Source organism: Budorcas taxicolor, chromosome 9 (genome assembly GCF_023091745.1).
Source record: "Budorcas taxicolor isolate Tak-1 chromosome 9, Takin1.1, whole genome shotgun sequence".
NCBI classification, from domain to species: domain Eukaryota; kingdom Metazoa; phylum Chordata; class Mammalia; order Artiodactyla; family Bovidae; genus Budorcas; species Budorcas taxicolor.
In genome coordinates this window covers 93,717,379-94,003,745 of record NC_068918.1, presented here as the reverse complement: position 1 = coordinate 94,003,745, position 286,367 = coordinate 93,717,379, and the positions used below count along the sequence as shown (strand labels likewise).

The window sequence follows — 286,367 nt, the reverse complement described above, 5'->3', positions numbered from 1 at the left end:
TAATGTCTCTGTTTTTGAATATACTATCTAGGTTGGTCATAACTTTTCTTCCAAGGAGTAAGCGTCTTTTAATTTCATGGCTGCAGTCACCGTCTGCAGTGATTTTGGAGCCCAAAAAAATAAAGTTTGACACTGTTTCCACTGTTTCCCCATCTATTTCCCATGAAGTGATGGGACCAGATGCCATGATCTTCGTTTTCTGAATGTTGAGCTTTAGGCCAACTTTTTCACTCTCCTCTTTCACTTTCATCAGGAGGCTTTTAAGTTCCTCTTCACTTTCTGCCATAAGGGTGGTGTCATTTGCATATCTGAGGTTATTGCTATTTCTCCCGGCAATCTTGATTCCAGCTTGTGTTTCTTCCAGCCCAGCGTTTCTCATGATGTACTCTGCATAGAGGTTAAATAAGCAGGGTGACAATATACAGCCTCGACGTACTCCGTTTCCTATTTGGAACCAGTCTGTTGTTCCATGTCCAGTTCTAACTGTTGCTTCCTGACCTGCATACAGATTTCTCAAGAGGCAGGTCAGGTGGTCTGGTATTCCCATCTCTTTCAGAATTTTCCAGTTTATTGTGATCCACACAGTCAAAGGCTTTGGTATAGTCAATAAAGCAGAAATAGATGTTTTTCTGGAACTCTCTTGCTTTTTCCATGATCCACTATGGCACAATTGCACTCATCTCACACACTAGCAAAGTAATGGTCAAAATTATATCCCCTAATATCTAAAATAGGTGACACTTCATGACCAAGTGTTTCTTCCCAGTGAAATGTACGCAGATGGACGCAGTAGTGTAACCATCACTGGGATCAGTCGACAATGTTTCTACTAAACCGCAAAGTTTCCCTGTGCCCGTGTCCAGTCAGGCCCACCACCAGTGGAAACGAGTGTCGTTCCTTCTGTACCACAGATGAGCTGAGTCTGACCGTGGGCTTGTATAAGCTCAATAGAAACCCTTTTATGTCTAGGCTGTTTTAAATAATTATATGATTGTCTCAGTACATTCAGGTAAAGCCTTTGACAATATTCAATCCTTTCATGATAAAAACCCCTCAACAAAATAAAATCAACTATGAGAAAATACAGTCTAACATCTTTATTATCATTATTGTTTAAAAAATCATCTTTATTCAGCAAAATTGTGGGTATTGGAACTGACTCATTGGAAAAGACTCTGATGCTGGGAAAGATTGAAGGCAGGAGGAGAAGGGGATGACAGAGGATGAGATGGTTGGGTGGCATCACCTACTTGATGGACATGAGTTTGAGTAAACTCTGGGAGTTGGTGATGGACAGGGAGGCCTGGCGTGCTGCAGTCCATGGGGTCGTAAAGGGTAGGACACGACTGAGCGACTGGACTGAACTGAACTGACTAGTGCCATCTTGGCACCGTCATAGCCATGACATTTAACAATTCAGTACCCAGTGATTTCCTATTACAGTGTAAGTTTAATAATATAGGTGCATTACTTATAGAAATCTCAGCAAATGCAAACTTGAGTGTGAGAAAACAGCGCCTGTGTTATGTAAAAGCTCCATATAAAAGCCAGCAGAGGCGGGTGGGACGATCTGGGAGAAAGGCACTGAAACAGGTATGGCATCAGGTAAGAAACGGATCGCCAGTCTATGTGATGCAGGATACAGGATGCTTGGGGCCGGTGCACGGGGGTGATCCAGAGAGATGATATGGGGTGGCAGGTGGGAGGGGGGTTCATGTTTGAGAACTCATGTACACCCATGGTGGATTCATGTCGATGTATGGCAAAACCAATCCAGTATTGTAAAGTAAAAAAAAAAGAAGAAAAAATAATAATAATAATAAAAGAAAATTCCTAACATAATGATAGAAAAAAAAAAAAAGCCAGCAGAGGACCGGCGACTCTCACGCTGTGTGCTTTGTGATGGACACGCTGCGTCCCCCCATGGTGAGGCACCGTGTGTTTCCTCTTAGGGTCGGGGAGACAAGGATGTCCCTCCTCATCCTTTCTACTCAGCGTTGTTCTGCAAACCTTCCTACTGAGATAAGGCAGTGAGAAAATAAAAAAGCACAAAGGTTAAAAAGAAAGATAAAAAAAGTTTTATTTGAAGAAGATAACACTGTTTATCAGCAAATCAGTTACTAGAATGAAACAATATCTAGGGAGTAAAATGCAATTGTATTCTATATATAGTGCAGTGAAACTATTGAAATACTAAATGAACTCTATTTACTGTATCATAATAATTAGGAGCGCTTACTCCTTGGAAAGAAAGTTATGACCAACCTAGACAGCATATTAAAAAGCAGAGACATTACTTTGCCGACTAAGGTCCATCTAGTCAAGGCTATGGTTTTTCCAGTGGTCATGTATGGATGTGAGAGTTGGACTGTGAAGAAAGCTGAGTGCTGAGGAATTGATGCTTTTGAACTGTGGTGTTGGAGAAGACTCTTGAGAGTCCCTTGGACTGCAAGGAGATCCAACCAGTCTATCCTAAAGGAAATCAGTCCTGAGTGTTCATTGGAAGGACTGATGCTGAAGCTGAAGCTCCAAAACTTTGGCCCCCTGATGCAAAGAGCCGACCGACTCATTTGAAAAGACCCTGATGCTGGGAATGATTGAGGGCAGGAGGAGAAGGGGACGACAGAGGATGAGATGGCTGGATGGCATCACCGACTCAATGGAGATGAGTTTGAGTGAACTCTGGGAGTTGGTGATGGACAGGGAGGCCTGGAGTGCTGTGGTCCATGGGGTCGAGAAGTGTCGGACATGGCTGAGTGACTGAACTGAACTGAACATTCATTTACAACTGAATTGAACATTTAGTGAAATACATGGAAATCATTTATATTGAGAATTTTTAAGGAACGCTGAAAGAAATTAGAAGAAAACTAAATAAAAGGACAAACATACTATGTTCATGGATTTTCAGACTCAATATCATTAAGATTTCAATTGTGTACAAATCGATCTACAGGTTTAACACAATCCCAGGCAGATGCTGATGGACTCAGAACTGATGAGTTGATTCTCAAACTTACATAGAAATTTAAAGGACTTAAGTAGCCTGGAAAATCCCATGGACAGAGGAGCCTGGTAGGCTGCAGTCCATGGGGTCACTAAGAGTTGGACACGACTGAGCGACTTCACTTTCACTTTTCACTTTCATGCATTGGAGAAGGAAATGGCAGCCCACTCCAGTGTTCTTGCCTGGAGACTCCCAGGGCCGGGGGAGCCTGGTGGGCTGCCGTCTCTGGGGTCGCACAGAGTTGGACATGACTGAAGCGGCTTAGCAGCAGCAGCAGCAGCAAAATAGCCAAAGCAACTTCAGAAAGAACAAAATTGGAAGACTCACACTAAGCGATTTCATGACGTACTACAAAGCTCCTGAATTTGAGACAGTGAACCTTAAAGAAGCTCAAAAGAGAAGGGGACTCAGTCAACAGATTGTATTTCACCATCCGGATGAACATGGAGAAAATTAACCACAACCCCATCCTTAGACCCCTATAGCAGGAATTCAGGATGGGTCATAAAAGCGAAAACTGTAAAACTTTCAGAAGAAAACAGAAATATGTTTTTATCCTTCACACTAGAGAAGGTTCCTTAGAATGGATTCAAGAAACACTACATGTAAAAGTCAACAGACTGGACTTCACCCGAACGAAAAGCTCCTACCGTGAGTGGCGCGATTAAGGAAAGGAAAGGGCAAGTCGGAGACAGAGAAAACGTCTGCAAGGCGTGTATCTGACAGAGGCCTCGTGTTCAGTACATGCAGTGAATTTCCACAAACATAATAAAAAAGACCCTGATAAAATGAGCAAAAGACTTGGACACTTCTCAAAGGAAGATGTAGGATTTGCCAATAAACCCTTGAAAGGGGTTCAGCATTACTCATCATCAGAGCAATATCAATTAAAATCACCACAAGACACCATTCCACTAACCTCGGTATGGCTAAAATTTAAAATTTTGAGACGCCAAATCCTGGCAAGGTTGTAATTAGCAGGAATTCCTATGGACTGCTGATGGAAGTCTAAAACGGTTGCACCACACTTTGGAAAGTTTGCAAAAATTTCACTCGTTATCTTTTTATTTCCCTTAAAAAATATCTGTCCATAAAATATCTTAGACAAAATGTGATTCATAATAGCTCCAAACTATAAACAACCCAACATCCATCAAATAGATAAGCTTGTGGTATATTACACAATGGAACATGACTCAGCAATAAAACGTATTAACTGGTTCTCATAACTTCTTGTTTGAATCTCTAGAACATTATACTGCATGGAAGGAGGCAGAAACAGAGTTTATACCAGATGCTTCCATCTGTGTGAAGTTCAAAAGCAAGGAAACCTAACCTAAAAGGATGGCAGTCAGGACTGTGGGTGATTATGGAGGGTGGGGATGGCTTCAATTTAAGAATCTTCTGGGGTGATTGACAGGTTCTATATGTTGATTGGAATGGCGATTACAAGTCAAGGCATCACTTCCCTGTATGCAAGTTTTATCTCAAAAGTTGAAGAATAATGCTAATATTGACAGAGCGTTCCTACTTAAATTGGACAAACACTTTTTTATGATCTGAAGCAAGAAACATAATGGAAAAACACTAGGCAAAGAAAGATGACCTAGAAGAAAAAGAAGAAAAAAGTTCAAGATTTTTCACAGCAATTTGGGAAACTTATTTTGTCGGAAAAAGCCACCCTGCGGTGATTCATGACTGCACTCAGCGCTGCCGCATTGAACGTTACAGAAAGGGTAACATTTTAACGGAAACAAAGCGCTCACCATGTGCAGCTGACCCCCAGGGTGACCACGAAGCGTCGGGGCGGTGTGACCTTTGATGCTTTAGTTGACCTGAAATGCCCACCACGATTTATGGACAAACCCACAGGCTTGAGGTTTTCCAGCTCCTCCGTCCTGCAATTTAACCGCCCTGTTCAATGGCAGCAACCTCTTTCCACACTCCTAAGAGGATTTATGGTGTCTGTCTGCTGATATTCAAGCCTTACTACTTCCTGAGTCTGTTTTATCTGAAATGAGAGGCATGCTAGCTGCTGCCCCACCTGCCAAACGGGAAAATTTCATCCCGTGTGTTTATGGACAGTCTGTGCCCACACTGCACAGCATTTTCTTAACATTCGTTTCCACTCAGCTTCATGTTGGCTGGGTCCCTGTGGAGTCTGGAACCTAATGAGGCCTCCACCCAGTGGCGGGGATTTTGCCCGCTGTCTGCTGGTCTGCTCAGGTAGGCCGCTGAGCTCTGCGTCTTCTATCCCCAGTGGCTGACTCCATCCTCAGTGACCAGGTCTCATCCTCAGCCCTGGCCCCCGGCCTGAGCTGAGGCCCGAACCCCCACTTGGGACATCGTTGGCACCACGTCCTGCCGTGTCCCTGCCTCGCCTCTTTCCCCCAGAGAGAGGTCACAGCCACTCATTTCCTCCCTTCCCACTCTTTCCATGCTGGGGCCACAGCGAGGTGAAATTTCCACTTCTGGTTTCTTCCTAGGTGTGGTTTCCCCCCTTCTCTATAATCTGGGGAAACTAATACCCCAGCCTTTTGGACCTGAGGCTGCCTGAACTGTAAACGTGTTGCCCACATCCCAGTGGGTGACTCGAAGGAGTGCAGCAGATGGAAGCGAAGAGAGAAGTCTGGCTTTTCCAGTCGCGGTCAGAGATATCCTCGGGTTCCCACCCGCATCATCAACCCCAGCCGAGCCGCCAGGGAAACCCAAGCATACAGGAGTGGGCCGCCTTTCCCTTCTCCAGGGGACCTTCCCGACCCAGGGATGGAACCAGGGTCTCCTGCAGTGCAGGGGACTCTTCACCAGCCGAGCCGCCAGGGAAGCCCCATCAACCCCACAGGCCCCTAAACTGGGGACAAGCAGATGCTGTCCTGACACGTGCTCTCCCGGTCTGGCCTCTCTGGTCCTTTGCCTTTTTCAGTCTGACTTGAAAATCCTTGGAAGACCGGAGAGGAAGGGCAAGCCAACTGTTCTGCAAACCTTCAGGACAGGTGAGCTGGAAAGCTCCTCAGACCTTTAAGGGGCTACGATGGTTGACTGAGACTTTGCTTATTTGCTTTTTTAAAAAAGATCCCATTCTGTGGTCCTCATTCTGTCCTCAATGGCACGGTATTTGTTTTCCTGATAAAAGGAGATTTATTAAGACATCTATTCCTGGGCAACTTAAAAAGTCTGTCTGGTAATAAAGAAGCTTTTCAAAATAGGAAGTCAAGAAGCATTTTATGTAATTAAGTGTACTTTTGGCTAAGAGATTTATTCTAACTAGTGACTTTGTGAATATGTGATAGCACCGCTCATCTGTTCATTATCTATTGTATTGTCGGCTAATACAGGGCTTCCCAGGTGGCTCAGCAATAAACAATCTGCCTGCCACAGCAGGAGACCCAGAGATGTGGGTCAGGAATGCTGCCCTGAAGAAGGAAACAGCAACCCACTCCAGTACGCTTGCCTGGGAAATCCCATGGTCAGAGGAGCCTGGTGGGCGGCAGTCCATGGGGCCGCAGAGAGCCGGACACACGTCAGCGACGGAGCGCACCGACCGATGTTCGATGCAGACGCACCGTGCCATCCCCCCAGAGCGCTGCGGTGGCATAGCTGCGCAGTCACCACGCGCTGTGTGTGACTGCAGCCATCTCGCGCTACTATGCAGGATTTACCTGAATTTCTAGTGAGGACACGGCCCCAGATGCATCATTATCCTTACAGAGCAGAGTCATTGTCCATTTTCCGGTTTCTGAGCGGTACTGGAGGAGTGGCACGTTCTTCTAAACAGAACGTGTTGGTTATTAAGTAATATGAAGGCAGGCTTTTCTCTCACATGTACATTCCACTGTCCCCAGAGTCTCACCTCCCAAGTCCTCCTCAGAGCGTTTCAGGTGGCCCCTGCCACCTCACTGGAACAGGCAAGGCCACTGGCAAGGTCACCAACAAGGTCATCCAGGGGTCGGTGCTCACTTGTCACGCTACTCAGCTCCTGGCCAAGCTCCTGGGCTAAACGTCCATGCCTCCACCCTGCTGCCCCCCAACCTTCCAGTCTACCTATTCTCCCCCTAAACGCTGAGCAGGGCGGACTCCCTCCTCGGCACTCGGTGCCGCCTGCCCCTCCTCCCCCAGGGACCGAGGCAGCGTGCGTGCGAACAGCCCCGGAGGCCGCTGCCTTCCGAATCACCCCCAGCCTCCCCCATCCCGGTACATCTGCCCCACAAGCGATGCCAACGCAACGCTCCGCCAGAGGCTCGGACGCCACCCAGCCCCCTCCCCAGCCCTGGTCTCCACAGCAACCGGTGGGAGTCCTCAGCCGAGGCTGGATCCTTGGACGGCCCTCCTCAGAACCTCGCATCTCATGATCAATTCAGTCGCACGTTGTATTGGCCCAGCCTCCACCTCGCCACGGCTCCCCGCTGCCGCCGTCCTGGGTGGCCACATGTCTGAGCAGCCTCCTGACGCCCGCGGGTCCCCTTCCCCTACAGTCAGCTCCTGCCAATGGCCAAGCGGTCCCCGCAAAGCATTAACTCCGCATATCTGTTCTTATTTAGAAAGTCCCAGTGGCTCCTTGCCGTAGTCGAAATCCGTCTCAGGCCCTCCCCTCCTTCCGCGGCTGTCTCCTGGCCTGCCTTTCCCAGGGGGGCACCTTTGGCCCAGGGTTCTCCTCTCGCTCTCCTGGCGCGGGTCCTGACAAAGCTTGCGCCCCGCTCTCACCCCGTTCTCAGGGGTCCCTCTGCAGGGAGCCTGCTTCCCCAGGTGTGTGTGCACACACGAACAGTCGTGAGTGCCCTGGGATGTGCTGGCTGCGAAGGGTCCTCCAAGCCCCTCGTCACTCGGTGCCGGGCGCCTGACTGGGGCCGCTTCATCACGCGCGTCAGGGATGGAGACAAAGGCCTTCCTTACGCGGGCGAGGCCTGACCACAGTGGTTCCCGGCTGGTCTCAGAAACGTCTGGCGTTGCCTATAGGAGGCCGCACCCTGGTGTGGGGGAGGGCTGGATTAACCCCACGTGGAGATCATTCCTGTCCGTTGTAGCAACATCCGAGGAGCATTCCCAGGCTGTCACAAGCGTCCCGCGGGTGCTGAGGGCAGCATCTCCGGGTTTTATGGCGACTGGAAGTCAGCAGCATCTGGTGGCAAACTGGGCCGACAGGGTCTCCTGGGACGCGGGTCAGGAGAGGGGCCACTCCAGCGGCACCAACGCCGCCCGGAGGAACGGAAACTGAGCCAAGAGGCTGGGGTGATGTGAGGGAGATGGTGCAGGCGTAAGGCTTCCGCTTCTGTTCTCATCCTGCAGTCACCTAGGAAAGAGAGCTGGCGGGGAGCGGGGGCGGGGTGGGGGGTAATGTTTAACCTTTGACAAAAGAGAAAGACTTTCGAAAATCTAAGTCCAGGATTTTTTTTTGAAAAATGCAACTTACAAATGGAACCAACAGATTATTTCATTTAGAGAAATGTCTGGGATAGTGGTTAGGAGCACAAATGAGGTGCTTAGTGCGTATCTACAGACATCCAGACGCAACTTCATAGGCATGAAAAATCAAGTGCCGCATGGAGGTTTTTTTAATTACAGTACATAGAACCCATCTTTCCGCTGCCTATTCTATGTTGATTGAACTATTAAGATTAATAGATCTTACATGAAGCTGAAATTCTCAGATAGTCTGCAGTCCAAGACGACGAATATTGGTTAAATTATAGATTCCAATTTTGACTGATAAGGAGTCAATAAATGAGTTTTATATATTTGATTTAGAAAATAAAACATGGTTTGAATATTCAAACTGTAGAACTTTTTAAGCTGCTTAATAATCTTCAGTAACAATCTTTATCGTTATCTTTTTAATCTCAAGATAATGAAATTTGAACTTGAGTTTGAAACAACTGTTATGAACTATCAAATGAGATGTATATGTTAAACTGTGAGAGATTAAAGGAAAGAGTTACTTTCATCTAAGAGTAAGGATTCAGCATATAACGGTGTTTGAGACGATTCTTTGAGAGGGTGACTGAGCTGAAAGTTGCCGAGCAGAAGTCACTTTGGGGGGGGTGAAGCATATGCATGGCAGTCAGAGGGTGCTTTGAGTGAGGATGTGTCTGTCTGGGTGACAGAAATGCTGGGTGGATAAGCAAGCGTAATCTGGCAATCGTGAGGGATATAGCTTTATGCTGGAAAACGTTGGGTTCCAAGTGTAGGAGTTTAAACTTTACATGGTAGGTCAACATCTTAAGAAGCAAGTAAGCCAACTCCAGACTCTCTTACCTGTCTGCTGGCCTCATGCAAAGAACCCAGAAGCTGTGGGGCTAGGGAACCACACAGTGGAAAAAGTCAGGAGTCTAAGCACCACATTCCCAACAGGGTGGGAAGGAACACTGAGCTTCCAATTCACTATCACCAACTTTTTGTGACAATGACATTTTATTACTGCAGCTGCCATTAACACAACACGGTGTCGCCCCGTGCTCACCAGCCTCAGCTCCAGGCTTCTACACGTGTTACCCACAGGGAGATGGAGGATGGGACCAAAGGCTGAGAGGGACCTGCTCCCCGAGTCTCTCCTGCTTAAACAGATCTCTTCAGGGGACCAGAGCAGTCATCACCGAGGAAACTGATTGCATGGGCACCACACGCTGCAAGAAATATTTTAACCTGACCCATTATCTCCCCAGGTTCGAGGTTTGGTTGGATATAGACTAGAAAACTGACCGTGTTTAGCATAAAAGCTAACATATTTAGCATTGTTTTCCCACCACCCCCTCGAGACCCATGAAGGAAATAATGTGAGGAAATCGCAAAGGAGCACTGAAGTCATTGGCTGAGGTGTCGTGAAGACAGGCAGTCAGAGGATGTGTGTCTTGCCCAGCACAGTGAAGTGGTGATTCGGCGCATTGCTGTTTCCCTGATTAGATTAAAAGCAACAGGAGGTCGGGGGCTCTGCTTGGCTATGCTCCTCACTTTTACCTACCTCCCAGCAGCTAGTAAGTCCGTGACAAATAAAGAATGAATATGTAATGAGCAAATAGCTGGTGAAAGGAGAGGAAATACAGGTGCAAAAGACACCGTGAATCTCAGCTGTGTGAATGGACTGAGGAACAACGGGGATGAGCGTGGTGCAAATGCCCAGCCTGCATAACTCTCTTGGTACGTTCAGTTACTCAAGACGAGGAGCCCAGCCGGAGAAGCAGGCCCCCAGCACACAGTGTGCAGACGTCACCAGCCCTTCCGCTGAAGTTCTGTCTTGTGTCTTTTTCTCTGCAGCTCGGCTAAGCAGCCTCGTCTCGGAGCCCAGCCCAGGCCTAGAGGTGTCTGCACCATTGCACTCAGCGCGGGGTTGGCACCCAGGCGGGTCTCCAGACTCCCTGCTGGATCAGCCCAGCAGGCAACTGATGTTCAGACAGGAGGAGTCTAGAGAGAAGATTGAGGTCTTCAACTGACATCTTTTACCTCCACCTGACTGTAGAGATGAGAAGGATAAGAGATTACCGAGGAAAGAAAGGAACACAGTCACAGTCTTGGCCACGTGCAGGGTCGTGGATAAGAACCCAGTCCTCTGCCTCAGTGTCCACTACAGGGGCCACGGTCGCCTGTGTGTCACAGGTAACTGAAGCCGAGTTAAACGCAACTTAAAATCCAGCGTCTCAGGTGCACCGCACACACTGTGGGCGCTCAGCCTGCCAGCACCGGTGTGAAGCACCTCAGCCATCCCCGAAGGTCTGCTGTACAGTCCGGGCTTCACAGACAGCAGGGGCCCAGCCGTTTCCTGCATGCGTGGGTAATGTCCGAGTCGAGAAGGATGCGCTCCGGAGTGGGCTCTGCGATTTCAGGGGTGTTTTCCAGTTCCTCCAACAGGAGACACACTGAGAATCCCTTTTCTGACCCTACACCATAAACAAGCACTTGCTGAATGGCTCCTGCAGGGGTGTTCAAATACAGACAATGCAGAATACGGCCAAGGCAATATTCCCGTGAGCTACAACCTCCAGCTTGTTTTTGAAAAAGGAACTTTGCTTTCTTTTAAATTTGGGTTCGATTTTCAGTGGAGTCACAGTATCTCTGCAGCAGCAGATCTAACCTACTCACTTCCGAGGAAAAACTACTGTCACCGAGTCACTGGGCCCTGAGTCACTGCCAGTTTGAACTCGGCTGATTCAGAGCTGCGCTCCTGTTTCCCCTCCCAGGGAGTGAGCTGTACGTTCCAAAGGGGACTGTGTATCTTCTGTGTGTCTTCAGGGGAAGACGTGTCTGGTTAGCTCCACTCCTGGATGCCACAGAGAGGAGTTCACCCCGTCTGGTCCTTGGCCATCAGCTTCCACTTTGGCCAAGGCTGCAGACCGTCCCTGGCCGCCGTGCCTCTGGGTCCTGGAGCCCCGGCGACAAGCGGTGGCTCTGCTGCCCCTCTCCCTTCGAGGGCCCGAGCGGGTCTGGGTCGCTGCAGCAGGACTGTCTCAGCTCCTCGTCCTTGACCCCCGTGCCGCCCCTTCTGTGCTGTGGGCCCCACACCCAGGCAGACAGAGGGGCCTCTCCTGAGCCCTGCTTCCCACTGTGCTGTCCTGGGTGCCTTCTGTCCCCCATGCTCATGACCAGGGCTCCACCGCTTAGAGAGCAGCAGGGGTGGGAGGCGGGACAGCCCGCTGCTCAGCCACTCAGCCTGGCCCGAGCGCTTTCCCTGCCCCGGAGGCCTCCGCTCCCTCCTGCTTCTCTGCTCCGGGAAGACTTGCATGTCCAGGTGGGACGAAGGGTGGTCTGCCTTTGCGACCCCCAAGACCTGCACACCGCACTGAGCTCTGTTCCTAGACTCACCGTGAGTCGCTGGGGATTTCAGTCATCGCCTGCCGAGGTTTTCAGAAGCTTGTGTTGGAGCCCAAGAGTAAGAATCTGACTCTCAGTTTCAGACGCAGTCATCCTGTGTCCTGCCTTCAGTGGGCGCTTCCTGAGGCCTCAGTGGCAGCCACGGACCCCCCAGGGAAAAGGCGGTGGAGGGAGCAGGGGGCATCCGGGCAGCGGGGGGCACTGCGGCGTGGGCTTTAGCAGGCTCATGCCGCATGCTCTCCATGGCAGACGTCAGGCTACTAGTGACCTCTTTGCAAGCAGACTTGTGCAAGAGCACTTTGCCTTATAGCATCTGGAATAACAGGCCTATTTTGTAATTCTCTTAGATTACGGGGGCCTCTGATGCTGTCTGTTCCGATCTGGAAATTCTCCTAACAGTTGAGTAACCTGCTCTGCTTTTCTCTGGGTTCAGTTCAGTTCAGTCGTTCAGTCATGTCCAACTCTTTGCAACCTCTTGAACCACAGCACACCAGGCCTCCTTGTCCATCACCAACTCTTGGAGCTTGCTCAAACTCATGTCCATCAAGTCAGTGATGCCATCCAGCCATCTCATCTTCTGTCGTCCCCTTCTCCTTCTGCCCTCTATCTTTCCCAGCATCAGGGTCTTTTCCAGTGAGTCAACTCTTTGCATGAGGTGGCCAAAGTACTGGAGTTTCAGCTTCAACATCAGTCTTACCAATGAACACCCAGGACTGATCTCCAACCAGGATGGACTGGTTGGATCTCTTTGCAGTCCAAGGGACTCTCAAGAGTCTTCTCCAACACCACATTTCAAAAGCATCAATTCTTCGGTGCTCAGCTTTCTTCACAATACAGCTCTCTCATCCATACATGACCACAGGAAAAACCATAGCCTTGACTAGACGGACCTTTGTTGACAAAGTAATGTCTCTGCTTTTGAATATGCTGTCTAGGTTGGTCATAACTTTCCTTCCAAGGATTAAGCGTCTTTTAATTTCATGGCTGCAATCACCATCTGCAGTGATTTTGGAGTCCAAAAAAATAAAGTCTGACACTGTTCCCACTGTTTCCCCATCTATTTCCCATGAAGTGATGGGGCCAGATGCCATGATCTTCGTTTTCTGAATGTTGAGCTTTAAGCCAACTTTTTCACTCTCCTCTTTCACTTTCATGAAGAGGCTTTTGAGTTCCTTTTCACTTTCTGCCATAAGGGTGGTGTCATCTGCATATCTGAGGTTATTGATGTTTCTCCTGGCAATCTTGATTCCAGCTTGTGCTTCTTCCAGCCCAGCGTTTCTTGTGATGGAGCCTGCATAGAAGTTAAATAAGCAGGGTGACAATATACAGCCTTGACGTGCTCCTTTTCCTATTTAGAACCAGGCTGTGGTTCCATGTCCAGTTCTAACTGTTGCTTCCTGACCTGCATACAGGTTTTTCCAGAGGCAGGTCAGGTGGTCTGGTATTCCCATCTCTTTCAGAATTTTCCACAGTTTATTGTGATCCACACAGTTTCTCTGGGTGGTTCTTCAATTTAGGCCAGAAAAACAATGCCAGGCACTTCCTTGGCGGCCCCGTGCTTAAGACTTCGCCTCCCGATGCAGAGAGTACAGGTCCGATCCCTGGTTGGTGACCTAAGACCCCACATGCCTAGTGGCAAAAAAACAACAAAAAAGAAAAGCATAAAACAGAAGCAATATTGCAACAAATTTACTAAAGACTTTAAAAATGGTTCACATTTTTAAAAAAGTCTTACAGAGAAATTTCAGATGGAATTCAAGATATAAGGTAACTATGGGTTGAAGAGATTCAACAATGGAAACTGTTGTCAAGACCCTAATAGGGCTTCAATTTCACAAATAATAGCATCGTTTTGTGCTCTACATGCTCTTAGCATCTCACCCATATTTTCTCTACTGAGAGTCTAGTTTAGCAGTTTCAAAAATGCTGACAGATCAGTACTGAGAGTGAGAATTGAATGCATAGAAAATCATATATATTCGTACCCACAAAGACAGAGCTGTTCAGATTTCTCTTGTACCAAACTGCTACCAAAATCATAATCAATGCCTAGTAAATGTCAGGCTTGCTATGTTGCTATATATCTTTCCATCCTGGCTTTAGTCAAGATAAACAAGAATTATTGCTCAGATGACTCCTCAGAATCTTCAGACTTGGTAGAAATGACAAACATGAGTAAAATATTAGGAACGTATTTGCACAGAGTGGGAAACTCGCTTTGAATCGAGAGCCTCACTTGTTCCTCATGTCATAGTCGGCTAGTTCCCGCCAGCAGTGTGGAGAGGTGGGTTATTGTGCACATTTCAGCTCTGAGCTGCGGGGGAAGGAAGCAAAGTGAGCTTTCTTTAATAATTGGCATAAATTTCACAGTTTCCAAAAGCAAAGTAACTGATGCATAAACATTTTCAAAATAGGGTTTTTGTGTTTTTTTTCCAGCAGCGTAATGCAAATCATTGGGCAAACCACACCATCTTCCCCTCCACAGCCACATGAAGTCAAGACACCTTTAGGGCAGACTCACAGGTCACTCTTGCTTTCCTCAAAATAAACATGGAGCTCTTGGCTTTATTTCCTCTGAGTGGCGATCTCAAAGTCCTTGTTCTGATGCTCTCCTTTATAGGAATCAAAAAGGAAAATTTAGTTAAAGTATATAAAGACTCTTGAGTGTACAATTTGCTGTTTTTATTGTTAAATATCACTACAAACAGCAAGAGCGGATATAAAATAACCAAATGCTCTTACCATCTCCATAACTGTGAACACACGCTTTTTCCAAGTTGATGTGATGAGGACATAAACTAACTGCATTTTGATAACAAGGATAGTTGGCTTTCTCTTCTCAGAGTGTATTTAGTGGATCATAAGTTATCTGTTCTTTCTTCATCAGATGAGAGTAAACTATTGTTACAACTTTCTTCATTTCTTTTGGGTTTACATGTTAGAGGTCAAACCATGACCTTATAAAACATGACCTGAGGTGCTAAGGGGGCCTGTGGAGAAGATTTTAAATGGAATCCGCTATAAACGAACATACAATTAAAGTTCATTTTACCCATGTGTCAACAGTTAAAAGCTCTCATCTACATTCTCTTTACATTTCTATGTATATTTCATCTTTGTAATGCTTTTCTCTTTTGTGTAAGTTTTAGGAATTTGGAAACTGGAGTTTCAAAAAGACATAAAGAATGTGTGCTAATGAAATGCCTTCAGTCAATAAGGGGAACCTCGTTTCATATAGTTAATAGCTCTAGTCCACACACATAGTAGATTTGTTCTAATTTCAGATACATAATAAACCACATTCATAAAGCTCTGGGACTTGACCATCACTAGTTGTGACCCGTGAAGAAATAGAACCCTCTGGGATATGTAGGACCACTTGTACAGTGGCAGCAGATGGCATTTGGGACCACACAAATCCTAAGTATAATATTATAGACACATTTTCCAGACTAGCTCAATATTAAGCCTTCGTTTCATCCCAAGACATTAATAAGTTAAAACTGAGAAATGCCGTGATTATCACAGAAGTTGGAGAATGAACCAACCATGATCATCTTGAAATGAGCTCCCAAGGTCCCTGACTTTCAGGAGTGTAACAGGCAATTTCTTCAGCCGCCTGATACCCGTCACTCACCTTACAGTGTTTTCATTCCTTGGTCATCGCCCCGACGATGAGCCGGAGGGGATAAAAAAAGAAGCGACTGAGTCGTTTACTTGCCTCAAAATCAAACCAAATATTTGTTTGAGGTTCTAAATATTTAGATAATGCACCCACTAATTTTTATTTTACTTCATGTTTTGCACATCCTTTTCCAGAGCCAAAATACCCTTTCCTCCACTTTATTTATTGATTTAAATGCCTTATGTAAAAGTAAACAGGAATAGATGAGTTTTGTGTTTTTTTTAAAGAAAACACTTGGGTTCTTATGTGCCCAGTGAAAAACTTCATTTTTCTCACCTTCCAAATATTTTCTTGTATATTTAGTTTTCAGCATCCCAAGTAGGTTGCACAGTTTCTTTGAGTTTATTCTGTTTGTGGTTCACTGAATTTTTGAATATATAAATTTTTGTCTTGTACAATATTTGGGAAGGTTTTAGTTGTTATTCTTTCAAATAATTTTTCTCCAAACATCACTCTTTCTGCCCCGCTCTGGCTTTCCAGTGCTGTGAGGGTGAGAATTTTGAGATTATTCCACAGTTTCCTTAGACTCTCTTCATTTTCTTCAATTGTTTTTTTTCTCTATAATTCAAATGAAATGATTTCTATTCATTGACATTTAAGTTCATTGACTTTTCACTCTACTTCCTACATTCTGCAAGCAAACCCATCCATGAGATTAAATTATTCAATTCTATCAACTGCATTCCTTAGTTCTGAAATTTCCATTTCATAGCTTCCCGTTTTCTCCTGAGAACTTCACTTTTATTCATTTCAAGATTGTTTACCTTGATCTCAAGGAGCATGGTTATAGTAGTTGCCTTAAAGTCTTTCTCTGATAATTCCAATATCTGGGTCACATTGAGACTGGCATCTGTTGATAATCTTTTCCTCTGAGTGTTGGTCATAATTTTCTGGTTCATTGTACTTCAAATAACTTGGGATTGTATCCTGGACATTTTTAATACTACACTATGAAATTTTGAACCCTGTTAAAATCTTCTGGAAAATATTAAATTTTGTTGCTGTTGTTTTAACAGGAAATCCACTCAGTTATCCTTCCCAGCTCCGGGGCCCCACTGGGCTTTCCTTTAGGGTCAGAGTTGCTTGCGAAGGTCTATTCAGAAGGTCTATTCGTTCAGTAGAGCTGAGACAAGAGAAGGAAAAATAAGTAATAAGGATTTTTCATACTCTTCAAATACTGGGTCCTTTTCTGAACCAAGTCTAAGTCCTTTGGCCAGAAAGACAAGTTTTCGCTTAGATTTTTAGATTTTCATGTAGTCATTACTCTCAGAGCGCCAGGAATTGAACTGCAAGAGGGCCGGGAGGAAGAAGTGATGGCCAAAGAGAAGGCAACGAAAGGGGTCTTTTTTCCACACTCAGTGCAGAGAATCCTCTTCCTGGTCCTTGGACAGATAGACGGTGTTTGTCTCAAAAATGCACTGTTTGTGTCCACTGGACAGTCCCTAACCCGGGCAGCCTTCAGGGCAAAGCCGGGAGCTAAAGAGGAAACCCAGCCAGCAGGGCTTCTTAAATCCTGACTTTTCCCCTTGGAGGCTTGGCTGCTGTTGACATCCAGAGCCCTGGGGCAGTTGCTTCTGTTTTAATTGGTGTTTGTATGGTAATTAGGGCTTCTTTGATGGCCAGTGGGAAAGAATCCACAGTGCAGGTAAAGGTCTGCAGTGCAGGACCTTCAAACCTTCAAACCAATGTTTGAAGCCTGGGTTGGAAGATCCCCTGGAGAAAAGTGAAAGTGAAGTCACCCAGTCGCGTCTGACTCTTTGCGACCCCGTGGACTGTAGCCCACCAGGCTCCTCCGTCCATGGGATTTTCCAGGCAAGAGTACTGGAGTGGGGTGCCATTTCCTTCTCCAGAGGATCTTCCCGACCCAGGGATCAAATCCAGGTCTCCCGCAGTGTAAGCGAGACACTTCGCCCCTGGAGAAGGAAATGACAACCCGCTGCAGTACTCTTGCCTGGAGAATCCCATGGACAGAGGAGCCCGGCGGGCTGCAGTCGACGGGGTTGCGCCGAGTCAGACAGGAGTGTTCGAGCGAACAGCAGTGCTGGTTGGTATGAGAAGCAGGCTGCAGGCCGCTGGCTGCCGGGAAGCAGCAGAGGTTAGCTTTTCTCATAGTTTGAACCGCTCATGTAAGGATTATGTCTTGACAATGAATTACACTCAGGACTAATTTATTAGTTACAGTCGGGACTATCATTTATCATTATAGTGATTATCGTTCTGTGAATCTGCTTAAGATTGACCCGAGTTTTAATTAAATAACATCCATTCCATTTGATTCAAATCCAAAGCAGTGACTCTACGTCATTCACAGAGTATCTAAGAAACGTGAATTTAATGACCAGATGAGATAGCAGCACCTACTTTTTAATGAAGCAATCACTCAAAAATCTGAGGGGAAAAAGCAGATCATTTGATTCAGAGTTGGATAAAAAGCCAGATAAAAGGATAAAAGTCTTCAACACTATGGGAAGATGATACAATTATGCTTCTTTTCAGATCATATAAAATGAAAAGCGCCTTTTAGAAAATGTTGCAAACATTTTTTGTAGCAAAGCAATAACAGTAATTTTTCTTTTTTTCAAAGTGTAAAATGATTGCACTTCATAATAGAAGAGAAAGTCACTCCCGTCTCCAGGGGATCCTTCCAATCCAGGAACTGAACCTGCGTCTCCTGCATGCAGGCAGATCCTTTACCCTCTGAGCTACCAGGGAAGCCTCCTTATAACAGAAGGGAAAGAACAACAGGTCAGTATTTAAAATTACAAAGTTTCAACTTGATTCCTAACACCGAGGGAACCTCTACTGTCCTGTGCCACAGCTGGTTTGGGGAGCCGCAGGTGTTACAAAATCGTGCAGGGAACTGTTTCTGCCGTAAAAGTTGTGGGCTCCATGGCACACGAGCCCCCATGATAGACACGGGTGAAGATGAAGGGGAATTACGTTTTCTGAAGACCTGCCGAGAGCTGATCACGTAGACATACGTTTCTTCAGTCAGTTTTCGAGTGAAATCTGTGAGGTAAAGTGAAACACAGAGCTCTTCGTGTTACAAACATAACACGGAGCACAGTCGCACACCCTGGTTCGCAGCAAACCAGAGGCCGGGATCTACGGTCCATATTCCAGATCCAAACTCACCGACTCGAAAAACGCGTGATGTTTTAATTGGTCTGTGACAAAATGAAGCCCAGAAACGCTGAATCTAGTCAATGTTCAAAAATTGCCATTCATCCCCAAAATCTAGTCTTTTTCTGCGTTTAGATTTTTTTCCCCCCAAATGAAACAAGATGATAGTAGATTGGAGCAAATCCCTTTAAAAAGTTTCCTTGGCAAACACATAAAAATGTGCAATTGGCAACTAACTGCATGTTTCCCATTTCAAATTCGTTAGAAAATTCTGAGTTCTTGAAAAGTCTGACCATGTAACCTATTTCAAACCAAGATTTACCTCAGTTGACAGCATGTCTTTTTCGTCATCAAAATGCAAATACCATAATCATTATTTCCACTGCATTCTGTCAGTAGAAACTCAACTGCACGCACATTCTTCTGTACTTCGAATTGGACGTTTAAAACTGCAGCCCATTCCTGCACTCTTGGGATGACCTTCAAACTTGCCAGAGGAAGAGCTCAAAACCACTGCACTGGCTTTGAATCACGATCACGTTTTCCAGAGAAATATTTTTAGCTTCTTCCAAAAGATAATGACAACTTTCTTAGTAGAACCACCATCTTCTCTACTTACAAGAATGCCACGTAACCACTGAGATTCCTAATCAGAAGATCAAAACCTTAAATCCATGTATCCATTTCTGAAGGAAATGTGGATCCATTAAAAAATCCTTATAATGACCTAGATTTCTTTCTAAAAGGCAGCTCTGATAAGTCCGTGAATCAGCATGTGGTTAGACTTGTAACCCTGGCCTTCCCCCCATTGCCCTGAAGGATGAAAACAGTGTGGGGTTCTTCTCCACAGTGACATAGCCCGGTGTCGCCGGGTCACCAGCAGAGGACGGACTCCCAGCCCAGCCTGCGGCCGGCTGTGCGTGGCCCTAAGCTCGCTGGTGAGGCACCACGATCCCCCAGCTCCACCAAGCCCTAGCGTTCATTGTGCTGCTACCTTTTAAATCAATTGAAAAACTAATGAAGACACGGACAACATTTTCAGATTCTAAAGGAAAACTTTAGAATCGCTTGGTGTATTTGCGGCTTCCCAGATGGCGCTCATAGTCAAGAACCTGCCTGCCCGTGCAGGACATAAGAGATGCGGGTTTGATCCCCAGGTGGGGAAGATGCTCTGGAGGAGGCAATGGCAACCCACTCCCGTATTCTCGCCTGGAGAATCCTGTGGACAGAGGAGCCTGGTGGGCTGCGGTCCACGGGGTCACAAAGAGTCGGACTTGATTAAGGCAACTTAGCACACGCATGCACCCAGGCACCGCGTGTTTTAACTTCAGGATGAGCAAGTCTGTTAAAGCTGATTGCAAGCCTGTACCTTGTGAGAACTGAACAGCTGAGAATCTGTCTGCTGGCAGGGGCTGGAGGTTCTGAGGGCCCCGGGGGTGTCTGGGGGGCTTCTTGACCTGCAGGCTGATTCTGGGACCCCTGCCGCTGGACTTCGGTCTTTGCAACTCGTCAGACAGTGGGTCTCCCGCCTATTCAGAGGCCTTTGCATTTTCAAAGGATGTGCTCAGAGAATTTTCTGGTGTAAAAATGGAGAAATGAATTTAATTTTTTTTTCCCCCAAAGCTTGCTCATCTTCATTCAGCCACATCCATTTTGCTTTTGGGCTTCCATGGAATGTAGGTTGAACTGGAAAATATTTGTGGTTGGGACAAATATGATTTTATTGGCATAATAAACAAGACGCCCATCAGGAATGCTTTGGAACCGTTAGTGTTTAAACAGCTCTTCACTAGGCTTTTACCTACTTGAATTTTATCTTCCTTCTCAGCCCCTCCTGACTTACATTATGCTCAAACCCTGGACTCCTTTCCACAGTGCGGTTTCTCCTTTCCTTATAATAGGTATTTGCTTGCTTAGATTGCAGGTGGAACGGTGGTAAAGACTCTGCCTGCTGAGTTAGGAAACAAAAGAGACACAGGTTCGATCCCTCGGTCGGGAAGATCCCCTGGAGGAGGGAACGGCAACCTCCTCCAGGATTCTTGCCTGGAGAATCCTGTGGACAGAGGAGCCTGGTGGGCTGCAGTCCATGGGGTCGCAGAGGCGGACATGCCGAGTCCCTGAGCATGCGAGCACACACGTTTGGATGAGACGGCTGACGGCAAGCCAGATCTGAGTACCACCTTAGAGAACACAGCAGCTGCGCGGATCCCCTGCACGGTCACGTGTGCAGGGTCCTTCATCTTCTCGCAGGCGTGGCAGTGCCACAACAGCGTCCCCCCATGGGCCAGAGCCGGGCTCCAGGGGACGCAGGCCTGGGTGCCACTCGGGTGGAGAAGGTGGGTCTGTAAGGAGGTCTGGGGGTCTGTGGTCGCCCTGCTTGGGAAGAAGGCCAGAACGCCTTGCGTTGGGGCTTGAGGGGAGAGGGGAGCATGAAGCCAGGGAAGGGAGGGCTTCGCCTAGCTCTCCGTACCGCTTCTTCCCGCCCCTGCTTGAAGCTTCGTGGCAATATACGCAACCAGCACGAGCTTTGACAGGAAGGTTAGGACAGGGAGCTTCGCACTGGGCTGTGACTGATGGGGACAGGCCTGGAGGGCCCCCAGCCACAGCAGCCTCTGAATCGGGCGGCTGGAGCCGAGTCCCCTCCAGCTCTGAGGGGCCAGAAGGACGTGGTGAAGCTGCGATTGGTGATGGACGGGGTGAGGTTGGCTGCAGGCTCCCACGAGGCCGGGTCCTCCTGCCCGAGCGGACCTCCCTCAGGAGGCTGCTGTCCTTCCTGGGTTTGTGCTGCTTGTTGGCCCATCACTCCGGGGAGCCCCCGGTCCCTCTGGTCCAGGAGACACCTTGCTTCTCTCGTTAATCTGAGTCCCTGGGTTGGTGGTAGGACAGCTGAGAGCGGTCAATGAACTAAAGCAACAGCAGCGCCAGACGTGCAGTGAACTGAACTGTGTTCCCTAAACATGTGTTCCGCTCAGCCCCCGGGCCCTGGCGCTGTGGAAGCAGGGTCTTCACAGATGTCAGATGAGGTCGCTGGGGTGGGCAGGCCTCTGCTGTGCCCGGTGCCCTCATGGGAAGAGGATATCAGGACCCAGACAGGCGCGGAGGGACGACGCTGGGTGAGCAGCAGGCAGGGCTGGAGTGATGGGCTGCTGGCGGAGGGCCGCACAGGGCCGCCGGCAGCTGGAAGGGTCACCTCCTGGGCTGCGAGGGGGCAAACCCCTGTCGTCCTGAACCACTCGGTTGTGGTGTTTGTTACGGCAGCCCCAGGAAACCAGTACAGGACGTGAGCGTCGGTTAGCAGTTTGGAGGGATGGGGGCGGAGTGGCCTTGCGTCCTCCTCTTCACCCGCCCGCACAGCTTCCGTGCTCCACGCCGAGTCATTCATCCGAAGCAATTTCCAGATGCTGAAGCTGTTGGTAGTTTGTTATGTTTTGTTGTTGTTTTTCAGTTGCTAAGCCGTTCCTATTCTGCGACCCCATGGACTTCAGTGCACCAGGCCTCCCCGTCCTTCAGTGTCTCCCGGAGCTTGCTCAAACTCACGTGCATTGCATCCATGATGCCATCCAGCCATCTCATCCTCTGCCGTCCCCTTCTCCTCCTGCCCTCAATCTTTCCCAGCATCAGGGGCTTTTCCAGTCAGTCAGCTCTTCACATCAGGTAGCCAACGTATTGGAGCTTCAGCTTCAGCATCAGTCCTTCTAGTGAATATTCAGGGTTGATTTCCTATAGAATTAAGTCATTTTTTGTTCTAAATGTGCATTAAAAAGCATGTGGACTTTTTCTCACTTGGTTGAGTGAAACGTGTGTGTCTGAAGTTCTTCTAGTCACAGCACCATTTGTGAGTGTCACGTAATATCCAACTGAGGATCTTTTAAAACAAATAGCTAGAGATGTTTATTGAACTAGCAGAACTGGGTTCTTTTCTTTCTCATGTGAAGTACCTTTTTGATAGGACTGGCAATTTAAACCTCCCTCCACCCTGACTCCAGCTGAGTCAACGGGACTGCGGATTTCTTGACTGAAGCCTCTGGGCTCCAGAGTGCACTGAGCTAGGTGATTAAGAAATTGTTTTCCCCTGAGTGTTAAGACTGGGGCTTCCCTGGTGGCTTAGACAGTCAAGAATGGTTTGACCCCTGGGTCAGGAAGATGCCCTGGAGAAGGGAATGGCAGCCCACTCCAGTACTCTTGCCTGGAAATCCCATGGACAGAGGGGCCTGGCGGGCTACGGTCCATGAGGTCGCAAAGCATCGGACACGACTGAGCAACTAACCCACTCAGTTAAGACTAAAGTCTACACAAGTGTTTTTCATTGACTGTCACTTATTTTGAGTTACAAAAGGCAGACATCTCTTGAGCCCATGCATTTCAATGGAGGTTTCTAGAATGCTGTGTTTTGTGGGAGCTCAGAGAGGGCTGAGCTAGGGTGTTGTCTGGTTCTAGTTCTGAAGGCGATCAGCAGGAAATGTTAACTTCTCTGACTCTTCTTTAAATCAGGAAAACAGCAACCATGACATTTCTCCTCTTTCTCATCTCAATAAGTCGCTGTTAAAATAAATACAGCAAGTTCCCACCTCCACGAAACTCCAAAAACCCTTGGGAGTGATGGGTAAATCGGGTTCCTACCAGAGACAGAGGAGAACTGAGTTGTCCACCAAGATCAGAAAAGGCTGGACCTGGTGGGTTCTGGGCCAGGTGGCCAGGACCCAGGTGTGCATGGCGCTCGGGGAGGTGCAGTCCCCAAGCGAAGCGCTGAGCGCAGGGCCTCCCCTGGGAAGCGGGCTGTGGCTGGGAGGCCCCTCCCACCCTGCAGCCTTTGTCAGTGGTCACTGGTCGGAGCTGCGGAGCCAGCCTGGAGGCCGCGCCCAGCTTCCCGGGGGCAGCTCCTCAGGCCTCAGACGCAGGCGCTCGTCTCCGCAGCGGCCTGTGCTCTGGCTCCTGTCTGACGAGCAGTGTCTCTGGGTCCCCGCCTCCTCCTGCAGGTTCTGACCTCTGGCTCGTCTGACCAAGGTGGTGGGTGCGATGGCCCGCATGTCTCTGCAGAAGAGGAATTCTGCTTCATGTGTCTTCTATGTTTATAACCTTTTAAGATGATTGTAAAATTGTCTTGTCAGACCTAACCAATTCCAGAGGTGATTTCAAAATATCCTACAGTATTTTGCTTCGAGTTTGTCTCAGATCGGCTGGTGGCAAAAGCAGCTGCGGCCGTCCGAACGCCCCAGGAAGCGGCTCATTTCCTGCTGGGCTTCTGGTCACTGAGCTTGCTTCCCTGGGACTGTCTTAACCAGCCCTCTCCTCCCTGCCTTTTCAGCATGTCTTTCTGATGACCGTCGGCTTTGTCACAGAAGAGACAGCATCACAGAAGCTGCGCTCGTCAAGGACTGCCAGGGCAGAGATTCTCAAGGACGACACACCTAAACGTACGTGAAGTGTGCTTTTAAACACGCGGAGAGGTGCGGCCGGAGGAGACAACTTCGTGTTTCTAACTGGCCTCTGGGTGCCGCCCCGCAGGACGCCCCACAGACTCAGAGTGGACTGCACAGTGACCACAGGTGACCGCGAACTCTCAGTGCGGTTTGCACTTGCAGCTCTCAGGAGTGGACGGGCGCTGGGGGCTCAGAGCCTGGCGATCCTCCCTGAAAACGAGGGGTGACAGAGCTGCCCCTCCCGCCTACCCCGCGCAGCGGCAAGGCACGCAGCATCCCGCACACGCTCCCAGGGCGGGGGAGGACAAGCTCGTCCTGTGCTGTTGGAGATAGAGACAGAGGAGGAGAGAAAGTGCGAATCAAGCCCAGGAGCTTTTGTAAACTCACAGGCAGCCTGTGCGGCTCAGGAGCCCCTTCTGGCCAAGCCCCACCACCTGCTGTTCTGAAGACCTGCCCTGCACACCCCCAACACTTCCTGGCTGGACGGGAGTGAGGACGTGCTGACCGGTGTCCCCGCCTCGGTCCCTCCCAGGTGGAGCCAGGCTCGTCCTGGCTGGGCAGGTGAGTCCCCCTGCCGCTCCTCAGGGGCAGCCCTGACCGCCCACCACCCCTCCCCACAGCTGTCTGCAGACCCCCTCCCCACCCTTCTATTTAGTCCAAGCCCCAGGCCGAGGTCAGCCTCTGGGAGCCTCTGAGCGCACGCAGGGCAGGCCAACCCCTGGGCCCCATCTCTGGGGCCTTGCATGACTGTTTGCGTGGGAAATGACAAAACTCGCCCTCTCGGCACAGCCTGAAACTCTTCTCCAAGTGATTCTGCTGTAGAGACCACTCCAACCCCAGGCCTTCACCCCTCCCAGCGAGGGGGGCATCCGTCAGGAGCAAGCCTCGTGCCCTTCACAAGGTCACCCAGGCCGCTGAGGCAGGGTCTGCCCCCGTGAGCCAGGAGGGGCCATCAGCTTAAGATGAGACCAGGCGCCGGCATCTCTGACTCTCATTTTCTAACAAGCTCAACGAGTCTACTTGAGGGGACGGTTCTGTTGAGATGACAGATACTTGGAGGGGTGTTTAAAGAAAGAAGAGATAGAAACCAGGCCCCCGCGGAGCGTCGTGTGGTTCCCCCACTTCTCGCTTGCGAGCTGCTCCCTCGGGCCGGGCCCTCCCCTCCCAGGACCCCAGGTGAGCTGGACCCCACTGCCTGGTCACCACCCACATTGGCCTTGATTGACTATACACAGAAGAAGAAATATTAAAGGAGTGGGGGAAATTGGGTTGAGGAGGAGCAATTATGGAAAACAGCAGGGAAGCGAGTTTTTCTTGTAACCGTTCCCATGGTTCTCCGAATGCCCCCCAGAGGAACTGGCGGTCCCCACAGAGGCACAGAAGCTGCTAAAATCCCGGGTGGTCTGGGTCCAGCCCCGTGGCCCCCAACGTTCTGAGAGTGCCTGCATGTGTGGCTGCTAGCAGCACAATTTGGGGTTTATGTAGTGTGGTTTAATTCACAAAAGAAAATTCCTTTAATCAGGCAACAGGAATGTACCGGGGCCCACTCTGATGAACCTGGTCGTGTCTGGGGGTGTGTGAGGACCCCTTCCCAGGCCTGCGTAGACTGGAGATGCTGCTGCGGCCACCATCCCCTCGTGCCTTCCTGGCGGGCCCGTCACCTGGGGACCCGCTTCCAGCGGGAACCCGCACCTGTGTGGGGCCCCCCCACGGGACCCCCGGCAAGCAGAGTCAGACTCCTTCACGTGGGATCTCAGGTGGTGCCTCAGCTCCCCCGACAAGGTGCTGGGAGGCAAAGGGGGGTCTGCCTGGGGCCAGCGAGGTGTGGGGTGCTAGGCCTGCCCCTCCAGGGGTGCCCGTGGGTGCAGGCCCCTGGCCACCGGGCAGCGGTCGCTGTCAGCTGCCCCTGGGGAACTGTACCAAGCTCCTGGTGCCCGTCAGAAATGCGCTCAATGGGCGAAGACGCCCCCGGCACCTGGGCCGTGGTGGCAACTTACCAGCCTCCTGGCCGCCTCCGAAAGGGGACGCCTGCTTTGTGTTTGCCATGGGTGTGCTGCCCCCACAGGGGTTCTCAGAGGGGCGACCTGTGCCCTCTGGAGGGAAGGCTGCCCGGATGGTCCTGCAGAGTAAAGGGGGCGGGAAACACACCTTTCCGGGCAATTCTCTGTCGTTTCCACAGAGAAAACGATTTCTCCAAAGCCTTTGATTGGCAGGATAAAGGCGATGACCTCCTTTCCTGGTAGGTAAGGAATATTGATGATAATACCGTAAATAGGAGAAAGGAGAAAAAGCGGCTTCAGGGCTGGAGTTCACAGGGCATTTTAATAGACAAAAGCCCAGCATTTCAGACCTGCTCTTCTTTTGGGTCTACCTCAGGGACCAAGCTTAGTGGCAGGAGGCAGGGCGGGGTGCGGGGAGATGCACTCGGGCCGGGCTCTGGGACCCCAGCCCCGGACACGCACCTGCCCTCCAGGGGTTGCTTCCACAGTGCTCTCAATGGACGCACCCATTGGCCCCAAACGAGTGTCCAGCGGAGGAGGATGTGGTCCTTTGGTTCCTTCCCCGTGTCTCCAGGTTTGTCCATCTCTGCGGAGTGTCCACTCCCAAGAGCCTGACCCTGTGGGATGTCTCTGCTGTCAACGCCCTTTGTCTGCCCAAGAAGGGGGCTGGGGATCGGGAGGTGTTTCAGCTTCTCCATCCGTTGTGGCCCCTCGGAAGCAATTACACGCCCAGCAGGGTCAGGGAAGGGGGGTTGTGAAAAGTGTGCTCGTGGCAGGCAAAGCTGGAGGGGGTGCCACCTCAAGTTGCAGCAGGACCCCGTTGGGCAGCAGTGGGTGATGCCTGTGCACCCTAACCTGGGACTGACCAACTTTCTGACCAACTCTGAAAGGGGCCACAGCCCAGGGGTCCCCACAGCACGCTGTGTGTGCTGGGGCAAGTTCCCCACTGAGCCTCAGCCTGTGCACTCCAGCAGGACATGCCCGGGAACACTCCCGTGCCCTTTCCCCCCCGTGTGACCCCGAGGGCCTGCGCCCTTTCCACCATGTGACCCTGAGGGCCTGTGTCCTTTCCCCCGTGTGACCCTGAGGGCCTGTGTCCCTTCCCCCGTGTGACCTTGAGGGCCGGCCTCAAGCTTCACTGCATCAAAGTGGCCTGCGGACTGTGCTCAAAACATGATTCCAAGGTATCTCCCTTGAATCCTCTGAGTGACGTCTGCACCCAGAAAGGACAAGCCTCCCAGCACACCTCCCATGACACCCCAGAGCCCCGCAGGAAGAGGTGCCGCGCCGGCAGCCGGAGGAAAGCTCTGGGAGCTTCCGGGAGAAGATGCCCACTCCCCTCCAGGGACTGGGGTCCCGGAAGTGACGGGGCTTGCAGCCCAAGCGTCTGGGGTGAGAACCAGGGGCCAGGAACCAGGCCATGCGTTCTCCCTGGAGGTCAGAGGCCAGGGGCCTGGCCTGTCGCTTCCTCCCTCACCTCCTGCAGTTCCGGGCAGTGTCAGTGACTCCGGGGCCCCCGTGGACACCTGACCCCCGTCTCTGCCTCCATCTTCAGGCGGCTTCTCCCTGTCCCTGCGTCCACACCTCTGTTCACAAGGACGGGCTCACAGTGGGTTGTGTGCCTAATCGCTCAGTTGTGCCCAGCTCTTTTCTACCCCATGGACCGTGGTCCTCCAGGTGCCTCTGTCCATGGGATTCTCCAGGAAGAATTCTGTCGTGGCTTGGCATTCCCTTCTCTAGGGGGTCTTCCCCACCCAGGGGTCCAGCCTGCATCATCTGCTTTGGCAGGCAGCTTCTTTACCGCAGAGCCACCTGGGGAGCCTCGTTTTGGGTTATGACCACCCTGACAGCCTCACCCTAACCTGACTCCCTCTGCAGAGGCCCCATTTCCAAATAAGGCCGTGTCTCTGGGCTCCAAGCTTCCCGCTGCTGCATGCCTTTCTGGGAGATGTAGCTGGATCCCAGTACGCGTCCAGTGGCCCTGCCCTCCAGCCACAGTCTCAGCAAGCCTCCCGAGTCCTGCACATGACTCTCCGAGAGCGGTCTGAACTTCCATTAAAAACAAGGAAAAATATCACAGAAGGAAGCGTGTTTGTTTTGTAGTGTTTTACCTCTCATAGAGGACAAAATTATGCAAAGGAGCTGAAATGTTCACTTTAGCAGCAATTTGTGTGAGATATTGAGTTTTAACTTTTCTACAAGAACGTCTGACTTGTGGCCTTTGACCCCATAACACTTTCAGGAATCAAGAAAATGACCAACAGTTCTGGGGAGTTGCACACAGAGCTTGCTACAGCATTCCCTGTCGGATTAAAAAATAGACACTTACAAGTTCAACAGAGGAGCGGGCCTCTCTGTTACGGGGCAACCACAGACGGGCTGTGCTGCTCATAACGCAGCGCTGAGTGAAAAGCAGACAGTCTCAACGTGTGTCTACAGAATAATCTCCAGTGTATAAACACATGCACATAAAACCCGAAAGAAAACACACCGGGATGCTAACCCGAGTACTCTCTGGGTGGCACAAACATAAGTCATTTAAATTTCTTCCATACACCCTCCTGTATTTTCTTAATTCTCTACAGTAGATAGAAATTATATTTATATAGAACAAAAAGGCAGGAAGCATTATTTCAAAATAAATACAGGTTATTTTCTGACAGCCGCAAAAGATGGGGAGCCAATCAGAGCAACTTTGCCTTTGATGGCTCTTCAGGACACGCACATTCCGGGACCGCCAGGAACGAAAGGGCCCTGATCCCACGCGGTGGAAGCCAAGTTGGGAAAAATCAGTGGAAAAAGGGACTCTGGAGCCATCTCCAAGCGCTTATTTGTTGCATTTAAGTGTCGCCTGAGGGCTGTGAGCCTTGGGGCTGAGTGACAGCGACGTCTCCTGGGGCAGAGGAGCAGCGCTGGTCCCAGAGCCCTCCCTGACTTTCAGGACCCTCATCTCGGAGCCAGGCTGCAGGTGCCAAGCTCCATGTGTCCCAGCATGCATGGACGACAGAGCGCACGGGGGTGCCTGGAGCAGCCAGGGCTCTTGGAGGGGCGCGCTCAGCAGCGGGGCTGGCGTCCACTCTCCGTCCAGCCAGCCCTCCCCTCCCTCAGCGCTGCCCCGGCTCCAGGACGGTGCTCCAGCTTCAGTGAGCAGCCAGAACGTCCCCATGAGCTCGGAGCCTGAGTCTGTCTCGGGGTGTCCGGGGCACCTCAGTCCACAGGGACCTGCTGCCCTCTCCAGCGTCGATGTCCATGGGGTTTTGTCATTTTCCCTCTGAAGGGCTTCCATCCTGTCAACGCAGAACGCTGAGACTGGAGCTGCCTGGAAGGGCCGGAGGGAGGGCCAGAAGGCCGGCTTTGGTCAGCGGGCCAGTGTCTGCACAACGGTGAGACCCTCGCTGCCACCACCCCCATCATTCCATAAAAAGGAAATGCTCAGACTCGGATCCCTGTCACGCGGCCACTCATCACTATGAAAAAAGATTATAGATACAAGTAGACAACTGAACTACTTGGAAATGAGGGTAAATAAATCTTGGTTGTTTTGAATTCCAGGCTGGTTCTTCGACTTCGTGGAGAAAGGTGGTTTTCTGAGATTCTAGGGCTGAGAGCTGTGCACCTAGGGGCTGAGAGAATGTTGTCTCTGGCCCTTTTCTGCCAAAATGTATTTTTCATTCACATTTTTTCACTTGTCCCATTATAATGGGACAACGGTTGGTTTTTAGAAGTATTCTCAAACACCCCTAAATCAATAGAGTTTTTTTTAAAAATCAAAACTTCAAAGTGAAAACCAGGGTTCTCAGTTTTAAAAATAGAATTTTACGTGCCTCCTTCATGTTTCACATTTGATTTAAAATAACGGTGGCACACAAGGGAGTTACAGGCTCTGAAGCCTCAGCTCCCTGGGTTCGGCTCTTGGCGCAGCTCTCCGTGAGTCTGCGGCGGCTGGCATGGGGCGTACCGTCCGGTGCTCCCCCGGGGGGCCCACAGTGCACAGTGTGGGAAAAGACACTAAGCTTGTCTGAAGCTCTCTCCGTGACATCGCCATCATCAATGTCATTAACAAGCGCCAACCACTTACGCCTGAGCCTCACACTTTCTGTGTAAACACAGAAGCTTAGAAAGGTAATTAGGGCGGTGGCCTTCTGCAGTCACCAAGACCTGGCCTGTCTCTCCGTAACCTAGAACTGAACCACGCCACCATGGTCATCCTGCAGAAGGTCACCCACACGTGGCCAGGAAGCCTCACTTTCCTTCCTGCCCAGTGGTGTGTGGTGAGCACAGGACGAAGCCAGGAGGCTCAGCCCTGCTCGCAGAGGTGATTTTGTGTAGTCAGGCGCTCACTGGGCACAGTCCTAGCATGGCTTGAACTATAAGCGATGGTTGAAAACCACTCCTCCAAATCCTGGGGCCTCCCTGGGGCCTCTGCAGGCCTGGGGTGCTCGGGGTGGGGGGCAGAGAGCACGTGGGGGCAGCTAGCCCACCCCCTCTTCAAGCAGGACCTCCCCTGGGCTTTGCCCCTGGATTTAGCTTGGAGAGAGGATAGCATGGCTAAGACATTTGAGAAACACTGGGACTGATGGTGTCAGAGTTGTTTTTTATTTTGGGATTTGATCATCTTGTAGTTGGTTTCTAAGATGTCCAGCAGCAGGGGTTTAACATTCTGCCAACCGCAAATATCTACTCTGTCCTTCAGTCCGCTACGTGGCCGTGAAGGGTCCCCGGTGGACGTCGCTCTGATCTAAGTGACCCAGGAAGAGGGCTCGGGAGCGGAATGGACACACTTGGCAGCCGACCTCGCAGGGACCGGGGCGGACGGTGACTGAGGTCCTAGTTGCCTGGAGTAGCCTGGAGGGAAGAAGAAAATGTTTCCCTCTAGAAAACTGTGCAGACAGAAAACGCAAAGCTTCGGATGGTCTTGAAATGAAAAGCTATAGTTGGTGACGAAATGAGCAAAGCAGGGGGAAGACTAGAAGCCCGTAGGAAACCACGACTCTGGCCACGAGGCTCTTCCGCTCTCCAGAGATGACGGGCCTCGGCAGGACCGTTTTCCTCCGGCCTCTGCAGCCTGGCCGGCGCCTGGAGACTCTCCTCTTCCTGCTTCAAAGGCAGGCTGGTCCCTGAGGACCCCGTGGCCCCGTCTCTTTCGGCCACCTCTCTCCTCCTCCTGGCGGTGTGCTACGGCTCCCAGCCACAGGGGCAGCTCCGCCCCGAGGGCCGCGACGCTGCCTCAACGCACGGTCTGTGTTCCCCCCGAACCCCCCAGGGGTGGCCACGAGCCAGGCTGAGTGTAAAGGGAGGAGGAGGCCTGTCCTCTCCAGCAGACACGTCGCAGGAAAGTCTTCAGGCCGTCAAGGCCCCTGCAGGTCCCAGGGTGTCTGTGACAGCCGGCTCGAGGACTCTCTCCCGAGGCCCCACCTGTTTCCGCCTGTATCACATCCCGCAGGAGACTGGCGCCTTGCTCTCAAGTTGTTGCCTGAAAGTCACACAGGAGGAGCACAAGCCCAGGCGTCCCCTGGGCCAGTCAGGCCCCGGCCCAGCCACGGCCCAGCCACCTCGCCTCCCCTGGTGTGTGTTCCCCCAGCCCCAGGTTCCCAGGAGCGCAGCTGCCCACACCGGGAAGAAGCTGCTAGAAAGCAACGCTCGTTACCCGCTCTGTCCTTGTGGTCTAAGTTCCTCCCGATACCCCAGTGACATCCCACAGCCCCACGAAGCCGCATCTGTTTGCAGAGATTGGAAGGGCGTTTGGAACATAGATCTTTACCTGTTCTGAAATTTCAGAACATATTTGTCCCCAAACCTGGTGTCTTCAAGGTCTCATTTCCATGAGAACTTGAAAGCATGGACCTTGGCTCTCCTTGCACCCCTCCTCCCCCTGGGGGAAGGAGGGTGTCCTGGGGCGCCTCGGGGACCAAGCACACAGGATGGCTGTGGCCCTCTGACGTGTGTCCTGGGGAGCGGTTTCCTCCTCTCAGAAAACCGCGACCATCCGGGCGCTGAAGCCTGGGTCTTCTTCAGCTGTCGCCTTCTCAAGACATCGCAAGGGAGGGCGGCTGTGCTGGGCTCCCTCCTGGGCCAGGCCCGCTCACAAGCCCTGCAGGCACAGCCACCCTGGCCAGCCTGTCCTGCGGAGACCACAGGCCCTCACCCCAGCGAGGCTCCTCCTGTGGGTCTTGGGACTCTGCCCCCCACACCCTGTCAGTCACACTGGGCTCTGGTGGAGCCAGGCTCACCCTGCCCCAGGGCCTTTGCACAGGTCATCCCTCTGCCTGGAGCAGGTCTCCACCAGGAGCTGCAGGAAAGGTGGTATTGCCATCTGGGGCAGGCGTGGGGTGTGCGGGGAGCGGGGTGCCACCCTGGTGCCTGTGAAAGATGGCACCCTGTCCCCACATTCCTGCCTTCGCCGGTGGTTCTCACCAGCACTGATGTATCTTGTCCGTGATGTTGTTTGACCTTTATTACTGGCATGTAAGCTCCCAAGGGGAGGAGAGCTTTGTCCCCCCTCCCCCACCACCCAGAGGTGGAGTGGACCGTGCAGGCCAGGAGTCCGCTGACTCAGCAGAACTCTCACCACCCACCCCCCCGCCACTGCCCCCCAGCACTGTGGCTTCCAGCGCACCAGAAACTTATCTTCCTGCAGCGCAGTGACACACAGGAGACGCGGAGGGAGAGGCCCTAGAATTCAGGGGCTATCGATATCTTTATCATCAACAACGAGTAAACGCTTTTCACTACACAAGGAAAATGCTTAAAACTGCAGAAGTCTGCGTTGCAGACACAAGCACACCAGCCACAGAGCTCCGAGCGGCAGGAGCTGGGAGCCCGGCGTCCGAGCCTTGCTGTCTTTGAGGAAAGGGCTGACTTGTTTCTTTAACTTTGGATGATCTCATGGATCTTGGTCAGAGCTGTGATTCAACAGCTGACCTTCAGGGTGTCTGGGATATTCAGAAAGACACTATTTTTTTGTACCAGCCCTCTTTTCCAAGTTTATTTTTATTTCAAAAGTTTAAATTATTAAAAGCGATCTAATTGCTGGATTTCATGTCATGTCTCATGGGGTTTGCTGATTCAAGACTAACTTTTCCAGCCTCCCCAGCCGTTCAGCTTAGAGTGCGTTTGGCGCCTCTGGAGAGACAAGAATTTTTCCTAGACAAGGTTTTTATGGTTTCATTTTGTAACATTTAACTACATGCTTGATGAAGAAACCACAAAACCTCATGAACCTACACGCAATAATGTCAGATGAAATCGCTGATTCTGTTTTGGGCTTCAATATTGCCAGATGACTTCAGTCAAAACCATGCAAATTAAGACAAAAGCTAACCCGGGGAGCAAATACAGGGTTTGGAGACCCCACCAACTGGTGTGTGGTGTTCTTCCCACTGTAGCCCAGGACCCAGGTTATGGCCGCGCTGGCACCCCCCTTCCCAGAGAGGAGCCGGTCCCCGGCCGCCGTGTGGCCCAGCGGAGTCGCAGGCTGTGCTGTGAGATTAAAGGAAATCTTGGTTTCATAAATACTCTGAGAAGATGAAAACCCAGCATGCAGCCCTCCCAGGCCCAGCCAGAGTCTCCCACCCAACACCCCTGCGAGGCTGGCCCAGGTTCCCTGGGGGTGAGGCCACAGCGGCGGAGCCACCCCGACACTGCTCTCGGATGCGTGGAGGACGCCTCCCAGTGCAGCTTCGGTGGAAAGGTCACCTTTGAGGGTGAGAGCTTAGCTTGCCATTCCTGTGAGGGGTGGAACTTGGAGGACATTCTGGTCTCCAAACGTTTCGGCAGCAGACAGGTTTCTGAGCAAAGGCTCCAGTCCCAGGTGCAGAGGTGATTGGTAGGACAGTGACCCTGGAGGGACTCGGGCCTGGGGCGAGAAGGGGGAGCAGACGCGCGTCCCCGGTGACCTGGGCGTGGACAGTCTACCTGAGAAGCTCCCACTGCTGCAGGAGCCCTCCCGCCCCCATCTTGGGGGCTCTGGCCCGGATCCCCCACCTCACCCCTCCCTTGGCTCCCCGACCTCCATACCCCCTGAAGCCCCCGGGAGAGTTCCTGAAACCTCACTTCCCCACTAGGCTCAGACTCAAGCTCTTCCCGTGAGAGTCGCCCGTCAGCTAGGCTCTCGTACCCTGAGCTCAACACCCAGCTCCTGGGTGCCAGACCCTCCCCAGATCCCCTTCCCACCGGCTGCCTGGCCTTCCTGTCTGTGCTCCTGGGGACCCTCCTCATCTCCAAGGATGGAGGGAGGGGATTGGAGGGCCAGTGGGGACAGCCGATCTGAGACTGGCTAGACACACGGGCCGTGGGATGTCCTCCTTTGACACGAGACGGTCAGCTGTCTGTCTCTCTGCTTTTGGAGGACTTGAAAGGGAAAGTGAAAGTGGCTCAGTTATGTTGGACTTTCTGCGACCCCAGGGACTATACAGTCCATGGAACTCTTTAGGCCAGAATCCTGGAGTGGGTAGCCCTTCCCTTTTCCAGCAGATCTTCCCAACCTTGATTTTGAACCCAGGTCTCCCCCGCTTTGGAGGCAGATTGTTTACCATCTGAGCTACCAGGGAGGCCCAAGAATCCTGGAGTGGGTAGCCTATCCCTTCTCCAGTGGATCTTCCCAACCCAGGAATTGAACCGGGGTCTCCTGCATTGCAGGCAGATTCTTTACCAGCTGGGCCACTGACGCCCAAAACCCGCAGACTGTGCTGGGACCCAGGACTTCAAAACACAGACAATTGGGAGGCAACTGTGAGACCAAAGACAGATTTAACTTTGGCTGAGCCCAGCTGGAACAGAAGGCAGGTGCCGGCGGGTTCACTCTGGGGGAAAGGGAAGCTGGACCTGGGGGGACCCCAGAAGGCCCCCGGGAAGAAAGGCCTCCTGCAGCTTGGACCAGATCACAGTGGGAGAAGCTGGCAGGGCAGAGGCTGGAGGGTGGGATGGTTCATCCTCGCAGTGAATCAACCTGCCCATTGACAGGCGGGGGGCGCCTGAGTGCTGATGAGAAGGCAAGGTCTCCTGGACCCCTCCTGAGGACCCTTCTCCTAAGGTCATGGGGTTTGCTTCCAAGCCACCCGCTGTGTCTTCTCAGTCCCACCCCGGAGCATCCGGGCACGTACAGCTGTCCTCTTGGAGCGATGGCTGCTGTGTGCAGACCCGGGGAGGCCCTTCCACTGTCCTTCCAGAGGCAACGGGATCTGGGTTCACTGATAGGAAAGCTCCCGGTGTCAGAAATACACATGTATACACACACATGAAACTACACACACATACATACATGAGCACACACATACACATACACATGTATATACTATACACACATGCACACACCACACACACAGACCTATAAACACACACATGCACGAGTGCACACACATGCACATATGCATGTATACACTACACGCACACACACAAACACACGTGCACACACATATGCACACCACACACGTGCACACACACATGCTCACACCACACACACAGAGAACTATAAACACACATACACAAGTGCACACACATGCACATGTGTATGTATACACTACACGCACACACATGAACACACATTCACACACATGTACACATGACACACACGTACGCAAACACACGTGCACACACCCACGTGCACTCGTGTGTAACACACATGCATGTGCACTCGTGCATGCATGAACACGCACACGTGCGCGCGTGCACACACACACACACACACACTGCTCGGCAGAGCTGCCCTGAATGCCGCCCACTCTTGCGTTGCCCCCGGTGCTGTGCAGGCCCTTCTCAAACCTCTCCACTGCGTGGTTTTCCAGGAGAACACTTGGTCCCAAGAGCGCTGGCCGCTCACTTGCCAGCCCTCCACTTCCACCTCCTGTCTCAGTCAGTGCCCTGACAGGAGGCCACACACAGGGGGCTTGCCAACAGAGGACATGCACTTCTCACAGTCCTGCAGGTTGGATGTCCGAGATCACTGTGTGGGGAGATGCAGGCGGGAACCCCCTCCTGGTTCATAGACCCATGCCCCCCAGTGGAGGAAGGGGCTGGGGAGTGGCGCACGGTCCCCATGAAAGGGCCCTGACATCACCCATGGGGGCTTCACCCTCTCAGCCTCGCCACCCGGGGGTAGGGCTTCTGCACACAGGCCCCCACCACCACCACCACTGCGTGTTTCCCGAAGCCCACAGCCCGGACTCCCTCCTTACGCTGGCGCCCTCCTCTCACTGCTCCAGCCTTTCCCTCCAGGCTCCACATCACTGCAACACGCCATCTGTGCTGCATGGAACTGCTGTTAACTTTCTGATTTTGAACTGATTGTGCTTTGTTTAAGCAATGATATGTACTTATCACACAAAGTAATAAGCCTAAAATAATGCACCAAAAACACAGGAAATAATGATGTCAAACACATGTCCACTGTCCTAATAAATGTCAAAAAAGAAAACGCAAAGAACAAGACGTGCAGTAATTTCATCTCATAATTGCAAACGTGCTGCCAAGGTTCTGGTCCAAAAATAATGCAACAGTCTGCCTCACTGACCTTGTTTATCATAAATACCTATTTTTAGAGTTCTTCTGACAGCCCACCATTGACCAGCGTGACTTCTTTCCTATAACAAAAATATTAAGTCATAAATATAATTCCAGAGAGGCATGTAATAGATAAACAAAGAGGCCATAGTAAATGAAATTAGAGTATGATTTAAGTAGCTGATATTATGATGAATTTAAATGATGGGTATAGTTTAGGAAGGATTCCTGCCAAATGTATACCTAGAAATATGCTAATATTCTAGACAGTGAAAATTTAAAAAATTAAAAAGCATTTAACGTGTACTCTAATTTTTTCAATTACTTTATTATTTTTGATATTGAAGTATAGTTGATGTACAATATTATGTAAGTTACAGGCATACAATAAAGTGATTCACAAACCCTTAAGGATGCTCCGTTTACACTTACTGTAATATACTGGCTGTATTCTCTGTGTTGTACCCTATATCCCTGTAGCTTATTTTACACGTAGCAATTGGTGCCTCTAATCTCCAACCCCTGTCTTGCCCCTCCCCTCCCCCTCTCCACAAGTGACCCTAGCTTGTTCTCTGTGTCTGTGGGTCTGTTCCTTTTTTGCTATATTCACTAGTTGTTGTGCTTTTCAGAATCCGCATGTAGACGATTCCATACAGGATTTGTCTTTCTGACTAATTTCACTTAGCGTAATACCCTCCAAGTCCATCCGCGTCGCTACAAACGGCATTATTTCATTCTTTACTATGGCTGACGGGTATTCCACTGTGTGTGTGTGAATATACACACCACGTCTCCTTTATCCAGTCATCTACCGAACTCTTATGTTGCTTCTTTACCCTGGCTACTATAGATAATGCTACTATGAGTATTTGGACGCATATACCTTTTTACCAGTGTTTTTGTTTCTTTTGGAGATATGCAACCAGGAGGGGAACTGCTAGATCTTGTTAGTTCTATTCGTAGATTTTCAGAAGCCTCAGTGCTGCTTTCCTGCACGGAAACGTGGGAAATGGCCGTGCCAGCTTGCATTCCCACCAGCTTGCATTCCCACCAGCAGTGTCAGAGGGCTCCCTCTCACCCACATCCTCACCAGCGTTTGTCACTTATGGTCTCTTTGATGTTCATTATTCTCACAGGTGTGAGAGGATGTCTCGTTGTGGCTTGATCTGCATTTCCCTGGTGATTAGCAACGTTGAGCATATTCTCAGAAAAATGTCCATTCAAATTTTCTGCCCATTAAAAAAAATTTTTTTTGATGCTGAGTTGTATGAGCTGTTTAATCCACTTTGGATATTAACCCCTTCTTGGTCATATGATTCATAAATATTTTTTATGTATAATCTAATTTTTTAAAGTCAATATTTTAAACCCTAGCCATAATAGCTAAATTGGATGTCTCCAATCTCTACTTTTTCTCATGATCACCCAGGACCATTTCAGCATTTAGTCAGAGTCTCAGCATTGACAAAAAAGGACATTTCCAGAAAAGTGCATAGCATAAGATGTGTTTGTTTTACTTACCTCCTTAATTTTGCTGAAATTATGATGCCATTTTACTACAGAAAAGTTCCCTCCTCCGAGCTCCTCACTGGGAGAGAAGCCAGACCTACGCCTTATTTATACCCTACAAGCTTCGTCGTGAAAGGAAACTTGTCCTGGAAACAGGCAGGGTCTTTGAGATGGGCCTCATGTACCTTGGTTGCTTCTGATTGCCTCCCCATCACGTCTCGCAAAGACGTGAGGGTCAGTTTAGCAGAAGCAGGTTTCCTACAACAGAGCACGTCTAAATGTCTCAGGCCCACGCTCTGTGGCTGTTGTTCAGGCACCCAGTCGTGTCCGACTCTTTGCGACCCCCGGAGCTGCAGCATGCCAGGCCTCCCCGTCCCTCACCATCTCCCAGAGTTTGCCCAAGTTCACGTTCATTGCCTCAGTGGTGATGCTGTCCAGCCATCAGTTGCCCTCTTCCTTCTGCCCTCAATCTTTCCCAGCATCAGGGACTTACCTGCTTTACTTCTTATTAAGTCATCTTCCAGGTACCAAGATGGGGTGCCATCCAGATAGATGTCAAGGCAATGGCCACCTGCAGCCACGTGTGCTCAGACACATAGGTCAGCGGTGAAATCTTACTTCTATCCCAGAGGATAAGCTGATTTTTATTTATAGAATGGTTGCCTTGAAGGGTACAAAAGGGTTAAAATTTTCATCTACTTCTAGGAACTCAAGGTGGAGAAGGTTTTACTTCATCTGGGTAAGGACTTCCCAGGTGGCTCAGCAGTAAAGAACTCGCCTGCCAAGCAGGAGATGCAGGTTTGATCCCCGGGAAGGGAAGATCTCCTGGAGGAGGAAATGGCAGCCCACTCCAGTGTTCTTGCCTGGAGAATCCCATGGACAGAGGAGCCTGGCGGGCTGCAGTCCACGGGGTCGCAAAGAGTCGGACACGACTGAGCGACTAAACCACAAAGACAAAAGCACAATCTTGCAAGTTCATGACCGAGGAGGCACCCGCATTCCACATGCAGAGTCTAAGGAGTCTTCCACTCACCTGTCTGAAGACGCTGGGTAAGTTTGCAAATCATTGAGACCACAGTTCACGTCACAACTAAGGATCAGGAAGCTCCTCCAGCGGAAGCTGTAACAAAACTCCTTGTGACGGTACATGCATATATAAAAACTATGCCACCCACTCAAATCTACTACTTTGGATCTTTTTTAAAATCGGAAATACAGAATTCTCTTTATATTTATACAGTTCTGTGTGCAAATGCAACTGGAGAAAATTTGCAGGTTAGTAAGACCTAATAAAAGCCCTTAATGAAATCACCACTTCATGACTCAAAAGTAAAATAACCAGTTTTAAGATAAACTCTGTTCATAAGCGTCTATCGGAAAATTATTGCCCACAGCAAGCAGCAGGGCACAGGACTGTGAGTTCAAACAGACCCACAAGTCACTTTCGACACTTTCACTCTGTCTGCGAAGAGTGACTCGAGACTCGGGCTGAAGGTCCCAGGACGCGAGGACAGACTCGGCAGAAGGCCCTCGTGGTAGAGTCTACAGCGACACCCGGGACCGCCCAAGCTGCTCCCCTCAAGGGCGATCGGGGACCCTGACTTCCAGGGAACAGAGGTGGGTGGACACAGCCCCGGGACCCCCTCCTGGCCTGGAGAGATGATTCCAGACTCTGAGTGTCTGTGGCAAGCCAGCTCTGTGCCGTGAACTCATGACGTGCCCCTTGGACCTGCTGCTGCTCACAAAGGAGCCGTCTTTGTCCCTGGTAAGTGCAGATGGTGAGTTTTCAGAATTGTCCTACTGGGCGTCTTCATTCTCGACAGATTGGCCGTGATGAAAGGAGGGCATTTAATGGGCTTGGGGGCATATTTAGGAAAGAACAAAACCAAGAGTTTGATACATTTCTCACCGCAGACACCCTGCTGGGTCATCTGAGCTGAGAGCTCAACACTGACCTTGACCTTTGCATACAGAGCAACCGGAAACTTGCAAAGCAAGGTGATGCTTTAGCTCTTAATCTCCAGAATCGGTCTTCGCTGAGGCTTCAGGTGTGATTAGGTGAGTAAATGTTCTCCACAGAGGTGTAGAGGGTTTTATGAAGCCCTAAATACCCAAGAGCTGCTGCCTGTGTGTCAAGCAGGAAATTCCCCCCAGAGCAACCTCCTGAGAAGGCAACTGCGGCTCCCACCCTCCAGCTCCTGGGCTACAGGCTCCCTGCCCGTGGGTCTGCATGCATCCGGAAACCCACGTCTAGAAATGCTGAGGAGCCATCCTGGGGCCGCTGTTGATGGTCTATGATGATCATAGCCAAGGTTCAGTCCCAAGTTGGTCCTTCCAGGGGTTCTTGGCAGCAACACAGAGCTGCCTGTGACCATTTGTGATGCTGGCTTTTGTTTGCTTGTTAATCTTTTAAAAACAAACCACGGTCAGAATCAACCAGTCCTTTTCTTGGTAGCAGTATGAGGCAGCGTTTGTATCACTTACTATGTGCTGGGCTTAGTCGTGTCTGACTCTTTGCGGCCCCACGGACCGTAGACCGCCAGGCTCCTCTTACCCATGGGGATTCTCCAGGCAAGGACACTGAAGTGGGCTGTCATGCCCTCCTCCAGGGGCCACTCACTGTAATGTGGGAACAGCCTGAGGCTGCTTAAAATGTCAAGTTTACAATGAGAAGAAAGGTCTCCTGTGCCCTGGTCCTCCAGGGGCAGAGGAGTGGCTTTGTGGTCTAGTCACTTGCGTTTGGTTACCAGCACTGCTTACCTGCCTTGGGGCAGGATATAATTTTGCATTTCTCATAGAGTCTTACAGTTTTCTCATCTGCAACAGACAGACTCATTTTGGAGGTGCGTCCAGAATATGAGGTACCACCGGCCTCCTCCTCAGGGTCCCCAAGCTGGGTTCCAGTCGCTGTCCCCAGCTGCCCTCTGGGGTTTGTGCAGCCAGAAAGAACCTGTCTTCCTTGCTTTCTTCTCTGTTCTCACCCTGGCTGATGGGTATTTACAGAGGTTCTGAAATGCAGTTGAGCGAGGAGACGGGAGGTTAGAGTGCTGGAGTGCAGTCAGGCAGTTTGGACAAAGACATGTTAGTCTGGGCCGAGAAATCCCGGGACAGTGGACCGAGCAGGGCCTGGAGTCCAAACTGTCGAGCAGCTGTACTTTTCCTCCAGACACACCAGAGCCAGAAAGTGCGCTTCCTCTTTCTCGCCCGCAGGGTCGCAGCCAGGTGAGGAGCAGGCTGGGTCCCCAGGCCGGTGTCTACCTCGCTCTCCCTCCAGGGCCGCGGGGTCCCCGGGCTGCCCTCCCCACTAAACAGAAAACAGCGCTGGTCGGTCACGGTCACGGGTCCGGGAGACCATCAGGTTAAATGTGTGAGTGCTGCCTGGAGGATGGGGGGCGGGGCGGGGCGGGGCGGGGCGGGGCGGGGCGGGGCGGGGAGGGGCGGGGCGGGGCGGGGCGGGGCGGGGCGGGGCGGGGAGGGGAGGGGCGGGGCGGGGCGGGGAGGGGCGGGGCGGGGCGGGGAGGGGGCGGGGCGGGGCGGGGAGGGGGCGGGGCGGGGCGGGGCGGGGCGGGGAGGGGGCGGGGCGGGGAGGGGCGGGGCGGGGCGGGGCGGCGGAGGGGGCAGTGGAGGGGAGTGGGAAGGGGCGAGTGGTGAGGGAGGGGAGGTGGGCGAAGGGCGGGGACATGAGGGAGGGGGAGGGGGAGGAGAGGGGGTGGGGGAAGGGCAGGGACATGGGGGAGGGGGAGCAGTGGTGGCGGAGGGGCGGGGCCTCAGCAGAGAACCCCCAGGGAGCCTCTAAAGGAGGTTCCTAAAGGGGGTTCCTTTAGGAGGTTCCTAAAGGGCCTTTGGCCAAAGAGCCAGGGCCAGGGAATACTTGCCATCAGCTCCCTTCTCTCTAAGTGTCACCGCTGTGCTCAAGGGGGTCCCTGCAGGACGGGTCACGAGGCCCGGACCTAAGGATAGCGAGGTCGCACACAGAGGGTCCTGAGCGCCGCCCCCCTGAGCGGACCACGGCGGCGTGGGGGAGAGACGAGGCCAGGCCGCCTCACCCGAGAACACGCCGCCAGGCCCCTCCTGGCCTCGCTGAGAGGGAGGAAGGTGAGCACCTTCAGCGCAGGCCCAGGCCTCGGGCGCAGGGGCCAGGCCGGGCCGGGCCGGAACCAGCCAACCGGCGGCCTCAGCGGGGCGGCGCTAGACTGACGCCACGTGGGCGGCTCGGTTTCGACCACAGTGGGAATATTTACAGAAATGGGTGAATGCTGAAATCCAGGGTGTGCGTGCGTGTGTGTGCGTGTGTGTACAGGTGTGTGTGCATGCGTGTGTGTGCGTGTGTGCATGCGTGTGTGTGCGTGTGTACACGGGGGCTGGGGTGCCCCTGTTGACCCTGACCAGCCCCCACTGCTGCCAAGGAAGCCGAGACTGCAGTCCTGCCCACCGTGGAAGGCCCCTTTGCTCTGACTTCGCTCCGACCACCCTCTGCTCCAGCCCCTCCTGACTCTGGAGGTGGAGGGACACGAAGACTGAAGGCTATTGCCTTGTACACTATCGCTCAACTATTTCAGAAACAAACATGTCAAACCCAGATCATTCTACCCTAGAGTGAAACATCCGTCTTCACCGTGGAGAGAGGTGCAGGAGGGGCAGAGAGAGCCGTTGGTGGGCCCGGCTCCAGTGCACACAATCCCCAGGGAGGGTCCTGGGTAGGTGTCCTGGGGTTCTCTTCCTTTGCCACCTGCCCCAAGGGAACCCCTTGGGAGGGAAGACACTGTGCTGGTGCCAGGCTCTGCAGGTGCCTTCCCAGCCCAAGCAGTGTTAGCAGAGGCAACACGCGGGAGGCTGGGAATGCACCTGCTCACCGCAGAGTCATCCTGCTGGCTGGAGGGAACGTGACTTGTGGGCTTCCCCGGTGGGCTTCCCCGGTGGGTCAGAGGTTAAAGCGACTGCCTGGAATGCAGGAGACCCACGTTTGATCCCTGCGTCGGGAAGATCCCCTGGAGAAGGAAATGGCAACCCACTCCAGTACTCTTGCCTGGAGAATCCCATGGAGGGAGGAGCCTGGTGGGCTACAGTCCATGGGGTCGCAAAAAGTCGGACACGACTGAGTGACTTCACTTTCACTTCACTTTCATCCTTTCCTGGGCCCAGCCAGCCCACACTCTGCTTGTCCTGGGGGGTGGAGAGCGCCCTCCCCAGCCCACAGCCCAGCGCTCGGACCCGGGAGCCATCCCACTGTCCTCCCGAAAGTCCGGGGCCGGCACTCCTGTGGCCCAGGGTCTCGGGTTGTGTCTCTAGAGGCCATGGACGGCTTACACTGGAGGACTTTGCAAAGCTCTTGACTTCCCTGGTGGCTCAGAGGGTAAAGCTCCAGCCTACAACCCGGGAAACCCGAGTTCAATCCTTGGGTCGGGGAGATCCTCTGGAGAAGGCAATGGCAACCCACTCCAGTACTCTTGCCTGGAAAACCCCATGGATGGAGGAGCCTGGTGGGCTGCAGTCCGTGGGGTTGTAAAGAGTTGGACACAACTGAGCGACTTCACTTTTACTTCTTTTCGCTTTTCAGTGCTGATTAAAGCCCAGTGCTTGGACCATTCTTAAAGATGTTGATGTTAAAAAATGGCAGCATCAGTTCAGTTCAGTTCAGTTCAGTCGCTCAGTCGTGTCCGACCCTTTGCAACCCCATGAATTGCAGCACGCTGGTTATTCCCACAATGCCCTGGTTTCTCATCCTTAAAATAGTTCTGTGCGTCCAGTGACCTCTCCCACGTGCTCCAGACAATGACCTCGTGGCTGAGCAGGGCTGCCCTGAGTGTCCCTCCCCTGAGCGAGCTGAGCGAGCAGCCGCTTGGGGCTCTGTCTAGGGAGGCTGAGGATCAGCCCTGCTCTTGCAGGCGCTCCAAATAAACCCTCTCCTTGAAACCCGAGCAGCATGGTGAGGCAACCTGCCCCGGCTCCCCGAAAGCCAAGAGCGGAACAAACAGCTGCATTGATTGAGCCCGGCGCCCTCTGGGTGTGCAAGAAGGCCACCTGGCAGTGCCGCAGTGCCCCCCCCCCCCCCCCCCGAGTCCCCGAGCCAGCCGAGTAAACGCTGAGAGAAAGTCAAGTGCATTCAGATGCCCGGGGAGCTGTCAAGGGCCGAGCAGGCCGCTAGCCCCCGAGTTTCCAGCCCGAGGGAAGCACGGAGCCTGTGTTCATCTCCCGGGGCAAATGCACAGCCGTGCCAGATCGCACCCACCAAGGATTATTCTCCAGAATTAATAGAAAAGAGGTGACTGAGACTGAGCGTGAACAGGCCGTCTGCTGAATTTTTGGTGCCCGTTGCTGTTTTACAAAGTAACTGCCTTCATGACAGTAACCCAGCCACCACTGTCTCATGATGAGGCTACTTCACCGTGAAACCTTGGCTTAAAGAGGTTAGAACACTTGTTCAGGTCTCTCCAACGGCAAGAGGGTCTCAGATTTCAACCCGGACAGCGGCCTTAAACATAAAGATGAACGCTCTTGCCCAAAACTGCAGCGATGAATTTACCAAGGAAATCACTGCGTGTGCCTCCAAGTTCTATCGTTCATCTGGTGGGTGCCAGCCAGGATCAACAAGGCCGGCTGACTCCTCCTCGAGGCACAAGTTTCCTCTGAAGAAGCAGGTTATTTTTTAGGGAATCTCCGCTTGAGCAAAAGCATTTAGAAAAAGAAACCAGACACCAAGTAACATTGGAAATGAAATGCTGGGGCATAAAGCACTGCGTGACAGAGTTAATCCCCCTGCGGCACTGAGAGCTCCGGAAACGTGATTAGAAACAAGACAAACGGCCCCGAGAATAACGGGCGTTCTTTGTCCCTTGTTTGACCAATAGGCAGCCAGAAGAGCGGGCCCCAGGAGCCAGGCTGGCAAGAGCCGGGAGTGTCTCTCCCTAACTGGAAGACTGATGAGCTGTGAGGAACACCGCGCAGCCACCTGCACGGGCCCGGCGACGGCAGACTCACAGAGAGGAGAGGGCCCGCGTGCCCGCTGACGGAAACCCTTCCGCGGCAGAGAGCCCGGGAGGCCAGGGGAGCCGCCGTCGGGGCTGTCAGCGCCAAGGAAAACCACACTTGAACTTCTCCAGATTTTGCAGGAATCCTCCTTTTCGGTGGGTGCGTGCAGGCTCAGTCACGCAGTTAGCACGACTCTTTGCGGCCCACGGACTGTATGTAGCCTGCTAGGCTCCTCCACCCATGGAATTTCCCAACCAAGAATACGGAGAGGGGCGCCATCGCCTACTCCATGGGATCTTTCCGACCCGAGGGTCGGACCGGTGTCTCTTTCTCTAGCACTGGGAGGCGGTGCTTTAACACTCCGCTACCTGAGAAGCCAAACAACAGACCACTTTGTTTTTCTGCTCATGCTCTGCAGCACAAAGGCTCTGAATCCCGACTAGGGGTCGAATCCTTGCCCCTTGCTCTGGAAGCCTGAAGTCTTAACCGCTGGACTTTTGTGTGTAATTCTGTAGTGTTTCCTCACATGGACAGGTTCATGTCAGCTCGACCCTAATCAAGATACACATAACAAAGCGCACAGCTCATCTTTTAGGGGGGTTGTGTCCACGTTTCGCAGCTAGGGAGACATCAAGGAAAACAAACCTCAGAGTGAAGCATGGATCTGACCCTCGTGGAACCAGAAGGGGCTGGAGCCTGTTTCTGAGCAACAGCGACCAGGCAGCGGGGAGGGGCAAGGAGGCAGGCGGGAGAAAGAGGAGGCATGGACCTTCTTCCACCTCATTGTTTACCTTGAAATCAGCACCTTTCCTTACTTAAAAATACCAAAACCCAAGAACTATATTCAATACCTTGGAACAACCTGGTCAACCATTTTCAATGGAAAATGGTCAACAATGCATATGTATAGATATGTATGTATGACTGAGTCACTTTCTTGCACACCTGAAAAAAGATATTGTAAACCAGCTACACTTCAATTAAGAAAAAAAAAAGGAAACCCAACAAACAAACAAGAAGTCAAACTCAGCAACTACTGAAAAGAATGAAAGTTTCCACATGGGATCGCAAGGCCGAAGGTGGAGGGGTCATGGGACCTGCCCGGAGCCTCGGGAACCTACCACATGGGGCTTCTCCCACACTGGGTGTTTCAGCAGAAAGTCTCTGGGGCCCTGAATTCAGAATTCTGGAGTGTTCCAGGAAGACGTCTGTGCAGCAGAGAGAAACAAGAAGAGGAAGCTGCCTTCCCGGTGGGCTGCCCTGAAGACAGGGGGTCCCATCCCGTCCCAGGAGCCCGCCCCCTCCGCCTGGTGCCCAGGCCGGCAGAGCCCAGGACACCAGCTCACACTGTGTCTGCAGAGTCTGTGCCTTTTTCTGCAGAAGCGGTCTCTGTTTCACTTTGTTCTGATTCAGCCGCTTGTTGGGGAACTGAAAAGCTGGTTCTGTAGGGTCTGTTCCTTTGTGTAGGCAGAGTTGGTAATTTAACCAAAAATCTTGCCAGCACCTCTCTAAGCTCTCGAGTTTTTTTCCCCGAACCTGCTGACCCCCTCTGGAGGACCCCAAGCAGATGCTCACCTGAGACAGAGGACCCCAGTATGGCAACAGAGGTCACCTCACCCACACACACGAGCCCTTATTGTAGTGTCTTGAGCATTAACTAGGTACATGAGAAATCATTTCATTGCATTTTTCAGAGTGAGACAAGATCAATACAGTGACTTATCCAAGTTAAATTAATCAGTGGCAGGAAAAAATGGAAATAACCTCCCCCACAACTTCTCTTCCTCGCAGTTCCCTTCTGTATGTGGACTCTGGGATAACTACAGTGCTTATGTGAAAAACACACAGAGAAGAAAAATACATTTAAGAGACCAAGTGTTTGCAAGGCAGCAGAATGAAAGCAATTCTGTAAGTAATAAAGAATTTTATTTAAAAGCTGTAGTTATTAAAATTCATGTTAATAGTATCCAGAGTAGCTCTTAATATCTGAAACTCATTTTAATTTCAATGAATGATACTCCTGTTGTGCACAGGATGTGCAATAGGATTGTGCAAATGATGGTCCCTAATATTACCATCAGCAGTTGGTCTAATTGGTTCTCCTCTGCACCTCACTTTTAAGTCCTATTTCTTGCCAGCCAGCTCTCCGCCTCCAAGCAAAGCAGGGTGCTTCCCGGTCCCCCCGGCCCCTGGGGGTCCTACATGTGAGGAAGAGCAATGCTTGCCCTGAGCCCCGCCGGAATCATTGCAGGGCCAGGCCCTGGATCACACCTGCCTTGGCCCCAGCCCAGGACCGCAGGGACCACGGAGAAGGTCCGTGGACAGAGTTCCAACAAGATGTGCAAATCCAGTCTGCTGACTCAGGGTCCATTTCAGTCACATCTGACCCAGACTGACTCAGAAAGACAGGCTCGGAGAGAGCCAGGCCTCTTCCTGACGGTCTGAGCATCCAGTGTGCAGACCGCAGTGTGTGAAATCTGAGATCTGCATTAGAGGCAGCCGCTGGCTCTACCCCGCCCACCGGCTCTACCCCGCCCACCGGCTCTACCCCGCCCACCAACGGCTTTGCCCCCTTTTCTCATTAAAGTCTGTCACAGCCCACCGTATAATTCTGTGCATTCACCTACAGCACAGAAGTCTCAAGAAATGAAGAAAAAGCAAAATTAAAAAAAGAAAATGCATGCAAAGATCTTTTGAGTAAAAGACTGTTAATAAGCATTAACGGTTAGCATGTCTCTGCAATCGCTCATTCTTTTGAACTAAACTTTTTCTTAAAACAATGATAAGGAATTCTGTTATATGAGGTAAGACAGCTCCATTTATGTTTGCTGGGATTGCCGGTGCAATTGGAATCACTCTGTCCCGCACTTCGCGCTTGCCCTCTTGCTCCTCCTTCCAACTTGCTTTGCGATGGGGTGTTTGTTGTTCTGGACACTCCTGACAAATTGCCACGTCCCCTTGTTTGCCTCAGTTGCTTGAAGCACCACATTTACACCCATTTCCCACCTTGAGAGGTTCACCCTGTGTGTCTTTGATTCCCCAACTTCATCTGAAGCTTTTATTTACTTTAAATGGATCTTCTACTTGCACTGATACCCTAAAAGTATCCATTCTTTCCTAATATACTAGATGTGTTTTATAAACTGTGAAAAAGTTTTATATTGGACTACCTTGACTGAGGGAAAAATGAGCCTTTGACAGAAGGAAAAGTATCCCATAAACATTTGTTAAACCTAAATTAGCCACACTAATTTGTCAGGAAATGATAAAAGAGCCTGCCGCATTATTTTTCATTCTTTATCTATCAGCACTTTTAGCCACTACCTTTGAGAATCTTAATGTTCCTTCTCTAACTGGAAATATGGAGTCGTGTAAAGGTGGCTTATGTGTCCACAACTCAGACTTTCTGGATTCATTTTGGTCCCAGCTAGGTAACACCAAGTGGTAAATAATTTTTAAGAACTCTCTAAACACTGCTTTATTTGCATGGCCTACAGCGCACTCAGTAAATGCAATAACTATTTTTCTTCCTAAACGTTTTCATGATGTTTTAAATACTCTGGATTTACTAAATGCTTGAACACATTTGGTTAATCAGTATCTCTCTGCCCCTTAATCTCTAAATGCAAGTGGGCTTTAAAGGAAATTATGACTCATATGTTTCTAATTCCTATATTCTTACTGAAACTCATCTAAACGTTGCTTTGTAATACTTATCTGATGTTCAAGAGTTTTTGAACTTTTAACTGTTTTCCCAAAGTCAAGACCTTATGTTTGGAAAAACAATTAGCTGGAAAGCCTACATATTTCAACTCTGAACTCATAAGGTTTGCAAGGACTTTTATACATGAGCAAATGTTATTCTCTACAAATAGCTGGGGATTAAATCATTGAATTCCATTTTTCCTCGTGGGAGTAGGTAGGGACCACGGGGTTGCAGTGGGAGGGGAAGGTGTGGCGGCTTTGTGCTGAGACTGGGACAGAATTTCAGGAGATGTGGGTGTGAAGCTGGGAGCCCTCTGTCTGGGCCTCTGGGCCCTGGGGTGGTGGCTGGCGGGGTCCAGGGGGTCCAGGTGGGGTCTGGTGAGGGGAAGTCCAGTGGGGCCGGGCTCAGGAGTGGCCAGGATCGTCTCATTTCTTTAGTTAGGTTTTTATCTGGGGGCATCAGGCCTTAGCTGTGGCTCGTGGGATCTCTCACTGCTTCTCTCTAGGACGGCCCTCGGGCTCAGCAGTTTGCAGCTTAATTGCTCGGTGTCATGTGGGATCTCAGTTCTCCAACCAGAGACTGAACCTGTGTCTCCCGCAGTGCAGGGTGGGTGCTTGACCACTGGGCCACCACAGAATCCCTGGCCCGGGGCTCTGACTGGGTCTCTGCAGCACTGTGGCCCTGAGAAGTGGGAGGTCTGGATACACGAAGGCTGGGGGAGTATTACAAAGACGCTCCCTGCAGGAGGAGAGCTGTGTTACTAGATTCGTCCCAACTGTGGAGAAGGGCAGCAGGCTCAGGGGCTGGGAGGACTTGAAAGGCTTTCTTTCCAGCTGTCCTTGAACTGGAACCCCTCAGGGACGCCTGGAGGAGAAAGTTAATGCAATAGGCAGCATGTATACAGACGCCTCGCACGGAGAAAGGGGATTTTTCTCTTCCTCTTTATCTCTTCCACACACACACACAAATTTCTTACTTCAAATAAAGAATCGGGCAGCTGTATTTCTCCGATCTCCACGGGGTCCTGTTAGCCCTCTGCGCCTGTCTCCTCCGCACACTCTCCTCACTGTACTTCCAGGTGAGCTGCTGAGGAGCTCTGCCCATGGAGACGGAGATGGCTGATGGACACCTGGTCTCCCAGGGGGCTATGCCCACGTTACCCTGGACACCCAGAGCTGGCGGCCGCAGGAAAGACAGTCCGGATGAACCCTAGATCCCCTGGTGCGTAGCTCTGTGAATGTGGGTAAATAAACCACACTCACGAGCTCTGTCTCTCCTTCTTTGAAAAATGCAAATAATAACGTGTATCTGGTCCGTTTCAGGGTTGATTTTGCTGAGTATTTGCAAAAGGGAGTCATAGGCTCCAGGGCTCTGCCAAAACCAGCTGACATAGCACTTTTGTTATTGGAGGCATCACCCCACCGCCGGGCCCCTGCCCGCCTGCCCCCCACCCCCTATGTCATCCCACTGGGCGGACGGAGGTAGAGGTCTCTCTGCGGGTTCAAATGGCGCCTTGAGTCAGATCTGCTTGAGGACACATGGCCCCACACCTGTAGGGGAAGCATTCGCTCCTCAACTGATCCATTTAAACTTGCCAGTTTCTGGAAATTTGTCTCAAAGAGAGTGTTAGCTCCTCCCCGTGCCAGGATGTGCCTGGGTGCTTGGCGACTTCCCTGCCAGGGCAGTTCTGGATGAACCTGAGCACAAGCTCCCGCCCCCGCCTCGCGGAGACATCTACGCTGGCAGTGTCTTTCCTCCACAGTGTGCCCTGTGCTGGAGACGGCCCTGCACCCCAAGGACAAGGGCAGCTGCACAGCCTCCCCCAGCAGAGTCACTGGTGAACACTCCATGCAGGACACGCTCTGTGCCTCCTGAAGACACAGCCCTGGGACCCGTGAGGCCACCGCGAGAGATGAGGGAGGTCTGCGAGAAATCCCAGTCGAGTAGCGCCACAGCCCAGCCAGGTGTCGGAGAAGCGGCACAGAGTCTGGCACAGCTCTAAGCCTGGATGCGTCGGATGTGGTCCGATTTCTGAGGAACGAATAAATTCTCCCGGTGTGAGCAAGCACGGAGAGCCAGCTTCAGGCCTGGGCCCGGCCGGGGGCCGAGGCCGGGGGAGAGTCCGGAAGAGCGGTGCAGGTGTGAGCCGCCTGGAAGCCGTCTTCTTCTTCGGACGCCGGATGCATGGGCGTCCGTGAGTGGTCGCGGGTTGTGAGCGTGGGGCTCGGGCAGCACGTGGGCCCCGGCCTGCTTGCTGGCCAGGCGGGAAGCTGGATGGACACAGAGCCACCGTCTTCTGTGACTCTGCAGTCCCGTCACCAATACGAGAGATGCACAGTGGATGCCTTTAGCTGGGATCCGCTGAATGGGATGGTACAAAATTCATGAGCCTTTTGGCAAGGCCTCGACGTAGTCAGGGCTCAGCATCTGATCAATAAACCATGTGAGAAGCACGCTGTGTGTCAGGCTGGCCACGGTGCCCGGTTTTGGGTCATACCAGAGCCAATGTGTCAAGGTGGAGGCATTTTGGATGCTGCTGCTGCTGCTAATCGCCTTAGTCGTGTCCGACTCTCTGCGACCCCACGGACTGCAGCCCGCCAGGCTCCTCTGTCCATGGGAGTCTCCAGGCAAGAGCACGAGTGGGCTGCCGTGCCCTCCTCCAGGGGGTCTTCCTGACCCAGGGCTTAAGCCTCTTATGTCTCCTGCGTCAGCGAGCTGGCTCTTTACAACGAGCACCGCCTGGGAAGCCCCTGATAAAGCAGACAAGCCTCACAATGTGAACCAACCACATTCAGCAGTTGAAGACCTTAAGAGAAGAGACAGGGGCTCCCTAGAGGAAGGAATTCTGCCAGCAGATGGCCTTTAGGATCTCAGCTCTCCCTGAGGTTCCTGTTGCACACACATGCACACACACACACACACACGCACATGCGTAGACACACAGACATATACACACATGCAGACACACACACATATATACACACATACATACACACATACATACAGATACATGGACACACACACACAAACATGCCCTGCTGGTCCAATGGTTCAGACTACGCTTCCAATGCAAGGGGCCCAGGTTCGATCCCTGGTTGAGGAACCAAGATCCTGTACACCACGTAGTCAATCCTTTGGCCCCCTGATGGAAGAGCTGGCTCACTGGAAAAGACCTGATGCTGGGAAAGATTGCAGGTGGGAGGAGAAGGGACGACAGAGGATGAGACGGCTGGATGGCATCACCGACTCAATGGACATGGGTTTGGGTGGACTCCAGGAGTTGGTGATGAACAGGGAGGCCTGGCATGCTGCAGTCCATGGGGTCGCAAAGAGTCGGACACGACTGAGCTGAACTGGACTGAATACACACACACACACACACACATACACAGACATACACACACAGGCACATATACGTACACACATCCATACGTACACACACCATCGATCTCTTTCTCTGCACAGCTGTGACTGATACAGTGAGACACAGATTAAATCTCCGCTGAGGCACTGCCTGCTCCAGGTCGTGGCCTGGACAAGGCAGGGGCCCACTTGCTGTGCTGATCTTGACCGGTATGCTGCAGAGACTTGCGCATTTGTGGACTGAACACCAAGACAAAGCGTAGCCCTTATGCTCGTCTGTGGCTCCTGACATAGGCCAGAAGCAGGATGGGGTCAGGTACCTGCCTGAGGGCCCACTGCGGGGTCTTGTCAAATGTTCTCGAAACCACCCACCTTGAGTTGCAGGGACCGGGCTCTGGTCCACCCACCTGTGCCCTCCCCAGGCTCAGGGTTACCCTGCAGGGGCCGCGGGTCCACCTCTCTCTCGAGGGGCCGGGCATCCCTGTACATCATGGGCCGGCCTGCGGCAGAGAAGCAGGAAGGCCCGCACGTGTGGGAGCTGTGGGCTCCTCGGGACTCGTCCTTGTTGAGACGAGTCGGCCTTGGTGGGGGCTGGGGACACAGGACTCGAGTCAATGGCAGCTGCTTCGCTGACCCCTGGGAGCCTGGCTCACAGAAGCGCCCTGCTTTGCAACGTGGGACAACGGGGCGCAAACACGCAGGAGAGATGGGGGAGTCGCAGACCCCGGGACAGAGGAGTCAGGAGTCCAGGGCCAGCCGTGGCCCTGGCTCGGGACACCTGACGCTCCCTGGAGATGAAGGCTGTGCGGTGGGCTGGCAGGTGGGCAAGAAGGAGCTTCTCTGCTCTCGAAGGAGCCCTGGCCTGAGCCCCCTCCTGCTCTCTGACCTCACTTACATCCTTGGACAGAAAGCAGACCCTGCCCCGGCCCCTCCCGGCTGACCTGGCCGAGGCCCCACCCAGCTCAGGAAGGCAGGCACTGTTCTCCATGAAGACCTTCAAGGTTATTCCATCACTTCAACTCTGAGCACAATTTTCTGATGGAGATATAATTGAGCTGTATGTAACTGCACACGGACTCAGCCACATACACCCTGAGCCTGACCTAAGTACAGGGCAGACCCAGATGCTCCTTATGGGTGAGCCCCCAGCAACAGAAGACTGGGCAATACTCGCTAACAGACCCGTCCTGCCAGCAAGCCCGTTCACCTCTTGCAAAGAAACTAATGCGACCTTGACCCCTGCCATCTGATGGGAATTCCGTAGCCTACGCAGAGAGTCAGTACAAGAAACCAGTTCAGAAGTGAGCGCTTCAGCTGTGTTTGCCGTCAGCCTAGCTCACACCTCCGGTTCCCAACTTTCTGCATGACTTGTCCACGCCTTCCACGTAAACGCTTCAGTATAATGTCAAGGCAACAGAGAGTCCGACATTACTGTTTCACTGCTGGCTCTGTAGCCGGGCATGAGAGCATTTGAACATGAAAACAAATGTAAGAAAAATATACATTAATGCTCATGTGATAATCTAAGCCGTATGTTTCACGTTTTACATACATGATTGATGCTAACCCAAAGCAAAGTTCCGTTTAAAACAATCGCAGCTGTCAATGAGAACTCATTTCACATTTGCATGTTTTAAAGGATTCCAGGGAGGTGGAATATGGAACTCATTGTCCTATAACCGTTCTCTCTTGTGATCCCATAATGCCGTGTAGCTTTTGAAATAGCCCACAAGAATGAGTTTGCCCCGGGATGACTCACCCAGGCCTTCAGGCTCACATTCAGCCGATTGTTTTATGTTGGAGATATTACTGAGTCACAATGGAATTACATAAATTATATCTGGGGACGCCTCTGAGGACCACAGGAAAGTCAGAGTAGGAGCTTGATTATTGTCCCCGGAGGGCGGGGAGGGGAGGCCGTTACAAATCCGTGATGAGCTGATGCTCTTGATGGAACGCCCCTTTAACCCGAGACAGAGGCTTCGCTAGAGTCAGGCAGGATGAGGACGCCATCCACACGAGAGGCTGGGCGCCGCCTGGACCCCAGCGAGGCCGAGCGTTTCTGGCCTTGTGGGGCAGGCAGAGCCACAGGCAGGGAGCCGGGTGCCCAGGCGCAGGCAGCAGGCACCGAGGGTACCCGACAGGCGTCCCGGGGAGGCAGGGTTCCGGACTGACCAGAGACAGGCGCCTCTGACCATCTCCCTGGAAACTAGGCCAAACTCAGGCCTGTCTTCACCTCTCTTCCCAGGATCCCACCAGCTCAGCTCTGACCTGACTTCCTAACCCTTCACCACGATGAAACCAGAAGGAACCTACGGGGCTCCTCAGCTGAGATGAGATAGCGCAGAGAGAGGGAACTAGAGCTTCACCAGGGAAACGTCTTGCTGGGATGCTGTCAGAGGATGGAGCCTCTCAGGCCTCCGTTTCTGAGCGGTCGGCTGGTTCTGAAGGAAGACAGGCATCCAACAGGCAGAGGAATGAAGGCGAGAGAAACATCACTAACTTGGATAACGGCTTGACCCGGAGGCACCGGGACTGTTGGTTGTCAGAAACCCCGAGCTCAGCAGGTTGTCAGTGATGTGGCTGGCTGTTCAGATGCAACAAGGCTCCAGTAAAGGGGCTTCTCACAGAGTCTATTTGGCAGAGATGAGCTATGCAGAAACTTCTGCTTTTAGGAAATAGATATTTTTTTTAGCTTTGTTGTTGTTTAGTTGCTAAGATGTGTCTGACTCTTTGTGACCCCATGGACTGCAGCACGCCAGGCTTCCCCATCCTTCACCACCTCCCGGAGCTTGCTCAAACTCGTGTCCATTGAGTCAATGATTCCGTCCAACCATCTCATCCTCTGTCGTCCCCTTCTGCTCCTGCCTTCAGTCTTTCCCAGCATCAGGGTCTTTTCTAATGAGTCAGCTCTTCCCATCAGGTGGCCAAAAATCGGAGTTTCAGTTTCAACATCAGTCCTTCCAAAGAATACTCAGGACTGATTTCCTTTAAGATGGACTGGTTGGATCTTCTTGCAGTCCAGGGGACTCTGAAGAGTCTCTCCAGCACCACAGTTCAAAAGTATCTACAGATCAAAGGCTTCTGGTTATCACTACCAAAAAAAATTAAAATGAACACTTTGCTATTTCCTTCACCATCAAAATGTTTACAAATTAAATAAAGCTACTCTATCAGGCAAACCTTTAAAAAGTCTATTGTCATAGGGAATGAAAATTTTAAAATGTGTTATGAAATTAGGGTTTGCCTAAAGTCTTAGGACATAAAACCTACAGGGAGAAATCCATCAGGGGCCTGGTTCAGACTTCCTCATTTGGTTGGAATTTGCCATCGGCCTGCAGATAAACGTTGGCTTCTCCCTCAGTGTTTCACGGAGTGTCCCCTGTCCTGCCTGGGGAACTTTAATGTAAACAGTTTGTCTCCATGAAGGGGAAGAGCTGAGGTGCATCAGTCCAGGGGTCCCGAGTGCTCAGGATGGCATGCCGGGCCGCGGAGGGGCTTGATCCGGGTGCTGGTTCCGGCCACGTGGCCTCACGTGGCCCGCTGTCCACCCTCTGGTCCACTCCCTCATCAGGATTGCCGGCTGGGCCTTTTTTCTCTCATTGCCACGACACGCAGAGTCCGCTCACCTCACTGCCTCAGTTTGTGCCCTCTGCGTCTTCACCCGACCCTCCCAAGTTCACGTGTGCTTCGCACTTCTTGATAAGCTGACCTCCAAACAGTCCATTTCGAGAACCCGCCATGGGGTGACTGTTTGGGTCCCCTTGCTCAGGCTCCGACGTTGGAGACTTCATCCCCAGTATGACAGTATTGGAGGGGTCTCAGCTAACTACAGGTGGTGTCAGAAGTGAACTGAATTTCAGGACAGCTGCATGGTGTCCAGAGCATTTGCTGGTGAAACCCCACATGCGTGATGTCAGGGGTGCTGTGAGTAATGACGGTGCAGAGCTAGGCAGCATTTTCTATTTGTTTCTATTTTCCTGCATCATCTGTGATCAAAGAGGGATACGGGTGAAGGAGAACAGGGCAGAGTGGAGAAGAGGAGCAGGCAGGCGGCAGAAAGGGGGTGAGGCTGGTCAGGTCGGCCCAGACTAGATGCAGATGCAAAGAGACCTGTGGGTGAGGGGTGGGGGCCGACAGAGTTTCTCTGTGAAAACGAGGAGACCATCCCAGAATGAAAGAAGTGAGTGGATGGAAAAAGAGTGAAAGGGGGTAAGCATGACTTTTGATGGTAACACTTGGGCCACACGAGGCACCGTGCTCACCCATCAACCAGCCAAGCAAGTGGACGAGCTCCAGGCACCCCCAGACACCCACCTAGTGCCCCCAACACACAAGCCTCTGCTTTGGGAGCTGGAAACTCATGAGTGAGAGGGGAGGAAGCTCTGCCCTCCTTGACTTCTGAGTAGGAGGCGGATGAGGCCACGAGAGATAAACACACGTGTCAGCACATGTGCACACCCTCCTGAGGAGGAGCCGCTCTGAGCCGGCGATGTTGGGGGTGTGTGTGGGGTGTGTGTGGAGGTGGGGTGTGTGGGGTGGGGGGGGTGGGGTCAATGGTCACACACCCTCCTGAGGATGAGATGCTCCAGGCCCGTGATGCTGGGGGGCGGTGTGTGGGGCAGGCAGGGTCAGTGATCACACACCCTCCTGGGGACGAGACACTCCAGGCCCGGATGCTGGGCAGGTGGTGGGGTCACTGATCAGGGAGTTAAAAGCATGAGCTTCTGGAGGAGGTGGCCATTCACAAGACCATGGCTCTGAAGGCCTCACAGGGGCCCCAGGGGGATGGACGTGAACCCAGGGTGATGTGGACCAGAGTGGCTTCACCCAGGTGGAGGAACTACCTCGGGCTCCCCCCGCAGAGGGGCTGAGGGCTTGCGGCTCTGATGGGGTCTGAGGAGGTGTGGACCGTGCTCACGGCTGCTGGAAAGAAAGCTCCCAGACCCAGGCCAGCCAGGCCCACGCCAGCCAGACCTGGCCTCACAAACCGAGCCAATCATGAGAAAGCAGTGTTTCCTGGGTCCTTTTCTGATCATCCAGTGGAGACCCAGGGGGAGAGGGGAGGACATGCACTGAGGCTGGGAGGCAGAAACTCCCCGGACCGCCTGCTAGGGCCTCGGGCCAGAGGGCTGGCCGGCCACAGGGCCCTCCTGCCCATCCCCCTGTCTTGCCCTAGCATGACTGACAGTGCCCCCACTGAACCGAGAGCTCTGTTCCCAGGACGTTCCCCAGACAGAGCTCTAGGGGCCTCAGAAAATTAGGGCTGGAGGAGCGGGGCTGGGGTCAAGACAGGCTCTTCTCAGCTGGGGGCCCTGCGAGCAGAAGAGGGGGTCTGCCATCTCAGGAGGGAGCCAGGTGACAGGGAGGAGACAGGGGCCCAGAGCTGGCAAGGGGCAGAGCCCACTGGGGGGGCAGGACCCCACCCCACCCACCCCGCCACGAGTGGGGAGGACATCGGCCCAGGGGTCTGAGAGTGGGGAAGAGAAAGCCTCCCATCATGGCTTCGGGGTGAGGACATGCGCAGCTGGGTTTGTGAAGGGCGCACTGGGCATTGGGGAAGGTAGGCGGCTGGAGGGGTTGAAGGCGGGCCCAGAAGAAGCTGTGAAATCCTCCTGGAGAAGATTGAGGCAGAGGTGACACCAATGGGCCCAGCATCATCGAAGGGGACGCCACGGGGATTGATTTTCTTAGTCTCCAGACACACCTCACTGCCTGGGCCCCGGCACAGGTCCAAGACATCTGGGTTCTCTCAGCTCCGGGGATCTGCCTGGCGAGGTTTACAGAGCATGCTGCCGAGGCTGAGGACGTTTGCACGGGGGCAGTTCTCAGGACAAAGAAAAGATTCTTCCCTGAGCCGAGAGGGGAGCTACGGCCCGAGAGAGGACAGAAGAGGCCTGCTCCGTCTGCAGGACCAGAAGGTCGTTCCCGTGGTTCCCTTGATTCAAGACGGGCAGAAGCTGCGAAAGTGGCCTCAAGGGCTTGGGAGCCTCCTGCAGGGACGGCGGGGTCCCCGAGACACCCGCAGCAGAAATGACCGAGGAGGAGGCAGGCATGAAGCGACCTGGGCAGAGGGTACTGGGAGGTGGCGGTCGGGGAATGCGTGCAGTGGCCAGGAAGAGGCTGGGTCCGCCGGGGCGGGGGGGATGGCAGAAAATCAGGGCCTTCCTGCCAGAGGAGGGAGTGGAGGGGGCGTGTGGATGGGACAGCACCAGCCCTGCCCCCGGAGAGGCTGCTCCGTGGTCCCATGGGCCAGACATTAATGCTCTTCTTTTCCAGGGAGGATACAGACGCTCAGAGCCACTGGCAATCCTGCCCAAGGTCACAGACTCCTGGAGGAAAGCGCGAGTTCAGCTCACCCCCCGCCCAAGTCAGCGGTCCCTCACAGCAAGGCCTCGGCCTCCTGCTGCTCGCTAGAAAAGGGCACGATTCACCCTAGCACCTGGCACACATGGACGGAGCTCTGCTCTGCCCCACTTGCGGTTCTAGAAACGCGCCAAAGAAGAAAACGTTACGACTGACGAGAGAGAGGCGGGCGGAGGACAGCGGGCGGCGGGGCCCCCATGGGAGCACTGGCAGGACCGTTAGGTCCGAAACCAGGAGAGGCGGTATGGCCAGGGTCCACCTCAGGCTCGGGTGTGTGAGCCTGGCTCAAGAGAAAGCGTCCCAGTCAGACGTGGTTTGACGGGTTGAAAATGCATCCGATCTGTAATCAGATAAGGGTCCTTTGGGCCCACTGCCAGAGCATAGCTATCTATGGACTTTCCAGCAGCCTCGAGGCGGCCAGGGGACCAGCTGGGACTGGTGAAAGGGCTTCCTCTCCAGGCTTTAATTATGTGATCGATCTTCATTTTAAAGCCAACATGCATTTTATCAGCAAGATGGAGCACAAACTCCATGCCCCACTCTCCCAAAAAGAAACTCTGGAAAATGTACTTGTTTAGCATTTGATAGAAAGATGAGCCCGTCTACATTTTTCCAGTCATGAAAACCTAAATAACATGAAAAATAGCAAGCCCACTGCAAATTTAGTGAATGACATGTTTGTGTCTCAGTAAGAATATGAAAAGCAGAAAAATCAAAGGGTGACCGTCGCTGTTAACTAAGAGAAGATTATGTGAAGAAGAAGATAAGTAAGACAATGGAGATAAACTTACTGAGAAGGAATCATTAATCACGAAGGAGGTTTTGTTTGATGTGAACTGTGGCCTTCAGACAATTCTTTGCTGAATCTGAGGTTTTCAGATGGTGGCCGTCGTGACCTGATTCAGTTTCATAAATGATGTTATTACAAATGTGATCTATGGTGCCTAGAACGGTATCCTGTACTTGGCACGTGGATTTTCAAACTTAAAAGGAGAAATAACAGATGGATGTGTTCATCTCAAAATTTACAAGTAAAGGAATTCTCAATAGCCCTTGGGGACCTACAGTGAATTACCGCTTAGCGCCCCAACACAAAAGCGAATAAAAACAGCACATTTGGGAATGATTGGTTTCAGTTTTGGGGGGAAAGGTGGAATTGTTCACGTTCGGGTGACAGGAGAGTCACCCCGATTGATCAACGTGGAGGCTCATTTCCGCGGTCAGACTCTGCGGTGCGGTCTGAGAAAGGCGTGGTGACTGTGACGGGACTTGGAAGCGCCGCAGAGAAGGGGCATCACTGCTCGCCGCGCCGGGGGCCGGGGTGGGTGCTGGTCTCTGAAAAGCTTCAGCACCAAAGTTGCCAACCCTGTCCAGCTCCCATTCTCCCTTCCCTGGACCATGTCTTAAGAGTAGCAATGATGACAAGCCATAGCTCGCTTCTCAAGATTTCATCAGATACACGTATCTTCCGGGCGAACACATTAGGGAAAGTCAGAGACAACTGGAAGAGAGTTAGAGAGAAAGGGACGAAATGGAAGACAGACTGACATCAAACCTACTGACTCTTTAGCGTGTTGAAGGCATAAGGGGCCATTTTCATCCAGCCCAGCGGTAGTCTTTGAGGCTTTCGTGTGATCACTCTGTGCTGTGCTGAACAGACCTGCCCTCGTCACAGGCTCTGCCTCGAGGACCTGATGAGACAGCCACGAGCACATTTAGGCGGCTTCCGTCACCCAGGGGCAGCGTTTCTGGTTTGGTCCAGATCAGGAAATGTCAGGGACTGTGGGGTCACCAGAAGGAATAGCCTTTCCTTACAGGTATGAACATCAGCGTTGCTACGAATACGTTCTGCTCTCATTTCATTTCTCTTTCCCAAGTTGGGGGTGGGGGGACTTGCATTTCAGGCTCAGTGAGCATAGAGTCGGGCTTCCCAGGTGGCGCTAATGGAAAAGAACCACCTGCCAACGCAGGAGACGTAAGAGACGTGGGTTCGATCCCTGGGTCGGGAAGATGCCCTGGAGGAGGGCATGGCAACCCACACCAATATTCCTGCCTAGGACAACCACAGACAGAGGAGCTTGGCAGGCTACAGCCCGTGGAGTTGCAAAGAGCCAGAAATGGCTGAGGCGGCTGAGCGCGCACGCGCAAATAACAGCGTCAGTGTCGGGAGGCCCAGAGGTTGTTGGCAGAAGTCACCCCAGGTCGCGTGTGCTCCGCTCAGCACCACCACCCGCTCCTAAACCCTTTCCAAAGCACATCTCAATTATTCATTTTATCTTACTTCTAGAAATACGTTTCTTTTACTATAATAGGGCTCAGGTAATAACATTGCTCACCAAACTAGAAAGACCATTTTCTTACATGAAAAAGCAGAGTTGGACACATTTTGAGTAATGAAACAGCTTTTCTGGCCTAATACTCAGAGCATCATGGATATGTAAATTTAAACTGAAACATTCGAAGTGGTTCCCCCGGGCGCACTTACAAGATCTTAAGGAGTAAAATGGCACTTCTCCTCTGAACTACGACAGCCGCAGTAGACTGGAAAAGCATCACGTAGGCAGTCTGGTTGGGAGTACAAAAATCCTTTTTTTAAACAAAGAAACAATCTATTGACTGAGCATACCTTCAACTGAGGGAAGTCAAATCTTTGTTTTGAAGGTAAAATATTAATAACAAGGTGTATGAAATCTTTCCGCTATGAAACACATATGAAATGAATTAACTGGTCAATTCTGTCAGAACTCAGCAAGCATTCAGATGTCCAGAGAAAACAGGCAGAAAGGGGGCATTTATTTCACGTGACCTACAGAGATGCAGTAAGCACCGAGAGCCAATCAGGGTCGGGGGTGGCCGGGCCCTGTGGAACACTCCCTCCCGCCCCTGCAGCCTCCCCTCCCTTCCATCGTGGACAGCAAGTGACTAGCTCAAACTCTGAAGAAGAGATGCAAAGCAGAGATGCCGTGGCCAGAGAAATTCAGCGGCTGTCGACTGAATGGGACTCAGTTCAGTTCAGTTCAGTTCAGTCCATTTCAGTCGCTCAGTCGTGTCTGACCCTTTGCGACCCCAAGAATCGTAGCACACCAGGCCTCCCTGCCCATCACCAACTCCCAGAGTTCACTCAAACTCATGCCCATGGAGTCGGTGATGCCATCCAGCCATCTCATCCTCTGTCGCCCCCTTCTCCTCCTGCCCCCAATCCCTCCCAGCATCAGGGTCTTTTCCAATGAGTCAGCTCTTCACATGAGGTGGCCAAAGTACTGGAGTTTCAGCTTCAGCATCAGTCCTTCCAATGAACACCCAGGACTGATCTCCTCTAGGATGGACTGGTTGGATCTCCTTGCAGTCCAAGAGACTCTCAAGAGTCTTCTCCAACACCACAGTTCAAAAGCATCAATTCTTCAGCGCTCAGCCTTCTTTACAGTCCAACTGTCATCCACACATGACCACAGGAAAAACCATAGCCTTGACTAGACGGACCTTTGTTGGCAAAGTAATGTCTCTGCTTTTGAATATGCTGTCTAGGTTGGTCATAACTTTTCTTCCAAGGAGTAAGCGTCTTTTAATTTCATGGCTTCAGTCACCATCTGCAGTGATTTTGGAGCCCAGAAAAATAAAGTCTGACACTGTTTCCCCTGTTTCCCCATCTATTTCCCATGAAGTGATGGGACCAGGTGCCGTGACCTTCGTTTTCTGAATGTTGAGCTTTAGGCCAACTTTTTCACTCACCTCTTTCACTTTCATCAAGAGGCTCTTTAGTTCCTCTTCACTCTCTGCCATAAGGGTGGTGTCATCTGCATATCTGAGGTTATTGACATTTCTCCTGGCAATCTTGATTCCAGCCTGTGCTTCTTCCAGTTCAGTTCATTTCAGTTGCTCAGTCGTGTCCGACTCTCCACGAATCGCAGCACGCCAGGCCTCCCTGTCCATCACCATCTCCCGGAGTTCACTCAGACTCATGTCCGTTGAGTCAGTGATGCCATCCAGCCATCTCATCCTCGGTCGTCCCCTTCTCCTCCTGCCCCCAATCTCTCCCAGCATCAGAGTCTTTTCCAATGAGTCAACTCTTCGCATGAGGTGGCCAAAGTACTGGAGTTTCAGCTTCAGCATCATTCCTTCCAAAGAAATCCCAGGGCCTATCTCCTTCAGAATGGACTGGTTGGATCTCCTTGCAGTCCAAGGGACTCTCAAGAGTCTTCTCCAACACCACAGTTCACAAGCATCAATTCTTTGGCGCTCAGCCTTCTTCACAGTCCAACTCTCACATCCATACATGACCACAGGAAAAACCATAGCCTTGACTAGACGGACCTTAGTCAGCAAAGTAATGTCTCTGCTTTTGAATATACTATCTAGGTTGATCATCGTTTCTCCTGATGTACTCTGCATATAACTTAAATAAGCAGGGTGACAATAAATAGCCTTGATGTATTCCTTTTCCTATTTGGAAACAGTCTGTGGTTCCATGTCCTGTTCTAACTGTTGCTTCCTGACCTGCATACAGATTTCTCAAGAGGCAGGTCAGGTGGTCTGGTACTGCCATCTCTTTCAGAATTTTCCACAGTTTATTGTGATCCACACAGTCAAAGGCTTTGGCATAGTCAATAAAGCAGAAATAGATATTCTTCTGGGACTCTCTTGCTTTTTCCATGATCCAGCAGATGTTGGCAATTTGATCTCTGGTTCCTCTGCCTTTTCTAAAACCAGCTTGAACATCTGGAATTTCGTGGTTTACGTATTGCTGAAGCCTGGCTTGGAGATTTTTGAGCATCACTTTACTAGCGTGTGAGATGAGCACAGTTCAGATAAAACATAAAATGTGCTGTGTGCCTCTTTCCTCAGTCGTGTCTGGTCCCTGATGAAATACTGACCCTCTGGCTGGTGCCCAGGACAAGACTTTGCTCTACAGACAGCAGAACAGACCCAAGGAGCCTGGGAGGCTGAGCCTGGGGACCCGCTCAGAGCCCAGGGGTGGTTCACAGATGCGAGCAGACAGGTCACAAGATGAGGTTTGAAATGTGCTCACAGTTGGGTAAATCGTACCGTGCTTCAGCCCCAGCCACGCAGAGACACACCCCAGTGGCCCCTCATCCTGGAGCAGTGGTGAGGCACGGGGCCGGCCCAGCAGAGCCCCGCCAGCCCCGCCGACATGCAGAGAGTGGTAAGAATAGCCAGGGGTAGGCTACACTGTGGAGTTTGGGGTGGTTTGTTTATAGCTTTGTAGTAAAAAAGTAGCTAATACAGCTTTTTAGAGTGAAGAAATACAAAAATGCCTAAGCATCTAATCAATCAAAAATGCTTTACAAATTCTGGCCACTGTGGTATGTGCTGTGTTCAGGTCACTCAGTCTTATCTGACTCTTTGCAACCTCTGAACTGTAGCCTGCCAGCTCCTCTGTCCATCGGATTTTCCAGGTAAGAATACTGGAGTGGGTTGCCACTTCCTTCTCTAAGCCTCTGTGGTAGAATATGGTATTAGGGAGAAAACCAGCATCACCACCATCATAACCACCATCATCACCATCATCACCACCACGCTGATCACCATCACCATCACCACCATCACCATCATCACCATCATCATAACCACCACCATCATCACCATCACCACCATCACCATCACCATCACCCTGATCACGATCATCACCATCATCATAACCACCACCATCACCATGATCACTGTCACTGTCAGCACCATCATCCTCGTGACCACCATCACCGTCACCATCACCACCTTCACCATCATCACCATCACCACCATCGCCACCACCATCACCATGATCACCACCATCATAACCACCACCATCACCATGATCACCACCACCGTCAGCACCATCATCCCCGTGACCACCATCACCGTCACCATCACCATCATAACAACCACCATCACCACCTTCACCATCATCACCATCACCACCATTGCCATCACAGTCACCCTGATCACCATCATCATAACCACCATCACCATGATCACCGCCACCGTCAGCACCATCATCCCCGTGACCATCATCACCATCACCATCACGATCACCCTGATCACCATGACCACCACCATCACCATAACCACCACCATCACCCTGATCAGCATCACCACCATCACCATCACCATCACAATCACCCTGATCACCATCACCACCACCATCACCACCACCATCATAACCACCACCATCACCATGATCACCGCCACCGTCAGCACCATCATCCCCGTGACCACCATCACCATAACCATCACAATCACCCTGATCACCATCATAACCACCACCATCACCACCATCACCATCATAAAAACACCATCACCACCATAACAACCACCATCACCACCTTCACCATCATCACTATCACCACCATCACCCAGATCACTCTGATCACCATCATCATAACCACCATCACCATCATCACCATCACCATCAGCACCATCAGTGCCATGACCACCATTACCATGATCACCGTCACCATCACCCTGATCAGCATCATCCCCACCATCATAACCACCACCATCACCACCATCAACAGCACCACCGTCAACATCACCCTCATCACCATCATCATAACCATCACCATCACCACCACCACCACCATCATAACCACCATCACCATCACGATCACCCTGATCACCATGACCACCGCCATCACCATAACCACCACAATCACCATGATCATCGTCACCATCACCCTGATCAGCATCACCACCATCACCATCACCATCACAATCACCCTGATCACCATCACCACCACCATCATAACCACCACCATCACCGTGATCAGTCACCATCAGCACCATCATCCCCGTGATCGCCATCACCGTCACCATCACCCTGATCAGCATCATCCCCATCATCATAACTATCACCATCACCACCATCAGCATCACCACCATCACCATCACCACCATCACCATCACCATCATGATCACCCTGATCACCCTGATCACCACCATCCTAACCACCACCATCACCATTATCATCGCCACAGCAGCACCGTCATCCTTCTCTTTAGCACCGTTTTCACCGCCACCGTCACCACTGCCCACGGGCCTCTTACTTCTCCCCCTCACTTTCTCTCTGGCCGGCTCTGTTGCTCACATCACCTGGTGTCCACTTGGCAGCTTCTGATGATGTCGGTCATTGATGCACATGGGTTACAGAAAAGCTGACACCTTCCATCCTGATAACTTGATAAAATTCCGGTTGTGACTTTCATGGGCATGATTTATGAGTTGGTCAGTGCACTTCTAAATAAGCTTCCACTTGGAGATTTTTGACAAGGAGGCAGGAGAGCAGTTTTCAACATGAGAAGGAGGGGAAGGCCTTGGGGGAGGGAGGCATCTTTCACTAGGTCAGCTGCGCCAGGTACGGAAGGGAATCAATTTCTGTTTCTCGTTTAGAGTCTTGATAGTTAGCAATAAGAACCATCTGCTCCAGCCCCGGCATGTTGGCCCACTGCCCCCACGGCTCTGTCGCCGCTCCAGCCTACCTGCCTTCGTTCAGGCTCTAAGCCTCCTTGGACACTTGTCCTCTCGTACCTGCTCCAGAACCAGTCCAAACCCCACCCCATCAAGGAGTGCTTCCTGGCAGCTTCCTCTTACCTCCTTTCCAGTAGCATCCTGATTGCATAATTGACATGCTAAGGTTGAGTTTTACAAAGACGACACTTTTCTGAGCAGAGAAAGCAATCGTGCATCTGAGGGGAGAGTTACTGGGAGGGAAGAGAGGGGCCTAGAGGAAGCATGGCCAGCCAAGAGGCTGCTGTGCGGACCACACCGGGACGGGCCAGTCAGCGCAGCCGATTGGGGTATTTGAGAACTACTCAGAAGTAGATCCTGAAAGTTTTCATCACTAGGGCGAGAAAGCAACCTTTTTTGGTAGCTACGTGAGAGACTGGATGCTCTCAACTTACTATGACAGTCATTTCATGGCACATGGAAGGGCATCATCATGCCGTGTATCTTACCCTTCACAGCCCTGTGTGTCAGTTACATCTCAGCAAAACCGAGGGAAGCAGTCCCACTGCAGTGAGAGACGTGGAGAGTCTAGCCAAGGGCAGGAGACTGGGGCTGGGCCAAAATCCGCCAGGGTTTCTGGAGCTGTGTGTGAGCAGCATCAGCTTTAACCGAGACAAGAGCACTTCTGCCTCTCCTGTGGCCCTCCCAGCGTCCGGCAGCACAGGAAGGCCTCCAGCCCTCAGTTCCTCGTGAGTGGAGGGCTGCTTCCCATCACGAGGATGAGCACCTGTGCCCTTTGCCCCAGCCTGCACCCTTCACACGTGGACACCTGTGCCTTCGCCAGGGTGCACGTCGCCGCTTGTCATCTTGTTTGAGAGCAGGAGGCCGAAGCCCCCAAAGGCTCTTACCCCGAGTCCCACGGCCAGAGGGGCAGCACCAGGGCCCACCTCCCCCCAGCCCAGCATCCCTGTCTTGCCTCCCGACAGTAGACACCTTTAGAATGAAGCAAGAGGCTGACTAAGGTTTTGATAGCATATTTTATTTTAATCTAAGAAAAATGATTAAATTCAAAGTTCAGAAATATAAAAGATTATCCAATAAACTTAGGATCATAACTGTTTCTTAAACAATGGTGACACACGGGGGCTGGTTTTGAGGCTCCAAGGTTCCCCTTTGACTCTCCCGCGAGACACTGCAGGAAACGTCTTCATGAAAATTGTTGAGACAAATCGACAGGCTGTGTGTTGGGGGATCTGGGGACAAGAAGATTTTTTTCCAAACCTAAAGCTTGAGCTGAGGCAGCGTCAGTCTGTCACTGCTCTCCACTCCACGGAGCCCGTGGGCACAGCACGGAGGCGGGGCTCCAGCCCTGACGGGGGCAGCCGGCTCCCCTGAGGCCCGGCCCCACTGCCCCCCACCCCTGTCCAGCCCCACTCGGGTGAATTTCCCAGTGGCCAGTCCTCGAGGCCTGGACGCCTCCAGGAAAGAAGGGAAGCGGGCACCCACAGGCCTTTGCCCCAGCTGCCAGGACCAGCGCCGGGCACAGCCTCGCCTGGCCACGCCTTCTCTAAGGAACTTGCTCAGGCGGCAGCTTTCCCTTCCCGGGGGCCCCGGGGTAGACCATGGACGGGTGGACAGGGGCCAGGCGTAAGAGAAGAAGGCTGACAAGCATGTTTGGCTGGCTGGGTCAGATCGTGATTAAATTTACTTTTCTGAACGTTGGGCCCCTCCACGCTGCCTCAGGAAGGCAGGCAGAATTCTCTAGCATTTACAGCGTGGATAATCTGAGCCCAAAGCAAAACTCAAACAGAAGCTCACAATGGAAAAGCAGGCATATCAAGAAAAGTTTGAAATATCTCCTCTTCTACCAGGGCACTACCGGTAAAGACTGCGCCAGTGGCTGGATAACTCATTGCAGGAGCAGGAACTCGGGAAGGAAAACCAACAAGCTAACACAAAGTCCCAAGAAGCAAACAAACCCAGGACGGGGTCAGCAGTCGACTACACATGTCTACGGAGCCGTGGAGCTTCCAGCATAGAGTCAGCGATGCCGCCAGGACAGTAGGTCCCTGGCAAAGCCAACCTGGCGAGGCTGCTAGTGACGGCGCCCGTCAGGAGGAGGCACAGGGTGGAGCCAGGGCACCTCGGCCAAGGCTTCTGTCGGTTAACACGTGTGGGATGAAGAAGCTAAGCTTAAATCCACTCAAAATACATCTCCACCAGCTACAGGTTTTGAAGGTCAAAGAAGGACACATACATTGTATGTGATTAATTTTCTGAAGCCAGCCCTTCCATTTTCACAGATTAAAGCCGTCTATTTAAATATCTCATTTCTACAAAGTGAATTTACAGTTAAAGTACAAAGTGCAAATACTATGTGTTTGTTTTGGTTTTTTTAATTGCTTTTTGGTGAGGGAGTTGGCCACATGTCTAGGACCTGCCGTGGAGTCATTCATCCTTGCTTTCTTGGCTGAAAAAAAAAAAGACAAAAAAAGAGATGTATTCAGACTTTTGAAGCACTCATTTCTGAAAATGAAGGCTTGCCTTCCAGGAATAAAATAAATCCAGCTGATAAGAACAAAGGGAAAAGCCCCGTTTCACACAGCAGTGAAATGAGACCGTCCTTCGCTTGGGTCGCTGTAGCTATCTAGTTGCTCAGCGGTGTCCGACCCTTCTGTGGCTCTACGGACTGTAGCCCACCCCGCTCCTCCGTGGGATTTCCCAGGCGAGAGCGCTGGAGCGGGCTGCCATTCCCTTCTCCAGAGCACCTTCCTGACCCAGGAGTCGGACCTACGTTTCCTGCCCTGGCAGGCAGATTCTTCACTGCTGACTGACCCACCAGGGAAGCCCCACTGGGGACATAAGAATTAACTTAAAAAAATAAAGGAATTTTGGGCACTTCTTAACTTCTAGCACATTTCTTTCATTCAATGTTCAGAAATATAAGAAAAAAATACATCAGTTGAGGAAATTAGCATCTATTTCACATACTATAAGCAGCTTCACTATGTTAAACATTCTGCAGAATCTGCAATCACCACGCAGTTATCATGCAAACGTATTTTTAACAATCTAATTTATGCTTCAGATTTTATAAAGGCAAGGCTGCTTTTTGACAATTTTCTTTTCATCCTTTCCATTCATTATTCCATTTCTAAGAAGAACTGCAACTGAAAAGTTTGCTTACTAAGTTCCTGGAATTCTGCACTCGAGTGCAGAATTAAAAAATCATGAAGAATGAAAAGGAGAAGCAATGTGCAGCCTTCTTGGCTTATTTTTCCACATAGACCCATTCCAACCAATACAAGTCAGTTCTATTTAAGTTTTGAGGAGACTTCTGGGTTGGCTTTTACCCTCCTGCTAAATATATGAACAGGCGGCAAGAAGAGATACGGCATCTCCCACATTAAGAAAACAAGACATTCTATTTTAATTAGTTGTGGAGAAAGCTAAGCCATCACCACGTTTAATCAGAGAATAAAACTGATCAGATTTGCTGGAGGAGAAGCGGCACTAATGTTTTAACCTACATCCACGTCACTGGATGGTAGGGTTCTGATCACTGAGGGATTGTTATGGAAACTGCAGAAGACACCCGGAAAAGCAGGTCACTTTTTGGTTTTTTTTTTATTAAATATGGGCTTCATGTATCCTCTGAGATGCCCTTTATCTCCTCTTCTTGTGTTTGGTTATCCATCCAGTGAAAGACTTCGGTGGTTAGACTCCTGATTCCTTCAAGAAGCCTGCATGGTCTTCAATAGCTCTAATAAATGCCAGCTGCAGCAGGACCTCACCCAGGATCACGGTTTGCAGTGATCAACACCATAGAGAGAGCTGGGGAGACTGCTCCAGATTCCTTTTCCAGGGAAAAGGCTCAGGAGTGAGGCTTGTGCCTGGAACAGAGTTTATTTCAGACTGAGGCAGCGCATGTGTGCCCGTCACCGTTGTTATCTTAGGAAAAAAAAGTCGTGTGGAAGTCTTGGGAACTCAGCCAGGTAATTGCTTTCAGACCAGCCCTGTTCTAAAGCACAAGTGATTTGTGCTGGGATTTAAAAAGTTGAAACCATAAACACTTGCTCAACGAAGACGACCAACCCTATCACACATCTTTCCTAATGAAATGGTTTTAAGTTACATCCTAGGTATGCGCTAGAGGTCTCCATTTCAAACCCACAACAAATCCGGGGGCTTGTCTCAGGAAACGGAGGCCTGACATCAAAGAGGTGAAGACAAAATGCACAGCATATTGGTGAGCGGCCTGGAGAAAGGAGGGTGTGGCCCTGGCTTCGAGGGAGGAGCGAGGAGCCGCTCACGTTCATCCTCTGGAAGAGACTCTAGGCTTGAGAGGGCTGTGGCTGGGGTGACATGGTCATCTCCTCTAACTGCAGATAGAGACCCAGCCTCGGAAGAGCAGAGGGCGGTTGTGCGCACACACGGCGCTTCGAGTTCCCTCGGAGGTGATGCTTGGTGAAAAGCGAAGGTCCCCTGTCCCTGCAGTCTCCTTCATCAAATATAAGAAATAAATTACGGATGCAAATCCTGGAGAACTGCTTAATATGTGTATATATATATATATATTCCCACAAAACAGGGGGACTCAGAAATCTTCTCAAAATAATAAATAATTGAAATTTCAAGTAGTAAAAATAAATAATTAGGGCAAAAATCTTGAAGTTGATAATTCAGCAAGTTGGAGATTTCTGACAGAATCTTGCCAGGCTCTCTGAGGCCTCGCGTGTCCTCAGGGCCTCACCGAGGAGCACTGTAGCGATAAACACCTTAGAGAGAGCTGGGGAGACTGCTCCGGATTCCTTTTCCAGGGAAAAAGCTCAGGAGCGAGGCTCTGCCTGGAACAGAGCTTATTTCAGGCCGAGGCAGCGCCTGTGTTTATGAGCGCACGGCAAGATGCTGAGCGTCCCCTCGGAGGCGGCGCTTGGTGAAAAACGAGGGTCTTTCCTTCTTGGGAGGTGCTTCACTCGCCAAATGAACAGAACTTCAGTTGTTATTACCTACAACTAAAGCAGCAAGTTATTACGGCTACAGTGTGAGCACACTCACCTGCCTATTAGAAGCGCTTTCAGCATTACCTCTAGGGGCTAGCAGGGGAAAAAAGAGAGAGATTAGAAACCAAACACACTTCATTAGTAACAGGTTACGCAGACTCTTGCAGGAAGAGAGCCACACCACTTCAGGAAAGGGTCGTCCTCGAGCGAACTTTGAGAAAACAGGCTTTACACGCATGCTCAGCATGGAGCGTAAATAATGGGTCATAAAAGCCAGTATATAAACAATTTCCACCAACTCAGACACTCTAGACCAACTTCAGAAGACTGTTCCATTTTGCCCCAAATTCCACAGGCGTGTCCACTCGCTGTGGAGAGCGCCTTGCTCAGTTTCTCAAGCTCCACCAGGGAGAGGCGGCCCCGGCGCCAGGTAGTCCAGCACAGAACGCCGCCGCTATGAAAGCTTTGGGTCTTATATTGAAGTCACGAGAGTCATTTAACTGGCTTGGCTCAAAATAACTATTTCCAAGTCCTGCTTGGCTCCACCAAATCCTGCTTGAGCCTCTCTCAGGACAGGGACCTGGGACCCCACCTGTGGAGACACTCTCCTGCCTGAAACCTCTGCCTGGAATTCCAGTCTCCCCCCACCACCTTCTTAGCAAGCACCACCCATTACAGTGGATTGTTCCTATTTATTCCTTTTCTTGTTTCCACGCTAAAATGTAAGCTCTAGAAGTACATGACTTTTGCCTGTCTCATTTACTGTGATTTTGCCAATGCTTTGAGCAGGGAGCCCTGGATAAATATCTTTGGAATAAATCAGTAGGTGGAAGACAGCACGCCAACCCCAAACACCTGATTAGTTGTCAATGTCCACTCATTCAATTAATAAACTAAAGAGCAAAATTATTCCAGGTTCAAACCTCTTCTCTTGTCATATTCAAGCAAACAGAAACAGAGCATGATCAGTTGAAACACAAATGTATTCAACAAATCGCAAACATACTGAGTGAGTAGCAGCTAAATGGACTGCTTCTTTCACCTGCAGGTTTGAACGATTCAAGGCTCTGGATCACGGCTGTTGCCGCTCTCCTGTGTGTTTGGCCCGAGATGACGACTCTATAGAGAAAGCAGGCGTTGGGCCGTTGGGCCAACTTGAGAGAATATTAAGTAGATACTTTGAATCTATTCTAACCAACTGGGCTGTCAACAATCGCCAGAGTTCTCTTGGTTCCTTTCCTGGTAAATAGTCCACCGATCATTGGAGGCAGCCACAGACTAAAGGTAAGTTACGGCAAGAAAGGTTAACATTTCTACGTGTCTAGAACTTTGCTCTACAGATGAAAAGAATATAAATTTCATGAATGACCCTGGGTGAAATATTCCTCTCAAGACAGTAGGGAAAAACTCCATGAAGGAGTTTTTTAAAACACATAAAGGGCAAAAAATAAGCTGCTAATTAATTTGAATGAAACAGAGCGTACATCATTAAAATAAACATGAAGCTGTGCCACACCAATGAAAACAGTTTTCAGTGAGAAAAGCACCGTGTACCTCCCAGCTCCCAATGTGAAGCTTAGCGATGGGTGGTCGGCGGGGAGGGTGCTATCGTGGCATCAGACGATACTGATCACTTCCAGGTGGCACCGTGCACGGTGATGTGGCTGTGAGGCAATATGCCCGAGAGAATGTAGCCAGCATGGCAACTTGGGCGAAAAACATGATTTGGTCAAAAATGAGCATTTCCTAATTGCTGATTTTCTGTACAATTATCATTTTAGAGGACCATGAAGACATAATGTCATCTTTTGTGAATTTTTCCTGAGCCCTTGGAAAATATTTATTCTATGTTCTATCTTTTCTCAATATTTTTCAGGATATTTTTTCATTTTTGCCTTTTTTGTAATAGCAAAAATTGAGATCATGCTCCCAATAATGTCTTAGTTGCAAAAATTTAAATGCAAAATCTTGTTTAATTGCTTAAAGTAAAAATAAATGTGATTAAGTATTTATATATTATGATCCCACTTTGTAGTGAAAATCATAGTGCATAAATACGTACATATTTGTCGTGGTTCAGTCGCTAAGTCATGACCCCATGGACTGTATGTATACATGAACAGAAATAGTGTCTGGAAAGCTGTAGATCTGGTCTGATTTTTGTCTCAAAATAAAAAGATCACATGTTATTTATGTTCTTTATTTGATTTCTCATATTTTTTAGAATTAAAAAATGCATTTTTAAGTAGAGAGCAAAAAAAAAAAAAAGAAACTGGTAACAATTTGGGTTTTTAGAAATAATCCCTCTTGAATATTTATGTTTCTTTGACTTTTCCCTATTTCAAATGACACAGAATAGGAAAAAATAAACAATAATAAAATTGAAAAAAACTAACAATAGGAAAAAACTAAGAGAAATTCAGCAAACAAAAAAAAGAAAAAGAAAAGAGCTGCAAAATCAGCTAACTTTTTATCCAAATCGCCAATGCTCATTTTTAAACAAATTGTCATTTTTACCACATTAGTTTATTTGGGGGAGGTCAGGGGCCATCTTTCCTCATAGCTGAGTCAGTAAAGAATCTGCCTGCAAGGCAGAAGACCTGGGTTTGATTCCTGGGTCAGGAAGACCCCCTGGAGAAAGCACTGGCAACCCACTGCAGTATTCTTGCCTGGAGAATCCCATGGACAGAGGAGCCTGGCGGGCTACAGTCCACGGGGTCCCAAGAGTCGGACCTGGCTTAGCGACTAAACCACCCTCACCGGGCCCAGGGCTTTCCCGTCCCAGTTGAGCTACAAACACAGGGCAGCGTGCAGACCACCATCTACTGATGCTCCAGACTCAGCCCTCAGGCCTGCTTTGCGTTTCAAATGTGCTGCAAGTTCGGCAACAGGAAGATGGGATCGTAAGACAGCAGCGGTGGGAGAGGCCCCGTGGACCCCACCGGCACCAGTGACCAGGGTGGTGGTCCAGCGCCTCGGAACCGTGCTCGGGTTCTGGGAGGAGACTCGCCCAGCTGGCAGCACAGCTGAAGCTCTGTTTCAACCACGGAAATGACTGTTTGGAAACAGGAATTATTGAGCTGCTAATAATCAGGTGGAAGGTTTGGTCGAGGGCCATGCCTGGGGGCCCCAAGTGGCTCCCAGGGGTCCCCAGTTCGCTCTTCAGCATCAGAAGGCGGCCACTTGGGGAGGGCAGGCTCCCCTCCCCTCCTGAGGACAGAAGAGTTAAGACGCGTCTCCAGACACCTCTGAGCTCTCCCCTTTCCATGCCGGCTCCCCTCTGACCACCCCCCGACCATCTGCCAGCGTCTCCACGGGCAGGGGACCTACAGCAAGGCAGCGCATCACACTTGCCTCCACCCTCAGGCTGTTGGGACCGTTTCTCTAACTCTCAGCAGAGGCGTGGAGAGTGGGCGGGAGGGGCTGAAAGTGGGGAGAAGGGCTTACTGTGGCGCTTCCTCGTGTCCGCCTTGACCTCCTCTCTGGCCGCGCCCAGGCAGCCCATCAGCTCTTGCAGGGAGATGGACTTGTCGTTATTCACGTCGCAATACTCCACAAACTTCTTCACGCACTTCTTGGGTTTGGACTTCTTCCGAAGAAGTCTCTTGAAGGGCTTGATTTCCTTTTTGCCGATGTCCCCGCTGTTGTTTTTATCCAGCAGTTTGAAATACCAGTGGACCACTCGCTCCTCCAGCGTGTGGCTGGGGTCAGGTTCCGAGAGCCTGGAAGACACGGGGGTGGTCAGGACCCCTGCCCCAGTCCTGGTTTGTCCAGAAAGGCACCCCCACCCAGCTCTGACTTTCCCCGACGGAGGAACCTGCTTGTCGCCCTCTCCTTCCTAAGGCATAAGGCTGCCTGGCTTTACCCTTCAATATAATAATGATTTTAAAAAATAACTTAGAAAAGGAGATCAGGCAAACATTTTCAACCTGGTTTCAAACTAGCAAATGGCACAGTGAGTTTGGACAGGCCGGTCGCACAGCGGGCGTTGGCAGGTCTCGGGGACCAAGCCCGTGGACCCCCACTCTGGTCACAGGACGCCCATCCCCACTGCCTGCACCCTGAGGCTTTCTACTCCTCTGTGTTCCTGGGCAGGCTGTTGATGTCACAGGTAAACTAAAAGGTGAAAATTCACACGTGTCCTAAAGCGGTAAGCTGACATCTTACCCTGGACTGAAAAAGAAAGTTTGGTATTTTAAGATTTAAGTTAAAAACGCTTCCAGAAGTTCTGCGTTTAAGGCTGCTCTTGGAAACCCCGATGTTACGACGGGGCTTCTCACTAAGCGGAAGATGCCGGCAGGTACTAAGCCTGGTCCTTGCTTCCTTGGCCTGCTGTCAACCTCTGTTCCCATGAGCGTCAGGAGGGAGTCAGACACCAGACGTTCCCAGGTATTAGGGCTTTCTGAGACTGCTGACCGTTTCTCAGACTCTCAGAGGACCTTCTAGGATGGAAATTCATTTACTGCTTTCAACTGTAGTCTTACAGAGAAGAGCAATCTTTCTGAAAATATAAGATGTCAATTTGAACTTTGGGTGGTTCCGTACAATTTAACTTTCTGCTGGATTCATAGCCCTGCCCTGTATTCTTCTCCATTCTGACTCTTAAGCAGAGGCAGAGAGAGGAGGACTTTGAGCCGAGGGACCAGAAATCTTAGATCAGCTAGAGGGGCTGGAATCATCAAGGTTTGGGGAGGAGGGGAGGAAGGTCAGTGCTCTAAGAAAATACAGACAGTGAGATGCCCAATCAGAAAACTGTGCTTTAAGATAAAGAGACTGATGATCGCTAATTAACAGGGGAGAGCCGATGCTTGAGACACCCCGTCCATTAAACTGGACACGACCCTCCTGTGGGCCGACAGTCGTCCACAGACGCAGGTCAGCTTCGGGGACTCGACAGCGTCTCAGGAAGTGGAGCTCAAAGCCTCAGCCCCAGAACCAAGCACGTCCACCAGGCGCTCAGGGCAAGTCCCCCAAGGTTCAGAAGTCAGACTCTGAACAGTGTTAATACAATTAACACCCCTGAATCGCAGCCCTGGGAAGGGCTGAGAGGCAAATGTTACATCATATATATTTTACTAAAAAAAATCCTATTTTGAGAATTTTTAATCAAACAATTTAATTGAAAGTATTTATAAAATCCAGTCCCTAGCTCTGAAACAGCATTCATTCTGAAGGAGGGAGCCTTCTGGGCCGGGTTCTCCCACGCCCCTGTCTCCCCTACCCAGCGTCTGCACCCCCCGCCTGATGGAACCTGGGGAAACCCCAGGGCCTCGGCCTGGTCCCACGCCGGCAACATCCTCATGGGACTGATCGCATTACAGGAAGACCCGCTAAGCAGACCTCCTGCACACACGGGCGAGGACCTCACGCTTGGGGACGGGTCTGCTCCGCTCTGGGCTGTGCCCGCTAAGCCGAGCCCCGAGACTCCAGTGGCTGGACTCTGCCCTCCAGGCTCCAAGAGTCCATTGACCACCAGGCTCCGTCCTAGCCCCTGCTCTGAGGTCAGGGGCAGCGCACCTGCCGGGGGAGGAGGGATCAGAGACCGCGTGGACCATGTCCGTGGACAGCGCGTCCAGCACGCTCGTCAGAAACTCGCTCTTTTTGGCACCAGGACAACCTGAAAAAGACCAAGCACAGACATCGTTTCACGCTTCCCAGAACTCACAGAGCACAGCGGAGTTCCCTGTAGCGGAAAGAAGGGCTGGGTTAGGACTCAGAAACCTGGCTGTCAGGCACATTCGCTTCCCAGAACTCACAGAGCACAGCGGAGTTCCCTGCAGCAGAAAGAAGGGCTGGGTTAAGACTCAGAAACCTGGCTCTCAGGCACATTGTATCAGTGAGCTCATCCGAACACCTGCAGCCCACACATGTTGATTTTAAACCCCAGCTTCTGAAAACTACAGCCTCTAAGATTTCTTGAATTATTTCGTGACGCTAACAGATTCCTGGGCATTATCATCTCACTGGTCCCCAGAGCGGCAGCCCCAGGCGGGTGGCATCCCTGCCCCCATTCCGTAGGAAGCCCCGAGGCTGGGAACCACCCCAGGCTCACACGACTGGGGCAGGACACGCTGGCGTCTGGTCAGATGAACCTGAGACAGAAGACGGCTCATGGCCTTCGAGTAATTCTGCAGTGGAGTTCACCCAAAGCTTGACATTCCACTGCAGTCTTCACCTACAAGAGGCCACTGAACTGTCCCTAAGTCCCCGGCACCCTCTGTGTTTCGGGATGCAGAGAGGCAGCTGGGCACGTCTCTCCCGGACTCCGAGAAGCAGGAGGGATCCTCCGCACGGGCCCGATGGCAGTGCCGCGTGGCAGCCAAGTCACTCAGGACCCGTGTGTTTACACAGGCGGAGAGCTGGGATTTTACAAACTGCCTTTTGACACTTGAGTTTTTGTTATTATTATTCAAGCACATGTTAATTGCCTGTAGTAGGAATCCATTTATGCTGGTTTCCACTTCGTTAAATACACATATCAGAGAACAGATGCGAATCCCTAAGGGTCAAGGGAGGGTGAAAAAGAGCTGTGTTGTCCCTTATGAATACAATTAGCAAAGCAGATTGTGATCTGTAGGGGAAACCCCCAGGGAAAACGCTACTTTTCAAGGGAAAAATGAAACAGAACATTAAGCGTTCCTTGGGGAGGAAGCGGCTGACTTGCAGCTGGTTGCCCGCTCCAGGACGGGCAGCGCCCTCAGCACAGTGTGTCTGAGACGGTCATTTGACGAGGTCATCAACCGCTCCAGGACCGGCGGCGCCCTCGGCACAGCGTGTCTGGGACAGTCATCTGACGAGGTCATCGCCCGCTCTAGGACGGGCAGCACCCTTGGCACGGCGTGTCTGGGACGGTCATCTGACGAGGTCATCGCCCGCTCCAGGATGGGCAGTGCTGAGCTTCCTCCAATAGCCCGTGTTCAGACCTGGACGGAGGCCTGGAACTCAGGGGTGAGCAACCCTCAGATCCAGCAGACCCGGCACCTGGGTCCAAGCCCTCACCTGGCGTGACAGGGAGACAGACCCGGGGCCTCACACTCTGGGACCTGCGGCTGCTGGTTCCAGGACAACCCCTCATGAAACAGAAATGGCTGTACCACTTCTGAATATGCGTGAGACCAAATAGGGCCGGGGCAGCACCCACTGTGGCCAGCATCCTGGGAAAATAATCCCCACACAGAGGATGAGATGGTTGGATGGTGTTGACTCAGTGGACATGAGTGTGAGCGAGCTCCGGGAGACGGTAAAGGACAGGGAAGCCTAGCGTGCTGCAGTCCACGGGGTTGCAGAGTCGGACGCTACTTAGCAACTGGACGACGATGACCATACGTCAGAGTCAGGCAGCATCGAAGGCTGACAGACCGAGGATGGAGAGAGGGCAAGGACCGCCTTCACCTCCTGCCTGCACCGCACCCCCTGGATTTCCCCAACTCTCCTGGGAGGACGCCTCCTCCTGGGAACACAGGAGCCCCAGGCCTGCTCATCCTCCACAATGTTTGTAAAAATGAGAAGAAATCCAAAGGAAAAAAATCAGAGCACGCACGATTAAGAAGTGGCTTCTGGTTATATGAGAAGTGCCAGCGGTACTGGGCCATGGCCTGGGCCTCCCGAGGAGCCTCAGAGCTGGGGGACAGAGGGAGCCGGGCCCCCGGCCACCGGGTTTCCCAGGAAGCCCAGAGCAGCCCCTAGCCTCCCTCACGCTCGGCCCCTTGGGCGCGGGCAGCAGCAACCACCGCAGAGCTCTGCGTCCTGCTTGCAGACCACAGGCCGTGGCCAGCAGCCCCACGAGCCCCGGGCCAGCTCAGTGGGTCGCTCACCAGGAGACAGCGGGTGCCCACCCAAGGGGGCCCGGCCTCCCCCGCGGCAGCTCACCTTCCCTCCTTCTGCCCGTAGGGCCTGGCACGGCCCCCAGTGCCCGTAAACCTCGTGCTGGGGAAACCACGGCCGGCGGGCTCTGAGATGGGACCCAGAGTGTATTTGTGTCCCCCCCGCAGGACGTGGGGCAGGCCCGGAGGGCTCGGGTCGGGGGGCTCAGGGCAGGGACAGCTGCGCAGCAGGGCCTTCCACAGAGACCTGGCAGCCCGGTAAAGAGACACTTGTGTGTGGTGGGGCGGGGGGACCAGACGGCCCTTCTCCAAGTTGGAAGCAGAAAGGCTGCAACCATTTATTTACACATTCAAGGCAAAATCCAGCATCCTGCTTGGCTTGGAAATGCTCAGTTGATTTCACTTATCTGTGAAATCCAAGGAAAATACTTGGCATCCTGTCAGAGTCCTGTGCAGACACTCGGGTTCTAATCCCGGCCTGACCCGCGTGAGCGGGTGGCCCCGTCCCAGCCTCAGTCCCTGGGCCTAGCGAGCTCCTCAGCAGCGAGCCGGCTGGCTGCTGCTCCCCAGACACCAGGCGCCGTGTGGCCCCAGGGAACCTGGTTCATAGCTGATGCCTTAAAAACTATTTGACTTGTTAACTCTTAAAATGAATGTGTTCTGCCCTATGAGACATCTTTATTTTTAAAAATAGACGTTTTTGGTGTAGAAATTACTGACTTCAGCAACTTGACTGTTTCATCTTTTCCCTTTTTCTTGCAAATACAGATGGAAACATTTTCGGGGCTGAGACCTCGACCACGTTGGGAAACTCCACTCCACGTGGTAACCGGCATCTGCTTCTCTCCTGCGACCCAGCACACTCAGGATCGCCCTCAAAAGGAAAGCCAACACCGAGAGAGGGAAGGCGGGGTGGCGATGGCCTCAGTGGATGGCGCTGTACACAGTACACAGCGTTGGACCGTGTCAGCCACACCGATGCCCAGCTGAGGTCTGCATGTCGCCCAGCAGGTGAGGCCTGGGGCCTGCGGGTCAGGGAAAGCGGGGCTGAGGGTCCACTGCTGACCGGGCGACAAGACGGGGTGAAGGGCCAGGGGACAGTGACAGCCATCAGTCGGGCTTTAAAGCATCTAGCACCGAGTAGGCTTAAAGCTTCATCTGCTGGTTTATCATTTCAAATGTCTATAAAACTGACATAGGTGAGGAATAACATGAAGAGGATGTAAGAACCCTCTCTCTGGTTTTCGGGCCCCTCTGGGGAGCTGTGTGCACCTCTGGGGAGCTGTGTGGCTCCCTTTGGGGAGCGGTGCACCCCTCTGGGGAGAGCTGTGTGGGTCCCTCTGGGGAGCTGTGTGGAACCCTCTGGGGAGCTGTGTGCGCCCCTCTGGGGAGAGCTGTGTGGGTCCCTCTGGGGAGCTGTGTGGAACCCTCTGAGGAGCTGTGTGCGTCCCTCTGGGGAGCTGTGTGGAACCCTCTGGGGAGCTGTGCACCCCTCCGAGGAGCTGTGTGCGTCCCTCTGGGGAGCGGTGTGGAACCCTCTGGGGAGCGGTGTGGAACCCTCTGGGGAGCTGTGTGCACCCCTCTGGGGAGCTGTGTGCGCCTCTGGGGAGCTGTGCGCCCCTCTGAGGAGCTGTGTGCATCCCTCTGGGGAGCTGTGTGGGTCCCTCTGGGGAGCTGTGCACCCCTCTGAGGAGCTGTGTGGGTCCCTCTGGGGAGCTGTGTGTGCCTGCATGTGCGTTCATCCCACTGCAAGCAACTACTTCCCTGCTAACAGTTTAACTCCTCCAGTTTTGGAAGTCTGCCTTCTCCCAAACTTTTAAGAATTTATCACACAAATTTTCAGGGAAGTCTCGTATTGTGCGATTTCCCAGAGTGACATGAACACATTTGACCTGCAGGGTATGGGTCAGAAGCGAGAGCTGCCACCTGCTGCCTCCAAAGGTTGTGAGAGACTGGGATTAAGTCGCACCTGTTCCTCTAGAAACGTGATGACAAACGCTGATAACTGTCTCTTTGCAGTGGATTAGACTCACTCTTCCCTAAAGACTAGCACAATCTACAAATTGCTAACCTACATGAATTTTCAGTTCAGTTGCTCAGTCACGTCCGACTCTTTGCAACCCCATGGACTGCAGCCCTCCAAGCCTCCCTGTCCATCACCAACTCCCAGAGTTTATTCAAACTCATGTCCATCAAGTCGGTGATGCCATCCAGCCATCTCATCCTCTGTCGTCCCCTCTCCTCCCGCCTTCAGTCTGCAGATTTTAAATCCCTTTATTTCATGTACAATATTTTGGACATAAAAGCAGCTGCATGGTTGGTAATTTCTCTCTCAATTACCTTTACTGAAAGTGAGTGCAAACACAGGATGAATCATGCGATTCTTTCTCCCTGTGTGTTACTGGCAGGGAGGGGGGAGTTACAACGAGCTCCCTGCACAAACCACGTCCGCCAGAGCCAGAACATCACCTCCGTCCCTGTGTGCAGAGGAAGCGGGTTTGTTCCCTGGAGGGAGGCTCCTCCTACAGATGAGAAGGAGAAAGTGAGGCATCGAGTGAGACCATCCTTGGCTGGCCAGTCACAGAAGTGGGAGATGGAACGGCGGGACACTGGTCCTTACAGTTTAGCTCACAGCAGAGCAGTGGAGGAGAGAAGGGAAGGTCTGCCGACCCCGGCGCCGTGTGGAGGGCCCCTGAGACCTGAGACACGGCAGGGGGACAGTCCATGGCCCGGAGCGTGAGGGACTGGGCTCTCCGCTCTGCAGCTTGCGACAGCGCAGCCTCTGAGGTCTGCCCTGACCTCCACCCGCCCTCGAGCCACAGCCCCGCTTCCAGTCAGCCAGAACACCAGGCTCCTTCCTAGTCCAGGCTCTCCTCAGCTAGACGTGGAGCTGGAGTGCTGTTTCCCACACGCTGACATGCCCCAACTATGTACAGCACGCTCATCTCAGGCCCTGGGGTCCCAGCATCCCACCTGGGGCCCCAGGGTGCACAGGATGGGTCCCCACACCTGGAGTTCCTGCAACTTCACTGACCTCACTTCCCACCCCCACACTCCCACCTCAGGACAACCTGCCTTAATTTAATAAGTGCGTTTTTCTTAAGTTTTACCTTTATACGCAGTTCAAACGTTAACAACATTAAACAAAAGTAATCAGAAAAGTTCTTAAAGCACATTTAAAAAAGCATCTGCAGCTAACAGCACAGAAAACCCATCTTTATAAACATCCCGCCAGCTGGGCATCGAGTGTCACGTGGAGATGGCGGTTCGGGCTTCCCTGGTGGTCCAGCGGTTAGGAGCCTGCCTGCCGGCGCAGGGGCCACGGCTCCATCCCCGGCCCAGGAGGTGCAGTCCTCGGCAGAGCAGCCAGCCTGTGTGCTGACCTCGGAAGCCCGCGAGCCTTGAGCCTGTGCGCTACAGCCAGAGACGCCGCCACCATGATGAGAACACGAACCGCGACGAAGACCCAGCGCAGCCAAAAATGAATAAACTGCAGGATTCACGAAAAAGGAAGACGGCAGCGTGGAACCAGGATGCCCCCGCACTGCAGGAGAGACATAACCAGGACGCATCCGCATACGTTTCTGGGCTCAGTGGTAAAGAATCTGCCTGCAATGTTTGAGACCTGGGTTGGATCCCTGGGTCAGGAAGATCCCCTGGAGGAGAGCCTGGCAACCCACTCCAGTATTCTTGCCTGGAGAATCCCATGGACAGAGAAGCCTGGTGTGCTGCAGTCCATGGGGTCACAAAGAGTCAGACATGATTGAATGCACGCGTGTGCACACACACACACACACATGTTCATACAGTAGGACACCTATGTGGGACACAGGGAGTAAGCTCATTCTCACAAAGGGCCCAAAGGAAAAGCACAGACGTTTCCAACCTTAAGATTAAAAGCAAAATCACTACTCCTGTGTATCAGCTCTAGCTTTTTATCTTTTCTAATATTTACAAATTTTTATATTTATTTTCATATTTTCTACACACTTTTTCATTCTAAACAAAGAGGATTTCAGGCTTGAGGCTGTGCTTTGATTACCAAACATTCAATAATACACTGGTGAGCATCAGAGCTTGGCTGAAGTCCCCGCCTAAGGGCCCCGGGAAGTTATTCTCCTGGAGACGTGGTCAGAGGAAGCCGGGCTTGCAGAGCCCTCCTCCTGGTGCTCTCCTGCCCAAGGCTCCGTGGGCTGTGGACGCACCGCACTCAGGCCTGTGGTTTGGTTCTCCTCTGGGTGGGTCAGCTGAGCCCAGCACGTGCGCCAGGAGTTGGCACCAGCTGATAAGGTCAGTGGGATATGTACTAGAGAGACGGTGTGTGTCCCCAAGCCCCCTACACTTCTCAGGGACAACAGCACGTCCTCAACATTTGTGTGATAGCCATTAGCCATACCTCCTGTGAAAAGCAGCGCTTTTACCCTCAAGGAGCTTATGAATAAAGCAGTGGTGGCGAGAGAGGGGGGCTGATGGTGGCAGAGGTGGGAATCCGCTTGCGGGAGGCACTGGCTCCTCGGCTGCCGCGCTGGGGACTGTCCCCAGGGAGCCAGGAAGCGGGGGCCTTTGAGGACACACGTCCCCATGATGTGGTGTCCTGACCTGCAGACGCCCTTCCCAGGATGAGGGTCAGCGGTGATGGCTCCCGACGCACAGGCTTTGTCCTCCCCTCCCTGTCTCTCCTGAGCACCAGGGCTTGAATGATACCTGACCACGAGATGGGTACGTGGAGCTTCTTCAAGGCCACGGAGGAGGAGTCAGCAGTGACCGTCTTCTCTCGAAGCCTGGCACACCAGCACCGGACGTGACGTGAGGGTGTGTGGGCACCTCCCCCCACTCGACGAGACAGACCGCGGGGCCATGGTGGGGACAGAGAGGGGGCTCCTGAGGAGACGTGGCCGGGTCCACGTGGTGCTGCCCGCCCTCTGGAGGGGCTCTGACCACCAGGCTCAGCTCAGTGCCCCAGCGTCTCTCAGAGAAGCGGGGCCACCGTGCTCAGGAATCATGTGTGTCTATTTACGACTCAGGAGAGCGGTGACGCTGTGCCGGGTACAGAAGCACAGCTTCCCGCTTCTGGGCACACGCTTTTCTTTATTCACTGCCTGTTCTCCACCAGTGCACCCAGCGGTACAGGCAGGTGTTGCTGAGAGCAGTTCTGAACTATTCCCTGAGACACGGCCACCTTCCTGTGGGGGCTGAGCCAGGGCTGCCCCTGGAAGGACAGCTGCTGACTGGCAAGTGTTCTTGGGCTGGGAATGCAGTAACAGTGACAAGGTTCTTACTGCAGCCCCAGGGATGACGGCCACGTGCCTGGCAGGCACGTACATGGCACCACCCAGAGCGGCCCCTGCCCCAGGCCCGGGGGATCTAAGGTGACCTCCCGTGAACGAGGAATGGCGGGTGGAATCTCAGCTGCAGAAGCAGACAGAAGCCTGGCTGATCCTGGCGACCCAGGGGTGCAGGGAGGTCTCTGCCCCAGGAGCTTGGCATGAAGACAGCCGCGGATGCAGTGCCCCTCACCCCACGGCCCAGCACCCGCCCGGCCTGGCCGGAGGAAGGAGCAAGTGGGTGGCCTGGGCCCAGTGACCTGCAGGCCACGAGGCCTGGAGCCAGCTCGGGCGTCCGGACAGAGGCCAGGTGCTTTCTTCCTGCCTCCCCTCCAGGGGACAAAGCTTCCTTCCCAGACTCCCGGTTCATCTCCCTCCAACGCCTTGCTCTACAGCTCAGCCCTCTCACACCCTTTATGAGGAACTGAAGCAAGAGCTGGGCTAAACAACCACGTAGCCGGTCTGCGTGTTCTCACACCACAAACCGTAAAAAGCCCTTCAATCTCCGCCGTAAAAAAGAGGCCTCTGCTCTACGACGTGCTTGTAAATTATACTTTAAAGCGCCCATGACCTTGACTGGATTTCAAGTGAGGTTTCCTTTTGCTACACTTTTAAAATATTAAGAGTGAGCCAGTGTTTTCATAGCCACCCCAGAGCATTCAATCAAAGGCGATTTCTGCCGACTCCCTCACTGCCAATCAGCGCCTGGGTCTCTGCAGCAGAGATGGAGCCTGGGCTCAGAGGTCCGCACCCTGCCCTTCACGTCCGCAGAGGCTCTGCGCCTGCCCTGGCTTTCCTCCCTCCCTTCTGCCGGGTCAGACCCCCCATGACAGCAAAGCCTGCTGAGGAGGGGGGGAAGGACGGGAGGGCGACAGGGAGGGGAGAGGGACGATGAGGAAGGAAGGAGAAAGTGAGGGACAGGCACACGCAGAGTGTGAGAGAACTCGGCCACGCAACCACAGTGACCGCAGAACGGCGTGATGGTCCCCAGTGCAGTGGAGGGAACAGGAGGTGAAGGGCTCGGCCAAGGATGCCCAGCGACCCACCAGCCAGGCTCTGGGCCCCCTGGGTTTTAATCACCCAAATGCATGGGGCGATCACCTCCTCAGAGCCCCAGCACGGAGGCAAAGCTCATGAGATGACAGAGGGGCTGCGTGCTGCCTGGGAGGGGAGTGGGCTGCGGCCACCGCCACTCACAGCCCCAGCCCCCCACCCCTGCACCAGGCAGCAAGTGGAACAGGGACCTGTACCATCTCTGCACCCTTGTGATTCGGGGGGAATTTAAACCAGGCATGAGGGATGAGAGGTAGACGCCACCCCACCTCCGGTTAAGTGCCCTCCTCAGCTGCCGCGCCAGTCACTCACCAGTCACTCACCTGCAGACTCTGCTCTGCCGAGGCAGAGAGTGGATGCCTCCAGGAATCTGCTCGAACATCTGCATCTCAGGACCAAGTCAAGTCCCAGCTTTGATCAGTTTCAATGCAAAGGCTAGCATGAACCTTCACAGATAAACAGAGTAAGGAAAGCTGCCTCGATGATTTTTCTGGTTCTTCCCTAAAGAACGGAAGCAGTTATGTCCTTGGCAGGATTTGGGCAAGTCACCAAAGGCTGAATGTTGCAGAAGCAGAAGGTCGGGTCACATTTTGGAAGTGACTCAAGCAACATGTCTTGGGTTTTGGGGTTTTTTTTTCCCTGTATGTCCAGACCTGTCACTCACAGACAAAAATGGTGAATTCAGTCGACAATGTGATGACTGAGACAAGAAACTGCAGCTGAATCTAAACAAAGAAAACTCTATACTGAAAGCATACACTTCTGAAACCTTCCTAGGGTAAGGGTGCCAAGCCCCCTGGACCCCACGGCCGGCCTGCCGGTCTAGCCGGGTCCAGCTCAGAGTACACGTGCGTGAACAAAAGTACACGAGGGTCATTTTCTCCTTTTAAAAAAAAGTTTGCCCCTTCCTCATACCACTTCAACTCTTTGCCTGAAATTCTCTTTGTTTGAGTCACAAATAGCCTGACAACATTCCAGACTTCAAAGCTGTTCTGAGGTTAGTGACCAAAACTTTACAGACCCCATAGGACTCGCTGCCCAGTCCTGCACTGTCCTCCGGGTGGGGCTCGGGGCCACACTGACCGCAACCGTCCCCCCGATGGAGATTCGCCACTTTGCTCACCAGCCCTGCAGCTCTAAGTCCGACCTCTGCTCCACTCTCTGTGCCCAGGGACCCCCACACCCACCCCAGCCCTCCAAAGCCTCAAGTCTGCCCAGGACCCTGCATGCCAGAAGCCTCAACCTTCCTCCAAGCTCCTGACAAACAACAACAAAGACTGTAACAGCAAAAAAAAGCTACTTGATACCACTCCCACAAAAGACACTTTAAAGACATCCTTCGCCCATGTCTGACTCAGTGACCGGCACTGTTTGAAACTATGGCCCCAACAACACAGGGTTTCCTGGCCTGACAGATGAAGCTGGATCCAGGGAGTGAACAGTCCAAAGAGGTCTGCGCTCATGCTTATATTTCCATCAGAAAATGTGTACTGATGTCCTTCAAAGGAGCAGCATTTCTCTTGAGACTAAAGCCCCAGGCATCCATGTGGACCATCCCAGAGGGGCCAGTGGGCTGGGTCGGCGGAAGCTGGTGGAGCTGGAAACCCGTGTCGCGGCAGCGGGGGCAGGGGCTGCCGGCAGGGGCTGCGCTGACGCTCCCCCTCAGCGAGCAGAGCGGAGAAGTGAGTCTCGGGTTTGTGCAGCTGCCTCGGGGTTGGGTCATGTATCACGCGGACAAACTTGCCAGGGCGTCCTGGTGGGAGGCAGCGCCCCAGCGAGGGCTGCGTCCTCGGGTCAGCGCGTCCTCTGGGGCCCAGGGCTCGGTGCCGAATGTCCACTCCACAGAGCGGTGCTCGCGCATCAGGACACGCGTTTATGGAACGAACTTACTCTCGCCCACCTTGTGGAACAGCTTGGAGCGAAAGCCCTGGGCATTTCTCACCAGAACCTGCCTGTTGAACCTGTGAACATTCTGTGTGGAAGATTCTTGCTTTCAAAGCTGCCTTAAAACAGATGAACCCACACCCCTGCCTGCGTCAGTCGCTCAACCGTGTCCGACTCTTTGCGGCCCATGGACTACAGCCCACCAGGCTCCTCCAGAAGCAGAGGGTGGGGGTGGGGGGCTAACAAAAATACTGATGCAGATAGAGAATGAAGGCTTATAAAACGGGAGGGTGGCATGGGGGCTGGAAGCCCCTCGAGCATCAGGGCGCCCCTGAAAGGCGGCCTGGGGATGCAGTGGGCTGCAGGGCTCTGTGCTCTGAAACGCCGTTCACAGAGCTCCAGCCCCTACGGGACCACGTTCAGTGCCCGTCAGCTCTGCCCAGGAGGAAGCCCCTCTGAGTGACCCCGCCACCGCCGAGAGCCTGGACACCGTCGGAAGAGCAGGGTCACATCCTCCGTGGAGGCTCACCACTGCCTGTGCCGCAGGGAGATGGCTCTGTGGTCTGGAATATAGACCCTCCCCGCGGGAGCCCACCGGGCACCGCCCCTCGGTCCCCTGGGAGCCCCTGTGCTGGGCGCCACCCCCTCGGTCCCAGGCACCGGACCGGCCCTCCTCAGCTCAGGACCCTCAGTCCTCAGCACCTGTGCCCCTCATCTCTCATGAGCATCTGAAAAGCCCTCGGTAACAGGCCCTCTGAGTCCAACATCACACAACGTCGTGTTGGAACAAAGCTCAGAAACTGACCGAGAGCCACGCGTTTTCTAAAGAGCAGAGGGAGCCAGGAGGGGAGCCGTCGGCACTGAGGCCTCTGCCGCTCCTGGAGCTCAAGCAGAGGCGCGGAGACAGGCCTAAGAGTTCCTGACGCTGCGCAGGGCGAGACCCCGGAGCCTCCCGGACGCTGACGGTCTGCAGGGCGAGACCCTGCAGCCACCCGGGGACTCCCAAGCAGCCCAGGGGCCCGCTGTGGGCCCGTGTTTGGTCTAGGAGCCGCACCCTTGAGAAAGGCTGCGAGCCGCCACCTCCTGTTCCAGTCACAGGCCTCTCTTAGGCCTCTCACATATTCTGAGTGCGTCCCGAATGATTCCTTGTCATGCACATTCTTCAAAAGCTGAAGACTAGAACTGTCTGGCAATCCCACTTCTGGGTATTTATTCAAAGAAAATGAAAACCCTGGTCCGAAAAGATGCATGCACCCCAGTGTAGAGAGCAGCGCTATTTACAACAGCCAGGATGCGGAGTTAATGTAAGTACCTTCCACAGATAAAAGGGAAGAGATGGTGTGGTGTGTACATACAGTGGAATACCACCCCGCCGTAATAAAGAATGAACGTTTGCCATTTGCTACAACATGGATGGTTTTGGAGGGCATTACTCTTAGTGAAATAAGCCAGGCAGAGAAGTCAAATAGCATATGGTTTCACTCATACGTGAAACCCAGAAAGCAAACCACCAAACAAAATTAAAGAATAAACAAAAAGCAACCCCCAGATGCAGAGAACAGGCTGGGGAAGGGAAGAGGGCGGGAGGAGCAGGTAAAGGGGTGCCCTGTGTGGTGACCGGTGGAAGACCCACTTTGGTGGGAGATCAAGGCCGTGCAGACGGAAGTATAAATAGTGTTGCACATGTGAAGCTTACACGATTTGGTTAGCCAGTGGGAACTCTTGGTTTTTTTTCTTTAATTAAAAAAAAATAAAATCACAAGTCTTTTTGGTAAGAGCTAACTAGGGGAGATGTCCGTTACAGCCTGGGCAGGAAGGGGTCACATTCAGTGACCTCCCACCCACCCGTCAGCCTACAGGGTCCCTGAGAAGAACGTCCCCGTGAAGGTGGCTCAGCTCCACGCTCAGAAGACCTGGGAGGTGGCGGTGTGCATCAGCCCTTTCCTCTGAGGAGCAGACTAAGACTCAGAAGGGAGAACAGACTGCTGGACGGTGGCCACGCCAGGCTCCCCAAATCCAGGCGTGTGAGGGCGGTGTGTCCTCCCCCTGGCACCCCCTGGTCTATGTCACAGCGCCTCTGCACCCAGCACATACCAAGGACACCGTCCTGGGCTCACCTGCCCGTCATCTCTGAGGTGTAGGAGTTTGTCCCAGAAATGAAGAAACAGGCAAAATGCTTTCCAGACCTCTAGGGAGGAGGCAAGCCTGCCATGGTTTCTCAGGTTTTCAGCTATCAAGAGATTTCGTTTATATACATTTCTCCACATTCAAATGACTATCTGCAAATTTACCCAAGTTTATTCTCCGGCTCATCCACAGCCCTGCTTTTTCTGGGCAAAAGAAATAGAAGGGAGCCTGGCTAGGGAAGAAGGATTGAAGGCATCTTAGTTCACATTCTTCGGGGAGAAGTGGGGGCTTGATTGGCTTGTTCCCTCTCTTACACAAACTCCTAATGGTTGGAGCAACCTCCGTTCCCAGGGGATGTGGATCCAACTGGACCAGGCCTCCCAGGCTCCACCTCTGACCACCTGCTACATCTCTGCAGGTGACAGAGGCCAGTGGACCTGCCTCTGGTTCAAAGGCTGCAGGAAGAAGGCGTGGCATCAATGGACAGATGAGAGTCTGTCTCTAGGGAGCTCCCTGAGGAAGGGCCGTAAGGTTTTGTCTTCAGTTTTCTCATGTTCTAGAAACCTTTGCAGCGATGTGCCTGATGAGGACTTGAATGCTCTCAGGGTAAGCTTGGAGACAGCACAAGGAGGAGGTCGTCCCTAACAGGCTGGAGACAGGAGTCTAAAAACCATGACTCAAAGTGAAGGGGCATCCTTTCAGAAAGGTCACATGCACGCTTCTCACCTGGATCTGCAGTCGCTGACTGTAACCGGAAATCCCAATCTCCTTAGAAAAGTATGACAATATGATTTAATATGAAAACCAAACCACAGAACCCACATCCACCTCCTCCTGGAATAGAAGCTCTTCCAAACAGGCTCCTAGGCTTATTCATCTCGCAGCTCTTACTTCTGCCTGGCGCCCAAGGTGCTCATTCTCCCTGAAATAGCATCCACTCTCTGCCCACTTGTGTCTTTCCCTTCCTAACAATTCATCTCATGCCCACTTTTCCAGAACACGCACTGCAGGGCCTGGCGGGCGTGGACCTTCTCCTCCGACCTCCCAGCCACACCATCAGCCTCCTGTTCCTGAGCCGAGTTCAGGGCTGATGCTCTCACGCATCATCTCCAGGGCTTCTGGGGGGTTGGGTGGGACTCGAGTGCTTGCCTCAAGGCCCTGCCACACACCCCTTGGTGTCGGGCCAATCGCACAGGTCTCTGCACCCGGAGAGCCTGCTGTCTACCCCATGCTACCCCTTCCCACGACAGCACAGGCTCTCAGCAGCTGGGGGCGGGGGCTCTGAACCGAGGCAGGGCTGAGCACTCTAGCCCTCGCTCGTCAGGATGTGATCACGCGGAGTGACTGTCAGAGTCCCTGACTTCTCTACATGTCAGTGGCATTGTCAGGAAGACACAGGCTCTTCCTTCTCAACGTCCTGCCCACAAACTGTGATACGAGCAGCCACCCCTGGGGAAGCCTGTGCTCCCTGTGACCTCACCACGGTCTCCGCCCACACTGCACACATTCACACACATGTGTGTGGGGTCAGTAGGGCACAGCCGTGCAGATGAAAGGCGCCCTGCAGTTATATTTACGGGGGGCAGGCATTGACAACCCCAGGGACACGGCAAGGTACATGCCCTACATCAGATCAAAATTAGATTTAATAAATGAGAGGGACAGCAACATCCAGAAAATATAAGGGTAACGCAGACCGTGGAACGTGAGGGCGAGTTTCACCTCAGCGCCTTTGGTGTAGATGGGCCACTGCGGGGACAGAAAGCCAATCAGAGGAGAAATCCCAGCATGGACGGAACAGGACTGCATGGGCCGGAGGCCAGGCCCCCTTCTTGATACTGGAACTGCAGAGAGCCTGTCTCCAGGCCCCAAGCGCAGCAATGCAGGGGCTGACGGCACGGCGCCGTGTCTCGGCAGACAGCAGTCTGCCAGGGTCTGCTTGTAAGGCCCACCAGTGTCGGCCTGGGGCACATCCTGCAGTGGGCAGAGGCGTCTCAGCAGCGGGGCAGCCCGTGGTCTGTACACACGCACCTCCGGCTAATCCGAAGTGAAGTCTCTAGAAGACCAACGGTGGGGACCTCAAGGGCCATATTGTCAGCCTAACAAGGATTTTTAAGCAGGTGCAGCCCGAGTCTCCTTTAGCCATCGTCCTCGGAGAGACCCCTGATTCAGAGAGACATGGACCCTCTGAAGATAAAAAGGCTGGAAAATACGTGCTTGCGTACCTGCTGAAGGTAAGCGGCTCTGAAAGTTTGCTAACCATATACCAATAAGTGATCACTCACAGTCGTAAAGGGTTGACCCTTTGACCTGTCTTTGGGGGCAACGATTAGAGAGCAGGGACCTTGCCATCTACGGCCCAGGTGATGCAGACTGCAGTAGGACTTTGCAGCTGACAGAGGTGAGGCCGAGTGGTTGCAGGCATGTTTGTGGGAATGTCATGGCTAAGCTCCCCTGGTAACCATGTTGCCCTGGTAACCATGTTGCCCTGGTAACCACGTTGCCCTGGTAACCATGTTGACACCGACTCTTTTCTAAAATGCACATAAAAGTGCAGCTGCCTCCCAGACTCCAGACCATCCCAAGTGCTCCAAGCTCGGCCTGCAGAAGCCTTGCCCACGTGGCCAATTCCTTCCAGAGAGGAGACATCGCAGAGGCCAGCAGCAGGGCTCAGGCACTCCTGTCTCCAGCTCCCCAAGCCACAGCGGCCTCGCCCCCACCCCGAGGAGGAAGTGGTGAGTCTGGTCCAGGCCGTGAGCAGAGCATCGTGCTGTGGGGGGACTCGGCTTGGGCCGAGCTGAGGATGAGCTGGTAGCATCCACATTTAAGGAGAAGAGATGCTTCCAGTGTCCGATGTCCTCCTAAGCAGTTAAGAACTCGTCCCTAAGGCATCAGGACCTCTCCGTGTCCCACACTCAGGACTGGACGCCGGTCAGGCAGAGGGGTTTCTGCACCCACCAGCACTGCGATTGTTGACTTTTCATTTCTTTTGCATGGAAGCGCTCAGCTCAGCAGGTCCCTGGCTGACTACAAAAGCGGGTCAGTATCCTCAGCGTGGCCGGGACAGCGCGTGGCAGGGCAGTGACTGTGAACGCAGGGTCCACTTCCTCCTCGCCGGGCACCCCCTTTCCTGGTGAGGAAGCCCAGAGGCTTCTGTTTGTTTCTTCTCAGCTTCGAGCTGCTTCCTGACAGTCAGCGGGCACTCTGCCCAGGGTGGGCGGGCACAAGGGCACATCTACCTGCCAGACCCAGGGGTCCTGGGCCACCTGCCCCCAGCCCACCTTCACTGCACAGATGCCCTCGCAGAGTCCAAGAGGCAAATGACACTTTCCAGGAGACGGTGCATGAAACCTAACGGCGAACTGAGGCCAAAGCAGTTACTTTTACTAAGAGGAAAGAGCCTGAAAATAAGACCGTCAAAGCCCGATGCCAAGATGGCAGAAACGAAGGCTAAGAACACGCGTGAGAGCAGGACACGCGTCCTCATCTCCAGCTCCATCCCAGACACCTGAGCCAAATGGAGGAGGGGCAGCACGACGCTTCGCATCTCCCGGGGGCCCAGGCGTCTCGCGGCTCTGGGAGCAGACCCTGCGCAGGACCCTCTGCACAGACCAGCGGGAGTCCTGCTGCACAGGATGTAAGGGATGGGGAATGGGCAGGGAGTCCACCCATTCCTGTTAATTCTGCTAAATCATGCCTCATCAGACCAGACACGGATGGTGCCCACTGTGGCTGGGCGTCTGTGGGTGTCTGTGTTCCCTGACCAAGGACAATAACTTTATAACCGTTCTTTTGTGGTTCCCTTAACAGTAAGTCACTGGGGGTCCAATACAGCCCTTCTTATAATGAGAGCCACACTATAAAGAATTTTGATCCAGTAAGATTCACGTAAATGTGCGTATGCCAAGTACATCATGAGAAACACTGGGCTGGATGAAGCACAAGCTGGTATCAAGATTTCCAGGAGAAATATAAATCACCTCAGATATGCAGATGACACCACCCTTATGGCAGAAAGTGAAGAGGAACTAAAGGGCCTCTTGATGAAAGTGAAAGAGGAGAGTGAAAAAGTTGGCTTAAAGCTCAGTGTTCAGAAAATGAAGATCATGGCATCCAGTCCCATCACTTCATGGCAAATAGATGGGGAAACAGTGGAAACAGTGTCAGACTTTATTTTTTGGACTCCAAAATCACTACAGATGGTGACTGTAGCCATGAAATTAAAAGGCGCTTGCTCCTTGGAAGAAAAGTTATGACCAACCTAGACAGCATATTAAAAAGCAGAGACATTACTTTGCCAACAAAGGTCCGTCTAGTCAAGGCTATGCTTTTTCCAGTGGTTATGTATGGATGTGAGAGTTGGACCATAAAGAAGGTTGAGTGCTGAGGAATTGATGCTTTTGATTTGTGGTGTTGGAGAAGACTCTTGAGAGTCCCTTGGACTGCAAGGAGATCAGATCAGTCCATCCTAAAGGAAATCTGTCTTGATTATTCATTGGAAGGACTGATGCTGAAGCTGAAACTTTAATACTTTGGCCCCCTGATGTGAAGAGCTGACTCGTTGGAAAAGACCCTGATGCTGGGAAAGATTGAAAGCAGGAGGAGAAGGGGACGACAGAGGGTGAGACGGTTGGATGGCATCACCAACTCAATGCACATGAGTTTGAGTGAACTCTGGAAGCTGTCGATGGACAGGGAGGCCCGGCATGCTGCAGTCCATGGGGTTGCAAAGAGTCGGACACGACTGAGAGACAGAACTGAACTGAAGGTTTCATGTGTAACTCTGACTGGCATCAACACGATTCTCTAGCTTAAATAGGCATCACCTGCATGATGCTGGTATCATTGTGGTAACACCTAAGTGATACAGGCCCAGTTCACTCAACATCAACATGTCATCTATAAAGACCAGAGAAAATCCCCTTTACTCGGGGCTGAAGTGAAGATTGAGTGAAACTCTATGTCGAGCTTTGCGATGGATGCCTTGTGAGTTTTCGACAAGCTCTCCCCAGTACGAACGCCACTGCGCTTCTTGCAGCTGCTGCTGGTTTGTCTGGGGCTCCTCAGACCCGTCATTCACAAGCCTGTCTGTGTGTTTTTAAAGAAGAAATGAACTCCCCACATCGGGGGAACCTTCTGCAGGATCTAGCCCACACTCCTCAACAGCACGTCGTCCCATCTTGCCGAGCCTCCATCCCACCTTCTCCTTTCACTGCTCAAGGACCTCTGTGTACCACATGAGTCTCTGTTAGCTTCTTCGGTCTCACATACTCAAAGAATTTATATAGACAAGCCCCGGATGCTAGAGCCAGCAGATAATCAAAGAGATCATTTCACCCACATTCACTAATTAGAGCCAAGTCACCGTCGGATAGAAGCACTAGGAATCCAAACCTTCTCCCTAGAGGGGGCTTCCAGAAAGGACTGCGCTTCGGGCATCTGCTAAGGGAGCTGGCAGGAATCTCAGGCCCACGCCGAGTAGGTCCTGCTTTGTCAGAGTTGAGGGAGGTGTGCCGTGGGCCTTAGAGAGATGGCCTTTCACAGCCAACAGCCTTCCTCCACCAGGGCACAGAACCGGCCCGCTGCTGCCACACGGCGTTCTGCGCCCCAGCTTTTTGGTAGGGGAGACCCCCGGCAGAGCTATTGAGACAGCACCAGCCTCATGCAGGGGAAAGGCGTTGGGTCAGTGGTGGGGAGACAGGCACTGCAGCAGCTCGCCGGACACGGGGCAACCTCATCTCCACTGAGTTTGGTGGCAAGAGGTCAATCAGACATAACTCAGGAGCAGACTCTAGGGCTGGGCTTTCTGGGAGAGTGGGATGTGCAAGAGGAGGCGGTTCACTCAACAGGGAAGAGTGAGGCCAGCAGATGACGCAGCCTGACTGGGGAAAGGGAGTGCTACCAGGAACGGGGCTGTGCACGGCTGTCTGTCTTTCTGGCTCCTCATGTTCCTTCCTTTTCTTCAAGACTTTTTCTCCACTAGAGAAACTTTAAAAACAAAATTCCTATTCTGTTGCATTTGAATAAACAAATTTACCCTCTGCAAGGTAGCAAGTGGGGATCATTTAAAAGGGTAAAATGTTAAACAAAACTTTGACTTCACTTTTAGAGCCTGTCAAAGGGTCCTCCCAAAACTGCTGTTTCATGACAGACGATGCATGTTTCTCAGGAGATTTTAAAAATCAGAAATATAACACTTTCTGGATTTAAGGAATGATAGTATTTTGTATCAATCATCAGATTCTGAGATGTGTGATTTTTAACAGAGGGGGTTGTCTCAGATTCTCCTGAAATGAGATCATTATACATTTTAAATACATTAATGGATATGTTAGCTGATTTAATAAACAAAAGCACAGAGAAAAGGTGGATAAGGAGGATGAGTACTCAAAATTCAAAACCTTTTCTGCTGTAAATCACACTTGAAAAATCTGTCTCAGGGATTTCTTAAAGTCAACTAACAGCCAGAGAGCAGTCCATTTATCTTTTTTTTGTCAGAGGGAGAAATCCTTGATTTTTCTGAAAAGAAGTTGCTCTTGATCCAACAATCAGAAGAGAGCTAAGGAAAAATGACATCTTCCCAGGAAAACATCCCAGAATTTTCTGTGTCCTGCTGGTGTTCATCATAGACCAGGTTTGGGGACATTTCCCACCGTCATCGGTCATCCGGGAGTGTCCACGCTGGCCAGTGTACAGCTTACCTACTTGAGCCCCGTGGTCTCCGGTGGGCCAGTTAAATTCTCAGGGAATGAAGTTATCAGGAAGAACAGAGCTCGATTTCTACCATCGCTCGGCCATTCTCTCAGTCCGGTCTCTATTCCCAGAGGAAGAACCCGTGTCTGGCCAGGCCCCCGCGCGTGTAGTTGGATTTGGCCTGTCTCCACTCCCCACTCCCCTCGCGACTTCCGCAGGGGGGTGCTTTTCACTTTCACTCCATGGTGTTGTCGTTGTGCGGTGTGGGGACCACCACACTCTGCCAAGCGAGTCCTAACCCAGATGGTGTATCTAGGGCATGGGTGCGATATTCCTGACGCTGGCACAGAGTCTGGAAGAGGGCTTTTAGAGTGACATCGTGATGTTTGCAGATATAAAGGGAAACTTCTGTCATGTGGGAGTCTCCATTCCGTTCATTTTTCTAATTGCTACAGCATTGCTTTCTTGTTTAAGAGCATCCATCCTGGGGTCATAAAACTGGAGCCTTCGCTCCGGAGTGTTGCCACTGGGTCCTGAGGAGCTGGGTCCCCCAGAGTGTCTGGCCTCTGCCAGCAGCTCCATAGGCTTGAGTTTGTAAAGAAGGAATTCAGTGTTACGAGAGAAGGCTAAAGCACAGAAGCTGCAGTGCGGTTGCTGTGTTGGGATCTCATGAGCAGAACAGGGGGATAACGGGATGAGCAGAGCGGTTCCGAAGCAGGCTGGAGTGCCGGCCGTGGGGGCGCACGGGAGGAGGGACCCCTTTCTCTGGGGCCATGTGCCAGCCAGGCCGCAGGTCCACAGACTGAAGGCCAACGCCAGTTACTCGGGACCCCACGGCCCATCTAAGATCAGGATCAAATCAGGGAGTGTGGGGTGCGCTGAGAAAAGACCAGCAGAACAGCATGTTTACAGTGAAGTGCACAGAGCCGCTGGAAAGGTCGAAAGACAGGTGCAGCTCTGGCTTCAGGAGCTCCCAGCATGGAGATGGCATGAAGAGCTACTCGCTACGGAGAACCGAGAACCGGAGGGACCCCAGGCAGGAGGGCCCTTCTAGGCCAGAGCCGTGGGACACCCGCCCCGTCCTCTCCTAAAGCGCAGTTTAAGCAACTCTGAATTCTGGGAGGGCATTGATCTGGCTATGGCAGGATCTATGAGGACAACGTAAATTAATGCTCAGTTGACCAAAGAGTTCATTCAGGTGTTTCTGTAAGATGTTGTGGGAAAAAAATGGAATGAATTTTTTGGCCAACCCAATAAAAGGGAGTTGAAACCAATTAAAGTTAATTTTATTATTCTTTTAAGTATATACCGTACTTGGGAGGTTTGTAAAATCGTTATTTGAGACAAAATGTTGTAATAAATAGACAGGAATTATTTTTCATAGGATAATTGTTTAGCCATAAGTTTAACATATTTAATGGTGTTTGAGAACAGTTTGTCCTCTTGAGTTATTTAAACTGCCTGTGAAACATGACTAACACTATTAATTTGTCTGGCAGATGCTTTTTCACAGTTAATACAGATCTAAACTCCTCTCCCTATCTCTTCAGCATAGTCAGAACTCCCAAAGTGACGGAGGCCAGGGCGTAACTACGCTAGCATAAGCGGCGTTAGTTCACCCTGCCATCTTAAAGATTCTTCTTAAATTGGCTATTGAAACATACACGGCTTTAAAGAAAACAATGAAAGAAACACAAGTGAGATCTCTTCTAACATATCCCTGGGTGTGTGATGCCGGAGAGGGGTGTTTGCCATGACCCCTACCCTAAGCTTTCCTCCCTTCCATCTTTCGAGTCAGGTGACAGGTCCACCCAACTCAAGCCTTTAAAAGAAGCTGCTAAGTCACGTCAGTCGTGTCCGACTCTGAGCGACCCCATAGACGGCGGCCCACCAGGCTCCCGTCCCTGGGATTCTCCAGGCAAGCATACTGGAGTGGGTTGCCATTTCCTTCTCCAGTGCATGAAAGTGAAAAGTGAAAGTGAAGTTGCTCAGTCCTGTCCAACTCTTCGCGACCCCATGGACTGCAGCCTACCAGGCTCCTCCGTCCATGGGATTTCCCAGGCAACAAGCTAGCCTGCCTTTTTCCTAGCGTTGGTGAGTTAACTTTACCTCACTAACCCTCCTTTACTGTGTCTGTCTAGCTGTCGGAGCTGCAGCTTCCGGGTTTCCTGCATCACGCATGATGCCGCTGTGCTCAGAGCCGCGCGTTTATCTGAGTGCCCCTCACCTACTGCAGCTGAAGCCCCAGGTGCCTCGTCAGTGTCCCATTTCCACATCTTTTCTCACCTTCGCCTGGTGGCTCAGCTGGTAAAGAATCGGCCTGCAATGCAGGAGACCTGGGCTTGATCCCTGGGTTTGGAAGATCACCTGGAGAAGGGGAAGGCTACCCACTCCAGGATTCCGGTCTGGAGAATTCCACGGACTGGATGGTCCATGGGGTCGCAGAGTTGGACACGACTGAGCCACTTTCACTTTCCCCAGCCCCAAGGCCTCATTTGCTGACACCCTGCCCCGACGATGACCGTGTTCATCATCACCCGGCCCCGACGATGACCCCTGGATGACATCCACATGGCTCCCCAAGCCCGGAAGCAGGTGTGATGTAAAAAGCACCTTAGTAACCACCAGACCCAGCTCTAGGCAGGCCCAGGGCGAGACCCACAGCGGGAACCCCTGCGCAAAGCTCATGAAGATGCCCCTGACGGAGACGGCACACAGAACCGGGTGCAGCCGCTCAGCCCACGGCCAAGAACACACTTTCACAGAAACTCAGAGAACAATCTGAGTAGCGGAACCTGCCCACAAGGTTAAGAGGTAAATGAGTGGATTAGCTGTACAGGGACCCCAGGCCTTTTTGTCTCTGGACACGCCGCCCCTGGCAGCTCACAGGCTGCTCCCGGTGACAACAGGATGGAGATCGGCTTCTCCCACCTCCCTCATGGACTTTTAGACACACACACCCGGTTTGGGGAGGATGATTCTCTAGGGTTGAGATGTGCATTTCGTGGTAGGGAAGCGGGACATGTGGGTGGGCTAAAGCCAGTGGGGCCTCATCCCAGGGACCTGATCTGGTGACGACAGCCCACACAATCAGGGGGACACCTGGCCGGCCAGGGAGCCCCAGAGGGTCCTGCTCCTGGTGTGGACAGGGCTCAGAAAGCTGCTTAGAGCCTGCCTGGAGACCTGGCCGGACGGGGTCCATGTGCCTGGCAACAGCTGAGAGAATTCCAAGTCAAGAACAGCGGACCGCCCACCAGCGGTGGGCCCAGGACGAGCCTGCAGACCGCCTTGGTGAGTGAGTCAGAGACGGCACCTGAAGGGCTATGGAGAGAGAAAAGTCTCTCCACTTGCCTGCCCCTTCCCAGCCACACTTTAATCAACATTGAAGATTTTCACCAGGTCAGACCTCTCACCCCCGACCCCAGGGCGGGTACAACCCGAAGGTTAAGGAAAGATGCTCCTCAGGGTTTATTCAGTAGAATTAAGAAATAACCTCTACACTCACTTCTCGCCATTCGCCGCCAAGGGCTTAATAAATGGAAAAAGTGCCCGTCTTGTAAGTCACTTAACATTTGCAGTGACCTTTATTGTTCTTTCCTCCGCGTGTTAGAAACACGCCTTTGCTTCCTCATCTTGTCTTTATTTGTTCTGGTTCTATTGTGGTTGAGTAATCACCGCAGTTTCCTCCAAGCCTCCTCCAATTTCTCCTCATTCTCTTAAAACAAATGGAGAAAGATATCAACGGGGCTAAATATTCTGATAAGGCGCATCGCCGTTGCTCCCCGTGTCTTGCCTTTTGGGTGCCTTCAGATGCTGGTGTCCGTCCAGCATCTGATCTCATCTTTATTTTAAGAAACAGTAAGCAAAGCATTCGTTTCACGCTCAGTCCCTCGTGTCTGGTCAGGTTTTTCCCAGTTCCTCGTGAGTGATCCATGTCACATCTGAGATGGAGCCGCTGGTCCCCCGTGTCTCGGGATTCCTGTGTCATGAAGCCTTAGGATGGAAATGACTTGTGTCCTTTCAAGTGAGCTTGTATTTGCAACATCTTTTCCTCAATAAAACTGGACTGAACGGTCCATTTCTTTGTCACGCTTTCTACAAAATGCAATTTTCTTCTAAAGGATTAGTCATCTTATTCAGCTACAAAGTTAATATTTTAAATTTCATATTTAGTCATCAACCTCAACTGGTCAACTCATCAACTGGTCAAAACATAAACTAATGGAGCTCAGTCCCTGTGCCAGGCTGCTCAGTACAGTCCTGTCCATGTCCAAAATTCGACCCACACTTGGACAGAGTGAACCAGCAATGACGCTTAGCTGTAAAGTCATCAAACAGCTCCTAAGAGCAAAAACGTTGTTTAAAGTCCTCTACTGTGCACGGCACACCTGCCCTCACCTCCGTGCAGCTTAGTCCTGGCCCAGCCCAGGGAGGCAGATGCCAGGGAGCCTCCGGGAGGTGGGCCCAGGAGCAGACGGCCCCGGGGAGAGCTGACCTTGGGCACCCGCAGGCCCTCAGACAGAGTGCTCCATCCCGATACAGCTGGAGCGCAGCCGGGCTGGGGAGCTTGCATTCCCAGGGCTGGAACACTAGCACCGCCTATTGTCTGCGGAAGAGCCCCGAAGGCCCAGTCAGCCTGGGGGGAGAGTGAGCCCCACTCCCTGAGAGCCGGGCATGCTCAGCACAGGCGCCAGTCAGGACGAGTTTCCTCTGGGAAAGTGTGCTGGGCTGACGTAAGGGCCATTTTATGCTGCCTCAGGAAATGAAAATTAATTTTGAAAAGGTTTAGAATCTGCTAAAATATTGCTTGAGAAATTCAGGTGGTGCTTTGAGGGTTTCTAATCAAAGCAGTCAATCCCAAAGGAAATCAACCCCGAATATTCATTGGAAAGACTGATGCCGAAGCTGAAGCTCCAATACTTTGGCCACCTGATGCAAAGAACTGACTCATTGGAAAAGACCCTGATGCTGGGAAAGGTTGAAGGCAGGAGGAGACGGGGACTGCAGAGGATGAGATGGCTGGATGGCATCACCGACTCTATGGACCCGAGTTTGAGCAAGCTCCGGGAGTTGGTGGTGGACACGGAGGCCTGGCCTGCTGCAGTCTGTGGGGTCGCAAGGAGTCAGGCACGACTGAGCAAGTGAACAGCAATGGAAGTGAAGCTCTGCTGTGCCTGCGGTCGCTGTGGCCCTGAGGAGAGAGGCTCCTTGGCCACTGGCTCCCACAGGTCCTGTGCGGTGGCCTCGCTCACCCTCAGAGAGCCTTTCAGGTTAGCAGGGGCCATGGTCTCCACTGGGCTGAGCCGGGTGCCAGCGCTGAGGGGGTGCAGCTGGTGGCTCTGGTTTGGGGGATGAAGCAGAAACGTGAGGAGGCCGCTTTCAGGCACCTGGAAACCTAAGACCCTTCACATTCACTCACCATCCTCGGGCCTGAAGCCCCTGAGAGCCAGCAGAACAGCCCTCAACGGATGGAGGAAAGAGAGGGGCACAGAGAGTAAGGCCCTCTCCGTGGGCTCACCTGCCCTCAGAGCTCTCTCTACCTGCCCTCCATCCTTGAGCCCTTCCTTGTCGATTGCCTGTAAATGCTTGATTGCTCGCACCATAATGAGGACTGACAAAACCAGCGTCTGCCCATCAGAAGAGATTCAATGAAGTAAAAAGCCAGAGGAGAGTGGAAGCCTGATGAGCCTGTTAAAATTGTCTCAGAGAGACAATAAGCCCCCCAAAAAGTGCTTAAGTATAAAAGACACAAACGCACCAGCTAGAGGAAGTCATAAGCTCTAAAGCTCAAAGTGACTTATTTTACTTTTTACATTTTAATATTTAAAATTAATGTTAATTTAATTAATATTTAATATTTAAAATTTCCTTTATCTACCTTTCCCACCAACTCCCTCCAGGGTCTGGTTCCTCAACACAGATGGGGAACCCAGGTCTGAGGCTGAGCACTTTCCAGGGGCCAAAAGCAGGCACCTCTCTGCCCACTGAGGCCTCTGCCTATGTCTCTGCAATGGGCGTGTGAGTGGCATCCAGTGGCCTTTAGCTGCCACATGGGGCTGTGTGTCTCTGCCAAGGAGAGAGGACAGGTGAGTTCTCCTCCTGGGCAGAGAGGCTGAGGTAGAACCAGAACAATGAGCTCCATCTGTGAGGCCGACCCTCCACACTAGCAGTCCCGCTGACTGAAGGCACGCTCTGTGCCTCAAAGTCAGCAAGGTCCCTGGGCAGACTGAAGTCTTCCAGTGTCGCTCAATACAGAAGAGCCAAAGGCCCAGAATAGGAAAAGAAAGGGCTTCCCAGGTGGCTCAGAGGTATAGAATCCACCTGCCAATGAAGGAGATGTGGGTTCAATCCCTGGGTCAGCAATATGCCCTGGAGAAGGAAACAGCAGCCCAGGTCTGTATTCCTGACTGGGGAATCCCAAGGACAGAGGAGTCTGGTAGGCTACAGTCCACAAAGCTGCAGAGTCAGACATGACTTAGCAACTAAACAACAACAACAAAGGAAAAGAAGCCCACTTAGCAGCTTAGTTTGCACTCTTTTCCAGGTGCTCAGGGTGCTGTGCAGGCTGGCGGGGGGGGGTGCATCCTGGGGTTCAGCCCCCAATCTCAGAAGGACCATGTGGGGCACTGGCTGGAGCCTGCAAAGCAGCACTGGGTGCCCCGGACTCCGTGGGAACACACGGGGAGGGCATCAGAGGGCGGTGTTCTCCCTGGGGAGCCATGTCCTCCACAGACAGCCAGGCCCGCAGGAGGGCTGATGGGCAGTGTCCTGGGCTCAGAGACGCCCCGCGGCTGTGAGCAGGTGATCGGCAGAGCCCTGAGGAGTGGGAGAGGCTGAGGGGCCCGGGCCGGCCAGAAGTCGGGTAGACAGATTATTCCAAACGCCACCGAGATGAATGCAAACCAGGCAGGACAGATCCGCAGGCGGAGGTGTGGCCTGACACCTTTGTGGGAAGTCCCCCTCGCGCGAGGTTTGGACTCCTCTCAGGTATGACAGTCATTCATGTGAGGCACGTTACAGGGTCAAAGAATAACCTCTGAGTCGAAACCACGGCCCAGGTCCCAGGAACTGACCCCTCCGGCTGGGCCATGGTGCCTCCGCAGGGCCAAGCACTGGCCCCCCAAGATTAAGTGACCACTTCCCCATAGTTAGTGTGAGCCTGGAAGTCCACGCTCTGTCCCACACAGCGTGTGGACGAATACTTGGCAGTCAGCAAACCACCGAACCAGTGAGCTGTGCATGAGGACAGTATCCGTCTGGCTGGGAAAGTGAGTGACCCTTATTGGCTGAAACTTAATAAAGCTGCTTAAAATGAGAACCATGCCTTTTAAGAAGAAAACGCATCAGCATTGGGCTGAGAAGTGTCTGCCTGCCCACCATGGTGCTGTATTATTTTGGATACCGTTTTCCCCTCTTGACAAGAACAGCCTCCATCCAGGAGTTATTTTAAGACCTACTTGTTTTTCCCTAATAAGGATAATTATCTTCAAAAAAGCAAAATGATTAAGTGGTCATGAATGGTGCACTCCCAAACATCCACGATTGCAAAATAAGCTGACCTTTCCAGGGTTTGCGTAAAAGGGCTTGCGTGCCCGGGACTCGGGCTTCAGGGCAGGGCTGGGAGGGCACCTTCGTGGTGGCAGCCTGCCCGCCCTGTTCCTGTCAGCGGGTGGCGCCCTGCTCCTTTCGGCGGGCGGGTGTGGTCTCTGCTGCTCTGAGAGCACCCCTTCCTGCAGGTCTCCCTGAAGGGCTGGGTGGCCTGTCTCTAGGTGGTCCATCTGACCCCCACACGAGCCCACAGTGACGTCACTTAGTGTTTCCCAATCTTGAGGGTCAGTGGTCCCCAGAGGATGGATGACCGCTCCAGCCTTTCAGCCTGGAGTCCAGCCCAGGTTCCAGGTACCGGAGTCGCCAGGCACAGCCCCCAGGAGGAGCCGCAAGGGGCGCGTCTGTCTGTCGTATGAACTAAGGAAGGTCTAGGTCCCTAATGCAGACCAGAGCTTGACCGCACATTCATTAATGGCATTGACATTGTAAGGGCAAAAAGCACACACAGCTTGAGATGGACGTAAGGCAGTTTCAGATTATCAAAAAGAAAAATGAGCCCCTCAGAGACAAAGAGCAGATGGCCTGAAGCTTCAGCGGCGTGGTTAAGGCGGGCCAAAGGGCGGACAGCCGCGTGACGAATGTGCAGACTCATTCTTCCCTGGTAAGAAAACATGCCGTCCACTGGCGCTAAACCAGATTTCAGGCAAGGGAGGGGGCTGGAGGACACCCCCGGGCGCCCCTCCTAAGGCCGAGACACGCACACATAAGGCATCACCCTAGGCATCTTCTTCAAGGGTGTCTGCACCTTCAGGGTCTCTCTTCCTTCCCTTTCTCACCATCCCCTCACCCTGCCCCAAGATCCAGGAAGCACCCTCATTCACGAACGTGGCACCCCGGCTAGCACTCACACAGAGCCGTGATGTCAGAGGCCCCACCACCTGCCCTGGAAGGAAGGTGAGGTGGGAAGTGGTGAAAACCTGAGACCAGCGGCTTGGAGTCAGCACCGGGCAGCGGGCGCAGTGGTTCTGACACAAACCGGACCAGGTCCCGCCTTCCCCGCCTCCTGTGTCCAGCGCCTTTGTTCCAGGCGTCGTTGGCAGGGTACAGAGGTGGTCAGATGACCCTCCCGTCTTCTCTGCCTCTGCTCACGGGCAGAGAAACATCTCTTTCAGAATCTAAAACTCTCTTTATGGATTCAACGAATACACATCAAGCAAGGGCGAACACAGAATTTTTCTAAACAACAAGCTATCCAGACCGCGTGTAAGACCAAGATCCAGCACACACCCTAAAGGAGAGGTGCCGGAGAAAAGATTCTCATGGTCTCTGAGGCTTTGATGAAACAGACACCGTCTGGAGGCATTTAAGGGGAAAAAAAGAAGACGGAAATGAGACAAAACAGCAACAAGCTTCGCAGCATCCTGCCGAAGCTGCTGAGCCCACCCCCGACGCAGGAGCCGGGTCTCTCACCCCACAGTCTCATCAGACAAGCTGCACGGCGGCAACCCAGCTGGGAGGCCATGCCCCTCAGCCAAGTTCAAGTGCACCTCAACACCTGGAAGACCCCCGTCCAGGCGGGACTTCAAGTTAACAGTTGACGTCACCCATTTTGGTGTCTCATAGACGCTCATAGGATTTTTGATGAAAGAGAACAGCCATAAAACATTTCAGTGAATGCTATTTGTAATAATTACAAGGTTAAACACTGCCTCTCTTAATTTGAGATCATTCTTCACAACCAAACTCGCTTGAGCTCCTTCCCCTCAAAACCCGCAGGAAAGTGCAGAGCAGCGGCCGGCGAGCCCAGCCCAGCCCCGGGCCCACTCACCTTGGAGCTGGCGGCTCTTGTACAGGTCCCGCGTTCTGGCAGGATGAGCCCTGGCCGTATTGTCGCATTTCGGCTGCTCGTACCTGGTAGGAGGGAAGGAGAGAGACCAGCTGGTTTGAGACTCTGAGGCAGGCTTGCCCCGGGTTCCTGCTCACTCACACAGCAGGCTTCCTGGGCCCTGGGACACATGGGGTGTCCGGCCATCACTTTGCAATGTCTGGGAGGACCTTTGGTGACTTTGCAACAACTTAACGTCTTCTTCACAGCCCATAAGGACACACACAACACCCCGGGCTCTGTCTCTCCATCCCATCTCTGCAACACGTCCTGTGCAGGGGACACACCGCCCGCCCAGGACCAGGCGGGCAGGGGTCGGAGGAGGGGATACGCCGGCATCGGCACCAAAGTGGGGGCGGGGGCGCAGGCACTCACCCCCACCCCGGAGAAAGCAAAGCCACAGAGGGAACCTCAGGACTTTAGAGGGACGCAGCACTCAAGGACCAGCACATCCCCAGCCTCGCTCACAAAGCTGCAAAAGGTTGCCTCCCTCCATGTCCAAACAGTAGAAGTAAGAGCTCCGTTCTGGCCCTTCAGAGCTGACAGGAACTGGGGGGCCCTGGCATCGAGCAGGCAGACAGGGTGGCTGCAGGTTACTTCAAGTCAGGAAGCAGGCACTCAGGGGACCCCAGAAAGGACCACAACTCTGCACTGACCTGCCAGGTGTGTTCCAGACCCCGGCCCAGGTGGACAGCTTGTGAGCATCCCCCGAGCATCCCCCGTGGGGCCTCCCTCCAGGCTCTACATAAACGCCCCTCAAGGGGAGACACGGGCAGACCCAGGCCACCCGGCTCGTGGGGTCTCTGACAGTCCCCAAGGATGCCTGTGAGAACCTGCCCTCCAGGGCACCTGAAGGAGCCACGGGGGTCAGGAAGGCTTCCCGGAAAACATGAACAAGTCGGAGCAGGTCGGGGGTGGGTGCGGGCGGGACAGTTGGATTCTGGGGGCCGCTGATTCTCAGGAGTCAACAAAGCCCCTCAATCCTCTCTCCTCCTGCAGCCCAGTGTCCTGCCCACGCTCTCAGGAGACACAAGGTCACGCTTACTTCGCAGGGTATTTCGGACTCTTATTTCCCATATTCCTGTCCTCCTACCCGAGAAAATGAAAAAAGAATGAGATTTCTCTCCAAACGGAGAGCTTCTCAGAGGCCCTGCCTGGGGCCCAGGGAGCCAGCTGGCCATGAGGGGCGCGTCCAGCCCGGCTGAAACACAGCCAGGGAGGGCTCCGCGGGCTCCTCCGGCCCTCACACTCTGAGCGGCCTGTTTGATACCAGAAAACCTAGCACCCCACTCACGCAAACTTAATATGCCTTTTCAAAAAGTTGTTTTTGAAATTAAAGCATTCCCGACACACTTTGGGAAACAGTCACATTATCACGTTTTCACCAAAAGCCATTAACACACATTCTTTGAAATGCAGTGGAGTTCAGTGCAGTTGGCACTGAAGTCATGTCACAGGAAAGTGAACGGGGGTGAAGGGACCTGTTACCCACCTGGTGTCCCCTCTCACACCTGTGGCTGTGACAGGCAGGTGAAAGCCAGAAATTCACCAGGGGGACATTCGAGAAAGAAATTTCATAACTGAGAGATGGCTGAGGGCTCACTGTTATGCCTGTTCCATCTGGGGAAACTGAACCCATGCTCAAGATTGAACGGCTGTTTCAGACTCCAGGTGAGTATCTGTGAGGCTTGGGAGGTTGGCATTGGTACCCACACCAGAGCTGACACCTTCACAGCCAGCAGCCCATGAAACGCCAGCTCCAGGGAAAGGACATGCCAAGCCCCAGCTCCTGACCAAGCAGGCACAGCTGGGGCCAGGACTCCCAGGGAGGCCGACCAGCCAGCCACTCCTGGGACGTCTCGCCTGCGAGGACCTCAGGCACGGGCTGCTCTGTGTGTTAGGATGTTGACTTTTAACACAAACCGTGTCCAGCCTGCGAAAGGCTCAGAGCCAACACACGATAAGAAACCACGTCACTGCCAACTCCATTCTGAATCTTGAACCTCAAAGCAGCCTGGGAACTAGCCACACTGCACGGTCATCCTGGTTTGGCTCCACATTTGGGCAGGACGTCTTAAGAATCCTAGCACTGTGCTTACATTAAACCATGTATGTTTAAAGGGCAACATCCCGCTCCTTTTAGAAGAATACCGCTCAGTCATCTCCGACTCTTGGCGACCCCATGGGCTGCAGCACGCCAGGCCTCCCTGTCCATCACCAACTCCTGGAGTTTACTCAAACTCAAGTCCATCGAGTCAGTGATGCCATCAGCCATCTCATCCTCTGTCATCCCCTTCTCTTCCTGCCTTCAGTCTTTCCCAGCTTCAGGGTCTTTTCCCATGAGTCAGTTCTTCGCATCATGTGGCTCAAGTACTGGAGCTTCAGCTTCAGCATCAGTTCTTCCAATGAATATTCAGGGTTGATTTTCTTTAGGACTGACTGGTTTGCTCTCCTTTCTGTCCAAGGGACTCTCAAGAGTCTTCTCCAAAACCACAGTTCAAAAGCATCAATTCTTCGGCACTCAGCTTTCTTTACAGTCCAACTCTCACCTCCATACCTGTCCACTGGAAAAACCGTAGCTTTGTCCATAGTGACCTTTGTTGGCAAAGTAATGTCTCTGCTTTTAAATATGCTGTTTGTCATAGCTTTTCTTCCAAGGAGCAAATGTCTTTTAATTTGCAGAAACAACAATCTCAAGAAACAGAATCAATGCCTTTGAAGACTCAAAGAAAACCTGTTGTGTTGACATCCATCACCACACTTTTCAATGGTGTTTATTTTAACTTATTTTATGTAAAAGAAGAACATCTCTTGATCGTCTGGTTGCCCATCAGATCCCAGGCTCTCTGCCAGGGAGAAATTCGATTTCACATTCACATGGCCAGTGAGACGTGTGGGCCTGCGAGCCGGGAACAGGGCCCTCAGGCAGTTAAGAACCACCTTCAGCCTGATGCCAGGTAGACAAACCCCCATCCGCCGTCAAGAAAGTGGAAGAGAAATCCCTTGGTTCTGGGTGCTAACGTAGCAGCTGGCAGTCAGCCTGGTCCATGCTTAACCCGATAGCTCACGCCGGCTCTCCCCACCATCGGTTAGTGACCAGGTGGGAACCCGCACCTCCTCCCCGATCATATCCCACCACGCGGGGCCTGGGCTCACACAAGGGCCCGGGATCCAGCTCGTGGGGGACCGGGATCCGGCTGCCCTTCACAGTAGAAGCAGGGCTGTGAGAGGGCGGGGGAGGCTCACACATAGGATCAGATATGCCTTAAAGCTGATGATTTTGATGGACTTCCCAGCATGCAAGACTCCCTCGAAATCAGTTTAACCCAAATCCATTTTCCTTGCTACTGATGAGTTTAGCCATAGTCATATGATCCAATTATGGCCAATAATCCATGAATTAAATCCACTAAGGGACTTTTGGAGAAGGAAATGGCAACCCACTCCAGTATTCTTGCCTGGAGAATCCCACGGACAGAGGAGCCTGGTGGGCTACAGTCCACGGGGTAGCAAAGAGTTGGACACGACTGAGCGACTTCACTTTCAAGGGGACTTTTAGGAAAGGTGATTTGGCTCCTGAGAGAGATGGGCTGTGTGTCCTCTGAGAACATGGTGTCTGAATGAGATGACGGGATCCCTAAAGCTATCTTGTGACCACGTGGGGCGTCTGTCCAAGGGCAGTCACAACACAATGAGGACGTGAGAGGAAAGTTTTGGAGACTCCGTGTCCTCGGTGGTGTCACAAAGATACAGAATCCACTGAAAGGAGATTCTTCCATCTCTGCACCTCTTCTTTAGATTACACTGTCCCTCGCTGTTTACACCCATTTGTAAGATTTATCGCTACTACAAATGAAGAGCTTCCTAATCCACACAGCCCATCTTGTGGTCAAAACTGAACTAGATCCTGGCTCTGAGACCTGCAATGTGGGGGCCACATTCACCCCTCCAGACTGCCACCTTACCCCAAAGACAGCATCAGCTTGCTCCTCAATTCCTCAGGACCTGACTAAAACATCAACATTCTGGGGAGCCCCCAGCCACTCCATGGAAGTTACACCCCAACATTCTCTCTCTCCATTTCCTGTGTGTTTTCTTCCAGCACAGCGGTCAGGGGCCAGCACATTGCTCACATTCAGCTCATCTGCTCACGTGTCTTGTTTACTGTCCCTTTCCCTCCATCAGAATGGAGGCTCCGTGAGGCCCAGACTTTGGTCTCTTTTGTTCCCTGTATGTCCCCTAGGATGGCACCTGCAGCGTCGAGAGATTCAAACGTTTGGTGAATAGAAAGCGAATGGATATAGGGTGGGGGCGTCTCAGAGCTTTCAGGGGTGATACAGGGCGGGGGCATCTCAGAGCTTTCAGGGGTGATACAGGGCGGGGGCATCTCGAGCTTTAAGGGGTGATACAGGGCAGGGGTGTCTCTCGGAGCTTTCAGGGGTGATACAGGGCGGGGGCGTCTCAGAGCTTTCAGGGGTGATACAGGGCGGGGTGTCTCTCGGAGCTTTCGAGGTGATACAGGGAGCTGGCTTCTCGAGCTTTCAGGGGTAATACAGGGCGGGGGTGTCTCAGAGCTGTCAGGGATGATACAGGGCGGGGGCGTCTCGAGCTTTCAGGGGTGATACAGGGCAGGGGCGTCTCGAGCTTTCAGGGGTGATACAGGGCGGGGGCGTCTCGAGCTTTCAGGGGTCGCACCCCTTCTGTGCTGAACTCTGTCACAAGTACAACCCGCACTGCGTGGCCTTGGGTGCCCTGGGGTGGCCCCGTCCACACCTGGGTGCTGACCGCTGGGGCCTGGTCTGGCCGGGTGGAGTGAGGGGAGGCACACCGAGGAACCCCAGGGAAGGCCTCCCGTGGTGTCAAGAAAAGCCACACCGTGTTGTCAGGGCCACGTGATGCTGCTGGAAGCCAGGATGGAAGCGAGGCGCAGAGCGAGCTGGTGAATTGGAGATGGAGAGAGGAGGAGACAGAGAAGAGGCGGGCAGGACCTGCGGACCACCGCGGCCGCCACTGGAGGAGCCCCACGGGTGCCCCCAGCAGGGCGCGGGGCCCGCACGGGACCCCACTCTGCTCGGCCACGTCACTGCCTCGACCCTGATGGTGTCAGGGTCGCGACAGTCAGCATCAGGGAGAAAAAATAAACGGAGCGCAAACGGGAGAAAGCCCACACCTCTGATCTGAAGCATCTTCTCCCCAGGGTCTAATCTAAGTCTGCTTCTTGAAATTCAAAGAAGAGGGAGTCCCTCGCTCCTGCAGGCAAACATAGGGGAAATGAGAACGTGGTGCTGGGCTCTGACAACATCTGGGCAGAATGAAAGCAGGCTGGATGCTTGTGTTTCCCGTCCAGTCGTAAGGTAAGTGTTCGCAGGTTCTGAGGGACAACGTGCTGAAGCTGACCTCACCCTGTGGGCCCATCTGCACAGGCCTGGCCTTGACAGGCTCAGGACTCCACTGGCCAGTGCTAAGGGAACTTCCAGTGGCTCATGCAGCCCAGCCTGGGGAACAAACCCCCCAACTTAATGCACTGTCCCCAAGCCAGAGTGTGAAGGGTGTGCAGACGTCACTCTCCAAGAAAGGTTTCTCAGAAAAGAGCTCTCCCTGCAACGCACACGTGCTTAGGAACCAAAGGAGTGATTTCACACACAAAACTGCGGGAAGATGTGTGTCCTCTTCAGGTTTGAAACCATCTCCTACAACTGCGGTGGAGGGAACCCTGGCCCCTGTCCTGGACACCCCCATCCCCACGGCGGGGCCCCCACGGAGCCTGGCCTCTCCGATGAGCCAGACAGGCCCCAGGCGTGCCTGGACCTTCCCAGCAGGAGACAGCAGCTGCTCACCGTCCCTCCAGCTCCCGGAGTCGTGTGGTGTCTCCCTGTCCACACACACGGCAGCCACACTTGAGAAGCTGGGGAGGTGTCAGGAGACACAGGAGTGCTCACGCCAGGGCTGCTGGGGCAACCAGGGCTCACGTCCCTGTATGTAGAAGCTATTTTTAGGGGCGTCCCTGGCGGCTCAGATGGTAAAGAATCTGCCTGCAATGCAGGAGACTCAGGCTCAATCCTTGGGTCAGGAAGATCCCCTGGAGAAGGGAATGGCAACCCAATCCAGTGTTCTTGCCTGGGAAATCCCATGGACAGAGAAGTCTGGTAGGCTACAGTCCATGGGGTCACAAAAGAGTCGGACACAACTGAGCAATTAACACATAGAAACTACTTCTATACCAATGTATGAGAAATCAAAGGTCAAGTCACATAACCAATAGCGGCAAAAACCCCCTCCCTCACATTCACACCCTTCCCAGGACCAGGGAGCAGAGCGTATCTTGGTGCTGTTACGAAATGACTTGCTTTGCTCAAACTCACACAAAACATGAGCGAGTAGGTTGGGCTTTGTTTCGAACCTTGACCTCAGCACTCTTTCTTTTTAGCTGTAACTTCAGGACACAGATACCTCTGGGCTACAGACAGCCAACTGGGCAGCCAGCCCCTTCACCAAAATCACGGACTAAAGAGGCTGAGGCGACGAGGGACACACTCTCAGCACCCGCCCAGCCAGCCCGGACGTCAGAGCCATCCTCCCTGATTGCAGCCTGCATGAACAGGATGGGAGCACACCCTGCCTAAAGCGTCAAGCTCCGGTCCTGTCCGGGGACGCTCTTCCTGGGCCTCATGCCCACGGGCGTTAACACCGCACTGAGCAGCAGGGTGAGCTCGGGCCTCAGGGCCTCGAGTCCACGGCGGGTGGGAGGCCTGCGTTCCAGAGCTTACCTGGTGGACGTGCCGGGGATGGGGCGGCCGGTGTCCACCAGGACGCACCAGCAGTAGCCCGTGGACGGGTGACACTGCACCGGCTTGTAGAGGCCGCCGTGGGCACACTCGGGGATGACCACGTTGTCGTTCTTGGGCTGCCTGGCCTCCTCCAGGGCCGACTGCTGCTCCTGGTCACACGAGGACACTGCAGTGGGGAGGAGACGGGAGTGAGTGCCCGGGAGACGGGGTGGGGCTGGCCAGCAGGGTCCCTGCGCTGCTGTGGCCGGCAGGGTGGACACCTTCCACAGGGATCTGATGTCCCTGGGCTCCCAAGGCCACGGATGGGACCCGGACCCCAGCGACAGCCACAGCCCTCTGCTCTGGGTCCCCAGATGGAGAGAGGGCTGGCAGGCACCCAGTCCAGGGCCACTGAGTCCCCCCAAGAGGGTCCCAGGCAAACATCCCCCGCCGCCGTGCCCTGCCCGAGGGCTGCCTGAGGCCAAGTCTGCAGCGTGATCAACCCCAGAGGCTCCACTGCAAAAGGGCCGCATGCCCGGAAATCGGTCAAGAGGAAGAGGCGTGCCTAGTCAGGGCAGCGTCATGGGTGGTGCAAGGGGAGTGCTGAAGCTCACCCGCAGGAAAGCTAAACAGTCACTCAATTCTAAGAACAAGCATTTCAATGCATAGGGGCTTCTGTCTTCCAATGTTAATAGATTCAGTTTCTTTTTTGCATTTAGACGTGAAGTAACTTAGACCTAGGGAATCCCTGGCTTGGGAAGATTTCCTGGAGAAGGAAACGGCAACCCACTCCAGTATTCTTGTCTGGAAAATCCCACGGACAGAGGAGCCTGGCAGGCTACAGGCCATGGGGTTAGAAAGAGTCAGACATGACTGAGCAACTAAACCACCACCACTGATTTAGATCCACCTTCTGCCCCGAATAGTTGACAGAGAATGTCTGAGAAGCATTAAAGGAGTCCGTTTTGCTCAGTGATCCTCAGAGGGTGATGAACTTGAGTCAAATAAAATAAAAGGTGAAGAACACTTTATCCCTCACTAGAAATCCACACGAGGTTTGAAATGTAATCCAGAGAACACTTGGCACAAGACATTCTAAATGTTCTTGTTCTGCCACATAACTGGCATCAAGAGTTCACACCCGGGAACTAAGCCTTCCCCTCACTGCTGGTCAAGAATTCCAATTGCGGTGCTCGTTTCCAATGTCTCTCCTGGGGGTGGGGCGTCTCTGAGCTCGGCCTCAGAGGCAGTCATCTGGGACTGACCTCCCACTGCACGAGCCCGCACCCTGGAACCCAGGGTGACCACAGGTCAAGGTTTTATCCCAGGACAGGCTCTCCTCACCTGAACTGTCTTCTGGGACCGAAAATGGTCTCTTTTGCTTTCATATTTCTCCATAAAAGGAAAAAGAAAACAACCAATACATTGAATGGATGTGTTTTAAATAAAATCTTTAGAGCAATTTTCTGCCTAGAAAGTAACTTTCCACAGTCTTAACCTGCTTTGAAATGAACTAACTACAGTTGACGGGAATTTTGTGCCTGTCAATGTGACGTCAAACAGGTGGGAAAGCTTCCCAAAGCTGGGAAGGAGTGTGCTTGTGGGAGCGCACTGCCGTGGCTGCAGGCAGGGGCCTGGTACTCAGCAGGAAGGCCCCTGACCCAGGTGATGACACAGGGGACACTGTCCAGGTGAGGGAGGTGAAACACACAGTGTGGCCCAAAGACCCTGTTCCATGAAGGCTGGCTCCTACCTTGATTGTTTCTCCAGCCCTTAATGGAGAAGGAACTGGCACCCACTCCAGTGTTCTTGCCTGGAGAATCCCAGGGACAGGGGAGCCTGGTGGGCTGCCGTCTATGGGGTCACACAGAGTCGGACACGACTGAAGCAATTTAGCAGCAGCAGCAGCAGCCCTTAAGAAAGGTCTGGCATACCACAGGCAGACCATAAATCTATTGTGAGATAACTCATAGTGACGGCATCATTAGTTAGAAAACCACCTAGATTTATCTTACTCTAGTAAGTCCGTCTGCACCGTGAGGACAGTCACACATGCGACTGTTGTGACTGGTCAGCCTGCAGACTGTATCAGCAGATGCTGCTGCGGCTGGACCCCGGCACCCCTGCTCACGTCCACAGGTGAAGGTCACCTGTGGGTCCCCCCTTGCTCCCACTCAGAGGCACGCATGGAGCTTCCTGCCAGGCTGACCTCAGCCTCCTGGCGATGGACAAGGAAGGTGGGGGCTGTATGGCCATGAGTCCAGGCTGAGGTTCTGTAGGGTGAGCACGGAGCCGGGGGTGGGGCTACATCTCACAGGTGTTCTGCAGCATTTAATGAGCAAGAGGGCGGGGGAGACAGGGGCCCTTGGATGAGGGCTTGAATTTCTGTTCCTAATAGCAAGCACCTTGGTCCCCGAGACAGAGAAGACTTCGGGTCCTCAGCATCGGTGGAGGAGGCCCAGGCACTGCCCTGGCCACGGCCATGGTCCTTAGGGCAGCGTGTGGTCTGTGAGCATCCGGGCTGCAGGGGCTATGGGGACCCTGAGCGGTTGGCCACCGCCTGCTCCCCAAGGCATCCATGCAGCTCCATTAAATTCCCTTTGACTTTGACTATCCGGAGGTGGATATTTTTGAGCGGAGGGTCTGTAAGTTAAGAATCTTAACTAACAGAGCTGTGACTGTGAAGCAGGTCAGCATCGGGATGGGGCGCTGGTTTCCATCGAGTGTCCCACTGCATTGCTCAGCACACTCGGCACGTGCTGGTGGACAGGCGTCTCACTCGGCACCACTCCAGGTGCTGACCTGTCCGCGCAGCAGATGCTACTCTAATTTCAGCTCATCGCTAATAAATACAAGCAATGAATGCCGCTGCATTTCTTACAACAGCACCACCCACTTTCTTAAAAACGTCATCCTGATTGCTTCCTTTAATCCCTGTACTTTTCTGTAGATTCTAGATTTTGCCCGGCAAATAGTTGTTCAGTCGCCCAGCCGTATCCAACTCTTTGGGACGCCATGGACTGCAGTACACCAGGCCTCCCTATCCCTCACCCACTTTAAGTTTGCCCAAGTTCAAGTTCATTGCAAATAGATAGATACATAAATCAAACCCACCCCTGTGTTACACGGTTATCTGAACAAGGCATTGGCTCCAACTGTAAGTGGGAAACATGTGGAATCAAAATGACAATGACTCGTCTCGCTTTCTAAACTGACACATGCATTGCTTTAGATCAGATCGAGGCGGGAACCCAGAAGGATGCAGGCAGAGCCACGTGTTTTCAGAGGCAACTGGGTCCTGCTCTTAGCAGTCCTTGGAGCGGCTGACCCGTTCCTAACTGGAGCCCCACACTCAGGAGGCTCAGCTGACGCAAGGGCTTCTGTTCCAGAAAGCTCTCCTGGAAAACACATTGCTTACGTTAACGTTCACTTGGCCCTTTTTCAGAAGTTATATTAGTGAACAGAATTTATGGTGTGATTGTCTGGGCACAAAATGCGTTTCATGCTCCATCCAAGGACATGCTGTATCTATAGAATGGGTTCTGGAAAATTCTTGAAATGGCCCTTTTGAGGATTTTACATCATATTTGAAGGCTCATCGTAAGCAAAGTAGGATTGATTAAATTGACCACCTCTTAAAATTTGCTGAGACTGTTGTAAAATATGGAAGATATTATTGCCAAGTCAGAAGAGATTTGTGTTTGTTTATATAAACATCCTGGCTGAAGTTAGAACTGTTAACTTATACAATTTTATTTGGTAAACCTGGCTCTGTGTGGGGAATTCGTTTCTCCTATGGGAGAAATGCAATTACATTTTATGGCCATATGGAAGGAAGTAGATCTTCTTTGGTCAAACTCACGATGGCCCAAGGGAACCGAAGCTAAAGGGTGTCCCGCCTCACTGTTTAAAAACCGCCCTCCTCACTGGGACAGCCGAGCTCCGCCCCTTCTGGTTCCACGGGGGCCACACAGGATGGCAAAGGGAGGATGCTCCTGGTGGGGGGGGTGTTCTCTCAGCACAGACGCCCTGCTCTGCACAGGACACCAGCTGCCCTGATGGAGGGAGAGAGAGAGCTGGCAGAGGGACACAAACCAGCTGGGCATCCGGCACTGGGGGCTTTCAGTCCCGAGACCCGGGGACCAGGACTCCAGGGCACAAGTCCCAGCCACGTTTCGGAAAATCACCAGTGAGGGCCCGCAACACAGGAGGGAAGGGGGACTCACAGGGCAGGAGGAACGGAGGACTTCACAGGGCAGGAGGAAAGGGGGACTCACCGGAGGAAAGGGCAGAGAATGGGGGAATTTTTAGAGAAACTGGAAATGAGAGAACCGATTAATGATGGAGGAAATAGGAAAGAAGGAAGGAGAGACGGTCAAAAGGAACTGGCGGCGTAAGGGGGAACGGGCTGCAGACCACGTGACGGTGTGCGTGAAGGCAGAGGCTCCTGCTGCCGGCCGATGGTCCAGGGCCACAAAGGGGACCAAGGTTGCAGTTTACAGTGATGACCTCACTGAAAGTTAGCTTTGAATCCATGCCAAAGGATGCCCATCAATGGATGAAAATGAACTTTGAGATTCTGGAAATAATTCAGCAAGAAAACAAATGACCAGCGCTCACACACTTCAAATTATAACGTCCATTTTAGTGGGCCCGATGAAAAGATCTATGCTCTCTCTCCTGTTCAGGCAAGACTGGGTGTGCTCAGGATGGTACGGCCATAGCGGTCCTTCCTACTCAGAAGGGCTTCTGCTACACAAGCTTCTCGTACACGGAGTGTTGAGGAGCTCATGTGTGGAGGAAGAATACGGAGAGAAAAGAGAACGCAGTGTAGGAGGAATTTCAACATGAGGGAATTCAGAGAAAGGCAAGGCCCTGTATCTTTCGAGCAGAACCGCTCGGAGAGAGGTCTCCTTCGAGAAGTTTGTCGTGGCAAGGGAAAGCTGAGAGATTATTTAGAACTGATGATTGGGTCAAAGAAAGGTTTTCTTTTTCTTTCCCTGGTGAAAGAAGCCTGAAACATACTTTGAGGGGAAATTAAAGAAAAAGATGTTGCAATGAATGAGGTTCTCATTCCTGGAGAATTAGAAATTGAATAGAAAACACGTGAGACCTTGAGACTTTTCTGCACCAGTGTCCTGTCTTACAGGCAAAGGTCAAGTTCTGGGCTAGGAGACAGACTCTGGTTGTTCTCTAGCCTTGAATTACTAGCCTTATGAACTCCAGCAAAACTCTCACCTCACAGATTCCATACCCCGTACCATGCCTGTCTTGCCTGCCTCTCAGTCACCGTGGCTGCTGGAGTAATGCCTGCTAAGTGGCAGACTTCTGGGACACTTTAAGGTGTTACTAATAATGAGCAAAAGTTTAACATAGCCCACCCAACAACAACAACAACAAGTTAGACACAGAAGCACAAAGAGTAAAAGGTCCTGTGAAGAGCCAGAGTCATAACCCAAGAGAAAACTTTGTGTGTATTTAACATCATAAATGTTTTTAAACCACATCTTTTTCCTATAACTTCTTGTTTCATTAATACAACACCCAGGCTTATGCTATGCTGTCCTACGCACCTGAACTATCAAGTCAAGGTATATAACGAAGCCTCGGGTAACAGATGAGAATCAAAATGGATCAGACTTCAGCTGCAGGTTCTGCGAATCTTGTGTCTGGTAACAGAGGGCTCTGCTCAAATTTCCAAGTTATATGTGTGATTCATCATGCCACCAGATCTCAACATTCTCTACAAAAGGATAGCTTTCCATTTGGTGTATTAAATCCATTCTCACCTGAGCCTTGGCTTTGCAGACATCTCTCGATGGCTGTCTTCTTGTTCCAGCTTAACTAACCTCCTGATGGTACTGTTCACACACGAACATGTGTGAACTCCTGACTATAATTATGGTGACTGTGCTGTACTTTCTTCTGTGGCAAACGTGACTCAAGCTTCTCTAGCCCCAAGCAGCTGCGTTTGTGCCTTCTCTGATGCTGCGAACTTGTCGACGTTTCTGGTTTCGACGTCCATCTCCTGGGTTCCTCATCAGATTTCGAGCAGACTTCTGAGATGCACTTAGCACTTTGGAAATAGTCTGCCTCAGTATTTTTTCACATATATATTAGACTAGAAACACAAGTACAATTCCAATTTGCTTATATCAGTTCTAACAACTCATATAACAACTCTGTATTTTTAGAAAGCTACTTCTGTAAATTTGGTAGAATGTCCATTAAAATTAGTTTATTTTCCAAACTAGCAGATTTTAGTGACTTAGAAAGTATTTGACAGATTGTTCAAATAATCTGACAACCAAAGGGAATTAGACGACAATAAGTAGCCACCAGACAGTTATGAACTTAAAGGGGGAAGAAAACAAACTCTTAAATGAAAATCTCTTTAAACAGAGGATGCTTGATTTTAACATGATGAAGCCTGAAGCATTTTTATAGGAAGCAATAGCAAACCACACGCATTCTAAAAGCATGCTCTTCAGATGTGGCCGTGTTTCGGAAGGATGCCCACTGCAGGTATCGGTTTTGTGGCCAGATCCCCTGGTGGCTCAGAAGGTAAAGCGTCTGCCTGCAATGTGGGAGACCCGGGTTCGACCCCTGGGTTGGGACGATTCCCTGGAGAAGGAAATGGCAACCCACTCTAGTATTCTTGCCTGGAGAATCCCACGGACGGAGGAGCCTGGTAGGCTACAGTCCATGGGGTCGCAGAGTCGGACACGACTGAGCGACTTCACTCACTTCACTTCGCTTCCCTGCTTACAGGCTTCTCATTAATATTCAGGGTTTTATGTTTCACGTTCCGACAGGTATGAAGTCTGGAGAAGCTTCAACGCACTGAAATATGCGAGCCTGTCTGTGTTCAGGACGGTCACCTGGACACAGGACTCTGCCCCGGCAGTCCCTCCGGGGTCCGCTCGGCCCTCTTGAGCCTGTCTGCTCTGCTCCGCACACCGCGCGGAGACTCGTCCCCTCTGGCCACACTCTCCGCTACAGCCTCCTCCTGCCGTGTGCTGTGGGCAGAGTGTCGCCCAGCTGTAGGTTCTCGTCATTAGTTAAGGGACCTGGTCCCTCTCCTCACATGATGATCTGCTCTTGGAACAGTCTGCGTTCCCAGACGTGCCTCGTCTCCAGAGAATTATATAAAATCACTTCCCAGCAGCAGCAGCGCCTTCGGATGCCTTCAGAAATCACTGCAGGTGTGGACAGCGTGCCCAGACGCGACGCTCACGTCCACTCATGTCTGATGGACACTGGCAGATGCTTTTCTCTTCTCTCATCTCCTTATTTATTCTCAGGTAGAGTCATGCAGAGGCAACGGAGCGGATTTAATTTTCAAAGTCAAAGGGTTTTTATGTAATCCTCTGGTAATCCTTCCAGAAACATGGCTGAACAGTGTGAAGTGGAGATGAACAGACTGAGTCCCACCCTCCTCGCCTCCTGGCTTCAGGGAATCCATCACAGAAACGAGGAATTGTCTGCCAAACGCACCCACCCCAGGCTCCCGCCTCCCGAGGTGGGCGAAGGCGCTGACAGCATAGCACATGGGCGCTCTCACAGAGAAGGGCGGCGTGTCTTGCGAATCTGAAGCGATTATTTAGAATGCTAGAAACAGTGTTCATAACTCGCTCCGGTGTTGCGATCATATTACACCCTGAGAGCAGGAGTTTTCGGTTACAGTAACCCTATCCGGTTTTAGGCAAAGAAAATTAGGTTCCTTTTCATTACAGTGAACTTCTTCATCAATTAAGTGGCAAAACTCTCAGAAAATGGGGATTAGAAGAAAATCTTCTCTAACTGGTAGACAGCGTATCTTTTTCTGTAGTTAACCTCATGCTTAGTGATACAAGATTGAATGCTATCACTGTAAGATGGAAAAGAATCTCATCTCTGCTATTTTTCATTATATTAGAGGTCCTGGGCAATGCCGGAAAAGGTAAGGAAAAGATAGGAATAAAGATTGGAAAGAAAATGTAAAACTGTTTTTAATCACACATGACAGAAATATGCACATATAAGGAACTGAAACGCCTGTAGAAAGAAACTGCTGGAAATAATAAGGGAATACAGCAAGTGACATACAGGGTCAGTGAAATTTCCATAGACTAGCATGGAGGATCAGAAGACAATTATTTTAAATGACATTTGCAATGACATCAAAACATAAAGTAATCAAGAATAAATTTAGGAAAAGACGAGCAAGAGATTGAAAACTAAAAGGCATTCCTGAGAAAAATAAAGGGAATATGCTTAAAAGGAGAGAACAGTACCACATTAATTGATTAGAGAACTCACTAATGTTATCATGTTAATTAGCCCCAAATTGATCTGTGAACTCAAAATAATTTCTATCAAAATTCTAGGAAGGTCTTTTGTAGAAACTGACATGTTAGTTCTAAAATGTAAATGAAAATTCAAAAGACCTGAAATATCCAAAGCCCTCTTCCAAAATAGCAAACGTGGAGGACTAATGTCACCTTACTTGAAAAGTTATTGTAAAACTGCTTATCTAGACAGAATGCTATCCAAATAAGGATAATTAAACAGATTGAGGAGAAAGAATAAACTGTTCATAGACACAGAAATGTATGCTCAGCCGATATTTTACAAGGCACCAAATCAATTCAAAGGGAAAATCTTTTCAAGGACGATTCTAAACAATGGGCTATCTATCTGCCAATTTAAAAAGAAAGCCTAACTCACATCATGCACAGACCTTTATTTGAGATAGATTGTTGTCAGATGTTCAGTCATGTCCAACTCTTTGAGACTCTGTGAACTATAGCCAGTCAGTCTTCTCTGTCCACGGGATTCTCCAGGCAAGAACACTGGAGTGGGTTGCCATTTCCTCCTCCACGGGATCTTCCCGACCCAGGGGCGGAGCTCATCTCTCTTGCCTCTCCTGCAGTGCATGAGGATTCTTGACCACTAGCACCACGTGGGAAGCCCCTGGGAAGCCCCTGAGATAGAGAGCTAACCAAAAAAGCTAAAAATATGTAGCCTTCATGGAAGATACAGACTCTCTTTGTGACATGAGGTTAGAGAAGGAGTTTCAGAATCGACACAGAAAACCCTACCCACAAAGGAGATGTCTGGGAAACTGGACATTCTTGATATATTTTACAGCTTACACTCACCAAAGATGCTATTAATAAAGTGAGACAGCAAGCCCCAGACAGGGAGAAAATGTTCCTAAAGCACATACATCTGACAAATATTCAGGGTATGTCAATGAACCCTACAAGTCAATTAAAAAAGACATAATCTAATATAAATGGGGCAAAGATTTGAACAGACAATTCGAGATGGATCATAAGCAAGTGAGAAAATTCCTAGGCATCCTTGGTCACCAGGAAAATGCAGTAAACTCTCAGGAGGTCCCACGGTGAGCCCAGGAGAGGGGCCTTGACGACCCAGACCTGAAGCATGCAGGTCCCATGGTGGGCCCAGGAGAGGGGCCTTGATGACCCAGACCAGAAGCATGCAGGTCCCATGGTGGGCCCAGGAGAGGGGCCTTGACGACCCAGACCAGAAGCATGCAGGTCCCATGGTGGGCCCAGGAGAGGGGCCTTGATGACCCAGACCAGAAGCATGCAGGCTGGTGAGGACGCCCAGCTGAGGGCACCCTCTTGCATCCCTCACCCAGGGTGACATCTGCTCCAGGGGTTCAGTTCAGTTCAGTTCAGTTGCTCAGTCATGTCTGACTCTTTGCAACCCCATGAACTGCAGCACACCAGGCCTCCCTGTCCATCACCACCTCCCGGAGTCCATCCAAACCCATGTCCATTGAGTTGGTGATGCCATCCAACCAACTCATCCTCTGTCATCCCCTTCTCCTCCTGCCCTCAATCTTTCCCAGCATCAGGGTCTTTTCAAATGAGTCAGCTCTTCGCATCAGGTGGCCAAAGTATTGGAGCTTCAGCTTTAGCATCATTCCTTCCAATGAACACCCAGGACTGATCTCCTTTAGAATGGACTGGTTGGATCTCCTTGCAGTCCAAGAGACTCTCAAGAGTCTTCTTCAACACCACAGTTCAAAAGCATCAATTCTTCTGTGCTCAGCTTTCTTTAGAGTCCAACTCTCACATCCATACATGACCACTGGAGAAACCATAGCCTTGACTAGACGGACCTTTGTTGGCAAAGTAATGTCTCTGCTTTTGAATATGCTGTCTAGGTTGGTCATAACTTTCCTTCCAAGGAGTAAGCATCTTTCAACTTCATGGCTGCAGTCACCATCCCTAGAGTAAACAGCACGTGTCCCCAAGGTGGCGAGTGCAGGACGCACGGGGCAGCTTCACTCTTGTGAAATGAAAATGCCTCCTGCCAGATCAATAAACAGGTCTGTCACAGCCGTCAGTGACCTCTGGCCTCCAAAGGTGAATGAGGGCTCCCCAAACTGTGACCCAGCAGATTCTGCCACCCCACCCCCATGGTGATTGCTGAGGAGCTGGGGATACAAGAAGCCGTCATCAGCCTCTCCTTAGGGTGAACAGCAGACAGGACGGGCCCAGACAGCTGAGATTCACATGAAAGGGAAGAATTCAGCGAGCGCAGAGGCTTGTATCTTCCCATCACAGAATGCGAAATTTCTTTGCTGGATGTCTGATCTATGACGTTCAAACTTCCTGCTCCTTTTGTTGCAAACTTATATACAGCCTGACTCCCCCTTCTGCCTCCTTGGAGCAGTTTTCTCAGAGATACTGAGATGTAGTCTCCTGGGCTCAGAGTTCTGAACATTTTCCACCAGCTAAACTCTCTGCTTTCAGGTTGTGACTATATGTTTTCAGTCAACACGCTCAATATGCCCCAAACCTTAACAATCAAAATAGCCACTTACTATGAACAGGCACAGATCATGGGATAGCCACTTACTATGAACAGGCACAGATCATGGGATATGCATACAATATACAATCCTTCATCTAGAGGAAAAAATGGGTGACAATTACAGCCAACAAGAGTGAACCTCAAAGCTACTACAATGAGTGAAAGAGGCAGAAATCAGGGGGTATATGGTGCTATCATTTCATTAATAGAAAATGCCAGCCCAGAGAAAGGATCCTTGAGTGGTGGAAATTCAATAATAGTTTCCTCTCAGAGGACCCGACCCAGGAAGGGTCCAAGAGCATTCAAGGGGGAGCCTCCTGTCCTGGGGTGGGTGCTGCTGGGGGGCACCTGCACCACAGCCTACCTCTCTGTGTGGACATGTTCCCAGCAGACAGACACCTAAATGACATGGGAAAAGCCCTTTTACTAAGAGTAAAGTAGGGATCCTAGTTGGTGTTAGTTGCTCAATTTTGTCCGGATTTATGAAATTCCATGGACTGTGGCCCGCCAGGCTCCTCTGTCCACAGGATTCTCCAGGCAAGAATTGGAGTGGGTTGCCATGCCCTCCTCCAGGGGATCTTCCCCTCCCAGGAATCAAACCCAGGTCTCTTGTCTTCTGCTTTGGCAGGCAGGTTCTTCACCACTAGCACCACCTGGGAAGTCCCTTACACACACACACTGCTATACATAAAATAGATAACCAGCAGAGACCCGCAGTATAGCAGAGGGAACTCTCCTCTATGCTCCGTTATAACCTACATGGGGAAAGAATCTGGAAAAGAGGAGATACGTATGTATATACATATGTATGTGTATAACCGAATCACTTTGCTATACACCCGAAACGAGCACAACACTGTTCATCAACAAAACTCCAATAATAATAATAGCAGCAACAAAGTAATCAGGGTCTCGGGCCTCTGAGCACTGACTTCCTGGGTAAAGACAAGTTTTGCTGTGAGAACAGACCGTGCAGAACCTGCTCGGGTCCCATGTCCTGTGGGCACAAATCTGCTCTGCAGGAACATCTAAGCTGTGGGCAGTTTTCAGACAAATCTGCTGCAGGCAGGACCAGTGAGTCCATCTGCCCCCCCAGCTCCCTGGGCCCAGCCCTTGGGTCCTGCTCAGTGTTGTCTGCTGGCCGGGCTCCTGTTGCATCAGCTGCCCTGCAGCGCTGTGGGACCAGTGGGCCAGCTTGTTCGCCGTCAGTGGCCTCTGCCTAGCCCAGTGACCAAGGCAGTCACAGCCTGGAGGTCCCAGAAACGCATCGCTTCCTCCTCCGATGCTCACACCCATCCTGAGGGTGCTTCTGCCTCTGCATCATCCCACTCAGGATAACTGCACCCTCACGTTCAGGAACAAATGGTGCCGAGCTGGCCTGATCCGTCCTCTCTCCCCATCCCCAGGGGTTTGCAGCTCCTCCCACACAGGCGGGGGCTCCTCCCTGTTCTGTGACTTTGGGCTCAGACATAGGAACTGCCTGCTGCATGAGGGTGTCTGCAGGCATGAGGCAAGCTGGGGCTGGACACCTGGGTGTGTGTGGCCTGTCTCCCCGGGCACAGGTGTTGCCGGGAGAAGGGCACTCCCAGTGTCTTCACTCAGGCTGGGAGGAGGCAGACGGAGGCCCACGTGCAGCCTGGAGCCTCCCAGCGGAGCCCAGCCAAGATCAGCAGATGCATGAGAAATGAACACTTGTCAGTGATGACAGCTAACACCCTGGGGCTACTTGTTATGACGCAGTAGCTGTCTGATACAACAGGCATTCTGGTGTCAGCCTCAGAGGGCAAAATCAACATCGTCCATTTTCTTTGCATCTCCTTATAGCATTTTCACGATTGTCTCAAGAAATACTCCTGGTCAAACTGCTGAATGTCTTGCTTCTCCAGGCATCTTGCTTCTGCCTTCCAGGCACCCACAATCAATGGCACAGGTTCAGTTCTCGGCAGACACGGGCCTGGGCTTCACGCAAGGAAGCAGCTGCAGAAGGAGGATCCACGGCACGCGGCGGGCTGCAGGGCAGCGGGGGCCAGCGTGGGGCTCTGGAGCAGGTGAAGTGATTTCCACAAGCAGCAGAAGGCCTCGTAAGGGTGAGTGCAGGGTCATGTCTGTGCTTTAAAAGCCCTGGCGGCAAAGCCTTCAGACGAAGGACTGGTTCAAGACCGTCTCTGGTCCCTGTGAGGGACAATGAGGGCTTAATCTGAGGCCACCAGGCACGCCTGATAGAAAATAACGAACCTGACCACTAGTAAACCCAGGTATAAATGCATGGGGAGTGGCTGGCTCATGTTATGTTTGGCAAAAACCCGTACAGTATTGTAAAGCAATTAGCTTCAATAAACAAAAATTAAAAAAAGAAAGAGAGAAACACACAGGAGGCAACAGGAGGCGGTGACGGCTTGCTGCCAGCGTGAAGGTGGGGCCCTGTGCTCCGCGGGGCGGGCGTGTGGTTCCCTCCAGGGGCTCTCATGTGGACGCACGTGCAGACATGGTCAGGACCTTGAACCAACAGGAAGACTGGCACCTTCGCACTGCTTGTGTTGAAATGTATGTGAACGCTGTTGGGGTTCATACAATGGACGCGATTTTCTTCAGCACAGATACCTACTTGCTGTGTGTGATCCCATATCACTTAGTTGGTGGATACGGGAAGGTGAACTGCTACATAGAAAGGAGGTCTGTGAAGTACTCTGAGGTTTATAAAGGGCTTCACATAAAAACATTCTGGGGATAAAATAATAAACAACCTGCCAAGTAGGATCCACTTATAAAGAGCATGTGAGTTTCACACACAGCAGAGGTTGGAGACTGACAGGTATGACACTTAGTGGGTACTTACACCTACACGGTTTTCAGGTGTTAATTTACTTAAGCACACCATAATAGGAAAGACGGAATATCGTCAGCCATCTGTTATATAACTGTAGGCATATAACTGCATACTCAGCTACAGCACGCATAACTGAACTGTGGACTCAGCTACAGCACGCATAACTGAACTGTGTACTCAGCTAGAGCACATAACCGAGCTGCGTACTCAGCTATAACTGAGCGCACACCTGAGCTGCTTCGCTCGATCCCATGACGCGGGATCCCTGTCGCCACTTTGCAAGCTCAGTCACTGAACCGAGTAGGTGAGCCACGTTCTCGTCCATGCCGTCAGGATAACAAGCGGCAGAGACCAGGTTTGAACTGAGCCATCCTGGCCCCAGAGTCCTGGTCTGAGGCCAGGCCCAAGCTCTTAGAATTGATTACTTAATTTATACACATGTTGTCTTCATCAGTCATAGACTCGTTTGTGGTTCTGGCCACCTGATGCAAACAGCCGACTGACTCAAGGGAAAAGACGCTGATGCTGGGAAAGACTGAGGGCAGGAGGAGGAGGGGGTGACAGAGGATGAGACGGTTGGAAGGCATCACCGACACAGCGGACATGAGCCTGAGCAGCTCCAGGAAACGGTGAAGGGTAGGGGAGCCTGGCGTGCTGTGGTTCATGGGGTCGCAAAGAGTTGGACACGACTTAGTGACTGAACAAGGAGCAACAAATTAAAACCCAGCTGATCAAAGACAGAAATACAGTAAAAAGCACTGTTTCCTTAGAGTCTGACTCCCTAGGAACGGAAGACGGGACGGCGGGAGACCTCGGTACTCAGAGTTCTGGTGGAGCGGAACTACTCACACATCCATTTTCAGTAAAAAGTCAAACTGGCACTCACAGAGCTAAGGTTTTGCCCACTAAGTGCACACATTAAGATGGGTTGTATAATTAGCTCCAGTGGAAGAGCTTTAAGTTTAGCTTTTTAACCCAGGATTGTCGCCATAATGCTTACAGGCCCCGTGAGCATGGGACCCAGATTTCTGCACGTTCTCCTTCAATCCTGGTAGTAACAAAATGGGGTATACACATTACTATGCGTATGTTACCAGTGAGGAAACACAGGCTCTGAAAGGCTTTCTGTCTCAGAATGGTAGAGCCAGGAAAGGCCGGTGAGAACTCACACCCACCCATGGCCCCCCAGCGCCCCATCCTTGGAAGCTGCACACAACGCCTGTCCAGGAACATCCAAAAATGGTAAATAGGTAACATGGGAAGCCCACAGTCAGACACATATTTCCAAAAAATAAAGATTTGGATGCAATTCTTGGATACAATTTCTTTGGAAAGAAAACAGTGACGGGTGTCCATTCTAGCTGATTTCTTCCCACATTTATCCCCATAGCAACAGACCCAAGTAACCATTTCCGGCCTGAACATGAGACCCAGACCCCAGTGGTGGAGTGGGGGGCTGGGCAACAAGTGTGGTGAGTCCCAGTGAAGACCACCCACCCCAGAATGACCTCGGAGCCCCTGATGGTGAGCGGTCGCAAATCACACCCCTTCCCGTCTCTCTCTGCAGCTTCTGGATTGTTCTGAGTGATGACCACACTAGTCCACTCTTCCCTCCACATGGACCCTGATTCTCCTGGTGCTTCCTGGAACCACCCCCTACACACACAACACTGCCCTGGCCTCTGCGAGCCTCAGCAAGGCCCCACACGGGAGCCTCTCCTGCCACTGCCCGCGGACCCGAGACCCAGGCCAGCCCTGAACACAGACCCCTCTCCCTCTCCGAGACAGCATCACCCAGTCCTCTCCTCACCCACGGAACCCTCAGCGGTCAGCAAGGGACGACGCGTCCGGTGCCGAAAACACGCTCTAAAAATACTGCCTTCTTTCCCTTTAAATTCTGCAAAATTAGGAGACATAACAAAAGGGCACTAAAAAAAGCAGCCTGGTTTTATGTTTGGATGCCTTACAGAAGGAATCAGAACACGTTCCATTTTCCAGAAGAGCTCCACATTAAGACCAGTAATTTAAGCTAATGCAGCTGATTACAAACCTATTTTAAAATACACAGTGTCCACTCAGGCCAATATACAGAGGTGGCCAAATTTCTCCAAATTAGTTTTCCTTGCACGTCCAAAAAAAAAAAGTGAGTTTTACAAAACTGAGATGAGAAAAAGAAAACACAACAGCAGCATTCTGACCCCAAAGACGCTGCCTCTGCCCCACCGCCCGCCCTGGTGTCCTGGACATGCCGTGGCCCGGGGAGAGTGCAGAGCCGTGCTCCAGTTCTCACCAACTGAGAGTCCTGGGGTTGACCCTGCAATGCCCGTCTCCCTGTCTCCAGGGCGAGGACAGGCCCCCACTGGACTGGCCCTGGGAGCTGGAGTCAGCAAGGCGCACAGAGCCCTGGCCAGGTGCCCCCTCCAGTTTGGCACCCCATTCTCCCTCGGGGGCAGGATGGGCAAGTGAGGGCCAGATGGAGCAGAGACGCCTGCTTGGAGGCAGCAGCCTGCAGACGAGCATCTTAGTCTAGGTGAGTCCCTCTCCCAGAAGATCTCTAACCTTCATCAGTTCAGTTCAGTTCAGTCGCTCAGTTGTGTCCGACTGTTTGTGACCCCATGAACTGCAGCACTCCAGGCCTCCCTGTCCATCACCAACTTCCGGAGTTCACTCGAACTCACGTCCATCGAGTCAGTGATGCCATCCAGCCATCTCATCCTCTGTCGTCCCCTTCTCCTCCTGCCCTCAATCTTTCCCAGCATCAGTGTCTTTTCCAATGAGTCAATTCTTTGCATGAGGTGGCCAAAATACTGGAGTTTCAGCTTTAGCATCATTCCTTCCAAAGAAATCCCAGGGCTGATCTCCTTCAGAATGGATTAGTTGGATCTCCTTGCAGTCCAAGGGACTCTTAAGAGTCTTCTCCAACACCACAGTTCAAAAGCATCAATTTTTCAGTGCTCAGCCTTCTTCACAGTCCAACTCTCACATCCATACATGACCACAGGAAAAACCATAGCCTTGACTAGACGGACCTTTGTTGGCAAAGTAATGTCTTTGCTTTTAAATATGCTATCTAGGTTGGTCATCACTTTCCTTCCAAGGAGTAAGCATCTTTTAATTTCATGGCTGTCTCACTCACCTAGAGCCAGACATCCTGGAATGTGAAGTCAAGTGGGCCTTAGAAAGCATCACTATGAACAAAGCTAGTGGAGGTGATGGAATTCCAGTTGAGCTGTTTCAAATCCTGAAAGATGATGCTGTGAAAGTGCTGCACTCAATATGACAGCACATTTGGAAAACTCAGCAGTGGCCACAGGACTGGAAAAGGTCAGTTTTCATTCCAATCCCAAAGAAAGGCAATGCCAAAGAATGCTCAAACTACCGCACAATTGCACTCATCTCACACGCTAGTAAAGTAATGCTCAAAATTCTCCAAGCCAGGCTTCAGCAATACGTGAACTGTGAACTCCCTGGTGTTCAAGCTGGTTTTAGAAAAGGCAGAGGACCCAGAGATCAAACTGCCAACATCTACTGGATCATGGAAAAAGCAAGAGAGTTCCAGGAAAACATCTACTTCTGCTTTATTGACTATGCCAAAGCCTTTGACTGTGTGGATCACAATAAACTGTGGAAAATTGTGAAAGAGATAGGAATACCAGACCACCTGACCTGCCTCTTGAGAAATCTGTATGCAGGTCAGGAAGCAACAGTTAGAACTGGACATGGAACAACAGACTGATTCCAAATAGGAAAAGGAGTGCATCAAGGGTGTATATTGTCACCCTGCTTATTTAACTTCTATGCAGAGTACATCATGAGAAACACTGGGCTGGAAGAAGCACAAGCTGGAATCAAGATTGCCGGGAGAAACATCAATAACCTCAGATATGGAGATGACACCACCCTTATGGCAGAAAGTGAAAAAGAACTACAAAGCCTCTTGATGAAAGTGAAAGAGGAGAGTGAAAAAGTTGGCGTAAAGCTCAACATTCAGAAAACGAAGATCATGGCATCTGGTCCCATCACTTCATGGGAAATAGATGGGGAAACAGTGTCAGAGTTTATTTGGGGGGGCTCCCAAATCACTGCAGATGGTGACTGCAGCCATGAAATTAAAGGACACTCACTCCTTGGGAGGAAAGTTAGGACCGACTGAGACGGCATGTTGCCAGGAAGAGACAACAGGGGTGAGGGTGGGAAAGTCAGATGGGCCCATGTGGCCTCGCAGCAGTCACAGCGGAAGCTGGACACAGGCCCGGTCTCCAGACCCGCGTCACTGCTACGAAGCCCCAAATAGAGGGAAGGCTGAGGTGTTGGGGTCGGTGGTGGCCACGCAGGACTCTGGGGGCAACATCCCAGCCCTGGCTCAGCTCCCAGCGGCACGGCTCTTCTGCAAGGTGTCCATTACAGAGGCTATGGTCCGGGTTCGATCTTTGGGTCGGGAAGATCCCCTGGAGAAGGAAATGGCCCCCCACTCCAGTGCTCTTGCCTGGAAAATCCCATGGATGGAGGAGCCTGGCAGGCTGCAGTCCATGGGGTTGCAAAGAGTCGGACACGACTGAGCGACTTCACTTCACCCTCACTTTTTTCATGGGTGGGGGTAGGGGTGGGGGGATTGAGGACTCTGTGGTTTCCGTAAACCTGAAACTGCTATAAACATAAATTACATTAGATACAAAGTAAATTAATAAAGAAATGGTTCCACATCCAAAATGATGTGAGTGTTGGATTCTAACAACAGACATTGGCTTCCCCTCAGTCTTTGAGTGGCTGCTCACCTGTGTCCCCAGGTCTGGTCCCGGCTTAAGTGAGGCTCCCTTTCATTCTGGGCCTCCCTGGTGGCTCAGAGGGTAAAGAATCCACCTTCAATGCAGGAGACCGGGATTTGGTCCATCCCTGGGTCAGGAACATCCCCTGGAGAAGTAAATGGCTGCCCACTCCAGTATTCTTTCCTGGGACAGGAAAGCCTGGTGGGGGTCACAGCCAGACATGACTGAGCGACTAACTCCTTCACTTCCTTCATTCTGCTTCCTCACTATCATTTTGTTGGCTCCAAACTCTAAATCCTCACCTCGAGGGACATCTAAAGTGTTACAAGTCACCACAGGAAACTCATGAGCATTTAGCACTGACTTGAGCATCTATCAGACATCCACGGCTTTACAAATTACAGAAAGGCAGCAGAAGGAAACAGCAGGCAGCGATTTTCAGAGGCAAGACATGGAACAGAGAAATATCTTCAGTAATTTATTAGCCTCTGCTTCAACCCGTAAGTCAACTTCCTATACAGTTTGGTTGTAACACATTGCTCTTTCAAACGTTAAAGTGATGGCTTTAGATAAAATAATCCAGTGCTCATGAGAACACAGAATATTTGAAAAACACTTAAATTAAAAAAAAAAAAAAACCTCTCAAGTCAATAAAAAGTCTCTTTCCAACCAAGATTTTAAAGACATTTTTCCTTTTTCTCCCTCTTCTAATTTCAAAAACTGACTTTGAAAATGAAGAAAGTACTTGTTTTTCTCTTAAAGCAGAGTCACACAAAAACAGAAAAACACATTATTTCTAAGCTTCTGGCAAACAAAAACATGCCTTTCAGTTGAGACCAATCTTGGAAAATGTATTGATATTTCTCAAGTTAAGGTTGAATAGTTATGAGCAGTAGAAAGAGAGGGTTAGAGACAGTGTTTCTCGATATTCTTAGTCAAGGAGCAGCTGTAAGTAAAGGTGCTGGACCTCTCCCCTCAGCTGGTCGGTTGTCCAGGCTTCTCTACGTGTCTCCCAGCAACTCACCTAATAGGTGTGTGTCCTCTGGCACAACTGAGTGTGCCACACACTGCGGTCTGCACAGCCTGCTATATAAAACCCACAGATGTGCAAAGTAAAGGCACGCACGCTGAGCCGCTGCAGTCGCATCTGACTCTGTGACCCCACGGACTGTGGCCCACCAGCCTCCTCTGCCCATGGGAGTTCTTCAGGCAAGAATGGTGGAGTGGGCTGCCATGCCCCTCTCCAGGGGGTCTTCCTGACCCAGGGATCCAACCCAGGTCTCCCGCATTGCAGGCGGGTTCTTTACCAGCTGAGTCACCAGGGAAGCGGGCTGCCATGCCCCCTCCAGGGGTCTTCCTGAGCGAGGGACTGAACCAGTGTCTCTTGCGTCTCCTGCACTGGCAGGCGGGTTCTTTACCATCAGTGCCCCCGGGGAAGCCCGTATAGTAAAGGCGGATCATCCGTCACCACAGTCTACAGCGTCTTCCGTGCTGCGAGTCCAGCATCCATTACCGCATGAGAATCGCGTGCTTCTGCAAAAGCTGTCAGCTGTCTATAAGCACCTAGGGCAGACTCAGATGGCGCAGGGAACCCCGGACACAAACATCCCATTGAGCAGAAGTGACAGATGCTGAGATGGCTTCGTAAAATACCTGAAATCTCTTCTTAGTTAACATAAGCTGCACTTGGCTGTTTTCTTTTTCTTTTTTTTTTTTAAGTTTAAAAAATCACCAATTAAGAATACCCATTTTATGCAAGTCAAAACTACAATGAGGTACCACCTCACACTGGTCAGTATGGTCGTCATCAAAAAACTTACAAACGACAAATGCTGGTGAGGGTGTGGAGAAAAGGCAGCCAACCTGCCTACATTGTTGGTGGGAATTTAAGTCGGTGCATCCACTATGGAGAACATGGGGAGGTTCCTTAAAAACTACAAATAGAATTACTAACAGCATCCGACCCAGCAATCCTGCTCCTGGGCATGTATCAGAGAAAAGCGCAATTCAAAAAGACGCACGCACCCCAGTGGCCACGGCCGCCCTACTTACAACAGCAAAGACGCGCAGGCGACCTCAGTGTCCACTGACAGAAGGAGGGACGGGGTGGGGGACACGCGTGCGATAGAACACTCCTCAGCCATTAAAAAATGCCCTCTGCAGCAACAGGGTGGACCTAGAGACTGGCATTCTAACTGAAGGAAGTCTGAGAGAGAAAGACAAATGCCACAGATACCGCTACAGGAGGGATCTAAAATGGAAACAGACGCACTGACATAGATGAAGGCTTGCGGCTGCTAAGGGCGGGGGCACAGGGAGGGCCGGAGCGGCATTTAGGGTTAGCAGATGAAAAGGGCTGTGTGTCGAACGGGTGAGCAACAAGGCCGGCTATAGAGCTCAAGGAACTATATTCAACGTCTCGCAATAAATCATAATGGGAAAGAAGATGAAAAGGAATATATATATATATGTGTGAAAGTGAAAGTGAAGTCGCTCAGTCGTGTCCGACTCTTAGCGACCCAGTGGACTGTAGCCCACCAGGCTCCTCCGTCCATGGGATTCTCCAGGCAAGAGTACTGGAGTGGGGTGCCATTTCCTTCTCCAGGGGATCTTCCTGACCCAGGGATCAAATCCAGGTCTCCCACATTAGAGGCAGACGCTTTAACCTCTGAGCCACCAGGGAAGCCCCCCATATGTATACACACACACACACACACACACACACACACACACACACACGTACGTAACTGAATCACTTTGCTATTAAGCAGAAACTAGCACAGCACTGTAAATCAATCATGTAACAACAAGGTTGTTAACAAGAAGCATATCCGTTCTATAGAAGGTGTCTGTGGCCACAAAAGCAATGTTAAGCTTGAGGGAAATTCTCAATATTGTCTTCAGCCAACACTTGATACACTGGAATAAATTCCATTCTAGTTAAACACAGAAACTTTTGTCAAAGGTCAATGTGAAGCTACCCACAGGACTTCCAGAGAATCCCGTTTCTTTCAGTGAGTTCAGTCCCTCAGTCACTTCCAACTCTTTGCAACCCCTTGGACTGAGGCACACCGGGCCTCCCTGTCCATCACCAACTCCTGGAGTTTACTCAAACTCATGTCCATTGATTCGCTGATTTGGACTGAAGCACACCAGGCCTCCCTGCCCATCACCAACTCCTGGAGCTTGCTCAAACTCATGTCCATTGATTCGGTGATGCCATCCAACCATCTCATCCTCTGTCGTCCCCTTCTCCTCCTGCCTTCAATCTTTCCCAGCATCAGGGTCTTTTCCAGTGAGTTTGTTCTTTGCATCAGGTGGCCATAGGATTGGAGTTTCAGCTTCAGCATCAGTCTTTTCAATGAATATTCAGGACTGATCTCCTTTAGGATGGACTGGTTGGATCTCCTTGCAGTCCAAGGGACTCTCAGGAGCCTTCTCCAGCACCACGGTTCAGAAGCATCAGTTCTTTTGTGCTCAGCCTTCGTTATAGTCCAGCTCTCACACCCATACACGACCACTGGGAAAACCTTGACTAGATGGATTTTGTTGGCAAAGTGATGTCTCTGCTTTTTAATATGCTGTCCAGGTTGGTCATAGCTTTTCTTCCAAGAAACAAGCATCATTTCTTTAACCAATGACAAAAACCACCCCTGTTGTAAGGGGCCATCTCAGGAGGAATATCCCGGGAGCCTACGGTGATGCAGGAGAGCAGACGCAGGTGGGCCTGAGGTGTCCGCAGAGCGGATGCACAGCCTCCACGACCACACGGAGCCCGTCTCCTCACAGGCTCTGCTTTCAATGCAAAACACCCGAACCCAAGCACACTGCAGTCATTCTGCTCCGGACGCTACAGACTGAACTGGGTTCCTCCTCACATCACAGGGCGGGAGGACACCCTCCTGTTCCTCCTTGTGCCTGTATTGGAGGCAGGGCTTTTAAGAAGGCAATCAAGGTTAGCTGAGGTCATAACGGTCATGGGACTGGAGTCCTTTCGAGAAGAAGAGACACCAGGACAGTGTGAACCCGGGGGAGAGGCCACGTGAGGACACAGAGAGGACAGGGCATCTGCAGGTCAGGACGCGCCTTCTCCCCAGGACCCACATGCACCCGGACTCCCAGCCCCAGAACCGGAAACAAACACCCACCGTGGCCCACGATGCTTTGTTAGGACAGCCCTCACAGACTGACACACGGGGTGAAAATGTGACCTTTGAGGAAAGCCCAAGGGACCTTTCTCTACTGAAGATCAGCCAAAGAACAACTGAGAACAAGGAAGTGTGTTTATTGACAGGAAAGGTTACCAGACAAAATACAGGACAGGAGGTTAGATGAGAATTTCAGATAAATAAGCAATAGTCTACTCAAGGCTATGGTTTTTCCTGTGGTCATGTATGGATGTGAGAGTTGGACTGTGAAGAAGGCTGAGCGCCGAAGAATTGATGCTCTTGAACTGTGGTGTTGGGGAAGACTCTTGAGAGTCCCTTGGACTGCAAGGAGATCCAACCAGTCCATTCAGAAAGAGATCAGCCCTGGGATTTCTTTGGAAGGAATGATGCTAAAGCTGAAGCTCCAGTACTTTGGCCACCTCATGAGAAGAGTTGACTCATTGGGAAAGACTCTGATGCTGGGAGGGATTGGGGGCAGGAGGAGAAAGGGAAAACCGAGGATGAGATGGCTGGATGGCATCACTGACCTGATGGACGTGAGTCTGAGTGAACTCTGGGAGTTGGTGATGGCCAGGGAGGCCTGGCGTGCTGCGATTCATGGGGTCGCAGAGAGTCAGACACGACTGAGCGACTGAACTGAACTGAACTGAACTGAAGCAACAGTTTTAGGATAATTATGCCCCATGCATACCTATTTTCTTCTTTTATAACATTTTCTCTAACTTTCTCTTTTTCCCAATTATACTTGCTATAACGTAACTTTTGAGCCAATTTCACTCGCTTAAAGAAAAAAGTTCAAGGAAGGAGGGAGGAAATTTTCCAGCAGGATTAACTCCAAATTCCACCCTCAAGGTTCAGGATAGCCAGTGGAAGAGGGCTGTATTTTTGCAGGAAGACCACAGCTCCGGGGGCATGAAGACCTCTGTGAGCCTCTGATGGTGGTGCAGCAGCCCCGTCCTCCCTGAAAACAGGGCCTCCACCCTGGGTGACAAAGAGGGCCTTGATCAGGCAAAGGTTTCTTAGATCAGGCATCAAAGCCGTGAGCAACAAAGGGAAACAGACGAGCTGGACTGCGTCAGAGTTAAAAGCCCTTGCAATTCAAAGGATATCATCAAAAAAGTAAAAAGGCAATTCACAGGATGGGACAAAAATATTTGCAAATTACGTATCAGATAAGGGACCTGTATCTAGAACACATAAAGCCTAACAACTCCAGAACTAAAAGGCAAATAACCAAATAAAATGGGCACAGAATCTGAATAGACATATCTCCAAAGAAAAGACACAGATAACCAGCAGGCACGTGAAAAGGTGCTAAACACCGTTAGTCATCAGAGAAACGCAGAGCAGAACCACAAGGAGACACGACTTCACACTCACCAAGATGACTGTAATCAAAACGCAAACAAACAAACCAAAAGCCAGAAAGTAACAGGTCCTAGAGAAGACGTGGAGAAATCAGTGCCCACGTGCATTCCTGATGAGGGTGCCAACTGTTACATCTGCTTTGGAAACAGTTTGGCAGCCCCATAAAAACATAAGCCGTCACCTTATGGTGTGATCCAGCAATTGAACCACTGGGTTTGAACCCAACAGACGTGAAAACATACGTCCACACAAAAACTTGTGCAGGAAATGTCCATAGCAGCTGACAAATGGAAACCACCCAAATGCCCATCAATCAGCTGATGAAATGAAACGTGGTCCGCACATACAATGGAACATTACTGAGGCAAGAAAAGGGATGAGGTGCTGACACGCACACTACCCCTTGTCTGATACTATGAGCCCCGTGCTAAGAGAAAGAAGCCAGTCACAGAAGACCACGCGTGTGAGACCACACATCTGAGACGAGCAGACAAGTCCATCTGCGGAGGCTGAAGCGGGTCTGTGCTTATGAGGGCAGAGGGTTGTCAATGGGGACCCACTGCTAATAAATGTGTGGTTTGGGGGTCTGGAGTGACGAAAATGTCCCAAAATTAGCTTGTGGTGGTTTTCCAAAGCCTCTGAATTGTACACCAAACAGGTGAACCGTATGGCAGGAGAATTCCATCTGAACAGAGCTGGGTAAAGGCCACCCAGGGCGGAGACGGCCTTAGAGACCACAGGAGCACCAGCTGCCCGGAGCCCACCAGAGGCCCTGCAAGGGACACGGCCTTCCCAGGGGTGACCTGGGGCTCTGCTGGGGTGTTCCCGAACAGACACGGCTCTCACTTTTGAAAGCGCCACGTGGAGAAAGCTGCCGTGCGGAACCCAAGAGGGGAGGCCTGAAGACCACGGGGGTCCAGGCGGTCACCCCAGCCACACGAGGCGCGGATGGCTCCGCGGGCCTGGCGCCGCAGGATGGGCGGGAAGCAGAAGCTGCACCGCGAACGCGGAGCCTGCAGGGCGGCCCGAGGGCTGGACGGGGTGTGGGGGGAGGCTCACAGCACAGAGAAGCCCCGACATGCTCGTGGCCTTGCACCCAGGCACCTTTTGGAAACTTAGGGATTTGTTTTATGTACATGTATAGTTACAAACAGAAACTTAAAGATGGCCAAAACTTTGACTCTTTGTGACCCCATGGACTGTAGCCCGCCAGGCTCCTCTGTCCATGGGATTCTCCAGGCAAGAACACTGGAGGGGGTTGCCATGCCTTCCTCCAGGGGATCTTCCCCACCCAGGAATCGAACCCAGGTCTCCCACATTGCAGGCAGATTCTTTACCATCTGACCTACCAGGGAAGCCTGGAGGTCTATAATTACAAGCAAGAACTTAAAGATGGCCAAAACCTTGTTGGTAATAGTTGAGATGCGTTTGTGGTGTCTCAAATTTTCACACGAAAGTCAGCAGAGAAGCTGCTCAGAAGGCAGCTTCAGAAGCCCCACCTGAGACGCAGATACTCTGACGAGACTGAGACGGGGGCGAGCGTTTTAATCAGGGTTAGATCCCAGGTGCCCTGGGGATGCACAGGGGACTGGCAGGTACAGGCAACACCGCGCCTCCCAGGAGCAAACACGGGGCTGGTGGGCAGATGGGACCCCAGCATGCAGCCACGGTGAGCAAAAGGCCAGTTAGTCCCTCAGTCGTGTCCAACTCTGCGACCCCGTGGACTGCAGCCCACCAGGCTCCTCTGTCCATGGGATTCTCCAGGCAAGAACACTGGCGTGGGTGGTCATTTCCTTCTCCAGGGGATCTTCCCAACCCAGGGATCAAACCCAGGTCTCCTGCATTGCAGGTGGATTCTTTACTATTTGAGCTACAGGCAAGGCAAAGGCCAACATGTATATAAATGAACACACGCGTGTGTATGTGTGTGTAACCATATGAATAACACAAAAGGGAACATGAACTAACCAGCGAGACCTAAACGCAGGACCTAACCGGGCTGTGCAGTTATGATCATATCTGCAGTTTTCCTAACGGCTGTGTTTAGAGCTCAGCCAGGGCTGCTGCACTGAGATCTCAGGCCCAGAGACTGGCCTCCCCGCAGCGGGCGGATGGGAGAGGAGGCAGCAGGTGCAAGGCCAGGCTAGGCCTCCAGGAGGATCTGCTCCCCGGGGGATTCTCCACCTCCTGAAACCAAGCCACGGGCTGAGCCCGGGACAGGGCTGAGCCCGGGAGGACAGGGCTGAGGCCCCACACGGCAAAGGAGCGCGGCGGCTACTGAACAGAACAGCGAGCTTCTGAGCATCTTGTCCAGACACGGAATTGTGCTGCCTTTCTGCCAACACCGACACCCACGCTTCCTAATAAGTCTGGCTTGTCCTCCAGAAGCTGATGTCCTCGTGATAAGCGTGTGAAGTAAACTGACGTGTTAGGCAAATCGCCCGGATCTGCTGTTCAGGTAAGTTTTTGCAGTCGTTTCATTCATGGGACACGATGGGCTGGTATAAAATGACTCATTTTTCGCTTCCTCGGGGGTCTCAGCACGCAGAGTCTTAGTGTCCCTCCACACTCTGTGCTTTGATGTAGTTGCTGCTGTCTGCTCTTGCTCAGTCCTGAGTCATATCCAATTCTTTGTGACCCCATGAACTGCAAGAATTCCCTGTCCTTCCACACTGTCTTCCAGAGCTTGCTCCAACTCATGTCCATTGAGCTAATGACACCACCCAACCATCTCATCCTCTGTCGTCCCCTTCTCCTCCCACCATCAATCTTTCCCAGCATCAGGAAAAGACTTCCAATGAGTCAGCTCTTCGCATCAGGTGGCTAAAGTACTGGAGCTTCAGCTTCAGCATCAGTCCTTCCGATGAATATTCGGGACTGATTTCCTTTAGGGTTGACTGGCTGGATCTCCTTGCAGTCCAAGGGCCTCTCAGGAGTCTTCTCCAGCCCCACAGTTTGAAAGCATTGATTCCTCAGTGCTCAGCCTTCTCTATGGTCCAGCTCTCACATCCGTACACGAGTCCTGGGAAAACCATAGCTTTGACTAGATGGACCTTTGTCGGCAAAGTAATACATCTGCCCTTTAATACACTGTCTAAGTTTGTCATAGCTTTTCTTTCAAGGACTACCATCCCACAGCCTCCAGAATGAACAATCACAGTCACAGAAAGTTAACCAAAATGGTCACATGGATCACAGCCTTGGGTAGCTCGGTGAAGCAATGAGCCATGCCATACCGGGCCACCCCAGACAGACGGGTCATGATGGAACTTTCTGGCAAAACGTGGTCCACTGGAGAAGGGAACGGCAAATCACTTCAGTATTCTTGCTCGAGAAACCCGTGATCAATATGAAAAGGCTGTGGGGTAGATATTTTATTAAATACAGAACTAAATGAGATCTTCCTAAACGACTTCTTGGCCTGTTTTTTCATCTGAAACACAATAGCCTGATGTATCCTGGCTTTAGGCCCTAATGCAATTTTCAGACAAAACCGCAGGAACGCTTCCAGACCAGTGCTTATCTGAGACAGAAACGCAGGAGGCAGGCAAACTAGAGGGAAAAGATGGTAACCACAAAGATGAATGAAGGTAAGGGAAAGGGTTGCATCTGTTAAAAACAGACACATTTTAGATAAAAATAATCACTTAACACAAGCTTGGCTGTGTGCAGACACTTGCACATGTGGAATGAAAATGCCTCCCGCCGCATCGATAAACAGGGCTGTCAGCCATCAGTGACCTCTGGCCTCCGAAAGTGAACGAGGGCTCCCAAAACTGTGAGGCTGCAGGTTCCGTCACCCTCCCACCAGTGATGGCTGAGGAGCTGGGGGAACGCAAGAAGCAGCCACCCGCGCTCTTCAAGGTGAACAGGAGACAGGATCAGCCCCAGACAGCTGAGGTGCACAGGAAAGAAGCGAATTCAGTGAGCCCAGAGGCATGCCCTTCCCATCACAGAACGCTAAATTGCTTCACTTGATATCCGATCTCTGCTGTTCAGGCTTGTATACAGCCTGACTTCCCCTCCTGCATCCTTGCAGAAGTTTTCTCAGAGCTACTGGGGTGCTGTCTCCCGGGCTCAGAATCCTAAATGTTCCCACCAGATTAAATAACTCCCTAATTTCAGGTTATGACTAATCTTCAGTTCACACACAGACATATACACCATGGCACCCCCAGGAAGAATCAAAGCCTTAGCGGCTGCATCAACAACCCTCAAACTCCCCGGCCACCCAGCTGGCTCACAGAGGTCACTGTAACTGGCTGTATGTCTTCTTGGCCAAGAGCCAGCCGTCTGTCAGCAGTTCAGATGGCAAGGATGGCAAGACGAGGCCTGCTGGTTGGCAGAACGTTCTTCCACCGCCCTCGAGGGTGCGGCAAGAAGGCAAGTTTGGGTTTTAACGGTGAGAGTGGTTTTCAAGACCCTCCCTTTTCCACGAGCCGCGTCAGTCCTGGTTTAATCTCTGATCTGACTGACAGGAGGATCACAGAAACACCTGACCTGCTGGCTTTCTACTCACAAGCGTGATGTACAAGAAGAGACTTTGTGTTCAGTTCACACAGCTAACCAAGCAGTGGTGGACACAACCCCACAAACTCCACCGCCACAGAGACACCTTCCTGCAGCACCATCAACCCATCATACACTTTCTAGCACCTGAATTCTCCAAACTGGGAATCCTGCAACCTCTGGAGTGAACACACACATCCACAACTCTCAAGAATTGCCCTCTCGCTATTTGCAAAGCCCAGGCCTGATCCCATGTGTGAACAAGTGGATAGTAACCCCAGTCCTGTTTACAGACTGGACTCGGACAGCCCCAGCGATTGACCCAGAGTGCCCCCGGACATGCCCCAATACCCATGAGGTCAGCACACTGTTACCCGTGGAGATGAGATGCTGACTGACGCTCAGAGAGCTTCATCAGCATTACGGGGCCTTGTGGGAACCCAGCTCAGCCCTGCCCTTCCCAAGGCCCCGGGGGCTCTGAGCAGCAGCAGCGGCTGTAACCCAAGTTAGAAGGAGGTCGGACGCAGGGTCTCGGGGCTTGGGACAGCCAGGCCCAGGCAGCTCAGCACAGCGAGTCCGCTACAGCACACGGGCACCAGTGCCCCAGGGGACGAGGAGGCGGCCTCGGCCTCGTGTGGGGGGCCTGGGGTGGAGACGCGGCTGCCTCCCCAGTTCTCACACCCGCGGTCCGTCCACCTGGCCAGAGTCACCTCCCGTCACATCCCTCCTGGGGCCGCGTCCCTCCCCAGGGGGCAGCCTGGCCGGAGGAGGACGGCCAGCACTGTCCAGGTGTCTTCACGGGCAGGCAGGTTTCCCAACCCGCGGTCAGCCACAGAGGCGCCTCAAGAAAGGGGGCCCAGAGCCACAGCGCAGCGAGGGAGCTGGCTCGGTGCACAGTCAGACCCGGGCTAGGCCCCTCCCGGCCACGCAGAGAGTTTGCAAAGCGTGCTTACCCCAAAGGCGAGGGGGGAGTGGGCCGTATTATTCAATCACACAGCACTTGCCTGGAACAAGATAATCTTTCCCAAATTGTATTCAATAGCTAAGGATCTACAGAGGACACCATTTAACATCAGGGCTCACTGATTCAATGATGGATTAAATCTCATTTATACCAAGAGAATAAATAAGTCAAAAGCCCTTTTTTCTTCATACAGTGAGAGCACAAAGGCCTGTGTATGTATAACGCTGGTGTATGTTGTCAGCCAACTGAGAAACGATTTGTATACTTTCATTACTCTTTTCCGTACTCATGTTGAAATCTTGCATCCTGATTATTTAACCAGCGTTTCAATACTGAAATCTAAGAATTAAATGTAATTGGAGTTAAAATTCCTGTTTATAGTTAGGAAACTTGGGTAAATCATCATGTCGTTTTAGTAGCTGAGTTATTAATAATACTTATGAGTAATACACGTTAAGAGTTCACCTTGAGAAGGAGATACTTGATTTATTTTAGTATCTTAATATCTTCAAATGACCAACACTTTATAACTTAAGAATGTAGTTGGCATCTTGATGTTTTGTAAGGTCATGCTTGAAGAATGGGGTAGAAAGGGAAGTGAGGAAATGTTTTAAAATGTACAAAGAAAGAAAAATATAATTGGTGCTCTTCTCCCCCAGGGAATGCAATTTACCATGATTTAAAGCAGAATCAAAAGATAATCATCTTTTGGCCATAATTTTAATATGTGCAATAAAACAAAAATTATCAACCCTGAATAAAACAGAAAAATGTTTCCACGGAGGGGGTCCCATAAAACTATGGAACATCTTGAGATACAGAACCTCTCTTGGATGGAAAACAGAGCTGTTTTTAATGGTTTAGGAAGGGAGAAATATTTTTCTTCCAAGTGGGAGGAGGGTTTCAGAGATGGCAAAGAGTGGGGCCTCTAGTTTTGCTCCAGCTAACATGCAAAACTTACAAAGACCACAAAAACGAGAAAACCGCTCAAGCCACAGCTTCTTCATTAGAGAGGGCCCCCCACGGCCTGCGTGTGTCCCGTTGGGTCTGCAGCCAACACAGCTCCTGGGGGCTCGGGGTGCCGCCTCCAGAGGTCTCAGCAGGGGAGCTCCTCAGCTCAGACTTGAGTTGAGTTGCGGGCAGAGAGAGAAAGCATACACACTCCCCCGCCAACCTGGGCCTTGCAATAAATAATGAAGCTAAACGCCCGCCGCCCCACGCTGTCACTCTCTGCCCTGCGGGAAGCATCGCCCACTCTAAGCCTCTGGGAGCAGATGCCGGCACCCTCGGCCAGGCTGGGCCCCGTGGGCACGCTGAGACCTCATAGGTGGCCGCGGCCTGAGCAAGGTGGGGGAGCAGCTCGGCCTTCCCGAGCCGCAGTGTGCATGCATGCGTGCCCAGCTGCTTCAGCGTCCAACTCTGCGCCCCACGGACTGTAGCCCACCAGGCTCCTCTGTCCACTCCAGACAAGAACACTGGAGGGGGTTGCTGTGCCCTCCTCCAGGGGATCTTCCCGACCCAGGTCTCTTGCGTCTTCTGCGTTGGCAGGCGTGTTCTCTACCACTGAGCCACCAGGGAGGGCCCCCAAACCGCAGACCGACTCCTAAAGTGAATAGATGAGGGGTCCCAGTGCATCAAGGCCACTGCCAGTGGGTGCTCCTGGGGGCCTGTCACACAGCACACTCAGGGTACAGCCTGCCCGGCCCTTAGAGCTCCCGTTTCTGAGCAGCCGTGGGAGATGTGGGGCTGCATAGGAAGCAGAGAGATGAGGGGCTGGAGAGGAAGCAGAGTCAGGAGCGCCTCCTCTCCCAGGGTGGGCAGACCCTGGGGCAGGGCCCAGGCGCCTTGTGACCCGCAGAGCCCTGCACGCCTGCTGCACCGCAGGGTCCACACAGGGAGACAGGCCCGCCGTGCCGTAAACTATTCATATGAAGTAAATAACGAGACAGCAGAGTGCCCTTGGCTCCTTTCTGACGGAAAAGATTAAACAGAGTCTGCCCCCTGCTTGCCGCCCCCCACGGGCCATCCTAGGGGGCCCCTGGCCCTTCTGGGTGAGGCCCTTGAGGGAGGAGGGGAACCTCCTTGACTCAAAGTCACTCATCGGGACATGACTCTCATCCCCAAAATGCCTTCAGAGCAACAAGGTGCTTGGCCAAGAGATGGGGCACCAGGACCCATTGGACAGGCAGGGAACCATCAGGCTGGATGCGAGGACCTTCTGGCGGGGCGCTGATGCGGCTGGGGAGCGATGAGCAGAGAAAGCGAGCTGCCGGGAGCCCCGTCCAGTCTAGAGGAGCCATGCCTGGTAAAGGGGCTGCCTCCCCTCCCTAAAGGGCTGAGAACGGTGCCCTGCCGCCCCCGCCCTGCCTGGGGTCTGGGGGCAGGGTCAACTCAGGCTGTGGGGGACCTGGTCACAAGGACAGGTCTACACAGCACAGAAGCCCGGAGAGGACAGGGGTGATGCTGAGCACATGCCCAGAGAGAGGGTGTCGGCAGCATGCAAGTGAGGGGGGGGCGGTGGACATGAGCTGGGGGGCAGGTGGACACGAGCAGGGGGTGGCCAATGGACACGAGCGTGGGGGCCGGTGGACACGAGCTGGGGGGGCCAGTGGACACGAGCGGGGGGCAGGTGGACACGAGCGGGGGGCAGGTGGACATGAGCGGGCAGTGGGGGGGCCAGTGGACACGAGAGGGGGGGCAGGTGGACACAAGCCGGGGGGGCAGCCGGTGGACACGAGCAGGCGGTGGGGGGGGCAGGTGGACACGAGCGGGTGAGGGGGGCCGGTGGACACGAGCAGGGGGTGGCCAATGGACACGAGCGTGGGGGCCGGTGGACACGAGCGGGGGGGGGCCGGTGGACACGAGCGGGGGGCAGGTGGACACGAGCCGGGGGAGCAGGTGGACACGAGCTGGGGGATCAGGTGGACACGAGCGGGCAGTGAGGGGGGCCGGTGGACACGAGCGGGGGGGCAGGTGGACACGAGCCGGGGGGGCAGCCGGTGGACACGAGCAGGCGGTGGGGGGGGCAGGTGGACACGAGCGGGTGGGGGGGCCGGTGGACACGAGCAGGGGGTGACCAATGGACACGAGCGTGGGGGCCGGTGGACACGAGCCGGGGGGGGCCGGTGGACACGAGCGGGGGGCAGGTGGACACGAGCGGGGGGGCAGGTGGACATGAGCTGGGGGGGTCCGGAGGACACGAGCGGGGGGGGCCGGTGGACATGAGTTGGGGGGGCCGGTGGACATTGGTGGGGCCGGTGGACACGAGCTGGGGGGCCAGTGGACACGAGCGGGGGGTGGGCAGGTGGACACGAGCAGGCGGTGGGGGGAGCCGGTGGACACGAGTGGGTGAGGGGGGCCGGTGGACACGAGCCGGGGGGAGCCAGTGGACACGAGCGGGTGAGGGGGGCCAGTGGACACGAGCTGGGGGAGCCAGTGGACACGAGCGGGGGTCAGGTAGACATGAACAGGTAGGTGAGTGCTGGGAGCAGGGACGAGGCAGTCTGTGTGCCCAGAGCTGGGGTCCGAGAAGACCCAGGGATGACCGAGGACCAAGAATGTTTGAAAAGCAGAGAACACAGCCCCAGGAGCAAGGACGGGGAACGAGCGCAGGTGAGGCAGTGCAGGCTGAGGATGAGGCCGGGGGCAACGGTCTTGGAGGCAAGGAGCAAGGGGACGAGAAGCGGGGAGTTGGGGGGACCGGAGGGTCAGCAGGCCCCGATGGGGAACCCTGTGTCCCTCCCACCCCAGCCTTCTCTGCCCCCAGCTCGCGAGTGGCGAGGGGTCTGAACTCAGCGCTCCACAGGTGCACCGTGGCCAGGGCCAGACGTGAGGCCAGGACCACCCTCACACCTCCCCCGGGAGCAGGGGGCGTCCTGCCCCTGCAGTACAGTGGCGAGGGCAGGCAGAGGGAGGCCGGATGGCCCTCGGGTCCTGCGCTCAGGGGCCCTGCAAGCATCCGTTGCCTCGCGTGTGACCATGTCCTCCTCTGAGGACAGACAGGACACGCAGCAGCCCCGCTGGCTCGTGCCCGCTGAGCAGGACACAGGCACAGCCTCGCGTGTGAGGTGCATGCCCATGGTGAGCTCAAGAGGTGGCAGTGCCTGTCATTATCACTACCATCCCAACTAACAAACAACCGCACTGTGTTTAATATTCTGGACTGGTTTAAAGGAAATCAGGCAGAAATCCAGGAAGCAGTTAATGTACCACAGGGCAAGAGTGTCAGCTTAATAGAGACATGAGTTCATTTTATATAATTAAACAATATGTCACAAAATCTCTTATTTGGTAAAATTCTGTAATCAAGCTTTGTAACTTCTATAAGTAGAATGATAAAATTGAATATGAGATGATTCAAGAGCATGAGGAAATATATGGACAGTCTCAATTATATATTAATAGAAAGAAATTGAATGAATTCTTAGAGCAAAATGCAATTTTAGGTTTGACTCACTTACTCATGTACATTGAGTTGAAAAATGAAAGGGATACTTTTCCTGCAAAATGAACCAACAGAGGAATATTTCATTTATGTTTACATTGAATTTCAATCTAAAAGTGCAGCGGAGAAACTGTATGTTACTCAGACTAAATCAAGTTTTCAGTTATTAGTGCATTTGTTTATTTTTTGTTTAACTTGTTGTTTACTCGCTAAGCCATGTCTGAATCTTTGGAACCCCATGGACTGTAGCTCACCAGATTCTTCTGTCCGTGGGATTTTCCAGGCAAGAATACAGGAGTGGGTTGCCATCCCTCCTCCAGGAGAGCTTCCCAATCCCGGGAATGAACCGGGTCTCCTGCACTGGCAGGTGGATTCTGTTACCTCTGAGTCACCTGGGAAACCTCTTGATTCACTTGCTTTTAGATAAAAAGCCAATGATATCATCAAAGTGACCATGGGACATGTGAATAAACATTTACTGAGAGCCTCAGTCGTGTCCGACTCTTTGCGACCAGCTCCGTGAGCAAAGTTTCGTAAGCTCGGAGTACTTTGCTTCCTCTGTGAGGAGGTCCCTCCCCAAAATGACTCTCACTTTACGCTCTGAACCACAGCGACCGCATCCTCAGGGCACCCCTCACTCCGCATGGCGGTGCTCCTGTGTTTGGTAACATAGGTATTATTCTGTCATTTTAGCTGTAACTCTGGGAGCAGAAACAGTGCTTTTAACTGAGAAGCATCAGAGAAAAACAGCAAAGCACTTTCTGTCTGGCTTCTTCTATAAAGGGATGGAAATGGTGCGGAGAAACAACAGAAATTTGTGAAAACGTGGAATAACAAAGAGCCACAACTTATTTGTTAAGTAAATGTGTCCACTTCTACCAAAGAAGATTATCAGTAGAAGTATCTTTTAAGTCAAACACAAATGAAACTCTTCTGATACTGAGATCTCGGTGACAATGATGGTCATTGCGTAAAACCTATGGTTTCTGCCATTTCATCACTAAACTTAAAAGTAAGTACTGTATTTAACGTCTTAAAATTCCACCTAGGGCTGACTTTCTTCAAACCCTCAAAAAGAACACGTTCCTGGACACTGGGGATAAACACAGATATAATCCCCTAATCTCATGCCCCATGTCTATAAATCAACTCAATCTCATTGTTTTGTGTTCAATACATTTAGGTTGATTAAATCAAATTATAGTGTAGGATAACTTGTAAACTAGAATTTCCTGAAACATTATTTTCAGTCCCACTAAATCCTGAAGGTCTGCAGTGTTGTTACCAGTTAATTATAATTGACAGGTCACGTAAGCTTGAAAATCTGGTAACAGTAGGTGATGGGCGAGACACAAACACACTTGTTCTACGAATGTAGATGGAACCCCAAAAGAGCTCCCCACTGACAATTAAAATTGTTTTCTTAATGTACATTTCAAATGACATTTTTATATACTTTTACATTTGCTTCTCAAATTAAGCACTGTCACGCTAATCCTCCCCAAGAGGATTTCAAGACCCACCAGTAAACTTGAAGCTTTCAATGTTTGAATTAATTTCATGCACTGATCTAGATGCACAGAAGCAAACCAAACTAGATAACCTTTGGAAATACAGTGACGAGACTGTATAAAACTAATTCAGTTTCTAAAGTTTGTAAGAGAAATGTACAGGTTAACATCTTTATGCAATAGGAAAATGCGTTAAGATTAATTTCTGAGGAAAAATTTTAAAATTCTATAATATGTTCTATAACTTAGCAAATTTAATAAAACACCCAAATTTGAACTATACTCTGATGGGCAAACCACAGCATATTTGCATGACTCATTGGTGACCAGAGAAAAATATGTGCTCTGCAGGCAACGTCCAGAAAACAAGGCCACTTTCTGGGTCTGTTAACTCAGCCACCCAGGTCCCCCTTTTACCTGAATTCTTATTGGTTTTGTTCTGTCGACTTTTAACTTGTTCAGTCCAAAGTGTGGGGTACCGTGATGCCACATCTATTGAACCAAAATAGAACAATAGTTATTTTAATTCATCATGAAAATACAAAGTCTCTCAAAGACTTCAGCAGGCAACCTAAAAGTGCAAAAAAGTCAGTATGATCAGTAAATACACATTGTACATTAAAAAAGTAAAATATTTATGTGCATGAAACAAAGGGAAATGAAAACGTGCATTTTGAAAAACTTTAGCATAGGTCTTTTTTTTCTTTCTTCATCCAAAAGTTTGAACAAAAGCAATGTGAGTCCAGACAGTTTCTGCTGGAAAGAAAGAGGTTTTGGCAAAAAGCGTCAAAGTACAAAAACACACCCTCGTGTGGTAAAGATGGATACTTGGGTGACACGCAAGGTCTTCACTCAGGCTAAGTCGCCGACCCTGCGACCCCATGGACCATAGCCCACCAGGGTCCTCCGCCCATGGGATTCTCCAGGCAAGAATACTGGAGTAGGTTGCCAATCCCTTCTCCAGGGGATCTTCCTGACCCAGGGATCGAACCCCTCGTCTCCTGCACTGCAGGCAGATGCTTTACAGCTGTGCCCCCAGGGAAGCCCGGAGGACTCCATACGAAGTGTAATATGCAAAATACAAGTTTGCCTACAACATCTGGGAACAAATCTGTGGTGGTGATAGTCACAGATGCGACTGAGCTTTTGCAGTGCGGTCAGGACACCACTCGCCCGAGAACCACGCTGAAGCCAACCAGCTGGCCAGGGGCACCCTTGCCATCTGTGGGCTCTGTGATCTCGGGCAACTGTGATCTCGTCTGTGAGGCGGGGCTCCAAGGGCTTGGTGAGCTCGGGTGATGGAGCACGTGGCTTCCAGGGCAGACAGAAGTCAGTTATCATGACTATCACTGTTGCTGTTGGCAAAGCACTTCTGATCTCCGACTTACGTATTATGTGTGCCCCTTACATGCGGCCTTCAGACCTGGTCCCTTCTGCCCCGAGAACGGGTGACACAGAGGCCAACGGCTACAACAGCGTGCTCACGGCCAGGAGTAGGAAAGGCATCGTTCCCATGACACAAAACTTAATGAGCCTGAGACGCATCTTTGTCACTTTACAAGGCTGGTCTCAGGCACCACGTGTGGTCATCACACGATGTGGAGGATGAGCAGGGAAACTGCGTACGCCTTCGCAGCTTTGGAAATACAGCCTTCACTCTGTCCAGATGAGAACATTTCAGCTCAGAGATTTCGCCATAAAGGCCTCTCTGCACGTGCTGCGTGAAAGTCCCATGGCACGTGCGGGGGCCCTCAGCAGGGACACGAGGCCTCGCAAATGAAGCTGGAAAAGGGCAAACCCAGCCTGTCCCAGGTGAGCCTGAGCACAGGGCCGTGATCCGCCCCCAGGCCCACGGCACCCCACCCAGCTCCCTGCGGACACTCACCTTCCTCGTCTCCTTGAGGCTGAGTCTCCAGCGCTGGAGCTGAGGCATCATCTGAATTCAGAACGGAAAAGATTTGCAAGGAGACTACAATTACGAGAGTAAGTGAAATGAGTGTGCATAGAGGCTGGACCCTCCGGATTGCATACCCCCCACGATCCACCAAACCACCACCCAGCACGCCGCACCCGTGGACGCACACCCACAGGCGCGCGTGGCGCCAAACAACCCCGCGGGGGTGGGGGAGACATCGGGCGGGAACCCTGGGGGCCCCCTGAGCGGGCGAGGGGTGGACGGCAGCCACGCGGGCCTGGGGTGGGGGCCTGACCCCTGCCCTGCCCCGTGTTTCTGAATGGAGGGCGGGGACAGAGACCAGGGCCTGGACTGTGCCCCGCGGGTCTCTAGGCACCGCAGGCCTCCTGCGAGGTGGGGGGTGGGGGTCGGGTAAGGGGTGGGGTCAGGGGACAGGGGGAAAGTGCCCGAGTTCAGAGGGAGGGGCATGAGTCAGAAAATTCCGCGCCGTTTGCTGAGGACCTTATCCCGAGGACACGGTCTTTACTGACTTAGCTGGAAAGTACCCTTTGGGTTCTCTGGCAACGAAGCCTCTAGAAGCCGCCGGACAAGGAGCCCCAGGCAGGGATGCCCTAACAGTGCGCACAGCGGGGGGCTCCTGAGAGCCATCCTGCTGTTTTCTCCCAGGCTTGTCTACTCATGTGATTTCGTGTTTTAATAACTTCAGGATCACAATTCGGCAAGTGATAACAGAGAGGAGGGGCAGCCACGTGGCTTATCTGGTGGGCTGTGACCCATCAGTACCCCAGCCACCCAAAGAGGAAAACTGAGATTTCCCATAAGTTCTTTCCAGGGGAAAACCAAACAGTATTTTTTAAAATTCTTTAACAATCTCTTGAAAAAAAAAATCTCGCCATCTGTCAAAACATTGACTAAATGCAGTGTCGTCGATCTGAAATATCCAAGTCTGCTAATGATAGCAGCGATAAACTAAGCCTGTGCTCCTCCTGAATATTCTGTAGTCTTCCAAGAACAAAATGGGGAACACAGTTACAACCTCTTCCACATATCTGAGAGTCTTAACATGCTGAGAAAAAGTCTTTGCATGCTTCAGGTCCTCTGGAATGTCAGCCATGAAGGACTGTGAATGTCCATCGTGGCCACAGTTAACGTCCATCAAGGACACAATTAAAGCTGTACGCTTTTGCTGAGGCCTGAGCAGGTCATCCCTTGGGGGCCGGCAGCCCTAATCCCTGGGACTGGGCCGGTCTGAGTTCTCAGCTAAGAACCAAGGCGAGAGGGGCTTGTCCTTGAGGGACAAGGATGGGTGCCTCTCACCCCCACCCCTAATGCCAGCACCAGAGGCCCCCACATTCCTGCCTCAGCCCTCAGGCCCCGCAGCGTGACCCTCAGCCTCCACCATCCTGCTCAGGCCCCCTGAAAGCCTGTCCCGGTGCAAGGAGCCGCCACACCCACTGGGCTCAGCTTCAGACAACGGTGCAAAGTCATGGACAGCTCCGTGTCCTTTACTCTGCCTCCAGGACAGCTTGCCAAACCTCTCACTTTCCTGACAAACCAGCTCTATCTTATATTCGGTATTTCCCCAGACAGGCATGTCTATAGATCAAGGGGTTTCAGCAGAATCAATGTGTTGTTTCCTTAAATCCGTTTCTGAGCCCACATGCCAATTCCTGAGGGATTAAAAACATGTATATCCACAGTGGAATGGACCTATATCACCATGAGCGGGATTGAGGGAGCCCCCGAAATGGTATTTCCCTCCGTCGTTTTTTCAGTCTTTGATTACTGTTTCTAACCATGAACATTTACACTTCCCCTTCTCTTAAATAAAGCAGCATGCCCCCCAGCATCTCCGTGCAATCACATCCCTTTCCTTCCTGAGCAGAAACCCCCTCCCTAAGAGCTGAAGATGGGAGCGTGTGTGCTAAGTCACTTCGACTGTGTCCAACTCTGCAGTCCATAGACTGGAGCCCACAGGCTCCTCTGTCCATGGGGCTTCCTGGGCAAGAGTACTGGCGTGGGTTGCGATGCCCTCCTCCAGGGGATCTTCCCTCTTCAGGGACTGAACCCATACCCGTTGTATCTCCTGCACTGGCAGGCAGGTTCTTTACCACTAGCCTGGGAAGTGGTACCCCAAGATGTTAGTACATTATTTTTATTTCATCTTAAAAATAAATTCTGAATTCACAGATTGATATCAGATGAAAACAGAATGTGTGTCACTGGGACCAACAGGTGACAGCTAAAAGGTAAAAGTGAAAGTCACTCAGTCGTGTCCGACTCTTTGCCACCCCAAGGACTACACAGTCCACGGAATTCTCCAGGCCAGAATACTAGAATGGGTAGCCTTTTCCTTCTCCAGGGGATCTTCCCAACCCAGGGATCGAACCTAGGTCTCCCGCATTGCAGGCGGATTCTTTACCAGCTGAGCCACCAGGGAGGCCCCTGCCAGCTGAGGGAAGGGCAAAGGCCACGGCCGGCAGAGACGGACCTGCAGCTGCAGGGTGACTTCCGAAGGAAACGCTCGCTATTTCATCTGGTTTCCGAGGGCACTGATCCCAGAAGAGATGACTGTCATAGACAGAAAAGGTCCCTTCTTTCTTATGCGGAGCAGCGGACGTCTCGATCGGTGCCCCCCTCAACTGCTAAGCTAGAGTCTCGCGCCAGCCCAGGCGTCTTCTGCCCAGGTGTGGACCTGAGATGATGCTAACTCCATCCTCAAGTGGCCCCAACACAGCCTGATGGGGACACAAGTGGGTCACCCGGTGGGTCACGTGCCCGGCACCTGCAAGGTCCCAGCAATCGTAAGGGCTCAGTAAACAACTGCTGAATAAATAATATTAACAGACTGCTTGAGCTCTCATATATCATCATCATCACTGACATACGCTGACCTTCTAACTTGAGATGTTATTTTAAGGCATAGATCGGACTCGCTGTCAGAAAACATCAAGGAAGTTCATTTTAAGATAGTTACCTGTTTTCCCTGTGCCTTCCCTTTGGGGAACCTTTTCATTTATGGAACCTGAAAGGGGACAATAAGGGATGAAATTATTCTTGGCCCTCAAACGGTCACCACTAATTGTTATGCAGATATTTTATTACATTTTGATTAATTCGCAGGGCTTTGTCACTTTCTAGTTAACATATACAAGCTGCCCAGTGCCCTGGGTGACTCTGTCATCTGAAACCACAGCCCAAAACTAGGAAACATGATATCAGCTCCTCCTTCTATGGCTGCCTGGCTCATGACGCATGTGAGACTCTCTAGGTACAAAATACAGCAGTTTCTTCACCTGAAAAATATCATAAGAACCTTTTTAACATACGTCATGTGGAGGTAGTAGAGTGGATTAGATTTTTTAAAAACTTTTAAAATAAGTTTTGCAACTAAAAGTCAATAAAAACTCTGGCTTTAGCTGAATTCTAACTTATGGAAAACTGAGGAACCATTTTTTCATAAGGGGAGAACAGGAAATAGAACGTTAACTCAGTAACTTGTAACAGCATGTTAACAGTTATGCTGCCCTGAAAAGCTCATGTTATGAACAGGGACGCTGTCCTGTCTTCCTCATTAGATGGACACTGTTTCGGCAGCAAGAGTCTCACCTCATCATCATTACACCTACTCCAAGGAGTAAAGAAGCTCTATCCCACATTCACCTGGGGTTTATCTGCCCATCCCCTTCAGAACATTCCACCCAGAGTCATTCAGAGCTACCCCAGTCATACGCAAGGCTAGACTCTGCAGACAAAACATCTCATGAAGTGAAACTTGAAATTCATGGCCTGGTTTTTTTCAGTTTGGAATTTGAAATACAGACCCGCATTTATACTAAAGACATAAACTTGAGGACATTCGTCTTGGAAGCATGACAGTTCCGCAGTGGGAAGTTCATGAGTAGCTGGCTGTGGGCAGAGGTCCTGGAGGACAGGGCATAACTCAGGGGCATGGCTCACCCTCCCCAAACCCTGACGGAAGAGGCACTGCGGGGCCGGCCCCCACACGCTCAGCCGAGTGCAGTCAGCAGCTTTACAAGATGGAGCAAGACCCCCCGGCGAACTCTCACATGGCCTAAGTGGGTCTGCAGCAGCCACAGCCCCCTCCCATCCAGGCTGCTCCTCGGGAACGCCTGGACCACAGGCCCTCGGAAATGCTTCCGGTTGATAGATAAAAAGGACCAGGATCTTCCAGGCCCATCCATTTGCACAACTTCCCAGTGGTGGCTTGGACCACGCGGTGAAACGTCACCTGCTTTCCAGGGGCAAAACTCAGGGCTTCCCGCCTGGTGAGAATCCCGAGAGAGAAAGCGGGCTCCCTGTGTGGCCGCTCAGAGCTTCCGGGATCCCGTTTCGCTCGGTTCTCCCTTCGTACCCTCTCTCTACAAATCCAGATTTGTTAACAGGCTTAAATTTCTTAGTCATCCGTTTATTTTTATCATGTGTTTCTGCAGTCAATGACTCAAAAAATGTTTTTTTGTGCTGACGGAAATGACAATATTTCGATAATATTTCTGGACACAACTATGAAGGTTTGACTATTCTGAGCTAAATGCAAACAACCCAAATAATAATTGGAAGTCCCACCCCCACCCCCAGGGAGCGTCTCAACTGAATTAAGGTAGTATTTTTGTCATCTAGGGCCTGCAGTCTCCAAGCTGCTGGTTCGCAATGTGACGGGCATCTGAGGTCTGAAGAGCACGTTTAGAAAGTATAGATCCGCTCCCTCAGACGCCCTTCCTCTCTCCGAACCAGCCAATCTCATGGCTCATTCATCAGCCACCCCTCCAGATTCAACGAGTGTTCACTTAAATCCACATGAAGTTAACTCTACCTTGTTCCTAAGAGGTGGAAATAACTTTAACACAGCAAGTGTCCCTTGATAACCCAAGCCAAATATTTTGCTGCACAGGACTGGGGGGTGAGGCCAGCAGGGCACTGATTTCCCGTCCAGCTGCCTCTGGACAAAAAGACCTCCCCCCGCTCCCCGCCCCACCTCCCCGGCACCCTGTCCTCCAGGACCTGGGGGCGGCTGAACGCGTGCTCCTCACTGCAAAGCCGCCATGCTAAGTGCAATCCAGGAACCCAGAACCACAAAGCCACTCTTTTCTCCCGTTACATTTTTCTGGAGGTAAGAATTTGCCGAAGAGCTCCCAAGAGCAGGTGATGTTCCAGGACGGAAGTGCAACACACGGGGCCTAGGAACAGGAGTGCGGGCGGCAGCAAGCAGCTCCGCAGACCACGGCTGGTTGGCGGAACCTTCAGAGAGGAAGACTCTGCCCCTCAGATTCCAATTTCAAAGGACATGTTTGAATTCCTTCCACTTGTGACATCTCATTCCATTTAAATGCTGTTTTTAAAGGGTGGCTTTTTTGGCAATTAGGGTATGCATTTCTGGAGAAAACCACAGAAACACAATGTGAGGAGCCGGCGATGGTTCAGGGAAAGAATAATGAGCCTGTAGTCCCCGAGCCCTTGGTTCAAATCCAGCTACACTCGGCAACACCAGCGTGCAGGCAAAACAGCCCGAGGAGGTGCAGTGTTTGCTGAGAGAGCTGGTGGTCCAAGACAGCTCCTTTCACAGGCACTAAATGCTCTCTGGACATGACTAAGGGAGGAGGGTCTGTGATGTGTGCGGCCGGAGGAGCCGTCAGAGGGTTTAATGAGGTCAGCGCACTGCAGGCGGGCACTTGCTTAGCAGGCGATTGATGGTCTTTCAGAGCGGAGTTAAACAAGCGGCATGATTTACCCCTTTCTGGAATCCCAGGAGCAGAGTCACACCGTCACGTGGCTTTGCTGCAGCCAGAGAGAGGGAGAGGAAGAGAGGGGGAGCAAGGAAGGAAGGAAGCCGGAAAGAAAAGAAAGGACGAAAAAGGAAAGAAGGAAAGAAAGAGGAAGAGGAAGGAAGGAGGGCATGTAGGAAGGGGGGGAGGGGAGGGGGAGGGCAGGGGCAGGAGGGGGAGGGCAGGGGAGGGCAGGGGAGGGCAGGGGAGGGCAGGGGCAGGAGGGGGAGGGCAGGGACAGGAGGGGGAGGGCAGAGGAGGGCAGGGGAGGGGAGGGGAGGGCAGGGGCAGGAGGGGGAGGGCAGGGGAGGGCAGGGGACAGGAGGGGGAGGGCAGGGGACAGGAGGGGGAGGGCAGGGGACAGGAGGGGGAGGGCAGAGGAGGGCAGGGGAGGGCAGGGGAGGGCAGGGGACAGGAGGGGGAGGGCAGGGGACAGGAGGGGGAGGGCAGGGGACAGGAGGGGGAGGGCAGGGACAGGAGGGGGAGGGCAGAGGAGGGCAGGGGAGGGGACGGGAGGGCAGGGGCAGGAGGGGGAGGGCAGGGGCAGGAGGGGGAGGGCAGGGGAGGGCAGGGGACAGGAGGGGGAGGGCAGGGGACAGGAGGGGGAGGGCAGGGGACAGGAGGGGGAGGGCAGGGACAGGAGGGGGAGGGCAGAGGAGGGCAGGGGAGGGCAGGGGAGGGCAGGGGACAGGAGGGGGAGGGCAGGGGAGGGCAGGGGACAGGAGGGGGAGGGCAGGGGACAGGAGGGGGAGGGCAGGGGAGGGCAGGGGCGGGGAGGGGGCCAGGAAGGGAGGGGCCTGGAAGAGCCGAGGGCTCAGCTCCCCTCCCCTTCCGGATGAGCGCTTCCTTCCCACTGGGACTGCCAGCCCTGAACCCTTGGGAGCAGGGGTGCATGAAGCCCCGCACCTCAGCCTGGCCTCGCCGCCCTGCTGGGCCCTTCCTCCAGCAGGAACTCCTGGCTGCTCCCAGGCGCTGCCTGGCTGCCCGGCCTTGCGCTTTCCGGGCAGGGCCCCATGCAGGTGACAAGCATGATTGTGGGAGAGAGCGAGGCCGGGCGCTGCGGGAAGCGGGAAGAGTGTGGGGGAGAGATGGACCTTGCCCACCAGCTCGGTGCCCTGGCAGGTGTGCCCGCCTGCCCGATGCTGAGTCTCCTGCTCTCTGCAAGGGCAGCGTGGGGATCACCTGCCTCTTGGGCAGCAGGAAGCCCGCAGAGAAACCAACACACTACAGCGGCCTCGGGGGTGGCTCCCTTAAAATACCCCAGGACACTCGGGTGTCTGTGTGCTCCTTTTCCTCCTGAAGCCTCTCTCCACGTGCGCACGTCCTGTGCATCAAGAGGGTAACAACCACTCTCAGCAAAGAGCAACCCTGGCTCCACTCAGAGTGAGTGGCCAAAATGTGCCGCCACTGGCAGGACACCCGTGTGAACTGGCCTTTCTGTGGCCACTTTCATTCGTTCACTCATTCAACATGCTCAGGGGATACAGCACAAAAAGTCCCGCCTCCTTTGGACTGAAAGGCACTAGGCAGAAATTACTCAAATAATTCACATGACGACTGAGTGCGTGGTGGATGTCTGCACAGTTCCTGTTGTGTGCCGGTCATCATTCTATGAACTTCACACACACACTAAGTCCTCTAATGCCAACAGCAACCCTGAAGTGGGCACCCCTGGTAGGCCCAGTAAATGAGGGCGCTGAGACCCCGAGAGCGGCCTAACAGCCTAAGGTCACTGATCAGGAACGGCAGAGCTGGGGTCCATGCCCGTAGTTTTAGCCCACAGAGGAGCTGATGTGGTCTGAGCAGCCAGGGCAGACCTCCTGGAGAAAAAGGGAAGGAGGAAGGCGCGAGGCAGAGAGGATGGCAGAGGGACACAGCACCTGCCCGGGAGGAGAGGGTCCCAGGGCACAGCCGGTGCCCAGAAGTGTCTCTGCCACGTCCTCGTCCTTCCGCACATCATCTGTCTGCGAGGACACAGCCGGCAGGCGGCTCTCCACACCACGGCCTCTCAGACACCAGCGTTGGGACGGCCTGAGCTCAGCTTGAAGGGTCCTACACCTCCAGGCGCTCTGACGGCTCTGTTTGACCCCAGACCCACTCGCCCACTCTCAGCTGCTGACAGGCACAGGGGCTGGAGTGCAGAGGCAGGAACCCACAGGGGAGGAGCGGGCGCTGGGCACCAAGGCCGTGGCAGGGTCGGAGTCCCTGGAAGGCAGCCTTTCATGGGGTGCTGGGGGTCATCACGCAGTCAGACCAGCATGCACAGTGACACCACCAGGCTGGCGTCTGATAGATCGCTGTGGCCCCGTGCCCCCGGTTACCTCCCAGAGTGGACGGGGGTGCAGCTCCGTGAACGTTTGTGTCAGAGCAGAGGAAGACCCAGAAGTCAGCACCTCGGGGGCCTTCCACCTGCCTGCGAGACAGCGTCAGTGCAGCCCCAGGGCTGACGCTGCCCTGGCCTTGCCTGACTGGACCGCACCAGCCAAGTAAGGTGAGGCACTGGTCCGTGACCCCCCACCCCACTTTTCAGATGCCTTCAGTGTTCACTCACATCCTCACCAGCTCTCTTCCTTGGCAGGAAGCACCCACAAATCCAGAGTTTCACTCCCCAGAGCCCCCGATACAGAGCCTGCCCTCCAGAGTCTAAACCCTTGAGAACAGACTCCAGGGACTCCGCTGTGACCTGGGGTCACCCTCCAAGGCCAGAGGCGGGGGAAGGGCTCCTAGAGAGTGCACCTAGCCAGGCAGCGGGTGAGCAGCCTGACCTACAGGGCAACAGAGGCAGGGTGAGCTGGAGCAGGTGCCAGGGCCCTGCTCCCTCTGCCAGCACTGAAGTGGGCATCCCCAGGGGCTGGGCATCCTTTGGAGCTCACCCCTGCATGCCAGCCCGGGTCAAAGGTGCGTGCCTCTCTGGAGCCAACGCAGGGGATCTTGGGCCAGGACCCTGCAGACCGCCCACCCGGCCCCGTGCCAAGGGCCGTGGGCATCCCTCTGAGACCCGGTGCCCCAGGGTGAGTTCTGCCTACCACCGTGGGGGCCCCTGCAGCCACCTGAGCCTTCTCGGCATCGCCTGCTGGCTGGACGCGCACCTTCCCTCCCAGACGGCTGAGGGACTTGGGCAACCCTCCTGCTCAGCGCAGGTCACGTCCATCACGACAGGCCCCAGTGGATGGTCAGGCCTCCTCGAGGAGAGACCAAGCCAGGCCCTATGTCCCTCACTCAGGGCTGGGGACAGGTCACTGCAAGGTCGGCTCTCAAGCAGGCGCCCCACTGCCCAGGAGACCAGCATCCTCACCTGGAAACTGGTCAGGAAGGCAAGACTTCGGACTCCCCTCCAGACCCCCTGGATCAGAAATTCTGGGGTACTGCCCCAGAGTCTGTTATCCAGCTCTGTGTGGACTGAAATTTGGGTTCCAGAGCTCCGAGGAAAAGGGCTTGGCCTGGGCACTCTGCAGTTGCTATTAACAGTGTTGTTACTAATGGATTCTTTCTGTTACCATGAACTCGTCTCCGTCTTGTCTGTCAAGACCCCGCGGCTCCCTCGGCCTACCGCAACACCTCCTGTTTTCCTATTTTTACACTTCTGTGGACGCAGAATGCAAACAAAGCTGGCCTGTTTCCCCACAGTGAGCCTCTGAGAAGCTGATGGGCGGGAGGAAGGCTGGAGCCCCGTCCCGAAGGGGAGAGGCTGTGGTGCTGGGCTCCCTCCTCTCGGCTCTTCTCTCTTCCCTGGTGATGCTGCCTTTGAAAAGCTGGGATTCCTGGTGAGACAGCGTTAGATGAAAGGGATGCTGAGCTCAGCTCTGAGCTGAGTGTCCTGACGTCCCCCATCTGAGAATGCCCTTCTCTAGATGGTAAGAAAGGAAATACAGAAATCACAATTGAAAAAAATTTAGAGGTTATTTCTGATTTACCTTCCGTCAGTGTCCTCTTTAAGGTCTGAATGTTACATACTGCAGTGGCCGGAGGAAATATTAGTCTCACTCCTGCAGAAAGGTCACTCATGGTCAATGGTATCATAAATCTTTCCAGCGTTTGACTATTGGTATTTAAAAGGTGCTGTTGAAAAAAATGTACTGTTTGCTTAAAAAAAAGAAGAAGGAAAATACATACACTTCTTTTAATTCAGAGATATGGTATACCTCTGGAAGAGATAACCCACTGTTCTTTGTATAGAGGTATAGAGCCTGGGACCAGTGAGTTCTAAAAGACTTCTTAGTTTATCTTATAAAGTTTTCTTAAGTATTAAAAAATATGAGAAAAATCCATTTATGGCCTAAGTGTGAAGAGGACAGCTTATAGAAGACTCTTAAAGTAATGAAGGAAGTGATAATAAATTAGCCACCAAATTAAATGTATACTGAAATATTCAATACAATAATAGAGTTGATTGTTATACAAACCATAAGACACCAGTAAGTACATTTTTCCAGAGAGGAAACATAATAATACCAAAATGTTGCCCATTGGGTAGATAAACAAGGCCAAAGCAGCCTACACTGGAAAGGAAAAGACAGACAGATGGACGCTCCAGCACCAACACCAGGCACGGCCGACGCTGCCTCCTCAGAGCTGCCGCCTGGCCGGTGCTGGGCAGACACTCGCAGGGAGGTCCTCACGCGACCCTCAGGCTTCCCAGGTTTCCTTGGCACAGTAGCCACACACTGTGCTCTCTCCCTTGAATGCTTGACTTAATCTTTTAGAAAATTCTTCAGTGTTCTGAAATGTCCACAATCTGGAACTTTTATTGGAAATTTTGCATAGCTCATGTGGTCTATATCAAATTGCTATTTTTTTTTTCCTCATCTTGGACGTAAATTTCCTAATACTTCAAAAGTCATCATAACAGTAGGTGTTAGAAGGTGAAATAATACATATTTTTCTCTGAAATGTGGCTTCATTAGGGAAATGGACACTGGGGTTGGCAGCAAAGCCCGCCCCACCCCCGGGGCTCACGTCCACTTGAAAAGCGGGCCCCTCTCTCAGTCCATTTTCTACTTCCTATGACAGTTGCTTGTTTTCACATTTCCTTGCCAATAGCTATTGAAATATTTTATTTTGACAACTACCATTTTTCAGGAAGAGAATTGTTAAGCCTGAAGAAAAAGCCATTTTGAGGGAAAAAAAGTGTTCCCTCTGATCTGTAACCGTTTCCATCCAGCAAGCAACTTACTGTGCACTTGAATTCTCAGAAAGAGACACTTGAGAAGCACAGCTGTGTTGTTGATTTCAGCATTGGGGAATTCAATTGTTCTGGATGTTTCTTTCAAGTTCCTCAGCTAGGCAGGGCCCTTAATTTAGTGCCAGGGAAATTCATTCATGAAACAAAAAAACAAACCCAGCTTCTCTTTATAAAGCGAAAGCTTTCAGAAATCAAAAAGATGACCATACAAACAGGCAGTTCCCCGTTCCAGGCAGAGGCCGAAACTTAAGGTGTGACGGGAAAACCCAAAGGCTGTAGCGCAATTCGTGCAAACGACATCCAGAGAAGCTACTCAATCTACTCCGAGGGTCTCTGTCAAGTGTAAGCGGGCCCTCCGAAAGCCGCATCTGGAAGCCGGTCTGAGACACAGGGCCGGCATGCCCGTGAGCACGGCGCACTCGCAGGCGGCTTTCCATCGTTAAAGCCCCGCACCCGAGGGAAGAGCCCCTCAAGCGCGCCTCGTGGCCAAGGCCAGCTGAGCAAGGCTTCCACTTCGCAGGAGACGCTGTCCCTACAGGTGACTCAGCGCACAGAGGGCGGGGCGGGGGCGGGGCAGACTCGCCGGCCGTCACAGGAGCCTCTCTCTGCCACAAGCCGAGATGCCTTCCTTCAAACACACACCTCAAGCTGAGCTACACAGGGAGGTTCTTTGGATATTGTAACGTGAAGAGCTCCTACGAGTAGGCCCAGCTTCCAGTGTCTTCGGCCGCTTTGTACTCCTGCCAGGAGTAAGCTCTTGGCTCGGGTGCACTGTTTCAGAGGAAGATGAGATTAAAACCCCCGAAGCTGTTTCCAAATAATCTGGAGCGAGCCGACTACAAACAGCCTCCCTCGGAAAGAAGCCCTTTGTTTTTAAGCTCATCTCCTGCCTCTAGCAATGTGTGTCTTCAAACCTTCAGAAGGAAGAAGAAAAAGAGAAAACTCCTACAGAGGAACTCCAGGTCAGCTGTGCCCGCATGGAGACCCAGACACCCGGCCCCACAGTGGTGCCAAGGATGGAGGAAGGTTCAGTGGGCTCCCTGGGGGTGGCCGTACATTTCTGAGCATCCCTGGAGCAAGCGACGCCCCACCCCCGGCCCCGGCCCTGCAAACCTGGGGTCTAACCAGCAGGGCTAGGGGAACCATCTCCAAGCCGCAAGCAGGACCACCTGCTGTCAGGCCAGGCGAGGCTGGGGATGCATCTGGATGCAGCTCAAAGAGCAGCCTTCAGTCCTAAATGCCTCCCAGGGTCACTGGAGCTGGCCCAGAAGTAGGGAAGGACTTCTGCCCTGCTCACATTCCCCTCCCAACTCAGGAACCAACACGGTGAGGGACAGGAGGTTACTGTTCAGTCGCTCAGTTGTGTCCAACGCTTTGCGACCCCATGGACTGTAGCCTGCCAGTCTCTCTCCATGGGATTCTCCAAGCAAGAATACTGGACTGGGTTGCCATTTCCTTCTCCATGGGATCTTCCTGACCCAGGGATCAAACCTGGGTCCTGAACTGCACTCAGAGTCTTTACCATCTGAGCCACCAGGGAAGCCCGTCCGACTCTTTATGACCCCAAGGACTGCAGCCCGCCAGGCCTCCCTGTCCATCACCATCTCTCGGAGCTTGCTCAAACTCATGTCCGTTGAGTCGGTGATGCCATCCAACCATCTCATTCTCTGTCTTCCCCTTCTCCTCCTGCCTTCAATCTTTCCCAGCATCAGGGTCTTTTCAAATGAGTCAGTTCTTCGAATCAAGTGGCCAGAGTACTAGAGCTTCAGCTTCAGCATCAGTCCTTCCAGTGAATATTCAGGACTGATTTCCTTTAGGATGGACTGGTTGGATCTCCTTGCTTATAAGCGCTGGGAGAGAAACTGTTCTGCCCCTTTCCTGTGCCAGCCAACACGCCGCCCTTTTCCAGGAACCCCCTCCTCTAGACATGTCCCCCCAACCCCATTATCCTGGACGGTGAGCCGCCCCCTCCCCGAGTGCCTGCGGCTTCTGCACAGAACTCCCAGGCCCCCAACAGGGGTGTCAGCAGAGCTCTGAGCAGGCGTGGGCACCTGGCCCAGCAAATGCTTGGTGAGTGCTGCTCGTGGAGATGGTCATTAATAAGAAATGAGGAGTGGGCTTCCAGGGAGGGAGGGTGGAGTGAGTGTTCTCTGAAGGACAAGACCCACGGGAAGGACCAGGGGACCCACGGGATGGACCACCACGATTCACTGAAGGGACGGCTCTGATCACGTCCTCAGGGGTCTCACCTGGTGAATGACTGTCTCCAGGAAACAGGTGTCCCCAGGGGCTAAAGGGGCCAATTTCTCTCCAGGGAAGCCCTCTGCCTCCTGCAGCGTGAGCTCCATTGAAAGTCATGAGCCCACAGCCAGAAGGAAAGACAAGGTTGGTCGTCCACTCCCGAAAAGCTGTGCAATTACCCATCAGCTCCCGACTGACAGCAGGCAAGGAAGTGAGCTGGCTTGATGGAAGCTTATGAAGGTGGGTGAGGGGTCCCAGGGTCACGAGGAGTCACCGTGGTGGGGAAGCAGTAGCTCCTTCCCCAGCTGGGAGTCTCCCGGGAGGCCAGTGAGCAGCTCCCTGGTCTGTGCTAATGAGCCCAAGCATCTCTTCCTCTGCTCACTGGCCCTTTCTCTTTCCTGAAAGTCGCTCAGTCGTGCCTGACTCTTTGTGACCCCGTGAACTACGCAGTCCATGGAATTCTCCAGGTCAGAATACTGGAGTGGGTAGCCTTCTTGTCTCCAGGGGATCTTCCCAATGCAGGGATCAAACCCAGGTCTCCCGCATTGCGGGCAGATTCTTTACCAACTGAGCTATGGTCCTTAGGGTTTTCTCATTTATAAAATGCTGACCGTTCAAGACTTTTGACTTTTTCTGCTAGATCGCCTCATTATTCCAGTTTTCTTATTGATTCATAGGAATTTGGGTGCTTCGCATTAATGACTTAGAAACACATAATTGTGAAATAGAAGAATCCTTTGGTTTGAAGGTCTTTCGGGGAGGAGTGGGCCGGGGGACATGGCAGGCGGGCCCCTCTCCTCCACTGCAATCAGCCATGAGTGGACATTCCCCGCCCTCCTCACAGGCTGCTGACACGTGTGTTTGCACCAACTCATAACACACACACATACGTGCATTCTAAGAGAGCATTAGTGTTTACTGCTAAGTTTTAATACCTTTTTCTGATCTTCAAATTTCTAGAGAAAGTGCTTCTGTGGTAAGAACTCCAGGGTCAAAGACCACTGTTGGATGCTGGCGTTTACCTGATTGTAATAAACTGGACGGAAATCACATCTGTCCTCTACAGAGTGGACCAGGCATGCCAACCAGAGCAGGTGTCAGCCTGCATCCCAGAGAAGGGAGGAGGATGCTCCCAGGGTGTGCAGATGGAGCCCAACCAGCGGGCAGGCCCAGTGTCAAGCACAGGCTCAGCAAAGCGATGCCCATCACCACGTCCTTCCACATGGTTGGTGAGGAGCTATCTACAGCTGGAAAGAAGCTCTGATACATCAGCAAAAGCCCAGCATAAACTGTATGTGTGTGTGCGACCCGTCCTCCCCAAACTCCCTTGCACAGCCTCCACGCACGTTCTGAGGACAGGCGCCTGCTTCTCCGCCCATGTTTCTGCAGAATGAAAAGTGTGAATACTGCTGAGGATTAGTGGAATCTTTTCATAACTCTGGCCAAGCTGCAAAACCAAGCCACGGAAGTGTAAAGGAAGATGCTCCTACAAGGAGAGGCCAGGTGTCCAAGGAGCCTGCCCCACCCACACCGCACGTGTCCTCAGAGACACCCCTCCCTGCCCTCGTGGCACTTTCCATGCAATAAACACCAGATTCGGGAAGAATCTTACTTCCATACCCATCCCTTCAACCAAAATATCCACATGGACAGTGGGAACAATGGAACACTTCTATACAGTAAAATGTGGCTGCTACCTGGTTGGAAAAATCAATGTGAGTGAACAGTAGGGTGTTTTGATCCTAGAAATGAAGTATTACAGGGAAATTACAAGAAACCTGGCCAACTTCACTCATGGTTTTCTAAGAAAGTGCTTTCAGACACTACTTAATTTTTCAAAAGGTGTCACTAACATCACGGAAACAGGTACGTCTTCTGCTTTCTCCTTCATAAAATAAGGCTCAACGCGACTCAAAATGCTGGTACCTGGTTGAAATGAAATAAGCATTTGCGAGCATCTCTCAGACTGAGGGACACAGAGGCCAACTCATTATGCTAATTTTTTTTCTCTTTCATTTACTCCATGAGTTTGTAAAAGAATTATTAGGTGCAAATGTTAGCTCACTAAAAACATATTTTCAGCAATTTTTAGGTATTGGATGACATAACTGTTTTAAAAATAAAGATATTTTAATTCCACATTATGCACACCCTCTGGCTTTTAAGTGATGACCAGTCACTTGAAATATTAGGTTTTGTGTTTCTGTTAATTACGTGTGTCATCATGGTGAAGCAGTTATGAGTTCTGACCAGTGACTTGGCTCCTGGTATAAATGTCTGAACCATGGGCAGAATTTCTAATTATAAGATGCCTGCTCTTCAAACAGAAAAGAGGCTTGAAAGTAAACTCTGAGTACAAATGCCTCAACATTTTATGTGAAAATTCAGGAAGATGTTTCGTATTGTTACATAACATGTGTTTTTCCTTAGTGAGTTTAATCCAGTATGGTCGTGACACATGGATCACGAAGCGTCTTGGTAAATGGTCTGACGAGTCTCTGTCACCAATTAATCAAAACTCAAGCTGCAGACCATTTTCAAATAAAAATGATCTGAACCATTTATAACATTTTGGTAAATTATTAATGGAAAACAGACCCTTTTATAGATTATTCTCCCGCCAGGGTTATTGCCTTCAGTACATCAAGCCCACTTATGAGTAATAAAATAATACAAACAAACCATCTGGAAAGGGATCTGTGAAGAATGATCTGCTTTTTCTTTGCAATCATATACATACAAACCCAGAAACGCTCGCTTCTTTCAGCCAACGAAAACATTTGGTCATTTCTGCTGTTGACCACAGTCCTCGCGGCCACTGCTAAAAATTACGAATCCCGAACTGCCATAACCTATGCTGGTTCAGAACCAGATCTTCCACTTGTTTAAGCTTTCTTGAAAACAAAGGTCTCATAATATCTTGGGCTTTGTCCAGTGACGCAAATGTATCCCAATATTCCCCATAATCCCACCTAAACTGACTTCCTTTGCGGTCACAAGCAGACATTCATGAGACAGTCGGCAAACAGCCAGCAGCGCCAGCCGTGGGTTCGCCACGTGAGCTGAGTGAGACCTACCGGGACAGCGGGGTGTCTTGTGGGCCACGGCGGTGCCGCTGATGGGCCTCCCGTTGGGCGTCACGCACCAGCAGTACCCCGTGTAGCTGTGGCACTGGATCTGCGGGGGAGGGACAGACAGAGCGGTCAGTGCCCGCAGGGGCGCCCACGGCTCCTCCTGGGGCGCCAGGAGGCCCAGGGCTTCCTGAGGGCTGCATCTGGACACCTGGCAAGGGACCCCGTGGTGCCCTGGGCCTGGATCTGAGGGCTGAAGGAGCCGGGCTGTTTGCACCCTACACCGGCAGTGCTGGCCCGTCACTGTTCAGAGTCTAACCCTCCACCGGCCCTCATCTTACGAGAGGCGGTCTGAGGCACTGAGCAGTCAGGACACTTGCTCCGGGTCTGCCCATCGGCCCGAAGCAGAGCTGGGGACAGGAGACGTGTCCAGCTGCCAGAGAGATGCTCCGTCCTGGCCCCACCTGCCCCCCACCGGCCAGCCTGAGTGGATGCCACCCACAGCTCCAACCTCCCTCTGTCTCTCTCCTCCCTGAGTCTTCCAAAGGTCAAGTGATTGTTGTAAACAATGCACAGAAGTCACATTATTGGATGAAATCTAACACGAAAGTCACTCAGTCTCTCTGCAACCCCATGGACTACCCAGCCCACGGAATTCTCCAGGCCAGAATCCTGGAGTGGGTAGCCTTTCCCTTCTCCAGGGGAATCTTCCCAACCCAGAGATGGAACCCAGGTCTCCTGCACTGCAGGCAGATTCTTTACCAGCTGAGCCACCAGGGAAGCCTGTACTATTGGCTGGCTCACGACAGATCCCATCTTGTTTGTTTTTTTCCTATCAAAAGCTAATACGTCAGTTAGTAGGGCTTCTCAGGAATTCATTTCCTTTAATACAAAATGACAATGATAATATTGACCCGTTCCGGGTGGAGAACTGGGTGATTAGACGCTGCCACTAATGGACAAGGTGACCGCAGGAAAGGCAGACGGTGCATGTGACCCTGACCTGTGACCTGGCGGGTGCCCCTCCAGAAGCGCCATCACACTGGGGCTGGGGTCTCTGCCATGAGCGGGCCGGCGGGACCCCATCCACTCCCCAGGACAGGAGCACCTGCTCCGAGGAGGGAGCCCCGCCCCGAGGGGGAGAGGCCGCCCACCTGGCTGTACGTCCCGTCGTCACTGCACTCGGGGATGAACACCTGCTGCAGCTCCCTGCGGGCCTGCTCCTGGGTGTACTTCCTCTCGGCCACGCACCTGGACACGTCTGCGGGGAGGCACAGGGCAGGGCGGCGGTCAGGTCCCTGGAGACGCCCAGCAGAGGTACCACGTGGGCGGCCGGGCTGCAGGGGCCTCACGGGGTGGGCGGCTGCAGGCGGGCACCTGTCAGGGCACCAGTGTCCCTGAGGGGAGGCCAGACCTGGCAGATAGAGTGGGGTGTCCTCCACGCCCAGGGAGCCAGGAGACCACGTCTCCGAAAAGCCACTGGGCTCGACCGTAGGGAGAGGCGGACTCTACTTCCTGGACGGTGGAAGTCGGATGGTACCTCTACGGGCCATGGACAGACTCCAGGACCCAAGGACATCCTCCGGAGCACACGGACAGGCCGTGTGCCACGTGGGGGCCACGTCTGAGAGCTACGGTGAGAATCAGCCCAGGGACACTGGCCCAGGCGTGGGAGGGCAGGCACCCCAGGGGCACAGGCCGTCTGGCCTGTGGCTGCAGCCCAGGGGGCTCGCCCTGTCTGTGTCCACCCTTGTCCACCCCGCAGGCTCTCCCTTCTGCATCTGAGTTTCTCAGCATCTCAGAGTGACACCAGCTCCTGTGCTCCCAACCTCAAGTGGAAAATCCAACAAGATGTCAGATTAAAGAGCCGAGTGTCTTCACCAGCCCTCCTGGCGCACTGAGCACAGATTTCCACACATTCGCAGTGGAACAGCCACTGTGATGACTGGATGGAAAACACGGGGTTCCTCCTGTTCCTCGGGAGGACGCCCCTGGGACCCCATAAACTAGCAGAAAAGGGAAAGACTGGGGCAGGCCCCACCCAGCTCCGGACGCAGGTGTCAGGAAACACAGCCACCGAGACGCACCGTGGAGATCGGGTCACGGTGAGGAAGGCGGCCCCCACTCACCTGCTGCATCTGAGCTGGGCACCAGAGCCTGCTCACCCCGACGCTCATCTCGGAAGCCTGGCATGAGTTATGGGGGCTGGGCTGAGCCCCAGGAAGGGCCCATCGTCCCAGGACCGCAGGCCAGCTGAGTCTGTGTCCACTATGGAGAAGGCCGCCCCTGGGGCCGCCTCCACCAGTCTCCCGCCCGGGGCCCGCACCCCGAGCATGGGGCTTATTTCTGCGGACTGCCAGCCCTCGTAACTCACTTGAATCTCACAAGTCAAAAAGAATGGCTTTCCCCATTTTTCTTAAGTGTTTCCAGATTTAAATTACAAGTTGTCTGAAAGGCCCTCTGGACGCTGAGAGATACTGCTTCAAACGTGTCCACCGCCCAGCATTTTTAGCGGGTGACTCTCTGCTTGCCTGGGAGTAAAATCTCCTGGCCGTGATGAGATGCCATCTGGGGCCCAGCTCCAGGCTCAGGGCTCCTGCCCCGCGGTGCCGGGCCTGAGCACAGATGCTGCTGCTGGGGGCCCTCATCTCGGACCCCAGGCAAGCGCCGCGGCGCCGCCCCTTGGCACGACGGGCCTGTGTGCCGGGGGTGCGTCGATGCGGGCCTCATGTCGTGATCTGCGTTCCTGCCAGCACTCAGCAACATGTGGTTTTAATGCAGCCTGTGTTTTCGCTGAGGAGAAAACACTGCTGTGGACTTCTGTCCTCATTTTTTTAGTATAACCTGTGGTTTGACTGTCTAAAAGGAAAAGTGATACGGTTCCCAGCCTGCAAGCTCTCCACAAGGGTCCAGACGAGTTACAAATTACTCCCAACAGCTGAACTCTGGCAGAACACGGCACACACACATACATCGGTCAAAGAACCCATGGGCCTTGCTCCTGTCTCCGATGCCGTCTTCAAAAGCGGGTGCGTTTGCCACTGATCGGGGAGTTCCCAAACCTCTTATGTGGACAGAGCGTTAAATTCCGGTTTACGCTGGCACATGGCTGGCGACCCAGGCACGGGGACACAGGAGGACTGGGCAGCAGGAAATGCAGGGCCCGTCCCTGAGAGCAAGCCTCTGTCTGCCCACCAAATCAGGGGGCCGCCTGCTGGAGCGCCTGCCGCACCCCAGACGTCTAAGTCGGGCACAGCGGCTGCACTCGTGGGAAGGGTCTCAACCGCAGCCCACCACGTCCACCCTACTGAAATGCGGGGCCAACTCCCGGGGTGTGTTGTCTCGTTTTCCTCATTGTTTTCTCTCAGTTGCAAAGTAAAAGAGATTCCTTTTCACAAGCGTGTCTATGCATCAGAAGACATCAGTCACAGAGGCCATCATGCTACAACACTCGCTGTGACCCAGAAACAAACAGCCACGTTCTATAGCAGTTATTCCTAAGGATGCTGTCCTTTAAACAGGAAGCAAATCATTTCCTACTTTGCTAAAATCACTCCAGATCAGATTAAGCGATTATGGGAAGAGACACATTTGCTGCCCATTTCATGCAGAAGAATTCTGGAGAACAGTCACAAGGGCCCGAGGAGGCTCAGCCAGAACGAGGTCAGGGGCACTGACGTTTACAGGCAGCCCTGGGCTGGACCACCCCAAGCCTCGGCACTCTTCTTGCAGGGCCCCCATCCATCACACACACAGGACGATGCTGAAACATGACCCTGAAGAAAGGGGATCGTGTTCCCTCTAACTCTTCCTAGGTGAGTCCTCACCCCGGAGAGAGCCCCCCAGCCAGCTCCTTACTGAGGAAGGAGCTCGAGGGGATATGGAATTATTTACAGTCCATCTATGAAATCTATGGAGAGGTGACACTGAGTAATTTTCTGGTCAACAGACCTGCTGACTCTGGACACAGCAGGGCGACTACGTGTTGGTGGTTCTGAGCGTCGGGGGGTCAACGTTCTGGGGACACAGAGTTCTCTCCGCTGGGTCCCCGTGGCCAGCACAGGGCCTGCACGGACCAGGCTGGGGGCCAGTGAAGGAGCCAGCTCTCTGTTGGTAGCAGCCGCAGAACGCTAGCCCGAGGGTGACTGGCTTCTTACTTTATTGGCATCCAGTGAAGCAGATCTTGTATTTCAAAAGTTGTACTACTTTACCAACCTGTCATTTTGAAGGCCAGACTCAGAAAAACAGAGAACTCTGTGCTGCGGTCTTCTTTGGCGTAAGTGATGCGGAGCACCGGGCTGTGACACAGAGCCAGCAGGACGCCAAGGAGGCTCCTCGTCTGCCCGCCTGCAGCCGGCCAGCAGGCAGCGCCGCAGCAAGAGCCCACACATCCTTCGACCAGAGGGAGCGGCTCAGAGCCGAGGAGAAAGGGGCCCAGTGTCTATCTTAAATATGTATCATCATTGTAAACGCACAAAGAAAGAAACAAACTAGACTGGAAAACCCAGGGTGCACAATTGGGGTGGCGCACAAACATATGAAAGTGTTCAGGCGTCTCTGACATGTTTATCCAGGACACAACCAATCAGAACCGGCTCCGTGAAGACTGACCACCGCGACCGTCCGGGCATCACACCAGCACCCTGTGCAAGCGGTCTCGGGATCCCTTTGTGTGAACTTTGGCCTCGACATTTGCGGGAAGGGGATAGCTGAGGCTGCTCTGGCTCGCCCAGCTCCCCCAATGACGTCTTGGAGGATACAGGTGTTGCTGAAGCAAACAGAGAAGTGTTTTTGTTTAGTTTTCGTTTTTTTTACGACATTTCAGAGTCCTGTTGTATTTCTGATTCTGGTTTGAACATGAGAGCAATGGCCCCACCTCTTGTGTCTGCTTTCATCGAGAGGGTGCATCTAACACCAGACCTGGGAGAACCCCGTGGAAGGTTAAGGCCAACAAGCCTGGGGAGGGCTTCTGCAAGGGACAAGTGCTAGCCTGATTAAACCGTCCTGGAGCCACGCGTGTAACAGGCATCTCAGAGCCTGCCTGCGGTGCGAGGAGTCTGACGAGACGTGGCAGGAAGTGAGGACACGGGCCTGGACGAAAGGGCCTGGCAGAAGAGACACACACACATATACACACACACACACACATACACATGTTCTTGCAGGACACACATGGAACCTCCCTACATGGAGGTGCCTGCCCACATACACACATGTACGTGAACCTGTACACACAGGTACACACATCACACACCTGCAGACTCCTCCATAGAGAGACTCTTTGCTGAAGAAAATGCTGGCAGGTCAACACTGACTTCAGTTTAGTTCAACTCAGTTCAGTCGCTCAGTCGTGTCCGACTCTTTGTGACCCCATGGACTGCAGCACGCCAGGCCTCCCTCTCCATCACCATCTCCCGGAGTTTACCCAAACCCACGACCATTGAGTCGGTGATGCCATCCAGCCCTCTTATTTTCTGTCATCCCCTTCTCCTCCTGCCTTCAATCTTTCCCAGCATCAGGGTCTTTTCCAATGAGTCAGCTCTTCACAGCAGGTGGCCAAAGGACTGGAGTTTCAGCTTCAGCATCAGTCCTTCCAATGAATATTAAGGACTGATCTCCTTTAGGATGGACTGGTTGGATCTCCTTGCAGTCCAAGGGACTCTCAAGAGTCTTCTCCAGCACCACAGGTCAAAAGCATCAATTCTTCGGCGCTCAGCTCTCTTTATGGTCCAACTCTCACATCCATACATGACCACTGGAGAAACCAAAGCTTTGACTAGACGGACCTTTGTTGACAAAGTAATGTCTCTGCTTTTTAATATGCTGTCTGGGTTGTTCATAACTTTCCTTCCAAGGAGTAAGTATCTTTTCATTTCATGGCTGCAGTCACCATCTGCAGTGATTTTGGAGTCCAAAAAAATAAAATCAGCCACTGTTTCTACTGTTTCCCCATCTATTTGCCATAATGTGATGGGACCAGATGCCATGATCTTAGTTTTCTGAATGTTTGAGTTTTAAGCTAACTTTTTCACTCTCCTCTTTCACTTTCATCAAGAGGCTTTGTAGTTCTTCTTCACTTTCTGCCATAAGGGTGGTGTCATCTGCATATCTGAGGTTATTGATATTTCTCCCAGCAATCTTGATTCCAGCTTGTGCTTCCTCCAGCCCAGCATTTCTCATGATGGACTCTGCATAGAAGTTAAACAAGCAGGGTGACAATATACAGCCTTGACGTACTCCTTTTCCTATTTGGAACCAGTCTGTTGTTCCATGTCCAGTTCTAACTGTTGCTTCCTGACCTGCATACAGATTTTTCAAGAGGCAGGTCAGGTGCTCTGGTATTCCCATCTCTTTTAGAATTTTCCACAGTTTATTGTGATCCACACAGTCAAAGGCTTTGGCATAGTCAATAAAGCAGAAATAGATGTTTTTCTGGAACTCTCTTGCTTTTTCGATGATCCAGCGGATGTTGGCAGTTTGATCTCTGGTTCCTCTGCTTTTTCTAAAACCAGCTTGAACACGGACTTAGAGCAACCAAACTGTGCCCTGGTCCTGGGCACCGTCACCAGATAACAAAGCCTCCCTGGGAGGTAGAGGGAACTTCAGAGGCCCTGCCTTCTTCCAGGGCAGGTCATCTGAAGCCTAGGCAAGCGGTCAGCGATGCAGCTTCCAGTCCATTTCTCGGCTCTCCAAATGCAAGCAAGGGTTGCTGACCACCACACGTCCATGATCAGAAAAACCTTCAGAGAGATAGACTTCCTTGTGTTCGCCTGACCCAACCCCCTGTTTCAGAGACGAGAAGTCAGGTGCAGCCCGCCAGCCTGGCCTCCCGTCCTGGTTGCATGGTTCCCTGACCTCTGGGGGCTCGGGGTGTGCAGAGGCCAGGACCTCGCCACCCCAGCCCCATCCCTGCCCACGTGGAGACCCACAGCGGCTCCTGCCCTGGACCGGGGCGGGGAGGGAGGCAGGTGGGGCCACGCCAGTGCTGCTGGGCTGCACGCCTGCGGCGCTCTCAGGCGCTGCGTCGTGCGTTTTAGTAAAGTCACAGTGAAAGCACCCGGAGCATGTCAGAGAGGGGCTGAGCAGCACTCTCAGGCCTGCAGAGGCCCACTGGAAACCTCGGTGCTCTCCACGTGTGTGGGCCACGCCTTCCACAGAGTGTCCAGAAACAGAGCTGGGCCTGAGCTCTCCCTGCAGAACCAGCAGAGTCCAGGTCCCGCCCAGGTCAGCAGGACATCCCCCGCAAGTGGCCCGGGTCACGTGAGTGAATGCAGATGGTCCCGTGGACCCAGGGCCCAGCCTGCCCTGAGCATGCCGAGGTGACTCATCACAGCACCCAACTTGGACAAAGGGCCCGTAAGCCATCCCAAGGCTTCTAGACCAACGGTCACTATTTGGCCAGAGTGAACGCCCAGGTGGGTATCACTCAGGTTTTTCACAGGGAGAGAGTGAGGGGTCTGGAAGTCATCACAACCGAGATGGCGTGGGGTCCATCTGCACAACATTTCAGGCCCCCCGTGCTCACGCACTGATGACATTCATGCCCACCGAGACCCCAACACGGGCAGCGGTCACTCTGCAATGACCATCAGGACAGCACTTGTGAGGTTCGGGCAGTGGAGGAGGGTGACAAATGCCAGGCATCGCTCTGTGACAGTGTCCCTCTTACACACCCGTCACTCAAAAGACCCGGGTCTCAGAATCTCCAGGAAGCTGCTTTTGTCAGAATCCTTTAAGACAGTGTTTCCAGAAATCTCAGAATATTTCCAAGATCTTCTGGCATCTGACTTTTCTTTTCCTTCTTTCTTCTGTTTTTTTTTTTTTTTAATGCCAGAGATTTTCTTGAAAAGAAGGACAGTCCCAATGGTCTTAGATCAAAAGAAAAACATTAATGAGTTTACTGGGTTCTAAAAATATAGACTCCACAAATTTCAAAGAAAATACGAGAAAAACCTATCGGTGTAAACCACTGCACTTCTGTTCAAGGTCAGCAGAGCATAATATGAAATGCAAAAAGCATTTTCGTCCAACTTAACCAAATACTGAAATATTTCAATCGTTCCCAAACTAGAACATCCAAAAGAGACCGGCCCGTGAAGCTGTCACTCATCAAATACATGGGGATGTCCTCAAAACACGCAGCTTCACACTCACCAACTTGATGCTCGATTCACCAGCCAGTTTCAACACCGGGAACAATTCAGGGCAAACAGGGATGGGTCTTGGCGTTCCCTGCGGTGGAAGGGCCTTTCAGCCTGCTTCTCCAGCTCTCACCATCAGAGCGGGACACACGCGAGCTGGGCTGGTGTGGAGTCTTGCCAGTGCTCTTGGACAGATCGGGGCAGCAGCACCCCAGCTGCTACCAGGATGCCCATCCGCCCGCCAGCACCAGGCCCCTCCTGTCCACACTGAACCCCCACCGTGTGGCCCGGGGCAGGCTGGGGGTGTTAGATGCCGGACTTCAGGCGACGGGATGGGGAAGCGACCTGAGAAGCAAGCCAGCCGGTATGAGGGGCCCATCCTGTCTGGGGAGGTCCCACTCCCGCTCTGAGCCCCTTCCAGGGAGAGGCTGCTTATGCAGGCAAAGTCTGGTGCAGATGGGAAACTCCTTCTCTGTGGCCCCCTACAGACCACACTCAGATCGCCAGACTCAGAGGCGCCTCAGAGCCCAAGCCTGCCCCCCAGACCTAGAATGTCAGGGTCCCTAATGCCCCTCATTTCAAACTGTGCCGCCCAACCAACAGCGCCTCTCTGAAGTGACTTCATATGTTCGCTGCCCCCAGTAGCTGAAGCACCAAATAAACTTGATCTTGAAATTCACAGGTATCTTCACATCTCTTTATTTTGGTCCTTTTGATTTGAATCAAACTTGATCTTAAGAGATAAGCCCTGTTTTCACCTTCATTGCTGTTGTTCAGTCGCTAAGTCACGTCCGATTCTTTGCGATCCCACGGACGGCAGCATGCCAGGCTTCCCTGTCCTTCACTGTCTCCCAGATCCATGTCCATGGAGTCAATGATGGTATCTAAGCATCTCATCCTTGCTGCCCCCTTCTCCTATTGCCTTCAATCTTTCCCAGCATCAGGGTCTTTTCCAGCAAGTCAGCTCCTCTCATCAGGTAGCCAAAGTACTGGGGTTTCAGAAACAGTTCTTTCAATGAATATTCAGGGTTGATTTCCTTTAGGAAATCCTTGCTGTCCAAGGGACTGTCAAGAGTCTTCTCCAGCACCACAGTTTGAAAGCACCAATTCTTCAGCGCTCAGCCTTCTTTATGGTCCAAATCTCACATCCATACATGACTACTGGAAAAACCATAGCTTTGACTAGATGAGCCTTTGTCGACAAAGTGGTGTCTTTGCTTTTTAACATGCCGTGGAGGTTTGTCACAGCTTTCCTTCCAAGGAGCAGGTGTCTTTCAGCTTCACGGCTGCAGTCACAGCAGTAGTTTTTAACCTTCTTCTCCCTTATCGCATTTTTTGTCATAAATTTATGGCATGAAATTTCTTCAGTGAGGTGTGAGAATTCCAACCAAGGGAGTAATCCAGAAAAGTTAGGCTGGATCCAAACACAAGTGAGCTAAAAATGAGGTTACCGAAAGGCCATCTGTGTTTAATGCCAACTTAACCTCCTGCCCAAAAGTGATGCAAGGTGGGGACTCCACAGAGTTCCAAGCGCGACGTTTGGGAGAGTCCACCCTGACAGACGGACCTAGACAGACAGACGGATGGATGAGCCTCTGGCCTCAGCGTAATCAATCCCTCTCAGACGCCCACGGAGACCATGGCCAACACAGAGGTTTAATATGGCAGCTTCTTCAGAGTCCTCCAGCTGAGGGTCTGATGGGAGTTATCACCAAGAGGATATCTGATGGGGCTGTCTAAAGGAGCAGGGCACCAAAGGGGAACATAAACCTCAAGCCTCTCGCCACAGCACCTGTCCTCACGCGCTAAGCCAGCACAGGCCACTGTTTCCAGAAACTTCTCTGCAGGGAAGATCTCTTGACACTTGAGCCTATTCTTGGGTCACTTCTCATTTCTCAGCACAGATACCTGAGGCGTGTAACGGCCATCAGGGCATAAAGTTACACCCAAGTTTCTCACAGAATGATGTGTTTAGGGCACACTAATCGAACGCGGGAGGAAGGTAGGTGCTGGGCTGCCCAATGCCCGTGAGCAGAGGGTCCCACGAGGTGCCAACAGGAGAGCACCCAGGTCCAGGGAACAGGCAGCTCCGTCTCCGTCACGGGGAGCAGTGCCTCTGACCTGTGCCCTAGGCAGGGCGGCACTGTGAGAGGGACAGCAGCCAAGCGTGGGCCCGAGGCCCCCGCTTCCCTTCGTGTGAGCGGTCGTCGGGCTAACAGCTAGACACTGCGGGACACGGTCTCAAGGGGGTTTTAGCCTGTGTGGTCTTTTCTCCTAGATAATAAGAAAAAGAAAGTTAAATCTCTTTCTGAAAATGACTCTATTTGTGTTTGAAACATGTTTTGCTGAGTCAAACCTTTCATTAACATGGGAAACCTTTCAATGTTTTGCTCTAAGCACGCTTGTTAGCTCCAAATCCGCCTCTTAAATCAGGAAAACTGAAAATTACAAGTGTAAAATCAGTACCAAAAAAGAAGAAAAAAAAAATCCCTGAAAACAGCACAGGTGCTATTATACACGCCCCACGTGCTATAGAAGGTAAAACGAGAAAGGCTTGAAAGAACCACTTTAAAAAGTGGGAGCGAGAAAGGATGATGTTAGGAGACTCTGGAAACATTCTGTGAAACTTGGATGAATTTGTGTTGCGATGTGTGACGTCATAAAACATTCTAAGCAAAAAGAACATTCAACAAGAATATGACGATTCGAAAACGACTCTTACCGTTACATGCCTGGACAAAGATTCACGAGCAGAAACTCTTTGACTTTTTACATAGGAAAACTTGACCAGGTGACGATAAAGCACATTTATCTTACATTTATAAGCACATTTACCGTACATTTCAGGGCTTGGCTCTCAAACAGTGATGGAAGGAAACTTACCTTTGCAGTTGCCTCGATAAGCAATTTCTAGCTGGGGGTCTTTGCACTTGGCGCGTTGAAACTCGCAGCGAGATAGGAAGGTCCTCCCGTCGGAGGCGCACAGTGGCTTCTGGGCAGAGCCCCCACAGTCCAAGCTGCAGTCTTTGTCCTTGTCTTGGTCAACTCTCAAAAACTTGGAGGAGAAAAGAAAAAAGAATCCAGACATCTTAAGGAGTGTTCTGGGGGATGCAGGAGGCTGTCTAGGCCACTTAGCGTTGAGGGAGTGTCTCAGAAACACGGTGGGAAGCCCAGAAGCCTCTGACCTCTGGGGTCTCAGTCCTCCGGGGTCATTCCCTGCTCTGCTCAGCATCGGGTGCCTGAACCTCTAAATGCTCCACCACTGGCCTGGGCACCTTCCAGGTCTGCCCTGGGACACACGTGCTCTGCTTACCTCTGAGAGTCTGAATAGCACTGCTTTTCTTTGAGTCTGAATTCGGTGCCCGGTTGACCCCTCTATTCACTATGTTTTGCCATCAACTTGGAAGTCATGTGTATCCGGAGCCCCATCTTTCTGGAACTGGGGGCCAGGCCCTCCCTGCTGGACAGCACCACACAATCTCATCCACACCTCAGGTACCCCTTCGTGTGGAAGGTCAGTTTCTGAGTAAGTGCTCTGGTTCCAGAGGGAGTTCTTTCCATGAGGTCCGAGGGGCCCTCCGGAGGACCCAGGGCTGCAGGGGTGCTTCAGGCACACAGCCCCTGCCCTGGGGGCCCCTCCTGGATCCCTATCCTTGCCTTGGCTCCTCTGATGACCTGGACACACAGTTTCAGAGCTCAGGGGTCTCCCAGCGGGGCTCAGATCTGGCCGCCAGCCCCCACCAGTGGGTGGTGTCCCCTGCCCCCCTCAGCTTCCCAACCCCCCACATGCCCCACCCCAGTCCTGTCTAGTCCTGCTCACCCCAGACACAACGACCAACCCCAAGGTGACCCCAGCGCTGCTTTGCGTTGGAGGACGTGTCACTGAGGCATGGCCTGCCCCACACAGGCCTTTGCTCTGATTAACGGAACACCACTGAGTCATTAACGGAAAGAAGGGCGGCGCTGAGGTGTGGTCACTACTCCACACCGCACGGTGTGTGCTGTGGCCACTTGGACGGCTTATCCAGCGTGTCTGCCCCGTGACACTTAGCTCTGCTCACGGCGGCCCTGCCCTGTTCACGCAGGAGCCAGAGGGAGACAGGCAGCGGACTGCAGCGGGAGCCCAGGGGCCTCGGCGGCCTGTTCTCTCGTCAGGAAGAAAAAGAAAGAAAAGTCCCACACTCAGGGCGCCTCGTTTCTCGAGAAGATGGACACCCACACTCGCCCCTTTCATCTCCGAGCATCCTGCTTGGCGACATGTGAAGACCAACCAATGCCAAAGCTGAGGTGAAGCCATGGGGAGGGAAGGGCCCTGGGTTTGGGGGTCAGCTGCCCAGGGAGCCACATCCCTCCTGGGGTGCATGTGGGGTCCTGGGGAAGACGGGCAGCAAAGGCACTGTGGCCAGGAGCCTGTGGGCGACCACGTCTCCACCTGAACCTCTGGGAGCTGATTAAGGGCCATTTCCTAGGTTTCCAGGCGAAGGCTCCAGCCACCAGGCCGTGCTCAGTGCGGAACGTCACGTCTGCATCCAGCGGGGCTCCGGGATGCAGGGGACAGACTTTTCATGCTCTAATTTTTCCTGTGAATAAGTTCACTCGCTGAAATGATCTGTGCTTATTTTAACCAAGGGGCAAGTGAAAATAGATCATTGCCTTTCCAAGATTTTGCAAAAAAAAAAAAATTTATTTCTCTTAAATAGAGTAAGTACAGAAGCTTTCTGTGTGGATCAAAACAAACTGTGGAAAATTCTTAAAGAGATGGGAATAGCAGATCACCTGACCTGCCTCTTGAGAAATCTGTATGCAGGTCAGGAAGCAACAGTTAGAACTGAACATGGACCAACAGACTGGTTCCAAATAGGAAAAGGAGTCCGTCAAGGCTGTATATTGTCACCCTGCTTATTTAACTTCTATGCAGAGTCCATCATGAGAAACGCTGGGCTGGATGAAGCACAAGCTGGAATCAAGATTGCCAGGAGATATATGAATAACCTCAGATACGCAGATGACACCACCCCCACCCTTATGGCAGAAAGTGAAGAGGAACTCTTGATGAAAGTGGAAGAGGAACTCTTGATGAAAGTGAAAGAGGAAAGTGAAAAAGTTGCCTTAAAACTCAAGATTCAAAAAATGAAGATCATGGCATCCGGTCCCCTCACTTCATGGCAAATAGGTGGGGATACAATGGAACCACAACAGACTTTATTTTCTTGGCTCCAAAATCACTATGAACAGTGACTGCAGCCATGAAATCAAAAGATGCTTGCTCCTCGGAAGAAAGCTGTGGCCAATAGACAGCATATTAAAAAGCAGAGACATCACCTTAATGACCAAGGTCCATCTGGTCAAAGCTCTGGTTTCCCAGTGGTCACGGATGGATGTGAGAAGGCTCAGCGCTCTCAGTGCTGAAGAGTTGATGCCTTCAAACTATGATGTTGGAGAAGACTCTTGAGAGTCCCTTGGACAGCAAGGAGATCCAACCAGTCCATCCTAAAGGAAATCAGTCTCGAATACTCATTGGAAGGACTGATGCTGAAGCTGAAACTCCAATACTTTGGCCACCTGATGCGAAGAGCCTACTCATTGGGAAAGACCCTGATGCTGGGAAAGATTGAGGGCAGGAGGAGAAAGGGGCAATAGAGGATGAGATGGCTGGATGGCATCACCAACCCAATGGACGTGAACTTGGGCAAACTGTGAGAGACGGGGGACCTGGTGTGCTGCAGTCCATGGGGTCAAAGACAGTCGGACACGACTGAGCTAGTCGGACACGACTGAGCTACTGAACCAAAAAAGCACAGAAGCAGGCTGACTGAATTCTGTCACTGCGGAATTTCAACTTCTTTTTCTTTTCGCTCTCCCTGAGACTGATTTGCGTGAGCTAACGTTCCATCCCTGGCGGCAGCGGCTCCCAGGAGACAGGATCTCCACACGAGGGATCCCGTCCTCGTGAAGTGCTGCTTGTCTTTCAAAGCTGCCTCATTCCGCTCCTCACAAGCATCTAGTTTTCACAGGCTTGTTCCTGTGACTCACAGGTGGCTGGGACCAGAGCAGTTTTGTGCAAGAGCAAGAGAGACAGGGAGAGGGGCCACAGAGGAGCAAAGCTGACCGAAACATCCTGGGCCCTCCCAGGCCCGGCCCACACGGGAGCCCACCCAGAAGGCGCGCCCTTCAATTCCAGATGCAGACAGGCAATCACCTAAGTCCTGCTAATTTTTACGTATAAGAGGTGCTCTATTTGTATTTCCTGAAACCCTAGGACGAGGAAATGCAGATGACTTAGGGAAGACACCGTAATTACCATTCTCTCTAAACGGAGGGCGACAGCCTCTCTCTTCTCAGTTTTGAAAAAGTCGAGCATTCAGGCGTTTGGGATTTGACCGCAATTCTTGGTAATTTAATGGTGTGGAACAAACAATGGACCCGTTCTTTCTCAGAAATGAGAGAACTCATACTTTCTCCCCATTTCTCCCCCTCCCCACTTTTACCAGCAATTAAATTCCAGGGGAGTGAGTGCACAGAGGAAAGTGAGCTTTTCAAGGAGCTGGATTCTTTACCAAACAAAGCCGAGGGAGGAAAATAAACTATACCAATATTCCTCTTCTAAAGAATTTAGTGTTCACTAACGAACGTGGTTGAGGGTCTTCACACTAGTTCCGCTCAGAGGCCCTTTGTCCAGCTTAGAGGGACTCTGTTGCACTTTGAGCACCACTATGACAGCAACAACCTCAGGGTCCCAGGCCCGCCTCGCTTCCGTTCAGGGTGCAGGGAAGTCGGCACATGGTGGGGGGAGGCGCTAAGGGGCTGCACGTGCAAATCTGCCTGCAGGCCACGCGGCTGCAGCACTAGCAAAACCGGGTCAAGGGCACAGGCGTGAAAGCCACGGTCCGCGTGCTGCTTAATAAACGCAGGGGTGAGGCGTGAAAGCCACGGTCCGCGTGCTGCTTAATAAACGCAGGGGTGAGGCGTGAAAGCCACGGTCCGCGTGCTGCTTAATAAACGCAGGGGTTTAAACCAGAGGAAAAGTGGGAACGAGTGCAGTCATTTAGGAAACAGATTAAACTCTTGATACGGACAAATTTTTCCCCTGCAATGTTGATACGCTGATGGAAGATGCCGTTTTTACGACATAACACATGGCATGGGTTAAATTAAGAAAAACATCTCTGAATTACATAATCATGCAGCTGGAAGATTCCCCAAAGCAAGAACTTTCTAAATAATGAGCCACCGGAAAGCGAACACAGCTTCCAAGTAAGTGTGCTTGCTCGAGGCCAGGACAAGGCCCACACACCCGGGAGGGGAGACAGGTCAGAACCCGTGGTGCGTCTGGGGAGCAGGTGGAGCTGGGGGGCTCGAGAAAGGAAGTGACCTTGAACCACCAAGGAAGGAGGTGGGGAGGACTGGAAACACACGCCCTGCTTTAAAGAGCAGCTTCACTTTAGACCCTGAGCTGTCAGATCTCAGGAACGCGCTCCCTACTTCCTAGCGGAATAGAGAACCAAGCCCATGACTCAAAGCTGGACACGCGCTTTCCAGCCCTGAGCCGGCAGCTGAGGCGCTCCAGGGAAACACAGCTGCTGCGGGGTGCTCTCTGCCCAGAGACAGCCACCCCTCACTCATTCATTCGCTCTCTCACTCACTCATTCACTCATTCCTCATCCATTTGCTGGAACGAACATGCACCAATCCATGCGTGCTTAAAAAACACTCTGAGTGAGTGAAGTCGCTCAGTCGTGTCTGACTCTTTGCGACCCCGTGGACTGCAGCCCACCAGGCTCCTCTGTCCATGGGATTCTCCAGGCAACAATACTGGAGTGGGGTGCCATTTCCTTCTCCAGGGGATCTTCCCGACCCAGGGATCGAACCCAGGTCTCCCACATTGCAGGCAGACGCTTTAACCTCTGAGCCCCCAGGGAACCCCTTCCCTGGTGGCTCAGCTGGTAAAAAACACTCTGCTTCAGTATTTTAATAGTCTTTGCCTCTGTTTCCCACTCTTCAGGGAGAAAGCCTCGCATTTCTAAGGTAGGAAAGAGTCAGGTCCATCTTGAATTGGACTTGCTCAGTGACTGTTGGGGGGCTGTCCTCTGTCAGGCATTTTCCTGGACTCTGTGAGGGTTCAGAGAAGGGCCCGTCCTCGCGGAGATTAAGGCCCAGAGGGGAGCAAACAGCCAGCTCGGCCAGCGAGCACCGTCCTGTCGTGCGGGCCGACACAGGCCCGGCAGGCATCGCGAGGACAGCGTGAGCGTCTGAGAGCCGTGGGATGGTCTTCTGACTCCTGTGTGGGGATCTGAAGACTCACCCAAGAGAGCCTCTGAGAAGACGGGAAAGGAAGACAGTGGTGTGGAGTCCAGGGGAGCAAACCAAGAGCCGTGATGTCAAGGGGTCTGCCGGGGGTCGTGCTGAGGCTGGCCTGCAGACCAACAGGCCAGGAGGGATGGGGGCCCCTTTCCCGCGACCACAGCACTCCCAAGTCTGCGTTCTCCTCGCCGCACACAGATGGCCCAGTGGACAGTCTGACAAAATGACTCCCACACCGTGACAGCCCTCCAGGCCTTGGCCATTAACTGGCAATTAGCAAGGATGCCGTGAACCCATGAAAAGTGGATTCTGCGACGGCCAGACGCTACTCAGGACCTTCAGCACACCATCAGAACCACCAGCACGGCAGCGGGGGGCCACGTGCTTATCTGCGAAGTGGGGGTAATAGCACTTGCTCTGCTGACCTTTGCGGTGGCCGTGCGAATAGCTGAAACAGCGAGACTCGCGCTGCGCCTGAGAAGGACGAAGTAAGCCGCAGGGTGAGGGGGGCGTCTGTGTCTCCACGTGTGCACGGCCCTGCCGGCCGAGGCTGGCGGATCTCCAGGACGCACTGGCCAGCACAGAGCCAGTGGGATGGGCTTTTACTAGATCCCCCCTTTTCTGCTTTGAGAAACAAGCCGGCAGCATGGGTGAACACCACAACCTGTGGGTCTTGCAGAGCGGGATCTGTCTGAACATGTCTGAGACGCTGAGGGAAGCAGTATTGAGAACAGGGGTCCCCAGCATCACTTGGGGTCCCTTGATGGCTTTTCACTGTATTCACGGCAGCTGCAGGAATTTAAAAGCCAAGGGCAAACGATTGTGATGACTTCTTTTTTTTTTTCTTTTCAGTGTTTATGACTAGATTTATGTTGTAAACCCAACAAAGAGAGAGAAAGTGGTCAACATTTGTGCTGATAAACGCCAATGTGGGTGGGGGGTGGGTGGTCGGCACTGTAGGGCAGAGTGGGCAAAGGAAGGGTATTGACTTTGGAGACAGGCAGCTGGCTGTGTGACCCGGGACAGTCGTCCTCTTAGCCAAACGATCCTGGCTTCTTCACTGTGAAATGAAGACGATGGCAACGCTAAGGCTTATTCCATCACCGTTATTGTGAAAAGAAGACGAAGGACGTGGATGAGGACGTGCTTGGAAAAGACACGAAGGTGCGAACTGCAGGAAGCCCTCCCAGGCAGATGCTCAACCCCAGGCATCTTTGCTCTGGGCCACGTTCCCATCATAAAAGCTTCAAATCTACTGGATGAACACTGGAGATCCTCCCGTTTACAGTCATTTTCAACAAGAAAATTAGGAGCACGAAGGCGAAAGGGAAGTAAGTTAGGTGTTGAGAGGAGGGGGCAAGTTTTGCAGGAAGATGCAGGCAGCGAGGGCAGGTGGGCTCCACACTCAGGGTCCATGGGGAGGGGGCGCTCGTGCCTGGAGAGGGGACCTAGCAGAGGGGCTGCAGGAACCCTGCCCGGAGACAGACACAGGAGCGCCGCCCACCGCGAGTGCACACTGACACAGGCCCAGGCCAGGGGGCTGAGCACGCCAGCGCTGCGGTCCCTGGAGCCTGGCTGAGAAACGGGAGCTCCAGGCGCCCTGGAACGAGCAGGCGTGGCAGGGGCTGGCCCACCGAGGCGGAGATAGGAGGCGGGCAGGCCGGTGCCACCGCCTGCTTTACTTCCAGCACTGCGGTCCCGCTCTGTCTGAGTGGACACAGACTGTTCAAGTTCTTATAGAGGCCTTGCGGGCTTCCAGTCCCTGGGCCCAGCCCCTCTCTGATCCTCTGAGCTCCAGGCACCCTCCACACGGTGAGCACGGGTTCCTGACCCCACAGCTAGGGGCGGGCGGAAGTTCCGCTCCACGCCCTGCTCTGCTAATCTCTTCTCTTTCCTCAAAGCCTGTCTTTTCCATCTACTTTCCTTCCCTGCCTCCACATTAATATTTATTTCAATGATGAAAACAGATATCTTTGCTTCTTGTTAGTACCTCTTGGAGATAAGAAACTCTTGGGTTTTGATTGTTCCAGATTTGTGTTTATTTGAGAATCGCTAGGAACTTTGTTACTCTCAGAAAGAAAGAAAGTGAAGTCACTCAGTCATACCTGACTCTTTGCGACCCCGTGGACTGTAGCCCACCAGGCTCCTCTCTCCAGGCAAGAATGCTGGAGTGGGTTGCCATGTCCTTCTCCAGGAGGTCTTCCCGACCCAGGGATTGAACCCAGGTTTCCTGCATTGCAGGCAGACGCTTTAACCTCTGAGCCACTGGGGAAGTCCTGGCGTTACTCTCAAACATCTACCTGCATTTTATTAAGCAGAGTTTGAGAGTCTCAAAATAAAATACAGGTAGATGGTGTCACGTGAGCGCAAGGATGATCTCTGATTCTCACTTGAAGGCTCCTGACTTGACAGTCAACCCCACTCTCGAGGTTCAGAGACGATTTGTTTGCACAAAGGCCTTAAAACCTCCACTCGTACAAGCCAGGCCTGTGTCCCCAGGGTGTCACCGCATGTGGTGACGTGGAGATGAGTACAGGGGTCTCACCGGGCCGCAGGCCAGCACTCTCTTCATGAGCTCAGTTACAGTGAAGTGCCAGGTCTCAGCAGCATCCCGATAAGAACCAAGGCATAGACCACATGGGTGCTTCACAGCTACCTGGCTTCTCTGGATGCAGCTCTGTGAAACAGAGCTGGGAATTTGGGAAGTGGGAGAACGTTACAGTGGACGTTCGACCAACTGCTTACAAGTGCCTGGGGCCTCTCGGGTAGAGATGAATGTGTTCGTCCTGAGGCCCGAGCCCAGCACCGCGTCTGGTCTGCAGCTGGTGCTCAATAAACGCTCACCGTCTGGGAAGCTGCAGTAACACGACCAGCGGGACTCACTGGGGAGCGACCAGGGCCTGCGGCAGGGTCAGACGGTGTCCGAGCAGCCAGACGTAGGGGCACGGGGCGCGTAGACACTTAAGCGTTAGGAAGACGCCTGAACCCAGGCGTGCTTGCCATGAGTGTGTTGCAGCTGACACACTTGCTCGACGGCCTGACACGCCCATCTCTCCTCACCTCCCCGATGTGGGACGCCTCCTTCCCATGTGCTCAAGATGCCTCCAGATTAAAGCACACGAAAGGTCATACACACACCCCGCCTGTGTCTAAGAGCAAAAGGGTAAATTAGCCTACAAAATAAGTATTACGCTCAAGTCTGACTCCATTTTCCAAACCCTCTGCCCTGCACACCAGGGTTAGTTCTGTGTCCATCACTTCCCCATCCACTGGGCCGCTGGTCAACCCTGGGGAATCCCGGGTGTCCACCCCAGGGACCATCTGGGTACATCTGTGCACGCAGACAGGGCATGGGTACAAAGGCCCAGGGGCCCAGACTGCGCTCTGTGCACCAGCCCCTCTGAGAGGGGCTGACAGACCGCCTGGCCGGCACAAGGCCAGAGGCCGGGCAGAGATGGAGAAGGTGGCCACAGAGGTGCCGTGCCCTGCACTCTGTCATGACGGGGAGCTCACAAACGCCCCGACAGCCTCACTCGCTCCGGGGCCGCCAAGCAGATGGCAGACGGCACCTCCGTCCACCCTCTGGCCCCCAGGAGACCAGCACACTTGCTGACGAAGTGACATTTCCAGAGGCCTTCAGCCAAGGCTTCTTTTTTAAGGTTCCTGCTCATTTTAAAGCATTTAGAGCAAATTACACTAAAGTACATGGTAAGGCTACTAAAGAGACCTGCACAGCAGGGGAAACACATCCCAGAGCAGAGACACCGGAGAGCTTGCTCCCGAGCCAAACCTCAGGAGGCCGTGCGCCACACGGCAGGACGGTCCGCACGGATGGCGGAGCGGGCGGGGTGGGCGGGGCGAAGCAGGGAGCAGAGGGGCAGCCGGTGAGAGCGGCGCGGCGCACAGGCTCCTTTGCTGAGAAGCGGCGGGGAGACTGGTACCCGGGTGGGGAAGCGGGCTCGCCCCAGGTCTCAGGCGCGCTCACGCGGTCCCGACTTCTTCGGGTGAGAATGAGAACATCACACCCGCTCAGGGGCCTGGGACTCCCAGGGGAGACCAGACAGAACCCGGTTCAAGTCGGCATCCCAGCCCGGCAAGACCTTCCCAGCGCCCGAAACGTCATCTGCACCCTCATCACACCCCCACCTCGTCCCTCCTCCTGTGAGCCCGGTCTGGCCCTTCCTGGGGCAAAGCGGGTGCCTGGGAGACGTGTTGAAAGCAAGGGTGTTTCGCTGCAGGCTAGGGGAGAAGCCAGTGGTCACAGGTCTAGGTCCTGCCGGATCCACATAGGTCCAAGCACAAAGCAGCTCCCTCACAAGGATTTGCTGCGTGAAGGGAAGGGAGTGACCCCTGAGAGCCCACGTGTCCAGACCCGAGCTCCTCACCACTGGGGCACACTCGGGCTCCATGCTGGGCCAGGCAGGGAGGCTTCCTGGGGGAAGGAGGAGCCGAGAAGAAACCCTCCCCCACCTTCCAGGCTGACCTCTGCACACCTACACAACCACCACCACAGGAGAAAGAACCCGCGGAAGGAAGTCTGAAGCCCTTTCTCTGTGGAAAGGAGCCAAGCGCCTTTGTCCACATGACCTGGGGGCCAGGGCAGAGGCTGCCCCCCTGGATAGGATGCTATCAGGGCCTGGAAGCCGGGCAGGCGGAGTTCAGGGGTCACCGATGAAGAGACCAAGGCTCCCAGGAGAGGCCACCTCCTCAGCCAAGATGCAGTGAGAGCCAACCCAAGACTTTGGGCCTGGGGGTCTGCTCTTCACTACAATCCTACGGGCTGGAAACCCGCCTGGGGGCCACAGCTGCACCTTCCTGCCCCAGGGCACCCACCCAAAGGCTTCACTCTTCACCCACGCGCAGGGCCTGGTCTCGACAAGCAGCCTTGGAAAGATGCGCAGAAGAGGGGCCGGGGGCACAAGAGCCCCCCTCTTATGCTCTCTCATCTTCCCCAGGTTTCCCCCAGGCCTGCAGGTGACTCACGGATACCTCACGTCAGCATCCACACAAATGGAAAGCGGCCCATGCCCCCATCACCTCGGTTTACACGTTAAGCAGATTCTTCACATTTTTAAGAGTCCGTGTTTACATTAGGAGATAGCCAAGGCCTGGAGCCTTGGAGGAGAATTCTCCGAAACGGACCCCTCTTCATCTCCTGGCGCTGGCACCTCGCTGCTCAGCGTTATCATCGTCCTCGAGCAGGAGCACTATCTCCGCGACGGGAGGGAACGGGCGCTGGCGCGCCTGCCGTCCATCACCGACGCCCACGCTGGGCTGCCTCACCTCCTCCCAGGGGCCAAGGCGGGGAGACAGCTCTGCGCCCTCATCACCCAGACACAAGGTGCTTCACCCCAGGACTGGGGGGGTCAGGTAGCTCATGAAACCACCAGCCACACGCAGCTACTTGCACTGAGTTCAAGTGAAATGGAAGAGAAAACGCAGCTGCTTGGCGGCACTGAGCTCTCAGCCCCCCAGGCTTGGAGCCGGGCCCTGGGCAGCGAGAGGACACGCTTCTGTCATCACCAGCGGCTTAGACGCTGCTCTGGAAGCAACGATGAAGGGTAATTAATCTCCTGAACCAGCTCCCTAAACCCCAATTTCTAAATGACCAGTTGCAAAGAGACATCAATATCCATTCCAGGCTGCATTACTAACGAAACAAATATGAAACGCTGAGAAATGAATCATCTTTTGAAAAGGTTATCCTGAAACTCACACCTGTAATCACAGAGGAAGGAGAAACACTTTAGTGACAGGAGGGAGAGAAACTTGGGGGGAGAGAGGTCCTGCTGAGGGAGAGGAGAGGCCCTGAGATGGAGGTAAAGAGCAGGGGGCCAACGTGGAAGCGAGGGGACAGGCCAGCTGGCGTGGGGCGTGGGCAGTGGGCTGAGCTCCCCTACCCTTGGGGCACACGTCATTGCCCAACAAACCCAAACCAGGGAAGGGGTGAAGGCGGGGAGAGGCGAGAGTGGAAGGGGAGGGGGAGCGAGAGGGGCCCCATCGTCCAGTGAGCGGGTCTTCTGAGAGCCTGGGCAGGGACGCAGGGGGAGGCAGGGGGCAGAGACCACGTTCTGTCCCAGGCGACCTTGTGGCCTTTTCCAAACAGTGTCCCCAGCAGACACCTCACCCCGTGGCAGATGCCTGCTCTGCTTTCCACAAGGTGCACAGAGCATCACACGCTTTACAGAGGATTAAACGTCACCAGGAGACAGGATGACACATGGGGGCTTCAGAGGAGAGCTCAGAGTGCTGGGAGGGGCCCTGGCCGAGCGGCTGGGCCTGCAGGATGAGGCCGCCAGCGGGCCCCGAACAGAGCAAAGGACGAACGAGAGGCGCGCTGTGCTGGCTGCCTTCCCCGAGGCCATTACGGCCGAGGCTGCACCTTGGCCTCCCATCGGGGGAGGGACCGCAGAATGCAGCGGACCAGGTAACAGGGGCGGGCCAGCACCGCTGTCCCGTCTCGGCAGCGACCTGACTTGGATTGTTCGGAAGATCAGAAACCCCTGCGTGAGGGGGTCTGCAGGATACACGTCAGCCCCGCCCATCCACACACAGGCCCCGCCCACACAAGGCCCCGCCCATCCAAAGGCCGGCCCCGCCTATCCACACACAGGCCCCGCCCATCCACACACAGGGCCCGCCCACACATAGTTCAGTTCAGTTCAGTTCAGTCGCTCAGTCGTGTCTGACTCTTTGTGACCCCATGAATCGCAGCACCCCAGGCCTCCCTCTCCATCACCAACTTCCAGAGTTCACTCAGACTCACGTCCACTGAGTCAGTGATGCCATCCAGCCATCTCATCCTCTGTCATCCCCTTCTTCTCCTGCCCCCAATCCCTCCCAGCATCAGAGTCTTTTCCAGTGAGTCAGTTCTTCGCATGAGGTGGCCAAAGTACTGGAGTTTCAGCTTCAGCATCAGTCCTTCCAAAGAAATCCCAGGGCTGATCTCCTTCAGAATGGACTGGCTGGATCTCCTTGCAGTCCAAGGGACTCTCAAGAGTCTTCTCCAACACCACAGTTCAAAAGCATCAATTCTTCAGTGGCTCAGCTTTCTTTATAGTCCAACTCTCACCTCCATACATGACCACTGGAAAAACCATAGCCTTGACTAGATGGACCTTTGTTGACAAAGTAATGTCTCTGCTTTTGAATATGCTATCTAGGTTGGTCATAACTTTTCTTCCAAGGAGTAAGCGTCTTTTAATTTCATGGCTGCAATCACCATCTGCAGTGATTTGGGAGCCCAAAAAAATAAAGTCTGACACTGTTTCCACTGTTTCCCCATCTATTTCCCATGAAGTGATGGGACCAGATGCCATGATCTTCATTTTCTGAATGTTGAGCTTCAGGCCAACTTTTTCACTCTCCTCTTTCACTTTCATCAAGAGGCTTTTTAGTTCCTCTTCACTTTCTGCCCTAAGGGTGGTGTCATCTGCATATCTGAGGTTATTGATATTTCTCCTGGCAATCTTGATTCCAGCTTGTGCTTCTTCCAGCCCAGCGTTTCTCATGATGTACCCTGCATATAAGTTAAATAAGCAGGGTGACAATATACAGCCTTGACGTACTCCTTTTCCTATTTGGAACCAGTCTGTTGTTCCATGTCCAGTTCTAACTGTTGCTTCCTGAACTGCATATAGGTTTCTCAAGAGGCAGGTCAGATGATCTGGTATTCCCATCACTCTCAGAATTTTCCACAGTTTATTGTGATCCACACAGTCAAAGGCTTTGGCATAGTCAATAAGGCAGAAATAGATGTTTTCCTGGAACTCTCTTGCTTTTTCAGTGATCCAGCGGATGTTGGCAATTTGATCTCTGGTTCCTCTGCCTTTTCTAAAACCAGATTGAACATCTGGAAGTTCACGGTTCACGTATTGCTGAAGCCTGGCTTGGAGAACACACAAGCCCCGCCCATCTACACAAGCCCCGCCCATCCACATGCAGGCCCCAGTCATCTACACATTGGCCCCGCCCACCCACACGGAGACCCGCCTCATCAGCAGCGGGCTTTGGGATCCTGGCACTGGCACCCCCATTCTGTCTGAGCCGACCCCTTTCCTCCAGGCCTGCAGGCTCAGACCCTCAGGGAAGGCAGAGATCCAGGCCCTGGTCTCCCCAATCCCCGCCTCTCAGGCTGGCCCTGTTCTGGGGTGGCCGCCCCAGCTTGGGCCCCGCCGTCCCGGGGGAGTTATCACAGGACATCAGGGTCAAGAAAGTGCCCCTGTCCGTCCGCGTGTGTCTGCTCCATGTCCTAGAGGGCCCTGCCCCAGAAAGGCGGCTCAACTCGGAGCCCAACAAGTCGGAGGCACTGCTAATTACCAACGAACTTGCGAGGTTTTCCCGTCTTCTTGACAGGGCAGATGTGCGGAGGAGACGTCCTCGGCGTGTTCACTGACCCGGCAGAGCGCTTCAGGGAATATCCAGAGAGAAGCTACCTAGGTGTTCAATTCAGGGGAAAGCGTAGAGGAAGAGAGCTACCCACTGTGTTTAGGTATTTGCCAAGTAAATTAAGCATTTTGTATACCTAAATCTCTTAATTAGGACAAGCGACAGGACCAGTGCCTGCTCCCCAGTGTCCAGCTGTCTGGATCCAGACCCTGAGCTTGACCATTTCGTAAAGAATACATTCACTCAGAATGCTCAAGAGGAAAAGCCACTCTTCTCAACATCTGGTAAAACTATTGAGCAAAGCTGCCAAGATTTCGACCAGTACGTCTGGAATAATGTCAAACCAAGAAAACAATGAGGTTTACAATGGAAACAGAGACAAATCTTTAATTTAGGATTGTTCCAAAGGCATGAGACGATTCTGTCCTCCTGATATTCTGAAGTTACTGGGTCCATGGCTGTTGACATGCAAAATTCCAGAAAGTGGCTACTGCGCAAAATCAAATTCCCCCAGGAGTCCGCATCAGAAAACACCACGGGGCAAAAACCAATGAAGACGGTAACAACACAAAGACAGTCTAAAACCAGAAGATGTGTTGCCTGTAGGAGCCAGCTGAAATCGATTTTCTTAGCTGACACTTAGCTAGAAAAAGGAAACTAGGATTTATACATTGTTTGAAAAAAAGAAATTACGTCCACATTGTCAGCTTGTTCATCTAAAGCTAATTTTAACTAGCCAGGATTTAATATACTTAGAATTTTTATATTAATTTACCAAACTACCATCATTTTACATCACAGTACTATTGTAGGACCCCATCTTGCCACAATGGGGTCCATGCTGGGGACCCCTTGGCCTTTGTGTACAGAACGTCACTGTCACTTTCTGAATAGGAGTTTCCTTTGGTTCTGGAAAACAATCACTGACTTTAAAGTTTGCACGTGTGTGTGTGTGTGTGCGTGCACGCAATCATATCCAGCTCTTTGTGCACTGTTTATCAAATATTTCCCTTCATCACTGTGCAAGGCTATATGACATCTTACACAAGGTAAGACTATAAATTGATGGGAGTTGCATTTTTTTAACACATCTGTACCAATAAAAATGAAAGTTCAAGCCAGTTGTCTTTCAAAGAGGTCACTTCTGAGCACATATGAACATCACACCTGTTTAGTCCTCATTTAAATTTGTGAATTCTTCCTTGAATGTCCCTTCACACCAAGTTAAAAAGGACTCAGGAAGATTTCATGCCAAAATACAGACAGTTTTCTCCTAAGTAATCTCACTGGATCCTGACAAGCCCTCGACAGGCTACTCAAGAAACCCTCCCTCGCTGCGCAGGTGGCCACACTGCTGCAGAGAAGCCTCCGGGACGCGGTTTCCTGGCGGGTGGGGGCAGGGAGCGGGGGCAAGCCTCCGAGGGCCGCTTGCGCCGCAAGTGTTGTCCTCTAGAAGCGCGGTCCCTCCCACGGCCATTGACCCCTCGGCCACAGTCACCTCGAAACCAGGAGAGAAGCTCGTGCAGACGAGCCAGTGCTGCTGCTTGGCGACACCATGCCTCACTGTGGTCATAATCAGGAAACGCGAAAACTGACTCCCAGGCTTGCATTTCCACCACGCAGTTTCATCCCCAGCTGTGACGTGTCACAGACTTAAGCATCAGAAGAGGGAAACTGCCAGGTTTGGATTAATCATATTTGATCAGCCTGTCATTGGAGAACCTGACCATTAGGGCCACTGCGGGTGGTGGGGATGTGGGGTCTCCCTTGATGTCTCTGATAATTCCTGATAGATATTTCTCTAAAATAAAAGGTGAACTAATGGGGGAAATCGAACTCTTGTGAGTTAAAAATAAACATCGTGTGTGTGTGTGTGTGTGGTGTGTGTGTGTGGGTGTGTGTGAGTGTGTGTGGGGGTGTGTGTGTGTGTGTGTGTGTGTGTGTGGTGGGGGGGGTATTGTGTGTGTGGTGTGTTGTGTGTGTGTGTGCGTGTTTACATCTTTAAGAAGATTGATTCTAAGCCAAGAGTATTCTCATGCAAATGTCAAATTGGAGCTTTCCTTTTAAATACAATCGAGTTTTTCAGTTTAGACAGGGAAGGTTCCTTATCTTTGCCTGCACAAGAAATGTTCTCTTCGAATACAACTTTTCATGCACAAGGGAAAAAATAGGTAACATTATTTTGTCTAAATAAATTCACTGGTAGTTTCAGAAGCAAATTCAATATTAGAAACAATTAAAACTTAAAGAGACTGATTAATTAAGAGATTCAGTAAATTAGAAAACTGGCTTCTAAAGTGAGGAAATTAGGTTCATCAAAGAAAGAACGGAGGGAGAATATGTGAGTGGCCCTAAAATGGTGAAAACTTGTCTCAATTTCCTAACAAAATGAAATCACAATTAAGAAAACTCAAACAGCATTTCTGCATCTGTGTCTATCAGACTAGATTAAAACATTCCTGCAGGTCATATGTATAGATATTTTCACACAAGCATGGGATTAATGTTTTGGTTTAAGTCTTCCTTAAGCATTTTATTGTTATTAGTAATAATAATTTTAATCTTCAGGTATTCACCTGAAGGTCTGCCTGGCCCTGGTGGAAGTCGTCCGTAAGCATTTTAGGATTAACTGACCTTGTTTTGAAAGACAGGCACTGTGGGCAATGTCATCACAAGACTCTAAACCAAAGGTGCCTCCACCTTCCAGAACCTTCTCTACCTCCCAGAACCTTTTCATTCCTGGTCTCAGAAACATCTTTTCCTAGTTACTGCCCTTTATTCTCATCTCACTCTTCAAACCTTTTGGAAACTAGCTTTTGCACTTTATCTAAGCATCCATAACTTCACACACACAAATTCACTTATGATTTTAATAAAATAAAATTTTCTGTTCAGCATTGTCTGTGTCAGGCCTCTGGAATTCAGATTCATCCAGCTTCAACTGGACTCAGATCAAAACCCCTGCATTACTCAGATACATGATAGGAGAAATATTTGCAATGAATTGGGCTGAGCCACTGTAAATTATACAAGATGATCTAGAAATATTTCCTGTTGTCAGGGGTGAAATGCCAAGAATGACACAGGGTCAGTCTTCATATGGGAAGGCACGCCCCCTGCTCTAAGTGGTCTGTGAACACACTCGCGCAGAGGCGGCAGGCTCCCTGCCACATGGCTCCAGTCCCAGATGCAGTGAGGCTGTGGCCACAACATGGAAGGCCGAGGTGCGTGGACTTGGAGTGAGAGGTGCTGCCTCTCCCGCAGAGCAGGGCCAGCCCCGTGCCACTTGGCATCTGTACTTGCCGACCTGCAGTCCCAAAGCTCCTCTAGGCCGCTGCCTGGTTACCCACTTGACCATTCTCCCCGATTCAATGCAGATTTCAGCATTTATAAAATGGGGGCTTGCATTGAGTGATTTCTCGGGCCCCATCAAGTTCGCCAGACTGCCCCCCATAAACCACAGGGGTGGTGGGCTCGAGGGGGGCGCATCAGCTCCCCATGGGGCCCATCCCCGCTGGTCCACAGCGGTGACTTCCGTTCATGGGACCTTCCAAGGGTGCGGCCCTGGTTCCTGCCCCTGCCCCCACCCCCATCTATTTTACTCTGTAACAGAGTCTTCCTGGAAGGACTGGGATAACTTGGCTGAGAACCTGCGTCCTGGCCGCTTCCCCCTACAAGGACATCCAGAAAGCTAAGGCTGTCGCCTCGGCAAGGCTGGGGGTTTGAAGGCTGAGGGTATTATTGCAGTATTATCGTGGGTTGAATGGTGTTCCCTCCCCTTGACAAATGCATTCAGTCTGAACCCCGGGCACTCGTGACGGTGACTGTGTTCGGAAGCAAGGGTTGTGCACAGTAATCGATTTAAGATTAGGTGGTACTCAGTGAGAATGAGAGTGGGCTTCAGAGCCAACCACTGATGTCACAGGTTGAACTGTGTCTCCCTAGAGTTCACGAGAGGTGCTATCTCCCTTCCCCTTAAAGAGCAACCTTATTTGGAAATAATGTCATTAGTTACATTCATCGAGTCATGCAGAAGGAAAGGGAGCCTTTAATCCAAAATGACTGGGTGTCCTTATAAAAAAGGAAACTTGGGTACAGACACGCACACGGGCAACAGCACGTAAGACCAGGGCACAGGCTGAGGACCCGCGAGGAGCCGTGGAGCCGCGGGGGCCCACGGGGAGCCCGATGGAAGCTGGGGAGCCGCCGGAGCCTGCAGGGAGCCGCCGGAGCCCGATGGGAGCTGGGGACCCGCCGGAGCCCGATGGGAGCCGGGGACCCGCTGGGGCCCGATGGAAGCTGGGGAGCCGCCGGAGCCGGGGAGCCGCCAGAGCCGCAGGCCTGGGCCAGGCTCTGCCTCACAGCGCTGAAGGAGACGAGCCCGTAGACACCTTGACCTCGAACTCGCAGCCTCCAGAGTGCGAGACAGTAATTCTGTTCTTTACGCCACGTGGTCTATGGCAGTTTTCATGGCAGCCCTCGGCCACCAATACAGAGGGGTTGCCAGGTGATAACAAGGGAGCAAAATAATGAAACAGTAAACTAACTGTTGATGTCATCACACTAAAAATCCCTCAATCAAAATGACTGTAAAACGCTCGTGCTTTACTTATAAAAGATACATAGAAATTACCGCAAAGAACACTCGAAAGGGAAAAGCGCGCCCCCTGTATGCAGACTGTGCTCCGCGTGTGCATATCCTTTGCTCATGTGGCGGTTCTTAAATCCCCTCTATACTTTATCCTTTTATGTACATGACATGGCCAGGTGCGCGAGGAGCTAATGAAAGCAGAAAGGCACTCTCCAGCAGCACACTTCACAGACAGGTTTCCGTACTCTGAATATTTTAAAGATAACTTTTGCCCTCAGCCTGGTAAGAGGTGATCAGTTTGAATAAATGATAAGGCTAAAGATGGAGCACTCAAGTCTGCTCTGAGGTCACTCGAGGGGACCCCGCAGAGGTCAGAAGCAAGGGGAGGGGACGGAGCAGGGAGGTGAAGGGCCCCAGAGGGGAGCACAGGTCAGCCAGGCTGCAGAAACTGGCCTCCCTGGCCAGAGACCACCCTGGAGGAGAAGGTGACTCAGCGGACAGGGCCACCTTCAGGCTCCTCCAGCAGAAGAGGACAAGTCAGACAGAAATGGCAACGGGTCTGCTACGTGCAGCGGAAATCAGTGAGTGGGCGAGGAGGCGGCGGGCAGGTGTGCCCAGGAGGGGCCGGGCCGGCACCGCTGCTCAGGGACAGCTCTGACACCCTGAAGCCGCTCACAGCTCGGCCCAAGGACAAGGGCTCCCACAGGGGGAAGGTGCCCTCAGGGCTCGGAGGGGTGCAGGCTAAGGGTCCCGGGCTCCGGCTAGCAGTGTGCTCTGATCTCCTCGGCCCTCGAGCCAGCTGGGCCTTCCTGTGCAGTGGGTGAAGAATAAAGAAGACAGACACTCCCTCTCCAGCCCTGCACCTCGCTGGCCTAGCTGCCATACGTCCAGCGTGCAGCAGGACCTCACAGCCGGACGCCCTGGACGAGGGCCTGCACGCGGCCACGCCCGCGGGCGGGGGCACTAATGCCCTTGTTTACGCTCCTCTTCCAGGAAAGGCAGCTCGCTCAAGGCTGAGGTCTCAGCCCGGACCTGACTCTGTGATGAAAAGCTACAAGATGTGGATTTGGACGGCAGAGACTTGGAACCAGGACTATTTTTTCTGTAAAACACTGCAGAACCGCAGGAGAATGTGGGTGAACTCAGCAGGGAATTGGATAGGTTTTCACGGACTGGCCTCCAAACGCTGTTACCGATGCATGGTGAATCACGATGGGTTTGGATGTGCACAGCCAACACGGCTCAGGGGAAGGAGCCACGGGAGATGGATTTGAGAGAAAACAGCCCTTTCAGGCCTAACAATGTGCCAGTCAACCTGCGGACTGTGGCCACACGGCTCACTCTGTCTTTGGAGAAGAGGCCGAGAAAAGACGCAATGCAGGTCTTTTCCTTGTCTTTTTCTTCTCTTTTGCTCCACGGCACAGAGAGTGGGACACGAAGGCTTCCCACCAGGCAGAAGATGAACAGAGCCGACAGGACGTAAAATCTCTGAACTGTGCCCCACGGGCTAGAAATCACAGCGCTGATGCTTGGTTTCTGCTGTTCGCTTGCTTTCGTGACTTTAGGGACACAACCCTTCACTCATCGGTTCTGTCTAGTTCTTAGTGGGTTACTGCAAACGGCTGGACCAGAGATAACAGGGAAATGGTGCCCACAGGAAGAAGTAAGAAGGTTAGGTGACCCCATAGACTACAGAGTCCATGGAGTTCTCCAGGCCCGAATACTGGAGTGGGTAGCCTTTCCCTTCTCCAGGGGATCGTCCCAACCCAGGGACCAAACCGGGGTCTCCTGTATTGTGGGCGGATTCTTTACCAGCTGAGCCACCAGGGAGGCATGTACGGTTGGGGGGATAAACTAGGAGATTGGGCCTAGCCTGTCTGTGCTGCTCTCCTCTCCTCATGTCCCTGGGCTTTGGGTCCCCACTGGCCCAAAACCTCAGGTTGGGGACTGGAGGGGGGAGCTCGTGGGTGTGATCCCCAACGTCCATCAACGGGTGGGCAGACTTTTCTTCACGGGCTTCACAGGCCAGTAGAGGCCTCACAAATCCCCATATGCTCAGTGATCTTGGGGGAGAAACTGGGAGAAGCTGGGCTGGTGACACATTGCCCGGGGTCAGGAGAAGATCCAGGTGGGCTGGGCGTGATTGTGCCTTCAGAACACGCATCGCTGGGGCGTTGTCTGGGAGCCCTGGGATGTATTCTGGCTGTTATCAGGGCAGACATCCCAAAAAAGCGAGTGTGCTACGGATGGCTAGGTCTTTAGAACATCACAGGCAAGGACCCCTGCCTCTGTGTGTGCGCCTGTGTGCCTATGTGTGCGTATGTGCCTGCCTCCCCTCCCACCTCCTTCATACACACACACACAGGCACACACACACAGGCACACACACACAGACACACGCACACACAGGCACACACACAGGCACACACACATGCACAGGAACACAGGCACACACAGACACAGGCGCACACACACACACAGACACACGCACAGGCACACACACACACAGGCACACACACACACACAGACACACAGACATATAGGCACACACACAGGCACACACACACAGGCACACACAGGCACACACAGGCACAGGCACACACACATACAAGCACACAGACACATACAAAACACAGGCACACACACAACACAGGCACACACACACACAGGCACACACAGGCACAGGCACACACATACAAGCACACAGACACATACAAAACACAGGCACACACACAACACAGGCACACACACACACAGACACACACACACACAGACACAGACATACAGGCACACACACACAGACACACACACATACAAGCACACAGACGTACACACACAGGCACACACACATGCGCAGGAACACAGATATACAGGCATACACACATACAAGCACACAGACACGTACATAACACAGGCACACACACATACAAGCACACAGACATACACACACAGGCACAGACACACATACACAGGCACACACACATGCACAGGAACACAGACATACAGGCACACAGACATAGGTGCACACAGGCACACACACACACACACAGGCACACACACACAGACACACACAGGCACACACACACAGGCACACACACACAGGCACACACAGACACACACAGGCACACAGACACAGGCACACACACAGGCACAGGCACACACACACACAAGCACACAGACATACACACACAGGCACACACACACATGCACAGGAACACAGATATACAGGCATACACACATACAAGCACACAGACACATACACAACACAGGCACACACACATACAAGCACACAAACACACACACACAGGCACACAGACACAGGCACATACAGGCACAGGCACACACACATACAAGCACACAGACATACACACACAGGCACACACACATGCACACACACTCATGCATCCACCAGCTGCCACCCAGCTGCAAAGAGCCAGGCTCCCAGACAATATGCAAAGCCACCCTTTGTCAGCCCTTGTCCTTCATCTTTTTCCTTCTGGGTCTTGAGGTGTCACAAACGAAGAGAGTGGGCTCAGTTATAAGCCCAAAGCTTCCAGACATGTTTGTCCATGCAGCACTAGCAAAAAGGAGTTAGGAAACATCGATGGCCACACATTCTGGGGAGCGAGACCGATGACTGGGAGTGCATCTAAGCACATGTCCGATAATAGGACCGTGTGACGAGCCCAGGGATGTGTTTCCAGGCTCCACAGACTGAAAAGGTGAAGAGCAGTGACTTGGAGGCTGAGGGGAGGAGGGGCGGGTGGCTGTGGTCGGTGATCTCAGACCCAGCAACACATGTGCTTGAGGTTTGGCCATCGATCCGAGCAATTCCATTTCATCTTGGAGCTGGAGAGTCCACAGGAAAGATGGTTCTTCCAGGGTCTGGGCGCATCTGCTCCCCGTCCACAAGAGGCTTTGAAAGCGCAGAACCGCAGGAAAACGAAACTGCCGAGCCTCAGCTTTTAAAGGGAACCAACCTTAATTGCGACTCAGAGTCTAATTTAGTTCAACTTCGGTTAAAGGTTTGGAGTCATTGGTATTATTGCAAACAAAAGTCTATAATGAACACAGATCCTCAGATCAAAAACCAAGGAAAATGAAGTTGCTGATTCTGAACTTTCAGGGGCTGCTGGGCACTTCCAGCAGCCAGTCCCAGAGAGGCCAAATGTTCCATAAACACGTAAAGCCTGGCTAGTTCTGTACTGTGTATTAGAGGCCTTTAAAATCCTGAAGCCCAGCAATCCCACATCCAAAGTGCAAGTGAAGAAAAACATCAGAAATGCACACAAATCTGAATGCGCAGTACTGCTCACAGCAGCATTCTATCAGCAGCAAGACACGCCGGAGGAGACACAATCTCCAACAGCGGAGGTCTGGATAAACAAGCTACTCTGAAGCACACAACAGAAAAGTGCCAATCCATTGAAAGTCACATAAAGGGTGTAGAAAGCATTTTAAATAAACGTATTTAAAATGAAAATGTAGAGTACAATCCCAAGTTTATATACACACGCACAAACGTATGTACCTGCATCCAGGGCGTGCCCACACACACACACACACACACAGTGTAGGTGAAAGACGGCAAAATGTCAGGACTGCAAAGTTTCATCAGTGTCTAATCTCCAGGCAACAACATCACGGGAGACTGGGACTTTCCTCACCTGGCAAGAATACACGGAAGAACTATACAAAAAAGATCTTCACGACCCAGATAATCATGATGATGTGATCACTAATCTAGAGCCTGACATCTTGGAATGTGAAGTCAAGTGGGCCTTAGAAAGCATCACTACGAACAAAGCTAGTGGAGGTGATAGAATTCCAGTTGAGCTATTTCAAATCCTGAAAGATGATGCTGTGAAAGTGCTGCACTCAATATGCCAGCAAGTTTGGAAAACTCAGCAGTGGCCACAGGACTGGAAAAGGTCAGTTTTCATTCCAATTCCAAAGAAAGGCAATGCCACAGAATGCTCAAACTACCGCACAATTGCACTCATCCCAGAGGCTAGTAAAGTAATGCTCAAAATTCTCCAAGCCAGACTTCAGCAATACGTGAACCGTGAACTCCCTGATGTTCAAGCTGGTTTTAGAAAAGGCAGAGGAACCAGAGATCAAATTGCCAACATCCGCTGGACCATCGAAAAAGCAAGAGAGTTCCAGAAAAACATCTATTTCTGCCTTATTGACTATGCCAAAGCCTTTGACTGTGTGGATCACAATAAACTGTGGAAAATTCTGAAAGAGATGGGAATACCAGATCATCTGACCTGCCTCTTGAGAAATCTGTATGCAGGTCAGGAAGCAACAGTTAGAACTGGACATGGAACAATAGACTGGTTCCAAATAGGAAAAGGAGTACGTCAAGGCTGTATATTGTCACCCTGCTTATTTAACTTATATGCAGAGTACATCATGAGAAACGCTGGACTGGAAGAAACACAAGCTGGAATCAAGATTGCCGGGAGAAATATCAATAACCTCAGATATGCAGATGACACCACCCTTATGGCAGAAAGTGAAGAGGAACTTAAAAGCCTCTTGATGAAAGTGAAAGAGGAGAGTGAAAAAGTTGGCTTAAAGCTCAACATTCAGAAAACTAAGATCATGGCATCCGGTCCCATCACTTCATGGGAAATAGATGGGGAAACAGTAGAAACAGTGTCAGACTTTATTTTTGGGGGCTCCAAGATCACTGCAGATGGTGACTGCAGCCATGAAATTAAAAGACGCTTACTCCTTGGAAGAAAAGTTATGACCAACCTAGATAGTATATTGAAAAGCAGAGATGTTACATTGCCAATTAAGGTCCGTCTAGGCAAGGCTATGGTTTTTCCTGTGGTCATGTATGGATGTGAGAGCTGGACTGTGAAGGAGGCTGAGCGCCGAAGAATGGATGCTTTTGAACTGTGGTGTTGGAGAAGACTCTTGAGAGTCCCTTGGACTGCAAGGAGATCCAACCAGTCCATTCTGAAGGAGATCAGCCCTGGGATTTCTTTGGAAGGAATGATGCTAAAGCTGAAGCTCCAGTACTTTGGCCACCTCATGCGAAGAGTTGACTCATTGGAAAAGACTCTGATGCTGGGAGGGATTGGGGGCAGGAGAAGGGGATGACAGAGGATGAGATGGCTGGATGGCATCACTAACTCGATGGACGTGAGTCTGAGTGAACTCCGGGAGATGGTGACGGACAGGGAGGCCTGGGGTGCTGCGATTCATGGGTTCGCAAAGAGTCAGACACAACTGAGCGACTGAACTGGACTGAACTGAACAGTGGACCTCAGCTAGCTTTTCAAAAAGTCATGCTGTATAGAGTTTAAATTTATATAACACTTAAAACCTACTGAAAATGTATAACCATATGCCCATCACCCAGACGGATATGTATCAACAGTAAAGAAAGAAAAAAGCATGAATTATTAAAAGCTATACACAAGCACAGATCGTGTCCAACTCTTTACAACCCTATGGACTGCAGCCTGCCAGGCTCCTCTGTCCATGGGATTCTCCAGGCAAGAATACTGGAGTGGGTTGCCATGCCCTTCTCCAGGGGATCTTCCTGACCTAGGGATTGAACCCACGTCTCCCACATTGCAGGCAGATTCCTTACTGTCTGAGCCACCAGAGAAAGCCCATGAAAAGCAATAGTGAAGTGAAGTCACTCAGTCGTGTCCGACTCTTTGCAACCCCATGGCCTGTAGCCTACCAGGCTCCTCCGTCCATGGGAATTTCCAGGCAAGAGTACTGGAGTGGATTGCCATTTCCTTCTCCAGAGGATCTTCCCAACCCAGGGATCGAACCCGGGTCTCCCGCGTCGTAGGCAGACACTTTACCGTCTGAACCACCAGGGAAGCCCTATAAAAAGCAATGGCACAAAGTAAATACCCCAAACATCTAATAAAGCAGAAAACATGTGCTCTAGCCGCTTCGGGCCAGTTTGGACATCCCTGGTCATCGAATGAGTGATCACATGTAAGGGAAACTGTGGGTCGAAAACAAATTTCCATCACGACCACCACCCCCGCGTCTGCTTTGACGCCCCCAGATCTGAAACACGGCCGAGACGCTCCTTTTTTCCAGCCACCCTCTGCACAGTTTAGGACAGCTAGAAACAAACTAGGACAGAGCTTAGCGCGGAATTACCTAAAAGCCCGGGCTTGACGCCCGTCCCTGCGTCCACAACACTAAACCGCAATCCCTTCCACAGGGCGCTGCTGGGAGGCTTAAGGACGTGAGCCTCGTGAAGGCCCCGTGTCCACAGTCACTCAGCAGACACCGGTCCTCACGTCCCTAGACACCCCAAGGCCACCCTGTCCCCAGCCTGCCCTCCTCCTGTCCACCTGGCCACGAGTGCCTGCCTCTTCAGGAGGACCTCTGAGTCTCTGGAAGGACCCTGACACCTTCAGCCCAGCCCTCCCAGCCCGCCTGCTCTCCCCCTGCCTCCCCGCTCCCAGCCTTCTCCCTCCCTACTCCCAGCCCTCTCCCCCATGCCTTTCCCCTCATTCCAGTCAGAACACACAGATGTCCTTTTACTGTGCCCTGGGGACACTTTGATCTTTATAAATTGAGGGTTTGGGGCAACCCTGCCTGGGGCATGCCTATTGGTGCCATCCATCCCACAAGCTTCTCTCACCCTGTGTGTCTTCATCACAATTTGGCAGTTCTCCCCATTTTTCACATTCTTTCATTATCATGATACTTTTTTAGTTCAGTTCAGTCGCTCAGTCATGTCTGACTCTGTGACCCCATGGACTGCAGCATGCCAGGCTTTCCTGTCCATCACCAACACCCACAGCCTGCCCAAACTCATGTCCATCAAGTCAGTGATGCCATGCAACCATCTCGTCCTCTGTCGTCCCCTTCTCCTCCTGCCCTGAATCTTTCCCAGCATCAAGGTCTTTTCCAATGAGTCAGTTCTTTGCACCAGGTAGCTAAAGTATTGGAGCTTCAGCTTCAGCATCAGTCCTTCCAATGAATATTCAGGACTGATCTCCTTCAGGATGGACTGGTTGGATCTCCTTGCAGTCCAAGGGACTCTCAAGAGTCTTCTCCAACACCACAGTTCAAAAGCATGAATTCTTTGGTGTTCAGCTTTCTTTTGACGATATTTGTTGGGGTTTCTGAAATACATGATCTTTGATGTTGCTACTGAGACCCACTGAAGGCTTAGATGACGGCTCCTATCTTTGGGGCAATAAAGCATTTTAACTATAGCACACGTCGCCTCTTTTGAGGTGAGCGATGCACGCCTAATAGACTGCAGTGCAGGGTGAGCGGCTCTCTCGTCTGCACCAGGAAGCAGATCCCGCGTGCGCCTCGCTTTATCACGATGCCGACTTTTCTGCCTGGACCCAAACTGCAGCATCTCCCAGGCGCGTCTCCACCTCCTCCTGGCCCAGCTGCTCTGTGTGTTCAAACTGCAGCGTCTCCCAGGCGCGTCTCCACCTCCTCCTGGCTCAGCTGCTCTGTGTGAGTGTGTCTGTGTGTGTGTGTGTGTGTGTGTGGTGCCATTCAAATACAAAGATGGGCCCAAACACACACACACACACACACACACACACACACACATACTGGTGACTCCCCCCTGTTCCAGGACAGCTCTACCGCCCCCGAGCATCAGGTCCTGGCCCCAGTGTGGTCCCTTCCTCATGGCTCCGCCCACTTCCAAAGCTCACAAAGTCTGGCCGCCTGACCCCAGGGGCCACTGCACATGGAAGGGGCATCGGCATTGTGCCCTCCTCGAGAGAGGCACGAGGGGCCTGGGCTGGCCTCTCACCTGGTGGAGGAGACAAGGGGGTAGCGCTGAACTCCCAGACTCCCTGACGGGACCACGGCCCCACGAAGGGCCAGGATGCAGGACGGGGGCCTGCCCGGCCACAGGAGCCACATCCCTCAGCAACAGAGGATCCCTGCCTCTGAACCTGACCCCTCACCCTGCAGGTGAGAGCTCAGGCCCTAGCCTGTCGGCCGCTCCGACACCCCCTCAGCGGCCCCACCACCAGAATGTGGTGGCTCCCAACTGTCATCAGGCTGAGGGGTCGAGACAACCCCACACTGCAGAAGACGGGGCGTCCTGCCACCCTGGGCAACAGCTGGTGGGGAACTGAAGCTTGTCTGGGTGTGCAAGTCTCTACCCGCCTGCAAGGCTTGCAGCACAGAGGAGACCCTCAGGGCAGAGCAGAGGTGAGGGGACAGCTTCCCAGCACCAGACACGGGCCAGTCTGGACTCCTGAGTGAGACGAGAGGGCATCCCCACGGGCCCTGCAGCCACAGTGAAGAGGGAAAGGCGGGAAACGGCTTTGTTCTAAGACATGGACCTCCTTCTGCAAGTGGGCCCCACGCAAGCCTCAGAGGGAAGGAGGCCCGCAGTCCACTGCCTCTCGAGGCCTGATGTTTGAAATCTAATTTGGCAAGAGGCTTATGTGGTTACTAGCAGTTCAAGTTGCCCTGAGGCAACATCGCAGGGAGGCAGAATCTTCCACGCAGCTCAACAGGAGGCACACCTACCCTCAATAGCCCTCACCCAGAATTCTGCCGTGTGAGTCACGGGCCTTTAAAGCTCCTAAGCTTACCTGTAGAGGTGGAGACCACAGCAGTGCTGTGTCCATGGGGTTGGACTTGTGAAGGTGGAAATCACAGTATCGTCATAAAATAAAGTAGACTCCGCAGAGTGTGTCATGGGATGGACTCTCAGCATCTCACATTTGGTATTTTTTCTTTTTTGATGTTTTAGCAAAAATTATCCCAGAAGTGCCTCAAATGGCCACAGAGATGTCTCACTAAGATGCAGGGTCCCGGCATCTGGGCCAGAGATACATCAGTTAAGGCTTCACTCAAAAATAAAAGGTCAGAGAAACACTTTATCTGGAGCAGAGATATCTTTCAAGATTTGGCATTCCCTGTTCAACATGAAACAAAGTCATATCACAGGTGGCCAAGGCTAAACGTTGGATTTTTTTTTTTTTTAAAACAACAAGCTACACAGATAGGGCAAAACAGGTAGCTGGCGGGTCTCTTCTTCATGAAAAAGAAAAGATGCCACACACGGGAAAGGGCGGGAGCCTGTTTCTAGATTTCCTATTAACGGAGTCGGTGATTCTCAGCCTTCTGTTTCCTTAAGGATCATCTGAGATTCTGTTTTCGAAACAGCCTGTCTCCACCCTGCAGGTCTTGACTCCAGGGACCAGGAGGGGATGAGAATCCACATTTTTTATCGGACACAGTGGGTGGTTCTGATGGACCTTCGCCTTGACTCACACCATGAGGAACTGCACCAAATCACACAGTCACTAAGAAAGGCCAATTTTGAGAAAATGAATATATTTCAAACTGCGTATGTATTTTCTATGAGCAGATCAAGCTCAGAGAAAATTATTGTTTCTAATTTAGTCCTCCAGCCCAAAGACAAAGAGAAAAGACATAAGCACAATTTCATTGAATGAACTGGAAATTTCCATTCAGTGTTCTTGAAGAGATGAGAATGCCTTCCTTCCTAATGAGACTCAAATCGGCATCCTGATGACACCCACATGTGGTCGAGGCTCTTTGTCTCTGAAAGGTCATCTCACTGACAGCGAAGCTGGCAGGGACCGAAAGCTCTGCCAATTTTTACCACAAAGGCGTGTGATTTGGCTGCTGGTGCTGCCGGAATTTGCACAGTGCTCCGAATTGCTAGTTTATTGATTTCAGGACACCGTTTACAAACAGAAAGATTTAGAAAATTGCTTCTGTATTCAAACCCTGACCTTTCGAATCCTGCCGCGCCTCTACACCCACCCAACCAGACCTTCGTGTTTATATAAACTCGTGACCTGGGATCTGTTTACAAAACACGCTCAATTACCCCTCACCAAACCCGCCTGCTGTCAGTTTTGCCAGACTCGCCTCCTGGGGAATGCTCTGCTCAGGGATTTCCGGGAGAATAAGGCAGTGAGACAAACCCTGGAAAACACAGCTCTTGTTCTAGGATGAAGATCCCTCTACCAGGCGGACGGAGGAGAGCCGGCCCACGGCGAAGGAGAGGACGGCCCAGGGCAGGGGCTGCCCTGTCCCACACTGGTCCTGGTGCAGGAGCCCGCCAGGGAAGGCTGGCCAGACCCACATGCTGCTAGAGCAAAAAGCTCCCGTGATCGTTACCGTTGTCCAGGACTGCAGCTTCCTTCTGAGACGTGGGAAAGTGAACTTATCAATAAAACCACTCCACTTGTTAAAATACGAACGCGCGCTTTGGAAGCAGTCAGCCGGTGAGGCCGGAGTCAGTCTCGCAGTTCTTGTTTCTGTCCATTCAGTCCTGTCCGGCTCTTTGCCACCCCAGGGACTGCAGCATACCAGGCTTCCCTGTCCTTCACCATTTTCCAGAGTTTTCCCAAACTCGAGTTCATTGAGTCGATGATGCCATCCAACCATCTCATCCTCTGTTAACCCCCTCTCCTCCTGCCTTCAATCTTTCCCAGCATCAGATTCTTTTCTAATGGGTCAGCTCCTCACATCAGGTGGCCAAAGTATTCAGCTTCAGTATCAGTCCTTCCGATGAATATTCAGGACTGATTTCCTTTAGGATGGACTGGTCTGATCTCCTTGCAGTCCAAGGACTGATTTCCTTTAGGATGGACTGGTCTGATCTTGCAGTCCCAGGGACTCTCAAGCGTCTGCTCTAGGACCACAGTTTGAAAGCATCAGCTCTTTGGCACTCAGCTTTCTCTGTGGTCCAGCTCGCACATCTGTGCAGTCAGAAAACTTCCTTACCTGCCTGGTGCCCCCTCCCTGTAGGACCTGGGCTCCCAGAGCCGCTGCAGGCCCTGCAGAGTCTGGGGCGTGAACGCCCTGGAGGTTCTCACTTATCTGCCTGGAGACAAACACGGGTAAGTACACCAGGCAGTTTGCCTCCAGCTCTTTCCTTCAGTGCTGATGTACTGATTCAAGAAGCCTCTTAGTTAAGAAAGGAAAGACAACAGCTGCAAAACAACCAGCTTCCTGCATGGTTTTCAGGGATAACTATTAATGAAATACATCCATCACACAAAAGACATAATTAGTGGTGCTTCCTCAGAAGCAGAGGGATTCACAACGTGTAGCTAATAGTTTCATTACACACACAGCAAATCCTCTCACAAAGCAGGGCTTACGCTGGATTTAAGAAAAGTCTAAGAGAGAATAATCCCATGTTCAGCAGACCCAAAGGGAAAGCATCCCTGGTCCACAGGAGAGGCTGGAATCCTCTCAGCAGAGCATCTGACAGTGAAGTAGCTGTTGGCAGCAGCGCTGAGCTGAGTTCACCTGTGACAGGACTCAGGTGGGCCAGCGGGAAGTTCCATTCGGTTTGCTGGCTTTGGCTCTGGGCTGACGCTGCAGCCGCTGGGGTTGCGGGAGCCTTGCCCACAAAGAATGAGCAGGGCAGGCGCTCCTGCATCTGGGTATGAAGAGTCCATCCTCGGGACAAAGGCCCACAGCACACTCCGAACATGTGCACGGGACTCGAAACACATGCTTTCTCCTCAAGACGCTGGGTCCCCGACTCCAGCTGAGAAAAGCGGTCTCGTGGTCCCCGGTCCAGCAGGTGGTGACCTGACCGTCCTGTCCACACTTCCCTGCTGTGTCTCCCAGAGGTCCCGTAAGCCCTTCCCCAGCCGACGCCACAGGCCCAAAATCTGCCCCAGGCTGTGGGCTTCAGGTGGCACCCACTCTCCTGGGCTCCCCAAATTCATCGCATTTCATATCGGGTTTCACAAAACGCTCCATCTGAACACAGAACCTCGAGGTCAGACAAGAGGGCAGGTTTTAAAGCTCACACAGCCACCAGGTCACCAGTCACCAGCAGCCTAGCGACCCTCTGCCCGAGGCTGCGGTGACCACAACCCCCTTCCCAGCTGACGGCCGGCAGCCTCTGAATTTGGACAACGGGGCACATCCCTCCACCGGGAGCCCCGAGCTGCAGGCACTCCTAAGAATCCGAGGTTAAGAGCAACAGCCTTCTGTCTGGGGCCGCTGGCTGCTGCCTGCTTGCCCTGAATAGAGAGCACGCGAACCCAGGGGGAGAGCGCGGGGAAGCTTCAGCAGAAAGCTCGCTTCTCCGCCGATCAAACGAGGCGGTGGGAGACTGGAAACCGGCCGCTTCCCTTCCCGCGACGGGGGTCATTTCCCTCCCCGCGACGGGGCTGACCAGTGCTGACGGGGTCTCCCAGAAACAAGGAGGCCACTCTCGGGGGCAGGCTTTCCCGTGACCTGTGGAGCCTTCACCCTCCTCAGGATGCGACCCTTCAACTCGCCCCCGCCAGCCACGGCGACCCGCTCCAGCCACGCGCCCGCCAGGCCCTGAGGACCCGACCGCAGGAAGGCGGCCAGTCCGTCTTGGGCTCCTAAAGGGACCTTGGGCTTCTCGGGGCTTATTTGGAATTTTTCTCTCTGGTACTTTTATATTCTTTATTCTTTACCCATATGATTTTCTTTAACACAAAGTTGTCCAAGAAATACCTTGGACAGGAGATACCTCAACAGCAGAATAAGGTTAGCTCGGATAGTCCTGGGGGAAGTTTGGAAACCTGCCACATATGATGACTTACAAGTTCAACCGTCTGCGGCACAGGGTACCTTCAGGTGGCCCACCTGTGGCTCATGGGGGCGTCTTCTAGTGGCAGGACGCTTGGGCTTCTGAGCCTTAGATGGACAGGGCTGCTCCTTGGACGGAAAGCTATGACAAACCCAGACAGCATGCTAAAAAGCAGAGACATCGCTTTACCAACAAAGGTCTGTATAGTCAAAGCTATGATTTTCCGGTAGTCATGCATGGATGTGAGAGTTGGACCATAAAGAAGGTTGAACGTGAAAGAACTGATACTGTCGAACTGGGTGTTGGAGAAGAGCCTCGAGAGTCCCTTGAACTGCAAGGAGATCCAACCAGTCCATCCTAAAGGAGATCAGTCCTGGGTGTTCATTGGAAGGACTGATGATAAAGCTGAAACTCCAATACTTTGGCCACCTGATGTGAAGAACTGACTCATTGGAAAAGACCCTGATGCTGGGAAAGACAGAGGGCAGGAGGAGAAGGGGACAACAGAGGATGAGATGCTTAGATGGCATCACTGACTCGATGGACATGAGTTTGAACAAACTCCTGGAGATGGTGATGGACAGGGAGGCCTGGCGTGCTGCAGTCCACGGAGTCGCAAAAAGTCCGACATGACTTAGTAACAGTGGAATGGAATAGTCATTCACAAAACTGATCACACCTGAGCCAGTCACGTCCCCAAGTGCCGTCTTCCTTCTGGAGAAGCTGTCTGTGGCTCCATAGTGACAGTCATACACCCAGATGGCCTGAACGCCCCACAGGTGGGCTCGCCCCCGGTGGGTTTTGGACGTACAGCAGGACAGTTAATCTTGGAGGAAAGAATGACCGCCCGGCCAGCCCCCGGCGCTGTTCTCAAAGTGGAAACAGGTGTGAAATCCCAGGGACAAGCTGATGCCCCGCAGAACCCAACCCCAGCTCTGCTGCGGGAATCTCCCCCCGCCCTCGCACCACCCCCTCGGGGATACCGAGCCCTGAGGCCAGCTGAGAAGTGCTAGGAGATATGGCTTTCCCGATTGGTGCTTGCCCTGAGCACAGGATATCATCCAGAAGGACCTGAATCTCCTTCGCCCCTATCCAGACACCTCACTTCGTTTCATCAAGTTTACCTCCCTCTGGGGCCGCCTTCCTTCCCTAGGCCCTCACATGCCTTCAGTCTCACACCAAATGCCTTCAACCGTCCGCATGCATCACGTGGGAAAGACTCCAGCAACCTCTCGAAACCCTCGGAGCAACGGCTTTGCTCTCAGGACTATCAGGGGCCAGTCCTCCTGTGTGGAGAAAGCAGAACGGCCGACAGAGCCCCTCAAGCGCTGAGCCTGCGTCACTCTGCTGAGAGCTGCCGCTTCCTTGGCTTTGAGGTCTACACAGCTAATGTCTCTACTTAGTGACATGAGTGGAGAAGGCGATGGCAGCCCACTCCAGTGTTCTTGCCTGGAGAATCCCAAGGATGGAGGAGCCTGGTGGGCTGCAGTCCATGGGGTCGCGAAGAGTCGCACATGACTGAGCAACTTCACTTTCACTTTTCACTTTCATGCATTGGAGAAGGAAATGGCAACCCACTTCAGTGTTCTTGCCTGGAGAATCCCAAGGACGGGGGAGCCTGGTGGGCTGCCATCCATGGGGGTCACAAGGAGTTGGACACGACTGACACGACTCAGCAGCAGCAGCAGCAGCAGTGAAATGAAAGCCGCCTTAGGGTGAACACAGCGGGGGCAGGGCGTGTCACTTGATGTCATGCAGACCATGGCCCCTGCGTCTCGGTACTTTCCGTTTCCCCGGTTTGGGTCAGTGGAGTATTTTAAGGGCAGAGAACCTAAGACCTAGGTGGGCTGGGAGGGGGTGGGTAAGTCCCCAATGACACAAGGCCTTGGAGAAAGAGTCCCCAGGAGCTCCTGTCCACTTTCCTGCAGGAACAGGACTCAAAGAGCACCCTCAGATAAACAGGGCAAACTCTATACCAGGTGGGACTTCAGTATTACAGGTACCATACACAGGTCACCTGTGACTTGCAGGTAACTCACCACAAAGTTGCTTGAACGTGGCCACTGCAGAACTGGAGAAGGAAGTGGCAGCCAGCCCAGTGCTCTTGCCTGGGAAACCCATGGACAGAGGAGCCTGGCGGGCTGCAGTCCACGGGGCGGCCAAGAGTCAGACACGACTGAGCGACGTCACTTTCACTTTTCACTTTCATGCATTGGAGAAGGAAGTGGCAGCCCACCCCAGTGTTCTTGCCTGGGAAACCCATGGACAGAGGAGCCTGGCGGGCTGCCGTCCACGGGGCGGCCAAGAGTCGGACACGACTGAGCGCACAGCACACACGTCAGGAATATGTCTCTCCCACTTGCCCGCCACCCACCTGGCCTTTCCAAGGGTTCTTCCCACTCCTGGTCCCCCACAGGGCTAAGTGGCCATACAGGCTGCATGGACAAGACATCCAGGGAGCCCCTGAGCTCAGGCCACGTCCATGCTGGCCCCCTCTGCCTTTTCCCCCCATGTCCTGTGAGCCCGCCATCCACTCCCCCGCCCTCCCATCCCTGGGGGGCGCTGGAGTCGGTCACCAGAGGCCCCTGGGGGTCGGCAGTGGAGCACGCTAACTGGATGGGGCAGGTGGGGCCTGGGCCACGAGGGACCCGCTGGGAGAAGGGCAGGGCCACCCCCGAGCAGACAGCTTGGGGAGGCCCAGAACCTCAGACCAAGGCCACCCGGGCAGGGCCAGAAGCAGAGGAGGCCACGCCCTACAGGGAAAGGCCCGGTCAGTCTACAGGCACCAGTGCATCCAGGACGCGCCCCAAAGCCAGGCTTCCCTGAAGACAAGCTGCTGCCGGTCGGCTGGCAGGAGCTCCGGGACACTACAGACACTGAGTCCCCATGGTGCCCAAGAAGCAGGTGCCATGACAGACTGAGGACCTGAGCCACCGAGGCAACAGAGAAGTGCCCACAGTAAGGGCCAATCAGAGGGTGAGTGGGTGGGGCAGGGCACGGCTCAGGCCTCGTGGTCCACTGGACAAGACCTGCCAGAAGGGTCGACTGGAAGGGAAGCTGTGCAAAGAGGAGAGAAGGAGGCGGCGGGCGGCGGTCAGTGGGACCACGTTCCCAAGGAACAAACACATCCCCTCAGTGCCCACCGAGCTCTGGGTCCAGAACATCACAGCTTCAAGCAGCAGTGCCCGAAAAACCCCAGGATGGCCTGAGCACCCCGTGAACACCCAGACAGTCGGTGCCTTTGGCCTGGGGGCCGTGTTTCCAGCAGCTCGGTCTCACTGCCCACTGGGCGCGTCTGTTTGCTGATTCACCCAGTGGAATGAGGACAACTGTAGGGCTCCAAGACAGTCCTACCGCATCACAGACGCAGACGCTGCCGCAGTGAAGGTTCTGCCGCAGCCAAGACTCGTTACCACCCAACACGCTCTCAGCTGCCCTGACCCTCAGCCTCAGTTCTCACCAAACCTCAGAAGAAAGCATCAGAGACTTGAGACCCACCCAACGCACTCTCAGCTGCCCTGACCCTCAGCCTCAGTTCTCACCAAACCTCAGAAGAAAGCATCAGAGACTTGAGACCCACCCAACACGCTCTCAGCTGCCCTGACCCTCAGCCTCAGTTCTCACCAAACCTCAGAAGAAAGCATCAGAGACTTGAGACAAGGGCCAAACGAAAAGCCACCAGATGAAACCTCAGCTTGTTTCCGGCGAAGGGGAGACACCTGGAAGTCGCCTGCACACCTCGTTCTTAGGTCCTCTCTAAAAACTGATGCTTTTGAACTGTGGTGCTGGAGAAGATTCCTGAGAGCCCCCTGGACAGCAGGGAGGTCAAGCCAGTCAATCCTAAAGGAAATCAACTCTGTGTATTCATTGGAAGGACTGATGCTGAAACTCCAATACTTCGGCCACCTGAAGTGAAAAGCCAACTCAATGGAAAAGATGCGGATGCTGGGAAAGATTGAGGGCAGGAGGAGAAGGGGATGACAGAGGATGAGATGGTTGGGTGGCATCACCGACTCGATGGACGAGAATTTGAGCAAGCTCCGGAAGGTGGTGAAGGGCAGGGGAGCCTGGCGTACTGCAATCCATGGGGCTGCAAAGAGCTGGACACGACTTAGCAACTGAACAAAAAGTGCCCAAGGCCTTACAAAAGGCTCTTTGAAATCCACAGTGGGCCCAACACCGTCGGGGCTGAGGTGAAGCTCCTTATCCTCTCAGCCACAGCCTGTGTCAGGCATCCTGGGGACACACACAGCGCTCGTCGACTCAGAACCAGGGTCTGGGCGGCTCCTTTGGGCCCTCTTCACATCAGGACGCAGTCGTTACTAAGTCACGTGACCAACGTGCCGTAAGCCGAACAGGAGCCGCCTTGACAGTCACACTATTTTGCATCTTTGAACCATAGTGTCGTTGTCTGGGGGCTTTCCAGGTGGATCAGCAGTAAAGGCTCTGCCTGCCAATGCAGGAGACGCAGGTTCGATCCCTGGGTCGGGAAGAGCCCCTGGAGAAGGAAATGGCAACCCACTCCAGTGCTCTTGCCTGGGAAATCCCACGGACAGAGGAGCCTGGAGGGTTACGGTCCCTGGGGTCGCCCAGAGTTGGACACGACTGAGCTCAGCCCGGGCACAGGCAGTGTCAAGGTCTCTTAACACGTTTCCACCAAAATCAGTCCTCTATAGTGCGATGCAAGACACCAGGAAGATGGAAGCACTGAAATTCTTTTTGTTAAAATCTAGCATTAAATTTCAGCCAGCAGGGGAGGGCGGCAAAAATGGGGTGAAGCTGAGTCCAGACACCTGGACTGCCTACCTGGCTGTGTGCAGGTGTGACTGTGAAGGGCTCTGATTCCTCCTTATAAAGTGAGGAAGCTGGCAGTCAAATCCCTAAAAGCTCCTTTAGACCCCACCCCCGCCTCCGACAACAGAGATCCCGTCACTTGCTCCTGGGCGACCGCATGAGGGGCTGAAGCTTAAGGGCAGGCGTCACCTGAGGAACCCTACAGTCTTCCATCGCACGCCTCCCCTCGCGTGTAAGCGTGTAGCCTTGCAAGCCTGGGGCAAGTGATACGAAGCACCTGAGAAAACCTCCTGCACTATCAGTCAATCAGGGTAAATTTTATCTTATTTACACTTAATTAAGAGTCTCTTAAGTTCAAAATCTCAGTGAGAGAAGCAGGGATCAATCAAAATACAAACCAAACACCTGCTACTTGAAAGCAACGTGTGACTCAGAGACCAGGAAACACAGGGAGAATCAGGGCAGACCCCGCAGTCAGGGCCGCGCCTGCCAGGGCACCTCAGGCTCTCCCCAAACAGTGAACACCTGCCGGGGCCCAGCCACAGGTGCACGGCGCCCACCGCCCTCCCTGTGGCCGTCCGACACGACTATTCCCAGAACTGGTCTCCTAAGGATCCCCTGGGGAACGTGCCCTGTAGACACCGCAGCAAGCTTCCTGCCCGCGACCCAGACCTCTGGTCCAAGGGCCCTTCGGCCTTGGTGACATCCCTGGGTGAGTCCACAAGCACTCAGGGTCCAGCCAGGCTCAAGTCTTTGCCTGAGAGCCTCATTCAGAGGACCTGAGCTCAGAGCATCCTGCCGCCTGTTCCCGCATGTCAAGGCTTACCCGGCCCAGGGGGTCAGCTGGGAGACCCTGGGCCTACCCACCCAGGAGGCCTGCCAGATGACTCTGGGCACTTCACTTAATCACCTCTGTCCCAAGTTCCTCATCTGCAAAATGGGATCAACCAAGTGTCCACCACACTTAGACTGCAGCCATGAAATTAAAAGAGGCTTGCTCCTTGGAAGAAAAGGAAAGAAAGTGAAGTTGCTCAGTCGTGTCTGACTCTTTGCGACGCCATGGACTGTAGCCTACCAGGCTCCTCTGTCCATGGGATTTTCCAGGCAATAGTACTGGGATGGATTGCCATTTCCTTCTCCAGGGGATCTTCCCAACCCAGGGATCGAACCCACGTCTCCCGCATTGTAGACAGACGCCTTACCGTCTGAACCATCAGGGAAGTCCTCAAAAAAAAAAAAGAAGCGGCACATGGCCCCACCGTGAGGCCGGAGCACCCACTCCCTCACCTCCTACAGGGGGCGCGGGGTTTCTGCCCCCGGCCACTGCGCTGGGGGGTCTGGTAAAAGCAGAGACATTACTTTGACAACAAAGGCCCGTCTAGTCAAGGCTATGGTTTTTCCAGCGGTCATGTATGGATGTGAGAGTTGGACTGTAAAGAAAGCTGAGCACCAAAGAATTGATGCTTTTGAGCTGTGGTGTTGGAGAAGACTCTTGAGAGTCCCTTGGACTGCAAGGAGATTCATCCAGCCCATCCTAAAGAAAATCAGTCCTGAATATTCATTGGAAGGACTGATGCTGAAGCTGATGCTCCAATATTCTGGCCACCTGATGAAGAGCTGACTCATTTGAAAAGACCCTGATGCTGGGAAAGACTGAAGGCGGGAGGAAAAGGGGAAGACAGGGGATGAGATGGTTGGATGGCATCACCGACTCAATGGACATGAGTTTGAGCAAGCTCTGGGAGTTGGTGATGGACAGGGAGGCCTGGCGTGCTGCAGTCCATGAGGTCGCAAAGAGTCGGACAGGACTGAGCGACTGAACTGAAGTGTCCACCACAAGGAGAGCAAGCCAGGGAGGAGTCAGCACGGGGGTCACTGTGAGCGGGGCCCCGGACGCAGGAAGAGGCCCCGCACCCTGCTCCCTACGCCACCACCACAGAGCGGGCCCCCCCACAAGCTCCCCTGAGCTCACCTGTTGCATCGCGCAAATCCCCAAGCCCCACCGACAGGGCCTCTCAGTCACAAATGAGATCATCACGCCTTGCTTAACTGCAGGCCCCCAGCTTCCCACTCCTCCACACGGGGTAGCCTGTCGGCTGATCCTGGGTTAGGAAGGCTTCCTCGGGCAGGAGTTGGGGTCTGTAGAGACGAGGGGCAGGAGCAAGCAAAGGACCACAGGACACGGACTCACTGCGGGCTCGGGAGAGGCCGCCGAAGGAACTGCAGGCCATGCCCGCCCTTGGAGCAGAATGGGCAGGAGGTGCGCTCCCGGAGGGCTCGTCCAGCCCAGGACCCACTTCCCTCCCAGGAGCAGGACGGGGTGCAGCCCCGGTTACCCCTGTCCTGCAGCCCAGGAGGCTGAGAACCGGCGGCTCACCCAATTCCCCAAGAGCGGCCAAGCCAGGAACCACAGGCGGAGTGTTGGCCCCAGACCCCTGGATGCCAGGCAGTGAGCCCACCGCCCCCGGGGAGGCCGGCTCTGTCCTCCGGCTGTGACTACGCGTCTCCTGAGGACCAGGGGTGGGCGGTAAGGAGGTGTCATCCTGCACCGAGCCCCGCATCCTGGTCTCAGGGCCACACCCGCAGGATTTCACCATCACAAGGTCCCACCACGTCTCTTCCAAACAAGAGCCCCGCGTTGCCCTCAATTCCACGTCAGAGCATGTCTGAGAGGGTGCATCAGAGGACAACAAGCCCGGGGGGCAGGGAGCCAGGAGCCGTCACAGTAGCGACACAGCAGGCACGGGAGGCTGCTCTTAGACGGGAAGAGAAGGCGAGCCCAAGAGGGCAAAGGCCTCGGAAAAGCAGCATCCTCCCTCCGCCCGCCTGCCATCCAGCGGAGTCCCCACAGGCCTATAGAGCACTTGGCTCCAGGCAGGAGGCCCGCTGCCCTCCCGCCGTGGCCCCCCGGCTCCCGGAAGCGGCCAGCGGCCTGTCCGTGGTGGTGGACGACTCCCACCACACACGAGGCTGCCCCCCAGCCTCCTGCACCTCTGCCAACTGCGTCTCCATGTCACTTTGTGATTCAGAGTGAGACTGACCTTCAGGGAGTCCGGCGGGAGGGCCGCGTTCACCGCCTGTCACCCCCCAGGCTCACCAGGACCCACTCCCTTGAAAGATGGGCTGCAGGGGGCCATGCGGAGGCTCAGGTGGCAGCTGAGGTTTTGTTTCCTGGGATCTGCTTAACCCAAGGTCACACATGCTTCTGTTCAAGCAGTTTAGGCATCTGTTTCACCCGACACCCCGACGTGAGGGCCTCAGGAGACGATGCTCATGAGCTGGACAGGCACCCAGGCTGGACTCCGCCCTCCCGACCTCCGCACCGCATACCCCGTGAGGAAACACCAGGGACAGGGAGGCTGCCAGCAGCTCACGTGTCCGCCTGGCCCCGCTGGATCTCCTCACGGCTCCCCTCACCTCAGTTCTGCGTCTCCTCGCCTGAACCCACGTCTCACAGGCAGAAACACAGAGACGATGTGAGGTAACCTGACATCAAATGGCCCCCTGGGCCATGAGCGCCCTGCCTCTCCCAGCCAGACCCCAGCATCACGGCTGCACCACCAGCCCGCACATCACCCCTGTACCACCAGTACCCCCAGCATCACAGCTGCACCACCAGCACCCCATCAACCCTGCACCACCAGCCCCCCATCACCCCTGCACCACCAGCCCCCCATCACACCTGCACCACCAGCCCCCCATCACCCCTGCACCACCAACCCCCCAGCATCACAGCTGCACCACCAGCCCCCCATCACCCCTGTACCACCAGCACCCCATCAACCCTGCACCACCAGCTCCCCCATCACCCCTGCACCACCAGCCCCCCATCACACCTGCACCACCAGCCCCCCATCAACCCTGCACCACCCGCCCCCCATCACACCTGTACCACTGCTGCCCCAGAGCCTGCCTGCCCCTCTGCTCTGAGACCCCGGGAGGCCGCCCGGCTGCCCAGCCCTGCCCCTCAGGGTCCTCCAAGCCCCTGGGAGCCCTAAGGGGGCCCTGGCCCTCCCAGGCCCTGAGGAGGCCCCCTGTCCCCTAGGTGAGTCTCTGCACAGGGTGTCCCAACCCCCCGGGCTTGGCCTTCGGGGCCCCATTTCCAACAGGGACGTGGGGATGACCCCTTCCCGGTCCCGACCCCCGTGCACGGCTGTGTCTGCGGCGACAGGCCCCATGATGGCTGCCCGGTGACGGCACCCAGCGGAGAGCTCGCTGCACCACGCCTCTGAGCGCGTCAGATGCACCGTGCGCTGTGATGCTTCGCTTACCTCTTCTCCACCGGAGCCCCCCGGTCCCCAGGACGGGCACTAAGGTGCCCCCAAAGGCAAAGTGACGGATGCTAGGCTGCACCCCTCCTCATCCTCAGGGCTCCCCGGGGCGTCCCAGCTGATCACCTGCCCCCCCAACCCTGGAAATCCCGAGACAGCGGGGGCAGCCACCCCGAGAACTGGGCTCCCACGACTGCGATGCACACAGGGCTGTCTCGAGCGCTCAGTGAGACCTGGACCCCCAGAAAGTGTTAAAGGAGAACAGTGAAAAAAAGGGATGAAAACAAAGTCTGATTAGGATGTGGCTTTGAGCCAAGTCCTGGGTTGGCTCACGTCCTTTCTCAGACCTTGCAGCTCCTGGGGCCCAGTCCTCCGCCCCTGGTGCGGAGGGGAGGCCACCCAGCTGCAGCCCCAGGGCCAGGGGGAGTGACCACAGGCCAGGGGACAGGGCTGCAGAAAGTCTAAGGGGGTCAGACAGAGATAGAAGGGAAGAGAGAGAGACAAGGAGAGAGAGACAGAGAAACTCAGAGACAGAGACAGAGAGAGACAGGGAGAGAGAGACAGGGAGAGATAGGGAGAGACAGAGAGAGACAGGGAGAGAGAGACAGGGAGAGAAGAGAGAGACACTCAGAGCAGGAGGGACAGAGAGAGAGATTAGCCTCTAACGCCACCATTTCCTGACCAATGAAATTCTTTTACCCTTTCTTGTGTTAAGTTTGGGGGAAGAACACAAAGGGCAAGGAAGTGCCCTGGAGCTCCAGCCTGAAGCGCCAGAGCCCCAGGAAGGGAGGCCGGTGGCCACCTCCAGGCCTCAGTCCGCGTCTGGGCACAGCCTCAGGAGCCCCCACGTCCTGACCTCTGCACACGTGGGGTCACAGAACTGAGCCCAGAGACAGGACCCAGCATCGGGTGTGTCCACGCAGCACTGCCGTCTGCGGGCTGAGGGGCGATGTCCCCCCAGAGCCCCAGGAAGCTCCCAGGGCCCATGGCCGTCCACAAGGGGCCACGCTGAGGCTGGGCTGGGCCTGGAAATGACGCCAGGTTCTGAGGAGGTCACAGCCTCCAAGGGGCCTGAGACCGCAGGCGGGACCCGCCTCCCAACCTCGAAGGTCCGTAGAGGACCTCCAGCCCTGGAGATGGGCCTTCCTTGGTCACAGAAGGACAAGGGAACAAAGCCTCAGAGAAAGGCACGGGTGGAGGGAAAGGGGACCGGCAAGGGGGCCACTTAGGACTCTCTACACCCCCTTCAGATCCTTTCATGCAAACAAATGTCAATGGTTTCTGGCCAGAGGTAGCGGTCGGTAAGAACTCAGCTGGGGGGCAGGGGCTGGGCCTCACCTCCCAGGACCCTCGCCCCACAAAGATCCGGGCTGCAGAGCCTGCGGGGAAAAGGCTCGGTTGGAAGAGAGGCCTCGAAAGCCTGAGGACCGATTTTCTGCAGTTGATGTTTTTCCCGGTTAAGATCCATCTCAAGCGGACGCGTGTAAGCACTTCCATTCCCAGAGAGCACTGAAATGGGGTATCAGCTTAGCCAACAAGTAAGCGAAGCCACTGCTTTAAACAGAACCGGTTTACTAAGTGACCAGACTTTGCAGCAGAAAGGAAGTCTCATCTGGCGGGCAGCCGGCCCGCAGACAGCGCGGGCACCTCCCCGAGAGGGCAGTGGGCCGCGTGGGCCCCGGGGGCTCCGTCCTCCAGCGCCGGCCGCCGGGAGGGGCGGGCTGCTCTCGGGCGCCGCCGTGTGGCCGGCGCGGGCACCTCCGCGTCCACCGCCGGAAGAGGCCCTTGGCCCGGAGCCGCACCTGCGCTTCCTGCGGGTGTAAACGGGTGTCAACAACCTGAGATGCCACGTGAGCGGAGAAAACGATCCGGGACCCCACCTGGGTTTTATCTCCGGGTGAAAAGAAAGATCTCGTTTGGGCAACTCCCTGTAAAAGATACACCTTTGAAGAAGGAAGACCTGAGCCCATCACCAGTGGATCCTGCAAAGCCGGGACTGCGCCGACGTGTACGTTCAGGTCAGAGCCGTCTCTCGCGTTCCTCACCCTCGGGCGCCGGCAAACACTTAAATGCATCACCCACGAAAGGAACAGGGCGGCTCGGTGGGGCTGGTGCCAGCCCAGGAAACGGCTCTCTCTGCCTTAAGAGGGAAGCGGGCTGAGTGTCGAGTCTGAACTCACAGCCTGGGTGCTGCGTGCGCTCAGGCCGTGCTAGGATCGCACCTGCGTGTGTGGGAGACAACAGGTCTGGGGGCGGGGGCGGGCTGCCGGTCAGGAGCACGCTGTCCGGGGCTCACAGCGGGCCCAGCACCCTCCGCTACAGCGTCGATTACTGTCAGAGGAAGTCACAGGTGGGTGGCCTTGGGAATCCTAGTCAGAGTTGGATGCTTCCCAAGTCACTGATTCTCGGGAGGGGAGGGGACTCCCTTGGGGCTCTTTCCTGGTGCAGGGCCTGGGTGCAGCAGCTGGAGGAGACGGCCCTGGTCTCACCTCCTGGGAGCCCACCCCTCCGGGTCCCCCTACAGCTCCGCTTACAGGACAGTGAGGAGCGCTTAGCAGATTTCCGTGAGCCAGAGGAGAGAGCTTCAACCTGCTAGTGGGGTCAGGATGCAAGCCTAGTTTTAACACCAATAGCATATAAAACACCACTTACAGTTTCTAGAAATTCAAAAAAAAAAAAAAAAAAAACAGTGAGGGGGAGAAATTGGCTTAATGGAATCTCAGATTCACAAAGTGACTTGGGCAAGTGGGCCAACCAACACGCCAGACAGAGGTGTGCTCCTTGTCTGAGGTCCTGCCTCCGGTCCTGAGGGTGTGAACCAACCACAGCTCAGAACGGAGCTTGGTTCAGAAAGCGGAGGGGAACATGCAGGGCCTTAGATGAGAGTGGGGGAAGGCAGGAGCAAGCGGACTCCTGGCGGATGACGTCCAAACGTCCCTCATCCTCAGAGTGCTCCCGATACGGCAAGGCAGAATCGCTGGGGCCTGGGAGGAAGGGCCAGGTCAGAAAGACACGGAGGAGGTGCAAGGGCGTCTGGCTTTCCCAGACCTAGTGACCTGTTTTAAATACCTACGCTAACGGCCCAGGGGAAGCAGATGACGGGAACTGTCGGTTCATCAGTAGGTGGCAGTTTTAAAGATGATATGATTCCCAGCCTGCATTCAAACCAAGCCTGCCAGCCTGTGCGCCCAGGCCCAGCCCAAGCGCCCAGGCCCAAGGAAAACCCTCCCACGACAGATTCTACTCCACTGTCAGCGGCATTAAGGCAGGCAGCAGAATCTCGCACCATCTCTCTTTGTAATATTTAAAACTTTCCGTGCACCTCTTTATCCAAAACAGAGGTCTCCCTGGCCAAGACATTCCTGGGCGAGGCCCCTTACATCACAGCCAGTGTGGCCCCTCGGAAGAAAGGGGCCCCCCTCCCCTCTGCCACCAACAGGAGCAGGTCTAAGGAAGGAGTGGATGACCCGGCCTCGCGAGCAGAGTCCTGACCGTGGTCCTGACCTGGATCTGTCTGTCCCTGACTCAGCCGCTTCGCCGTGAAGAAGCTAGCAGTCCCCTGAGACAGGTGCAGGAGACATTTCTGTGGCTGATCTCTGGGAGGGAGGCCAAGGCGGGTCTTGGCGTGTGTCTCTACCATACAGAGCTGAGAGCACTTCCCAGAAAGGATGCTGGGGACACACGCTTGCAGCCCTCGCCCCAAAACTGGCCACGGAATCCCCAGACGGCACTTGCTCTGCCGTCTTAACCCTGGAGTGATCTCAAAACTGAAGGACAGTCACTTCTGTCTTTCAAAGGCCAATTTTTTTAAATTTTAAATGTACTATTTGTTTTTTTAATTCTTGATGACACAAACCCAAGTACTCTGTGGAATCAATTAAGAGACAGCACAGATGATGCCCTGTATCCGTCATCTGGACCTCCTGAACGGTTTCCAAATTGGTAAGCATTTCTGCTCCACACCGAACAGTGATTCTCATCAATGGGGTGAGTGAGTCTCGCAACTTGCACTATGCGACTTACAAGTCTGTATGCGACTCTAACGTGTAATGTGAGGAGGACACCACAGTGAGGTCCAAAGAGGCGGCCCAGGGTGGCTCTGGGGCCTTTCTTCGGATTTGTACATTTTTCTCAACATTTTAAGAAAAATTGTGGTAGAGCAAGCAAAGTGCAGCCCTGCGGATGGAGTTCCATGAAGAGAGCTTGACCGGGGCCTGAGCTAGTCTGTTAGTAACCAGGACAGGTTAACCAGATTCAAGGAGGAGAAGGCAAGTCTATGCCACGTTCTTATGAAGATGAAGACAGGCCCCAGAAGTGCTTGATGAGAAAGGGGCAATGACATGTAAAAACCCCAGCATCAGGGCTCAGCTGTGAACGCACATCAGAGCCGTGTTTTAGAGTCATCACGAGACTGCTCAGCCAGGCCAGAGGGAGCCAGGTAACCATGACCTCACCGTCCTCAGCTGGAAAAGTGGCCCCCCCAAAATTATCACTCTGCCCACTCAGCCATGCACTTCCCATCATTCCTCTGGGTAATGAAGAAAAAAGAACATTCCTTACCCACAGAGATGAAACAGAGATGGAGCTCCCAGGCGGGAGTGACAGGCCCACTGCCCAGCACTCAGCGCTCACATCTGGATCAGACAAAGGCCTGTGAGACCCTCTTCCAAGGCCCCAGGTCCACCTCACGAGCACCCAGCCGTTGCCAGCTCCAGGGGGCTGTGGGCTGGGCCACAGAGGGTCTGTCTCCCCGGTCCACTGGGGGCTGGGACGGTACAGAGCTGAGCAGGGCAGGCAGAGGCGTGGGAAGTCAGACAGACGTCCTCAGTCCCAGGAAGAGAATCACGTGTCTGCCATGCGCTCACCTCACAGGGAGGATGGACCCGTTTGTTCCTGGAGCCTTGATGACAGCGAACAACAAAGCAACCCGCCTCGGGCCAGGTCACCAATAGACGAGAGCACTTGGGGCCAACCCACTGATGAGCATGCTCTTTCAGCAGCGACGAAATCCAGCAAACCTGAGAGCATCCCAAACGAGAGGGGCCCAGCAGATTCCGGCGCACGTCCTCGAGTGTTCTGAGCCAGGGCTCAAGCACGCCACAGATCTCTGTGCTCATCTGAAGCCTCCGAGCTTCCTGAAACTTCACTATTATTGGAAAACCCTTTGCCAGCAACCTCAAATGTTAACAGCTTGGCTTGCCCCCCACAAAAATAAACATAAACAGGGCGTGTGCTCACTAAGGGGACGGGGCCAGTCACACGACGCAGGGGGTGAGGGGCCTACCATCCACAGTGAGCCAGCCACACTGAACAGAGGGGCCCTGCAGATGCTCTCAGGGGAGAGAGGGTGAGGGGAAGGAGCCAGAAACTTCTCGCCCACTCTCAGCTCAGACGGAAGCAGCGACATTAAAGGCCACAGGAGAAGCAAAGGAATCGACTGTGATTAGGGCGGAGGCATAAGAGATAGAGAGGAAAGGCGATCGGGGAAAGAGGGAGTGAGGAGAATGCAGACGCTCACGTTGAAGGAGAAACACGTTCCCAACTGTATGGACATTTCGCCTCCCCTTAAATGCCAGCTTCATTGATTAATATCCGGTTTTATGTCGGACATAATAGAAATCTGAATATGATTATAGTGTTATGAGTCATTCTGAAAAGGGCCTCCTATCCTAATGATAATTTTAATTAAACCTGGCCAGGTAGTACAAGTTTCCATTTATAATGTCTTGTTTCTCAATGCTGACAATATAAATGAGAGTCACCATTTTATTGGGTTCTATTTATTTCTGTTTTATTACAAATCTCTGCTCTTTGGTTTTCAGCCTGGGACTACAAAACCGCATAAAATGCCTGTTATTATCACTTCTAGAATAACCTCTTCTTAGCCCACATGGAATTAGGATTGCACTTTCTGAACCCTTTCCTTCCTTGGGCTTCAGTTATTAATAAATATTCAAGATATTAAGTGTTATTCAGACTCTCGAGATGTACAGAAATTAAGAGAAGGGTCTAATCCCACGGGCTTCCCGGTGGCTCAGATGGTAAAGAATCTGCCTGCAATGCACGAGACATGGGTTCCATCCCTGGGTCGGGAAGATCCCCTGGAGGAGGGAATGGCAGCCCGCTCCAGTGTTCTTGCCTGGAGAACCCCATGCACAGAGGAGTCTGGCGGGCTGCAGTCCACGGGGTCACAAAGGGTCAGACGCAACTTAGCAGCTGAACAACAACAACGTGTCCCGTTACCAACGCCATCGATTAGGGAATCACAAATGAACTCAGAAAACTATGACTGAATCTTCCTTCTCTGACGCCAGAATCCACCTGGAAGTCCATCACTCTACATCTACGGCTTGTAGATGTGTAAACAGTTATGTTTTAATTAAAAATATATACAGTGTTACCCTTGCCCTCTATTCCAATGTTACATTGCCAATCTTAATAACAACCTCATTCCAAAACCCTAGACTCTCATGAAGGCTTATTTTGATATAGAATTACTTAGAAATCTGTTCTGCTCTGAACCATCGCAACCTATGCTGGTTACATCGATGCCCATTTACTGCACAATCTTGTTATAGCCTGAAGTTGCTTATAGTTTTATTTATGGTCTTGATTTCAAATCAGAATTAAAGCGACCCCTCCAGATGTTTGGGTTTCCAGTCGCCATGTAAATGGGCTTCTAGGTTGGAAAATCTTGATGATGTTTAGTTTCCTTTTCCTTAACCACCTCCGTGGTCCCTCTTCTGCTGATGAATGAAACGCAGCTTTCCCAGAGCAGCAAATGTGCTCAGAGCATTTGCAAAAGGAGAAGAAAAAAACCATAGTCGCTGCCTGAGAGCTGAGCAGACAGTGGAGCAGTGGGGGGCAGGACCATCCACGATCGCCCTGGAACTGAGGGGGACTTCTGACTCCACGTCTCCGCACCGTCAACGGTGGACCCGCTTGTGCCAACCGCGGCATACTCCTATGTGGCTGCTGTCGCTCAGCCCCCACCCCGGGGTGTTCGACTCTATGACACCATGAGCGGTACCCCACCAGGCTCCTCTGTCCTTAGAAGCCCCCGCCCCGACAGACAGCTCCTCATCACGTGCTGGAGGCCCGCCAGGGGAGGGGGGAGGCCCAGCTGGACCGGCCTTGAAGGTGACCCAGCAGACAGGCAGGGAAGTCCACACCCTGGCCCCCACCCCCGCCCAGGGAAGCCTCTGGAAGAGAGCAGTGTGGAGGGCCCCAGCAGGGCCTCTCGAATGAGGGTAAAGCAGAGCCTTGCTGGTCAGGCTGCTGCGAAGTCAAGGAGAAAACACACACCAAGTGTCCCCGGAGCAAAGAAAGCTCAGCCCGTGGGCAGCACCCGGGGCGCATCCTCACAGGTGGCCAGAAGCCACATGAGAAGCAAGGCCACTGGCCTCTGCCTTCTCAGTGGGGCCAGAACTCCCGCAGGCAGCTCTAAAATCAGTCCCCGGCTCCTCCCAAACACTCTGAGCAAGGAGTCACTGGGAGTACAGTGCCCCCGGGAACACCCAGGAAGGAAACACCCACGTCCGGGTTTGCGGACTTCTGCCAAAGTCGGCACCGCTGCGCCCGTGACGGAGCAGAACTGCGGTCGTCTGGACCACGTGTGAGCAGGCAACCAACACTGGAAGGTGTTCCCTAGGCTCGGCCACGAGCAGGAGGGAAACTGGACCGGACCCAGCCCTCGAAGAAGGAAGGGACAGGTGAGGATCCCAGCAGGGGTCAGACACACCTCTTGCCCCCGCCTGTCACAGGAAAAGCACACGGTTCGTGGAGGACCAGGCAGTGATGTACATCCTCAGAGTCACAGGAATGCACACAAAGGTGCCGTTTCTAAAGAATGACTCTAACGGGGAAAAAAGGTAATTACTGAGCAAAGCAGATTCTCTTTGTCTTGAACACCAATTAGCGGAGGTGGTCAAACCCACCGACACACGGGGGAGACACATTCCCCAACCAAGACTGTCCAGTACGGGGAGCGAGGGGACAAAGGCATCACCCAGGGATGCCAGCGACAAGCTTCTGACCCCCAGGAGGCGGACGCGCTGCCTGCTTCCACCTGAGGAGACAGGGTGGTGCCGAGCGGGCAGCCAGACTGGTTTCCTCGATTGCTGGTCCAGGCTGGCACCCCCACCTTAACAAAGCTCGCGCTCCCCCAGGGTGGCGCACTGCTCCGCACCCCACAGACAAAACCACCATGAGGCCAGCGTCCCCACGCCTGAGGGGCACAGCCACCTGGAGAAACCACGGCGTCAGGACCAGTGGCACGGCCGCCATCAGAAATAGGGTGAGTTACTGAACAGGTGTGTACCGCGAGCGGACATGAAAAGCCTCACGTTTAATCCTGGCACTGAGCTAAACAGAAGGCGTTGCTTGGTCGCACTTTACAGCAAGAACACTGGCAATTAAGACAGCTAAGTAATGTGCCTAGGACCACACATCCAGAAGACGCCCAGTGATCACTCCCCAGCTCCCAGGGACTGGCACTGTCTCTCTGGTTTGTTAAAGACCAGATGTAAATCCTGCAGAGAGAAAGCCATCCTGCTGGAAACAAGCGGTCGCCTCCCCCCTGCAAACTGGAAATCGGTCTGAAAAGAGGTGAGCACTCCAGAAAAATCCAGCACCTCCAACGTGCCCTCACGGCCCATCAGCCAGCTTCTTGACGTGCTTGATGAGAGGTGGGGCGGGGAGGGGAGCTTGCCAAGAGATGTCAGGGCTTTAAGCTTTTCTCCTGGAGGCTGAAGTCACATAGCATCTTACTTGCAAAAATAGTGTTAAGACAAACAGTTTCGAGGGAAGTGCAGCCAAAGGGGGCTGGTACCCGCACTCTGTGTGCCATTAGCTTCTGCATGGGGTCCTCTGCAGCCGGTGCCACCAACACCCAGGAAACCCTGAGCGCAGCCCTAGGAAGGCCAAGGCCAAGGGCACCCTGAAAGCAAGTGCTTAGCTTCTAAGAGTGCGGGCGGAAAAGAGAAGAAAACCCACAGGGAGTCCAGCAGTTCCAGGAACGAACACCCTATCCTGCTTTTCCACCCAGAGACCGGCAGATCCAGGAGGCCCCCTGAGGTGCCATGTGCTTTGGGCACTTTCAGAACAGCTGTGGCCGTGGAGACAGCCTGCTGCAAAAGAAGTGAGGCTTGGTCTCCATTTCTCTGGGGCCTCGGATGCCCCGCGGTGGGCGGCTGTTTACACAAGCGCGCGTCTAAGCCCATCATGTGTGTCCAGATGGGTAGAGGCACCGACACACACAGCAAGTCTCCCGCCGCGGCCCCTCTGCGGAGATGAAAACCCCACACGGGCCGCTGAGCCTCTGGGAACCTCCTCTTGATCGGGTAGGCAGTTTCTAATCTGCACGTCATTTGTGAGACGCAAGGCAGGGACCAGGGCCGCCCCAGAAGAATTTTAGGTATGAACCGTGAACTCACTAACTCCTTCCCCCTGGTATTGCTCAAATAGGAAAAAAAAAAAAAAAGGTTCCCAGCCGGCTTGAGCTTTGCTGAAAAGCAGACCCGACCACAGTCCAGCTCACCCGTTGGTATTTTCGATACAATAAACGCCTTCAGGACGGTCCCGGGCACTTAGAAGCATCTCTCCACCAGAGGTGTTCTCTCTCCCTGCGTGTTTTCTCAAGCACTTGTTCAAAAACACATTTAAGTGGAATGTTTTCGTTTCTGCAGATTGCATTAATTATGGGTTTGCAAACACTGCAAGCCCACGAGGTCTGCCCGAGCCGGGGGCTGGGACACCCGGGCCGGGCCGGCGGCTTGGCTCGGCCCCTGCGCGGCGCTTGGAGCTTGGCACCGAGCAACGGTGGCCGGGCCTCGCCGAGAAGTCGCCGCTAAGAAAGCAAACCCGGCCGCGGTCCGCGCGGTGACCCTGGCGCTTGGCGCACCCTGCCCCGGGGGCCCAGGGCCGGCGAGCGCAGGACGCGGAGTCCCCGGGGCCCTCCAGTGTCTGCCCGCTTGGACGAGGGGAAGCAATCTCCTTGTGTCCCGGCATCTGCTGCTTCTAAGCTCACGTCCCCCGGGAGGGTCGGGCCCAACCTGCGGGGCCCAGGAGCCGGGCGAGAGCCGCGGGGTCCGCACCGCGCGCCCAGGGCCGAGCCCGGGACGCACCGAGCCCGATGGGAGCCGAGGCCCCAGCAGAGCCGCCCTCGGACAGTCCACCGGGCGGCGCCCTGGCTCCCGGACCTGGTCTTCCGCGCGCGACCCTGCCCCTCGTGCGGGGGCGGCGAAGGGCCCGCGGAGCACCCCTTGCCGGTCCACCCGCGTCGGGGGGCCCCAGAAGCCGCGCGCGCCCCGCGGGCCGCCCAGGCCCCACCTGCTCGGGCCACGCGGGCGGGAGGGTCACCTGCTCGCGGCGCCTGAGCGCGGCGGCCGGAGGGGCCCCGGGGGACGCGGCCGGCCCCGTCCGGGCAGGAGGCGGCGCGCCCGGCGCCGCGGGCCCACTCACCGTGAGCGCCGAGAACTTCTGCGCGGGCGCCGGCGGGAGCAGCGCCGCGAGCAGCGGCAGCCAGCAGAGCCGCGGCAGCAGCATGGTGACCGGGCGCGGGCCGGCGCTCTCCGGCCCCGAGCGGGGCGCGCGGGCGGCACTCGGGCGGCGGCCGCGGAACCGGCGGAGGGGCTGCTCGGGTCCTCGTCCCCAGCGCTCCGGGCGGCCCGGACTCGACCAGCTGGCCCGGCGGTCCTCCGCGTCCTGCGGCGGCCCCGGCTGCTGTCAAATAACTCCGGAGCTTCCCGGATCCTCCTCCGCCCGCCCTCTCCGCCCTCCCGTCCCCTCCCCCTGCCCCACCTCCGGCGCGGCCGCTGCGCCCCGCTCGCTCGGCTCCGACGCCCGCTCCACCGAGCGGCCGCCGTGGGCGCGGGTCTGAGGGAGCTGGAAGTGGAGGGGACCCGCAGGGCTATGCGGCAGCCTGTGTGGGTGCTGCGTGTGCGCGTCCCCTTCCCCGCACACGCGCGGCCATGTGCACACACGCACACAGATGCACACAGGCGTACACGCTCTCGCGCGCGCGCGCAAGCCCTGGGACAGCAAGATACACCTCGTCCTGCCATCCCAGGGCGCTGATCCGGTCCTCGCAAGACTGGTCCTGCTGGCCGATTCACCGCCCCCCGCCCCCAGAGCTAACTCGAAGCCTAGGTCAGCCCCCAGTCCTCCTTGGGGCCCTGGACCTCTGGGCTCCAATGCCACCTCGTCCAGCCTAGCATTCGCCTCTCAACTTTACGGGAGGATTAGCTGGCTCTCTAGTAAGGGCAGCTGTGAGCAGGGCGCCCAGCGCAGTCCAGAAGGTTCAAGGCGGGTGGCATCTTTGCACACCTTTCCACAGGTGCACCCACTCTGGGATCTTGGGGGACCTAGAGATCTGGGGCCTGACCTGCAGGTAACCGGGACCTGGGGCAAGTGTGGCTGGCAGGAATGTGGCTGCTTCTAAACCCTTTCAGGCATTGATGAAGCCAGCATACGGGGTGTAGAGGACCCAGACTCCTTGGTGGAGACTGATGGGAAACCAAGAGAATTTTGCACGCCCAGACTCTGGACAGTACTCATCACAGACAACACTGCAGAAACAGTTTCTCCTCAGCTTACAACTTTACAGGAGAAAGCCCTGATTCTAGCTCACACAGAAAGCCAAGGGAGTGAAGATTCTGGAGAACAATGCTTCGATTGACTTGTCGGCACACCGAGAAAAAGAAGAAAACAGAAAATCCAAATCTGACTTTTAATCCCGTGTTTAATCCGAAGCTTTGGCAGTGCGTCGGGGGCTGTGTCAGCAGGCTCTGGGCCTGACCGTTGAGACAAAGCCTGGGCTATTCCAACCACGGGGTCCCACGCTGAGGTGTTTTCCGCATGAAAGAGACAGACAGAGGGCCATGGAAAGGGGGGGAGGAAATGTGTGTCTTCTCGAAAGAGGGCTGCTCTGTGAATTCTCATTCAAATTCCAGAGCCCAGAAAATCTATTAAGTATTATACTTAAACACATTCCTTCTGGCTTGAGGGCTCAGAAAGAAACTGTAATAAAACCGGGACTGCTCTGGGGTCCGAGAAAGAGGTGAGCAGAGCAGCTGCACGTGGGTAAGTGACTAGGGAATGCCGGTAGGGAGCGTCCTCAACAGTCGAGGGAGAATGCAGAGTAGACACTGCCTACTGCTGGCCTAAGATCGCCCAGAGAAGGAAACTTGCACCCAAACCTGGCGTGAACCCTTCAGCATTCGCTGCCAGAAATGTTGCTTTTACTTCCTGCATTACTGAGAGGACTGCAAGCTGACAGCTTAAATATTCATTTGCTGTTGTGCACTTTCCTGTAGAAGTCAAAAGATGGAAAACCCACTCATTCATTCACTCTGACAACGTCAAGAGGAAGAACAAAAGCAGAAGGCCAGCGGCTTAGCCGGACAGCGGGAGTGGCAGAAGCAGGCCCAGACCCCCGGTGCCCAGACCTGCCCTCTGCCTTTTGTCCTGCACCTCCTTTGAGGCCCAGAGGAGGAGGGCGGGAGTGGGGGGAGCAAAGAAGCGCCCCCCCACCCCCGGCTTGCAAGCCCTGTGCTCAAGAATCTCGGCGTTTCCCTCACGTATCAACCACAGACTCCTCAGGAAGTCCACACAGAGAAATGAAATGTGTTGTCCAGGACCGTCCAATGAGACACAGCCTTTGACAACTTGGGGGGGGGAGGGGGGCTCACAGCGCCCTGAATGCCAACTTCTAGCTCCTAAGAGAAGCTGGCAGCAGAGTTGGGAGACAGTCAGCTTCCATTTTTGCGGAGAAAAACAATACGTTTATTAAAAACACTGGGTTACTGTTGTGTCTGTCTGTCATTCTCCGCCGCTGAGAAAGTTATTCCTGGCGTGGAGGCCAGATGGGTGCTGCGTTAGCGAGAACAGCCACTTAGTCGAGAATCAAGACAGGAAGCAGCCGGCTCAGTGTTTTCCAGGCCGTTCCTATAGGACAGGCCGGCCCATCGAGGAAGTTCCCTTCTCTTGGAAATGTGGGGTTTTTTTTAAATTAGTAAGTGGATGAGGGCCCATTCTAAATTGTGGACTACGTATCTGGAATTTAACTTTTTTGTCACTGAAGAATATGAAGGAGAAACTAAGGACCCACTGTTCTAGCCATCCTCACATTTCCAAATCTACTTTCCCCCTTAGGCCACTAGCAAAATGCTCGATAAGGCATCCTGGCTTGCTTTTTAATTTCTTTCACTATGCCAAAACTGCCAAAGGACTTCTTTCTTGTTGTAGGCATGATATAATTTGTTGTTCAGCCGCTAGGTCACGTCCAACTCTGCAACCCCATGAACCGCAGCATACCAGGCTTCCCTGTCCTTGCCTGTCTCCCTGATTTTGTTCAAACTCATGTCCATTGAGTCAGTGACGCCATGCAACCATCTCATCCTCTGTCATCCCCTTCTTTTCTTGCCCTCAATCTTTCCCAGCAGTAGGCGTGATATAATGTAATTATTCTGACTAATTTGTATTTGGCCAGAAACTTCTTGTCAGCTCATTTTCCCACCTCAATAGGCAAAGCATAAGCTCTTTAAGCAAGTGTCCCTGTGAATTCTGTGTCTCCCAAATCTTACCAGGGGGTTGCCATCCCGAGGGTCACCCGCGGGTGTGAGCGAGCCCTGGCCAGCGTGCGTGCCCTGGACATCGTGCCCACTTCACCAGTCACCATCAGCCACTTACTAACATTTTCTCCCAGTTCCTGCTTGGCTCTGGCAGAAAGAGTCTTTGCAGCTCACTCGCTCTCCCCAGGTGGATTCTGCACAATCGCCCCCTCCTATCTCTGTGTGTTCTGCCAACCCTCAGACTGGCTCCAGAGTTTACCCCCAGACCAGAGGGTTGGCGTTTCTGGGAGTTTCTGACTCTTGGGTCTCTGCTTGGCCTCTTAGCCTGAAGTACCTGTGTCTTCCCTTAACTTTGTTCCCTTTGGCCCAGGAATGACCCTCACGTCAGTCCCGGGCTTTTAGCCCAAGCGCCCAACTCCAGAAACCCAAGCGCACGGAGGAGTCACAGGGCCTAGTTAGGCAGCGCCGGGCCCCACGACCATTAGACTCAGTCAGCAGGACAGGTTCCGTTAAAGCACAGACTGCGTGGACCCTAGTCTGTCTCAAGGCTCTCGTCCCTGTTTGTAGACATTTAAGTAACAGATAATCTGAAGTGTCTTTGTTCTCAGTAAAATCACGTGGACTGATTTCTTCTGCCATCTCACGATGCCTTATGATATGGATTAGGACAACGCTTTCAAGGCACTTTATGGACATTTTTAATGGATTGGAATTTGCTGGGTGTTTGATACAAGTCATCTAATTAACTCAGTGGAAACTCTGCAAAGCTCATATTTCACAGATGACAAACAATAAGGCCGAGATCCCTGGACAGCCCAGGTTTGCAGGAGCAGTGAGTGGCGGAGCAGGACCCTCACCCAGCTCTGACCCCGCAGTCTGCCTCTCCCCCTCACTATCCACAGCTCTGAGCTGCAGACACGCCATCACCGCCTTGCGCTGCTTGGCGTGTTGCTTCAGATCCACCACCAAACCAGTTATGAAAGCACTTCGCGGTTGTTTTGGATTCATTGGTGATGCTTCCACCCCACGGCAGCACTTTCCAATGGTAAACCTTTTTAACTTTTTCAAAGAAAGTTCTGTTTCACAAAGCCAAATACAAACTTGTGACTTTTACGGTGTGAACGTTCCCTCTAAAGGCGACAGGAGACAACTACATCGCTCTGAAAGTATGTATTTCTGTTGCCAGAGGCAAACCAGCCTAAGGAGCCACCCTCCCACCAGGCCAAACGTGAGGCAGCTGCCAGAGGCAGCACGGGGGTCTTGAAACAGGTTCGTGTCCACCACACTCAGAAGCTGTTTTTGCCTTTCTGTTCATGAAGCCACATTTATTAGTATATGGAACTTACAGAAGATAAGAGGTACAGAGCTAAAACAATAATAATTTTAAAAGCCCATCTCACCCAAAACTAGGATGGCAGGAGGCATGAAAGAGGAGAGAGGAGGAGCTAACTATTAATTAACACAGAGCAGCCAAGCTCCTCCCAACTCAGATGACCCAAACCACCTCTGGATTCTCCCTCCTCATTAACCACAATGTAGGCATCTTCCCCTCCTTTCTTTATGTGAGACCTGCCTTTAGGGGGAAGGAAAGGGTTTTAAACAGAAATACGACTTGCCAGGAATACTCTGAGACTGGTGGACCACACAGATGTGAGTTATACAGACAGAAAGCAGTGTGAGAAGATCCTCCCATAAAAAAGCCTTTCAATCACCTTCAGCGGCCACGCCCCCTTCCCTAGCCCAGTGCAAATGCCAGGACGGCATTCCATCAAAACACTCCTCTCCACCCCCACCCCACCCCGCCATTCCTGGTGATCCGAGCTGAATATTAAAATGCAGCCACACAAAGTTAGGAGAAGGAAGGAAATAACAAGGACAGAGTGGAAATCAGTGAAACAGAGACTGAAAAGACCGTATGAAAGATCGCCGGGGCTGAGAGCGGCTTCTCTGAAAAGACAGACTAACCTGACAGACCTTAATCTAGACCCACCAAGAGAGAAAGAGAGAGGACGCGAACAAATCAGAAATAAAAAGAAGTTACGACTGACACCACAGACATACAAACGGACATAAGAGATTCCTGTGGCCGATTACACGCCAAGTTGGACAGCCTAGGAGAAACGGGTAGATCCCTAGAAACATGCAGCCAACAAAAGCTGAATCATTAAGAAATAGAAAATCTTATTAGCAAGGAAATTAAGTCAGTAATCAAAAGCTTTCCAACAAACAAAGGTCTAGGACCAGCTTGCTCCTTTGGTGAATTCTATCAAACGTTCAAAGAATTAATTAATTGCCACCAAACTCTTCCAAAAAATAGAACAGGAGGAATACCTCCCAACTCACTTTCCCAGGCAAGCATCATTCTGATATGAAATCAGACAAGGATGCCACCTGGAAAGAAAATTACAGGCCAGTGTCCCTGATGAATATATCAAACAGATGTAAAAATTCAAAAGAGAATGTTAGCAAACCTAATTCAACAATACATTGAAAGGATCACACAGAATGATCAAATGGGATTAATGCCAGGGATGCAAGGATGCTTCAACATCCATAAATCAGTCAGCACGACATGCCATTTCAACAAGATGAAAATATTAAAACGTATATGATCATCTCAATAGATGCAGAAAATGCCTTTCCACTTATGATAAAAACTGTCAACAAAGGGGTTATTGAGGGGTCGTGCCTCACCATAATATGGGTCATGCATGACAAGCCCACAGCTAATATGCCCAAAGGTGAAAAGCTGAAAGCTTTTCCCCTACGATCAGAAACAAGACAAGGACACACTCTCACCACTTTTATCCAGCACAGTGCTGGAAGTCTTGCCCACAGCAATTAGGCAAGAAAAAGACAAGTGACCCCAATTGGAAAGGAAAAGTAAAATGCTACTATTTGCCGATGACATAGTATTATACACAGCAAACCCTAAAGACTCCACCAAAAACTGTTAGAACTAATAAACAAGTTCAGTAAAGTTGCTGAAAGCAAAACCAACACACAAGAAATGTCGTACTTCTTTGCAGCAATGACAAGCTATCAGAAAGAGAAGTCAAGAAAACACTCCCATTCCAACTGTACCAAAGACAGTAAAGTGTCTAGAATTTGAGCAGGGAGTGAGAGAGCTGTGCGCCGAAGGTCAGCCATGAAAGGAAGTGAGCACAGCCTAATGGAAAGATGCTGCAAGCTCCATAGGTTGGAGGAACGAACGCTGTTGAGAAGTCCATACATCCAGAGTAACAGACAAATTCAACAGAATCCCTATCAAAGTTCCAACAGTATTTTTCACAGAAATAGAACAACTGTACATTTTTCACAGATCCGTAGAAGACCCCAAATAGCCAAAGCAACATTGAGGAAAAAGAACAAAACTAGAGGCACCATACCCCTTGATCTCAGATAATATTACAAACCTATCGTAATTAAAACCGCATGACATTGCAGAATCATAGATCAATGGGATAGAATACAGCCCAGAAATAAACCGATGTGTATTTGAGTGATTAATTTGCAGCAAAGGACCTAAGAATATACAAGGGGGAAAAGAATGACTCTGGCCCCCTATCTCACAGCATACACAAAAATTAATTCAAAATGGATTAAAGACTTGAATATAAAACCTGAAACCATAAAAATCCTATGAGAAAACAAAGATAGTAAGCTAGCTGACATCAGTCTTGCTGATGAGATGTTCAGCACAAGAAAATGTGTGTCTTTCAGTTTTACGGGAGATATATATATATATATATACACATAATAAAATATATAATATATATATAATACTTTTTATATAAAATATATATAGTCAAAATTATTTCCATGAAAACACATCATGATTTACTAGGAGAGAATGGAATCTCAACTATTTGGATCGAATCCATTACCTAGAAGGTGGTTCAACGATACCAAAGAAATCTGCTTTAATCAGACAATGCAATTAACATTACAATTTCTTGAGCATCAGCTTCATGTTTGACTAAGGGAGAATCTGTAAGTGCTCGAACTTTTGAAGAGGATCATTTGAGGGCTGGTCAGCAGGAAAGTATGGCTGAAACCATTTTGCCAAAATTGATTTTTTGTTTATTTAGTGTTGGGGATCAGGATCATTAGGGCTTCCCTGGTGGGAAGCCAAGAATCCGCCTGCAGTGCAGGAGACACAGGATCAACCCCTGGGTCAGGAAGATTCCCTGGAGAAGGGAACGGCAGCCCTGGGTCGGGAAGAGCCCCTGGAGACGGGCACGGCTGCCTACTCCAGTGTTCTTGCCTGGAGAATCCCACGAACATCAGCATCATCCGGGGCAGTTTTCAGTCCTTTGTTTATTTTTAGAACTATTTTGTCATTTTAAGAATTCGTCATTTTATTTTACAACGCTTCAATGTTTTCCTACATTTCTAAGTTTTCCACCTATAACATGTTTAAATATAGAAAACACAGTCAGCGGGAGGCATGCGGTTATTTTTTCTGCCACTGTGACAGGAGAAAATGCTTCCGATGAAGCCGCAGCACAGCACAGTCTGACCAGCGGTTTAGAGCCCGTCCCCAGGAGACAGGCCAAAACGCACAAAGGCGGGGGTCTGCCCTCTGCCGCTGGAGGAGCGCTGATGACGGACATGGGGCTTGTTTTATATTTAGGCTTGTTGCCTTTGTTTGCTCACCAGGGAAGAAAAGAAAGAAAGAAACGAGGAGTCAGAACAGCAGCCAGTGGCCGTGGTCGGGACCCCCTGCTCTCTCAGGAATCCCCCCAAAGCAAGGACGGCAGAGCTCGAGGCCAACAAGCTACAAGGGCGGGAGAGCAGAGAAGGAGCCGGTGCTGGGGAGACCGAGGAAGCCAGGCGGCGGGCGTGGGAGCGACCTGATCTGCGCAGAGGGAGAGGCCTGGGGACCTGCGTGGTGTCTTAAGGGGGCTGGAGCCTGCAGGGGAAGCTCTGGCCCCAGGAGGGGAAGGCAGGGCCTGGCCACAGCAGGGGCGAGGGGCCGGGTCACGTGCAAGGGTTGGCATCCCCTGCTCCCGCCCCATCGGTCCCCGAGAGCTCGCTGGTCAGCAGGAGGGAGGTCTCCAGGAAGATTCTGGCCATGTCTCCCCCGAGAAGAGGGCAGTGGCAGGGCGGGCCAGCCTCCCCGCACTTGGGACCGCGGCTGCCCAGGTCTCAGCCCAGCCTGTGGGGACAGGACCCCTGGGGGTCTGGACCGCGGCCGCCCGGGTCTCGGCCCAGCCTGTGGGGACGGGACCCCTGGGGGTCTGGGGGGCGCTCTCGTGGGGAAGTCATGGCAGAAACCAAGCACGTGGGCGGGGCCTGTGTGGGCCTGGCCGGGACTCAGCCTCCCAGCATCAGTCACAGGGGCCCACGCGCCCCAGGAGCCAGAGCTAGACCCTGGGCTTTTCCAGAGCAGCTTCAGATAGGAAAGAATAAATCCACAGGGATCGTTTGGCCTAGCAGAAATGGAAAGTGCACTGGAAGGTCGAAAGGCAAAGGTGAAGAGACGGAAGTACACAGGCCTGGAAATGGGAGCACCTGCTGGATCTCCCCAGATCGTCTCAGGGCACATCAGCTGCCCTGGTGCCCGGGGGCCTGGGTCAGGGCCAGCCCCCTCACCCCGCCCGCCCACCACCCCAGAGCTGCTCCTCCGCTCCCTGCCTGCTCGGCCCAGCTCGCTACAGTGCAAGCTTCCTTCCCGCTGGGAGGCTGCGACAGACACTGTGTCTCCGAGTCCCCTCCAGACACACGGGAGGTTTCTCTGGGGTGGTTACCCAGTTAAAAATGGAGGCCTGAGAGGCAGATACTGTGGTGGATGCTGCACTGGAACCAACTTTGAAAGGTGGAGAGGCTTTCTTTTATTTTACTTTATAATTTATTGAAGTATAGCTGATTTAGAGTATAGTATAATGCTGTGAGGTTCAGAGGTACAGCAAGATGATTCAGTCACACACACACACACACATTATTTTTCGAGTCTTTTCTGTTCTAGGTTATCACAGCATTAAACAGTTCTCTGTGCAATACAGGAGGTCCCGGCTGTTGTTGTTATTCAGCCGCTAAGTTGTGCCCGAGTCTTTGCAACCCCATGGAGTGTAGCACGCCAGGCTTCCCTGTCCTTCACTACCTCCCAGAGTGAGAGAGTCGCTCAGACTCACGTCCACGGAGTCGGTGATGCCATCCACGCACGTCATCCTCTGTCGTCCCCTTCTCCTCCTGCCCTCAGTCTTTCCCAGCACAGAGTCATTTCCCACGAGTCAGCTCTTGCATGGTGGCCAGAGTACTGGAGCTTCAGCTTCACCATCAGTCCTTGGTGTTTGTCGGTTTTATGCACAGCAGTGTATGTCAGTCCCTAGCTCCTAAACCACAAGGCCTCCCCTCGTGACTCAGCTGGTAAAGAATCCACCGGCAGTGCGGGAGACCTGGGTTTGATCCCCAGGTTGGGAAAATCCCCTGGAGAAAGGAGAGGCTGCCCACTCCGGTGTTCTGGCCTGGAGAGTCCCATGGACTGTGTACACCAGGGGTTCACAGAGTCGGACACGACCGCATCTTTTTCAGCCCCTAATCTGTCTCCCCACCGCCGTCCTGCTCTGTGACTGCGTTTGTTCACTGTGAGTCTTTCAGTGTATAAATTAGCTCATTTGTGTCAGTTTTTTCGATTCCACATGTAAGTGATGGAGTGTGGTAATTTTCCTTCTCAGCCTGACTTACTTTGCTTAGCAGGATAATCTCTAGGTCCATCCGCGTTGCTTCAGATGGCATCACTTCATTCCTTTGTATGGCTGAGTAATATTCCACTGCATATGTACACCACATCATCGTTATTCACTCACCTGTCATTGGACACTTCAGTTGCTTCCATGTCTTGATATTGTGCACAGTGGTGCTATGAACACTAGGGTGCATAAATCCTTTCAAATTAGAGTTTTCATCTTTTTCAGGTATATGCCCAGGAGTGGGATCATATGGCAGCTCTATTTTCTAGATAGAGTCTGTTTCTAGATAAGGAAATAGCTCATGGAAGTGTGAGTTGATCAGAGTTCCATGACCAGAAGAGCTCATGAAATGCTAGTGGCTAATAAAGTTTCATGTGCAAAGTTAGGCCCAGTGGTGAGTCTCATATTTCAGGGGTGAGAGGTGCGGGGATCTGCTTCTTATGCAGGCAGTCATGTGAGCAGCCCTCCTTCTGTCTTGCTCACTGTACGAAACTTTGCAAACACTGGGGCAACCCCGCAGCGAGCAAGTCCACGGGAGCCACTTTTCCAGCAAAGTCTGCTGACACTGCGGACGGGTCACTTTCTGCGGCTCTCACACCAGGTCACACACTTGCCCTGTTTTCATCTTTGCACTGGTGACCTGCGGTCAGTGATGCTCTGTGTTCCTACAGGGCTCGTTTTGGGGTGCCAGGAACCTCGATTACATGCGTGAACTTAGCTGATGATGTTGCGTGTGTTCTGACTACCCCACAGACCCCCCCATCCCCCATCCCCCCCTCCTCAGGCCTCCTTGCCCCCTGAGACACAGCAGTATTGAAATTAGGGCAATGAACAGCCGTACAACGGCCTCTACGTGATCAAGTGCAAGGGAGAGTCACCGGTGCAGCAAGCTTTGCTCTCGTCTTGTTGCACAGAATTGCTGCAGACACCTCGCCTTCAGCAGCCCCCACTCTGATCAGCCAACAGCCTCAACATCAAGGTGACAAGATACCAACTCAGTGAAGGCGCAGATGACAGCTAGCATTTTTAACAATAAACTGCTCTTATGTTGGAGTGTGTGCGGTGTTTTTTAGACGCAATGCCATTGCACCCTTAGACTACACTGCTGTGTGGACAGAACTTCTATCTGACCTGGGAGGCCAGACAGCACCTGTGGCCTGCTTCACTGCGATAGCTGCTGTAACGCAACGTTCAGGAGCCAAACCTTCCCTGTCTCCAGGATGTGCTCGTGTTAGATAGGATCCTCCCGGGAAACAGCACATAAATAAATATATACACATACACACAAGGGGAGAAAGAGATCAACTGATTGATTTGAAGGTGTTGGCTGACTTGACTGTGGGTGTTGGAACATCCGAACTCTGCAGGGAAGGCTGGCAGTCAGTGGCCCAGGATGAGCAGATGCCCAGGATAAGGAGAATTCTGCCCTCCTTGGGGAACCGCAGTCTTTCCTCTTAGTGTCTTCAACTACTTAGACACGGCCCACCCACATGGAGGGCCACCTGCTTTGTTTACAGTGAGATTTAAATGTTAATCTCATCTGAACATGGCTTCACAGCAACACCTAGGCAGACGCTTGCCCCAGCACTGGGCACTGCGGCCCAGCAAGTGGGCCTGTGAAATTCACCACCCCAGTCAACACAGGTTCTCGAGGTGGGAGTGACGTCAACAGTGAAGTTGTAGCTCTGGCGCATAGCGAAAGCGGCTCTTTAGGAAGAGATCTCGGACAGCACACGGTTTATCAGCAGCATCGTAAACAAATGCAATGAAATGGCCACTACATGGAGCTTTGGCACCACAAGAGGGCCTTCTCCGGGGAATCCCCTGCCTCCCAGGACAGCGCAGATAAGAAACTCTGGTCCGCAGCAGCCAGAGCGGACAGTCCACTCCACGGAGGGTCTGCACGCTTCGCCTTTTCCTCCTGGTGTTTCCTGCTCCTTAACAGGGTCCAGAGGGGGACAGGGAGCAAAAGGGCTCGTCCGGGGGAGGCCCCACGAGCCCCGCTGGAGGGCTGGCAAAGAAAGCCGTGACAGATGACAACGAGCACAGGCCTCGAGCTCGCTCGTTGTTGACGGCATCACGGACTGCCTCAGCCCTGTATTCATAGCTCCCAGGTGGGGGTGGCTGTAGTAGCAGAGAACAGTCTAAGTGCCAACACGCATTGCTTTAAGCGTGTGAAAGAGGAGGCCACAAACCTCAGCTGGTGGTATAAGGTGGCACTCAGAGAGGCCTGGGGCGTGCTGAGCAGACACTGGAACTTCGTCCCCTCCGGGGAGGCGGGTCAGGACGGCCCTCTGGGAGCAGGGAGGCTGTCTCTACCTGGGTCTCGGTTCTGTGCGTGTTCATTCCACCACACTTTCAGCTGTGTGTGCATCTGTGTGTTAGTCACTCAGGCGTGTCCGACTCTTTGTGACCCCGTGGACCATAGCCCGCCAGGATCCTCTGTCCCTGGAATTCTCCAGGCCAGAATGCTGGAGTGGGTAGCCATGCCCTCCTCCAGCGAATCTTCCCAACCCAGGGATTTGCCCGGGTCTTCTGCGCTACAGGCAGATTGCTTACCATCTGAGCCAGGTATGCATATGCTCATAATTTACCCCTGCCCTTTCATTCAAATTTCCCTGCAGGCTTTGTGTTTCCAGCCCCAGAGCGACCTCTGTGTCTTGTCTGAAAGCCTCCTGTTTACTCCAAGACCCTGAGAGCCAGGCCTTGTCTGAGAGCCGCTCAGCAGCCAGCACGAGGCATCTTCTTTCCGAACGCTCGTGAGCGACAGCTTTGGCAGTCACGTGTGTGTGAGAGCCACCCAGACGTTCGATCAGTCATTTCCACTTATCAGCTGAAATGGTGTTTAGTCTGCGGATGTTTGTTGAAACGTATAATGAATAGGATGTCACGCTGGCGGCAATTCATTAAGCAGCAAAAAAGTTAGCTTGAGCCCCAAGATATTTACAAATCACAGATCCCACGAAGGACAGCGCCTGCAGCCAGAATATGCAGCGACCTCGCGAAGCAATGGCTTAAAAATCCATACAGGAGCAGGCGTGCCACTCAAGAGGACACGACGTGGAAGCACATGAAGGACATGCGGGGTCCTCAGCCAGCAGGGAGAGGCGCGTCAGAACCAGCCGGGACCGCGGTGCACGGAGCAGAGGGCTGAGTGACAGACAGTGAGGGCCCCAGGCGCCCGGGGCTGGGGTGCTCACTGCCCTCGGGGCGGGGCCAGAGGGTGAGCACGCTGGAAGGCCGCCCGCGGGAGGGTGGCGATGTGAGCGGTCTGACCGTCCCCCGCCCCGTTGCCGCCCAGGCTCTGCAGGGCACAGGATCGCATCTGAGAGTCTCGCCCCCGGAACGCTGAGAAGCGCCCTCGGTTATCCCCGACGGTGATGCCAGACGCTCTAAAGTCGGAGCCTCTCCTCCGGCGCTCCCCAGGCCCCGCCCTCCCCGATCCTCCCGGATCCTCCCCGATCCTCCCCAACCCCGACCCGGCCCCTGCCTTTTGTCACTTTAAAGTCCGCTGGAGAGGTCCAAGCGGCTGTGGGAACCCGCCGGGCCCCTGAGCGTCCGGCCCGCCAGCTCCTCCATCCGCCCCTTCGCCCAGGCCGGTGCCCCCCACCCCCGCGGCCGGGGGCTTCCTCCTCTCCATCCCGAAGCGCAGACTGAGGCCCCCGGGGGTGGCCCCCACCCCGCGCTGCGCCTCTGGGGACGGCAGGGGGCGGCGTTCCTCGCGCAGCCCGGGCCTCGTTCCTCCTTAGTCTCACTGTTGTCCGGCTGCAGCTCTCTGTTTCGCAGGCTCCACACTCGCGCGGCGCGAGGTTCAAGACCCCCGTGTTTTAGGGGCGCCAGTCCTCCGGGGAGGACCGCCGGCTCCTCCGCCGCTGCTCTGTCGCTCCGCTTCTCGCGGCACGCGTGTGGTCTCAGGCGGGGCCCGCGGCCGCACACGCCTCGGGGCCTCGGGGCCCCTCTCGGAGGACCTGGAGGGGAGGGCAGTGTATTAGTCGGGGCGGGTGGGGACCAGGAAAGCCCGGAAATCACGGACTTAAAGGGGATACGTCCACGGGGCCTCTTTAATACTCGTGCTGTGAGTGGATTGTGCACGTTCAGAAAGAAAAAGAAAGGTGATTTTATATCGGAAAAGGGGCTTGGCTGCTAGCTCAGTTGGTGAAGAATCCGCCTGCAATGCGGGAGACCTGGGTCCAATCCCTGGGTCGGGAAGATCCCCTGGAGAAGGGAAAGGCTACCCACTCCAGTATTCTGGCCTGGAGAATTCCACGGACTGTGTAGTCCACGGGGTCGCAGAGTCGGACAGGACTGAGCGAGTTTCACTCTGTATCGGAAGGTGGTGTAGGTGTCGGTGGCTGCTCTGCTCAGGTGTGTCACGTGGCCTGGAGACTTGAGGGGGCAGCTTTCTGGGCCCGCAGGCCCACTCCCGCCGGGACTCCGCTGCACCCGCGCCGCTGTCCCACCTCTGGGAGAAGGTGTGTGGAGGCCACGCCCTTCCTCAGCAGCCCGCCTTTCCCTGGGCCCGAGGGTCAGGCACCTGGATCTCAGCCTGTGTCTGGTCTGTCTGCACAGCGGGCCGGCGTCCAGGCCCCCGGGAACCACGGGCAGAACTAGCTCCAATTCAGCGTGTCGGGGGCTGTGGTGGGGCCCGGCCCCTGAGAAGGCTCACCCACCCGCAGGGCCCCCGCCAGCAGACAGTGGATGCGAGGGCGGCCGGCTCCAGGCGGGCGCAGGGCTCCTGCTGCGTGAGTCCCTGGCGGCGACCGCACCCAGGGCTGAGAGCCGCGGACACTCCCCAGGAGTCTGTAGGACGGATTCCGAGAGGGGCTGAGGGTCACCAGTGGAGACCTAAGATCTCGGCTTCCAGGCGCTGGGGAACCTGGGCAGCTTCACCCACTCCTCTCTCCTTGGCGCATCAGCCGCACAGACACGCTGGAAGCCACACGCCCAGGGCCTGCGGTGTGCCCCCCCTTTCTTGGGAGGCCAGCCAGCTTGTGTATCCCAGGCTGACATTCCAGGAATCCCGGGAGCTGGCCCCTGGACGCAGCGGGGGGCATTTTCACCTGGGTCCTGAGCAGGCTGGGCCAGCAGTCTCCCCCGGGGCTGCCCCCGAGCGCGGGGTGATGCCCGGGAGACGCACGTCCCCTTCTAGGACCCGAGCGTGGTGCTCCCTGCGGCCGCGGCTTCTCCTCCCCGGTCGCAGGTCCTCCTGTCCTCCCCACGGGCTCCGGGGCACCTCCTGGTGTAGACGACATGAGAGTCCAGGGGATGCTGACTCTCCCTGAAATAGGAGCCATCTGGTCAGGAGTCGGCGCGGGCCCCCAGGACCGGCTCAGCAGCCGCCCTGGTGAACGTGGATGCCGGGCCTGCTGGGCCAGACGTGAACGGGCTTTGTGTCCCGCCCGGCACAGCGAACGTGCCCAGCAGCGGCCAGCAGCACAGCGCCCCACTGGCCTGCGGCCCGGCAGTGCCAGGTAGGTAATCTCACCTTTCATCAGCACAGGAGAATTCTTGGCTCATTTTACACCCATTTTGCCTCTTCTTCAGCCCACCTGGGACGTGTACAGCTTTTGACATGTCTTGGAGGAAGTTTGCTTTACAAGATGGAGGGGAATTGAGGAGGAGAAAGACAGGACTCCTGAGAGCTCACTGTTCACCAGGGCGCCTGTGTCCGCAGGGCTGAGCTTGGGGATGGAGCCACGGGCACTGGCCTTCTGCCCGCCCGGCCTGCCGTCCACCCTGCAGTGCCCCACCCGCCGCGTGCGCCAGGGTTCTGGAACGCTCTAAGTCGACCGTTTCTGCACGGATTGAAGTGCCCCCAGCTTCCAGAAATTCTAACGTGGTTCTGAGGAAAACTTAAGTAGATGTCGAATTAATCCCTAGCAGTAGCTCAGCATCTCTTCCTCTAAGGACAGAGCGTGTGTGCGTGTGAGAGAGAGAGGAGAGCACCTGGAGAAACCTCCCCAAACGGCTCACTCCGTTTTAAGACATTCAACCCACGTGGCACGTGATTTTCATTTTTGCTGGGCGACTGCTCACTGGACACGATGCCCTCCTGGCCAGTTTGGCTCCCCCACACGCAGAAAGCCCTGCCCTTCCCACTCACACCCAGGCGTACTTCCTGATACCGGAGGCAGGCCCAGGGACCCACAGGGCAAGCAGATTGCAGGGCCCACACCCCCAGCATCGTCCAAACAAGAACGGGCATCGGTAGGGAGGACCCATGAGCCCGGACGTGGCCCCAGCAGTGTGGACCGCGGGCAGAGGCAGCTCAGACTCACCCTGCGGGTTCTTTCTTTCCTCCGGCTGTGAGGAAGCGTCCTGGCAAATCCCATGCTGCTTTGAGCCAACTTTTAAAATACCTGATAAATATCTAATGAAGAGCTCGTGTGCCAAAAAACCATTTGTGCTTTTATTATAAAGATGTATTTCTTCTTCACCAGGGCCTTGCCATGTTAACTCCAAACCTGGCTCTCTGAGCGGGTGCTGCTGAGCCGTCTGGTGGGCTGCCAGAAGCAATCCGGGGCCGGGCAGGGGTCCAGGTGGGAGCGAGGGCGTCTGGGTCAGACTCGGTGCCGCGAGGAGAAGCGGAGAGCAGCGAGGAGAGGCAGGCCCGGGCATCTGACTTGGAGCCCCGCCACACGCATCCGACACACTGCGCAGAGCCGCACGCATAGGCCAGCACCCCCCGGCCCCCCGGGACCGTGGGGAGCACACGTAGAACTAGGGCGGGGCCGGGGCCGGAATTCAAGGACAGGCACCTTCGGCAGCAGTTGGAAGGCGCGCAAAATGCCCTCCAGGCTGGACACTGCAAGTGACACCAGTCTCCACCTCCTGCTCTGAAGTGAGGAGAGCCTCCCGAGCCCCCCAGAGGCTGGACCCCAGAGCAGCCCCGAGGGCCTCCTCCCCACGAGCTCGTGGTTCCCCCATGCAGAGGCCGGGTCTGGGCCAAGGCCTGTGGTCGGGGCAGGAGGCGTGGTGGCTTCCTCCCCACTCTCCGGCTCTGATCACAGCTCATGATTAGCCTTTCACAGTCCTGCCTGTCAAAGCCCCAGGACCTTCTGACCTGTGCTGGGGTCGCATACCCAAGCCCTTGGTTGGGGGGGGGTCACCCCCTGGGCCCCCACCCCACCCAGGCCCACCTGGAGAAGCCCCCAGGGTCCCATCATGTCGCCCGCTGGGCTTGCTGGGGGGCTTCCTGGAAAAGCCCTGTTGTCCCTCTTGTGCCGTTGCCGCCCCTCTGATCCTGGGTCTGGCCTCGCGGGAGCTGTGGTGGGTGCCTGCCCCCTGCCCCGGGAGCCGGCCGCACGTGCGGGCGGTGCAGGCGGAGCAGGGGCAGCGGGCCACTGAGCTGCTCTGCTGTGTGGTTCTTCAGTCTCTCAGCTCTGTCCATGGGCTGCCTCACGCTAGGTTCCTCTGTCCGCAGGGTTTCCCAGGCAAGAACACCGGAGTGGGTTGCTATTTCCTTCTCTAGGGAATCTTCCCAACTCCAGGGCTGAACCCATGTCTCCTGAATTGGCTGGCAGATTCTTTACCACAGAACCACCCGGGAGAGCCCATTGATGGAGAAGTGAAAGTCGCTCAGTCGTGTCCAGCTCTTTGTGACCCCATGGACTGTATAGTCCATGGAATTCCCCAGGCCAGAATCCTGGAGTGGGCAGCCTTTCCCTCCTCCAGGGGTCTTCCCAACCCAGGGATTGAGCCCAGGTCTCCCACATTGCGCGAGGATTGTTTACCAGCTGAGCCACCAGGGAAGCTCACTGATGGAGAGGTCACTGTTAATCGATAGACAGGTCTCCTCTTTATCTAGGTAGAGCATCCTGCGAGAGCAGGAAGCCGGTGTCGCTTGTGAGTCGGTTTGCAACCAGGATCACTGTTCAGCACTGGGGACAAGACACAAGACCCAAAGGCGAGTCTGAGTCTGATTAAAGCTCACGGCGCCTGTGGACACCGGAGGAAACATTTGCATGACAATGTGTCAGCAGCTGCAAACTGAAATGGTTAAAAAAAGACCCTTACTTCTTCGGGGGTGTGTGTGGATAAACAGATCAGGCTGATGCTGGTGAATCAAGCAGGGCTTTAAAGGAGGAACGTGGAGCTACGTCTTCCAGCAGCATGACTGGCAAAGCCAGAAGCAGAAAGCACCGCAGCCGAGAGAAACACCGGCTCCCCGTGCGCCTGCGACCCCCCACCCACGCATCCCCTGCCCCCTGCACAACCCCCCTGCCCTCATGTGCACCCCTAGCGCCCCCCCAACCCCCGCATGCCCCCCGACCCCCCTGCCCTCATGCGCACCCCTAGCGCCCCCCTGCCTCCCACATGCCCCCACGACCCCCACACCCCGCCCCCCCGGGCTCACAGGACCCCTCTCCTCTGAGCACGCACCCCACCCTGCACAGAACAGAATTCTGCCCTGCAGTCGGGTTTACCTGAGCACGCACCCCACCCCGCACAGAACGGAACTCTGCCTGCAGCCAGGTTTACTCACAGACTCACATTATAATCCTGTATTCGTGACTCATAACGTTCTGAAAACTTTTTGGCTGAGACCATTTAGTCTTTTTTTTTAACCTCCAAAGAGGTGATTTTGTGTGAATATTTAAGACCGAACAGAAACTGTGTTTTATTTTCGAGTCATGAGAGAGTATTTTTAAAAATCGTCTTCTTCGCCCTCCGACATAATTTCTAAGTGGTAAAGCCAATTATTTAGATTTCATTAGCTTCTGGAGCAGGTCTGGGCTCTCCCTGCGACCGGCCTGCTTCGTTTGTGGACACAGTCTGTATTCATATCCACCAAAGGGCTACCGATTTGTCATTTTCTCGCCAGAATGATGACGCTGGTCCTCAAATATCAGAGCCCCTCCAACTTCAGCGGGTGAAAATGCCAGGAGTGAGAGCTGGACCAGCCGTTCGAAGGGCCCCACGGGACGGTCATCAGGGCCAGGCCTCCCCAGGGTGGTCTGATCCACGCGGCCTCCACTGTGCGGGATAGCAGGCAGGCCATCGGACCAGGGAGGCATCTCAGGACATCCCTGGGGTCCATCCGTTGCGTCCCCTTGAGCACACGGAGCTTGCAGGGGAGCCAGGGAGGGGGCACGTGGCTGGGCAGCCCCAAAGGTGGAGCCCAGGTGCAGGAAGACGCGTGTCCTCGGCCCGGGTAGGGGAGGGCCCTGGTAGGGGGAGGCTGCACCCACAGCAGGCTTTCTCCTGCTCACACCTACCCTCTTTGTGCTGGACTGAACTGTGGCCCCCTCTACATGCACGCACCCACGCCCTGCCCCCCAGCAAGGCTGAACGTGGAGCTGGGTCTTCAGGGGGTTAGTAGGTCAGCTGAGGTCACGGCCCAGCAGGCCTAAGTCCCTGTGAGAAGAGAGGAGACACGGAGCCCCAGCCCTGGGCTCTCCACACACAAGGCCACGTGAGGACACAGCCGGAAGGCAGCCGTCCACGAACGAGCCCGAGAGAAGGGCCCACCAGAAACCACCCCTGAGGACACAGCAGTCCCGGACGTCCAGTCTGCAGGGTGTGGGAGCATACCGTCTGTCCTGGGAGCCACCCATCAGTGGAATTCTGCTTCAGAGTCAAGCGGAGACACCATGTCCCCCTTAGAAGGGCAGGTGGCCTTCGTGAGCAGAGACCCAGGAGTCAGAGACAGCTCGCCCCTGCAGCCACCTGTGCGCCCAGCTGTCCAGCACGTGACCCGGGGTCAGCTCTGAAGATGCAGCTAGCATGGTTCTCTGCATTCTCCAGGATCCAGGCTGCATCTGGTGTCGGTCATCTTTCTGTCAAAATCCAGGAAAACCATGAAATCTCATCTCCCTGCATCCACAGAAGGAAGCATTTCGAAGCAGACTTTCCATAAAGAGCATCCACGTGTATGCAAGCTGCATCGCTCGGTCGTGTCTGATGCTGTGCGACCCCCTGGACTGTGGCCCGCCAGGCTCCTCCATCCGTGGGATTTCCCCGGTGAGGATACTGGAGTCGGGTGCCATGCCCTTCTGCTCCCTGTTAAAGGCAGAGACCAGAGGCAACAGAGGAATGCAACCTGTGGGCCGGGGCGCCTCTCCGTCTAAACCTTACGGGGTGTGACTGGAGGCTGGGAGCGCCCTGTAAACATCTCCCCAGGTTTGTCTTGGGAGGATAGGTCAGCACCCAGGATTCCTAGCTCCCCCGCCCCCCACCAGGAGACACAGAAGCAAGAATCAGGCTGGAGCTGAGCGAGGCAGCAAGGAGCTTTCCCTGTTCGCTCTCCTGGCTGAGGATCAGAACCACACAGCAGCTACCAGCATATTTTTAGCTTTTCTCATAAATATTTGACTTAAATCTTTATTAAAATGCATATGATTCATTCCGTAATTGTGGCTCGGTCTTTCTCAGTGAATCGTTCAGTGTTTGACAGTTTCTGGACAGAAAAAAGAACTTTCAGGTATAATCCGGCTGAGCCTGAAATAGAGAGACCTGAACCGCCATGAAATTGCAATGCTCAGCCCATGTGGGACCAGCAGAGTCCTGCCTCCCTCTGGGGTCTCTTCCTTCTTCACACAAAGATCAGAACTCCCAACCCTCACTGTGGCCAAGGGGAAAATACAGGTTCCCACAGAGATCTGGAAAGGCAGTCACAGGCCCACAATAACTAGGAAGAAAACCCAGGTGGATGCTGCTCCCCCAGGTTCAGAGTCTGATCGTCTCCAGGGACCCCCATTAGGGGAGAGCAGGCCCAGCTCCAGCCTGGATGCAGCCTGGCCTGCCGGCGGGAGGGTCGCCATGGTGGGGGGCGCCGAGGCCCCGGGTTCCCCGCACAAGGGAGGCCACTCTGCCACCTCAACTCTCCAGCACCCTCTTCCTCCCCGACCGCCCTGACCTGAGCAAGGCTTCCCGTGGACACTGCCCTCCCTGGGGCCCAGCAGACGCCCGGCTGCGTCACGATGGTGACCATCTGCACCCCAAGGAGGACGCTGGAGGGGGAGGGGCAGAGGGTGGACACAGGCCCGCAGCTGACCACGCGGGCCTTGCTCCTGTCGGTGGCCTGGGGGCCAGCGGGGTTCTGAGCATTTCTTCTACACTGGAATGTATTTCATCTGCAAAACAGAGTCATGATGAGCTGAGAAGAGTGAGCCAGCCTTTCACAAATGAGAGAACGCTCCTTCGCGTCTCACAGTCACACCCAGGGCCTCGGGCTCCAAAGGCCCAGGGTTGGCCACCGGTTCGCAGTGGTAGAGAGTCCTCCCGCTGAGGGAGGAGACATGGGTTCGATCCCTGGATCAGGAAGATGCCCCGGAGCAGGGAATAGCAACCTGCTCCAGTATTCCTGCCTGGAGAATCCCACGGACAGAGGAGCCTGGCAGTCCACGGGGCCGCCAAGGGTCAGACACGACGGAGCGCTCACGTACGAACTGGGGATGCAGGGCCCGCCTTTGGCTGTTTTGATGCTTCAGTAAAGAGGGTGAGGAGAGAGGCCCGGCCCTGGGTGGAGCGCAGGATCCCGCTCCCCGCGGGGATGAAGCATGAGCGCTGCGGCCTCTGCTGGGCACACTGGACGGCGGGCTGTCCGTCTGCTGGGAGGCTGAGGAGGCAGAGACGCTCCTGTGAGGCTTCATAACCTCCCCCAGGCCTGAGGAAGCTTGTGGGTGACTGTCTGGCTTGGACAGGAAGGCAGGGCTCTGAGCCGCCCAAGCGTCAACACGGCTCCGCTCGGGAGACACGCGGGCAGGTTCGGCTAAGCAGTCAGCCACAGCTGTGTTTTCAGGGGTGAGGAACAAGCTTTCTATGGTAGAAAACCGAAACTGGCGCCCTTGGTTCCAGCCTGATTCGCTTGAGCAAATGTAGGTCCCACACGGCCGCACCTCCTCCCCGCAGGAAGCACCGAGGAGTCCTCGCCCGCCCCGCTGTCCTGGGGTCTCCTTCCCCAGGTCTAGGGGCTCCCCAGGCCCGCATCCGGAGCCCCGGGGAGGTTCTGAGGCTGATGCCCAGCGTGACTCCGCCTCATCGGCAGTTCTCGGACCTACAGTTGGTGCTTCACCTTCTGTTTCCCTCTGAAATCAGCCAGAGCCAAGGGGTTCACACACCGTAGGTCTCGCAGAGACATTCTCGGGGTTTGGGAACCCAGTATATGATCGAGAAAAGAGGCAGTGCCTTAGACAGCCCTGTGTTCTTGTAACTCTGAGTTTTTAAAAACTCTGCAGGTAATAATGAACACAGATTAAGAAAACTGCATCACGTGCAAAAGGGCACCAAACGCGAAGAAGGCTTCCCTCCCTCCTTCTTGCCATGGCCCATTGCCTCACACCATTTCTCCTTGAATGTCTAATTGGCTCACCAGACCCAAACCATAATCTCCTTCACCCCACCTGCTGCTCCTCCCATGAATTAACCCATCTCATCCATGGACAGTTCCATCATGCAGACAGCTCCACCATCAGGGACAGGTCCATCATGGGGGACAGCTCCACCATCAGGGACAGTTCCATCATGGAGACAGCTCCATCATCAGGGACAGTTCCATCATGGAGACAGCTCCATCATCCGGGACAGCTCCAACATCGGGGACAGCCCCAACATGGAGACAGCTCCATCATCAGGGACAGTTCCATCATGGAGACAGCTCCATCATGGAGACAGCTCCATCATCAGGGACATGTCCATCATGGGGACAGCTCCTTCATCAGGGACAGTTCCATCATCCGGGACAGGTCCATCATGGGCACAGCTCCATCATGGGGACAGCTCCATCATCAGGGACAGCCCCAACATGGAGACAGCTCCATCATCAGGGACAGCCCCATCATCAGGGACAGGTCCATTATGGTGACAGGTCTATCATGGGGACAGCTCCAACATCGGGGACAGCCCCAACATGGAGACAGCTCCATCATCAGGGACAGTTCCATCATGGAGACAGCTCCATCATGGAGACAGCTCCATCATCAGGGACATGTCCATCATGGGGACAGCTCCTTCATCAGGGACAGTTCCATCATCCGGGACAGGTCCATCATGGGCACAGCTCCATCATGGGCACAGCTCCATCATGGGCACAGCTCCTTCATCAGGGACAGCCCCAACATGGAGACAGCTCCATTATCAGGGACAGCCCCAACACAGAGACAGCTCCTTCATCGGGGACAGTTCCATCATCCGGGACAGCCCCAACATGGAGACAGCTCCATTATCAGGGACAGCCCCAACACGGAGACAGCTCCTTCATCGGGGACAGTTCCATCATCGGGGATAGCCCCAACATGGAGACAGCTCCATCATCAGGGACAGCCCCATCATCAGGGACAGGTCCATTATGGTGACAGGTCCATCATGGGGACAGCTCCAACATCGGGGACAGCCCCAACATGGAGACAGCTCCATCATCAGGGACAGTTCCATCATGGAGACAGCTCCATCATGGAGACAGCTCCATCATCGGGGACATGTCCATCATGGGGACAGCTCCTTCATCAGGGACAGTTCCATCATCCGGGACAGGTCCATCATGGGCACAGCTCCATCATGGGCACAGCTCCATCGTGGGGACAGCTCCATCGTGGGGACAGCTCCTTCATCGGGGACAGCTCCATTATGGGCACAGCTCCATCATGGGGACAGCTCCATCATGGGCACGGCTCTATCATGGGCACGGCTCTATCATGGGCACGGCTCCATCATGGGCACAGCTCCATCATGGGCACAGCTCCATCATGGGCACATCTCCATCATGGGGACAGCTCCTTCATCGGGGACAGCTCCATTATGGGCACAGCTCCATCATGGGCACGGCTCTATCATGGGCACGGCTCCATCATGGGCACAGCTCCATCATGGGCACAGCTCCATCATTCGGGAAAGCTCCATCATGGGCACAGCTCCATCATGGAGAGAGCCCCATCATGGGGACAGCCCCATCATCCGGGACAGGTCCATCATCAGGGAAAGCTTCATCATGGAGACAGCCCCATCATGGGCACAGCTCTACCATCTGTGGACAACTCCATTAATTCAGCAACTCCATCATTGAGGATAACTCCATTATTCGGGGATAGCTCCATTATCAGGGACCAGTGCTGTTATCGGGACCAGCTCCCTTACTGAGAACAGCTCCACTGTTCGTGGACAGCTCCATCACCCGTGGACAGCTCCATCAGCTGTGATCAGCTCCATCCTGCCCATTGTGTAAGTCAAGAGCCTCAGAGTCTTCACACACTCCATTAGTTAGGATGCTCTCGAGACTCCGCCTCACACTCTGTCCAGGCTCCAGCCAGCCCACACCTTCGCTGCCACGTCTGCCTGAGCCACAGGGCCGTCTAGATCACGTCTCAGCTGCTGCTTCCCTCTGTGCTCTGTGCCCAGTTTCTCGACACAGCAGGCAGAACAAGCTTACTTAAAAACACCAGTCACGTAATGTCAGTTCCCGATGAAACACCTGAGTGACTCTAGTACCATCAGAAGAAAGCCCGCGTCCTCCGCGTGCCTCAGGAGCCCGAGGGGGCTGCGCCCTGGCTGCCAGTCACACCACGGCTCGTCACTCACTGGCCTCTCTCGTCCCTCTTCCGCCCTGGTTTATCTAATTATACAGATAGAAATCCAGGAAACTTGTGGCTAATGGTGGAAAAAAACCAGATCTGGATCAGGCTGAATTCATGGACCTGGGCCCAGGGAGCAGAGAGCCTGCCATCCACGGCACATCCCAGGGGCTTGCAGAGGACTCTGAGCATTTGATGGGTGAGCTGGCCACAGCATGGACCAGGAGGTGGCCCGTAGCAAGCGAACTGGAAAGGAGTCTGGCCTTGGCTTCACGTAGAAAAAGGGACTCCAAGCAGGGGGAGGGGCTTTTGCTCTCTCTCTGGGGGTTCATCGCCGGGCACTCTAAGGGAAGTCTGCGAGTCAGCCCCTGGGCTAGAGTGTAAATGGAGTATTAGTTGCTTGAGTAGGCGAACCAGCATGCACTCATTTCCTGTAACATCTTGAATGCATCCAGAGGACAATGGTTTCCCTCTGCTCCCCCGCAGACACTTCTGACCCCAATCAGTCACCTGGAAAACGCATTTCACTGACCACAAGAGATGTAAGAGAGAAAATGAAGATAAATTAACGTGTCCATTTCCGTTCTTGGAAAAAACCCGGGGAGCTCGTGCCCGACGATGATGAATCCGTACTGGCCTAAGTAGGACACGTCTGCTCGCGACCCGCAAGGCCGCCACGCCCGTCGATGGGCAGAGAGAGCACACGTTTGCGCCTCCACGGATCCAGCTGCCCGGCTACCGCTTTCTGTCAGACGAGCTCAGAAGCGGCCAGGCTTTGCCGGGAGGTGAGCGGGAGGACGGGGTCGAGCATCAAGGTCTAAGCTCCTCTGGCTGTGCCTGCTCTCTCTCCATCCAAATCCCTTCCGCTCGGAGACCCAGCCCTCCGGGAATCGGTTATCAGCTTCGCCAACGTCTTCTGTTTGTTCGGCTAAATCTGTTGCACATCCCAGGGCTTTTATTTAACAGGAAATATGCAGAGGCTGATCTCAGCAGGACTGGAAAAGATCACTCGGAACGTTTCCCACGCCGAGGTCTACAGCTCTGTTTGAAGGACCTTTGCTGTGTCATTTATAAAACAAGGTCTATTTACCTTCCCTGAGTCCTCACAGGCCTCTTGTTTTTCAATAGGTTCATTTCAGCCTGATGACACATGTGTTCCCCCCGATCTGTTTATCTTTATGTACAAGTCCGAGCCTACGATTACATTTTTATTTCCATGACTCTGCTGTCTGGGAATAATCACGTTGTCAAGAATTTCTTAAGCAGAAATCCCCCAAGGAGGAGATTGAGAGTCCAGTTATTGGACCTCAGATGAAAAGGGTTCCTCTGAGTTTCTTCTGCTCCAGGCTCCATCAGGCCTGAAGCTTTGGGTCTCTTACAGCGGAAAACCAGCCGTGCAGCCTGAGTCTTTGTTCCAGCAGCCACCTTCCAGACCCGGGGCTTCCCTGGGAGAATCCCCCGCACTCCCGGGTCAGAACAGAATCAAGTCAATTACATCCATCATCTCATGAAACGCTTCCGAGTTAGTTACCACTTATCTTTTCGGAGGAGGCAACTTGAAGACTAGAGGGCATTGTGGGGTGAACGTGTGTCCCCCCAGATAAGAAGACAATCTTGACCCCGGCACGCCCCTCCCAATATGGCCTTACCTGGATACAGGGCGTGTCACAGGGGGTCATGTCAAAATAAGGTGGCTAGGGCCCTCATCTGACATGAGTGCGTTCTTACACAGAGGAGCCTGCCCCGTGGAGGCTGGAGGGATGTGGGCACCAAGGGCTGGCCCAGCGCACCCTCCCTGGTCCCGCTCACCCTGCATCTCAGACTCACAGCCTCTGGCCTTGGGAGGACACGTTTTTGTTATCTGTTCTGTTGGTCCTTTGAGGCACTTTGATGGGCAGACGACTTGCCTGAGATCTCACGGGGCTCAGATGTGGCCGTGCACACGCCGCCGCCCAGCTCAGGGCAGAGGGCCTCTGAGAGCCAACGCCCCTGGCTCAGGGGATGGGCCCTCCAGCCACTCCCAGGCCCTTCTGGTGGCTTCTCTGGACGGGGCTGAAGTGGGAGTCTCCAGACCCTGACCACGGCCCTGAGGGGGCGTCTCCAGACCCTGACCCCTGCCCTGAGGCATCTCCAGACCCTGACCTCTGCCCTGAAGGGGGTGTCTCCAGACCCTGACCCCTGCCCTGAGGCATCTCCAGACCCTGACCCCTGCCCTGAGGGGGGGGTCTCCAGACCCTGACCCCTGCCCTGAAGGGGGTGTCTCCAGACCCTGACCCCTGCCCTGAGGGGGGTTGTCTCCAGACCCTGACCTCTGCCCTGAGGCATCTCCAGAACCTGACCCCTGTCTTGAGGCCAGGCCAGGGCTCCAGGGGAGACGCGTCCCACCCGACAGCCCGTTCTGGGAAGCTTGGGGTCTCTGCGGGCTCCCCTCCGGGGGCTGCTCCCCGTTTGCAGGCTGCACTCCAGCCACAGCGTTTGAGGAGCAAAGGGCCCAGGAACTGCTGGGGCCCCACTGAGGGCTGGGGAACAGGAAGGGTGTGCCGAGGTGCGGAGACGCCCTCAGGGCATCTGTCCTCCTCTCAGACGCCGGTCCGCTCCGGGCAGAAACATGGCCAGAGCGGGTGGGTGGGCAGGACCACACTCAGGGGAGCAGGGGAGCTGCAGCCTGTGCCCCACCCTGCCCTCCACACACCCCTTGTGCCCCACCCTGCCCTCCATGCCACCCCCCGTGCCCCACCCTGCTCTCCACACACCCCTTGTGCCCCACCCTGCCCTCCACACCACTGCCCTCCACACCACTGCCCTGTACCCCCACCCTGCCCTCCACACAACCCCTGTGCCCCACCCTGCCCGGCAAGTCCACCCCCTGTGCCCCCCACCCTGCCCTCCATGCTGCTATCCTGTGCCCCACCCTGCTCTCCGTCGCCCTGTGCCCCAAGAGGGTCACCTTCCCAGCCCACGCTCGTCTCTGACTTTTCTACGGTCACCTGCACCCTGACCACTCCCTGTATTTTCACCTGAACTGACCTTTTTTCATAACCGTTATAAGATCCACTGCGGCGTCCTCTCTGCTGGGGTCTTCCCACTAGATAGCAAGCCCCGTGGGGACAGGGCCTCTCCCCTCCTCTGGAGCCCGAGCCATACCTCCTGCACAAGGGAACAAACCACTGGCAGCACCCAGGTGGCATCTCACGGTCTCCGTGCTCAGGAGGCTGGGCGGGCAGGTCGGTCATCCAGGTCTCTCCAAGATGAGGCGAGTGTCGCTGGGCTCAGCTCACCTCAGAGGACTGAGGTTCCGGTCCATGCCCCTCAGGTACTGGTAGAACTGGGGTCTTTTCCTGGTTGCTCCTGATGTCCTGAGTCTGCCTACTGCCCCCATAGTGGGTTCATGCAGGTACCCGTGCTTCCTTCCAGGCCAGCTGGGTGGGTCTTCCTGGCGCCTTGCTCTCTGACCTCCAGACCTTCCCTTCCCCTCTGGACTGAGTCTCTCGATTCAGGACAGAACCACAGGGGTCGTGTCCATCACAGGTCACATCTGCGGTTCTGCCTTCACCCAGGTGGAGGGGCTTATCCAGGAGGGGGCCCACCAGGCAATCTTACAATTCACAGAGCAGTGTCTGGCACGCGAGTGCATTTCGGAATGAATGAAAGGGTCGGTAATTGCTCTCAAGGGCTCAGGAAGAGTTAACCCCTAAAAAGCACCCTTTAGGGCAGTCGGGTCTTGGGCTCCAAAATCACTGTAGATGGTGACTCCAGCCATGAAATTAAAAGATGCTTGCTCCTTGGAAGGAAAGCTATGAAAAACCTAGACAGCATATTAAAAATATGCTGAGATACGCAGGGATATCACTTTGCCAACAAAGGTCCGTATAGCCAAACCTGTGGTTTTTCCAGTAGTCACGTATGGATGTGAGAACTGGACCATAAGGAAAGCTGAGCACTGAAGAATTGGTGCTTTTGAACTGTGGTGTTGGAGAAGACTCTTGAGAGTCCCTTGGACTGCAAGGAGATCCAACCAGTCCATCCTATAGGAAATCAACCCTGGATATTTATTGGAGGGACTCATGCTGAAGCTGAAGGTCCAATACTCTGGCCACCTGATGCAAAGAACTGACTCATTAGAAAAGACCCTGATGCTGGGAAAGATTGAAGGCAGGAGGAGAAGGGGACGACCGAGGATGAGATGGCTGGATGGCATCGCCGATTCAGCAAACTCTGGGAGATAGTGAAGGACGGGGAAGCTTGGCATGCCGCAGTCCACAGAGAGTCGGACACGACTTTGGGACTGAACATGGGGGCCAGCTGTGCTTAAATGTTGTGGGTCCATCAGCAAGAAAACCTGTTAGAAGTGCCATTTCTGGACCCCCATCCCTGAGACTCTGACAGCAGGTGGAGGCAGGCAGCGAGCTGCGACCCCGCAGTGTCGTGAAGACCCAGGTGTCCCAAGCGGACCTTGGTGAGTGAGGAGCCTGGGCTGGGACCACGGAGACCTGCTGCCCCGAGGAGCGCAGCGGGCTGTTGTCAGAGGGCCGTCCTCCCCTCCCACCCGAGATCGTTAGCGTGTGTTTTAAATGACTGAACAAGAACGCTGCTGCTAGGTCGCGGCAGTCGTGTCTGACTCTGTGCCAACAGTAATGCTACAAATTAGCTGTTCTCAAAGAAACGAATGCTCGATCTGCACCAAGACTGGGCATCCAGCTTCCACAGGAGGGGAGACTGCAACCTCACCCCTCTGGATGGACTTCAGTTGGAAGAAGGTCCCTCTTCCCCTTGACAGCCGCTGATGCCCGCCAGGCAGTGCATTTCAGAGAGAGACGTGGTGCGGCTTTGCTGACCTCGGAGTCACGTGGAGAACAGTGTGGACCTGTCGAAAACACACCTCATCTGACGATGAAGGATGTGGACACAGATGCAGGTCTTACGGGGCAGCGGGGGCCTCAGAACCCCGGCATGTTTCTGACCGAGTTCCCCTGAGACGTCGAACGTGGTGCATCCAATGGAAGCATCGCGTCTGATTCCAATGTATTTGCATTTACCTCCTCAAAATATTAAAGCAATTTAATGTCAAAGAGGCCGCTTTATGGCCTTTTAATCCTTTTCCCTTCAAAGCAGAGCCTAGTGATTTGCCTAGAATAAGCAAACACAGAACATCAAAAAAAAAAAAAATCCAAGTCTGGCGCCAAACTTAGTCTGCATGGTTACAGGGGATTACAGACGTGGCCCGTGTGTCCCTGGGTCCAGTTTCCAGCAGAGCCCATGGGGCTCAGTACAAGGACGGGCCAGAGTGCACCTTGCTGAGGGTCACCTGGGTGTGCCTGTGGGGAGGTCCCCGCATGGAGGTGACGGGCACACAGGGCACACACGCAGCCTCCTGTCTCAGCGTCCCCCCATCCCAGGCTCCTGCCAGATCCTGAGCCCCCCACCTGAAGTCATGTAGGACCTGGCCACCCCTCCTCTCTCTGTGAGATCAAGACTCACAGGGGTAGGATGAGCTGCTAAAAAGAAGGGCAGGGTCATCCACCTCGGTAGAACTGACTCCAGTGTGTTCCTTTCCGTGGCTGAGTAGTATTCCACCGTGTATATGTACCGCAACTGCTTTATCCATTCACCTCTCAAACAGGGGCTCTGTATCAACCTAGAGAGGTGGGATGGGGAGGGAGACGGGGGAGGCTCAAAAGGGAGGGGATATGTGTATATCTGTGGCTGAGTCACGTTGAGGTTTACAGAAAACAGCAAAAGTCTGTAAAGCAATTATCCTTCAATAAAAATAAATAGATAAATTTTAATGATAATAAAAAAAAGGAAGGGCAGTTGCGTTCGGGGAGGCAGGTTGGCAGGAGGGGGCCTTGTGCTTGCCCCCTGGGGTGCCTGAGGTCAGGCGCTTCACCCCTGAGTAGGGGGACCACTCCCCCTCCAGGATGCGGACGCTGGTCTGGTGGCCAAGCCAGGGGCACGGGGGGGTCACACATGGAGAACTCGGGTTCTGTCCATGTGCACTACCCGGAGCTGGAGCCTGAGGGTCCCAGACGGCTGACCTCCGAGCCCCCAAGGCCCTGGACCAGCACTGCCGGTTATGGTGCCCGAGACCCTGCCCCGCAGCCTGGCTGCGGTGAAGACCTTCACGCCTTCTACACAGACACCAGCCCCACCTCATCCTGTCAACAGCCCCGGGTGTCCCGCGCTGGTGGCTCATGGACAGAGCTGTGGATCTGGTGAGGAGCAGACAGGAGTGGGCTGGCGGGGCCGAGACCGTGAGGCCTGGACATCCTGCATCACGCCCTCCCCAGGACAGAGAAGGGACGGTCAGTGCGCCCGGCCGGGGGGTGCGGGTATCAGGCCAGGGCTGCGTCTCAAAGCCCAGGCTGCAGGCCACTCACGCTGCGGCCACCGGGCTGGCTGGACACCCTGGGGAGCAGCTTGGGACACCCTCGGGTGGACACACAGAAGATGAGGAAGGAAGACATTTCAGGGCTATCATCAGGGCGGTGTTCAAATACTGCATGGGGGGGGTGGTCTCTGAACTGTCTCCCTGCCCCGTGGGCAAGTGTGCACACACAGCACACGCATGTGTTCACCAGGAGAGAGTCCGCCCTGGGGCTTTCTTTACACTGTTCTTCTCATCCACACTCGAGCCGCACCGCGGAGTCGTCACCGTTACGGTCACCCCGTCTCCAACGTGCAGAGCTGAGCTGAGAATCCACACTCGAGCAGCGCTGAGCTGGGAATCCACACTCGAGCAGTGCTGCGGAGTCGTCACCGTTACAGTCACCCCGTCTCCAACATGCAGAGCTGAGCTGAGACTCGGAGTCTTGGATTCAGCCCGTTTGGCTACAAAACCCAAGTGCGTCCGTGTGTGCAGGCCTGCCTGCATGCACGGGCAGGCGTGTGCGTGTCCTAGGAAATGGGCTGAAGTGTTAGGAAATCTCAGCGTCAGGACCACAGGAGTTCCTTCCTGCCCTTCCATGCCCTCGTTGCCCTGAATGGACTCACTGGGATCGTCATCAGAAACAAGGCCAGCTCCAGGGTGCAGGGAAGGGCAGAGCCTCACCCCAGCCCGAGGGGGAGAGCCTGGTTCCAGGGAGCCCCCCGCTCCCAGGCCAGCCTAGACCACAGTCTATGGAGGACCGTGCTGAAGGGACTGGTGAGATCTGAGGTGGCCAGCTCCCCAGGGCACCCCCCCAGCCCACCGTGATCGGCGGTCCCAGTGCCTGCGTGGGGGACAGGCTGTCGGGTGGGTTCTTCCTCCTCCAGGGCCTCAGCTCTTCTCAGGTCAGGAGGGGCCCAGACACCCCCGAGGCTCATCCTGAAGCCCTCGCTCTCTAGACGGCATCCTGCAGGCCATGTGGCTGGGGCAGCCTTGCAGGAGCGGGAGCCCAGGGCTGAATGTGGCCATACGTGGTCCAGACCCACCCCCGAGGCCATCAGCATCCCTCTGCTCACACCTTGAAGCGGGGCGCAGTCCTCGGCCTCAGCGAGCATGCCTGGAAGGGCTCTGCCCTGTGCCCCCACCATCCCCCGCTGTGTGCAGACGGCCAAGAGCTCCCTGCCCACCCGGCTTTCATGCCTGCATCTCTTCCTGGCGAACGGTTAACCTGGGAGGTAGTCCAAGGGAACACCCCCTGGGGTTCAGGAAGAGCTGAACCAGGAGGGCAGGGGCAGTGGAGGGTCCTGAACCCCAGGCTCTGGGAGCCCAGGCAGAAGATGCCCCAGGAGCTGTCCCAGCAGGGCGAGCTGGCCAGGCTCACAGACAGGGTCGATCCCAGCCCCGCCGGCCCAGACGAGCAGCCCCAGCCTGATGGATGGCCCGACCCTGCTGCTGGAGACAGGGGCCGGGGGTCCCCCACGCCTGGCAGAAAGCACACAGCAGGGAGAGAAACCTTGGCAAAGAGGATTACTGTGCGATCATTGTTGGTGGCAACCACTTTCTGATTCACCCAGGACGAGCTATGATGCATTGCTGCTGCTGCTGCTAAGTCACTTCAGTCGTGTCCGACTCTGTGTGACCCCATAGACGGCAGCCCACCAGACTCCCCCGTCCCTGGGATTCTCTAGGCAAGAACACTGGAGTAGGTTGCCATTTCCTTCTCCAATGCATGAAAGTGAAAAGTGAAAGTGAAGTCGCTCAGTCATGTCTGACTATTTGCGACCCCATGGACTGCAGCCCACCAGGCTCCTCTGTCCATGGGATTTTCCAGGCAAGAGTACTGGAGTGGGGTGCATTAGAACACTTTAAATAATAGAATATCATCCGATCTTATCTCAAGGGCAGAGACCAAAACTGCTTCAGATTTGTGTTGCTGACAAAGCCCACCTGTGATGGACGCGTCACAGACGTCAGTGTGGCTGGACGTGCCCCAGGCGTGCAAGTCTCTGTCACGGTCTGCTCGGACAGTATCTGGAGTTTGTCTGGCTCTCAAGGGGTGGGTCTCTCAACTCAAAATGCTCTCCTCGGGAACCATGCCCCGAGGCCACATCAGTTCTCTGACAGCCCGCCCAGGGCTCAGCCTGCCGCCCCGGGGCCCCAGGCCCTGGACTGGACACCCCGAGGCCAACCCTGCAGGGACGAGCGGGCCCCGGTCCGTGTGCTCCTGACGCGCGGCAGGAAGTGTTTGCGTTCGCATGGCGAGTGGACAGCCATCTTCGAAGACCTAGAGTGGTATTTCTGCACCTCTTTTGCCTCAGAGTCTTTGTTTGAAAAGAATCCAGCCCAGACGTGTGAACAAATGAGCGGAGGAGGCAAGTCGGGCCAGTTCCCCCGAAGGCTGGGCTCCCACAGGCAAGGCTGCCCTGTCCCACCTCAAGGACGGGCTCCCACAAGCAAGACTGTACTTTTCCACCTGAAGCCTGGGCTCCCACAGGCAAGAGGGGCCTGTCCCGCCTCAAGGCCGGGCTCCCACAGTGAAGGCGGGCCTGTCCCACCTCAAGGCCGGGCTCCCACAGGCAAGGCTGCCCTGTTCTACCTGAAGCCTGGGCTCCCACAGGTAAGTCGGGCCTGTCCCATCTCAAGGCCGGGCTCCCACAGTAAAGGCGGGCCTGTCCCACCTCAAGGCCAGGCTTCCACAAGCAAGGCTGGCCGGTTCTACCTGAAGCCTGGGCTCCCACAGGCAAGTCGGGCTTGTCCCACCTCAATGCCGGGCTCCCACAGGCAAGGGTGCCCTGTTATAACTGAAGCCTTGGCTCCCACAGGCAAGGCGGGCCAGTTTCCCCTGAAGACTGGGCTCCCACAAGGCAAGTCGGGCCTGTCCCATCTCAAGGCCAGGCTCCCACAGGCAAGACGGGCCTGTTCCACCTCAAGGCGAGGCTCCCACAGGCAAGGCTGCCCTGTTCTACCTGAAGCCTGGGCTCCCACAGGCAAGTCGGGCCTGTCCTACCTCAAGGCCGGGCTCCCACAGGCAAGACGGGCCTGTCCCACCTCAAGGCCAGGCTCCCACAGGCAAGTCAGGCCTGTCCAACCTCAAGGCCGGGCTCCCACAGGCAAGGCTACCTTGTTCTACCTGAAGCCTAGGCTCCCACAGGCAAGGCTGGCCTGTTCCCCCTGAAGTCTGGGCTCCCACAGGCAAGGCGGGTCTATTCCCCTTAAGGCCGGGCTCCCCACAGGCCCTCCTGGGCATCCTCCCAGTGGGGCGCCCCCCCAAGGCCGCGTTGACTGCAGGCTCTTAGAACCCTTGGGGTGGTGGAGAGGCCAGCTGCTCTCCAGGCAAAGCCCATGCTTGGACAGGGTTAGGAAAGTCACTTCCATGCCCACCAGCTCCCCTCCCTGCCACAGAGAACAGACCCAGGCATGCTGACGTCTGCTTGACTTCCTGCAAACCCGGCGGAGCCCTGTGCCCGCCTCGTCAGAACAGGGCCATCTCCCCTGGTTGCAGGAAGGAGGAAGCCCCGCCTCTAGGCGCCCCTTGCTTCCTTCAGGCTGTGCTGAATTATGTGTTTGCATCGACGCAACTCCTTTTAGATTCTGGAAACTAAAGAAATGCAGAAGCAGAGGACAGGCCTGCAGAAAGCCCCCCTGTTTAAGCCACAGCCATCCTTTCTCCTGCCTGACCCCTCCTAACAGATGGGGGGCCAGGGAGCAGAGGCCCCCTCGGGGCTAAAATCCGCCCAGGTGTGCGCCCAGCGGACAGCTGTCCGGAAACACAGCCAGCCCGAGGCAGAGCATCCCAGCAAGCCTGCCCGACGGCCTCCGGGGGCGTCTGATCAAGGTTAGGAATCTGCCTGCCACCAGACCAAGTGTTGGCAGAGAAGCTCGTGGGCTCCAGCCAAGCCTGGGGTCTTTCATAAGCTGAAGCCAGGAACTGTGCTGGTGTCTGAGCAGGCTGCTGCGGGTGGCCAGGCCACCTCCAGGGACACGTGTGCCCCAGCCTGCACGCTCACACACGCACGCACACACGGGGCTCTCTGGCAGCTGCCTGAGAGGATTACAGCTCCTGAGCGTGACGGGGCAACAGCTCCCAGACTCAGGGCCTGGAGCTGTGTGTCCCGGCCGGTTCCCAGCCAGGCCGGAAGACTGGCCCTGGAACTGGGTGGCAGACGGGCCGCACACCTGGCCTCACACCTGGCCGGCACACCTGGCCAGGCACGCCCTCCTCCCCGTCTCGGCCAAAGGCCTCTCCGTGTGAGTGGGTTGGCAGCCTGCTCTCGGCCCTGCTGCGTCTCGGGTCTGAGTCTGAACTGGCCGAGCCGTCTCCTTCTGGCTGGGGATGGGAGTAGATGACTGTCCCTCCTCGGGGGCTCCTGTTGCCCCAAGCACGGATCAGGACACGCGCCTGTTTCCCTGCAGGTTGTGTCGGGGCCCCAGATGCCCCCCACCCCGTGGAGCCTCCCTCCCCCAGCCCCGGAAGGAGGGCTCAGGGCAGGAGCACCCCCGGTTTCTCTCCGCTGAGAGTTCACGCAGAGGAGCTGTCACGGCCGCAGACGACTCTGCTGCCTCCCCCGACGGTCCCTGAGCGGCGCCCACAGCGGGCCACCCCCCCCCCCGGGGCCATTCTGCAGTGTGTCCACCTACATGCCTCAGACCCGTGACTGTGCCCTTTGAGAGGAGCCTGTCACCCACTGGGCTGCCCCCTCCTCCGCGCCCCCGGGGGCACCTGTGACCACCCTCCGGCTCAGAAGGGCTCCTCTCGGCCTCCCCGAGCAGGGAGCATAGGGAGGAAACCACCGCTTTCATCACGGCTATTTCAGATTTAGACTTACAGACGTCCCAGCTGCTTCAGCTAGGCCCTGGCCTCGTCACTCACAAACACGCCTTGCCATGAACAGCCACCTGCAGGGTCGAGGAGAGGCCCCCCTGGTGTGGGGACCACTGACATGAGCCCCCGACCCCTGGTCAGCTCAGGTGTCTGTGCCAAAGCAGACCGTCCGGGCCCCTGCGCCTCTGCCGCCTGAGTGTCCGGGCTGGCTTTCGCGTAACTCCAGAGTGATTAAAACCCCAGATAATTTGTCCAACCATATTCCCTCCCGTTTTTTAGCGTGTATTTATTTAAAGGGAAATAGAGGCCATGCAGTCCTGACTGACTCACTGCTTGTCCACGCCAGCTGGTGCTGGCTGGGGGGCGGGAGGTCTCTGCAAGTCCCTGGGTTCCCCCTGCCCCTGAAACTGATGCAGAGGCCACCTCCAAGCCTGGAGCCCTTGTGTCAGTGGCCCAGGCCCGCAGTGACCACACGGGACCGTCCACGGCGCGTGCATGGGGAACGCGGGGCTGAGGCTCCGTTGCTGTGGCAACTTGAAGCCCAGGATTTGCTGGTGGCGTCAGGATCGGAAGAGCGGGTCTCCTCCGCCTATGACGGGCAGTAACCGCGTAACAGGAGGCCTGCGTCCCGACGCCCACCGCCCCACAGCCTCCTCCAGGTTCCGAGTTCCGAGCTCACCAGTGAGGTCTGCTGATGAAGGAGAGATGCACTTTTATTAAAAATACTCATGTGAGCAGAGCTCCTCGTATCTGACCCTGAGCTGCAGGGGTTCCCAGAGGAAACCGAAGCCTCCAAAGTGGGGTCTGCATTGTGGCTGACAGCCCCGCCACCCTCTAAGGGCAGCGCCTGGAGACGTCCCCCGACGCGGTGCTGGGACTTGGCAGCTTCTCAGAGAAGCGCATGCAGCCGGGGGTTCAGACCCAGAGCGACAGACGGACCGGGCTTCTCTCCTTCTCAGGGACCCCGCCCTGCATCCGACATCAGCTCTGGTCCGGCGCCACCCTGAGACCAAGAAGGAAACCAGCAGATCCGCCCGTCTGAGCAGGAGCCATGTGGTCACAGCCCGGCCGGTGCAGTGACCACTGCCCGTGGTCAGCACGCCCATTAAGGTGCCAGAGCAAACAGCGAGGCCCTGGCTGGTGCGGTTGTTGGTGACCTCACGTCGGGCCTGCTGTTTACAGAAGGGAGGGTGTCTGGTGCCGACGGGACCCCAGCAAGTGACTCACGGCTCCTTTACGGACCCGAGCTTCCCCAGAGTAAATGTGGCTCCATGTGACGCAAGCGCCCATGGCCTCACCCTGGAAGCAGGTAACCTTCTAAACGGATCCTCAGGCTCAGCTCCAGGCAGCAAGACCAGGACCCAGCACAGCTGTGGGCGAGGCACCCTGGGGCTTTCATGCCACGAGGGGATCCACGGGAAGTTGTACAGCAGGGCGTGCTCAGCTGCACACGCAGCACACACCCCCTCCAGCTTAGACACTAGAGGCTGTGTGCCCTGGGCCACGGGCACACGCCCCCTCCAGCTTAGACACTAGAGGCTGTGTGCCCTGGGCCACGGGCACACGCCCCCTCCAGCTTAGACACTAGAGGCTGTGCACACCCTGGGCCACGGGCACACGCCCCCTCCAGCTTAGACACTGGAGGCCGTGCACACCCTAGGCCATGGGCACGTGCCCCCTCCAGCTTAGACACTGGAGGCAGTGCGCACCCTGGGCCATGGGCAGGACAGCGACCTCAAAAGATGTCCACACCTTCCTCCCTGGAAGCTTCAGTTGTCACCAGAGATGGCAAAGGGGACTTCTGCAGGTGTGCTGGCGTCTAGGACGCCGAGATGGGGAGATGGCCCTGGAGCATCCGTCCCGAGGGTCCTTGTCAGAGCACGGCAGAGGGAGATGTGACCGCAGAAGGGGAGGCAATGTGACGAGGGGGACGGGGCAACGGCCAGGTAATGCTCTCGGCAGATAGAGGAGGCGCCACAGGACCAGCGCTGCAGCAGGAAAAGGCTGAGGCACCCCTGGGCTTCCGGAGGGGCCGTCCCTACACCCCACTCCAGCCAGCAAGACAGGCTCTGGGCTTGCAGCCTCCTGAACCACAAGAGAACAAATCCCTATGGTTTTCAGCTGCCGCGTTGGTGCTGGTTTGCCCCAGCAGCAGCTTAGATGCACCTACATCGTAAGGCGTCCAGGGCGTGGGGCCAGGCAAGCCAGGCTCTGCCCCCCTCAGTGTGCCCGGCTGTGCCCTGTTCACAGGTCCCGTCGGGCGGGAGAGCCACAGACGGTCCCCGGGGGACATGGCCTCAGCCTCCATCAGACAAGATTCAGTGCGCAGAGGGCCCATTTCCTCATGCGCCTTGTTAAAGACCAAGAAACCTTTCTCAGGAAGTCACCGGCAAACTCTCCTCACACCTCTCTGTCCAGAGTGAGTCTAGGACAACCCCAGTCCATCTCCAGGTCAGGAACACCTTCAGAGGTGGTCTGGGGAGGGACGCTCACCCTCTGGAGACTGTCACCGTTGGCTTGGACCAGAGCTCTCCGTGGGGTCACATCTGTGCCCTGAGGACACTTGCCATGTCTGGAGACTGTGCTCCCGAGTCCAGAGCATCGAATGCATAACGGGCCACAGGACGTCCCCAAACGGGGGCCACCTGGTGCACAAGTCCAGAATCCCGAGGGTGAAAAGTGCCACCCAAGGCCAGTCAGGTGGACCCCAGAAGCTGAGGAGGGACCAGCCTCCTCAAGACTCACTGGTTCATCGGGGTGGGGGCTGTTTCTGGGCAAATCCCCATCTCTGTTGGGAAGGGGACGGGGGTCCGGGTGGGACCAGTGCAGAGGAGATGACAGCAGCGGCCCCCAAACTGAGTCCTTCGTCTCGGGGGCAGTTCCGACGCTGATGCGTCCGGGGCCAAGGAAGGATCTGGAAGCAGATGGCAGAAGCAGCCTGCACATAACAGCAAGAGGCCAGGAGGAAATACGGGATGCTGGGCCCACTGACAGCCCCCAGACAGAGCATCAGCGGGGCTCAGAGACAGGGCAGGGTGACTTGCAGGAAAGGCTCAGCCCACCGAGTCCTGGCAGGATTTGGCAAAGCTGCTGCCTGAAACATGCTTACGTGCTCAGTTTGAGGACAAGAGAAAAATTTTAATCGGAAAGACCGATGCTGAACCTGAAGCTCCAATACTTTTGGCAGCTGATACAAAGAGCTGACTCATTGGAAAAGACCCTGATGCTGGGAAAGACTGAAGGCTGGAGGAAAAGGGGGCAACACAGGATGAGATGGTTGGATGATGTCACTGACCCAATGGACCTGAGTCTGAGTGAACTCTAGGAGATGGTGAAGGGCAGAATGTGCTGCCGTCCACAGGGTTGCAGAGAATCAGACGTGATTCGGTGACTGAACAACGCTGGTGACAGTGGACAGACAGCAAGAGAGTCCTCACCCAGCTCCATCCGTGAGCAAGTCCAGGGCCTGCCTGTCGGTGAAGACCCACCTGAAAGGCCAGGTGGGCTAGAGGGACCCTTCTCCCCAGGTCACGCTTTGTCTCTGCATGTCTGGGGACACTGAGGTTCAAGAGAAGGCAGTGGGTGCTGGACATCAGACGGATCAGAGGACCACACCACCCACAGCATCCGGAGCACGGAGAGGCATCGTCAGGACGGGACACAAACCTACACTCGAGGCCTCACTGATTCCTCCCGCAAACTTGCAGCTGAAGGTTGACGCAAAGACCAGAAACGTTCCCCACATGCGCCAGGTGGTCCGAGCGACCTGGACTCGTCCGCCTCTGCCCGTCCTGGGACGTGGGTTTTCCGCCCGCCCAGTCATGGGAGCCTTCAAGGGAAGACCGCCTGCGGCGGGGCGGAGCGGCGGCCCTAGGGCGCTGGACAGGGCACCACGCCCCGCACGCGCGGCCCTCTCTAAAGGGACGGGGCCCCGGGCCTGGTTCTGACCCGAGCCCCGTGTCCCTGCCGCATTTTACGTCAATCCTTTTAGAGTTTTCTCTGGGCATTAAATACATACTTTACTAAATCAACAGATTACTTAGCATCTTGTGGTATGAAAACACAAAACCAAAAACAACAACGAAAGCCCCTGAGAGACGCCTTCATTTAAAAAATGCCTTTAACCATCTGCACATGTGCGGGCCACTCAGCGGGGCTGCCTTTCGTTTTAAACTGTAACGACGGGAGATTATAAATGTCAGACTTTACGAGGCCCTGGATAAAAAGATATATTGGCTTAGATATCCTGAATTATCAGCGCATGGACACCAGTACCTTGATAAGATGTTTACAAGCAGACACAAGGAGAGGAAGATTTTAAAACAAGGGAAAACTGCTCTTTTTAATTGTTCCATCCATCGACCCACATCTAGAAACAGAGGCAGGGTCTGCGGGCGGCACCAGACCTTCCAGGGCCCGCAGCTCTTAGACGCAGGCGAGGCGCGTACGTACTAAGTCACTTTGTGAGGGGCGGTGCCACGCGCTGATGGACTGGGTCCTCGTCAAGGCTAAGGAGAGGCCAGGCGGGGAGGTGACCACACCTGGGCCTGGTCTGTGTCACGTCACCCCAAGACAACTCCTCATTTGCAACTTTAAAAGGAATTGAAGGCGGTTAGCCTGGCTTTTAAGACCCAAAACCAGCTTCAGAGCTGAGCGCCCATAGGTGGGGTTTCCCAGGTGGCTCAGTGGTAAAGCACCTGCCGATGCGGGAGATCCGGGCTCGATCCCCGGGTCAGGAAGATCCCCCGGAGGAGGGACTGGCAACCCTCCAGGTCCTGCAGCATGGCAGGCAATACTCCAGTGTTCTTGCCTGGGGACTCCCATGGACAGGGGAGCCTGGCGAGCTACAGTCCACGGGGTCGCAGAGAGTCGGACATGACCTGGATACTAAACGGCATCCGTGCCCACAAGCCATTCTCAATCAAGCCCCTGCCCTTGTGGCCTGGAAGCCCCCTTGGCTTCCGTGTGCAAGCCCCTCCCCAGGTGCTGTCTCACCTGGATGAGAACTGATGCCCGAGGCCCCCCTTCTAGAACATGCTTCTAACACCTTCTGTCTCACATTTTCCTCCAACATTGACTCTTGGCTGTGCTATGACAGGAAGACTGTGGATTTCGTGACCCGTTTGCACCTGATTGAGGAGAAATCACTCACGTGAAGGGGAGGCAGGTGAGCCTGGGGGGGTGGGGGGGGTTCTAGTCCCTTCCAGGGGTGCCTGCTCCAGGAAACAGAGAAAGGAGGCTGGCTCTGGTCTTCCCGGAGAGTGGGGAGCTCGGGCGCCCACAGCTCCAGGTGCAACCCCTCAGGTCCTCAGGCCCTGCAAGGTGTTCAAAGACATTCACTGTCTTAGTTGGAACCATTCAGAAAAGTGTGTACAATTGTGTTCACTTAGCAGATAAGAAACCGAACCCTTCAGAGGTCAGAGGGGCGTCCCTGTTCCCACGGCACACACACTACAGCCCCGAGGTACATGACCGCCCTGACGGGCCTGCGTCCAGCACCCACAGCCCTCACAGGGACTGGCTGTGCCTGAGCACCTGGGCAGCAGGTGGTCCACGCCCTGTCCCCCCCAGGGAGCTGCAGGTGGTCCACGCCTTGTCCCCCCCAGGGAGCTGCAGGGGATCCACTTGGTGACCTCAGCTCAGCGTGCAGCTTCCCTCACCCCATGAAGGTCACTGTGGCCTGTGACTGAGGCTTTCCCCTCAACTGGTGGCGATCTGGCTGGAGAGAGGCTGGAGAGGGGCCTTCTCCCAGGGACGCAACCCCAAGGCCCCAAGAACCACGATGGTCCAGGGAGAAGGGCCTGAGACCCCTGCGCACCACCGCCCGCCCCACCGACGCAGCAGCACCATGGCGTGTCGGCCGTGGCAGAGGGGCCCAGGAGGACTGATGGGTTTCAGTCCTCATGCCGGGTCGAGGAGGGACAAGCCTTAGGTCCCCTGAGCCAGAGGGCGGGACCAGCGGTGATGGACAGAGGGGCCCTCCAGCCACTGCAGCAGCCTGCCTCACAGGGCTCTCTCATCAGCGTCCCCCCACGCTGTCACCTCTGGCTAGAAGAGGGACGAGGAAGCCCCCCAGGGGTGGGAGAGTCGGGGCTGGACCCCCAGTGGCTCCGTCCTCGGGCTCCACGCAGTCTCACCCTGACCACTGTCACCTGTGAAGCAGGCTGGGGGGGAGCGAAGAGCAGCGGCCGGAGTCCACATGCCCCCCAGCCGCCCTCGGGTCCTCCAGCCCCCAGCCCGGTTCAGTTTCTGCTTCAGGCGAGAGTTCCAACACCGATCTCACCCTCTGGGGCCCTCTCTCCATCGGCTCCAGCCAGCAGCTTCTGGGGAGCAGGGGGCAGTGGGTCCTCAGCATGGCCTGGGGTCCCCTGCCACCCGCCCCACGGCTGGTGCCCCCCAGGGCTGTTGAGGACACCTAAGGCTCTGGGCGTGAGCCGTCTCTACCACAACCCGTTCTGTGAGCCGACGGTCAGAGACGGGCCGGGAGGGCCTCACGGGCTCTGGGCCCCTTCTTGGGGAACATGTAATAGAAGCAAGGCGGGAGGCCTGTCTGCCAGCCTGTGTCTGCCAGCCCATTCTGCATCCTCACAGTGAGGTGGACCCCGCAGCCCCGAGCTACAAAGTAAAGAGACAGCAGCAGGGAAGGTGTCCCGAGTGGCCCCTTCGGCTCAGTGACCCCCGCACGAGGGAACCCGGATGGTGCTCCCCGCCAGCTACCCGCCCGCCAGGACTCGGTCCCGACCAACCCGCGGGCCCGGGCCCGGCTCAGCCTCAGAACCACCGTCCGAGCTGAATGGCAGCGAAGGCTGCTTCGTCCATCCACATGCTCCAATCACAAGGGACAAAAGCCATCTCTCGCTTCCCGATGAAAGCAGCAAGTGGGACGCTGGGCTTTCCAGGAAAACACGCGTCTCACCGGTTGAAAAATGAGTTCCCTTCACGGGACAAGTCAACACAGGTGCCTCTAATTGAGGAGCAGGTGAGCCTGTTTCCTGCCCTTCACAATCGCCCTTTTCATGCTCCTGGGGTCCGTCCAGCCGAGCCGAGCCCCTGCGGAAGCTCCCGGGCTCCTCGAGTATCACATTTCCTTATCAACAACGGCCTCTGTGCCCTGTTTGTCTGGCTGCAGACACCTGTGGAGCAATAAAAGGCGGTTGTAATCGCTGCTGGGACGGGGCTCCCGGGAGCTCGGCCGTCGGGGATGGACCGTTGCTCAGATCAACAGTGCCGGGTCCGCAGGAGCAAACACCCACATCAAAGTGGCTGGATCCTCAAGGAGCCCAGAGAATGGTCATAAAAGTGAGGGGGTGAATAGGGCTTTGTCACCTGCTCAGGTGCGCGCGTCACCCCTGAAAGCCAGACATGAGCCCGCCGGCCATCCAGTGGGAGGGGGACTCCCGAAACCACCCTCCGGCCCAACCTCCAGCCCATGGGGCAGCCCTGGGCTCAGACTGTCACCCGGCTCCTTCCCCCTGGGGTCCAGTCCACACTGTGCCCAGCCAAAGCCTGGCACGGTCCACCCTGCAGAGGGCCCCAGCCTGAAGCCTCCTCCTGATGCGTGGGCAGGGTGTGTGTGTGCGGGTGTCCGCCTGTCCACGCACCAGCCCTCAGGGCACCGCGCGTGGCTGCCTCTTGGCCCCGTGGTCTCCACCCCCTCCCTCCCTCAGCTCTGCCCCAGGCACCCCCTGACCTCCGCACACCCACTTGCAGTGACCCCAGCCACTCCTCCCAGCACCTCCAAACCAACGGAGCCCAGACATGGAGACCAGCGCTGCGGCCGGGTGGCCCCACAGGCTGCGCTCCTCGGAGGGCGGAGGAAGGAGGGCCCCTCGGAGGGCAGCGAAGGCAGACTCCCCTCAGAGGACAGAGGAAGCAGGACCCCACACAGCCCCGCAGACAGACGGCTCCCCGGGGTCCTCGCCGGGTGGACGCGGGCAGGCCGAGCCCTGGGCAGCAGCGCCCTCTGGTGGCCGCTCCTCCTGGAGGCTCCCTCCGACTCCGGGCCCCAAACGGAGTCTGAGCAGAGCTCAGCCCCCGGGGGAGGACGCACAGCCTGCCCTCAGAACGGGGTGAACTGTGTGCCCAGAAAGCTGCGTCCCAGCCCGACCCCGCGACCGTGACTGGGACCTTACTTGGAAATCGGGCCTCAGGAAACCCACCCCCCCTCTGTTGGGGGTTCCCCACCAGAGTCAGGAAGTTTGAAGTCGGCTTTGGGTGAAAGTGGGTGAATCCACGGCTGAGAAGGTGCAGGAGGGACGGAGGGAGGGGGGCAGAAGCTCCTTCGGGGGGGCCAGGGGTCTCCAGGCGCAGAAGGGGGCAGGGCGGCCCAGTGACCTGTGGGGCTCAGGGGTGGCCTCCAGCAGCAGGCGCAGCTCAGGGCAGCAGCAAAGCCACAGAGGCCCCAAGGAGCCCCCTTCCCAAGGACCCCCCTTCCCAAGGACCCCCTTCCCAAGGACCCCCTTCCCAAGGACCCCCCTTCCCAAGGAGCCCCCAAGGACTCCTGCCCTGAGGAGGAGGAGGAGGGGAGGCACTGGGCCCCTCTGCAGGCGGGCACAGGCCCACCCGTCACAGAAAAGCTGAAATGTCTGGTTTTCTAACTTTTGTGGGTTTCAGCGTCTTTAAGAGTGGGTGCTGGAGGTAGAGGACAGGTCGTCCTTTTGGAGAAGGAATGTTTTTGAGTCAAACCAGCCCTCCATCCCAGGCTGGGAAGACAGTGGGGCAACAAGAAATCAGTCTTCAAGATTAATGACACCTAACACTGCATTTAAACAATTGAACAAATGCAAATTATGTGGTGTGCCTGATCGGAAGCTTTAAGTAAAGACGCGATCAGGATTGCTGGTTTTTCTCTTCATCTCCAGCCAGCGAGCCCTGCCCGGCACCAGGCCTATGGGTGGGGAGACCGAGGTCTAACGCTTTTCGCTGGCAATAAGAAACAGCAGCCTGAGCAGACTTGGGAGTCTGGCTTCTTGGCACCTGTGAGTCAGTAATATCCCGGCTGCCACCCCCAGCTCCAGCCGAGGCTTGCCAGTGTCACCCACAACCTCGGAGCTGGGTCATGTCTGCCTGCCCCCAGCCACTGCGGGCGCGGGGGATCACGTTTAGCCAAGGCTCCAGCTGAGTCACGTCACATCGGCACTTCCATGCAGAGGACACAGAAAGGTCTGTCCTGGACTCCTTGGCAGGCTGCCGTGACACTGTCGGCCACAGCTGAGCCGAGAGGAGGGCTGAAGTGAGGAAACCCTGACCTTGTGCCCGTCTCAGGACCCCTGTGACTGTCCCTGCGCCCAGGTGCCCATTCTCTGGCTCCTCCCGGGGAGCCTGCAGTGCCCCAGCTATTGGAGAAGCCCCTTCTGCTGTGGCCCCTTGGAACCCTTGAAGCAAGTCACAGAGACTGTGGGGACAGGACGGAAGGGTGGGCTGAACACCGAACGTTTATGTTCCTTGTAAGGGAGGTAGGCGATTTTCCCATCAAGCCCCATCAACATGGAACGCACCCCATCATCTTGGCAATCAGGCTTTTTCTGAAGCAGGACCACTGCTGGAGGTCAGCTTCAGACTGGCCAAATTATGCTCCCTGGGGACTTGGGCTGACCCAATTGGAGCAGGTCCCCCGCAGACCGCAGACCCGACCTTCAGTTATCAGGGCTGTGCAGCGGGCACCTTTCAAATATCCGCTGCCTCATCTGTTAGGTTTGGAAGATAGCACAGTGATACAGGGGGCTGACCGAGGGGGAGGGGACGCTGGGACTTGGCCGGTCCACTCGCCTGGACGCGCTGAGCTCCGGGTCCCTTCCCTCCGACTCTGGCAATGGGCGCCGCGCGGGCCCAGGGTCACTCCTGCCCTGTCTCTTGGCCTCAGACCCAGGGCCCAGGCAGTTGCCACTCCAAGCCAGCTTTGCAAAATCATAGCTCACCTGCCAGGCGTCTCCCCAGATCACAGAGTCCTCGCATCCCAGGAGCCACAGCCTGTGAACCCCAAGGGCTGAGAAGACCCCAGCCCACTCCTGCGGCTGGCCAGGTGCCCCACACTCTTTGGGCCCCTGCATGTGTGGGTTTCTCATCCAGATCTCGGGGTCCTGCTCCTGAGGGATCCTGGCCTTAGCTGGGCTGATGGAAGGGGGTTGGCAGGGCAGCCTCCTGAGGGGTCCTGGCCTTAGCTGGGCTGATGAAAGGAGGTCGGCAGGGCAGCCTCCAGAGAGCCCCACGACCTCCCTTCTGTACCCAGACCCCTACTGACCCAGCCTGGGCCGAGGCCTGTCCTCTGTGTCCAGCACCACAGCCAGTGCAGGCTGCGTCTGCCCCCTGGTGGTGCCCAGTGGCACTGCACAGAGGTCCCTCCCTCCACCCTCAGCCCCGGAGGTTTCCAGACCCTGCCTCCCCCAGGGCACCTTGTGACGATTCCCAGGAAGGGGACCACAGCGCCTCTTACACCAGTTCAGAGCGTGGCAGCACAAAACCTCTGGGTCTACTTAACTGAAAAAAACGAAACCATTTTCCATACTATCAACTTAATGCCAAGTAGCTGGCTTAAAACTCAACGTTCAAAAAACTAACATCATAGCATCCGGTCCCATCACTTCATGGCAAATAGATTGGGAAACAATGGAAACAGTGAGAGGCTATTTTCTTGGGCTCCAAAATCACTGCAGATGGTGACTGCAGCCAAGAAAACTCCTTGGAAGGAAAGCTATGACCAACCTAGACAGTGTATCTCAAAAGCAGAGACATCACTTTGCCGACAAAGGTCTGTCTAGTCAAGGCTATGGTTTTTCCTGTGGTCATGTATGGATGTGAGAGTTGGACTGTGAAGAAAGCTGAGCGCCGAAGAATTGATGCTTTTGATCTGTGGTGTTGGAGAAGACTTTCGAGAGTCCCTTGGACTGCAAGGAGATCCAACCAGTCCATCCTAAAGGAGATCAGTCCTAGGTGCTCATTGGAAGGACTGATGCTGAAGCTGAAACTCCAATACTTTGTCCATCTGATGTGAAGAACTGACTCACTGGAAAAGACCCTGATGCTGGGAAACATTGAAGGCGGAGGAGAAGGGGACGACAGAGGGTGAGACGGTTGGATGGCATCACTGACTCGATGGACCTGAGTTTGAGTAAACTGCAGGAGTTGGTGATGGACAGGGAGGCTTGGCATGCTGCGATTCATGGGGTCACAAAGAGTTGGACACGACTGAGCGACTGAACAACCACAATTAGACAGATGGTCACTGGAAAGATACAGCTTATGAGACTTCCCGGTGGTCCAGGGGTTAAGTGGCCGTCGGGGGACTAGATCTCACACACTGCAACTAAGATCCTGGCGCAGCCAAGTAAATAAATAAATAAAAGTATTTTTTAAAAGATAACAGCTCATACTTACGTTCATCTTCTCATTGCACTGAAAATAGGTTTACCACATTAATACACGAATTGCATAGCTGACTCAATGGACGTGAGTCTGAGTGGCCTCCGGGAGTTGGTGATGGACGGGAAATCCTGGCGTGCTGCGACTCATGGGGTCGCAAAGAGTCAGACACTACTGAGCGACTGAACTGAACTGAATGTCAATGGTTCAGTTATACACACTATATAAAGCACAGAGAAGTGAAAGTGTTAGTTGCTGAGTCGTGGACACGACTCTTTGTGACCCCATGCACTGCATCCCGCCAGCCTCCTCTGTCCGTGGGATTTTCCAGGTGAGAATACTGGAGTGGGTAGCCTTTCCCTTTCTCCAGCGAGTCTTTCCCACCCAGGGATCAAACCCAGGTCTGCATTACAGGCAGGCTCGTTACCATCTGAGCCACCAGGGAAGCAAATGCTGATACTAATTTTAAATTGTAGGAAAGCAAACCTGCCACGACCAGAAGGTGAATGCGCACGTGTCTTTGTTCGAGAGCCGGCGGACACGAGGCGCTCGCATGCCAGGCGGTCTTCTGTTTGGAGTGCACCCCCTCAGGAGGGTCGGGAGGTGGGGCTTCCCTCCAGGACGGAGAGCCGCTGCCCCAGCTTCCGGCTCTGGTGGGGCGAGGGGCTTCTGCACCTGCGGGCCCCTTCCTGCTGTGCTGGGGGCTCTGCAAGCACAGCGAGAAGCCACTCTAAACACGTCTCTCCATTGACATGCATGAGGAAGCCTTGGGCACGCTCGTTCGGTCAGGGAGGACCCCGGGGGCCCCTCTCGGGTTGGCCTGGGCCAGGGAGGGCAGCCTGGAGCCCAGAAACAGGCAGAGCGGTCTCTCCTCTCACAGTGTGGGGACCAGGGGGGCCGTGGATAGATGGCACACGGAAGCAGAAACGGTAACTGCGGGGATGGCAGGTGGAGACACGTCCACGCCAGGGAGAGGCCTGCAGGCCAGGAAGACTCAGCCGGGGAAGACAGGGTGCGTGTCCAGGCGGGGCGGTCGTGCCGAGCCTGGGGCAGGGGAGACGCAGGGCGGAGTCCAACACGGGCTTCCTCGCGTGGCCAGGAGGCGCTCCGGCTGCCCAGGAGGACCCTCGGCCACGGAGGGCGAAAAGCGGGCAGCGGGAGGTGACGGCGGTGGGCTGGGGTCTCAGGAAGAGCGGGGCGGGGGCGCTCATGGGAAGGGGTGCGGGAGGTGACGGCGGTGGGCTGGGGTCTCAGGGGAAGAGTGGGGAACGCTGATGGGAAGGGGTGCAGGAGGTGATGGCGGTGGGCTGGGGTCTCAGGAATGCAGGGTGGGGGAGCTGATGGGAAGGATGCGGCAGGCAGGCCACAGGGCCCGTGTAGGCTCTCAGCATCCCTCTCTGTGGACACTCCAGCGCCGCCTGACGCGGCCCCACGCAGCCTGCCGGGGGTCGCTTGGTGGCCCCGTTCCTGCTTCCCGCTGCTGCGGTCTCCTTGGTCCAGGGCGCCCTCTGAAGGGGACAGGCGGCCGGAGGGGACCCGCACCCTCAGCAAAGATACACTGAGAGCGTGTCTCTGTGGGCGCCCCGGGAGCCCGCCCGCTGACCCCAGCAAACACCTGGGAAGGGCCTCCGGTGGCTGCCAGGCCAGGCTCACAGCTCATCCGAAGGGACCCTCCAACCTCATGAGAGGCAGGTCTGGGAGCTGCTGTGGTCAAGCAGCCTCTCCGAGGGCCCGCGTGTCCCTGCCTCCAGCACTGCTCACCACCCCCATCACCGCCACCCCCGCTGGGAGGAGGTGCTCTGTGCGCTGAGGATGAAAGCCTGTGAGCGACTCCTGTGGTTCCAGTTCTTTAAACTCGAAGGGGAGACAGAAGGGACGCAGGATGGCACCCTCTCTGCCCCGGGAAGAGTGGGAGCAGGTTCGGTCACAGCCGCCAGCAGATAACTGCACCTTGTTGCCTACGTCCGGTCTCAGAGCCGTCTCTTGCAAAACACTTGTGACCCCCGCTCCTTTCGCGTGGCAGTTGCCAGAACCTTGCAGAAGTACGTGAGGAGTTGCACAATACTCGGAGACTCACCGTGAGCCGGCAAGTCTGCAAATAATCTTCAGGATGAAAAGTGAAAATAGTAATACTTGAGTGGGGATGTGATTGGACTTAAGCACGATTCTCGTGAGACCAGGGGTTCACCCAGAGGCTCCAACTAAGAGCAGAGTTATGTGCCCAGCTGCTGCTGCTGCTGCGAAGTCGCTTCAGTCGTGTCCGGCTCTGTGCGACCCCACAGACGGCAGCCCCGGGGTGGGGTTAATCTGGAACCCCGAGAGCATAAACTTGGTGAAGGTGTTAGTGACGTTAAAGGGCAGCTCAGTTTCCCCGGGGCGTGTGGGCAAGTCTCCCCAGTGGCTCCAGCCCCGGAGGGAAGATTCAGGGGAAAGGGTGTCGAGAGCCATCACAGAGGTGGTTGAACTGAAGACCGTGGGGAAAGAAAGGGCAGAGGAAGCCCGAGTCAGGACCCTCGTCTCCCCCTGGCCCCCATGCTCCCCAGGGCGGCGCCAGGACCCGGCCACACACAAGAAGCCGGGGTAGAGGGGAGCGTGGAGAACATGGTCCAAACTTGGGTGTCACATTTGTAACAGTTTGGGGAGTTTCGTGGGCTCTTGATGACCAAGCCACTCGCCAGACCAAACAGACCAGCACCTTGGCCAGGCTCCCGTACCAGCATTTGTGAAGTCCCCTGGGGGTTCAGCATAGCCAGGGCTGAGAACAAGCTCGGTGACCTCGCAGGGACTGGTTCCTCCAGCGGTCAGGGTCTGGGGGCTTCTGAGACCTGCTTTTCTCTGCGGTGTGAGAGTATCAGCCCCGAGGCTGCTTCTGCAGCCTAGAAGCTGCTGCGGCCCCTCGAGCCTGCACCCCAGCCTGCCTGCGGCCCGTCGGTGTCCCCCTCCTCGCCACAGTATCCTCTCCACACGCCCCACGTCTGAGGGCCCTGGGGTGTCATGACGCGTCAGTTCTCATTCCAGACTCTGCCCTGCTCCTCCCCTGTCCTGCCAGCCGCCTCGTGGTCGTGCTCCATCCTGGGACCATCTTCACTGGGGGGGCCAGAAGGTCCTTTGCCAGATGCAAGACTGGGGTTCTTGTTTGTGCCTCGTGGCACAGCCAAACCCAGTCACAGAGGTGGACGCAGGCCATGAAGCCTCGAGGCCAAAAGGAACGCAGCCACAAGGAGACCCTGACGCCTGACAGTCCGCTGGCCCCACTCCAGGCCCGCAGGTGCCACCCACCGACCGCGCTCACCCCACTCCGGGCCTGCTCTCCAGGCCTTGACCCCGGCACCCCCAGAAAAGAACCTGATCATCTCTGTTCTCTCTCCTGAGTCCTACGCTGTCTCCCTGTCTCTGGCCCAAAGCAAAGGAAACAAAGTTCCCTGATACGCCCTCTCCCTGGACAGAGCCAGTCTTTGCTGTCATCTGACACAGGGTCGCCATCTCAGGCTGAGGCCCTAGCTTCGGGAGCGTTTCAGGGCGCTTAGTTCCCCAAGGAAGAAGCAGGTGCTTGCTTATGGAGGGGATTAAAGCCCCCCACCAGAAAGGCCCTTCAGGGGAGACGAGCGTCTTCCACGGGGCAGGCTCAGGCGTGGCCGGGACTGACCACACCCTCCCGCCCCTGCCCATGGTCCTCGCTGGCAGCATCCACACCCCGGGGCACCTCAGCACAGAGCACCGTCCACCAGATTTAGGGAGGATCTGCCCACAGGGAGCAGGGACCCAGCCACGGACACCTCCTTGCCACGCAGCCCAGGGGGCGCCTATGACGGCGCCTCCTCCCTGCCCTTCTCTGCCCACATGCCCAGCTGCAGGGGTCCTCCCCATCCCTGAGTTCACCTCACACACTCCAAGTGGGCCCATCTGAACCCAAGGCCCAAGCCGCGGGCAGGGAGACGCCTGCTTCCGAAGGCCTGGGGAGACCTCCTGCAGGGAACTCTGCTCCTGGGAGCAGATTCACACGGTCCCTGCTTTAACCTCTTGGGCGCAGAAGAGTCCAGGCCAAGCCCCACGGCAGCCGGTGAGCTGCACAGAGGGTAGTGATGTGACCGCAGAGGCTCTGACCCGCTGAGCGCGCAAGCCGCTCCTGGGGCACATTCTTCTCTGTTGATAGGCCTGCTCCTCACTCATCTGACCCCCCTTCCCTCCGCCTTCTGCCCCAGAGGCTCAGGAGGGAAGACGCCCGGGCCCCCTCCCAGGACCAGCCCCGGGATCTGGGCTGAGCCCCTCCCAGGATGCGGTGGGGCCCTGCTGGTCCTGCTGCACCCTTCTCTGGGATCCAGCACCCCAAGGCTCATACCTAACACAGGCTGTGGCTGCTTGTTCAGGGCTCAGCTCCCAAGACCTGGGATCCCAGGGCCCAGGACCGCCCCCAGGACCACCTCTGGAAGCTGCTCCCCAGATGTGACTGTATCTGAAGGGTCCACTGTTTTGCTGTGTGTTTTCAGCTCAGCTGTTTCCAGGGAAGTGCCCAGTCGACTCCCTGTACCGTTTCTAATTGGTGTGATTATAGACCACACGGCCGCGGACACCTTCCTTCCTGCAGTGACAGGGCCGCCCTGCTCCTCCCTGGTGGCGGCCTTGAACTTGTCTTCTGTGTCTCTCTGACTCATCGGTCGCCTTGTGAAGATGACAGGGCAGTGAGGGGTCTGGGGACACCCTCTCCCTGGCCCCCTGTACCCTGGACACCGGTCTGAGTGCCCAGCTCTGCTGGCCCTGGGCTCTCAGCCACGTGAGCCGTGCAGACTCGCACCCAGGGGGACCAGGGGCTGTCTGCCCCGAACCCCGACCCTCCCGCTGGTCTGAGTCCAGCGCGGGGCTCTCCGCCCACCACCAGACAGTTTTCATGGAAGCCAGACTGTTTTCAACAAGACCAAGTACCTTAGACAAAGCCCGGTTTCACATGCCAGAACTATGTTCAACAAACAAGACATATTTTTATTTCGCAAATAGAGAACGTGCTCCAGAAAGTGTCAGGCTTGTCACCACCAACACCTGGATCCCATTTCCAGTATTGGCTAAAATTTGAACCATCAACTTTGAGAATGAAAAAAGGCTTTATTTTTTTTTTTACCCTGGAGATGGGGGGTGGTTCTTGATCATCCTCAAAGAATGTCTTTTAACACTACGCACATTTAGAAACATGCTTCTAAATCCTGGATCTTGAACAATAAAGTGCTTTTTGAAAGCATATGAGGACCCAAGGGCCTCTCTCCACCCGCCCCACTCCATATGTATCTGTGAGTGTGTATATATATATAATTTACTGTTAAAATATGGTCTTGATATATGCATGATTCCCAGGTGGCTCAGTGGTAAATCTGCCTCCCAGTGTGGGAGACACAAGAGACCCAGGTTCAGTCCCTGGATCGGGAAGGTCCCCTGGAGGAGGGCATGGCAACCCACTCCAGTACTCTTGCTGGAGAATCCCAGGGACAGAGGAGCCTGGTGGGCGACGTACAGCCTGTGGGGTCACAAAGAGTCGGGAATGGCTAAGCAACGGGCCATACACAATGGTCTGCGTGCGTTTTATATGTAAATGTGCACATATGAGCAACGGGCCACACACAATGGTCTGCGTGCGTTTTATATGTAAATGCGCACGTATGAGCAACGGACCACACACAGTGATCTGTGTGCGTTTTATATGTAAATGTGCACGTATGAGCAACAGACCACACGCAATGATCTGCGTGCGTTTTATGTGTAAATGCGCACGTATGAGCATGCTGGCCCCACTGCTCTCACGAGGGGAGTGTGAACGGGCGGCCTCGGCGCTCTGGTCCGCACTGCCTGCGATGTGCTTGAAGGGCCCTGGAGACGCAGGGGCGGCTGTGCAGTGGACACAGTGCCCTCCCAGCTCGCGGATGGGAGTGTGCCAGTGGCACCAACCCCCCAGGAAGGCTGAGACAGAGGCTTCCCTTTGTTAATAGAACCGGAACCAACGGCTCCTGACACTTCTCATCCTCCCAGGCGCCAAGAGTAGAAACGAGGCCCTCAGGCCAGGTCTCGGAGTCGAGCCCTCAACCAGGAGCTACAGCCCGTGTTAGGTATGAGCCTCGGGGTGCGAGCAGGTCTGACTGGGTCCAGGACAAGGAGACTGCGCCGCAGGGCCAGTCATCAGGGATCGAGCGACCTCGCTCGCAGGACACGCGGCGCCTCTGCTCAGGAGCCACCGAGACGTTCACGGGTGCAGGGACGCTGGACTCGGTGGGGCCCAGGCCCAGTTCCCCACGGGGCCTTCACACGCCCCGGGTCTGAGGCCGCTGCAGAGCATCAGTCTCCTATTGGTAAACCATGTGACAGCCGGGCCTGGGGCCCCAGGGGAAGCCCTGGCTTAACAGCACCTTATAAATCACCTGCCGACTCCTCTCCCCAGGACCTTGATGAAGCGCCAGGACCAGATGTCCAGGCCTCAGGAAGATAGCCCTAGAGGGCCACTGCCTGGCCGGGGAAGGTGGAGGGGGTGTGAGCGCGCTTGTCTGTGAGTGTGTGTCTAGGTGAGTGTGCTTGTCTGTGAGTGTGCATCCATGTGAGTGGGCATCTGTGTGAGTGTGCTTGTTGTGAGTGCGCGTCTATGTGAGTGTGCGTCTATGAGTGTGTCTGTGTGAGTGTGCTTGTTGTGAGTGTGCCTCTGTGTGAATGCGTGTGGGTCTACAAGTGTGTATGTCTACACGCATTCTCCCCCACACACACACATTCCACGAAATTTTCAAAAGAAATCGATGGAAAAATTAACTAAAACTTTAAGGGAAAGAAAGTCATCTTTATGTAGCGGATATAAGTGAGGTCTCTGTGGCGTCCGCTGTCTTGTAGTTTAAGGTGGGAAGTAGATAAACTTTCACATATAAAATCAAATCAAAAACAAATCAGCAGACCCCCAAAATTAAAAACAAGTGAAACTCATTATTAGCCAATTGGCATCATAAACATGGAAAAACTGCTTTGGGTAAGGTTAGCTGTTTTTTTTAACAAGTGTATTGCCATATAATTGATATATATTAAGCTGCGCTCACACAACTGGATGAATGTTCCCGTATGGACTCGCCCATGAAGCCATCATTACAGTTAAGATGCTGAGCACGCGCCCTCAAACGTCTCTCCCGCAGCAGTTCCAGAGAAGGCCCAGAAAGCACCCGGGAGGACCCCAGGGCCGGGCACGCACCCAGGCTCAGAGCGCCGCCGGATCTGCGGGCGTCTGACCGGAGCGAAGGAGGCGGCCGTGCTGAGGTTGGAGGGGACGTGGCGGGGGGGCGCCAGCGCCGGGGGTGGGACGGAGCAGGGCTGGCGGTTGTCGAGGAGGAGGGGCAGGAGCCGCAGAGGACGGCCCCACAGAAGCTTCCAGAGCATGCTTCTCTGAGTGACTGCCCGAGGGCAGTGAAGAGTGGCCTTGAGCTACCCTTGGTGTCCTCTGGAAGGGACAAGACCCCGGCACCTTCAAGTCACGCTGTGCTTAGTGGAGACTCAGGACCAGGCACCGGAACCAGCTGAGCCACCGTCCCTCCTCCTGGACCTCGCTCTCCAGGAAGGTGTCCCACTAGAGCTGGAAGGCAGACGAGACAGGGAGGAGCCCGTGGCACCGTGTGCGGGGTGGCCGACCCCGGGCGCCGCACCGGGCTCGCGCTAACACGGTCACTGCTCAGAGCGCCTCTCGGGAGCAGACACCCGTGACCCCACTGCACCCAGAGCTCCGCTGCGCTGTCCGGGGTTGGGGCGGGGCTGCTGTCAGAGCCTGCCCCTGGAGCCCAGCCCGAGCGTCTACCTGCAGGAAGGAAGGATGGAGCCCCGGGTGTGCTGGGGAGACACCAGGTGCCCGGGGGGGAAGGCAGTACTGCGGCAGGTGCGGGCAGCAGGCGGCGGCCCCGCACTCACCACCCGGAGGACCGGCCGACTGCGTTCAGCTAGGAGTTTGCAGCTTGAGTTTGGAGTTCGCTGGGAGCCCGGGTTTGGAGCCGGGTTTGCAGAAGTGGGGGCTCTTCCGTGGAGGCCGGCAGCCTCCCGCGTGCCCACCAGGGGGCGCCCTGCCCACACGGAGGGGAGCCCGCCTGGCCGGGCGAGGCTCGTCCCCAGAAGTGCTCCCGGAAATCAAGACTCAGCCTCGCGTGTCGGACCCACCTCCAGGCGCTTGCAGTTTCTAGTTTCTTTGCTCTCCGATTTTCCAAGCGAGCCCGGCGGGGAGGCGGCGTGGAGGCCTGTCCCTAGGTCTACGGTCTTCCCGTCCCCCTCCATCAGAAGGCAGCAGGAGCGTCCTTGCGGAGGGGACGACGAGTCCTGGGCGCCCCTCCTGACGCTGGGGGACCCCGGGTGAGAGTCCTGGGCTGTCTGCGTGCCAGCTCGGGCCCCTCACTGAAGCCCAGTGTTCCAGACAGACCGTCAGCGCAGTCTGAGCCCAGGACCTTGGCTGTCGGCCTCCAGGAAAGGGAGACACTGAAAACTCCCGGGCTGCCCCCTGGGCTGGAGATCTGCGTCCCTGCTGGTCCTAATGGACGAGCTTCAACAGCCTGCCTTGGGAGGTGGCCTGAGAAATTTTATGTCCTTTTACCTATTAGATCCACGTTGAAGAATCTAGCCCAAGAAAAAAGCCCCAAATGTGGAAAATTACACATAATGTTCATCAAAGTGCCATTTTCAACCGAAGCAGTTAAAATAGCCCCTTCACACGAGCTAAGTTGCTTCGTCGTGTCCAGCTCTTACAACCCTTGGACTGTAGCCCGTCAGGCTCCTCTGCCCATGCGATTCTTTAGGCAGGAATACTGGAGTGGGTTGTCATGCCCTCCTCCAGGGGATCTCCCCACTCCAGGGACTGAACCCTCATCTCTTATGCTTCCTGCATAAGCAGCGGGTTCCTTAGCTCTCTCACCACCTGGGAAGCCCAAAGTAACCCTTTAGAAGCCTTAAAAAAGGAGTAAACCTCATACCACCACATAATAGAATAACGTGCAGACATAAAGGTATGGTTCCCTGCTATACGGAGCTTCCCTGGTGGCTCAGCAGGCAAAGAATCTGCCTACAGTACAGGAGACCCCGGTTCGATTCCCGGGTTGGGAAGACCCCCTCGAGACAGGAACAGCTACCCACTCCAGCATTCCATGGAGTCACAAAGAGTTGGGCACAACTGAATGACTTTCACCTTCAGAATGTTTCGGGTTGTATTTGCAGTTATGTTAAAATACAGATATAGAAGATCGAGGATTAAAGAAATTAAACCAAGATACTAGCGCAGTCATGTTCCACTAATGAAAGTCGGACTCTTCTCTTCTGAGCTTCCTAAATTTAATGTGATACGTGATTTTATTTCATGATAAAAAATTTATAGAATTCACTTTTTTTAAAGTTCAATGCATTTTAGATTATATTATTATGAGAATGTTGAAACCGAAAGCCAAAATCTACCAAGACCTCTTTTGCACCTCCGATTTGGCTTGAGAAACAGTCCTTACAAGAGGTGGCAACGCGCAGCCTGAGAGCTGCGGCTGGTGACGGGGTGGGGGGGGCGGTTCCCAACCCTCACTCCCTCAGTCACCAGACCTCCATCAAATACTTGGAACATCAGCTCGTGTGCTGGGCACTTAAGGTGTGAAGGCACGATGTCATCCTTCCTGAGAAACTTTGCCACTGGCAACACCCAGCAGAACCGGCAATTCCGGACGATCCAGGTGCTTTTCTCTGGGACGACACGAGGATCCAGACGGTCAGATCATCAGCACCAACTTCAGAGGCGCTGACGTCACATCATCGCTATTCTCGGGTCATTTCTTTATTGTTAAATGTGGGATTTTTAAAACTAATTCCTGGATTTTTCGGTAACCATCATTGTTCACTTAGAAAAGGAAACACATTCCACCTTGAAGAAAAAGAAAACCTCTGAAATTCTGCTCTATTTGTTTACACGCTCTGAGCGGTAAACAGGAAACACGATAAAAATCCACACGTGCAGGTGGGATGCAGGCCGGGCCGCTCTGTAAGCCCTTAGTCCCCCTCACAGTCGCCTTCTCTGCCCTTGGCCCATAATTGGCTGAAGGGCTCTCAGATGGCCGGGGGTCCCCTCTTGCCCCCCACTCTTTGTTCATCTCAAACATGTTGAGAAACTGCACTTGGTGTTCCAGCTGCACACTAGACATTCAGCTCAGACCCCCTCCAGGCAGCAGAAAGGGAGCCGGGCTCGCAAGGCCTTTTGAACCAGAGGCACCGAGGTTTATTGCCACACTGAGGACACACACGTGACCTGTCTGATGGCACCAGGAGCTTCCTGATTGGCTGGAAAAGTCCCTGGAGAACGCCTTCCCATCTCTTCCTAGGACTGCGCTGTTCCATCTGGAAGTGCATTAACCCCCAGCGGCTTCCCTGGTGGATCAGACGGTCAAGAATCTGCCTGCAATGCAGGAGATGGGGGTTTCACCCCTGGGTCTGGAAGATCCCCTGGAGGAGAGAATGGCAGTCCACTCCAGTGTTCTTGCCTGGAGAATCCCATGGACAGAGGCGCCTGGCGGGCTGCAGTCCATGGGGCTGCAAAGAGTCGGACACGACTGAGCAACTAACACTTTCACTCTCAGCCACTTCTTAAAAAGCATGGCTGCCCATAATAGTAAACACAGAGTCACGTTTTACACGTCCTTTGTCACAGGCAAGTCACGTCAGTTCGATCAGTGAGAAAATGCAAGTGCCTACATCCCAGGTGAAGGAAAGAGAATCCAGCATTTCTGTGCATTTTCAGTGTAAGAAAAGCAGCTGGTCCTCAGCACAGGGAAGGGGCTTAGGGGGCCCTGGACACCTTCAAACTTGCCACCCGCGTCCCCAAGGAAAGAATCGGTACTGCTGACCTGAGTGGCCCAGTCAGATGGGAGCCCAGCCCAGCTTCACCCTGAGAAACAGTTTTACGGGATCATCCGCCCACCACCTGAACGCAGTGAAGTTTCTTCCCCAGCAGGCGGTGCAGGATGGAAACCAGAGGAGCTGTTCTCCACCCTGGTGTGCTGTGGGGGCGGGGGGAACGAGACCCTCCTTCGCTGCCGCATGGCCGGGAGAGACCAAACCCATCAGAGCAAGGAGCTCCAGCATCTGCTCTGTGACGGCCAGGGGCTGCAGTGCTGAGCCCCCGTTACGGCATTTCCCTAGGGTCTGCGCAGACAGTAAAGAATCTGCCTACAATGCAAAAGACCCGGTTCGATCCCTGGGTCAGGAAGATCTCCTAGAGGAGGAAACAGCAACCCACTCCAGTATTCTTTCCTGGGAAATCCCACGGACAGAGGAGCCTGACAGTCTACAGCCCATGATGTCACAAAAAGTCAGACACATCTGAGCAACTAACACTGTCACTCTGCAACCAAACACAATGAATTTTCAGAGCAATGTGTCACTGATTAGATTTACTTATAAGCAAGAATTCCTGTGGGTGGATTATC

The 286,367-nt window shown here is 53.7% G+C and overlaps 2 protein-coding genes across 2 annotated transcripts; one reads left to right on the top strand and one right to left on the bottom strand.

The window, feature by feature from the left end:
• Positions 1-66,914: 66,914 nt before the first annotated feature.
• On the bottom strand, positions 66,915-228,154 carry SMOC2 (SPARC related modular calcium binding 2). The gene is made up of 13 exons (XM_052645711.1): positions 228,071-228,154; positions 176,599-176,770; positions 166,729-166,835; positions 165,581-165,680; positions 152,275-152,322; positions 149,268-149,318; positions 147,800-147,874; positions 111,989-112,175; positions 105,165-105,247; positions 76,402-76,501; positions 74,332-74,606; positions 70,940-70,977; positions 66,915-68,351 (listed from the first exon to the last, which is right to left on the bottom strand). The coding sequence occupies exons 1-13, from the start codon at positions 228,152-228,154 to the stop codon at positions 68,334-68,336; spliced, it is 1,338 nt and encodes a 445-aa protein (XP_052501671.1). The 3' UTR covers positions 66,915-68,333.
• Positions 228,153-243,659, top strand: LOC128053185 (skin secretory protein xP2-like). Its single transcript, XM_052645630.1, has 6 exons — positions 228,153-228,476; positions 239,821-239,924; positions 241,383-241,474; positions 242,445-242,617; positions 243,163-243,346; positions 243,550-243,659. Exons 1-6 carry the CDS (start codon positions 228,153-228,155, stop codon positions 243,657-243,659), a joined length of 987 nt encoding a protein of 328 aa, XP_052501590.1.
• Positions 243,660-286,367: the final 42,708 nt, after the last annotated feature.

What these genes read in the sequence shown, in the direction of transcription:
- SMOC2 (XM_052645711.1), bottom strand. Translation starts at nt 228,154, where the DNA reads ATGCTGCTGCCGCGGCTCTGCTGGCTGCCGCTGCTCGCGGCGCTGCTC. An exon ending in ACGACGGGACGTACAGCCAG is followed by an intron (nt 165,681 to 166,728) that starts GTGGGCGGCCTC and finishes CCTCCCCCGCAG; the next exon opens with ATCCAGTGCCACAGCTACAC. An exon ending in ATCCCCGGCACGTCCACCAG is followed by an intron (nt 105,248 to 111,988) that starts GTAAGCTCTGGA and finishes CCCTCCTACCAG; the next exon opens with GTACGAGCAGCCGAAATGCG.
- LOC128053185 (XM_052645630.1), top strand. Translation starts at nt 228,153, where the DNA reads ATGGTGACCGGGCGCGGGCCGGCGCTCTCCGGCCCCGAGCGGGGCGCG. An exon ending in ACAGATGACAACGAGCACAG is followed by an intron (nt 239,925 to 241,382) that starts GCCTCGAGCTCG and finishes GTCACTTTAAAG; the next exon opens with TCCGCTGGAGAGGTCCAAGC. An exon ending in GGGCGCAGGGCTCCTGCTGC is followed by an intron (nt 242,618 to 243,162) that starts GTGAGTCCCTGG and finishes TCCCTGAAATAG; the next exon opens with GAGCCATCTGGTCAGGAGTC.